General features: G+C 43.5%; 6 protein-coding genes and 3 long non-coding RNA genes across 24 annotated transcripts in view; 5 read left to right on the forward strand and 4 right to left on the reverse strand.

Moving 5' to 3' along the window:
* Positions 1–15,188: 15,188 nt before the first annotated feature.
* On the reverse strand, positions 15,189–25,152 carry LOC129485264 (uncharacterized). Its single transcript, XR_010121318.1, has 2 exons — positions 24,514–25,152; positions 15,189–18,813 (listed from the first exon to the last, which is right to left on the reverse strand). It is a non-coding gene; the product is annotated as an uncharacterized lncRNA (long non-coding RNA).
* A 222-nt stretch (positions 25,153–25,374) lies between these two features.
* Positions 25,375–102,798, forward strand: RIC3 (RIC3 acetylcholine receptor chaperone). Of its 12 annotated transcripts, XR_010121305.1 has the most exons (9): positions 25,375–25,581; positions 57,146–57,372; positions 59,057–59,132; positions 59,949–60,042; positions 70,283–70,428; positions 85,842–86,320; positions 86,567–86,722; positions 89,585–89,647; positions 102,652–102,798. XR_010121305.1 is itself a non-coding variant. In XM_063641141.1 (7 exons), the coding sequence occupies exons 1-6, from the start codon at positions 25,458–25,460 to the stop codon at positions 86,279–86,281; spliced, it is 1,107 nt and encodes a 368-aa protein (XP_063497211.1). In that variant the 5' UTR covers positions 25,375–25,457; the 3' UTR covers positions 86,282–86,320; positions 86,567–88,035. The 12 variants fall into 12 exon arrangements, 8 of the variants coding, with proteins under 8 accessions (XP_063497211.1, XP_055138512.1, XP_055138513.1 ...); XR_010121304.1 differs by lacking the exon at positions 102,652–102,798 and having other exon boundaries at positions 70,280–70,428; positions 89,585–89,717; XR_010121306.1 differs by lacking the exons at positions 85,842–86,320; positions 86,567–86,722; positions 89,585–89,647; positions 102,652–102,798 and adding exons at positions 67,814–67,897; positions 68,509–68,583 and having other exon boundaries at positions 70,283–70,370.
* On the reverse strand, positions 90,701–179,170 carry TUB (TUB bipartite transcription factor). Of its 4 annotated transcripts, XM_055282531.2 has the most exons (13): positions 158,676–158,845; positions 158,013–158,060; positions 107,121–107,172; positions 106,553–106,715; positions 102,622–102,765; positions 101,167–101,334; positions 100,032–100,147; positions 99,376–99,573; positions 98,976–99,088; positions 97,931–98,048; positions 96,232–96,330; positions 95,835–96,006; positions 90,701–95,348 (listed from the first exon to the last, which is right to left on the reverse strand). In XM_055282531.2, exons 1-13 carry the CDS (start codon positions 158,828–158,830, stop codon positions 95,215–95,217), a joined length of 1,680 nt encoding a protein of 559 aa, XP_055138506.1. In that variant the 5' UTR covers positions 158,831–158,845; the 3' UTR covers positions 90,701–95,214. The 4 variants fall into 4 exon arrangements, with proteins under 4 accessions (XP_055138506.1, XP_055138507.1, XP_063497199.1 ...); XM_055282532.2 differs by lacking the exons at positions 158,013–158,060; positions 158,676–158,845 and adding an exon at positions 178,890–179,170; XM_063641129.1 differs by lacking the exons at positions 158,013–158,060; positions 158,676–158,845 and adding an exon at positions 115,689–115,805.
* Positions 127,398–136,733, reverse strand: LOC129484449 (uncharacterized). The gene is made up of 4 exons (XR_008658453.1): positions 136,693–136,733; positions 134,539–134,697; positions 129,293–129,349; positions 127,398–129,162 (listed from the first exon to the last, which is right to left on the reverse strand). It is a non-coding gene; the product is annotated as an uncharacterized lncRNA (long non-coding RNA).
* A 2,558-nt stretch (positions 179,171–181,728) lies between the features above and the next one.
* LOC129484448 (uncharacterized) lies at positions 181,729–186,988 on the forward strand. The gene is made up of 3 exons (XR_008658452.1): positions 181,729–182,188; positions 184,538–184,694; positions 186,002–186,988. It is a non-coding gene; the product is annotated as an uncharacterized lncRNA (long non-coding RNA).
* A 15,119-nt stretch (positions 186,989–202,107) lies between these two features.
* The window catches only part of EIF3F (eukaryotic translation initiation factor 3 subunit F), a 91,517-nt gene continuing 5,266 nt past the window's right edge, over positions 202,108–288,358 (reverse strand). For both annotated transcript variants that reach the window (XM_055282542.2, XM_063641145.1), the window contains exons 3-11: positions 278,806–278,979; positions 210,574–211,723; positions 206,410–206,480; positions 206,098–206,177; positions 205,236–205,373; positions 203,758–203,849; positions 203,163–203,299; positions 202,913–203,026; positions 202,108–202,334 (exon numbers count right to left, since the gene is read on the reverse strand). In XM_055282542.2, coding sequence (XP_055138517.2) covers positions 202,257–202,334; positions 202,913–203,026; positions 203,163–203,299; positions 203,758–203,849; positions 205,236–205,373; positions 206,098–206,177; positions 206,410–206,480; positions 210,574–211,012 — 1,149 coding nt within the window. In that variant the 5' untranslated portion in view covers positions 211,013–211,723; positions 278,806–278,979 and the 3' untranslated portion in view covers positions 202,108–202,256. The remainder of the gene's footprint in view (positions 202,335–202,912; positions 203,027–203,162; positions 203,300–203,757; positions 203,850–205,235; positions 205,374–206,097; positions 206,178–206,409; positions 206,481–210,573; positions 211,724–278,805; positions 278,980–288,358) is intronic.
* NLRP10 (NLR family pyrin domain containing 10) lies at positions 235,402–240,541 on the forward strand. The gene is made up of 2 exons (XM_055284648.2): positions 235,402–235,860; positions 237,425–240,541. Exons 1-2 carry the CDS (start codon positions 235,572–235,574, stop codon positions 239,242–239,244), a joined length of 2,109 nt encoding a protein of 702 aa, XP_055140623.1. The 5' UTR covers positions 235,402–235,571; the 3' UTR covers positions 239,245–240,541.
* On the forward strand, positions 258,553–259,497 carry LOC129484445 (olfactory receptor 10A3). Its single transcript, XM_055282543.1, has one exon. The coding sequence runs from the start codon at positions 258,553–258,555 to the stop codon at positions 259,495–259,497; it is 945 nt and encodes a 314-aa protein (XP_055138518.1).
* Positions 269,104–270,369, forward strand: LOC129484446 (olfactory receptor 10A6-like). Its single transcript, XM_055282545.1, is given in 2 exon segments — positions 269,104–269,668; positions 269,981–270,369. Coding segments are annotated over 2 exon segments (954 nt in total).

A 288,358-nucleotide genomic window follows, 5' to 3' on the forward strand; every position in this document is an offset into this window, starting at 1 on the left:
AGAACTCTGGCTTGGCCATAATTGATCTGGTGTGGTATTAACAAGGTAGAACTCATCTGGCCATTGGGGCCTGCTCAGACAGCATAGTCTTCATAAAGCCTGGGTGCCAACAGCCTCATCTGGATGGAAGAAAGCAACAAATGGAAAAATTACCTTCCAGACATGGCCAGAGTATCCAGAGTCATTTATCATTCATTCAGTAAATATTAACTGAGACCCTACTGTGTGCCAAGAACTCTGCTGCAGGACACCCTGGATGGGGAAGACATCCCATCATTCTCTGGCTCTTCTTCCCTCTCACCCTCAGTCTGGCTGTCACACCAAAAAGGGAAGTCAGAACTTCCATACCAAGGAGAGTTCAGTGCAGGTGTCCAGGAGAGAGACAGGCCATCACTTGCCATTCTCCAGGAACCAGCTGCTCCCCCTTTTGCACTCATTCACCTACCTCTCTGTTCCTCAAGGAGAGAGCCTGGAATCTGCAGTCTTCAACTTCACTAAGTCTCCTGTATACTCCTATCACCATGGACTGCTATTATCATTACAGTGTTCAGTGTGGCTACCCAAAGAGAGGTAGATAAGGAGGGCCTTACCTACCTCCTCTCTTCTCAGAAACATCTCATTTCCTCCGGGAAAATCCAGGGAAAACCTGGACTCACCCTACCTACGAAGGGAGCTGGTGGCCTCCATTTCCCACACACCAAGTCAGTATTCCCCTTATCCCTTTGGCATATGGCACTCAAAGGCCAAGGAAGACTATCTGAATGTTCTAAGGTTGCTGAGAGAAATCTCCTAGATCCTTTCTTCTTTGTTCTTTCTTCTTCTGCTTTTTCCTGTGATACCATCTCATGTGGCTCAACTTTTGCCGCAAAACTCAAACTGATTCTGCCACTATCCTTTGGACTTTGTTGTGGGTGTTTCAAGTGCATGAGCTTCAAATTTTTCCTAAAATGGGGTAGGAGTTAGCTTGCCCTTGTCTTGTCTTAGATGGGAGCCCCCACATGGCACCCAGTCCCCCATATCAGCCATGTGGTTGTGCCCTCCTCTAAACTAAACCTAAATAGACCATTGGTATGGGCATAACTTTGAAGTGGCTCACCTAGGAGAGGAAGGGGAAGCTGCAGTTTGAGGACTATTTAGAGTTAGAGCCAGCAGTCAGGAAGAGGTTGAAAGTTGTTATTGATAGAGAAGGGCATCAAAGGAGTTTCCATATGAAGGTCTCTATTCCTTAGGGGTTTTTTTTGTTTTTTTTTTGTTTTGTTTTTTTTGTCATGACTGAAGTGGCAGGTGGTGCAGCAGGAGGTTAGAGGAGAGGAAATAAATTCTGAAATAGCTTCTGTGGAAAGCAGGAGACAGATATGCTGGGTACTGACAGAGAGATGGGTGGGAACTATGGAGGACCTGGCAGAAAGGAGACCATAATTTGTAGGATTCTCTTTCTTGTGTTTGGGTAACTGGCCCAGGACAACTCAGCTCCCTGTGTGCAGGGACAGGAAAGATGGTACTTAGATTGATGCCAGATTGGGAAATCACTGACAATGGCAGCGAGAAAAACAGAGGTCAATGGAACTGAGTGTGTTGACAAGACAGAGGTAGATGTAATGGATCAGTGGAAGGATAGAGAGGAACTAAAGCCAGGAGAAGTCTGAAGGAGTTCTAGAAAAAGGAAGACTTGAGGAGCTGCCACAATAAGGACAAGAACAGTAGAAGCAGGGGTAAGGAAGTGTGAGTATCTCAAAAATAGGAGACTTTGGTCATAAGAAATACTAGAGAATAAGGCTTCACAGGCAAAGCAGTTTGGGTAAGAACAAGGTCAGCTTTGTGCCTATAGGCAAGGACAGTTAAGAAATCTATGGGGATATCTCTGGCCCACCCAAAACCCGTACTTCCCAGTTTCTCAACCTCATTCCTTCATCTGCATATCCCTCCTATCCCTATCCCTACACCCATGATGGCTAAGAAAGTGTTCTCAGGGGCGTAAGTTTCAGGAAGGCATTGGCAACTATGATAATTTCAAGTTATATAAATTGTAAGAGCAAAGATAGGGGCTACTAGTGAAAAAGAAGCTCCATGTTTTCTTTCTCCCAGCCCACACCTAGTTGAATCCACATCTAAGACTATTAGATATGTATACAAGGCTTAGGAGTACCCCCGTGAGCTTCTGTTCTCATGAGCTCCCTTGGGCTATGCTTAGGTCCACTCTCTGGTCACCTCTTCCCTGGCAGATGGAGCATCATGGCAGAGTTGGTGGTGTGTGATAGACTGCAAAAATGGCTGTAAGTTATTCTTCTACTTTCCCTTTTGTAATGTGTAAACAAGAGTCTTTTTCCTATCCCTTGAATCTGGGGTGGTTTTTGTGAATGGCTGAAAGAATATGGCAGAAGAGACACTTCAAATTCTAAACCTACACCAAAAGAGGCCTTACCTGCTTCCATTTGCTTTCCTTGAAACTTGAGCTGTCCTGTGACAAGGTCCAGGCTAGCTTGCTAATTGATGCAGACATGTAGCCCTGTTACCCCTGTACCCCCAAGTGACATCCAGTCAACTTCCAGAAGCAGAGCTGTCAGCTGTGTGAGCGATGCCACCCTAGATCATCCAGCCCCTAGCTGAGCCTCCAGCTGAAGGCACACACATAAAGAACCTTAGCCTGGAGCAACAAAACCAGACTCAAATTAGCAGAACCACCCAGCCAGCCCGTGGACTCATAAGCAATAATAGATGGTTATTACTTTAAGCTACTAATTTAAGGGAGGGTTGGTTTGTTATGCAGCAAAAGCTACCAGACACAGGGTGAAATGGAGAAGAGATAAGAAATGCATTGTCCTACGTAACAAAAATATTATATGCTAATCATAGTATCTGACACATCACAGGGCCACTTCTCTTCTGACAAAGGCACCCCTTTCTCCTTTCTTCTGGGCTGATGCAGCCCCACATAAAGATGCATGACTTGCCACGTGGTGCAGATAGGATACAGCTCCTACTGTCCCCCTCAGTCAGTTACCCTTGTGCAGGGCACAACTTGCTCAACTGCAAGCAGCCTCCTTGCATGCCATCAAAGAGTCTTCTTTTGCGGTCTCTAGGCAGCAATGCTGTACTATGCTATACCCCAACACAGCTCACTGGACAAGAACTTGGTACCTGACCAGGTGATGGCAAATCATATTCTTGCTGTTGGAAATCCGGATTGTAAAATTGGAGAGAGTCAGTTAGTAGTAGGAGTAGAAGGTAAACAAAGATGCATCTAGAAAGGTCTTACAGTAGAGTATGGGGGCGTGAGTCCTGAAGGGCTGTGGAAGGTTATGGCAAGCTGAAATTGAGAAATCGTAAGTAAAAAGGAGCTGGAAACACAGAGAGAATACAGAGTGTTGGGAGAAGAACGGTGATATCTGGCAGAGGAGCAGACACACTGGGCATGGCTTAGTTGGGTTAATGACACAGCACCACACTGAGGAGTATGAGGACCTGTCACTGAAGTCCTCCAGCCACCAGGGATCTGGAACTAGCTTCCACCTAGACTCTTGAGACCCTGCACCTTTAGGGTCCTGTCTGGGTTTCTGAAAGACTCAGATTCTTGGCTTATTTGCCTCCCTTACTTGGGTTGACCCCAGTGATGCTCTGTTCCTTGTATACTAATGACCCCCAAGTTAACCAGAAGCTTATCTCCCAAGACCCATGACCTCACAGATCCAAAGGCAGGCAAATCCCATCACTACCCATCTATGAACTTTCTTCTCAACAGTCCCCACCTCTGCCCCAGGTCTTGGTAAGACAAACCTAGGGGAAATGACTGCCAGGGTCAGCAGGGTGTGGGACTGCAGAGCAAAGGAAAATGTGCCACCAGGAAGAAGCTATGGCACAAACACCCAGACCTACTGTCACTGCTGATCCAGCCCACAATGCCTCTCTCCCTGGACAAGATTCTTCCAACATCCAGTGTATACTCATATCTGGGGAGTCACCACCGCCCATGAAGTCCTCTCTCCCACCTCAGGAAGGAATCTTTCTGCTCTCAGGCCTTGCTAATCCTCTCCCTTTAGGACCCAGTCATCCCAGAGCTGGAAGACCCTATGGAGGTTACCCTGTCCCATTTGTAAATGAAGACCCAAAGTCACAGAGACTGACCAAAGCAGAAAGCAGAAAGTGTAAGAATTGGAACCATTAACTCCTGCCTCCTTCCTATTTGAAAAGGGCCCCAGCCAGCAGAGAGGGTCTATTAGGAAAACTGCAGTCAGTGAAAAATAGTGTACATTCATTCATTCTGTTTTGATCACTGATCGTGTGCCAAACCCTGTACTTAATAAGCTGAAATCAACTGTGATTCCCTTAAATAATACAATCTTCAACATTCTCTTTGGATCAACCCAACCCAAGCCCAGAGCCTGGAGCCCAGAGCTCAGCTCAGAGCCAATGACAGAGCCCAAACCCAGATACCACAGGATGCCAGTGACCCCAGAGGCCCCCAGAAAATTACCAATATGGGATACCCACCATGAACAGCCTTCTGTTTCTCATCTTGGCAGTGCAGGTGGAAAGCGTTCTTTTTTCTCAGCTGTAATCCCAGAGGTTTGGCCTCAGCTGGCCTGAGACTTGCTCTAGAATAAGGAGTTTGAGCTCAGCCAAGCCTTAAACCCAGTCACTACCCTTTCCTTTCCCCCCCTACTGAGAGTATTTCTCAGTCAGTGTCCACCAAAACCAGAGCAGCTTCCATCCACTGGGGCTTGGCCAACACTCCCACCATCTTATGATGGAGGTACCATTGAAACTTTCATTTTACAGAAGAGGAAACTGGGGCTCACAGAAGAAATCATTAGCTCTGAGCCACGCAGATGGTAACTAGTGGAGTGGAAACAAAAAGCCATGTCTGACTCCGCAGCCCAGGCTCTATTAGGCTGCTGAAGAAGAAAGGCATCTGCAGGCCTCCTGAGTAGAAGTGCCTGGTGACTGTGCTGAAGGCAGCAGATGCTACAGCATCTCTGCTCAGGCCGGGGTAGCCATAGTGTCTGGGATCCTGTCTGCTGCAATAGTGCTGGTGATTCAGTCCAAACCAGGCATCCTGAATCCCAGGCAGGACGGGGCTAGTTGGCGTCTGTGGAAGCTCATTTCAGGCTAGGGGGCCAGCCCAAGACCAGGGATGGTGGAGCCCAGGCTGTTTGCTGCTCTAGGTCCCCACTTCAGGACACTGTAGTGGACATATGGGGTTTTGCCTTGAGAAGAGGACTAAGTCAGTGAGGCTGAGCTGTAGGGGCCACTGGGAACAGGCTCAGAGCACACATGACCCAATCCTTGCTGCAGGACCCTGGACACAGACTGCAACGGACTTGGGAAAGCTGCCCAGAAGCTGCTTCAGCCTGAGAGCTGGGGCAATGCCGCTGGCAGGAGCTGGCTACACACGGGCAGGCTTCTCAGTGGGAGGGTGCCCTGAGGGCCTGTGGCCAATCCCGACCCCTACCTAGGCCCATGTGGAGCCTAAGCACTGGGCAGGGTGGGGTAGACCAGACCACTGGAAGAAGGAGGGACACCATGGCCCCAACACTCATGGATAAGCCTCCCCTTAGCAGCTCATGAGGGTAGTGGGTGATTCTTCAGGAGGATAGATTACACTTTATCTGATCATCCAGCTCTTTGGCAAGAAGGACAGTGATTTCCCTCCTGTTCTCTAGCCTGCAGAATCGTCTGCTGGTGATCCCAGTTTTCACCTTGGTTCCCAAACACACACTGCCATCTGCTGGCAGGATGGAGGAGCGACCCAGAGGCTGCACTAAGTTCAGGCTCAAGCCAGAAGTCATGTCCCTAGAAAAAACCATCTCCTGCTAGTTCCAGAGGATGCCCCAGCCTCCCTCTTGGCCTGCCTGCCTTCTGCTTCCTCTGGCCCCCTATGCCCTCTCTCACATCCCCTAAGGATACCAATTTCCTCTCTCTCTCTTGGGTTCCTCTTCCCCAACTCTCCACTTTAGACAGTTGCTTCCTGAGGGCATATTCAGTTCCAAGCACAGAGGTGCAGGTACAGAACAGGGGTTCACCACACAGTTCCTGAGAGCTGCAGCAGGAGGGCTTTGGGGCATGTGGGACCTTGGGACAGGAGATGATACCTATGCCTTCTGTCATGCGCGGACCAGGAGAGAGAGGGCACAGGGTCCAACCCGTTGGAGGTCTGGAGGGAAGGTTACATGGAAGTGCTGCCGCCAATCTGCCCAAAGGCTGCAGGCCCATTCCAGAACTGCCCTGAAGCCTGGAGGAGTGTGTGTGTGCGTGTGGGTGTGTGCGGGCGTGCCTCTGCTGCAAACTCTGGTAGCAAGTCAGAGCCACCTAGCAGAGCATCAGAGGTGGAAGAGCCCTGTATTAGTGTGTTCTCACGCTGCTAATAAGGACATACATGAGCCTGGGTAATTTATAAAGAAAAGAGGTTTAATTGACTCACAGTTCAACATGGCTTGGGAGGCCTCACAATCATGGTGGAAAGCAAATGAGGACCAAAGTCACATCTCACATGGCAGCAGGCAAGGAGAGATTGTGTTGGGGAACTCCCATTTATAAAACCATCAGATCTCATAAGATTTATTCACTACCAGGAGAACAGTATGGGGGAACCACCTACATGATTCAATTATCTCCACCTGGCCCTGCCCTTGAGACATGGGGATTATTACAATTCAAGGTAAGATTTGGATGGGGACACAGCCAAACCATATCAAGCCCTTTGAGACCTCCCATCAGAACCTCCACTTTATGGATGAGAAAACTGAGGCTCAGAAATAGGGTGCATCACACTGACCCTTCTGATAAGATGGACTATGAAAGGACATTCCTGAAGGACTTAGAGGACATCTAGTCTAATCCCTTCACTTACAGATTGGGAAACCAGGGCCTGGAGGATAGCAGGAGGGAGGGATACTGATCTGTGCGAAGTTAAAATGCTGGTTAGTACCTGTTCTGTGCTTTTTCTGTGCACCAAACTGCCCCAGTGTGAAGAGGTCAGCTCCTAATGTAGGATCTGCTGAAGTCAGAGGGGCTTCAAGGTTAGGGTACAGAGGGTGGGCAGGATGGCTGCTTCCAGTGAGGAGGAATGTTGAGGCAGCAGCCACTGGCTGCCCTGTCCTGCCATGATGCTTCCACCATATCCCTTGCTGCTCAGAGCAAGGCCAAGGTAGGATGCTTATTTATTCTTGGGCTTTTATTTACTCATCTTTTATTCATTCACATCCTGTCAGTATATATTTTTTACATTATAAATCATATGTATTCCCACACTCCCTCTTATGGAAAACGCAGCCCAAGAATACAGATTGTTCTGAGGCTCTGAAAATGGCAGTGGTGGCAGCACTATGTCTCCATCCTCCCTGGGGCCTCCCAACAGGCTGAAAAATTCCTATATGCCAAGCTGAAAGCTGAGGCCACCTAGGCCCCAGGGCACCCACTCAGTGCAGCATGTGCGTCTGACCTTCGACAGAGGAAGTGTGAGACAGAGGAGGAATGAGAGAGGGTGGAGCTCTGCAGGGAGACCCAAGGATGGCATTTTCCTCACAGCCCCTTCCTGAGCTGGCAAGTAGGGCTGGGTTGGGGCACCAGCTGCCTGAAACCATCTGAAGGGAATAAGCAGTATCTAAGATAGTCTATAGGAAAGCCTCAAGCCGAAAAACAGAGAGACGGATTGCAAACACCAAGACCAAAGGAGAAGAAACAGATTTGTGAAGAAGAGATGGAGCCAAGAATTGGTAACCTAATGGGGCACGGCACTTGAGAAGAAGCAAGTCAGGAATAAATGCAGCAGGCCTAGGAGGGGCCTGGCAGATAGTTGCAGTTTGCATTTATAGACTGACTTAAGTAGGGTGGGAGGGCCTGGAGTTCTGGCCAGACTGAGATTTCAAAAGCTGGGCTAAGCAGATGTGCCTTGCAGCTGTGAGAATGAACAAAAGGAATACACACACACACACACACACACACACACACACATCCTTCACAAAGCTGCTTCTTCCCCTTTGGTCTTGGCATTTGCAATCCATCTCTCTGGTTCTTGGCTTGAGGCTTTCCTATAGATTAGCTTGGATTCCGCTTACTCCCTTCAGATGGTTTCAGGCAGCTAGTGCCCCAGCCCAGCCCTACTTGCCAGCTCAGGAAGCGGGTATGTGGGGGGGAATATATATATACACACACTATATATATACACACACAATGTATATATATAATATACATACAATGTATATATATAATATACATATAATGTATATATATAATATACATATAATGTATATATACTATATATGTATATATACAATATATACAATGTATATGTACTATATATGTATATATACAATATATATACATTGCATATATACTGTATATATACAATATATATACGTTGCATATATACTGTATATATGCATTGTATATATACATATACAATGTATATATACTATATATGTATATATACTATATATACAATGTATATATACTATATATGTATATATACTATATATACAATGTATATATACATATATGTATATATACTATATATACAATGTATATATACTATATATGTATATATACTATATATACAATGTATATATACATATATGTATATATATAATACATATACAATGTGTATATATACTATATATGTATATATAGTATATATACAATGTATATATACTATATATGTATATATAGTATATATACAATGTATATATACTATATATGTATATATAGTATATATAGTATATATACAATGTATATATACAATATATATACATTGTATATATACTATATATACATATATAGTATAAATGTACATATACACTATATATACAATGTATATATACAATATATATACAATGTGTATATACACTATATATACACATTGTATATATACAATATATATACAATGTGTATATACACTATATATACACATTGTATATATACACTATATATATACACACAATGTGTATATATATATATATACACAAATATATATATATTTGGGGGGCTGTTTGTGTGTGTGTATATATATATATGTATATATATAGACAGAACAAAACCCCAAACTATTTCAATTGCATATCAAAACTTTTGGATATGTCTAAAGCTCTACTCAGGGGAAGAGTCATAGTCTCAAACACATTGTTAGACAAGATAAGTAACTAATAGCTGGCACCAAAGGCAAACTCTGAAATCACAGTGGCTTAACATATTAAGGGTTATTTCTTGTTCAGTGTCCATGCCTGTTTCCAACAGTCATTAAGAATGTAGGCTGATGGAGGAGCTATGCTATCTGGAACTCATGGCCTATAAGGCGGTGGTAAAAACGGAAGAAAGAAGAGGGAGAAAACATACTGGCTCTTAACCCTCTCAGTTCAGACAAAACATACATCACTTCTGCTTACAACAAATGGGCCAGAGCAACTCACATGGCTGAATCCAAATTTCAAGGGACCTTGTGATATGACAGAGAGTAACATGTGTGTATCCAGTGCTCCCTAGCTCAGCTACACCTAAACATTAGACAAGAAACAATTACAATAATTAAATTGATTTATGCATCCAACTAAACAAGAAAAAAAAATCATCCCAGGAAAAGCAGTAACAAGAAACTAATAATAAAAATATAATTTAATTCATTAAGAACAATTTATTAACTGCCCAATTGATGAAAAGGCTAAAATAAAATAGATAAATTACTATATGTCAAGTATCCCTTATATGAAATGCTTGGGGCCAGAGGTATTTTGGATTTCAGACTTTTTCAGATTTTGGAATATGTGCATTTACATAATGAGATCTCTTTGGGATGTGACTCAAGTCTAAACATGAAATTCATTTATGCTTCATATAGACCTTACACACATAGCCTGGAAGTAGTTTTACACAATATTTTAAATAATTTCGTGTATAAAACAAGTTTGTGTACACTGAACCATCAGAAAGCGAAGGTGTCACTGTCTCAGCCACCATGTGGACAATCTGTGGTGGTTTGGCATCACCATCTTTCCTGACTTTGAATTTATATGCTACCAACAAGCATTTTCTTCTATTTATTCACACAGAAGTACTTAACACTAAAAAATTGATATACCGTTAATACAAGGTAACTAAGCAGCACAGTAGCATTCCCAGAATACCCGGATCAGGTTTTAAAAACAGCAACAACGAGCAACGACAGGCTTTTGGCCTCCTGACATGGCGTCAGGTCAGTGTTAGAAAAGGTTTGGATTTTGGAACATTTCAGACTTCAGATTTTCAGATTAGAGATGCTTAACCTGTAGTTAATTCATCAAAAAGAAGCACAAATACACAAAACAGGGAAATAACCACAAATATGTAGGAAGTTAAAATATTATTATTTAAAAATTTTCAGTAACTCCATGCTAATGTATTTTTAAAGCTGTGTGAAATTATTTCTAGAAAAATGTTATCAAAATTGACTAAAGACATGTTAATAATCATGGAAGATATTGAGAAAGTTGTAAAAGAAATAGTACTTATATATACATACATATGCACACATATACAAATAGTTTCTCGTGTAAACTCTTCCAGACCTCCGAGGAACAAATAATTCTGAAGTTGAACTAGTCCAGTGCATAAAAAGGAAAGAAAATCTTAGGAGTCTTTGTAACAAGTTAAACAAATGATGATGAGAACACATGAACACATCGCAGGGAACAACACACACTGGGGCTTGTCGGGGGACGGTGGGGGTGGGGGGCAGAGCATCAGGAAGAATAGCTAATGGATGCTGGGCTTAATACCTAGGCGATGGGTTGATCTGTGCAGCAAACCACGATGGCACATATTCCCCTATGTAACAAACCTGCACATCCTGTACATGTACCCTGGAATGTAAAATAAAAGTTGAAGAAAAAAATACATGAATAAAAAGTATGATCTAGACCCCTTCCTTATACCGTCTACAAAAATTAACTCAAGATGGATTAAAGCATTTAATGTAAAACTTGAAACTATAAAAACCCTGGAAAGTAACCTATGAAATACCATTTTGGACATAGGACCTGGCAATGATTTCATGACAAAGATGCCAAAAACAATAGCAACAAAAACAAAAATTGATAAATGGGACCTAATTAAACTGAAGAGCTTCTGCTGGCAAAAGAAATTATCAACAGAGTAAACGGAAAATCTATAGAATGGGAGAAAATAATTGCAAAGTATGCATCAAACAAAGGTCCAACATCCAGAATCTATTTGGAACTTAAACAATTTCACAAACAAAGACCAAACTACCTCTATTAAAAAGTGGGCAAAGAACATGAACAGGTATTTTTCAAAAGAAGACATACATGCAGCCCACAAGCATATGAAAAAAAGCTCAGCATCGCTAATCACTAGAGAAATGCAAATCAAAACAACTATGAGATATCATCTCACATCAGTCAGAATGGCTATTACTAAAAAGTCAAAAAATAACAGATGTTGGTGAGGTTGTGGAGAAAAGGGAATACTTTTATACTGCTGGTGGAGTGTAAATTAGTTCAGCCATTGTGGAAAGCAGTGTGGCAATTCCTCAAAGAACTTAAACAGAATTAGCATTTGACTTAGCAATTCCATTACTGGGCATATACCCAAAAGAATATAAATCATTCTACCATAAAGACACATGCATGCATATGTTCACGGCAGCACTATTTACAATAGCAAAGACATGGAATCAACCTAAATGCCCATCAGTGGTAGCATGGATAAAGAAAATGTGGTACATATACATCGTGGAATATTGTGCAGCTATAAAAAAGAATGAGATCACATCCTTTGCAACAACATGAGTGGAGCTGGAGGCCATTATCCTAAGCAAATTAACACAGGAACAGAAAAGCAAATACCACATGCTCTCACTTACAGCTGGGAGTTAAACAACGAGAACACATGAGCACAAAGAGGAAAACAACAGACGTTGAGGCCTACTTGTGGGTGAAGGGCGGGAGGAGGGAGAGGATCAGAAAAAAAACCTATCAGGCACTATGCTTATTACCTGGGGGACAAAATAATCTGTACACTAAACCCCTGTGACACACAGTTTGCCTATATAACAAACCTGCACACATACCCCTGAATCTAAAATAAGATAAAAAACAATAATAAAATAAAAAGAAAATCCAGACACTCAGAGAAACATAGTGAAAACAACAATGTATTCTCAGTTCACCTTGCACCCTTAAAATGATCTTCAACTAACTTGTTTCAGAAGCTTGAAAGAGAACAGTAGAAAATCATTATTTTTTCCAACAAAAAATCACAAAATGAACTGCTTACATCCCTTGTGAGTAATAAAGTGTCACAAGTGAAACTTAAAATAACATTTTATGGACACACTTACAAGAAATCCAAATACATTCATAGAAATGGCAGAATGATCTTTATTCTCAAGCTCTATTTTTTTTAAAGTGAGTTAACCTGACAGTAATAGTGTATCAGGAATTGCCAATATATTCAAATTTAATATACAATGCATTCAAGCATGCGTTTTACTCTCAAAAATATTTAAAAATATATTTGAAAACAAAATTAAGAACAAACATTGAAAGACGCCCTACAGCACCTAGGTTTCTACAAAACACCATTTTAAAACCAGCCACCTACCGCTTGATAAACACCATCTAAGCCAAACGAGACTGTGAAGGATCAGTCACTCAATGCAAACCTGTCCCCACCTTATTTACCCAATTATGGTTTTCAGTTGCTATATAATATACATACAAGCTTACATTCAGTTAGAGAGGTTATTCAAAGCATTTTGTATAACCCAGACACTGTTATCTTCATTCATGCACCCAATAAATATTTGCTGAAGTCTACCATGTAATAGGCACTGCTCTGGGCACTGGAGATGCAGAAGTGAGCAAGTAGACAAAACTCCCTGCCCTAATGCAGCCTGTACTCCAGAGGGGAGGGACAGGCAAGCAAGGAAGGTAATAAGCTTTAATAGGTGGTAAGTGCAAGGAAGAATATAAAGCAGGGCAGGAAGGTCAGGAGTGTTGTATTTTAAATACGTTGGTCATGGAAAGCCTCATTGAGAAAGGCGATATTTGAGCAAAGACTTGAAGGAAGTGAGAGATTGAGCCATGTACATACTTGGTGTAAGAGCATCCCAGATGGAGGGCACAAGTGCAAAGGCTCAGGGGTGGGTGCTTCCCAGGCATATTTGAGTGAGAATGGGGAGTGCAATGTGGCTGGAGCTGGGAGCAAAGAGACTATAATAAGACATGGGCTCAGAGAGGTGAGGATATTATAAACTTCAGCTTCTTGGGGACCATTAACCATGTAAAAACAGGATCTAATTCCTCTCCCTGCCTCCTTCCATTCAAGGATCAATGTCTTCCAGTGTACTAGGGAGAAACAGCCTTTGTCTCAAGCGCATTTTTGACCTGGAGACACTGCAGCCTGCTCCTCTGCTTGCACCTGGTGGCACCACAGCCCCCCCCACTCACGCTGTTTCTAGTTACTGGGAGTCGGAATTAGCATTATCATTCATTCACTGCTGCTGCCTCTGCCCTAGCCTTATAAGGGGGAAGTCCCTTGCTCCAAACAGGGAAGAGTGCCCTTCCTTAAACCCTAGGACCACTGACACAGCCCATGGTGTGTCCTAGACTTTTCTAAAGGCTTGAGGAAACCATAAGAGGATTACAGTGCAGGAGGAAAACCTGAAAAGCATCTTACTGAAACCACGGCCCACCTGCCATCTCTCACCATAGGGGGTTCTTTCCTGGCTGACTCTCCATTAGGCCTAGCTCCTCCAAAAATCCTAGGTCTTTAAACCCTGTCCTCTCTTCTTCAGTCCCCAGGCTGTCAAATTCCTGTCTCTGGGCCACCAGAGGAAGTCCCAAATTTTACCACACAACAACTTTTCATCAAAGGAAAACAGTACTTTATTCTGAAAAGCCCCTTCATCCTTGTCTCAACCCCTAATCTGTCCAGATGTGCCGCTGGGCCTTGCCTTTGCATAACCAGAAGATTCATGGAAGCCTTTTCCCTCTGCCAAGATGAAGTCTTCCACAGGCCCTAGAATGTAGAAACATCTCCCAGCAGCTTTTCTAAAAATGTCAACATTTTTCTCCCATGATACTTGATACAGTTTAAAACTATTATGTGTTATGAAAAATATAAACCAGAAGCCATATTACTTGTTTACTGCACACCCAGGTTCCTGGGGTGTAAGTTGCTAACCAAGCAGCAGGTGTGAACTTAGCAAGGTAGGGCCTATTTAACCATCAGGCACAGTGAGCACTAACATGTTTTAATTTCTCTTAAAATCAGGAGGAAAAATAGATTTTTAGGTCAAAGAACATGTCTTAATATATAATACTAACATATTTATCTTTATGCCAATGCAGTCATATAATATAAACATTAATCCCCATTAATGGGAGCCCATGAAGACAAAAATGCCTAAGGACCATGACAGTCTTAGTGAGTCCCTGAAGACAGGCAGAGCCTGCCATGTCTTGAACCCGACTGGGTCATTCATGCTGGGTGGTTTGTCTCTCAGATCTTAGTAACAAAGTTGTGGCCAAACCAACATGACTCTTAAGCACAACAGAATAATACTTAATTGCCCATTGCTAATGATGAGTAAGAAGATATTAAAGCTATAATTATTGTATAAAGTACCTCCCAGTGGCAAAGAAGGTAGCCATCAACATAATCAAGTTGTGAAAAACACAAAAGAGAGGAATTAGGTAGAATTAAACTGACTTTTTTGTGATTCTTTTCTAGGCTCTAGGTTCTTGATCCATAGTCTCCACTGGAAGCAAGTCAGACATTAAATAATAATAATATGCACCAGTAATTGTATTTAATCTGTGACAGGCTCTGTTCAAAATGCTTTGCATGCGAACTCACTTATTCTTTGTAAGAGTCATTAATACTTTCAGTTGCAGGAGACAGAAATCCAATTCAAGCAAGCTTAACGCATACAGGGAGGAATGTATTGGTTCACATGGCTGGGAAGACTTCAGGGCAGCTTCGAGAATCAAAGAATGAGAGGGAGCAAAAGGAGTCTTGGGGGTGAAACCATTCAGCACCACCAAGCTCGCTCTCCACCCCCCTTATTTTTGCTAGCTTCTCTCTCACCTTCTTCAAACAGACCTACTCCATGTGGTAGAGAAAATAGTTGCCTGGGAACCCCAACTTTACCTCTATCTTAGTTTGGGCTCCCCTCAAAGCAAACTCCAAGGCAAAAGTTTGGGTGTACCACTTTATTTGGAAGATGACACAAGAAGCAAAATGAGAGAGCAGGTAAGTGAGACAAAGAAGGGGCGGAAACCCCAAACGGGTGTGTCAGTGAATGGGTTACAGCTGGAGCAAGTAGATCTCAATCCTACTGGGATGCCTCAAAAAGAATCTGTGGAGCACCACTCAGAATTGAGCCCCTGAGGAACAAGGAAGCTGAGGTGTTTATCTGCCAACTCCCCTCCTTCATTGTTTAAGAGTTGCTCTGGGAGTGGTAACTCTCCCTAGCTTGCTCCCCAGGCCAGAGAAGCAGCTTTATGCAGAGAGACATAGGAGCTCAGTTTGTGTGCAGGGACTGTCTGAAGGTGATCTCAAGGGTGAACCAATGGGATATGAGTGGAGCACCTATACCATCCACTACAACTCCTTCCAGCACCATGCCCCACAAAGCAGCATGGAGCTGCTTCTTCTCCAGCTGCAGCAAGCCCAGCGAGGGACCTGATCTATCAGGCTTAGGTCACATGCCTGCTGTGGATCAATCACAGGTCCAGGGGAACAAAGGACTGCTTCCTAGGAAGAGGAGCAGCTTCATCTGTTGGAATACAAAAGGTTCCCCTAGTCCTTTTCCAGTAACCACAACCCATATTTGCTACTTAAGTAGTGAATTATAAGAAGAAGAGAGGCTGGCCTTGCTCTGCCCAGTAACCAGGGAACTGGCAGACACAAACCTGCCTGGTTCTCCAGTTTTCACCAACTTGATGCCCTGCAGAAAGAAAACAGTCATTATCAAAAAGCCAATTGTCATTCTGCCTCTTTAGACAAATTCCCATTAAAGATAAAGCAAATTTTAATTAGATTAAGTGTCCAATTATTGTAATTACATTTTTAAAAAATTCACATCATGAAGATGACCCTTTTTAAAAGGGTTGCAGGAATAATTAGTGTATTCATATTAACCAAAATGTATTGCATAATATTTATACCCAGAAGACAAAGTACATTACACACATTTCACCTTTGGGGAAAGCTTGCAAATGTTTTGGCAGTGGCATGAATATTTATAGGCAAGAGTGTGCTTTAGCAAGATTATGTGAGGAAGCATTTAAATGCTCACCAATTTTTACCCAGGGGTAAAGTATACAGAAAATGTAGTGCAGAGATTGTGGATATGCAAAGTGTGACTTAAGCAGGGAATTTCTATCAGTCTGCTTAATTAATTGGCACCAAAGACTATTTCTCCTTATTCAAGGCAGAAATGCCCAAGGTAACTGACTGTGACTTCTCTCTGCTCTGCGTCTTCCAGGGGCAGAGGCCAGTGAGGAGAGTTGGTAGGAAAGCAGTAAGGACATTCTCACCTTGACCACTCACCACCAAGAAACTTCTATCCTCCTACCCCTAACCTTTGCCCACCTGTCCCCATTTGGGTAGAGCTTTAGGATAAGAAATATGGGCCTTCTAGAGGCTTCCTCCCAAAGGTTTTCCTCGAAAACTCTTCCCTTTTCTGATTCCAATTTTCTTTCTTCAGACTTGCCTTCGAGCGGCAGCAGCTGTTGCTGTTTTTGTCTCACACATGATTGCCTTCCAGCCTCCATCACACCTGCTAGCTCAGTGGGAGGGAGGCAGCACAGTCTCCATTTCACAGATGAGAAAACTGGGGCCCCAGAGCTTGGAATAACTCCCAGAACCACACCACAGAACTGGCCTCGTAAGGAAGCTCCAGTGCCACAGATGCCAGATCTGCATGGGCTCTGCTCTGCCTGTCAGGAAACTGCGTTGTGGCCGCTACCAGCCACAGGAACATCCCACCTCTGCTGCCGCCTCACCCACCAAAAGAGGTACGCCAAGCAAACATTGCTGTTTCCTCTCAGATAACTTTCAAACCAAAGTTGGACACAGGTATGTCTGATCAGGGAAACAGTTAACTATTTGCCTAGTAGCAACAGAGGCCAGGAAATGTAGTTTGTTGGATTCTGCATTGAGAATCTGAGACTCTCAATGTGGATAATGTCAAATGAAGAAAGGGTATTCAAAGATTGTGGACATCTACTATTGGCAGGTGTTCATCGTATTTCCCTTAGCCCTGATCAAAATTCTACCCATCGTTCAAAGTCCAAGTCCCATATGCTGTTCTGTGCATTCTGTCCCATCTCCTGCCTTCCTTCTCTAACCTCTTCATTCTAAACTTTGGAGTTACAGGCCTTGCTCCCTTCTGCTCAGTGTTTTGGGCACCTGGGTCTCATTTTCCTGCTAACCACCTTGATTTCCTGCCCGTAGTAAAGTGTATGACTCTCCACAACGGGGACTCCACAGTGGAGAGAGGGAGAAAGAGAGAGTGAGAGAGAGAGAGAGAGATTTACTTTAGGCAATTGGCTCATGTGATTTTAGAAGGTGGCAAATCCAGACTCTGCAAGGTGGGCCAACAGGCTGGAGACCCAGGAAGGGCAGATGTTGCCGTTCAAATCCAAAGTTCTGTTGGCTACAGAATTGCTTCTTGCCAGGGCGAACTGGGTCTTTTATTCTATTGAGGCCTTCAACTGATTGGATAAGGCCCACTCACATTATGAAGAGCAATCTGCTTTACTCAAAGTCTGCCCATTCAAATGTTCATCTCATCCAAAAACACCCTCATAGAAACATCCAGAATTAAGTATGACCACATATCTAGGCACCATCACCCAGCCAAATTAACACACAATTAATCATTACAGTCACTTCAGGGACAAATATGGTGGCAAATTCAGTGACTTTTTGAAATGAGACTCTCTGGGGTGTCTCTTCAAGGCAACTGATTGCTGATTCCTGGAGAGAGGTCTAGTTGCTCAGAGCAGTGGCAGAATCAATGTGTTTGAGAAACTAGCAGCCTCATACTTGAATAAATATCTGCTGTGAACAAATTCTGTGCTCAGCCATGCCATGGGAGAAGCACCCTATCCTCCTGGGACTCCCAACTAGGTGAAAAGGCCCAATAAACCCATGAGAAACAGTGTCCACAGGAATCTAGTGAAAGGAAGAGTCAGCATGGGGTGGAATCTGAGAGAGCCTCCTGAAAAAAGTTCATAGTGTTTGGGCCTTATATTTTAGGGAAGATTGGCTATGAAAAGCAAGGAGGGAAGAAAATTGTGTAAATGAGCATCTTAAGAGAGGAATACACAGAGCTCATGCTGGCCTAGAGAGGAGGGGATGATTTTGGGCAAGAGAAATGAATTATGCTTCAAGGATGAAGGTCCTTGAAAGAGTGGCCAATGAGCTGAGACTAAATATGGCAGCCAAAGGGAGTCATGGAAGGCTTTTGAGCAGGAGAGGATCCCAAGCTCGGATTCCAGCCTGGTCTGGAGGGTAAAGCACACTGGATAAGACTTAGCAGACCATGAAGTCTCCTGAAAACTAGGCTACTGCCTCTGGGCTCTGTTTCCCTTGCAGGGAGTTCATAAAAAGGCAACCACTTCATATCCGTTTTCTTCCTTCTTGGTCGTCTTCCTCTTTCTTCTATTTTCGTCCCACCCCTCCCCAGCTTCTCTCCCACCTTATTTTTATTTTCCAATCTGAATTCTTCCTCCTCTAAATACTTTGTGTGAGTTCTCCTCTGTCCTCTCACTTCTTTCTTCAGCTCCTCATGGGCCTGTCTTCCAGGGAGACCTTATATTTAGGAAATAAAGAAACAGCTGTCAACTTAATCCCGGGAGAAGTTTTTCCACAATGACTTATAAGTAAATGCCCTAGAAATATAGTTTCCTGGCTGGGTGTGGTGGCTCACATCTGTAATCCCAGCCCTTTGGAAGGCTGAGGCAGGCGGATCACGAGGTCAGGAGATCAAGACCATCCTGGCCAAAATGGTGAAACCCCATCTCTACTAAAAATACAAAAATTAGCTGGGCATGGTGGCATGTGCCTGTAATCCCAGCTACTTGGGAGACTGAGGAGGGAGAATTGCTTGAACCAGGGAGTCGGAGGTTGCAGTGAGCCGAGATCACACCACTGCACTCCAGCCTGAAGACAGAGCGAGACTCTGTCTAAAAAAAAAAAAAAAAGAAACATAGTTTCCTCAATTTCCATTCCCTCATGTTAGAATTCAACAAGTGCCCTGATGTTAAAGAAATTTTGACTTTAGGAGTGATTTCATGAACGAAGCCTTCCAACTCATAATGATAAACATTCTGGGGCACTTTCCCACAGGCTGTCAGATAGGAAAAAGACACAAGGAATAAACAGATTTCTAAAGTTCAGCAAATGAAGGGTTTAGCTATTGTTTTTGAAGACTATTTCCTCTTTGCTGTCCAAAAGAACTGGCAGACACAGAAGTAGTGTACAGAATCCTGCTCTGGAAGTTGGGAGAAGTGGGTTTCAATCCCAGTGCAGACATGAATGATCAGGGTGATCCATAGCAAATCTTTGCCCCTTTGTAGACCACAGTTTTCCTTTTAATCTAATAAAAAGAGAAGTGAGACAACTGACAACTAATCCCTAAGGGCCTCTCGGTCTCCCCTCCCCTAACCACCTTCAGTCTTCTAGAATGGGCCCCTTGGAGGCTACCAGTCTCAAAGGATGCTTTGGGGATGCCAAGTCCAGCCCAGAATGTACTGGTTAGAAAATGCTTTTAAGTTCCCATGGACAGAGCAGAACATCCTTGGTTGCATTTAAACTCCAAAGGGAGCCCCTGTGCAAAGCTGGAGTGATTCCTGAATACCTCTTTGCCCATTTCCAAACCCTCACTACACTAAAAAATTCCTCCCACTGCACCCTGAGTCCTTTCTCAGACAATGGCCCAAACATATCCTTTACCAAGAGAACGAAGCCAACGAGAAATGAACCCCCTTGACTTTCTGTCCGTGCACCACTCCTTTTATTAATATATGCACCTGAACCCACTCCATCTCCTTTTCTCTGAGCTGATCCCTACTGCCAGGGGACTCAATGTCTGGCTCCCATGTCTGCTCCACAATCTGGGCTTTGCTCCTGCATTGGTCTCCCTTGCTCCGCTATTTTCCATCACATCTTTTCTGACATTTTTCCTCTAAATATATAAACATGCTTTTCTCTTCCCTTAGAAAAGTCACCCTCAAGTTATCACTGTAACTTTTATCCCTTCTTTTCATGCCAGCTCCATATACAGTGGGCTGTACTTGCCATCTCTACTTCCTTGTCATTTGCTCCTTCTTCAGCCTATAGCCATTAGACTTTTGATTTTTGATCTGAATTCCCTACCATTACTTTTTTTTTTTTTTTTTTTTGAGACAGATTCTCGCTCTGTCATCAAGGCTGGAGTACAGTGGCGCGATCTCAACTCACTGCAACCTCTGCCTCCTGGGTTCAAGCCATTCTCCTGCCTCAGCCTCCTGGATAGCTGGTATTACTGGCATGCACCACCATGCCTGGCTAATTTTTGTATTTTTAGTAGAGATGGGGTTTCACCATGTTGGCCAGGCTGGTCTCGAACTCCTGACCTCAGGTGATCCACCTACCTAGGCCTCCCAAAGTGCTAGGATTACAGGCATGAGCCACCATGCCCAGCCCCCTACCAATACTTTATTGGAAAACCTAAACCCTTAAGATCTTCAATTTTAGTGCACTCCTGGCTCTGATGTTATACCACCAGCCAACAGAGAGAGCAGCCATCCCGGGTCCCACTCCAAACTTCCCCAGCTCCATGAGCTGCCTACCAGCTCTGTCACCTTGAGGAGGCTCCCATGTCTTCCAGGCGCACATCCCAACTGACTGCAACAATGAATATGTTCCAAGCCAAATAGTCTGTACTATAACTTTGTGTTTTCACCTTTCTCTAGGCCACGTCTAGGACTAATGAGATCATGATCTCTGCCCGTTTACCTTGGCCACCATCTAAAGTCCAAGCCTCCAGCCAACGTCATCAATTTGCACATGGCCCCTCATCTCCATCCTGCTCACTTCATATTTTACTCTGACTCCATTTTTGACTTCCAAACCTTCCACTTACTGTGCCGTATAGAGTCAAGATCTATCATCAGAAAAACTCCTATATCCTTGACTTCTTTGACGTTTCTCTTTCTTCTTTTTTTCTTTTTTCTTTCTTTCTTTTTTTTTTTTTGAGATGGAGTCTCGCTCTGTCACCAGGCTGGAGTGCAGTGGCATGATCTCAGCTCACTGCGACCTCTGCCTCCCGGGTTCAAGCGATTCTCCTGCCTCAGCCTCCCAAGTAGCTGGGATTACAGGCGCACGTCATCACGCCCAGCTAATTTTTGTATTTTTAGTAGAGATGGGTTTCATCATGTTGGCCAGGATGGTCTTGATTTCTTGACCTCATGATCTGCCCCCTTGGCCTCCCAAAGTGCCAGGATTACAGATATGAGCCACCGCACCCAGCCTGTCTTCCTCTAATGAAAACTAGGCTGTTGCCTCTGGGCTCTGTTTCCCTTGCAGATCTCCCAAAGTAAGAGCTATTTTTCTTCCCACAGCTTAAAGCCTGGGAATAGAATAGATGCCCAACTTCTTTCCCCTTGCTGCTTCCAAATTGCTTCTTCCTCTTCTTCCTTTAAAAACCATAGCTCCTGGCCAGGTGCGGTGGCTCACGCCTGTAATTCCAGCACTTTGGGAGGCTGAGGCAGGTGGATAACAAGGTCAGGAGATCGAGACCATCCTGGCTAACACAGTGAAACCCCATCTCTACTAAAAATACAACAAAAAAATTAGCCGGGCGTGGTGGCAGGCACCTGTAGTCCCAGCTACTTGGGAGGCTGAGGCACGAGAATGGCGTGAACCCAGGAGGCGGAGCTTGCAGTGAGCCAAGATTGCACCACTGCACTCCAGCCTGGCGACAGAGCAAGACTCTGTCTCAAAAATAAATAAATAAATAAATAAATAAAAATTAAAAAAATTTTTTAAAAAAACACAGCTCCTTAGAAGAGCATGTCATCTGGCTGCTCATTACTTCTTCTGTTCCTGTCACCTTCCAACCTTGTAGTAACTCCACATTCATTAAAGATTTTAACATGTGGATCACTATTTCCCACCTCATTTCTGTCCTCATACATGGGAACTTCAACATAATGTTGTAACCTAGGTTTCCATTGTGGCTTCTTATAACTTCACGTGAGCACTCTCACTAATGTCATCTTCTCCCAGACTTCATTTACTGTAGATGGGCTGATGATTTCCTATTGTTTCTAGCCCAGACATCTCTTCTGAGCTCCAGGCCCATATATCCAACTGGATATTTCTACTGGGATATTTCATGGAACTTCAAATTCAACTAGTCAAAATCTGAACTCTTCATCTTTCTCACAAACCTGATTCTTCTCTTCTTAAAATCATGTTATATAGAATCAATGTCTACCAGTTACCCAAGCTAGAATTTGGTGGCGGGGCTGGGGGAGTGTGGTCATTCCAGACTCCTCTGTATTTCTTAGAGAAATACATCCCATTAGTCACCTCCTCCCTAAGCTGCCCCTATAGTCCAGGAGTCCAGAGGTTTTCTGAATAAACCTCCCCAGAGAGTAAACCTGGTAGCTAAGAGGGCAAATTCTTGAGTAAGCATGCCTGTATTCAAATCATAGCTTCCAGTTTATACTGTGTAATTGTTGGCAAGTAAATTATGTTTTCTGGGGCTCCATTTTCTTACCTGTGAAATGGGTATATAATAATATTGCTTACCTCTTGAAGTTATTGGGAGGATTAATTATGATATGTAAGATGCCTAAAACATAATTAGTACTCTAACTTTTAGTGATGTTAATAACATCAATGATAATAATGCCTGAGTGAAGCCAGCAGTGGCACCCATCTGGCTGCATGAATCAAGGAAAGAGATTCAGAAGATATCCATTGCTTTAAAAAAAATAAACAATTTTTTTTTTTTTAGAGACAGGGTCTCACTCTGTCACCTTGGCAGGAGTGGGTGCCCCTACTGGCTTCATTCAGCATTATTACCATCTTATATATCATAATTAATTGTGGTTTCACACAATCATACCTCACTGCAGCCTCAAACTCTTGGGCTCAAGTGATCTTCCCACCTCAGCTTCCTGAGTAGTTGGGACTACAGGTGCACACCACCATGCCTAGTTAATTTTTTACATTTTTTTGGTAGAGATTAGGGCTCTTCCTATGTTGCCCAGGCTGGCTTTGAACTCTTGGCCTCAAGCCATCCTCCAGCCTTGGCCTCCCAAAGCCCTGGGATTATAGGTGTGAGCCACTGTGCCCAGTCTCAACTGCTTTTTAATCAGATTTCCAACCAATCCTTCATTCAGACCCACTCTGCACCCTTGGCTTTAAAGGAACCCAGTACCTCCAATTCTTAAGAGCATGGGTTCTGAGGGGCAAATTAGTTTACTCCTTACAGGCTTTCCATCCACAGGCATTTAACTTTTTATACTCTACACCTGTGCTGTCTAATGTGGGCGCCAATGAGCCACGCTATCGTGCTGATAAAATTTGAAATATTTTGGTATCTTGGTTTAAAATATTATTAAAATAAATTTTACTTATTTTTACCTTTTAAATGTGGCTACTGGAAAATTTTAAATTACATATGTGGCTGTTATTGTTTCTATTGGACAGTGTTGTGTGCATCTTACAAAATTGACATTTCTCATCTGCTGTCATGTTTTCTATCATTGTATTTAGTCTTGTAGTTTATACACTTCATTTATTTATTTTCCTTTTTGGGACTGTCTCGGGAAAGCAAAGATAAATGCATGTTACATCTGCCATGTTTAACTGGAAATTCTACCTAAGCTTTTCACAATGTATCTCCTGCTTATATTTGTGCACTTCGTGTCCTGTCACTACTCTATGGCCCTGCCAAAATGAATTGCCAATAGCTTTCTGAACACACCAGGAAGCTTCCAGATTTGCCTTTATTTTTTTGGCCTCCATTTCCTGGAATACCTTTCTAACTCCTCCCACCTGTCTGCCTTTAAGTTACTCATTTTTCAACAGCTAACTCAATTTCACCTTCTCAAAGGAGCTTTTCTTGACTTTTCCTCATACCAGTTGAGCAGACTGCTCGGGGATCCAGAATATTTCCTGCATTTTTTTTGTTTGGGTAATTATCTGCCCTACGAAGGGAATCCATTTTATTCATCAGACCCTGTAGTGCCAAGTTGAGGAAACTAAAATAATGTTAAATGAACGAATGAAGACAATAACAAATGTTAGGTAACATGGGCACAGTAAGATGGCGCCGGTTCCGGGTTCTTCACCCCCGGTTCCCGGTTCTCCACCCCCGGTTCCCGGTTCTCCACCCCGCGAGCCCGCCAAGAGAAGGCCAATCAGGGAAGAACACCTCCTGCCTTTTACTCAAACCCCACCCCTAAGCCAATCACCGATGACCACGTAGCCCCACTGAGTATAAAAACCCAGCACCTAAACAGCTCGCCTTTCCTTCCTTCCTTCTCTTCCTCCTCCGTGTGGTGTCGCCTTGGTGCCTCCAATAAAATCTCTTGACCGCGATCAGCGTGTCTTTGGTTTGAGCCTGATCGGGTCCGACTCTGAGTCGGTCAGACTCTTTCAACAAAGAACGGTGGGATTGTAGAGAAAGGAGAGGCTGACTGAAAAAGTTTCGAGAGAGCAGTGTTTTTAAGCTGTTCTTCAGAGAAGTTTTTGACAACTGGAGATGGTGTCAGGAATTTTCCAGGCAGTGGGAACAGGACAAGCAAGGCTTTCCTGAAGACAAGCAATATGCTAAAGAAACAGCAAATCATCCAGTTTGGAAGGAGCATTGGTAAGACGAGATCATGCAGGGAGTTGAGGTTACAGAAAGGAGTTTGACTACTGTTCTGAAGATAATGGAGAGTTAAAAGGTTGTAAGCTGGAGAGAGAGAGAATTAGTCTTGTGTTTTAGCATTATCACCTGTGGCTGCAGACAGATAATGAACGCGAGGGGCATGAGTGGAAGCTGGAAAACAGCGAGTTCATGGAGATGAGGAGAAACTTGATGTTGTGATCTACGGGTGGGTGGGGGGCAATGGTGGTAAGCGGGGATAGAGATCCGGGCACGACCGCCGGATGTGTAGGCGGTAGAATGCACAGGACTCAGTAAAAGATGAACATGGGGAGTGAGGGAGGAGTTTTTAGTTAGTATGAACGGGAAGGCGAGGGTACCATTTACAGCGACGGGTAACCACGCGGGAGGAGCAGGTCAGCTCCGGACAGTGGAGGTGAAGATGCGTGCGCCTCGCGCACCTTGTCCCTCGCGCGACGCCGTCCGCGCCGCCAGGGGTTCTGTCGGGAGCGGCAGCCCTCGCTGCGGTTCCGGTTCCGGTTCCAGTTCCGGCTGGCGTCTGCACCTGCGACCACCGTGAGCAGTCATGGCGTACTCCACAGTGCAGAGAGTCGCTCTGGCTTCTGGGCTTGTCCTGGCTCTGTCGCTGCTGCTGCCCAAGGCCTTCCTGTCCCGCGGGAAGCGGCAGGAGCCGCCGCCGACACCTGAAGGTAAGAGCAGACCAGCTCCCTCTGAACTTCCCGGCGCCGAAGAGTACGGAGAACGCTGCTCGAGGGAGGGGTGACTGTGAGAGTCTGCAGTCTTCGCCGAAATATTCACCAGACTGACTGGAGAGGGCGGACGACATGGCGTTGAAGGGCCAATCCCCACGGTTCCGTTGTTATCAGCGGATGGCGGCCCAGATGGTTCTGCTGCTGGAAGGGCCAGGAATGTATGCATGCATGCATGTCTGGGCATCCTTTAGGTGGCCTTGGATACTCCCGTTTACGCGCAGTCCCTTCTCTCTTACCCCACTGGCTTAACTCATCTCGTCACCAGTTGTTCACGTGCTTTGAGTCAAGGGTTCCCAGTTGGGTTTCCCTCTTCAGGTTTTCCGTGTACTTTCTGACGCGCCGCTTGGTACGAAATCAAGGCAAATGGAATTGGTATAGCAAACCTTAATTCGTTATGTTTTTTCAACTTGGTGCTGGGCGCTCACTGCTTCAGGCTCTTCTTGTGCCTTTAAAAATATATCTTGAAGATTTTAATAACCCCAGTTTCAGTTACTGAGGTGGTTATGAACGAATTATTATGTTCCCCTTATTGAAACAGTGTTTATCTGTTAATTCTTCGTTGTTGGCATGATGCATGTGGTGTTTAAAAATTCATCCTCTTAGCTGCACTGGGGCCTTTTACAGAATGAGTGTAAAGGCATGGTGCTGAAGGCTGGGAGAAGGAACCAGAACAATTTTCTATAGGTCATGAAGTTCTACTGGTAACTTTCTCCTGTAAATTATCCTTGTAACATCTTTGAGACATGATTTTACGGTGTCTGAACACTTACAGTAATGTTTAAACTGTTGATTGCTGGACAGCTCCTTTTGAACTGTAATCCACTTCCTTCTGCTTTATGCACATTGGCTGTAGTTCCATTCTCTTGAGCATCATACACACTATAAATGCAAAGCACCAAGCTTTAGGGGTGGAGGGCAGATTGAACACATAATTCTGTTTACAGAATTCGCCTGATAATCTCCATGCTTGTAAGACTATCCACTTGGGAGAGACTTCTAAAACATCTTTGCGTATTTGTTCTTTTTTTTTCTTTCTGTCTTATTGCAATAATCCCAATGATTTTTACCTACTTTGTCTAATGATATTGTCTACCTTGAAGAAGAGTAAATTCATGATGATCCTGAACAGTGAAGATTCTTCGAAAACTTTTTTTTTTTTTTTTTTTTTTTACTTTCCATTATGGTGAATTATCTTGAACAAGTACTATTGACTGTGAGTGGGAGACACTCTTCTGAACGTTGTAGAAAATACAGAGTGGAGATTAGACATGGGTTATTCTCTTGAGAACTCAAGTGTTGGTATTCAGTGTTCTCATGTTAGGATCTTTGTACTTTCAGTTCTCTTTATTCCTGAAGGGCTGTGCTTTTCCCTCAGTGCCCTTCCCATCATTCAGATTTCTGCTCAAATGAAACCTCCTCAGAGAGACTTCCCCTGATGACACTGACTAAAATAACTCTTTCCTCCCATCATTCTCTATTTTATCATGTTTTATATTCTTTATGATAGGCATCACTATATGGTATGGAATATTCTTAAGTGTTTACTTGTTTGTTTTTTTGTCTCCACCTTCTAGAATGTAAGTTTCAAGGGTAGGGACTTTGTCTTGTTTACCACTATTTCTTCAGTACCTGGCATATAATGGGCAGTCAATAAATACTTTAAGATTATTAAGCTACCAATACTGTAAATTCTGTTTTTGACAAGGAGAAGCTACTGAAGCAGTATAACCTAGGAAAAAACTTACCTTGAATGATACATTCCAGTAACTGAAACTTGCAGCAATGAATCTTAACCATTTTGGGGTTACATACTCCTTTGAGAATCTTATGAAAGCTATGTATTTTTTTTCTTTCTCTCTCCTTCCTCCCTCCCTCCCTCCCTCCTTTCTTCTCTTCTTGGCCGCCTTTCCCTTTCTCTTTCCCTTTCCCTGGGTCTCACTCTGTCACCCAGGCTGGAGTGCAGAGTCATGATCACAGCTCACTGCAGCCTCTGCTTCTAGGGCTCAACAGATCCTCCCACCTCAGCCTCCCAAGTAAGTGGGACTACAGGCACATGCTACCACGCCTGGCTAATTAAAAAAAAAATTTTTTTTTTGGTAGAGATGGGGGTCTCATTGTATTGCCCAGGCTGGTGTCGAACTCATGGGCTCAAGTGATCCTTCTGCCTTAGCCTTCCAAAGTGCTGGGATTACAGGCTTGAGCCACTGCACTCAGCCTAAAACTGTATTTTCTCTCTAGAAAAATGTACCTACTCTTTATAAATGTACTCAGAATTTCAGTATCAATTCAGAGAATTCTCAGAACCCAGAAATCCCTGCTTTGAAGAAACGAATAACCCTGAGTATTTGAAAATTCTTAAAAATACACATTGTTATGTCTTCCATTTTTGCCTACTGATGTGCGTGAAACAAGCACAGTTCCCTTTCCACATGAAAGCCTTTAAGATAGTCTTTTAACAAATATGATGTACCATATCACATATTGTGCACACAGTGGATAGACACTATGTATTCCAAGAAAAAATGAGTGAACTCCATGCTTTGAGGCGGCCACAGTTTAGTAAAGGAAAGCAGACATGTCAGCAGATAAATGCAAGAGTGTCAGTTACAGTTACTCAAGTCTGCACAGGGAACAATGGAGACATGTATGCAATGGTCAGTGTTATTGGGACTTAAGAAGGGTTCCATAAACCAGGTGTGACAGCTCATGCCTGTAATCCCAGCACTTTGAAAGGCTGAGGCGGAAGGATTGCTTGAGCCTGGGAGTTCGAGACCAGCTTGGGCAACATAACAAGACCCCCATCTCTACAAAAAAAGTTTGTTTTTTTCAATTAGCTGGGCATGGTGGTGTGCACCTGTAGCCTCAGCTACTCTGTAGGCTGAGGTGGGAGGATGGTTTGAAGTCTGGAGGTCAAGGCTACAGTGAGGTGTGATTGTGTAACTGCACTGCAGCCTGGGCAACAGAGTGAGACTCTGCCAAAAAAAAAAAAAGGTTTCATAGAACATAGAGGAGGGAAGTCTTTTTGTTTTTTTTTGATAACAGCTTTCTTGAGATCTAATTTACATATACAATTCACCCACTTAAAGTGTACAATTTATTGGGTTTCAGTATATTCAGAGTTGTGCAACCATCACTACAACCAATTTTAGAATATTTCTTTAGCCCCCAAAGAAACCCTATACTTTTTAGCTATTACTCCACAAATCCCCCAGCCCACCTCCAGCCCTAGGCAACCACTGATCTACTTTATGTCTCTATAGATTTGCCTGTTCTGGACATTTCATATAAATGGAATCATACAATATCTAATCTTTTGTGACTGACGTCTTTTAACTAGCATAATGTTTTCAAGGTTCATCCATGTTGTAGCATGTAGCAGTACTTCTTTTTATGGCTGAATAATATTTCATTGTGTGGATATACCACATTTCATTTATTCATTAATCAGTTGATGGACATTGAATTTTTGCCTTTTAGCTATTATGAATAATGTTGCTACTGATATCTGTTTACAAATTTTTGTGTAGACTTAATGTTTTCATTTCTCTTGAGTGTATACATTTGGAAAATGTGAGCATTCCAGTGTGACTGGAACTAAGCGTGGAATTTCTAGGTCGTATGGTTATTACATGTTTAACCTTTTGAGGAACAGTCAGACCATTTTCCAAAGCAGCTGTACCATTTTACATGACCACCAGCAGTGTAAGAGGGCTTCTGGTTTCTTGTCAATACTTGTTTGTTATCTGTCTTCTTGGTTATAGCCATCCTAGTGGGAATGAAATGGTATCTCATTGTGATTTTATTTGCATTTCCCTGATGACTAAGGACATTGAGCATTTTTTGTGTGTTTATTCACTCTTTGTCTATTTGTATATCTTGTTTTGGAGAAACGTGTATTCAGGTCCTTTTAACCCTCTTTAAAAGTCGGATTACTTGTCTTTTTTTTTTTTTTTTTTTTTTGAGAGAGAGACAGGTCTCACTCTGGTGCACAGGCTGGAGTACAGTGGTGCCATCATTGCTCACTGCAGCCCCAAACTCCTGGGGTCAAGTGATTCTCTCATCTCACCCTCCCAGGTAACTAGGACTACAGGTGTGTGCCACCATAGCTGGCTAATTTTTAAATTTTTTGGCAGAGATGAGGCTCTCACTGTATTTCCCAGGCTGGTCTTGAACTTTTGGCCTCCTGAAGCACTGGGATTACAGGTGTGAGCCACCACACTTGGCCCTTGTCTTTTTATTGTTGAGTTGTAAGAGTTCTTTGTATATTCTAGGTACAAATCTGTTATCAGATATATGATTTGCAAATATTTTCTTCCATTCAGTGGTTGCCTTCACCTTCTTGATGGTGCCCTTTGAATAAGAAAAGTTTTACATTTTCTCTGATGAAGTCCAATTTATTTACTTTTTTCTTTTGTTTCTCCTGCTTTTAGTGTCATATCTGAGACAAATTGCCAAATCCAAGGTCATGAAGATTTATGCCTATGTTTTCAAGTTTTATAGTTTTTGCTCCTGCAGTTAAGTCTTTGATCCCTTTGAATTAATTTGTGTATATGGGTAAGGTAGGAGTCCAACTTCATGTGGATATATAGTTGCCCCAGCACCATTTGTTGAAAAGACTCTTCTTTTCTCATTAAATTGTTCTGGCACCCATGTCAAATCAGTTGACTCTAAATGTAAGAGTTTGTTTCTGGACTCTCAATTATATTACGTTAATCTATACACTTATCCTTATGCCAGTACCATGCTGTCTTAATTATTGTAGTTTTCTAAGTTATGAAATCATGAAATGTGTCCTTCAACTTTGTTCTTCTTTTTCAAGATTGTTTTGCTATTTTGGGTCCTGTGACCTAGCATTTCCATAGGAATTTTGGATCATCACTTTAGTTTCTGCCAAAAAAAAAAAAAAAAAAATGCCAGTTGGGATTTTGATAGAGTGAACTGAAGCAATTTGGAGAGTGCTGCCATCTTACCAATGTTAAATCTTTCAATCTATGAACAGAGGATTTCTTTTTTATTTACCTAGGTCTTTGATTTATTTTAAAGGAGATTGTAGTTTTTAGTGTGAAAGTCTTATTTTGTTAAATATATTCATAAGTATTTTATTCTTTTTGATATAAATTTTGTTTTCAGATTGTTCTTCAGTGTATAGACAATTAGTTTTTGTATATTGATACTGTATCTTGTCACCTTGCTGAACTTGTCTGCATATATAGTTTTACTTTTTTTTTTTTTTATCTGAATGCCTTTTATTTTTATTTTTACTTTTTTTGGCCTAACTGCCCTAGCTGGAACCTTTAGTGCAATGTTGAGTGGAAGTGGTAAGAACAAACATCTTTTCTTGTCCTTGATCTTAAGAAGTATGCTTTCCTAGCATATATAATGTTATCTGGGGGCATTTCGTAGATGCCTTTTTTCAGGTTGAGGAAGTTCCCTTGTATTCTTAGTTTGCTGAGTGTTTTTCGTTATGAAGGGGTATTGAATTTTATCAAATACTTTTTTCTATGTCTGTTGAGATGATTGTGTGAGTTTTGTCCTTTATTGATGTGGCATATTACATTAATTGAAATTTAGATGTTAACCCAGCTTTGCCTTCCTTGGCTAAATTGAGGAGGCAACTCTTAAAGTGTTTTCTTTTGTGTGTGTGTGTGTGTGTGTTTAAATGATCCAGATGAAAAAGGGCATTCTAGGTAGAAGAAATACAGAGCAAAGAAACCCAGAGGCTTAGGGCCAGGCACGGTGGCTCATGTCTATAAACCCAGCACTTGGGGAGCCCAAGGCGGGCAGATTGCTTGAGGCCAGGAGTTCGAGACCAGCCTGGCCAACACGGAGAAACCCTGTCTCTACTAAAAATATAAAAATTAGCCCAGTGTGATGGTGCTCGCCTGTAATTCCAGCTACTTGGGAGGCTGAAGCAGGAGAATCGCTTGAACCTGGGAGATGGAGGTTGCAGTGAGCTGACATCCCGCCACTGCATTCCAGCCTGGGCGACAGAGTGAGACTCTGTCTCAAAAAAAAAAAAAAAAAAAGAAAAGAAACATAGAGCCATAAAGTATCTTTAGAGTTGTGAGAGAAGACACCAGAGAAGTTGGCATGGGCCAAATTGTGAAGGTTTTTTTCTGTCATACTTAAGGAGATTGGGTTTTATTCTAAAGGCAGATGAGGCATCATTGAGTGTGTAAGGAGAAGAGAAACATTTTACCTGGTTTTAGAAAGGACACCCTGGCAGCAGTGTAGACACTGCATTGTGAGGATTTCTTCAGGGAGAAGATTGTTGTAGCCATCCAGTTGAGACATCATGAGCATGACCATGTCATTGTCATTGGGCTCATCAGTTGTGACAAGTGACAGAAAAGTCAGCTTGACTAAGACAGGGCATTTATTTACTTGTGTAAATGAAAAGACCCTCTGTTAGAAATGTCTTGCGGTATGGTTTGAACCAGAGACTCACAGTTGTCACATTGGGGCTCTAGCTCTTATTTTCTGTGTCCTTTTCACTCTGGGTTCATTCTCAAGTTGGTTCTGTACCCTGGCTGCTCTCTCAGAGTAGTAACAATGGTTGCAAAAGTTTCGGACATTACCTCCTCACATGCTATTGCCCAGAGAAAGTGAGAGTGCCTCATTTATATACGTATGTATGTATGTAGAGCTGGCCTGGAACTCCTGGCCTCAAGTCATTGTCCCACCGCAGCCTCCTAACATGCTGGGATTACAGCACTTTGCTGGGCACAGCTCTAGGCCTCTTTTCTTTTAAGTCCTCCATCACTCTCACCTTCCAGCCCCACTCCCAAGATTCTTTCCCAGAAGTTCCAGCAAACATGTCCACTCACGTTAATGGCTTGAATTAAGTTAACTTGTGGTGCTGTGGGTAGAAAGAATATACTGATGAATCTACTCTGGAGTTGAGAGGAGTTCCCAAAGGAAAATATGGTATTAGAGCAAGAGAGGTTATCAATGGATAGATTGGAGGGAAGAGAATAATTTTAAGAGACATTTTAAAATAGAATGGGAAAGTGAGGGAGAGGGAGACATCTGGATTATTCTCAGGTTTAGGTGAAGGGATAGATGGTGATTTCCTTTGCCAAAATAGGAATGGAGGAAAAGCAGATTAAAGGTGTGTGAAAAGAAAATAAAAACTTGGGACCCCAGTTCACTATGCCAAAAGGAAAAAATTAAGCTGAAAGCTGAATCATGCAAGAAATTGCCTCTCCTTTTGTTCCTAAGCAGGTAGCTACAGATAAAAAATTAAATATCTCCACAGGTAGCTACTCTATGTTCACCTTATCTTATGTAAAGTGCCAATTTACTGAGCACCAGATGAATACGTAATTGACTATTCCTCTACCTGCTCCTTTTCTCTTGCAACATGTAGATTACCATACCCTTCTTTCCCCTCCAGCTCACTTTTCCCCTTGAAATATTTAAGCCCTCAAAATCATCTTTGGAGAAAGGCACAGACCTCTCTCCTGGACGTTGGCAAAATAAACTTCTAAATTGATTGAGGCCTGTCCCAAATGCTTGTTGGTTTACAGGTGTAAGATGATTAATCCAGGAATTGGAAAAGTGGTATTATGTCCTTTTCTTCAGTCTTCTTTCCTGTGTTAACATCCCTAGCTCCCTCATCCATTCCTGGTATGACCTAGTTGCAAGTATTTGAACACAGTCCTCTTAGAAGAGGCTCTTAGAACTGCAAATAATAGCATATCTAAGACTGTTCATGAAAGAGCAATCTGTTGTTTCCCTGCACTCTTCTTCTTCTATACTTAATGCTTTCTGGGGATTGCTTTAGTTTTTAGCATTTTCCTTGCTCACTTTGCTGTATATTAGAATTCTGAGCCTTTTTTTTTTCTTTTTAATAGGAGCTGCTCATCTAGGTTTTGTTCATTTTCTACTGTTCACTTGATGTTTCGGAATGAAATGTAGGAATTTGTAGTTTTCCTTGTTGCATTTTATTTGTTTAAATTTGGCCAGTAATTCTAGCTCTTGAAATTTTTTCAGAGCTTTCAGTGTTTCATTCAATGTATTTCCTTACCATTTCTTAGCTGTGTGCTGTTCTTGATTTTTAAAAAACTTTTTGTTAAAGACATTTTCAAACATAAGCAAAAGTTGAGAGAGTAGTAAAATGAATCCATATCATCCTGCTTCAGCAGCCATCAATACATGGTCAGTCTTGTGTCATGGGTATCCCCACCCACTTTTCCCCCCATTCACTGGATTATTTTGAAGCAAATCCTAGACATTGGATCATTTTCATCCTTAAATGCTTCAGTATGCATCTCTAAAAACAGATTCTTATTAAAATGTAGCCACAATACCATTGTCACACCTAAAAAGTCAATATTTCCTTAATGTCATTAAATATCTAGTTGGTGTTCAAATTTTTCCCACCATGTTATAATTTTTCTTTTTTTCTTTCTTTTTTTACAATTTTACCTTTGATTATGATCAGCATGTTTTCTCTTTTTGTTTGTTTGTTTTTTGAGACAGAGTCTTGCTCTGTTGCTCAGGCTGGAGTGTAGTGGCAGGATCTGAGTTCACTGCAACCTCTGCCTCCCAAGTTCAAGCAATTCTCCTGCCTCATCCTCCTGAGGAGCTGGGATTACAGGTGTCCACCACCATGCCTGGCTAATTTTTTTGTATTTTTAGTAGAGACGGAGTTTCACCATGTTGGCCAGGCTGGTCTTGAACCCCTGACCTCAGATGATCCTCCTGCCTTGGCCTCCCAAAGTGCTGGAATTACAGACATGAGCCACCATGCCCGGCCTCAGCATGTTTTCTTGGTAGGTCAAATTATTTTTTTAAATGTATTAGTCATTTAAAACTGCTTTTAGAGTCCCACCACTCTATTCATGGAAATGTTTTGTTTAGGGTCATTCAAACAGTTGGTTATTTGGTTGCTCTATTCCATCTTACTCTGTCACCCTGGTTTGCCTGCTTCTTCCTTCCCCACTTCCGTCTATTCTCAATATAGCTGCCATAGTATTATGTTGAAGCTTAAGTCAACTCACGTCTCTCCTCTCCTCAAAACTCTACAGTGGCTTCCTGGCTTAGATGAAAAGATAGTCTATACATGACCCAAAAGGCCCTATATAATTCTCTTCCCCGTTTGCTTCTACTTTTCTATCTTTCTCACTTCATTGTGGCCACACTGGCTGCCTCCTCACTGTTCCTTGAATATGCCAAGCATGTTCCCACTTCAGTGCCTTTGCATTTGCTGTTTTCCATTGTTTGAAATGCTCTTCTTTTGGATATCCACGTGCCTTTCCCTTCATCTTCATGTTTTCTCTCAAACTGCATTTCCTGATGGCTTCTCTGGCCATTCCAGCTAAAATCTTAACTTCTAACACGGTCCTACCCCTTCTCCCTGCCTTATTTTTTCTCCTTAGTATTTATCATTATCTTGTTTATTGTCTCTTTTCCTACTTAGAAAGGAGGCTCTGGCCGAGCGCGGTGGCTCACGCCTGTAATCCCAGCACTTCGGGAGTACCAGGCGGGTGGATCACAAGGTCAGGAGTTCAAGACCAGCCTGGCCAACATGGTGAAATGCCGTCTCTACTAAAAATACAAAAATTCGCTGGGCATGGTGGCAGGTGCCTGTAATCCCAGCTATTCGGGAGGCTGAGGCAGAGAATTGCTTGAACCCAGGAGGCGGAGGTTGCAGTGAGCTGAGATCATGCCACTTCACTCCAGCCTGGGCGACAGAGTGAGACTCCATCTTAAAAAAAAAAAAAAGGAGGCTTCGTGAGGATAAGGATTTATATTTGTTTTGTTCATGGCTGTGTGTCCAGCTTTAGATGAGGCCTGCACGTAAGTAGACAATAGATACTTATTGAACTAGTAAAAGAATGAGTTAATTAATGAGAGCTGGCTCCTAGGGATCATGACTTCCTCTATTAGCATTTGTAAGCCATTACCTTATTATTATTACATTCATTATGGTTACATAAATGATCATGCATCCGTGTGATAGACTATTATGAATTCAGTGATTTATATTCATGAAGAGTTTTAAATGACATGGGAACATTGTATGATACAAGTGAAAAGTAAAGATATATACTCACTAGAAAGATGTCAACATTTTCACAGGAAGGGGAACATCACATACTGGGGCCTGTTGTGGGGAGTGGGGAGGGATAGCATTAGGAGATATACCTAATGTAAATCACAAGTTAATGGGTGCAGCACACCGACATGGCACATGTATACATATGTAACAAACCTGCACATTGTGCAAATGTACCCTAGAACTTAAAGTATAATAATAATAAAGAAAGGTGCCAACATTTTAACAGTGGCTATTTGTAGATCATGTAATTATGAGGGGTTGTTCTTTAAATTTTTCTGTACTTTCTCAATTTTCTGTAGTTATGCATTTCTTTTATAATCAGAAGAAAAGTACTTTTTTTTCCTTTCCATATCCATTCAAAAAAATGTAAGAGTCCTTTTTAGAATCTAGCCCAAGGGTTACAACATATTCACTTCTCTGTAGTTTGTACAGTTTGTCATCCACTTTCTACTTTCCTCAGACTGGAACAGTAGTTCTCTATCTCCATTCTTTTAAGACTTCACTTTTTACCAACATAATTTCTTAAATTTTTCTTTAGTTCAGTGACCTTATTTGGAAGTTTTCCCAGTTCTTTTGATAGAAATTATTTAGTGAATAGACTTGAATTTATCCTCCTCTGGGACTTTACTTTTGTCCTTAGAATTGTTCATTCACCACTGCACCAGAAATTTATCCCCTTTGATATAGAAGCAAAATGGAAGTTGGAAAGTTCTGTTTTCTTACCATTACATTTTATCCTAAGGCAAATTGCCTTTTTTCTCTAAACATCATTAAAAACACCCCTTTTGCTTTTGCTGGCCTTTTTGTAAATCTGGATTTATTTTGGGCCTTGACCTCCTCATGTCATTCTTCCAAGTCTTGCCACTCTTTCATGCTGATTGCTTATGTGTCTGTCTGTTCATCTTTTCTGTCCTTTTAGAAGAGCTACCTGCACATCTACTTTTTTTTCCTCTGCTGTTCCTACCTGCCTGAGAATTTTTGAAGTGCCCATATAGAAAGGCATTTTAAGGGCTTTCCTCTCAGAGAGCGTCTCATGCCATGGCATTATGTCTGTTTTTAAAACTTATTAACTCTGGGCCAGGCACGGTGGCTCACACCTGTAATCCTAGCACTTTGGGAGGCTGAGGCAGACAGATCACCTGAGATGAGGAGTTCAAGACCAGCCTGGCCAACATGGCAAAACCCTGTCTTTACTAAAAATACAAAAATTAGCCAGGCAAGGTGGTGCATGCCTGTGGTCCCAGCTACTTGAGAAGCTGAGGCAGGAGAATCACTTGAACCTGGGAGGCAAAGCAGTGACCTTAGATCGTGGCACTGCCCTCCAGCCTGGGTGACAGAGACTCCATCTCAAACAAACAAACAAACAAAAAAACTTCTTAACTCTGGCTTCCTAGAGTTTGTGCTACACTATTCCTACTTTGTTGTCAGAAACACTAAGATCTCATTCTCCTGAGGTTCTCCTTTCATTTCGTCAGAGTTTCTTCTTTGGTTGGAGTAGCAGTTCCTCTGCTCTCCCTATGTACCTGTGGAACATAAAAATGTCAGCACACTTGGTCGAGAACTTGTCAGTTGTTCCATTGTCAGCTGAATGAGAGTTTGAATAGGTTCCAGGGTAGTTGAAGTATTCCAAGATGACAGTGTGCCACTCTGTGTTAGAGTTGGCTTCAAGAGAGTCCTATCTACTACTTCTACTTGGCTAGGAACCTTTGGTGTTCCCACAGTAACACTGTATCTGGGCATCTTTCCTGCTGACCCTGCCTGACTGCTTATAAATAGGGTTCCTTAGTAGCCCCTCTCCAGTGGCCCTGTTCCTGTGGAATAGCACAGACCCTTTGTCACGATGTTCTCCCCCAGTAAGTTGTGTCCCACTGAGTCTTAATCTCTCAGAGATGTGAAAATATACAGATACATGTATATGTGTATATATACACACAAACATATACACATATACATGTATGACATACATATGCATACATAGTTCTTTGTTATCTTAAACTAGCTTCTTATATGTTGGTATGTAAGTGCCTGAAGACAAATATATTATTTTGGTTGCTTACCATTTATTTTCCCTAATGAAGCATCAGAAATCTACTCTGAAGGAATGTTTGAAGGACAGAGATTAGGAAATCATTTTGATTTCAGAGGGTCATTTTCCTGTTCATATATTATGGAAATGAACAGAAAACAACAGACAATTTGAGAGCCCATGAATGCATGTAAATTAGGCATTTTTTCAAGTTTAGAAACTTACAGGTAAGTGGGTATGGAATACCTTGCTTGATCAGTCATCCTAATTGCCATTTTCTATTCTAGAAACTGTAAAATTGAAAACTGGCAGGATAATGAAGTAAAAAACTATTTTTAGCCCTACAAGTGACTGGGCAGGATCTCGAGATTCTAATAAAGGCTAACACTTGCAGTATAATTCCTCCAAATCAGGTCAGCAAAGATTGTAGTATGCAAGACCCAGAGCCTGCCCCATGGGGGACCCAAACAAATAAAACACTAGGCCTTTATTCAAGAAGTTCTTAGTTTGTCTTCCAGCTGGAGGCCACTAGGAACACACCTGTAGTTGAACAAGTTGAGTGTATTACTTATTGCAGCAAGGGAGAATGCACACCATGGGGAATTGTGGGGCATCTCAATAAGGCACTGTTAGAAAAAGTCATTATAGGATTTGGGTTTGTGTTAGGTGATCTGGAGGATGGTTTAAGGATGTGGTACTTTACTCTGAATTAGATGCTTTCAGGAAGTAAGGCAAATTCTAGAATTCTAGGACTGGTATCTTAACAGTTTATCTAAAGGGAGGGCCAACTAGAGAAAGGCTAAAGCTGTAATTGGTAAAGCAGCCCCATCATTCACATTACCCAGCACTAGGGGATATTAGGTATTTAGTGGCTTGGACAGTGTTCATGTTTTGTCTGTGTTCAGACAGATTACAGAGTGGTCTTGTTTTTTTCTTGATCCATCATGATCACAGAATGGCCTTGTGTAATTTTGGTGTTCTGAAATAGCTTATGTGTAACAGGAGAACATCACAACTTATCTGTGAGTACCAAGCCAGCTCATAGCAGTATTAATGCCTAGCTGATAATACCAGGCCAACTTTTGGATGTTAGAGGCTGCTTTTCTAGTTCTCAGATATGATATACACCAAATAAAATTGAATAGAGATCGCGCTTAGTGGAAAATGTTACCTGTTTTTGTTTCCCAATTCATTTAAGTACAGGCTATAAGACACATTAATAAAACTCCTGATTAAGGCTAAGTGTGGTAAGTGCAGTTAAAGAGGCTCAAGCAGTGTGTTTTACAGGCATGGGGAGTAGCATGAGAAAATGCTTTGGGGGCATGGGGGCAGTATCTGGCCTGGGCCTTGGAGGATTGGCTGGATTTAGATATGTGGAGTTGGAGAGGAAAGCAAAGCCACTGGAGGATAAGCATAGGCTCAGAAGCAAGAAGGTGAAAGTCAGGTTCAAAGCGTGGTGAGAACCCTAGTTTGACTAAATGAGTGGTATGTAATGGGAAAGTAGTGTGAAGAGGCACTTTTGGGTTAGATTATGGAATTCAGTTGTTTAGGAATTCAGTTTGTGGGGAGGGAAAATCAGAATTTGTTAAATACCTACTATATGTGCTAGGTGCTTTGTATATATGATATTATTTAATCTGTAATTCTTGTAAACTCTGGAAAGTAGATATAATGCCCATTTTACAGACGATGAAAATGAGCTCTAGAAAGATTAAGTTAACCTCCACTGAAATAGTTGGAGGCACAGCCATAATCTTAACCAGTAACTGACTGAAAAGGTGGCACTCATTCCACTTCACTCTGCTACGTCCATTCTGCTGTAATACAGCCTCTTGTCATCAGTGGAAACTGTTAGAAGCTTTTGATCACAGAAATGGCAAGACCAGTTAGAACTGTGCTTTAGGAAAATTACTCTGGTAACAAAACAGTGGTGATTGATGTGTATTGAGTGTATGGATCGGGCCCTGTGCTGAGTGTATTGAGTGTATGGATCGGGCCCTGTGCTAAGCAACTTAGACACTTAATGATCTCTTCTAGTAATATATAGGATGGATTGAGAATGGAGAGGTTGATAAAAGATGAAAAAAATCTGATTAAATTAGCAGAAAATGTGAAAGCAGTAGAGAACAAAGCAGAATCAGGTAGAAGGGAAATGTAACAAGATAGGGCCCTTGGAGGAGACCAGTAAGGAAGAAACAGCTATTGTCTTGGCTTCCACTTCAAGTAATGCTGAATCAAATATGGCCTCTACAACTTCCTCAATGTTTAGGGAAAAGCTTGGCTATCTTAAGGAACTGGCCCCCTTAAGACCTTTCTTCAACCGCTGTTTCTATTTTTTATTAAAATAGAAACATGTCCAGTTCTTTATAGATTTATTTGCCCCAAGAATGAAACGCTGCAGATGAGTTAATGTTGCTTTCAGAAAACTCTTTTGTTAACAGTGCTGAAGTTTTGGTTTTTGTTTTTAGCAATAGGTATGGTTATTAACAAAGGAAGGTAGAGCTTCACTTTGTAAAATCTATTAATTTTTTTTTTTTTTTTGAAACAGAGTCTCACTGTCACCTAGGCTGGTGTGCAGTGGCACGATTTTGGCTCACTACAACCTCTGCCTCCTGGGTTCAAGCGATTCTCCTGCCTTAGCTTCCCGAGTAGCTGGGATTATAGGCATGTGCCACCATGCCCAGCTAATTTTTGTATTTTTAGTAGAGACGGGGTTTTGCCGTGTTGGCCAAGCTGGTCTTGAACCCCTGACCTCAGGTGATCTGCCCGCCTTGACCTCCCAAAGTGCTGGGATTACAGACATGAGCCACCTCACCTGGCCAGAATCCATTGACATTAAGTTTTTAGTTAAGCTTAAATGATAACTTTAGTTAATTTTTTTTTTTTTTTTTGAGATGGGATCTCCTTCTGTTGCCCAGGCTGATCACATGGTGGTGTGATCATAGCTCACCGTAGCCACAAACTCCTGGGCTTGAGCATTCCTTTTGCCTCAGCCTCCTGAGTAGCTGGGACTACAGGCGCATGCCACCACACCCGGCTGATTTATAAAAGCTTTTTGCAGAGAGGAGGTCTTGCCATCTTGCCCAGACTGGTCTTGAACTCCTGGGCTCAAGCAATTTTCCCACCTCAGCCTTGCTAAATGCTGGGATTAAATTTTAATAATTAAGGAAACCTGAATATGGGCAAAGCTTTCAATAAACAATTAGGATTTAGTCACGTTCCCTTTTGCAGAATACTTAAGTACCTGTAGAGATAGTCACACAGCTGTTTTGTTTTCTAGATTAGAAAACCTACAGTTTTATGTTCTGATATCTTTATTCTGATCTTTTTAGCTGTTTTTAATAAAGCAAACTTAAAAAAACACAAATCTTATTTGTAATGTAACTATGAACTAGAATATTTGTAATAGAGAAAAATTGAAAATAGACTAAATGTTTATCAGCAGAAAAAGGGGTAAATAAATTATAATATAGTCATACAATGTGATGCTATATTGCAGTTTAAATGAATCAACTAGAGCTATACATGTCAACATGGATACATTTGTTGGCCAAAGTGTTGATTCCCCACCTGGAAAAAAAAGGCAGAAAACGAAAGTTGGAGAAGCATGTGTCTAATATAATCCCATAATATAAAGGACTTTTTAAAATTGTGGTAACCATTTTTAGGTAAACAGTTCAGTAGCGTCAAGTACATTCACATTGTTGTGCAACCGTCACCACTGCCTATCCACAATATGAGATTTTAAAACATTCAAGGCAATATTATATGTTGTTTATAGATGCTGATATATTGTTTATAGATGCATAGTTAATGCAGTAAAATCTAAAAGCACGCATTCTGATAATAAGCACCAAAATCAGAATGGTGTTTATCTCAGAGAGGGTGTGGGGGAAAAGTACACAAGGGACTTCAGTTATATTTGGGTGGTGGATATACAAATATTCATAAAGTATGTATACTTTTATATACCTGGCATATTTCATAGTTTCAAATTTTTCTTTTGTTAAAAAAAAATTCCCACTAGAAATTTCCAAATGTTTTATAATCATTGACTTTTTATAGATTCTGGGCTATTTAGTTTTAAGAAACATGGTGGTACCAAGATCCAAGAGGTGAGGTTGCTACCTGTTGAGGCCTGTTAACTTTACGAGAAGAGAAATCTTTGCCAAATGCAGCATTGTCATTGTTGCCTACCATCTTAAGTGTCACAGGTAGCAGAGGTTGTAGGTCTCAAGCCTGAAGTTCAGAGAGAATGAATCTACAAAGAAAGGAAATACAAGAGGAGAGCAGGTTTTAGGAGGTGAAAATGAGTTCATTTTTAGGCTTGAGGTGGTAGACATACAAGAAGACATATATACTAATTGAATTTAGAGATAAGAGACAAGAGCTTGGGGGAAAAGTCAGAACTAGAAGTACACATTTTGGAAATTACAGTATATTCCTTGAATAAATGAGTTTGCTGAAGGAAAGTATAAAGAAAGAACAGGCTGAGACAAAGTATTGGGGAAGGGGATTAAAGAAGAACCAGTGAAAGAGATTGAGAAGGAATAGGTTGAAGGACCAGTGGGAAAAGAGAAGAGTAATGTGCCATAGAGATTAAGGCAGGAAAATTTGACAAGGACTTATTCAGATTAATCCAATATTTATTGAGTGACCACTATGTGATAATTATTTTTTTGTATTGCAGAAAATTAAGAGTGAGAACTGAGAAAAAGCCATTGGATATGACGGTTAAGGTAGTTACCGTGTCATTGTAACTATGCTCCCTGTCTGTAAGCTCTTTTTAAAGACAGAGATTCTGTTCTATTTGTCATTCTAATCTCAGAGCCTGACATAGTGTCTGTCACATTGTTAAGTGCTCAGCAGTAAATATGTGAACAATGATACCGAATATAAGGTACTCAGATTTCTTCTAGGATATAAAACATATTTTTTGCTATCTAGTCTATATGTTCCATTGCTCTCCAAATCCCTCTTCTGTCTTTGAAAATAGTATTTTTTACTTTTTCAACACCTGTTTGATGTTATCAATAACCTTCTTAATTCTAATACAGGTTTCCTTATCAACTAACTTCTTTAATCAGTTCTAACATAGGTTTCTTCGGACATCATCATGTTTTATTCAGCGTTGCTTTTTGAAACCCTATTTTTTGTTTTCTTTCTTACTCCTGTTACTCACTCATCAAATCTATATGAAGACAGTCCTATCAGTCAGAGCTGTGTAGAGGTAGCATGAGCTTCCTGGGGAAAGCATTGTTTTCTATCCTGAAGTATTCAGCAGAATTATGACCACAATTTGAAGCATATGAGAGTATCAAACACAGGTGGTTAGACTAGCTGTCTTTAAAAAAAAAAAAAGGCTTTATTGAGACGTAATTTACATATCATGCAATTCACCTATTTAAAATGTACAGTCACTGTAGTTTTTAATATATTCATAGAGTTGTGCAACTATCACTACAGTCAGTTTTAGAACTTTTTAAATCACACACCTCCCCACCGAAAACCTCATACACATTAGGCAGTCACTTTTTCCTTCGTCTGCACCCCTCCAAACCCCAGCTCTAGGTAATCACTAGTCTACTTTCTGTCCTATAGACTTGACTGTTCTGGATATTTCTTTTTAATAGTGTAACAGTGCTTTCTTCTATTCTGTTTTGTTTTTTTTTTTTGCTTTTTTTATTTTTTATTATTATACTTTAGGTTTTAGGGTACATGTGCACAATGTGCAGGTTTGTTACATATGTATCCATGTGCCATGTTGATTTGCTGCACCCATTAACTCGTCATTTAGCATTAGGTATATCTCTTAATGCTGTCCCTCCCCGCTCCCCCCACCCCACAACAGTCCCCGGAGTGTGATGTTCCCCTTCCTGTGTCCATGAGTTCTCATTGTTCAATTCCCACCTATGAGTGAGAACATGCGGTCTTTGGTTTTTTGTCCTTGCGATAGTTTACTGAGAATGATGTTTTCCAGTTTCATCCATGTCCCTACAAAGGATATGAACGCATCCTTTTTTATGGCTGCATAGTATTCCATGGTGTATATGTGCCACATTTTCTTAATCCAGTCTATCGTTGTTGGACATTTGGGTTGGTTCCAACTCTTTGCTATTGTGAATAGTGCCGCAATAAACATACGTGTGCATGTGTCTTTATAGCAGCATGATTTATAGTCCTTTGGGTATATACCCAGTAATGGGATGGCTGGGTCAAATGGTATTTCTAGTTCTAGATCCCTGAGGAATCTCCACACTGACTTCCACAATGGTTGAACTAGTTTACAGTCCCACCAACAGTGTAAAAGTGTTCCTATTTCTCCACATCCTCTCCAGCACCTGTTGTTTCCTGACTTTTTAATGATGGCCATTCTAACTGGTGTGAGATGGTATCTCACTGTGGTTTTGATTTGCATTTCTCTGATGGCCAGTGATGGTGAGCATTTCTTCATGTGTTTTTTGGCTGCATAAATGTCTTCTTTTGAGAAGTGTCTGTTCATGTCCTTTGCCCACTTTTTGATGGGGTTGTTTGTTTTTTTCTTGTAAATTTGTTTGAGTTCATTGTAGATTCTGGATATTAGCCCTTTGTCAGATGAGTAGGTTGCAAAAACTTTCTCCCATTCTGTAGGTTGCCTGTTCACTCTGATGGTAGTTTCTTTTGCTGTGCAGAAGCTCTTTAGTTTAATTAGATCCATTTGTCAATTTTGGCTTTTGTTGCCATTGCTTTTGGTGTTTTAGACATGAAGTCCTTGCCCACGCCTATGTCCTGAATGGTATTGCCTAGGCTTTCTTGTAGGATTTTAATGGTTTTAGGTCTAACATTTAAGTCTTTAATCCATCTTGAATTAATTTTTGTATAAGGTGTAAGGAAGGGATCCAGTTTCACCTTTCTACATATGGCTAGCCAGTTTTCCCAGCACCATTTATTAAATAGGGAATCCTTTCCCTATTGCTTGTTTTTGTCAGGTTTGTCAAAGATCAGATAGTTGTAGATATGCGGCATCATTTCTGAGGGCTCTGTTCTGATCCATTGATCTATGTCTCTGTTTTGGTACCAGTACCATGCTGTTTTGGTTACTGTAGCCTTGTAGTATAGTTTGAAGTCAGGTAGGGTGTTGCCTCCAGCTTTGTTCTTTTGGCTTAGGATTGACTTGGCGATGCGGGCTCTTTTTTGGTTCCATATGAACTTTAAAGTAGTTTTTTCCAATTCTGTGAAGAAAGTCATTGGTAGCTTGATGGGGATGGCATTGAATCTATAAATTACCTTGGGCAGTATGGCCATTTTCACGATATTGATTCTTCCAACTCATGAGCATGGAATGTTCTTCCATTTGTTTGTATCCTCTTTTATTTCATTGAGCAGTGGTTTGTAGTTCTCCTTGAAGAGGTCCTTCACATCCCTTGTAAGTTGGATTCCTAGGTATTTAATTCTCTTTGAAGCAATTGTGAATGGGAGTTCACTCATGATTTGGCTCTCTGTTTGTCTGTGATTGGTGTACAAGAATGCTTGTGATTTTTGTACATTAATTTTGTATCCTGAGAGTTTGCTGAAGTTGCTAATCAGCTTAAGGAGATTTTGGGCTGAGACAATGGGGTTTTCTAGATATACAATCATGTCATCTGCAAACAGGGACAATTTGACTTCCTCTTTTCCTAATTGAATACCCTTTATTTCCTTCTGCTGCCTAATTGCTCTGGCCAGAACTTCCAGCACTATGTTGAATAGGAGTGGTGAGAGAGGGCATCCCTGTCTGGTGCCAGTTTTCAGAGAGAATGCTTCCAGTTTTTGCCCATTCAGTATGATATTGGCTGTGGGTTTGTCATAGATAGCTTTTATTATTTTGAGATACGTCCCATCAATACCTAATTTATTGAGAGTTTTTAGCATGAAGGGTTGTTGAATTTTGTCAAAGGCCTTTTCTGCATCTATTGAGATAATCATGTGGTTTTTGTCTTTGGTTCTGTTTATATGCTGGATTACATTTATTGATTTGCGTATGTTGAACCAGCCTTGCATCCCAGGGATGAAGCCCACTTGATTATGGTGGATAAGCTTTTTGATGTGCCGCTGGATTTGGTTTGCCAGTATTTTATTGAGGATTTTTGCATCAATGTTCATCAAGGATATTGGTTTGAAATTCTCTTTTTTGGTTATGTCTCTGCCAGGCTTTGGTATCAGGACGATGCTGGCTTCATAAAATGTGTTAGGAAGGATTCCCTCTTTTTCTATCAATTGGAATAGTTTCAGAAGGAATGGTACCAGTTCCTCCTTGTACCTCTGGTAGAATTCAGCTGTGAATCCATCAGGTCCTGGACTCTTTTTGGTTGGTAAGCTATTGATTATTGCCACAATTTCAGAACCTGTTATTGGTCTATTCAGAGATTCAACTTCTTCCTGGTTTAGTCTTGGGAGGGTGTATTTGTCAAGGAATTTATCCATTTCTTCTAGATTTTCTAGTTTATTTGCATAGAGGTGTTTGTAGTATTCTCTGATGGTAGATTGTATTTCTGTGGGATCGGTGGTGATATCCCCTTTTTCATTTTTTATTGCATCTATTTGACTCTTCTCTCTTTTCTTCTTTATTAGTCTTGCTAGTGGTCTATCAATTTTGTTGATCTTTTCAAAAAACCAGCTCCTGGATTCATTAATTTTTTGAAGGGTTTTTTGTGTCTCTATTTCCTTCAGTTCTGCTCTGATTTTAGTTATTTCTAGCCTTCTGCTAGCTTTTGAATGTGTTTGCTCTTGCTTTTCTAGTTCTTTTAATTGTGATGTTAGGGTGTCAATTTTGGATCTTTCCTGCTTTCTCTTGTGGGCATTTAGTGCTATGAATTTCCCTCTACACAGTGCTTTGAATGTGTCCCAGAGATTCTGGTATGTTGTGTCTTTGTTCTCATTGGTTTCAAAGAACATCTTTATTTCTGCCTTCATTTCATTATGTACCCAATAGTCATTCAGGAGCAGGTTTTTCAGTTTCCATGTAGTTGAGCAGTTTTGAGTGAGTTTCTTAATCCTGAGTTGTAGTTTGATTGCACTGTGGTCTGAGAGACAGTTTGTTATAATTTCTGTTCTTTTACATTTGCTGAGGAGAGCTTTACTTCCAACTATGTGGTCAATTTTGGAATAGGTGTGGTGCTGAAAAAAATGTATATTCTGTTGATTTGGGGTGGAGAGTTCCGTAGATGTCTATTAGGTCCACTTTGTACAGAGCTGAGTTCAATTCCTGGATATCCTTGTTAACTTTCTGTCTCGTTGATCTGTCTAATGTTGACAGTGGGGTGTTAAAATCTCCCATTATTATTGTATGGGAGTTTAAGTCCCTTTGTAGGTCACTCAGGACTTGCTTTATGAATCTGGGTGCTCCTGTGTTGGGTGCATATATATTTAGGATAGTTAGCTCTTCTTGTTGAATTGATCCCTTTACCATTATGTAATGGCCTTCTTTGTCTTGTTTGATCTTTTTTGGTTTAAAGTCTATTTTATCAGAGACTAGGATTGCAACCCCTGCCTTTTTTTGTTTTCCATTTGCTTGATAGATCTTCCTCCATCCCTTTATTTTGAGTCTATGTGTGTCTCTGCATGTGAGATGGGTTTCCTGAATACAGCACACTGATGGGTCCTGACTCCTTAACCAGTTTGCCAGTCTGTGTCTTTTAATTGGAGCATTTAGCCCATTTACATTTAAAGTTAATATTGTTATGTGTGAATCTGATCCTGTCATTATGATGTTAGTTGGTTATTTTGCTCGTTAGTTGATGCAGTTTCTTCCGAGCCTCGATGGTCTTTACAATTTGGCGTGTTTTTGCAGGGGCTGGTACCAGTTGTTCCTTTCCATGTTTAGTGCTTCATTCAGGAGCTCTTTTAGGGCAGGCCTGGTGGTGACAAAATCACTCAGCGTTTGCTTGTCTGTAAAGTATTTTATTTCTCCTTCACTTATGAAGCTTAGTTTGGCTGGATATGAAATTCTGGGTTGAAAATTCTTTTCTTTAAGAATGTTGAATATTGGCCCCCACTCTCTTCTGACTTGTAGAGTTTCTGCCGAATAGTCAGCTGTTAGTCTGATGGGCTTCCCTTTGTGGGTAACCCGACCTTTCTCTCTGGCCGCCCTTAACATTTTTTCCTTCATTTCAACTTTGGTGAATCTGACAATTATGTGTCTTGGAGTTGCTCTTCTGGAGGAGTATCTTTGTGGCGTTCTCTGTATTTCCTGAATCTGAATGTTGGCCTGCCTTGCTAGATTGGGGAAGTTCTCCTGGATAATATCTTGCAGAGTGTTTTCCAACTTGGCTCCATTCTCCCCGTCATTTTCAGGTACACCAGTCAGACGTAGGTTTGGTCTTTTCACATAGTCCCAAATTTCTTGGAGGCTTTGTTCATTTCTTTTTATTCTTTTTTCTCTAAACTTCCCTTCTCACTTCATTTCATTCATTTCATCTTCCATCAGTGATACCCTTTCTTCCAGTTGATCGTATCTGCTACTGAGGCTTCTGCAATCTTCGCGTAGTACTCGAAACTTGGCTTTCAGCTCCATCAGCTCCTTTAAGCCCTTCTCTCCATTGGTTATTCTAGTTATCCATTCTTCTAATTTTTTTCAAAGTTTTTAACTTCTTTGCTATTGTTTTGAATTTCCTCCCATAGCTCAGAGTAGTTTGATCTTCTGAAGCCTTCTTCTCTCAACTCGTCAAAGTCATCCTCCATCCAGCTTTGTTCCGTTGCTGGTGAGGAACTGCGTTCCTTTGGAGGAGGAGAGGTGCTCTGCTTTTTAGAGTTTCCAGTTTTTCTGCTCTGTTTTTTCCCCATTTTTGTGGTTTTATCTACTTCTGGTCTTTGATGATGGTGATGTACAGATGGGTTTTTGGTGTGGATGTCCTTTCTGTTAGTTTTCCTTCTACCAGACCGGACCGTCAGCTGCAGGTCTGTTGGAGTTTTCTAGAGGTCCACTCCAGACCCTGTTTGGCTGGGTGTCAGCAGCGGTGGCTGCAGAACAGCGGATTTTCGTGAGACCACAAATTCAGCTGTCTGATAGTTCCTCTGGAAGTTTTGTCTCAGAGGAGTACCTGGCCGAGTGAGGTGTCAGTCTGTCCCCGCTGGGGGGTGCCTCCCAGTTAGGCTGCTCAGGGGTGAGGGACCCACTTTAGGAGGCAATGTGTCCGTTCTCAGATCTACAGCTGGGAGAACCACTACTCTCTTCAAAGCTGTCAGTCAGACAGGGACAATTAAGTCTCTGGAGGTTCCTGCTGACTTTCTGTTTGTCTGTGCCCTGCCCCCAGAGGTGGAGCCTACAGAGGCAGGCAGACCTCCTTGAGTTGTGGTGGGCTCCACCCAATTCGAGCTTCCTGGCTGCTTTGTTTACCTAAGCAAGCCTGGGCAATGGCGGGCACCCCTCTGCCAGCCTCGCTGCGGCCTTGCAGCTTGATCTCAGACTGCTGTGCTAGCAATCAGCAAGACTCCGTGGCCGTAGGACCCTCCGAGCCAGGTGCGGGACACAATCTCCTAGTGTGCCGTTTTCCAGGCCCGTTGGAAAAGCACAGTATTAGGGTGGGACTGACCCAATTTTCCAGGTGCCGTCTGTTACCCCTTTCTTTGACTAGGAAAGAGAACTCCCTGACCCCTTGTGATTCCCGAGTGAGGCAATGCCTCGCCCTGCTTCGGCTCACGCACACTGCGCTTCACCGACTGTCCTGCACCCACTGTTGGGCACTCCCTAGTGAGATGAAATCGGTACCTCAAACAAATGCAGAAATCACCCGTCTTCTGTGTCGCTCAGGCTGGGAACTGTAGACCAGAGCTGTTCCTATTCGGCCATCTTGGCTCCACCCCCCTGGATATTTCTTAATGGAACCATATAATATGTGGTTTTCCATGACTGACTGTATTCACTTATAATATTTTCGGAGTTCATCCATGTTGTAGAATGGATCAGTACTTTATTCCTTTTTATGGCTGGATAATACTGTGTTGTGTGGATATACTACATTTTGTTTGTTCATCAGTTGATGGACATTTAGATACTATGAATAATGCTGCTGTGAACGTTTGTGTACAAGTTTTGGTGTGAGCATATTCCTGGCTGTATACTTAAGAGTAGAATTTCTGGGTCATATGGTTCCTCTATGTTTAATCTTTTGAGAAACTGCCAGACTCTTTTCCAAAGCAGCTGCACCATCTTACATTCCCACTAGCAGCATATGAGAGTTCCTTTTTCTTTACATCCCTCAAACACTTGCTGTTATCTTTTTCATTATAGCCATCCTAGTTAGTGTGAAGTGGTATCTCCTCGTGAGTTTGATTTGCATTTCCTTGGTGGCGTATGGTGTTAAGCATCCTTTCCTGTGCTTATTGGACATTTGTCGTCTTTGGAGAAATGTCTATTCGGATCCCTTGCTCTTTTTTTTTTTTTTTTTTTTTTTTTTTGAGACTGAGTCTCACTTCTGTCACCCAGGCTGGAGTGCAGTGGTGTGATCTCTGTTCATCACAACCTTTGTCTCCTGGGTTGAAGCAATTCTTCTGCCTCAGCCTCCCAAGTAGCTGGAATTACAGGCATGCACCACCATGCCCAGCCAATTTTTTTGTATTTTTAGTAGAGATGCGGTTTCACCATGTTGGCCAGGCTGGTCTTGAACTTGTGACCTCAAATGATCTGCCCACCTCAGCCTCCCAAAGTGATGGATTTACAAGCATGAGCTCCCACACCTGGCCACAGTTGTTCATTTTTACTTGGGTTATTTGTCTTTTTAATGTTGCCTGGTAAGAATTCTTTATATATTTTGGATACTAACCCTTTTCAGATACATGATTAGCAAATATTTTGTCCCACTCAGTGGGTTGTCTTCACTTTCTTAATGGTGTCATTTGCAGCACCAGAGTTTTAAATTTTGATGACATCAACTTTGCCTACCTTTTGTTGTTTGTGCTTTTGGTGTCCTTTCTAAGAAACTGTCACCTAATCCACAGTCACAAAGATTTATGTCTATGTTTTCCTGTGAGATTTTAAAGTTTTAGCTCTTATAATTAGGTCTTTCATCCATTTTGAGTTAATTTTTGTATATGATATGAGAGAGGTCCAATTTTATTCTTTTACATGTGAATATCTAGCTGTCCCCACACCATTTATTAAGACTGGATGACTTAAGGCCCCCTTTGAGGCTTTGTAGTACTTTGGTTTCTGTTATTGTCTAAACAGGTGGACAGTCAGGATTTCATGTTATGGCCATCCGTTTCTCAAGAATATATTGTGTCTAAAAACAAGGATTGCCATTAGTTTATCTGTTTCCAGGCTTCTCAGTTGCCTTCAGTTTCATCCTCCTCTGACTTTTATGATACTGGTTTGTTTCTAGTCATCTTTGGCTAGTGCATTTTTCTTTTCTTTCTCTTTTTTCCACATAAATACAGTATTCTTCCAGCCTTTGGTATTGGGAACCATTCACTCAATTTTAATTAGCTTTGTCATTTAGGTAGCTTAGAGTTTCCTCTTAAGCCTAACTGCAGTCTAATAAAAAAAATTTCTGTATTCCATCAACAACTGGAATATAATGTGTGAAAAATGTATATTCAGTTGTTCCCTAACAGTAAGCCTTCTAAGTTTCTTCATTATCTTCTCTATCTTAAACTGTTGATCTTGGAGTTTTCTGACTCCTCCTCCATGAGCTCTATTTTTGTTCAGTGTTAAATGGCACTGATTGCATAGGTAATAGACCTTGGACATGTTAACTTAAAAAATACGATTTATAAATTTAGAAGAGAAGAGGAGACTCTATTTCTTATAAAGGGTTACAACCTTCAGGTTGGCCATTCTGACAGGCTGGGAAGTGTAGCCTCCAGCCAGAAGCAGAAACACACACTTGGAGGGATGGGCAAAGGGAACAGGAATTCATGCTGAGCAGAGTGGCCATATATACATATTCAATAAGCTATAGGGGGAGTCATGAATATTTATGAAAAGAGAAGCATGTCCTTCATGAGTCTCATACACACAAAATGGCAGTAATAGCGTGGTCAGAGAGTGGAGTTTTCAGCCCTCTGACATCAAAAGGTGAAGCAGAAGACATGAAAACCCTTACTGTGCATTCTCTGTAGACTAGCCAGAACCATTCTGTGGTTGGTAGTCTCTTATCAGGCAAAAAAGGAGGGACAGTATCAGGTGGCTGGTTGATAGCAGTGGTGGATTTTTTTTGAAATGGCTGGTTTCTGTTTGGTAGTTAGGGAAGAAAGGCTAATAGTGGTTTGCGAGGGAAGGATTATAATGGGGTGGGTTTGAACCCCCATCCCATCATAGCCAAGAATTTAGTTTTCAAGGTTACTTTGGTGTCCCCTTGGCCAAGAGATGACCCATCAGTCTGTTGGTGGGCTTAGAATTTTATTTTTAGTTTATAGATCTATCCTTTCCTTTTTATAGCTCTAGCCACCACCTCAGAGATTTGCATCTCAGTGCTAAATTACTATAATAGCCTTTTTGATGTTTTCCCAGACCCTAGTTTCTGTCTATATTAGACCCTATATTCACCTGCTAGATTAATCTCCATCAAGTACCCTTCTCGTCAAGGTCCACTGTATCAAATTTATATATCACACAAATTAGCATTTTAACTCCTCCCCATCTTTACTTCTTATCTCTTGTTACTTCCCTAAATGGAGCTGAACTAATTTGATAGTAAGTCCTACTTAATGGTTTCTTTGTTCTCAGTCTCATGTACACACTCTTCTTTCTTCCTGGTGTGCTTTTGCTTCTCTCCTATTCCTTCCTTCCCTTCAGTAATTGACTCCATTTGGCTCCTCTTTTTTTTAATTATTTTTTATTATTTATTTATTTATTTTTTAAGACAAGATTCTTGCACTGTCACCCAGGCTGGAGTGCAGTGGCGTGATCTCGGCACACTGCAAGCTCCGCCTCCCGGGTTCATGCCATTCTCCTGCCTCAGCCTCCCAAGTAGCTGGGACTACAGGTGCCCGCCACCACACCTGGCTAATTTTTTTTTTTTTTTTTTTTTGTATTTTTAGTAGAGACAGGGTGTCACCATGTTAGCCAGGATGGTCTTGATCTCCTGACCTCGTGATCCGCCCACCTCAGCCTCCCAAAGTGCTGGGATTACAGGTGTGAGCCACTGCGCCTAGCCAACTCCTCTTTTTTTAAAAGAAAGATTTTGCATCTTTTCGATACTTGAATATTTAGTTTATCTAGTAAAAAGGTCCTTGACACCCTGCTGCTGCTGCTGCTGCTGCTGTTACTTATGTCTTTGTTTAAGATATTCTGGTTTTGAAGGCATTGTTCCATGTGGGAACTATTGTTTCTATTACCTTTATCGCTCTCTTCTTTTCTTGCATATGGCAGAATCTTGAACATAATAGGTATCCTAAAATTTTCCTGGCTGACAGATCTATAAAAGTTTTGGGGGAGATGTGTAATGTCATTCTTAAATTTTAGAGATGCGAAATAATGCTTTTTTATAATTACCTGTTTTTAATTTTTAATTTTTTTGTTTTATGCCAGATTTGAAGATAGTGTTCTCAACACAGTAAGGTGAAGTTCCACAACATAATACTACAAATATTAGATCTAGTTTATTGAACATTAGCCACCTGATACATCAGATTCTCTCAAGGGAAAAGTTAGCTTCCTGAATGCTGGCTAGGCATGCTTTGAAGGTGCATAATAGCCAAAGCCAGTACTCATCATTTAATATACTAAGATCCTTGAAAATTTAAAAGGGCATAGTCACCAGCATCCAGAATAAAGGGTGGTGACATGGTCATCTCCTTCTTTTACTGTCTAAAGCTGTGCTTCTGTTGCTGACCCACTCTTAAAAAGAAGCATTTCTTCTCAAAATTTTCCGTGTCATTTAAAGTCAATATTGAGAGGAAAAGGAGTATCACTGGAGTGGAGCTTGGCTGAGAAAGGATACAAGGCAGAAGGCAACTTCAAGCCTACCTGCCCACCTACCTTCTTTCTTACCTCAGGAGCAGAGTTGACTTGGAGAACTAAATTCTGATTTTTTGAGTCTTACCCAAATTTGGCTCATGCCTGTAATCCCAGCACTTTGGGAGACCGAGGGGGGCGGATCATGAGGTCAGGAGATCAAGACCATCCTGGCCAACATGGTGAAACCCCGTTTCTACTAAAAACACAAAAATTAGTTGGGCGTGGTGGCGCATGCCTGTAATCCCAGCTACTCGGGAGGCTGAGGCAGGAGAATCACTTGAACCAGGGAGTCGCAGGTTGCGATGAGCCGAGGTCACGCCACTGCACTCCAGCCTGGTGACAGAGCGAGACTCCCTCTCAAAAAAAAAAAAAAAAAAAATCTTACCCAAATTCCTACCTAACAGGCCTGGGGAGGCACACCCTACAAACTGTGAAGTCTCATCAGAGGGGTTTTATTTCATCCCATATAATCTAGCCTGCTTTCCTACCTGATTCTAGCATAACTTCACATAACAAATAAGAAAAGAAATAAAAATATTTTAACCCCAAATATATTTCTTTGTCATATCTTGAAATTGCCCTGCAAGTTTGTCTCTTGTGGGAAAGGTCAACATTCTATAGAGAATCTCCTTTCCGCCCGCTTTTCTTTTTCTTTCTTTCTTTACAGACCCAGGAGACAATCAACTAAGGCACCCTTTTAAGTCTGATAAGTGTAAACACCAAAATTTGAGACAGATCTCAGTTAATTTAGAACGTTTATTTTGCCAAGGTTCAGGACGTGTGCCCATGACATGGCCTCAAGAAGTCCTGATGACATGTGCCCAAGGTGGTCAGGGCACAGCTTAGTTTTGTACATTTTAGGGAGACATGAGACATCAATCAATATGTGTAAGAAGTACATTGGTTTGGTCTGGAAAGGCAGGATAACTTAAAGCAAAGGCAGGAAGACTCAAGGTGGTGAAGGGGCTTCCAGGTCACAGATAGGTGAGAGAGGAATGGTTGCATTCTTTTGAATTTCTGATTACTCTTTCCAAAGGAGGCAGTCAGATATGCATCTTTCTCAGTGAGCAGGAAGATGACTTTGAATAGAAATGGGAGGCAGATTTGCCAGGACCAATTCCCCACCTTGAAGGGGCCCATGACATTTTCCTTTCACGTAAGAAACATTTTACAACCTACTCCCTCAGAAGTCTGCTATCTGAGAGCTTCCTTTACACAGTAAAATTGGAAAACCTCCTCGCCACAACCCTTTATCTTAACCTAAACATTTCCTTTCTATTGATCCCAGGTCTTTAGATAAACTCAACCAATTGTCAACCAGAAAATTTTAAAATCTACCTGTAGGCTAGAAGCACCCCGCCCCCCACCACCCTGCCCCACCCTTCAAATTATCCTGCCTTTCTGGACCAAACCAATTTATTTGATTGAAGTCTCATGTCTCTCTAAAATGTGTAAAACCAAGCTGCACCCTAACCGCCTTGGGTACATGTTCTCAGAACCTCCTGAGGGCTGTGTCATGGGCCATGGTCACTTATATTTGGCTCAGAATAAATCTCTTGAAATGTTTTAGTTTGACTCTTCATCGGCAACTTAAAGGCAGTTCTCAGTTCATAGCATTTTATTAACTTTGTTAGTGCAAGTTTACTTTCTTGTTTTATTCTTTTAGTTCTTTATCCTCAATCCACATTCCAGGTCCCTTTCCTGTTCATATGCACCTACTCTGATGGATATAAAGACATAAACATAAATACACATATTTGCTTGAAAGATATATAATATCGTTATGTGTGTGTTTTCAACCTACATAATGGTATTTGCTTATTCTTAACTTAATGCTATGTTTTTAAAGATGTATTCATGTTGCTGTAGGTATGTCTAAAGTGTGGTTTCCAAAGCTATGTAGAATTCTGTATTTGTATTCACTCCATTTTGATTTTCCATTCTTCCAGTTAAGGAAATCACAGTTAACTTCATACTCCCTACTACACTGTTGTCACAGCAAACATTCTCACATAGGTCTATAAAGTCTGTAATTCACATTTATATAACCTTATTTGAGATTTTCTGTGGGATTTATTCACCAGAGTGGGATCATTGGATCATAGGGTGTGTACATACGTAATATCACGAAGTACAGCCAGATCACTAGGCAGAATATCTGTATCACTTACCCACAGTGCATGAGGATTCATGCCTCTCCACATCTTTGTCAATTTTGTTCAAGTCAAATCCAACAATTTTTTTATTTCTATTTTTAGAGTGTTATTTATTTAGAGTGTTATTTATACTGTCTAGTATTTCCTGTTCTGTAATGTTATCTCCTGGTGGTTTTTCATACAAGCCTGTTTATTTGGCCATTTGAAGATTCCTTTCTGGTAATTGGTGTTAACGTTTGACTGCTCTTGATGGAGGAAAAAAAAATGCAAGAAAATTGATGTAATACCTCCCCCTGCCTCTGCCCCTCCCCCCAAGCCCTGCTCTTCCACTCACAAGATTGAGCCCCTTTTTCACCCTGTTTGTGCTATATCAATCCTGTCTGCTCAGCTATAGCTGATTGGAAAGAGATGTATACCTACCCAAGCTGAGTACTTAAAGTCTTCCTCCAAGGAATTTGAAATTAGGATGTCTCAGCTAGCCTGTTGAAGAACATGCAAACTGAGGGGTGTGGGTGACCATCTTCCCCTGTGTGCACAAAGGAGCTAGAGAAATGGTCTGCAGAGAAAGAATAAAGAAGATGTGCACAGAAAAACAAAGAAAAAACCTTATGGCCCCATAGAGAGGGAGAGAGATTGAGCTAGAATGTGAAAGTACCTGTCCTGGATCCTGATGGCTTTCCAGTTTCTAGTTCTCTTTTCTCCTGAGACCACATTGTATTTTCTTATCTGTATTAGTTAGGGGTGGCTAACTGCTGTAACAAATAGATTCCACAGTGTATAATGACCCTAACATAATAGAAGTTGATTTCTCACTCTTACAGACAGGTCCAGATGACTCTAAGTGAGTGAGGTGGCAGCAGTGGAGGGCTCTGCACTACATAGTTATTTAGGAGTCAGGTTGATGGAGGCTTTGCTGTTGTCTACCCATGGCTTCCAAGGTCCCCCTGGGTGTCAGCATCCATGTTGCAGAAGAGAAATGATCATGGGGTTGAATAACAAGGGAGGTTTTATAGACCAGGCCTTCAGCTAGCACAGTTACTCACATTCCTTGGCTGGAAGTCAGTTATATGGCCACATTTAATTGTATGGGAGTCTGAAAAATGTGGTCCAGCTAAGGACCCAGAAGGAAGAGAAAATGGGTTCGGTGAACAGCTAGAGATGATCACATCATATTTAGGATCTGTGTGATACCTCTATATCCTTTTAATTAAGTTCCCATTTTTTTCTTAAACTTGTTTGAGTTGGCCTCTGTTATTTATACCTTAATGATTTGGTGTTTTCATGATAGCCATCTTTAAAATAGTAGAAGAGATAAAAACTGATTATTATTTTCTCAGGAAAATTGGGCCGATTTCCACCTATGATACATCATCACCAGGTACCCTCAGATGGCCAGACTCCTGGGGCTCGTTTCCAGAGGTCTCACCTTGCAGAGGCATTTGCAAAGGCCAAAGGATCAGGTGGAGGTGCTGGAGGAGGAGGTAGTGGAAGAGGTCTGATGGGGCAGATTATTCCAATCTACGGTTTTGGGATTTTTTTATATATACTGTACATTCTATTTAAGGTAAGTAGAATCATCCTAATCATATTACATCAATGAAAATCTAATATGGCAATAAAAATCATTGTCTACATTAAAACTTTTTATAGTTCATAAAATTATTTCAAATCCATCATCTCTTTAAATCCTGTCATCTCTTCATGAGTTACTTAGGATAGCCATTATTTCAGTTTCACATAAGAAATGTTTACTCAGTGTTTAAGTGTTTTGCCCCAAAATTCACAACTAACAAGGCAGAACTAGGACTTGAACCTGGATCTTTTGGTTCTTAATCCAGTGAGTGATACAATTCAAAGCACTCTCCCACCAAAAAAAAAAAATTTAACATCTTTACAGGCTGAAAAGGAATAAAGATTTTCTAAGAAGAACTTTTATTATTGGGATTGGCATAGTGATTTCCAAATAGAATAAAGATTTTCTAAGAAGAACTTTTATTATTGGGATTGGCATAGTGATTTCCAAATAGCCATTGTAAGGCCAAATAATGACACCACTTTATGCTCTTTTTTTCTCCACAGGAATATGTGATGCTGTTTTTAATATTATCTCCAATAATTCTCCTGAGACAGAACTGTCCATCCTGAAATTAAGCCTGATATTTCCTAGCTCTGGGGAGACATGGGTGTGGGTTCTTTAAAGCAGGCCTTCAGTTAAGTTCCACCTTCAGGCAGGCCTTTGCAGGCCCCGGGCCCCTGTACTGTGAAGTAGAGGCAGAAGCTTCACTTTGCCCTCCTGTCTAGAGTAAGCTTAAATAAGATGAGTTCTTTCTTGCCCAGGAATTCTGCAGGCAGTCTGAGTTGAGTCTAAGAATGCCCATAGGGTGCCACACATCCCTTTTAGATGAGCATGAGCAAGGAAGATGACCTATAGGGAGATTTTTTTTTTCCCTTGTGTTAGAAATGCTTGTTCCCTGGTGCTGTAAAGAAATAGCACTTGGATGTAAATTTAATTTCCTCAGCAAGGCCATTTTTACTTTCTGCAGAAAGGGTACGCTCGCCAGCAGTTTTGCCACGAGAGTACACTGAACAAAGGAGACAGGGTCATTTATAACCTGACGCATCCACCTTACTGCTGTGTCTGGTTTCCATTGGCTGGAACGGGATCTCACATTTTGTATTTGTGCTGATTGGCTAGCGACTTAGAACTTTTTAAAAGAGGCAAAGGCAGAGGAGAACAAAGGAAGGAGGAAGTAACTTGTGGAATGCTGAGAAAGGTAAAAACACCTTCATATAAGGAAGAGGAACAGGCTATGACCTAATGCTTGCTTGGACCAGTATAAGCATGCCAGGGCAAATATTTAGGCTAAACTGTGAGAGCTGAGAACATAAAGTACCTTGATTTCTTTATTATGGCTAGCAGATATCTGAGCATGTTAGCACAGGTTCTTGAATAAATTTTGCTTCTAAGAGAAGTTACTATTCCTAATTAGATGAGGAGTAAAGTCTCTTTGAAGAGGAACCTCTGCTTTACTTTTTACACTTGTGCTTTGATAATTTTTTACTTGGAAACCTTCTCACCTTTTGGCGTTTTTTTTTTTTTTTTGAGCTATTTCTCTAGTGTTGCTATTTGATTTAATTTCTGACCTTCATGTTTGTTTCCCAACCTTTTTTTTTGTTTAATATGAGGGGTTCCGTGACTGAGGTTCTGAGCTGCAGTTGATGTGCTATATACCTCCTTCAATTCTCAGCTCTCAAAGGGGAAAACAACTGCAGAGGTTGGGAAATGCTATACTGCCACGCCTGGGAACACCCACAGGAAAATTAGTAAGTGCTCCTTCTCAGTATATTCACAGGTCTTATTGAGTCAAACAGTTTTATAGCCACAGGGACAGTCTGTGGGTATGTCTTAAAAGCATTTCTCAAAAGTTGCTCCAAATCTGATGCCATTTTTGCCTTAGTTCTGGGAATTCTCAAAGTTTTTATATTGATGTTGGGGTTTTAAGGGAGGGATAGCTACAAAAAGTACAAAACCACCAGTTCACTTTTTTATATATTAACAAATTAATATTTCACGTTTGGAATGACTTCTCATTTTCAGACTTCAAAATATTGGTAGCAGAGAGCAAAATGGAGGCAGAGAAATCATATCATTGCCCAAATCAGTTTTTAGATCTGGGGAAAGAGTTTATCACTTCTGACTCTTTAAACATGGCCATCAGATACTTATTACACAACTAGAATATTCTGTGTTCTCTAGGGAAACTAAATTTATACAACATGGCTCTTTCCTCAAGAATTTATAGACTAGAATGTATGTCAGGGAAAATAACCTATGAAAAATTTACCACCCACAAAGAAGAGACTTGGCAAAAGCATTGCAGGAAATCGTGTTTATCTGGGCTGTAACTGCTTTTTGGATTTACTTCTGGATTTTCCATGGAACTAAATATCCCAGTCACACTTTGCATCCTTTTTGGAAATCTTAAATATTCACAGAGTCCTTTAATAAAACTGCTGTGTTCTTCAATGAGATAGTAATGGGAAGTTCAACAGTACAATAGCTTTTTAAAAATTTGTGGTCTCTTTAACAGGTTTAGGGAGTTGTCTGTGATGGTTCTTAGATTGTTGCTTATTTTTCAGCCAGTTTTGAGCTTGCTCAACTGCAAGAAAAACTGAAGGAGACAGAAGCAGCCATGGAAAAATTAATCAACAGAGTGGGACCGAATGGTGAGAGGTAGGTTTTCATGTAACAGGACTCAGACTATTTCTCATTTAGAAAATAAATTCAGGCTGGGTGCAGTGGCTGAGGCCTGTAATCCCAGCACTTTTGGAGGCCAAGGTGGGTGGATCATCTGAGGTCAGGAGTTTGAGACCATCCTGACCAACATGTTGAAACCCTGTCTCTACTAAAAATACAAAATTAGCCAGGTGTGGTGGTGCACACCTGCAATCCCAGTTACTCGGGAGGCTGAGGCAGGAAAATTGCTTGAACCTGGCAGGCAGAGGTTGCAGTGAGCCGAGATCATGCCCTTGTACTCCAGCCTGGGCAACAAGAGCTAAATTCTGTCTCAAAAAAAGAAAAGGAAAGAAAATTCAAAATTATGCTTTTGTTTTTGATAAATAGACCACTTATTTTCATTTTATGTACTGTCAGTTTTTAAATTGTAAATATGTCACTTATGTATTCTTTATCATTTAACATTTTTCATTCACATACTGTCAAGCAACCTCAGTTTTCAAAAGCTTAATGTGCAAATTATTGTGAAAGTGAATAAATTTGTGAGTAACTCCTACAGGGTGAAATAACTAGAATTTAAGAAAGAAAATTTCCTAGCTGTCTAAAATAGGTATAATTTTAAGTAAAACCAGGTTATTGAACATGACGCTTTCTACTTGAGACAAAATGAGAGAAGAGAGCAAGTGTGATCAGATTAGGCATTCATGTTTGTGTTGACTGTGCCAGCACAGAATTACATGTAAATTAGATGTTAAGAGCCAAACTGGCCATTTAGAATGTCCCAAAGGGAAGACACTCCTCTTGCTACCAGGCTGGCTGAGGATCTGAAAAGGTGGCTTCAGGAGGTTGATAGAAGTGGACAACAACCAAGAAAACGTGGATATAGAAAGGCCAGGAAGGAAAAACCAGAATGTAAGATGGAGGACAAAGAAGGGTTCAGTTTCAGCTAGGTCTTCTGGCAAGGATGGAGGAAGAATGTTAGGGCAAGTGGCAGAATCCCATGTAGAAGGAAGTGTTGAAATGTCCCTCCTGCATCTTTGTGGGCACACTGTAGTTTTTGCCCCAGGAAATCGTTGCTCTACCTTAGCCTCTATTTGCCATCCTTTGTAGTTAGTACTAGTACCCTGTGCCCTTTCTCTGTTCACTGGCTTCAGCCTTGCCTATCTTTGGCTGGATATGAGAAAGTGGGTATCCTCAGATTGCAGCCTCCTGACCTGGAATTTCCCTGCAACATCTGCAGTGCTGTTGAAATGACATTTGTGAGGATGAAGCTTGCCTGTGTGGGCCTAGAAGCCTTGACCTTCTTTTTGTCTGGAAAGCAGAGTTACTATCTGGAATGTTCCCCAAAGCTGTATGGATACATTAATATATCTGTGTGAGTGTATAATAATTGATATTTATTGAACACTTACTAAGGGCCGCACTCTGAACTAAATGCTTTATATGCATTATCTAACATATGACTATTTGTATGAGTGTGACTAAACCAATTTGTGCAATTATACTTTTCTGGCCTTTTCTGCCCTAACCCTGTAGCTGCCACCTACCGTCTGGGTGGAGAACTACCCAGACTATTATAGACAGTTATGTCTGAAAAAATATCTTTACACTCGCCTGGGCCATTGGAAACCCCAGGCCACACCTACGGGTCATGAAAACCAGGAATCCAACTTACAAGGGATGTGAAGGACCTCTTCAAGGAGAACTACAAACCACTGCTCAACGAAATAAAAGAGGATACAAACAAATGGAAGAACATTCCATGCTCATGGATAGGAAGAATCAATATTGTGAAAATGGCCATACTGCCCAAGGTAATTTATAGATTCAATGCCATCCCCATCAAGCTACCAATGACTTTCTTCACAGAATTGGAAAAAACTACTTTAAAGTTCATATGGAACCAAAAAAGAGCCCACATTGCCAAGTCAATCCTAAGCCAAAAGAACAAAGCTGGAGGCATCATGCTACCTGACTTCAAACTATACTACAAGGCTACAGTAACCAAAACAGCATGGTACTGGTACCAAAACAGAGAACAGACCAATGGAACAGGACAGAGCCCTCAGCAGTAATACCACACATCTACAACTATCTGATCTTTGACAAATCTGACAAAAACAAGAAATGGGGAAAGGATTCCCTATTTAACAACTGGTGCTGGGGAAACTGGCTAACCATATGTAGAAAGCTGAAAATGGATCCCTTCCTTACACCTTATACAAAAATTAATTCAAGATGGATTAAAGACTTAAATGTTAGACCTAAAACCATAAAAATCCTAGAAGAAAACCTAGGCAATACCATTCAGGACATAGGCATGGGCAAGGACCTCATGTCTAAAACACCAAAAGCAATGGCAACAAAACCAGAATTGATAAATGGGATCTAATTAAACTAAAAAGCTTCTGCACAGCAAAAGAAACTACCATCAGAGTGAACAGGCAACCTACAGAATGGGAAAAAATTTTTGCAATCTCCTCATCTGACAAGGGGCTTATATCCAGAATCTACAATGAACTCAAACAAATTTACAAGAAAAAAACAACCCCATCAACAAGTGGGCGAAGGATATAAACAGACACTTCTCAAAAGAAGACATTTATGCAGCCAACAGACACATGAGAAAATGCTCTTCATCACTGGCCATCAGAGAAATGCAAATCAAAACCACAACGAGATACCATCTCACACCAGTTAGAATGGCCATCATTAAAAAGTCAGGAAACAACAGATGCTGGAGAGGATGTGGAGAAATAGGAACACTTTTACACTGTTGGTGGGACTGTAAACTAGTTCAACCATTGTGGAAGTCAGTGTGACGATTCCTCAGGGATCTAGAACTAGAAATACCATTTGACCCAGCCATCCCATTACTGGGTATATACCCAAAGGATTATAAATCATGCTGCTATAAAGACACATGCACACATATGTTTATTGCGGCACTATTCACAATAGCAAAGACTTGGAACTAACCCAAATGTCCATCAATGAGAGACTGGATTAAGAAAATGTGGCACATATACACCATGGAATACTATGCAGCTATAAAAAATGATGAGCTCATGTCCTTTGTAGGGACATGGATGAAGCTGGAAACCATCATTCTCAGCAAACTATTGCAAGGACAAAATACCAAACACTGCATGTTCTCATTCATAGGTGGGAATTGAACAGTGAGAACACTTGGACACAGGAAGGGGGACATCACACTCCGGGGACTGTTGTGGGCTGAGGGGAGCGTGGAGGGATAGCATTAGGAGATATACCTAATGTAAATGACGAGTTAATGGGTGCAGCACACCAACATGGCATATGTATACATATGTAACAAACCTGCACATTGTGCACATGTACCCTAGAACTTAAAGTATAATAAAAAAATACATAAAAAAAAAGAAAACCATAGATGAAACCTCTGTGGGCAGGGCCTCTCACTTGGGAGACCCAATTCCTGGAGCTTGGGGTAAGAGACCATATGAAAATATTTTCTCATTATTATTTACTGTTGAGTAGCAGACTCCCTTAACTCAAATTACTCCACCATTCAGTCCATACACTATCTATAGCCCAAGCCAGGGATGCAATACTATAACTCTACCTACTGTCTGTCCTCTTCATGCCAGGTTTATGTCTCCTTTTTTTTATGTGCAAAGGCAGAGAAGCTGTCCCTATACTACATCTGGAGTTGTACTGTCTCATTTCAGGGGCCACAGGTCCTAGCCCAGAATGTTTACTTTTTATACGATGCTGAGGTGTGGACTCCTTGGGAACATAATGATTGAAGCCTGCAGCATAGCAAAGGTTGTGTAAAACTTTTTCCACCCTACCTCTTAGGAACTGGAGAGCAGCTGTCTTCCCACTGAAGTTTACCAAATCTTTCATTTTTTAGTTCTCAGATGTGATTTTTCTCTCTGACACTCCTTAATCCAACACCTTTTATCCTTACAGGTAGGCCCCATGGGACTTATGCCCTAAAAACTCTAAGGACTAGGCAGCCCATATGTTCGTATGTTTTCTGTTGGTATAACTGAATACCACAGACTGGATAATTTATAAAGAACAGAGGTTTATTTAGCTCATGGTTCTGGAGGCTGTGAAGTCCAAGGTTAACAGGCAGGTATCTGGTGAGGGTCTTCTTGCTGCAGCATCATATGGTGGAAAGGCGGAAGGGCAAGCAAGCACATACAAAAGAGGGAGGCACCAGAGGCCAGCCCCACTTTATAACAGCCCATCTTGGGATAACTAACCCACTGAGATAATGGCATTAATCTGTTCATGAGGGCTCTGCTTTCATGTCCTAATCACTTCATAAAGGTGCCACCACTTAATACTGTTGCAATGTCAATTAAGTTTCAACATGAGTATAGGAGGAGACAAATATTCAAACCATAGCACCATGTTTCTACATGTTTTCCCTTTTATACTTACAGTTTGTGTCCTTTAACCTCAGTTTCTATGGCATTTGTTCTTTTACAAGTCTGTGTTCCTATGACTATTAGAAAAGGCCAAAATATTCCAGTATTCTGTCAGATCAAAATTGTATCACATCCCTGGGTTTCTGGGGGTAAAGCAGAAGATACATTCATTTATAGCCTCTTAAGTCCTTTTATATAATATTCCATAACTGCAGGATGTTGGCTTAAAATTAGAAAACTCTGCAGTTTCTGAAACTTTACCTTAATGCTTAAGAACAGAAATATGGGGAAAGTTTTTGATATTATCTAATAAAATTTTTCAGAAAGCTTTTACTTGTGAGGGATGTAGGTCTGTACACATATTTAAATAATGAAACCTAGAATGTCAGTCTTGTGCTATGTTCTGTCTGATATTAAGCATAGTGTTTAGCTCAAGGGCACAAAGACTAAAGAAAGGATCTGGGAATCAGAAGTGAGGTGTCCTGATTTCTGTTCTTAGGATTTCGGTCCTCTCTTCCCCTACAACACACACTTATTTTGACTCTGAAGGCTTTTGAGGAGGAATGTCACGATTTGCTGTGCTTTAGAAAAGTAACTCATAGTAATACGTAGGGTGACTACATGCTAGAAGGTTATTGAAACGGTTTGAGAAAATGGTAATAAATAGGCCAGTGAAAGTGGAAAAGTGGGGATAAATTAAGGGGACCTAATGGAAGAAAAAAATCACAGGCTGTATTTCTGGAATAGCATGCCAAGTTGTAACAATTTACCTGCTAGAAGCATGGTATGGTCAAGCAGTCCATGAAAAAAGCAGGGAGGGTGTAACCTCTGGCAGCAAAGGGCCCTGGCAGGCACGTCGAATATGTATGTGGGACTACAGGTTTTTCCCATGAATTCCTGGAATGTAAACTCTTTGAGGCTAGACTTAGCCTATTTTGTTCACTGTGTTTGTATAGTAGGTACTAAGGAAATACTTATTGAATTAGGATTCCTATTCTTTTTTTTTTTTTTTTTTTTTTTTTTTTTTTTTTTTTTTTTTTTTTTTTTTTTTTTTGAGATGGAGTCTCTCTCTGTCACCCAGGCTGCAGTGCTGTGGTGCAATCTCAGGTCACTGCAACCTCCACCTCCCAGGTTCAAGTGATTCTCCTGCCTCAGCCTCCTGAGTAGCTGGGACTACAGGCATGTGCCACCATGCCTGGCTAATTTTTGTATTTTTAGTAGAGACAAGGTTTCACCATGTTGGCCAGGCTCGACTCGAACTCCTGACCTCAGGTGATCTGCCCACCTTGGCCTCCCAAAGTGCTGGGATTACAGTCGTGAGCCACCGCACCTGGCCCCTATTCACTTTTGATATAAGCATTTGTATGTTTTTGTGGTAGAAGAGGAAATCATGACCATTCCTTTACTTCAGTTCCTGACCTCTATATACAGAGCCCACTGGACATATAGATAGCTACCTTTAGCCTCATCATATGATAAATATCTATTGAATGAATGAATGTCCAAGATGGAATTCATCATCTGTCCCCTAACTGAACCTATTCTACCTTTAATTTCCATCTCAGCAAACGGCTCCACCATCCACTTGGTTGCCCAAAGCAGAAATTAGATGCTATCCTTGATTGACCTTTTATTTTACTTCCCGTATCTCATCAATCACCATGTCTTGTCATTTCTATTTAATTAATAAGTCTGTCTCCCTGCAAAAGACTGTAGGCTCCGTGAGGTCAGGGATTATCCTTCTTAGCTGTAGAGCTTAGTACAGACATATAAAAGGCTCCAAAAAAGTATTAGATGAAGTAGAAGAGTGAGTGAGTGAGTGAATGCCTATTTTTGATGTAGGTCATAACTATCTCATGTGGTTTCTCTGATTTTGCCTCCTTTCAGTTTTCTTTCTGTTTTCCAAATGGATTATCTCTTTTGTTTTAATCCTTCAACAGGTCCCTTTTGATTTTGAAAAAGCGCAGAACCTTTAACGTAGCTTACATGGTCCTGAGTGACCTGGCCTTGTGAACCCCTCTTGCTTTATCTTTCTTCATCACTCTCTCTGTGGTCCAGCCACACTGACCACTTGCTGTTCCTCTAAAATACCTGTACCTTTTTGCCTCTGGACTTGGCATATACTTTTTCGTTTGCCTGGGTCCTCTCTCCCCCCACAACACACACTTATTTTGACTCTGAAGGCTTTTGAGGAGAAATGTCATGATTTGCTGTGCTTTAGAAAAATAACTCTTACAGTAATATATAGAGTGACTACATGCTGGAAGTCTATTGAAAAGGTTTCAGCAAATGGTAATAAATAGGCCAGTGAGAGTGGAAAAGTGGGAGCAAGTTAAGGGGACCTAATGGAAGAAAAAAAATCACAGGCTTTATCAGGGTTCCTTGGTTGCAGGCAGCCGCCTCTGGCTAGCAAAAAATTTGGAGTACGAGGAGGCAGAATTTATTGGAAGAATATGAGGTAGCTCATAATATCAAAGGAACAGCTGAACATCCAGGTTTCAGGAAGGGTGGTAACCAGAGCAGCTTTGGGCATTTAGGGAGCAGGAACAAAGGGACAGTCTCCTCATGGACTGTTGCCTCGATGAATTTAATGTCAAAATTATTCAGTTTGGGCTTCACTGTGTTCAAGGTCCAAAAGTACAGTTGGCCCAACTTGGGTCCTATATCTATCCCTGAATCAATCCCTGCAGCCAAGGGGATGGAATGTGATAATTAGCTGTGGGTCACATGGCCACCCTTGAAGGAGAGGTAGGGGATGGGTGGCTCACATTAATCTTTGCACTATGAATGGAAGAGGAGTTGGTTCCCCAAAAGAAAACTACTAACCAGATAAGAGTAATGGAGAAGAATAAATAAATAAAGATGCATTGGAGATTTACAGCCAAACTGGAAGGAAGATTATGGCATTAACCAAGATAAAATACAAAAGAAGGGAAAGTACATCAGGTTTTAGAGTTGAGATCATAAGTTCAGCACTGAGTATGTCTGAGATGCCATCAGAACATCCGTGTATAATATGAAACAGCGATAGGAAATTTGGTTCTTGAGGTCAGAGCAAAGGGCTCAGGTTTGGAAATCATTGGCTGGGAGTGAGAGATGGAGAAAATCTCCATGGAGAAAGGTGAGATCACCAAATCTTTGAGGCATATCAGACTCTGCTGCAGTATCCTGAAATCTTTTACTGGTCTGAGTTCTGTTCTATCCATGAATGGTGTTATTAATATCTGTTTAATTCTCTGTACTTAACTCTTGCATTTGGAACTTGATGATTCTGCTGGGCTTATAGAATTCAAAATTCTGGTGAGGCTGTTTCCCAACTGTGACCTTTTATTTTTCTATCATCTTAGAATCTTCCATACTCAGCCTCTTCTGGTCTTCCTGTTCATGCAGTTGCTCACGATCCTGAGCCAACTGGGAGCTGGTTTCAAGAGGTGAATTTAAGGTTAACTTTAACATAGTTGCAAGGCCTCCAAGTGGAAATGCCCAGGAAGTAACTGGAGTTGTGAGATAGGAATTTGTGTGAAAAGTCAAGATTAATAGTAGCATTAGGACATCTTTTCTGTAGAGGTGATGGTCTAATCTGTAATACTGGGTCAACTTCCTGAGGGCATGATTATAAGAATGGAGAAACGAGAGTCCTAGGATTGAGCCTTGGGAAAATTGTTTTGGGAGGTGGGTGGAAGAAAGTCAGGATCATAGATAAAAGGAATGTTTAAAGAAGTGGGAGAATACAAATGTCCCAATAGCTAAGGGAGGAGGAGGTTTCAAGCAGAGGATGGTCTATGGTATAGAGAAATCAAGAAGAATGAAATGTGAGAAAAAGACCCTTGGACTTAGTAAAGTGAAAATCACTTAGGAGTAAAAGTTTTTGCAACTTTTTGTAAAATGATAGAATGGAATCCAGAATTCAGGAAGGTAGAAGAAAATAATGGATGGTGAGGAAATGGGGATCAATCAAACTAACACGTAATTATTGAGCTCTTAACAGTGATCATGGCATTGTGTCTATACTGTTGTCAACTTAATTATTACTGCCCTCTAGGAGTATCAAACCAAGTTGAGATGATAAGGAATCCATGAAGATTTTCATTGCAATAAATTCAGAAGATGTCATAAGGTAGACCATGATTAATGCATAATGCATGATATGGACAATAAAAGTATACTTGTTTGGAGTGAAATGAGGATGCTTTGGATTGGAGTTCTCTGGGAAAGCTCTTGTCTGTTCCTGCTTCCTGTAGTCTACCCATCCTCTTTTAGGATAAGGGCTTCTGATTTCCCATGACTTAGGAAACAGAATTAAGACTGTTTCGTTCATTGAAGATCAGAATGCCCTGTGTACAGTCTGGAAAAGTAACATGTGCCGCCTGAAGAGACAAGAGTTTGTGATAGGCAGCTAAGCTCTTCTAGTCTGACCCAGAAGCCTCACACAAAGTGGGTTGTTTTAACAGTAAGAAATAGGGGTTATGTAGGACACATGAGCAGTTGTGGAGAGTCAGGACTCCTGTACTGATGGGAAGAATAGAGCTATCAGAGGCCCTGTAAGTATAGGATTTTAGCTGAATGTGGAACAGACAGGCATCTTTAGTAGTTCATGGCTTTGAAGCTACTTGGTGTGGAAGAAGTGGAGCTCGTGGTGTTTTCGTTTTTCCTTTCACTGAGGTCTCTTGTAATGTTGGCTCTTCATTTTCCTCAGTTACTATCTTCATGTTGAAAGGAGAAATACTCTTTTCACTTTCCTTATTAGTCATTAAGGCTAAAGTTAGGCTGAGCATAGAAATGAGTGCAGGTTCAGAACTGGCTGTTAGAAAAATAGACGACCATCTCCACAGGCTAGTACATAGTACATCATTTTTCCTTTGTAAATGTTGTATTAACTTGTGTCTGGGTTTTAAGAAGAGAATAAGTAGCCTCCATTAAATCCTGCTGCTAGATAAAACTGGTCTCAAAGCAGATAGTTATCAGTCTTCTAAGTAGGACCTTGTTTGCCTGTCAGTGTGATGCAGTGCTTTCCTCTAAAAGAAAATAATCAAACTGTTATCCTTGAGTCTCATGTTATTTTTGCATATATTGCCAGAGCCACACAACTAAGTTGGGATTCAAACCAAGTTTTCCAAAATGTGGAACTTGAGCTCTGTGCTTCAAGAATTGCGCAGCATGCGATCAGAAGCCTGGGTGGTTTTAGTTATAGTGCTTCATTAAGTGGCAGTATGAATATATAAACAATATTTCTCCTCTGTGGACCCCAGTTTCCCCAATTTCTCTAGTCTAGATGATTGAATTTTCAAAATTACCCACCTCTGAAATTTTAGAATATATCCTTATACCTGCACAAGTAAATTAAACCTGGTGATTCTAGTAGCATAAATTTTCCCTGGTTGATGCTAATGGCCCAGAACGTTTTCCTTTGATGACCTTGCTTCAGAGAAAAGTGGCTTGTAGTAAATGGAGTAATGTGAGTAACAGTGAAATTGTTAGGCGATTAGAGAATCAGGGCATCGAGATACACTGAAAAAAGCACTGAACTAAAAGCTGAGACATCTGGGGTCTGATCCTACTATTGACATTAACTAATTTTGGGACCTTGGGCAATCACTTGATCTATTCTGGGCTTTAGTTTTCCCATTTATAAAATCAAAGCATTGAACTAACATCTCTAGTTCCCAGCTATGCAGTTGGAGGATCAATTCCTAGAATAATTATCTGCTGCAATTGCACTTTCCATTCCGTATCCAAACAGACCATAGTGATGTTTACGTCCATTGCCTAGGAGTATTTACCACTAAATGGTTGGATTGTCTGATATTTCTAAGCAGAGCACAGACTGTGACTTCTGACCAAGAGAAACGGTTGCTGCATCAGCTCCGAGAAATCACCAGGGTCATGAAAGAAGGAAAATTCATTGACAGATTTTCTCCAGAGAAAGAAGCTGAGGAGGCCCCTTACATGGAGGACTGGGAAGGTAAACAGTGTCTTCTCATTTTTTTATTAGCTGTCAGCCCAGAAAAGAGCTCTTACAGATTTTTTAAAAATCAGCTTCATTATTGAGGTATAATATATAAACAGTAATATTAACCAGTTTTAAATGTACAGTTGGATGAGTTTTGACAAATATATAGAGTTTGTGTAATCACACCATAATTTTGATAAAGAACATTTCCATTAGCCCAGAAAGCTCCCCCTTCTTTGTAGCTAATGCCCTTCTCCTGCCCCTGGCAACAACTGAAGTGCTTTCTGTGCCTTTAGTTTTGCCTTTTCTATGTAAGTGATCATACTGCATATACTCATTGGCTTCTTTGATTTAGCGTAATACTTTTAACATTCATGTTTGTTATTGAGTGTATCCGTAATTTTTTTCTTGCTGAGTAGTAGTCAGTTATATGCTTATACCATAATTTGTTTGTCCATTCACCAGTTGAGGAGCGTTTGGGTTATTCCTAGCTTTGCACTCTTATGACTCAAGCAGCTATGAACTTTTGCATATGAGTCTTTGTTTGAACATATATTTGTATTTCTTTTGGGTCTATACCTAGGAGTGAGATTTTCGGGTTTAAGGTAATTGTATATTTAACTTTTTTTGTTTTTGTTTTTCAAGACAGTCTCACTTTGTCGCCCAGGCTGGAATGCAGTAGAGCAATCTCAGCTCGCTGCAACCTCTACCTCCTGGGTTCAAGTGATTCTCCTGCCTCAGCCTCCCAAGTAGCTGAGATTACAGGTGCCTGGCACCACACCTGAATAATTTTTGTATTTTTAGTAGAGACGGGGTTTCACCATGTTGGCCAGGCTGGTCTCAAACTCCTGACCTCAAGTGATCTGCCTGCCTCAGGCCCTCAAAGTGCTGGGATTATAGGCGTGGGCCACCATGCCTGGCCACATGTTTAACTTTATTAGAAACTGTCAACCTGCTTTCCTAAGTAGCTCTGCTTTTTCCCTTCCCACCAGCGGTGTATGGCAATTAAAGTTACTCTACATCCTTGGTAACACTTTGTCTTGTCAGTCTTTTTAATTTTATCCATTCTAGTGAGTGTAAAATATCTTGTGACTTTAATTTACCTTTCTCCAATGACTAACGATGATGAACATTTTTTCATGTGCTTATTTGCCATCTGCGTATCTTTGAAGTGTCTGTTCAAGTCGTTTGCCAATTTTTAAATTGGGTTGATTAGGTTCTTGTTGGGTTGCAAGAGTTCTATATATATTCTGAGTACAAATTCTTTATCATTTCTGTATTTTACAAATATTTTCTGTAGCTTGCCATTATATTTTCTTAACAGCATCTTTCAAAGAGTAGAAGTTTTAAATTTTGATGAAGTTCAACTTACCATTTTTTTCTTTATGATTTACTTTTTTTTTTTTGAGACAGAGTCTTGCTGTGTCGCCCAGGCCAGAGTGCAGTGGCGCCATCTTGGCTCACTGTAAGCTCCACCTCCCAGGTTCACGTCATACTCCTGCCTCAGCCTCCCTAGTAGCTGGGACTACAGGCGCCTGCCACCACGCCTGGCTAATTTTTTTGTATTTTTAGTAGAGATAGGGTTTCACCATGTTAGCCAGGATGGTCTCGATCTCCTGACCTCATGATCTGCCCACTTCGGCATCCCAAAGTGCTGGGATTACAGGCGTGAGCCACTGTGCCCAGCCCATTTTTTATGTTCTGTTTAAGAAATATTTGGCTAACCCAAGGTTTGTCCAACTCCCATGTTTTCTAGAAATTTTACGGTTTTAGCTTTTACATTTAGGCCTGTGATCTATTTTGAGTTAACCTTTATAGATGGTCTGAGGTCTCAGGACTGAGGTTTATTTTTTTCGATATCAAATACCCAATTGTTCAGCTTCTTTTGTTACATTTGATTAGCTTGACATTTGCTTGAAAAACCAGTTGACCATGCGTATGCTTGTCTGTTCTGGGCTCTATTCTGTTCCATTGATCTGTATGTCTCTACTTGTACCAATAGCACACGGTCCTTATTACTATGTCTTTATAGTAAGTCTTTATTTAGGGTAGTTCAAGTTGTTCGAATTTTTTTTCCCAAAATTGTTTTGGCTATTTCCTTCACAATTTCAGATAAATTTACAATCAGTTTGTCAGTTTTTATGAAAAAGCCTGATGGGATTTTGATTGGTACTGCTTTGAATCTTTAGATCAATTTGGAAGAATCAATACTGTAACAATATTGAATCTTCTAGTTCATGAACGTGTTATATCTCACCATTTATTTAGATCTTTTAAAAGTTCTCTCAGCAGTGCATTGTAGTTTCCAGTGTATAGGTCTTGCATATGTGAGGGATATTGGTCTGTGATTTTCTTTTCCTGTAATGTCTTTGGTTTTGATTTCAGGGTAATCCTGGCCTCATAAAATGCATTGGGAGGTGTTCCTGTTTCTGTTTTCTGGAAAGGTTTCATAGAGTTACTGTTATTTATCCATAAAAGTTGTGTGGAATTCTCCAATGATATTATCTTGGTCTGGAGTTTCTTGCTTGCTTGCTTGCTTTCTGTTTTTCTTTTTCTTTCTTTCTTTTTCTCTCTCTTTTTTTCAGGGTCTCTCCCTGTTGCCCAGGCTGGAGTACAGTGGCACATGATCATGGCTCACTGTTTGATCTTCTGGGCTCAAGCAACCCTCCCACCTCAGCCTCCTCAGTAGCTGAGCATACAGGCATGCACTACCACGCCTGGCTAATTTTTTAATTTTTCGATTTTTTAATTTTTCAATTTTTTAAATTTAAAAAATTAGCCAGGCATGGTGGTACATGCCTGTAGGCCCAGCTACTCATGCCTGGTCTTGAACTCCTGGTCTTAAGCAGTCTTCTGGTCTTGGCCTCCAAAATGCTGGGATTATAGGTATGAGCCACTGTGCCCAGTTGGCCTGGAGTTTTATTTGTGGGAAGATGTCTATGAATTTAATGTATTTTATGGATATAGTGCTATTTGGTCATTCACTTCTTGAGTGAACTTTTGATAGTTCGTATCTTTCAAGGAATTTACATAGTTCATCCATATTGTCAACTTTATTGTTAGTATAAAGTTGTTCATAATATAGTCTAATTATCCATTTAATGTACGTAAGATCTGTAGGGGTGCACCCTCTTCTATTCTTGATCCTGGTAATTTGTTTCTTTTCCTGATCAAGCTGCCCAGAGGTTTATCAACCTTGTTGATCTTTTCAAAGAACTGTATTTTGGTTTCTTTTTGTTTGTTTGTTTCTTATTTCATTGACTTGTGTTTCTTTCTTTCTGGTACTTTTGGTTTAATTTGCCTTTCTCTAGTTTCTCAAGGTGGAAGCTTAGACCCATGATTTATATTTTTGGCCATTATTTTATTAATGATCTGTGTCTTTGTGTCTCTCTCTTATTTCCTTCTGGCTATCCAGTTGCATATATGTTTGATATTGCCCCACAGGTCATGTAAGTTCTGTTCACTTTTTTTTTTTTTTCTTACCATGCTTAGTTTTGAATAGTTTTTCTTGCTATGTCTTCAGGTTTGTTGATGTCTTCTTCTACTGTATCTAACCCACTGTTAATCTTATTCAGTGGTTTTTAATTTCAGACATTATTATCTCTAGAAGTTTCATTTGAGTCTTTTTAATATCTCATTTATTCATATTTTACTCTACTTTCTTAAATGTATGAGGCATATCTGAAATAGCTTTCTTGACTGTTTTAATTGCTAATTTCATCATCCATGCCATTTCTGGGAATGTTACTGTTGACTAATTTTTCTCCTGGTAATGGGTCTTAATTTCCTTTTTTTTTTTTTCATACCTGGTAGGTTTTGATTGGATGATGGATATTACAAATTTTACATTGTTAGGTGCTGGATTTTGTTTTAGTACTTTAAATAGTGTTAGATTTATTAGGTTAGCAGTTAGGTTAGTAGAAAACAGTTGAATCCTTTAAGGCTTTAACATTTTTTAGTTTGGGTCCAGAACAGCCTTTATTCTAGGGCTAATTTTTTAGTTATATGCTTATACCATAATTTGTCCATTCACCAGTTGAGGAACGTTTGGGTTGTTCCTAGCTTTGCACTCTTATGACTCAAGCAGCTGTGAACTTTTGCATATGAGTCTTTGTGAATATTTATAGCAGCTTAATTTTAATAGCCAAGAACTAACTGGAAACAACCCGAATGTCTTTTAGGAGATGAATAAACTGTGGTGTGTATATGTATATATATATATACTGTGGTATACACTCAGCAATAAAAAGGAATGAACTATATGTACAACAACCTAGATGAATTTCCAGAGAATTATGCTGAGTAGAGGGAAAAAACTAATTCCCAAAGGTTACATACTATATGATTCCATTTATAATTGATGTGGCAATATTATAGAAATAGAGAACTGATTAGTTGTTGCTAGGAGTTAAGAGGGGAATAGGAGTAGGGAAGAGTAAGTGTGCCATGAAAAGGCACCTTAAGGGATCCTTGTGGTGATGGAAAATGTTCTGTATACTGACTATATCAATATTAATATCCTGGTTGTTATATTGTAGTACAGTTTTGCTAGATGTTGCCTTTGGGAGAAACTGGATAAAGGGTACATGGGATTTCTGTATTACTATTAGTATTATTTTTTAAAGGGATAGGGTCTTAACCATGTTGCCTATGCTGGGGCTCAGGCGATCCTCCCACCTCAGCCGCCTGAGTAGCTGGGACTCCAGGTGCATGCCACTGTGCCTGGCTTGTATTATTTCTTATATATGGCCTGTGAATCTATAATTATCTCAAAATAAAAAAGGTTAATTTTTTTTAAAGCAACACAGGAAATTCTAAGGGAAAAGATTGTGTAGCTTAAATGCATAAAACTTTTACCTTCTGGAGATCAGAGAATATCACACAGTTTAAAAGACAAGAATAAACTGGAAAAATATTTATAACAAATATGATTGAAAAAAGTTATCTTTTTTTTGTTTTTTTTGAGACAGAGGCTTGCTTGCTTTGTTGCCCAAGTTGGAGTGCTGTAGCTTGATATCTGCTTATTGCAACCTCTGCCTCCTGGGTTCAAGTGATTCTCGTGCCTCAGCCTCCGAAATAGCTGGGACTACAGTCATGTGCCACCATGCCCAGATAATTTTTTTAGTTTTAGTAGAGACAGGGTTTTGCCATGTTGGCCAGGCTGGTCTTGAACTCCTGGCCTCAAGCGATCTGCCCACCACAACCTCCCAAAGTGCTGGGATTACAGATGTGAGCCACTGCACCTGGCCGATATCTTTAATATATTAAAAAGTTCTAGAACTAATTTAGAAAACACTGATATCCTTACAGATAAGCAGTTCACAAAGAGAAAAAATGCAACCAGCTATGAAACATATAAAAAAGTATTTTAATCTCACAAGTAATTAATGAAATGAAATTCAATTTTTCCTCCAAATTGCAATTTTCATTGTTCCCCCTCTACCTGTTAGGTTTTGTTGAAATTATATGTAATTTTAACTACAAGTGATATTAATTTTTAAAGATATTAACCTTTTCTGTTTTAAGTGTTGTTTCTCAACAGCAGCATTAAATTCCTAGGCCACATTATCAATACTTATTTTATGTTGATAATTCTTACAGATTTCATTGTTAACCACTGTCTCATATATAGCATAATCTTTCTTGAATTTAAATTTTGACTAATTTTTGTATTTGTCAAGAATACCTTCATATTTTTTCCCATATAGTATTGTGTACTGAATACTTGGATATCTGTACATATTTTTCATCTGTACACAAATTGTTTGGCTGGGTATAAAATTGTTGATTATGCCATTTTCCCTAAAAAGGTTGAAAATATTGCTTCATTCTCTAATTTGATGTTGCAAATGCGAAATCTTATCCTGGTCTGCTTCTTTTTCTCAATAGGTTACCTGTTGTTAGCTAGCTTGTTTGTTTTCTGTCTGGAAATTTGTTTTATTTTCTTTCTTTCTTTTTTTAAATTATACTTTAAGTTCTACGGTACATGTGTACAATGTGCAGGTTTGTTACCTAGGTATACATGTGCCATGTTGGTTTGCTCCACTCATCAACTCATCATTTACATTAGGTATTTCTCCTAATGCTATCCCTCTCCTAGCCCTCCATCCTCCGACAGGTCCTGGTGTGTGATGTTCCCTGCCCCGTGTCCAAGTGATCTCATTGTTCAATTCCCACCTATGCGTGTTTGGTTTTTTGTCCTTATGATAGTTTACTGAGAATGATGGTTTCCAGCTTCATCCATGTCCGTGCAAGGGACATGAACTCATCCTTTTTTATGGCTGCATAGTATTCCATGGTGTATATATGCCACATTTTCTTAATCCAGTCTATGATTGATGGACATTTGGGTTGGTTCCAAGTCTCTGCTGTTGTGAATAGTGCCGCAATAAATGTACGTGTGCATGTGTCTTTATAGTAGCATGATTTATAATCCTTTGGGTATTTACCCAGTAATGGGATTGCTGGGTCAAATGGTAATTCCAGTTCTAGATCCTTGAAGCATTGCCACACTGTCTTCCACAGTGGTTGAACTAATTTGCACTCCCACCAACAGTGTAAAAGCATTCCTATTTCTCCACATCCTCTCTAGCATCTGTTATTTCCTTACTTTTTAATGATTGCCATTCTAACTGGTGTGAGATGGTATCTCATTGTGGTTTTGATTTGCATTTCTCTGATGGCCAGTGATGATGAGCATTTTTTCATGTGTCTGTTGGCTGCATACATGTCTTCTTTTGAGAAGTGTCTGTTCATAACCCTTTGTCCACTTTTTGATGGGGTTGTTTTTTTCTTATAAATTTGAGTTTTTTTGTAGATTCTAGATATTAGCCCTTTGTCAGATGGATAGATTGCAAAAATTTTCTCCCGTTCTGTAGGTTGCATGTTCACTCTGATGGTAGTTTCTTTTGCTGTGCAGAAGCTCTTTAGTTTAAATAGATCCCATTTGTCTATTTTGGCTTTTGATGCCATTGCTTTTGGTGTTTTAGTCATGAAGTCGTTGCCCATGCCTATGTCCTGAATGGTATTGCCTAGGTTTTCTTCTAGGGTTTTCATGGGTTTAGGTCTAACATTTAAGTCTTTAATCCATCTTGAATTAATTTTTGTATAAGGTGTAAGGAAGGGATCCATTTTCAGCTTTCTACATATGGCTAGCCAGTTTTCCCAGCACTTTATTAAATAGGGAATCCTTTCTCTATTTCTTGTTTTTGTCAGGTTTGTCAAAGATCAGATAGTTGTAGATGTGTGGTGTTATTTCTGAGGTCTCTGTTCTGTTCCATTGGTCTTTATCTCTGTTTTGGTACCAGTACCATGCTGTTTTGGTTACTGTAGCATTGTAGTATAGTTTGAAGTCAGGTAGCGTGATGCCTCCAGCTTTTAAAAATCTGAATTTGGTTATAATCTGCGCATGTCTGAGTGTGTACGAATGTGTGGATTTTTCATAGTATTTTTGCCAAGGATTTAGCAAGTCCTTCCCATCTGAAGACTCAAGGATTTCTTCAGCTAAAGGATATTTTCTTTTATAATCTCTTTGATTATTGCTCCCATTTACCTTATTTTGTTCTCTCATTCTAGAATTCCAGTAATTCTGAGATTGGATATTGTTGATAGTTTGCCATGTAGCTTATCTTTTTTCCGCATAATTTCCATTTCTTTATCATTTTATCTTTGTGCTGGGAGAATTCCTCAACTTGGACTTTTAATATACTAATTTGGTTTTCAGCCATGTCCATTTCAATCTGCTATTTTTTCTTTTTTTTTTTGTTTTTTGAGATGGAGTCTCGCTCTGTCTCCCAGGCTGGAGTGCAATGGTGCGATCTCAGCTCACTGCAACCTTCGCTGCCTGGGTTCAAGTGATTCTCATGCTTCAGCCTCCTAAGTAGCTGGGACTACAGGTGCCTGCCACCACTCCCGGCTAATTTTTTTTGTATTTTTAGTAGAGACAGGGTTTCGCCATGTTGGTCAGGCTGGTCTTGAACTCTTGACCTCAGGTGATCCGACTGCCTCAGCCTCCCAAAGTGTTAGGATTACAGGCATGAGCCACTGCACCCAGCCCAATCTGCTGTTTTCTTGCTGAGCATTAATTTTTTTTTTTTTTTTTTACAATTACGGCTTTCTATTCAATAGCTTTTTATTTCTTGCTTGCTCCCTTTTTAAATTGAAGCCTGGCTAGGTTTTATCAATGCAGTATCTTCTTGAATATTATTAGGAATATCAATCATAAATTGGTTGACGTCAACGCCTTTATCTCCTGCACTAACTATTTTATTAGAGACTATTGGCATGGTTTGTTTTTGGTTAGTTTTGTTTCCTCATTTTGAAGTGCTGGTTTCCTCATAGGAGCAGTGAATTTTTGTTGCTTGCTTATATTTTTAATGATGTTCTTTTTTTTTTTTTTTGAGATGGAGTCTCACTGTGTTGCACCCAGGCTTGAGTGCAGTGGCGGGATCTTGGCTCACTGCAAGCTCCGCTTCCCAGGTTCACGCCATTCTCCTGCCTCAGCCTCCCAAGTAGCTGGGACTACAGGCGCCTGCCACCACGCCTGGCTAATTTTTTGTATTTTTAGTAGAGATGGGGTTTCACTGTGTTAGCCAGGATGGTCTTGATCTCCTGACCTCGTGATCTGCCCACCTCGGCCTCCCAAAGTGCTGAGATTACAGGCGTGAGCCACCGCGCCCGGCCTTAATGATGTTTTTGAGTAACCAGTAATGGTGGCTTACATAGGCTACCTCAGCAGTTTTATGAGTTATTATTTGATTTTCCTCAGTGGGCCTCTTCCTCTTTTAAAAAGAAAATTATTTATTTTGATTAATAGATAAAATTATATATATTGATGTTTTAATATGTGTATACACTGTGAAATGGCTAAATCAAGCTATTTAACATACACATTACCTCACATACTTAAGGATTTTTGTGGTGAGAACACTTAAAATGTACTCTGTTAGCAATTTTCAAATATACAACATACTGTTATTAACTGCAGTCTATATAATGTATAGATCTCTTGAACTTATTCCTCCTATCCAACTGAAATTTTATGTCCTTTGACTAGCATTTCTCTGATCCCCCTAGCTTCTGATAACCACCATTTTATTTTCTTTATGATCTCGACTTTTTTACACCCCACATATAAGTGAAATCACGCTGTTTCTGTCTTTCTGTGCCTGGCTTATTTCAGTTAACATAATGTCCTCCAAGTTCATCTAGGTTGTCATAAATAACAGGATTTCCTTTTTGAAAGCTGAGTAGGCCAGGTGCAGTGGCTCACGCCTGTAATCCCAACACTTTGGGAGGCCGAGGCAGGTGGATTGCTTGAGCCGAGGAGTTCAAGACCAGCCTGGGCAACATGGTGAAACCCTGTCTCCACAAAATACAAAAATTTGCTAGGCATGGTAGCATGTGTCTAGTCTCAGCTACTTGGGAGGCTGAGTTGGGAGGCTGAGATGAGTCCAAGAGGTGGAGATTGCAGTGAGCTGAGATTGTGCCACTGCACTCCAGCCTGGGTGACAGTGTGAGACCTCGTCTCGAAAAAAAAAAAAAAAAGCTAAGTAGTATTCTGTTGCGTATATGTGCCACATTTTCTTTATTCATCCATTCATGGATGTTCACATTGATGCTATAGCGTGGCTATTGTGAACAATGCTGCAATGAACATGAGAGTGCAGATATCTTTTTGACGTACTGATTTCTTATCTTTTGGATATATATCCAGTAGTGGGATTACTGGACCATATGATAGTTCTATTTTTAATTTGTTGAGGAGCCACTATACTGTTTTCCATAGTGACTGTACTAGTTTACATTTCCAGCAATAGTATATAAAGATTCCCTTTTCTCTACATCCTTGCTGACACTTATTATTGCCTTTTGTCTTTTTTGATAGTAGCCATTCTAACAGATGTGGTGATATTGTGGTTTAAATTTGCATTTCTTGAATGTTTAGTGATGTTGAGCACTTTCTATATGCCTGTTGACTATTTTTATGTCTTCTTTTGAGAAGTGTCTATTTATATCCTTTGCCCATTTTTAAATTAGGTTTTCTTTTGCTGTGGAGTTGAGTTCCTTATATATTTTGCATATTAACCCATTATCAAATATATGGTTTGCAAATATTTTCTCCCATTACATACATTGTTTCTTTACTCTGTTGTTTCCTTTGCTGTACAGAAGCTTTTTGCAGTAAACCCATTTGTCTATTTTCACTTTTGTTGCATGGGCTTTCCAAAAATAGCATTGTCCAGACCAATGTCATGGAGCTTTTTCCCTAGGTTTTCTTCTACTAGTTTTACAGTTTCAGGTCTTAATGTTTAAGTCTTCAGTGCATTTTGAGTTGATTTTTGTAAATGTGAGGTGTGAGATGAGGGTCTTATTTCACTGTTTTGCATGTGGATATCCAGTTTCCCCACACCATTTATTGAAAAGATTGTCCTTTGACCTTTTTGTGTTTGTCCTTTGACTTGTGTGTGTGTGTGTGTGTGTGTTTTATTTTTTGGCATCTTTGTTTAAAAAAATTGACCATAAATATGTGGATTTATTTCTGGGCTTTCTATTCTGTTCCATCAGTCTGTGTGTCTATTTTTATGCCAGTAACATACTGTTTTGATTACTATAGCTTTGTAGTAGATTTGGGAATCAGGTACTGTGATGCCTCTGGCTTTGTTCTTTTTGTTCACAATTGCTTTGGCCATTTGGGGTCTTTTGTGGTTCCATATGAATTTTAGAATTGTTTCTTCTATTTCTGTGAAAATTGTCATTGAAATTTTGATAGGGATTGTATTAAATCTGTAGATTGCTTTGTATAGTATGGACATTTTAGCAATATCAATTCTTCCAATCCATAAACAGGACATCTTTTCATTTTATTTGTGTCTTCTTCAATTTCTTTCATCAATGTTTTATAGTTTTTATTTCAGCCTCCCAAGTAGCTGGGATTACAGGCATGCACCACCATGCCGAGCTAATTTTGTATTTTTATTAGAGGTGGGGTTTCACCATGTTGGTCAGACTGGTCTCGAACTCCTGACCTCAGGTGATCCACCCGTCACAGCCTCCCAAAGTGCTGGGTTTACAGGCGTGAGCCACTGCACCCAGCCTATACTTTCATATATATATATATATAATATATTTGTGTTACTAAATAGTGTCCCTTGCTCTCTACTTGAAGAACACCCTTGAGCATTTCTTATAAGATAGATCTTGTGGGGATAAGCTCCTTCAGCTTTTGTCTGGCAGAGTCTGTTTTTTCCTCATTTCTGAAGGAGAGCTTTGCCAACTACAATATTCTTGGTTGACCTTTTTGGTTTGTTTTTGTTTTCCATAAGCATTTTGAATATATTATCCCACTCTTTTCTGGCCTTTAAGGTTTCTGCTGATAAATCTGTTAGACCTCCCTTATATGTGATCTACTTTTTTTCTTTTGCTGCTTCCAGCATCCTCTCTGTTTTTGATTTTTGATAGTTTGATTATAATACTTCTTGATATAGTCTTACTTGAGTTCAGTCTGCTTGGAGACTTTTGACCTTCCTGTACCCAGATATTTATAACTTTCCCCAGATTTGTATAGTTTTCTGCTATTATTTCTTTAAGCTTTCTATCCTTTTGTGTCTCTCTCCTCCTTCTTGAACTCCAGTTCCCATAAATCCCATAAGCTGCCCCATAAATCCCATAAGCTTGCTTTCTTTACATTCTTTTTTCTCATCCAACTGTATATTGTCAAATAATCTGTCTTTAGATTCAAAGGTTCATTCTTTTGCTCAATCAGTTCTGCTGTTGATACTCTCCATTGCATTTTTCATTTCATTTCTCTTATTTTTCAGCTGTAGAATTTCTTCTGTTTGATTTCTTAAATATAATTTCAATCTCTCATAAATTTTTTGTTTTAGTTATTTATTGTTTTCCTGGTTTTGTTTTTGTTTCTCTGTATTTTCTTGAAGTTCGCTGAGTTTGTGTTTTCTTTTTCTTTCTTTTTTTTTTTTTTTTGAGATGGAGTTTTGTTCTTGTTGCCCAGGCTGGAGTGCAGTGGCATGATCTCGGCTCACTGGAACCTCTGCCTCCTGGGTTCAAGCGATTCTCCTGCCTCAGCCTCCTGAGTAGCTGGAATTACAGGCGCCTGCCACCATGCCCGGCTAATTTTTTGTATTTTTAGTAGAGATGGGATTTCACCATGTTGGACAGGTTGGTTTTGAACTCCTGACCTCAGGTCATCCACTGGTCTTGGCCTCCTAAAGTGCTGAGATTACAAGCGTGAGCCACCACGCCCAGCCGTATCTTCATTTCTTTAGAGTCTGTTCCTGGTGCTTTATTTTGTTCATTGGTGGCAACATGTTTCCTTGATTGTTCTTCATCCTCATGGCTATGCACTGGTATCTGTGCATTTGAAGAAGCAGGGACTTATGCTGGTGAATGGTTTTTGCATTCTGGCTTTGTCTGGAAAAGCCATTCACCAGTTAGCCTGCCCAGAGATTCTGGGTAGGCCATTTGGTGTGATCTGCAGGTGGCCTTGCTGGTAGAGTCCTTAGGCAGGGTGGCCTGGTGCTGAGTCCATGGGGTTGTGGTTGATGCCTGGATCCACTGGGGTGTACCTGTTGATTGGATACTCAGGCATGGACCTGGAGCTTGTATCTTGTGCAGAGAGGCTATCCCAAAGCCTAGGTCCACAAGGGCTGACCTGGGGTTGGACTGGGCCTTGAGCTTGGGTCTTCAGAGATTGGCCAGGTGCTAGGATGAACCTGGTGCCCGGGTCCACTGAAATGGGCATGGAGGCTGAGTCTGATGGATGTGTATGAAGGCTAGGTCCATTAGGGCTGGCTTGGGTCCTGGGGCCACAGGCCCCAGCCTAGAACCTAGGTCCATAGGGGCAGTCCTGGGGTTCTGAGGGCCAGCCCAATGCTGGGGTCTACTGGGTTGGCCTAGACCCAGGGTCTGCTGGATTGTGGGAATGCAGGGGCCAACCTGAAGGTGGGGGTGGTCATAGAGACTAGCCTGGCACTGGGCAAGCCTGGAGCCTGTGTCTGCAGGCTCCAATTTGGGTGCCATTAGGGGTGCCAATTTGGCACTGGGCTATGTGGGCAGACCTGGCTCTGGTTTTGTCTGGAACCTAGGGTGGGACTGGATTCTGGGGCCATAGTTGCTGGCGTGATGCTGGGTGGGCCCGGAGTCTGTATCTGCAGGGGCCAGCGTGGAGGCTGGGTCTGTGGGTGCAGGCGTTATGACTAGGGATGCAGAGCTGGACGGAGGCCTGGTGTTGGGGTAGGCTGAGAGCCTGAGTCTGGGTGACCTTCCCTCTTAAAGCAGATAGTCACGAAAATTCAAAGGTAAGCTTTGTTCTAGGTGTGGGAAGGCAGGGATATGCCAGCAAATGGACTTCTTTTAAGCATTCAGTGGCTGGGAGCTGACTAGCAAGCAGCACTCCAGCTCCTATCCTTGACCATGGAGGCTGAGGGCCTTGGGTTAGCGAAGCTCCACTTTACCTAGCATTCCATCCACAGTAAGTTAAGCCTTGGAATAAAGACTGCATTGGCAAAATTCTTAACATACTACTGTGAGTGCTGGTGAGGGTGTCATAAGATGGACAGTCTTTATATCACTGGTAGGATTGAAAATTTATACTACTCTTCTGGAAAGTAATTTGGCAGAGTATAAAAAAGGCTTTTAAAATGTCTATTCCCTTTGGTCTAGTTTTCATATTTATAGAAGTCTATCTTAAAGAACTAGGGAAGTGGACATAGATTTATATTAAGAAATCTTAACTTGTATACTACTTATAATAGGGGAAAATTGGAAAGAATCTAAAATGTCCTAGAAAAGAGGACTAGTAAATCATGTCAGTTATGTAGCTATATGATGAGATATTTTGCAGCCAGCTTTCAAATGCCTAATGACATGGAGAGATGCTCATGATATAATGTTGAATTGAAAAACATCAGGATATAACCTTTTATACACAAATATGATCCTTCTTTTTAAAAAAGGGGAATAAGAAAATACATGTTGGCCGGGCGCAGTGCTCACGCCTGTAATCCCAACACTTTGGGAGACCGAGGTGGGTGGATCACCTGAGGTCAGGAGTTTGAGACCAGCCTGGCCAACATGGTGAAACCCCGTCTCTACTAAAAATACAAAAAATTAGCCAGGTGTGGTGGCATGCACCTGTAATCCCAGCTACTCGGGAGGCTGAGGCAGGAGAATCACTTGAATCGGGGAGGCAGAGGTTGCAGTGAACCGAGATTCCACCACCACACTCCAGCCTGGGCAGGCAACAGTGCGAGACTCTGTCTCAAAAAAAAAGAAAATAAAATACATGTGTATATATGGTTAAAAAAAGACCAGAAAAAAGCAAATTATTATGAGTGAAGATATGAGTGATTTGTGTTTTCTTTTTTAAATTAGCCTGTATTTTTTTCAAATTTTCTACAAATGAGTCTATATGATTTTTATAGTCAGAAAAAGCAGTAAATGTAGAAATGTCTCCACACACACCCTACATGCCACCAAAAAAGACTTGTCACAGTTGTAGGCAAAAAATAGTTTACGTTAGGGTTGAATTTGCCAATTATCATAATGGACAAATGGGTTCTGAATCCTCCAGCTTTCTGCACTGTAATCGTGATCACGGTCGCTGGTGCCAGTACTGGTGTGTGAGCTCCAGCACGGCCCATCTGCTGCTAAGGCTTGCTTGGCTGAGACAGATTTATTTCATTTAGTTTGGTAATTTGGCAACAGTTTCTCTTTTCTCATTATCCTAGCTGGGACTCAGTACCAGTGTTACTCATTTTGTTTACCAGTTTGTTGTTTTCTTTTGTTCCATTTTGTGAAGATGAAGAAGCCAACAACAGGAATTTTGTCTTCTGAAAATGCAGTGCTTGTCCTTCGGGATCTTGGGCATGTCTTGCTAAAGTGCTCTCTATTTTTGACACTTGCAAGCCATTTCAATTGTTTGGATAAATAGAAAGCTTCCTGGTGTATTTTTCACAGAGCTTAGCATTCCTTTCCTCTCCCCACTCCACCAAGGAAGATTTGGAAATTGTTCCAAATAGAAATTATAAACATTAGCCTGGAGCTGTGCTGTCTCCGTCTGGTTTTGATGCTTTTTTTATTTTAACTAAAGGCTCATGTCATTTGTTTATCTTCATCAGTACTGCAAAAAACACGTGGTATAAGACTTAACTCTGCCCCAAGCACCCTACACATAAGAAGGGATTTTCATCTGAATTAGTTTGTATTTCAAAGAGCATTGGGATAGCCAGATTGCTAAGAATTTGCTGAAGTGAAACTTTAGAACTATTGGAATCTTAGAGATGTCTTGAATGGATTTGTTAGGATAGGATGGCTGCTGCCTGAGAATTCTCTTTGAACCTGACACTATTTTTTTTTTTTTTTGAGGAGACATTCTTTGTAATACTTTGTGCTACTTTTCTCTCTAGGTTACCCCGAAGAGACTTACCCAATTTATGACCTTTCAGACTGTATCAAGCATAGGCAAGAAACAATCTTGGTGGATTACCCTGACCCAAAAGAACTTTCTGCTGAAGAAATAGCTGAAAGAATGGGAATGATAGAAGAGGAAGAATCAGATCATTTGGGTTGGGAAAGTCTGCCCACTGACCCCAGAGCCCAGGAAGATAATTCTGTTACCTCGTGTGATCCAAAGCCAGAAACATGTTCCTGCTGTTTTCATGAAGACGAGGATCCTGCTGTCTTGGCAGAGAATGCTGGATTTAGTGCAGATAGCTACCCTGAGCAAGAGGAAACCACCAAAGAAGAGTGGTCCCGAGACTTTAAAGATGAAGAGTTGGGCATCAGCACCGATAAAGCATATACAGGCAGCATGCTGAGGAAGCGTAACCCCCAGGGTTTAGAGTGAAAACAGCCAGTCTGAAGTATTCATTACTCAAGTCCCAAGGTGACCTCTCTCTCCTCAGATTTCCTTCTTGGCCCTGTGCCCTGCACTTTCTTCACTGTGTTCAAGTGTCGTAGCTATCAGGCCACTATCATGGATATCATGTATCCTTCCTGGTGCTCACACACCTGTCACCTTGTAAAACACGGACATTAGTGTGAACACAGGACAGCTTCGCTCTTTCTCTTCCTGCCTTTATCAGAGAAGTTGATCCATTAAGTAATTATGTTTGGTCTATTGTAATTACAGATGGGACCACTCAGGGGCAAAGGTCTGACTCTTCCTGGTAGGTGTAACAGATAGTTCACCTGTGAACGAACATCAGCTTATAGATGATAAGGACTTAAGATTGCAAGAATGAAGATTTCAGACTCCAAGATGCCTTATTCTTTGGGCCTTGAGCAGGTTAGTAGTCTCCTGGTGAGAAGAGAACATTTTATTTGTGGGGCTGATGGGCCTAGAGCAGGGTAAGACTCTGCTGTCTAAGCTGAAGCCTCTTCCTTGTAGGGAGGGTCTTCCTAGGAACATTGATGCTGCCTCAGACATCTTCTTTTCTCCAGAGTAGGGAAGACTCCCACTGATCTGAGAATGAGCCCAGAGGCTTGTTTGGGGACTGTTTTACTCTGATACTACCTGGATATCTAGCTTCCTTTACCCGTGTTCTGCTTAACAGAACTGCCAAGCCCAGAAGTACCTTTGCACTCCTGGTTTTCAGTGGACAGAGGAAGCTTTAGATAGAGACTTTAGACCCTGCCCTGCAGAGTCAAGACTTGAGGCCATTGAAGCTGCAGGAATCCCTGCCCAGGGATGGTCCTGCCACGAGGAGGCTGCAACCCTATAAGAGGGCTCAAGATAGTGAATTCTGCTCCTGCCATGAGGAGCTCAGAAGGCCAGGAAGCCAGCAATAGGGGAGAGAATCTGTGTACTTACGGACAGTCCTTACCTAAAGCTGTTTCTGAATGTTGCACCCTTTGAGAAATTTGTTCTCAGAACCATAAATTGGAACAGAAATGAGGACTGATCTTGTATACAAAGTGCCAACTCAACAGGGAAGTTGGAGTATGTCTGTTGCAGAGAACCAATATAGCAGTGCCCAGGGGTAGAGACCATGTGTTCCATACTTGGATATCTGGGTCTTTTGAGAGAGCTGGGGAAAGTAGTAACTAGATTAAGACTGGGAGGATTTTGACCAAACTAAAGGCCTTTTCTCCTTACTGCCTCTGACGTGTGTCTTCTTGAGACAAGATAGCACCCATGAATTACATCATGAGGTATGTGTGAATTCAGTTTACATGTAAGACCTGAGAGTTTGAAGAGGGCACATTCCCAAAGACATTCCCAGTCATGAAATGTAGAAGACTGGAAAATTAAGACATTATGTAAAGGTAGATATGGCTTTTAGAGTTACATTATGCTTGGCATGAATAAGGTGCCAGGAAAATAGTTTAAAATCATACATCAGCATACAGACTGCTATTAGAAGGTATGGGATCATATTAAGATAATCTGTCAGCTACTACTAGATATTTATTGTTAATTGAGTTACAGAGAAAAGTCATTCAAGACTGAGTTTTGCAGTGTCAAGTATTGCATCTATCTCTGTGTAGAACATTTGATTCACATTGTAAAGAATGCAGTTTAAAATGTACTGAATGCAATCTAGATGTATTGTACACTAAAGGTGAAAAATAACAGGTGCTCTTTACTGTTTCGATAAATTGTTTTCTGTGTTATTTCCCTTCATTCACTATGAGGGGTTTGATTCATGAGGAGAGCCCTGGGTTCCTGGCTCAGATTTACTTTTGGCCTTAGGATATGATTCCCATATTAGAGATAAATACTTCTGTTTTCTTCTAGCTGATTCATTCATTTAGCAGTCAGTTGCTCAGTGCTAGGTACTGGGTAACAGGGCTCAATTTCTACCCTCAAAAAACTCAATGTAACGAGAGCAAGCCTGACAGATAAAATGAACTATGACCTTATAAGAGGGCTCAGGATTGTGAATTCTGCAGGCAGAGAAACATGAGCCATGATCTGTCCCTGCATTTTCTAGCTGTGGAATCTTGGGTCAGCTCCTTAACTGGTCTGAGCTTTGGCTTCAGGGTAGTAAAGGGGAGGGGTATTAAAGGTCCTGGTTAAATGAAATCATCAGTGTGTGTAAAACAGCATTGGTTCTAGCTCATACATGATAACCACTCATTAAGTGGTAATTATGTTTTTATTATAAGGGCTATGCTGTGATTCAGACATGGGCCCAAAACTACAGGAAAGATAAATTGTTTTTGCTGAAGTATTTCCAAGAAACTTCACAGTTTCTGGGGAGGTGGGCCTTGAGGCATGCAAAGAACTTCAGGTAGGGAAAGAAAAGAGGACATTCTTGGCAGAAAGAGTTGTAGAAAAAAGCAGCAGGGTGTGAAAATACATGGATGTTCAAGTATTTTGATGAGGTTGTTATGTAAAGTGTTGTTGGTCTTTGGGGAAGATTGGCTTATGGAAATTCCTGCCAGAAGTACTAAGCCCTTATGGTGGTTCTTCCTGCCCTAGCTCTTGGTTGGTTTATATATAAGGAATATATTTGTGTATTTATATATCAGACATTTGGATATACCTTTCAGTTATTTAGGATTTAGACAGTTTTTTGGATTTTCCAGAATTATTTTATCCTTCAGGGATGACAGTTATATGTGTGTATACAACCCAGGATGACAAAATCATGGGACTGGTTTTTGTTGCCAGGGCTTCTGTCTCTTTCCTTGCAGTCTTCATTTCTCACAACGAGGGTGCTGGGAACTTGATCAGTTCCCTGGCCTTTGGGTACTGTGGCAGAGTACACAAGTCATACCTCTATGGACAGTTAGCTCACAAAAGAACTGCATAATCTGGGATCATTCTTGGTAAATCAGGTGGGTGGTGCAGCCAGGAGATCCCCTTTCCTGGTCACAACAGGAGCACAAAGAAGCCATTTCATTATCTCCATGACTAGCTCCAGAAGCTGGGCCCAGGGAGGTGTGCTGAGGAGTGGAGGTGTATTTGGCCTGTAGAAGCAATGGCCTTTGAGAACCATACTCTGCACCTTATATGGCTTGGGTGATCAAATAACTTATGGTCCAAATTCAAACACTTTGGAAAAAGGGAGCTTTAATATAATTATGCCAAGGTGATAGGCATAAACTAAGACTGTCCTGGACATAGGGTCACCCCTGTCTATAGCCATTTAAGATTTTTCAACCTGATGACTAAACAAACAAAACCCTCTTTCCTTTTTAGAATATCCTGTATGTGCTATTTCCCGCCAGAGGCAGAGGCCACAGGAGATAGGCCATGGTTCAGGTAGGAAATGCTCTTGGTCACATCAGAACTCTAGCTTTGGGGGAATAAACAAACCCTAATTATTACCACACTCTCAAAGTTCCCTTCAATCTGGACTATTTGTATTCCAAAGAAAAATTTAGTGCTTTAGCTATTCAGCAATATTGAGAAAAAACATGAACACATTTATGACTTTGCCTTGACCATTGACTTTTCTAAAATGTGCTTCCTTTTCCTTTATTTCCCTTTTTTTATACAAAGAAAATATGCCAAATTTCTCCTCTTAGGTCATTCCTTAACCTCTCAGAGAACCAGTTTCCCCATGAATTGGGAATAATGCTCTATTTACAGGGCTGTTTGTTTATAAAGTGTCTGTGCCAGGGCAAAGCATGTGGTAGGTGCTTGGTGACAGCATGATCACCGTCACCACTGTCAATCCGGTATTGCTGAGATGTCACACTTGACGCCCTCTAAGGCTACCCTGACTGCCAGGAGTGGCCCAGGGCCCTTCTGCACTCTCTGGGTGCCTTTAGTTATAACCTCCTGTCTGGGTCAGACCATTAGCTTTCATGTCTGCTTCTAGCTACCACTGTAGCCTCCCTTCCTTTTGCCTTCAAATCTGCCACAGCTGCCCTGCAACAACAAAAAAGATTCCTAAGCATTTCTAAGTCCTGTTTAAATGGATTAGGGTCCAAGCAAGCCCAGAGAAATCAAGTGGTTGGGTCTTTTACACCTTTTTCATCTCTACAGCCCTGTTCTCTTCCTAAGGCCAGGCCCACAGGGGATACTGAGGAACCACCAGCCCCTTCAGGTGGCACAGCAGACCCTGAAGAGAACTGCTCTAACTTAAGTACCTTCTGACTTCTTCACCATTTTTCCAGCCTCTGGGTGTGGTTCTGATGAACCTTAAACTTGAAAGGCACAGCCAGAGGGAGGACAGTGTTGACCCACATATCATTGGTGAGGTTATTACCCACCTGAGGCTCCTAGGAAACAATGAATGAAAGGTATAGAAAAAAATTAGGAAGTAAACAGGGCTTTTTTTCCCCCTTTTATGAAAAAAGTACACAGAAATGTTGAAACGATTCAAGTTTAATTTGTTGATATATGTGTGTACTTAGACAAACACTAACTTCTACAACATACATAATGTCAACATGGGAAAATACCAAGTTTGTCATTGCACATACCAATAAATAAATACATTTGCTCCAGAATACCAAAGAAGTTTATTCAAAAAGTCACTTAATAAAAGCACAGTTTTGCAAATTTGTCTAAAACTCCAGATAATCTTGAACAAAAATAAAATGTCTGACCACTCCAAAATAGGAAAAGACAATCTTGTGCAAATAGACATACACATTCTAGGCATTGTGAAAACTGGCTGTGTTCCCAGCAAGAGATACTGCACCCTCCTGACCAGGCAGTCAGGCTTCCCTTTCCCAGCCATCCTAAGTTGCCTTCTAGGAAACTCTGGATCTCAGCCTCATCTCCAGCTTTGCCTGGACCTTGCTAGGGGGAGGGAGGGACAGGAGCACAGAGGAGGAGAGGGATGTGATGTTTTTCTTAGGAAAGAAAAAAAGGCACAGTGATGAGCTATAAAGGTAGTGATGAAAGCAAGGAATAACTTTCATTCACCCCAAATCCTACGGCAAGCTTTGACAATGTAACATCTTCATCTTGTGGTTAGGAAAATGGACCTAGAGAGATTACGTGGTTTGCTCAAAATCACATAGCTACTAAGTGCAGTAGTGCTTTCTATAAGACCAATTTGCCTTTCCACTTGGTTGGAAAATTTAAAAACCAAACCTGTCATAATATATCTGTTCTGCCCTTCCCGCCTGTATCATGAGATGACAGAAAATTCCAGGTGGCCATAAACTCAAACAAGAGCCTAGCCCTTGGCTTATTACTGGTGGCTACTACAAACCTATAGACCAGAGCCCAGGGTAGGATAGAGTCCCAACTGTGGGCCCTGACTGCAGGTCATTCAGGTCCCAGTCACAGTGAAAGCAGACTCATTCAGCTATCTGGAGAAGCATAATCTGAGGGCCACTTGGCATCCTGAGTTGACACAGGGATGCCGCAGCTGGGGTAAGGAATTAGAGAAGGGAAGTCCAGTGTTACTGCAGTAAGAGAAAACCAGGAAGTCCATCTAGGAGATGGAATTTGTGCTTGCATAACAGAGCCATGGAAATGGCTATCCCAGCATCTCTCCTCACTGCAGACTCCGTTATAAGCAAAGCATGGACCTTTTTCTTTAAGAGGTAAATGTCCTGCTATTTTCAGAATGGAAAAGAAAAAAAAAAAAAAAGACTTCTGCTTCTAGAATCTTGTGCCCTACTTGTCACTGAAGGAGGCAGGCTCCAAAAGTTCTCTTATAGCTTCTGATTATCACAGTCCTGGCTTCCAACATCTGTCTTCGCCATAGATCTGGACCTTATGTGCTCCCTCGAACTAGTGTCGTGATTTTTAAGGCACATTCACTAGAGTATGTTCAATTTCAACCAAAAGCATACATGCAATGTACCAGTTTTTTCAGGCAATGCAGAGTGGGAACTGAAAAGCTAACAACATTCTTGGATGGTGTCCTCTCACTCAGAACCCTGAGAGAGAAAGCTGGTATTTTCCCAGGTATACCTTCTGTTCAGAGAGCATGAAATGAATGGACAAAATCCACAGGTGATCATAACATCCTTATTCCTTTCCTACTCATTCTCAGGAATATAATCACAACTAAGAAACCTCAGTTGATTGCTGATTGCCCTTTTCCCCAAATAAACACACAGACACACACACACACACGGACGGACGGACACAGAGCACCTTGGAGCCAGAAGGAAAGAAAAGCTGGACTTGGAGAAGAGTTGGGGAAGTGAACTTCACCACTCTGCAGAATTGTTCTGGGGCAGAGGGTATAGAGTTTTGGGGTGTGGTCCCAGAAGCGGTTACAGAGAAGCTGCCTAAACTCCCAACTGCCCAATACCATTAGGGACTGCTCATTCTGTCATTAATTCCCTGCCCAAAGACCATCCATCCAGGTAGAGGGTATGAAGGGCAAGAACTCTTACTGTGAGAGAGGCTGAACCCAGGTGGTTTCCAGGGGCCCTAGCAGCTTTAGGAGTCCATGCGTCCATGGCCCCAGGGCCAGTGGTCAAGGAAAACCAGCATCACCAGGAGCGTACTCAGCTGCTGATGCTTGTCACTCGATGCCTGACAGAGTTATGGCTGAGGCTATCCTTCTCCACACTTAAGCTAGAAAGTTTAGCCTGTCTTCCCTGACCCCACCAAAAGATCCAGCCAACTCCCTTTTCTGTGTGCTACAGGAGAAAGCAGAGGCCAAGAGTTTTCCTTTGTGCTTCTGATTTTTCCATTGCCACCAGGGCCTCCGTCTCACCAGAACTCAGAACCAGCCTGTTCTATCTATCTTAAAATCATAGATCCAGAGAAATAGCTTGACCTGACATTAGAGATGATCTAGTTTCCATCATCTCAAATGTCACCATGAAGATCTCTTCTCCTTAAAGGCAAGGAAGGGCTAAACTGGAACTATAGAAAGGAGGATGGCACCAGCGTATCTCGCCAGCGCTGGCACCAAGTTGTAGTGCCCTCTAGAAACTGGACCATGTTGCAAAAGCTAATCGTTGGAGGGGCCTCTCAGAGATGTACGGCCGAGGTGTGGGCAGATCCTGCTAGAACAGGTATGCCTTGCTTTAAGCATTCAACATAGGAAAATCTAGGTTACAAAGAAATGAGAGCATATTACTTCTACTTAAGTCAAAATAAGTCCTTCACCTATAAAGCCTAACATGTTTAAAATACACCTTTTATTTTAAAAAATTTCTACTTAGCTTTTCCAAACATATCTACTCTAAAGCAAGGTACAACCCCTGCTTGCTTCCCACCAATTTCAGATCTCTATCCGGGCAAGAACCCTCCACCAGGGTAAATGACGAATGAGCAAGAGCTTGAGCTTAGAGTTCCCAAGCCTGCAGGGTGGATGGTGCCATCCAAGGAGAAATAGCGGCAGTGGAGGGAGTTATCAGGCCCAGCCCCAGAACCTTTATGCACTCTCTCTCACCTAGACCAAGAAGTGTGCGGCAGCCTTACTAAGGCCTGCTTACTGCTGAGTAGCCCTCGCAGAGGGGCCAGACACAGGCCAATCCTGGATCATACTCACATGCAAAAAGCCAGACAACTTTCAGCAGGGAACGGCCTGATTTCCTACTGGAATGGTTTCAATCTTATTTATCAACTCTGATATTTCTAAGTCTCTGAATCAGGGGAAGTGGGGAGGGCATGCAGAATGGGCCCCAGGAGGCCAGAGATACTAGTTTCTTGGGGGACAGTGGGAACAAAGAAATCAAGAGAACCTGAAGTTCTGAATGCTGCCATTAACCAGCTAGGTGACCCAGGGCAAGCCCCATTTTCTGAGTGTGATTTACCTAAAGCCACAAGGTTGTACTAGATTCCTGAGGGTCCTGCCGCTGCTGATCTCTTGTGGTTCTAAAATATTCCCTGCTTTATTCACCCTGTCCCATTCTCTCCCAAGAACCATACATGGTTACCAACCATGACTTGGCTAACAGCAGTGAGAGTTGGGTCTTTCCAGAGAGAGAGAGGAGAGATTCTTCAAGGAGCATGCCATGGCTTGGGAATGGTTCTGTGGCAGCAGGATTCCCAGGCATGCGTACAGTCAGGCTGGTGACCTGGACCCCATCTGTGTTTCCTGGGGGTTGTGCTGGGCTGCTCAGCAGAGCTCCTGGGGCAGCTGACAGGACTCCCAGAACAACCCTGATCCAGGGACCCTGTTCATGCACTTCTGCATGCTGAGCCTGTGTCCTGCAAGGCCCATCCACCAAGACAGCCCTGACAGCTGGGTTCCTACTGCCTCTGTGAGACACAGCAAACCAGGAGAAATCAAATGCGCTAGAACCCTAGCCACCAGCTGATTCCCATAGCCACAGCGAGCCAGGCACCTGCAATCCTGACAGGGTCCTGCCACTTGCCTGTCCCTCCCAACTTCTCTCAGGCTTGAGTGGTGCCTTCTGAAGTTGAAGGGCTTTCTGCAGTTGTTTAAGGGCCAGGCTTGGCCACCAAGCCCTTTGCTACATAAAGTTGATGTGGCCTTCATACATACACATATTCACTGTGCCCCCTACCTGCTAGAGTACACATTGCCATCTGACTCCTTGGCTGAGCGGATGACTGGGCCACAGCAGCCCTGCATTGTGCTTCCTCTCCCTCTATGCCTCTTCCGGCCTTCCCAGCTGAAGAGGTTGCTCAGCTTGGTAAGCACAACTACAACACACTACTACCCCAAGGGTGGGAGTGTGTGTTGATCTCGTGGTACAGAAAGAACTTATTCTCATCCCTTCACACCCACCCACCCACTCTCCACTACTCCCCTGCCTCAGCAGCAGAGGCAAAGGAGCCAGTTCCTGGCTGGCTGGGCCAGGGAGCCCACTGAGGGCCAAAGCTTCATCTGGCGGAAGGCCTATATACAGAGGATAGGCAGGGCTGTCTCCACAGGCAGGCAGGCAAGCTCCGCTCCAGGCTGGGCAACCCCAAAGGGCATGAAGAGGCCTCTACTCGCATGCCAGCTTGCTGTCGAAGCTGGACAGGGCAATGGCAAAGGCCTGCAGCGCACACAGCGGGTAGTTGTAATCCATGGTGAACACATCCTCTGCTACCCGGCCAAACTGCATCACGATGTAGTCCGCTGGGGCCAAGCACAGGCACAGACAGAGAAAAGGACAGGGCAGGAATGGTAGAGCCAGGGAAGGATAGACAGACACCCAAACCACATGAGGGAAGAAAAAGTGAGAAGCGGAGATGCCAGGGGAATCACAAAGGAAGTAAAACAAAGGCCAATTGGGAGAAGTGGCAGGAAAGAGGTGGCAGATGGCAAAGGACAAAGTAAGATGCATGTGAACACCAGGGGACAGAGAAGAGGAAAAGTCCTTTTAAAGGGTGTTCCCGTGCCTGAGACTCTGCTGAATACACAGAATCTAGGACTAGGGCTGCAAAGAAGGTTCTTCCAGGACCTCCCAGTCATTAGGATTAGAAAGTTCCATACATCTACCCTAAGCTGCATAGCTCACATTCTTAAACTCTAGCCAGTGTAGGCAGGGCTAGGTGGGCTGAACCCTATGCTAAGGGCCTTGGGTACCTATGGACCATAATGAGTAGGGATAGAAACACTCACGGTCATTGCCATGGATGATCTGGAAGTTCTTCACTGAGGCCTGTGTGACGCGCCCATGGAAGTTGAGTACATAGGACTGTGTGTCATCATTCCAGACAGGTGTCTTGTTTTGCAGCTCGATGATACTCTCCGTGTTCTTATTCTGCCAGCGTGCTAGCAGTGTCTCATGCTCCTGGGAGGGCAGCCTCACCTGAGCCAGGCCCAGGCCTTTGGCACCATGACCACCCCAAAAAGGGATCTGTCCCAGGAATGGGGGTCCTTAGATTTCCCTAGACCTCCAGGGCTTTCTCACATGGTATCCCCTCCACATATACACATCAGCTGGAGTTCTGCCCTTAGAAGCTCATGCAGAGACTAGAATGATGGGGAAAGAGGGGAGGGAGGGGTAGAAACTCACGTTGCGGGGGCGGATAGAGACTCTCTCATGAACCATGTTCATGCCTGGGACAATCACGCTCATCTTCCGAGGCCCCTTGAAGCCTAAGACGTTTGTCTCCTGGGAAAGAGAACGCAACACTGGCCACCTGAGGCGTCTATTTACCTACTGGAGAAGGTGGGGGGACGGGAATAAAGATGAAGAGCTAGTTCCCACCATCTCCACTCCGAAGTCTAACACACATCCCTCTAAACCTAACACGGCCAGAACTGAGCTCCTGGGTCTCTACCCTGCCAGAACTAGCTCCTGTTATGCGTCATCCTTGCTTCCGCTCGCTCCGGCAAATTACTTGGTCACACTCAAGTCCTCTCTTCCACATCCTACTTCTAATCCGTCAGCAGTTTCTGTCAGCTCTACCTTCCAGTTATACCCAGACTTCCACCACTTTTCACCATTAGCTTCTCTCACCAAGATCATTCTAACAGCCTTTACCTGGACTCCTGGTTTCTGTTCTTGGCCCTCCTATTCTTCCTTCCCACCATCTGTTCTCAACACAGCAGCCAGTGCTCAGGCAGATTAAGTCAGGTGATCTTTCTCCTCTGCTCAGAACTCTCCAGTGGCTCCCCAGCTCACTCCAAGTAAAAGCTGGAGATGTGACTTCACCTGCACGTGGCCCCATGACCTTACTCTCCTCACCATTTACTCCCTGGTATCCACTCCATTCCTTCTTCATGCTGGGTATTCAGGACTTTTGCCCTCACTGTGTCCCCTAGACATGTACACTGCTGTTTTTCACTTCCTTCTGGTCTTTACTCACGAGCTACCTCAGTGACGACCTCCCTGCCATTCTGAAATTCTCACACATACCTTGACATTTCCTATCTCCCCTCCCCTACTTTTTCTTCTTAGTGTTTATAAAGAACATACTTACTTCACTGATAGATCTGTTTCATAGCTTGTCTGCCCTGCTAGGGCTTTAAGTCCCATAAAGGTATACATTTATGTCTGTTCATTACTATATCCTTAGTGCCTCAAACAGTATGCATAGTTGGAGCTCAGTAAGAACTTGAAGACTCAGGCTGCCTCCCCAAAACTGGTCAGCAGGTGGCACCACAGGATCATACAAAGTAGCTGTGGATTACTTACTGATGGCCTCCAAGAAGTGCCCATGCCCAGGTTGATGAGATACCCACCCCTGATTTTAAAAATGAAAAAGGTTCAAAGAGGTAGAGTAATCCCCTATATTTATATTCCAGTTTGGTCATTTTTGAGCTGTGTGATGTCTGCAGCTGAGCTTCAGTTTCCTCATCTATAAAGAAAATAGGATCTACCTCTTAGGTTGAACGTTCAGTGAGATGACAAAGTGCCCTGTAATCCATGTAGAACCTGGCATGCCAGAGGGATGATCTGGGAAATGCACAGACAAGAACCCAGGCCTACCGTCTCCTTCTGTCTAAGAGACTCCTTGCCTGGACTGCAGAGAGCCAGGCCTGGTTTTCTGAGCTCCCCAAGCAGATGGCCGGCTGTGGTGTGAGCTCTGAAGTCAGGAGGAGAGAGCCAGAGCCCCTGTCCTAGGCCAGGAACACTCCACAGAGGACAGCCCCTCTCCACACAGCCTTGTCTACCCACTAAGATAGATGGGATAGCCCCTAGATCAGGCATCAAGTCCTGGATTTCGTATCTACCTTGGAAATCAGAGACCCCCGAACCTAGGACTCACGTAGCACACAGCTGCCAGCTCCTGACGTAAGGTTCCACTTTCCAAAGTGGAGGATGAGGCTTTCTGAGGGTTGACTCCATTGTCATAAACAGTGAACTTGGTGCCCATCAAGTTGGACCTGAAATAAAGGCACAATCAGCATAGAGTCATGCACCCTCTGCCCCAGAGCAGGGAACAGCTCATCGTCTGTCCTGTGAGGAGCCTGCAAAACATTCTGGGCTGGGCCAGGAGCAGGCCCAGGCAAGCATACTGCTCACTGAATCCACATCTTTGAAGACACTTCGTGGGCAGAAGGCCTGGACTTGCTCTGAGTTGACTCAAAGTGCATTTCAGTTCGGTGAGAGCAATTCAGGGAGGTCAGTCAGGATTCTTCAGAAGATTTATCTGGGGGAACATGGGAGTTCTCATGGGAGGTGAGCAAACAGAATGGCATCTGATAAGACAGTGGAAGAGGCTTAGCACCCTGGAGAGAGGATGGGATCTCCTCTGTCGCAGCCAGCCTAAGTCTCAGTCCAGCCCCATCTCCAGCTTCAGCTCCTGACCTCTCATCTTTATTTATGCTCCCCAAATCTGGTACTCTGTTCCTCAGCAAACCCTACCTCCCCACTGCCCCCACCTGGAGGCCTAGGCTCAGAGCCTTCCTGCCCCTTCCCCACTGCCCCCCACCCTCAAGATTGCTGTGTGTCTCTTCCCTCAAGAGCTCACTCTCAGCCCTGTCCCTTGGCATTGACCATGGAGCCAAGGCAGCTCTTCCATGGTGGCCTGTATTATCAGTGACACCCTGGGGTTGGATCCATCACTCTTGGTGGGCCTGCACCCACCTCCTGGGAACAGCTTGGGGTCGGGTGTGTGAGGCCCATCTCCAAGTCTGGCTCTAGGCTGGCACAGACATAGGCCTCCAGTTGGATGTGATTATCAGAGAGGATTGTGGGAGAGTATCCATCCCTGGCCTAGATCTCCTTCAGGAAGATTCAGGCCCTCTACAGAGAACCTGCCCCTGCCCCTCCCTCCCACTCCCACCTGCTTCCTAGGGGAATGCTAGTACCGCAGTTTCCCGATATAGCTGTCCCCTCCTCGAGACAAGTCTGTTGGGTCCACAGAGATGAGGTAATTGGAAGTTTTACTCTTCTTTCTCTTCCTTCCCGCCAGGAGGAACACCTTGGGGAATGGAATGAGGTCATATTCCAGACTCAGCCTGTGGTCTGCACACAGTCATGAGAGCCACTCACACAGACTCTCCCTTGCGTCACCTCCCAAACGCACATATGTGTGCACACACAGATGCACTGGAAAACACAAAGATATGCACTGACCAGACACAAAGGCAGTTTCTTTGAGGAACGGAGAGGTCAGTGGTAGATATGAGACTTCCAGTCACATTTCAGCCGCTAGGACTTCAAAGGGCTGTAAAAGCCTAGATGATAACATGCCCAGACCAACCTTACCTTTTTCCCGTCCTCACGGTCCAGGTGCAGAAAGTAGGTGGGGTACATGCCCCGGTCCATCCCTTTCTTGTCCCGAGTGATGCGGCATTTGATGGTGATACCCTGGGGGGCCGGCCTCAGTGCAAACTCCTCAAGATCCTGGACCTCAACGTCCACTGGTTGCTCTGGAGCTGTTGGGCTAGGGGCTGAGGCTGCCTCCTACAGGGATGCAGAATAGGCACCTGAGCCCCAAAGACCCTAAGCAGCCCAAATTGGTGGTCTGGGATCCAAATCTGCCTCCTAATGTGGCGGTGGGAGAGAGGGAAGGATCCTGGGATTGGGGCCTGGCCAGCCTGGGCCTGGGGTCAGGAGCTATCTTCCCAGCCCTGCCCTCTTCTCAACAGTTCCTAGAGGTGGAGATGGGAGATACAGAAGGTCCTCAGAGGTCATCCTGTCCAACTGCAGCTCCCCCCACACATCACCCTGCTGGCCAAGCTGAAGAGGTTAGGAGGCAAGGTAGAGGGACATAAGAGGCCAGCAGAGAAGCTCCTAAAGGCATACGAGTCCAGCCTCAACCCCAAGAAAGTCAGCTCCCCATCATCTCTTCACATGCGCTCCACCTCTAACGGATGAGCAGTCGTCCAAAAACTGCTATGGATGCAGACTCACTCACTCACCCTGACGGACTTCCTGCTAGTAGCAGAGCTGGGGCGGGTGTTACTATTTAGCTGGGAGGAGCTGGAGCTATTCTCCTCATCTTCATCCTCTTCAAAGCTCATGCTGCTGGAGATGCCTGGGCCAAGGAGAGAATAAGAAGGGATGAATGAGGAGAAGTCTACCCTGCCCCTGAAATACACATGGTCACATACTCACGTTTAGACACTGACTCACCTGTACCCCCACAAACTTATGCACACACTCTTAGCCATATGTACACGTATAGACTCACATTCACACATATATTCCCACACATGTCCAGATATACAAGGATATTCTCTCAGATGCACACATGAGCCGGGGCTGGCCACAATCCTCAGGATATATCCCCACCACCCAGTTTCAGCTGAGTCCCTACATTACCCCACTTCCTAGCAGCCACTCTGCCACTGTCTCTTGTCTATCAGGGCCTGCACTGAGCTCACCTTGAACTGGGAACCTCCATTTCTGACCTCAGGCCTATTAGAGGTCTTGGCTGGCATAGGCCACGGAATCTGCCAGGGCACAGGCCTCAGCTCCTTCCTCAGCCCAATGTGGAGAGGACCCACTGACTCCTCATCTTTGCCCTTAGTTTCTATCTCAGCTGTCCTCCCGCCTGCCATTCCCCGGGAATGCCATCCCCATCCTCAAGTTGTCTCAAAGTCCTTTGTATAGGAAGCCATCCTTGATTAGATTCCTCACAATGTGTGGCACTGCCAGGCTTCTTCCCTCTGCCACCCTGCACCAGGGGCTCCCTAGGGCAGGGCTTGTGGTGGGAAAACTGAACAGCAGGTTTCCAGGGAGGATCTACCCTGTCTCTTGGTATCCTGGCCCTGCTCCCACTAGCTCAGCAAACATATGGGAAACTTCTTGCAAAAGGAGCTTTTTCTAAGGAGCAAAAGGAAAAGGAAATCTGCCCCCAAATCTGGGCCTACCTGGGGCCTTAGCAGAGGCCCTGCCTAAGAGTTTCTCATTTGTCTCCAAAGTGTGCCCCACCCTCACCCACCATGGCCAGGGAGGGGCTTAGACACAGGAAGGCCATGCTCCCAGAGAAAGGTGCATCTGAGAACCTAGGACTGAGTTTTGGGGGTATCACTGGGCCCCCATGGGGCTCACCCTTCCTCTGCATCGTGGCACGGAGATCCTGCCCGCTGGGCCGTTCGCCCCCACCAGCTGCTGTCTCCCCTGCATCCTGGGCGTGGTCTGACTGGCCCACAGTCAGGATCTGCACTGGGCCTTGGGCCTCAGACTTGTCTTCTGCCAGTGCTGCTGGCCCGCTGGTGCCTGCAGGCCACGGACACTCCTGAGTTACATCCAGGAGGAGGAGAGGAGGGCCTGGATTCTCAGACGTCCATGAAGGGGATGAGGGAAGAGTGAGGAGACCTTCTGCAAAACTATTTGCAAAACTGATTTTTATAAAACTAATGATTGCATCAGCCTGTTAACAACTGGTAAGCTACTAAGGGATGTGGGCTTCATTTCTTCTGCTCTTCCCCCAAATTAATTGCCGAGGGTTGGTTTACAATACCTCACATCCTTAAAGCAGATGGCAAAACCAGCTGCACAGTGGAAAAAACAAGATGGAGAACAAGGATTGATCCAGACCATAGGCAAGGCCGGCAATCATTCATGGACACGGCCAGCTACAAGTGATCAATGCTGGTGTTTTGTTTCACAAATATACACACATACACACATGCAGTAACTCACATACATCATTAAAAACATGGGCCCCTTGAAAAAGATTGCAATTGGCATCCACTCGCCTTCCCAAGTGGAGCATCTCCCATCCCACGTCAGCTTTCCTGCCCGTTACCACAGAGCTTCAACAACAGAAGCAAGGCCTGACCCACACAGGTGGCAGCCACCCTGCCCGCGTACTGAGCTATGCCCAGAGTGCTCGGCCAGCTCCAGAAGCCCATGGCCTGTGACACATCGCTGTCCGACCATGACGCAGTGGCCTGGAAACCACTGTCCATGAACAAAAGTTGAGGAAATGTGGTGTGTAGCCAAGAGACAGGACCTCGGGCAGGTACCACCATCACTGTCCTTAATCTTTAGGGGTCTTTTCTGGAGAAAGAGGAGCAGAAGGAACAGGCTGGTGTGTGGTCCAGAGGGTGGAACCTGGACTAGAATATGGAGTCAAGGGAAGTCCACATTATATGAAGAGCTGACAGCGAGGGCTGCACAAGGATGGGGCAAGCTGCCTGGGAAGCAGTCAGCCCCCAGTGCAGTGAGTGTCCTAGTCCAGGCTGGGTGAGAGCCTCCTTGAGGAGTCATGATAAAGGGTGCTCAGGCCAAGGTAGCTGAGGTGGGGAACAGTGGTTCTGGGCCACAGCTGAGCAGGACTTCACTTCCTGGAAGTGTGGTGGGCATGCCCACACCCAGAGGCAGCCCAGGCACCTCCCAAGCTAGATGAGGCCTGTGAAGGGGGCGCCCAGAGTGGCAGTCTGTGTCTTCCCTGAGGCTGTTCATCCTATCCCTCCCCTCCAAGTCAGGAGGACAAACCTTCCCCAGCCCTACAGTGGAGGCCAGGCCTGCTGGAGAGGGCTGTAGAGAATGTGAGCTGACCTTTGTGCTTTCCCTTCTTCTCCTTCCTAGCGGCGCCACCCTGGCCCCCTGCTGTGGCTGCCGCCTTGGTTCTCTTGGCTGAAGCTGGTACTGTTGGGCGCGTGGCTCCCAGCTGCACACTGGCGAGTGAGTCGGCCTCTTGAACTGCTCAGGAAACATCCCCAGACGGAGAGAGAGAAACAGGCACTGGGTGAGACCAGAGCTCCCACCTGAACACAGTCCCCAGCACAGCATTTTCGACTGCATCCCGAGTCCCACCAGGGCCCCTGTACCACTTCTACAGCCCACAGGATCAGGCCCACTCATCTCTACTAGGCAAAGATTCCAGGGCAGGCCCAGCTGGAAGAAGGCGGCACCCCCAGCCCAGTGTAATCAAGTCAACAGCCAGACTAAAACCTGTGATCAGCCAACAAAGTGCGCACTCAGAAGTTCTGGGCCACCAAACCATACTGAGCCTGAACAGGGGCAGGGACAATGTCTGAGAGGATGTGGCCATTGAAGATGGTGAAGAAAGAACAAAGGCTGCATCTTCTGGAAGAAACCACAACCAGGGCAAGCACTCCAGGGAGCCTACGAGGGGGCTCTGCGGAGATGAGCCCATGGGAGGCTGGGGTGTAGGAGTGCTCAGAACAACTCTGGGATACAAGAAGCTATAAGCACCAACAGTGAGGTCTCAGAAGGGTCCCAGCTGGTGGCCTCCAAATTCTCCATACTGCAGAGCCCCAATCTGCTCAAAATCCTTGAATGGTTTCTGATTGCTCTTAAGATGAAGACCAACATTCTCTCCCTTCCCCTAGGTCTAAACACATACTCCCCACCTCTGAGGCACCAAGAGTTGCAGCCACACCAGGCTGGTCTGTTGCCTCACATGCACCGCACTCCTTCTTGCCACAGGGCCCTTGCTCCTGCTGCGTGCACTGCCCTCCCCCTCGCCCCCCTCAGTGATCAGCTCCCACTCATCCTGCAGATTTCAGCTTGGATGTCACCTCCCGAGGGAAGCTGTGCCTGCCTCCCTCGTCAGAGCAGGTGTTGTCATCTACTCACAGAATTTGGCTTCCTTCCACAAAGCACACCCGTGACCGTCTGTTTAACACTGTCTCTCCACCTAGACTGTAAGGTCCATGAAGGCAGGGACCACACCCATTTGTGCTCACTTGGGACCTACAGCCTCTAACCCAGAGCCTGACACAAACGTCAACAAATATTTAAGAAATGAATGTGTAACATGAATGGGTATAGCCAGCAGGTCAAAAAACCAGGATAAACTGTGAGCTCTAATGTATATCAAACTCCCTCCTTTTCCTCTTGGAATGATCCCCTGAATTTAACGCCTGTAGCCAGTAGAGGGCAGAGAGGGAGGCAACTAATGCTGTAGGCAGGGTGGGAGTGGCCTGGAAACACCAGTTCCCGGCTAGGCCACGTGTATGTGCAGCAGCCTCCCCAGAGCTTTGTCCACCATTTGGACCTGGACAAAGACTGGGCCCCTAGGAAGCAGTAGGCACCTCCCAGAAGTCAAATGTCACATGTTCAAATGTCCTCTGTGAAAAAGGTTGTGGAGGCCCAGTCCAGTCTGGAATGTCAGCAAGGAATAGCAATTCCCTGATTTTGGACCTTGGAACACACCATGGCTCCTTCGAGTTCCGAAGCCCTAAGACAGAGAACTTTCCCCATTTTATAATGGAGGAAACAGATCCAGAGAGGGTAAATGGCTTGTCCCAGTCACAAGCGAGCAGGTAACTAACTGGTAGTGGCACGACCAGAAACTATCTTTTTCTCTTTTTTTTCTTGCTGGATTGCAGTGGCGCGATCATAGCTCACTGCAGTCTTGAACTCCTGGGCTCAAGTGATCCTCCTATGTAGCTGAGACTACAGGCACGTGCCACCACACCCTGCTATTTTTTTTTAAAGATGGGGTCTCGCTATGTTACCCAGGCTGGTCCTGAACTTCTGCCCTCAAGCGATCCTCCTGCCTTGGCCTCCCAAAGTGTTGGGATTACAGGCGTGAGCCACCTAGCACAGAAACTGTCTTTTGACTTCAGTCCTGCACTTATGCCAGAGGCGCTACTTGTACCACAGTCTTTCTGATGACCTGACATCATCTGGAACACAGCTGCCAAGAAGTACCTTCCAAAATGACTGCGCGTCAATGACCTCTCACGATGTTAGCCTCTGGCACAAATTGGCAGGGCCCACAATCCTGGGTGCAGGCCCCTATTCTGTATGCAGCCTCACTCACCCAGGTGCCAGGCTTGGCAGAGCTGGGGCTGTGATGCCACACAACCACAGGCCACACACCATATGACCCAGAACAGTGGCCGCCTTCCTGGCAGGGTACCACTACCACCCTTGGGATGGCACTCACAAAGGAAGTGTAGGAGGTGGCTGCCAGCAAAGGGTGGGGCTGGGGCCAACTCTGTGAGGAGCAGCCGGGGCTGCCTCTGTGAGACAGCTGGGCTGAGGTCCCTGGTCCCCTTTTCTGAAGGCCTCTCAAGTAGAGTACAGACATACCAGGTATGGCCAGGGTTCTGAACTGACACACACACGGGAATTAGCATGAAGGGGCTTTTCATCAGGGAGGCAACACACTATGGGGGAGAGACCATTTGGCGTCTGTTAGGTCTGGGTTCAAATTCTAGCCCTGCTGCTCACTAGCAGAGTACTATGAGGAGGTCACTGAGCCCCTCAGAGCCCACATCCTTACTGATTATGTGGGGATAATGAGTTCCTGTGAGGATGAAACAAGATAATGCAGGTAAAGCCTCTAGCACTGTACTTAGCCACTAGCAGATGTACAGCCAGCCTTTATTGAAGAAACGGAGTGGGCTTCCTTGGAGGGCACACATGCACACAGAGGGGACCGAGCCTGTATGGTGTGCCCAGCCACAAACTGGGCACCAGGCAAATGAGTCTCACCTGCTGCCCTCCAACGTGCAGACAAAGGGCTCAGGGAGCTATGGGTCAGTGGAACCCAGAGAAGAACCTAAAACACTGCGAGGCAGGGTATGGGCCAGCAGTTAGATGAAAAAGCTTAGCCCTGAGGTGAGGCAACTACCAGGAGTTTGATGTATCTGGAGGCTCCAGGTCATAAAGAAGCCACAGGAGGAGGGGAGCACCACGACTGCTAAGGTTCTTAACTGCAAAAGCCAGATGCCTGCAACCTTCTTAGAATTACTATTTAATGAAGTAGCAGCCTGGATTACTAGCACCAGCAGGGGGCAGTGGAGACTGAGTCTGAGTCCTCCTTTCGAGCTCAGAGACCCCAACCCCTCAGTCTGGCCTGGCCTACCCTTAAACTAACCCAAGCAGGAAAGCGGGTCCCGAGAACAGAGATGTGCTGAAGCCATTCTCTCTCCAGGATGAGCTGCAGAGAATTTCTCCCAACTGGGCTCTGCCGAGACCTGGAACATTTAAGGATGGGAGCTGGAGGCTCCAGGTCACTCCAGCTCTTAAGGAGTTGTGAGCCAGAGAGGGGGATCTGCAAGTCAGAAGCCAGGCAGACACAGCGCAGAGAGGGAAGGAAACGGCGTTCGTACTGAGACACTGGTTGATATGGGGCAGGACAGTGAGATGGATTCCTCTCAGGATGTAGACTACTGGTGGGGAGCAGGTCATCTACTCTTAGAAGCTGCCTCCTGCACTCAGTGAAATGCTCCAGATCAAAACCTGGACTTCTGAACTCCTGGCTTCATAAAAGGTTTAGCCTTCTGGCCTCAGTGTCTGATTCAGGAGGTGTCAGCTGGAGCATACACAGGCGCCCAAGGCTACGGGTCCGTCTTCCCTCTGCCCTGCCTACTCAGCTGTCTGCCTGGGCTGGAAGCCATACACAGCCTGGGCACCCCCCGTCAGGACCAGCCTGCACCTGCCTAGGTGGGCAGGAAGTGACGGGCTCCCCGAAGCAGTGACGGGATGTGGGGCAGTAGGCAAGGTATACCTTGGTAGCTGGTGCTGCCACTGCTGCTGAGGTAGGACTCCACCAGGGGGGCTTGTTCCTCCGACTGCCGGGCCCGCCGGCTCCGGGGCCGCCCATCTGCATTGGCCTGCACCATCAGGGGCTCCTGGCGCTTCTTCTTCTGCTTCTGCTCCAGCAGGGCCCGCTATGGAGGCACAGAGGTTGGCTGACCCACTGCCTCCACCAGGAAGGGAGGGCTCCCAGTTATCAGGGGGTCCACAGCCCACCTTGGGCCAAGGCCCCATGTCCTTGGCATCCCAACACTTGGGGTCCAGGAAAGGGAGGCAAAACAGGGCCAAGGTGGCTGCCTTGGCAGGATCACAGCACAGCCAGCCCTCCAACTACAGTCACCCAGCTGCCTGACGGCAGGAGCCCATGTGCTGCGGCAGGGTTAGTGCTGAGCTGGGAGAGAGTGCACCTCTTCTTCCACATGGGAATCCCATCCCCCAATCAGACAGGATCATCCAGGGAAGATGGACAGCCCTGCCCCTCTGCCCTCGGAGATCCCAGCCCAGACTCTTCCCTTCCACCCGGCCCCAGGCCTACTCACCTGTCGATCAAGCTTCTGCTGCCTCAGGTTTCTGCCCTCATCATCTAAGACACTGCAGAGCGAAAGAGGGGTTTTCAGGGCTTGCCCGTGAGGTGCCAGGATATAGCACAGAGCCCACCCCCAGCATATCTGGACCGTTTAAACCCATCCCATCATGGCTGCTGGGACTCAGTGAGCCCACATGGTAGAAGGAGGAAGGGTGGAGCCTGCCAGCTTGAAACCAGCTTGAACCAAAGGGCTTGAGCTGCCACTTTGGAAGCCTGCTAGGACCCCTGTTTCCCCAAGGACTCCCCAGTAAGTAACGGATGAGACCCTCCCCTCAGATCCCTGAGCAGGGCCGGGCCTGACTGAGATCCAGGAGAACTATCCAGAGGGCATCCCAGCAACAAGCCAGGCCCAAGGCCAGGCTTCAAACAAACCCAGGGGGCTGCTCCCTCCAGCTCCCTACTGGGATCTCACCAGCCCCAGCCTTTTCCTTCCTTTCTACCATTCTAGAGGAGGCTGCATCCTCTGGGCAGACCCTTTCCCCATCCGTTGAAAGCAAACTCCTAGCTTTCCAGGTGGGCAGAGTGGAGTGCTGACTTTGTCTACTCCCCTTCCCCACTTAAAGAGGGCAGAGGGTCCTCCTCCTCATTTGAGAGAATGAAGCTAAGAGACCAACCAGTCCCTCAGCGTACAGGGTTTGGGCCACACAGAGGTGTCTGCAGGGTGGACACAACACATCAATGTACAGCCCAGCAACCAGCCACCAGGTCCTTCCCGGGCTGCAGACATGGCACAGGCAGCCCTGGGGACATCAAATTCTTGAGCCCCACAAGTCTTGGGACAGGGAACCTCATCTCACCCACACTGGCCATGCCTCTGAGGAAGGCAGGGCACAAGTAGGGAGCTGGTAACTCAAATCACTTAGCTTTTTGCTAGCCAGAGACACATGCATGAGACCTAGGCCCAAATGCTATAAAGGCCAAGGTGTGTACAGCTGCATGAGGTGAGGTTGGAGCCTGAGGATCTGAGCTCTGGGAAGCCCCAGGCGGCCCTGGCCCAGTTATTCTGAAGCTGCCCCTGAACCAGACTGTGTCTGGGTACCTGCACAGGCGTGCCTGAGTGCATTAGGTTTGTGTGAGGCCATAAGGAAGTGTGTGAATATCTCGTGTGTGCACACATGCATGCAGACACCTGTGAAGAAGTGGGTGTGCTTGTGTGAAGGTGAGCGCAGTGTGCGTGCAAAGGGGAAACATGAGGTCACATCACCCTGAGGACAAAGTGAAGCCACTTTCACCTCCTCCTGATGGCTAGCCCTTTCTAGCTGGAACAATCATTGACCACCTACATGAGCCTTAAACTACTTGCATCTCCAAGGGAGCCATCAGAGGGTAGAAGGAAGCCCCCATATCACAGACTGCCCACCACCTTGGCCACGATCTATGAGGGCTATGCATGTTTTTAACTAGCAGGTGTCCTGCCTACTTGACATCTGGGAAGGTCTTTCCTTGTACCCATGGGCTGCTCTGCATGTCAGAGGAGCCCCAACTGTGATCTGGGGCTGTGTGCAGAACAGCCTCATTCACCAAACCCTCAGCTGCCAGAGCACAGGAGAAAACCCTGCTCAAGAGCCATACTTCTAGGCCTCGCTCTTCCTGAAACAGCCCATCTGTCTAAGAGGGCACAGCTGCATTTGGGGTTCCCTGAGGGCATTGCCAGGACCACAGGATGCAACCAGGTCCCTAAATATTCCAGCTGGCTGAGAGGGTGGGCATCCCATTGTGGAAGGCACGCACCCAGGCTGGAGGACTGCCGTGAAGACTTCTGAAGAAAGGGTTCAGGACCAGAGCGCAAAATGCCTGAGGGCCCTGCCAGGCCTGAGAGGCTACAACCCTCCCATCTCTACAGCTCAAGCCAGCAGCCTGACTGAATAAGCAAAGTCAAAGCATTTGCCCACAGACGGACTTGAAAGGGTCAGACCCGAACACCAGTGTCCCCCGTGGTCAGCCACACGCACAGTGCATACGCATCACAACTTTCAGGACACACGTGAAAAATGCAGTCTAAGCTCTGTACAGTGGCCCCTGGCTGACGGGAGCAACAGGGTCTGGAATCCAACTGTGCTCCCTCCGCTTGCCAAGCTCTGTGCCTGGGCACAGGGCAGCTATAAACCCCACTGTCATAAGCCAGTGGCCTGGCCCCGGTGCAACCTCCACAAGACAGTGCTGGCTTCCCTTTGTGCCAGCAGGAGGGGCCATTCCACAGTTTTCTAGGTTGTCGCAAGCCACTCACACTTTCAGAGGGCAGGGACTGGGCAGTCACCTGGGCCATCCCCAGCCCTGGGCTTGGCTGAGCAAGACAAAGATGCCTTCTATGATGCTGACGCTCACATCTAGAGTCATTTAGAAAAGGGGACATCCAGCTGAGAGGTAAGACTCACATCAGCAATGCCACCTCTGGAAATGCTGGGTCACAGCAGCTGCTCAACTGACAAAAAGTATTTCCAGCCATAGTGGCCTTACTGCCCAGTGCCTTTTAATGCTCTCATCCATGCAGGGGGCACATTTCCCTACCATAGGCCACTGTCCCACTGCCATGGACTATGCACAGTTATGCCGGAGGCAGGAGGCTGCTTTCCATGAAAACATTCCTTTCTCCTCCTCTGCCTCCACCTCCATTTCCTGATGGGGGAGAATGATAAAGAGCCACAGGCTTCGGTAACCCTGATTACCAGGTAAGATAACAGGTAGAAAGGACTTAACCACTGGCCTTCAGAGAAATATGGATGAACACAAGGGCTAGGCTTCTGAAAAGAGGTTCCAGAAACCTCAGACATCCCCAAAGTACCTAGAGAGCCACCTACCACCTCACCCACCAGCAGGCATGTGCAAGCACACAGAAGGAAAGGAGCATGCACGGCTGGGGGGCGGCCACCGGGGAGAAGCCACCTGTGCCTGGCTGAGCAAGACCCAGCTAGGAGGGTCTACACACTAAATCTACTAAAATGGGGAGGCTCTGAGAGTGGGCACAATTCCTGGTAAAGCAGTGTTCTAGAAGAGCTGCAAGGGGACGAGATGGACCACGATTACCTAGCAGTGACAAGCCTATACCAGGTGGGTGTTCCTAGCTAACGACAAGTGCGCAACAACCCGCCCTGGTGAATAACAAAGAATCCCCAGCCAACAGCAGCTGTTGCGGAGACCAAGGGCAACCACGATGGCTGTCTCCAGGGACAGCAGAAGCTCCCCTGGCTTCCTCAATAGGCCCAGTTCCCTTCTCCGCCCCCACCCAGATGGCCCTTCCTCCTCATCTCCACCCCAGCACCATTCCTAAGGCATCTTCCTTTCTCACCGACACTTCCCCAGCCTGCCTGTTTCTGATGGGCACTGTTCTAGGCTGCACTAAACGATAACCACACAAGGAGACAGTAATGGCTTTTTAATGACTTCAGCTCCAATTATGGAATAACTGCCAAGCCCAGGCTGCCAGCTGCAGCCCCGCCAGGAGACTCAGATGAGACACAGGGCGCTGATGGATAGGTCTTTCAGCTGACCCTGGAGGCTCCTACATCACGGGCGCCTCCTGCTGGGGGCCCGAACAGGGAGGCTCAGGAAAGCCACTGGCTCATGAGGGTCAGAGAAACCCAGGCTTCAGTGTCCACCGATCCATCCACTCAGTCCAGCACCAACAAGGTGGCAGCTTCACCGCCCAGGGAGCCTGCCCTTCTACATCCACTCATTTCCCCCAAGGCACCCCACAGATATCAGAGTAGTCAACCACGATTGACAACAGGGGGCAAGGACACAAGGACAATTCTGTGCCCTGGAAAAGCACACACAGCCAACATCCTCTAGCCTGTTTCCGAACTCCCTCTCTTCGCAGACTCTACCTTACATGCTCCAGCTACTCCATCAGTGCTAATCAGAGGCCCAGGGAATCTAGGGACAGACCCAACCTTCTGGACACACTTTCCATGTTGACTTCACCCTCCCCTCTTCCTGCCCTCATTCTTTCCCCTCAGTCACAGTGGAAGCTACCCCTGCTGGACCCAGGAAATCAGAGATGTGGGCTGTCAGGAGAGGAAAGGCCACCAGGGCATCTGGCTGCAACCCTGTGCCCCTGGCTGCAACCCTGGACCCTCGGCAAGTCCAGATCTGTGGCTTCTGTTGCCTGGCAGCTTACTGGGACACAGTGGGAACCAGTGCAGCTCCAGCAGGCAGAGGACCACACTGCTCACAGGAGTTCCAGCCTCCCAGGATGTGCTGTCTCCACTCCGGCCAGCAGTTGCCAAATGTACCAGGTGCATTCAAACTGCTGGGGGGACTAAGCTCTGACTTGGTCATTCAGAACTGCTGGGGCGCATCCCCCAGAATCAACCCACTCCTCTCTCTCTCTCTTTGTAAAAGCAAGTGCCACGGGTGATTCTAATGCTCGCCATGCAAATACGACCATGAGCCACAGCTGGTGATCTCTAAACAACAAGAAAATCGGAGTCGTTATACGGCTGCCAGAAGTAAAGGGGTGGGTCCAAGTGCCCAGGGCACCTTGGAGGCCGAACCTAGCAGCAGAATGCAAGGAGTCAGGAGTCCCATTACTCCCTAGAAAACAAAGTGAGGAAGTGGTGGGAGGATCCTAGCAAGGGCCAGGAGGAGGGGGAACCAGGAGACTTGCTTAGGTTCAACCTAAGGAAGAACTTAAAAGAAATCACAGCCATCTGATGGGAGGCCGTGTGGCAGGAATGCTACAGGGAGCATCCACACGGAGAACTAGATGACCTGTAAGGGCTCTTCCAGCCTGAGATTCTCTGTCTGTGACCTACAGAGTGCTTTTCAAGCAGTGCTCCAGGAGGTCCCATGGTGATGTGAGAGTACTGTATCCCTCAGGTGTGCTTAGAACCCAGGTGTGGGGCTGGGAAAGCCAAGGAAGCCCTAGAGGCTATCCAGGGATGCCACTGATTCAAAGAAGTGGACGTCTTGTCTGTGCTGGGGACATGACCAGGAACCAGATAAGTTCCCTGATCTGAATTAGTTCATGACCAAGTGAGAGAAACACCAGGCAATGGCCTCAGGACCATGAAGACAAGGGCACTGAGGATGGGGCCACCCCAATCCCACCCAGCATAGTCCTCCAATACGCCGTGGGCCGCAGTCCTTCCTGACTCTCACCGCTCCACTTACAACTTATAAAAGGCTGTAAATGTACTAAGGGCATTTAATATTCCTCAAGAACACAGGTAAACAGAAACTGGCAGAATTAGAAATTATTAGTACTAACAGAAACAAAAGACAAAAAAATTCCAATTGTTAAACTTTATAAACTCAATGGCTCCCTTTGAACTCAGAATGTGAGATTAATCCATGACCATTATACACTGAGCCAAAAGTACCCATAAGAAGATTATCACCAACTATCATTTCTCTAAAGAAAATAAGCTGGGCCCAGGGAATGCAAGGTGTAACCATTAGAGAGGGAGTAAAACCCTCACCAGCAGAACTAGCAAGAAGCCAGCCAACCCCTCTCTCCCAAACCAAATGCCACATTCCAGCTCTGACATGCTGTGACATTAGGGAAACCTCACACCAGTCAAAGCACGTGCGTGCCACCCCCTGCCCCCACTCCCATCTGCAAGTAAAATGCTTTGTCTGTCTTCTGCCCCAGTTTTCTCTGTGATCAGACAGCATGTGGCTTTGACTGCAATCAGCAGCCCAGTTAATGCAAGAGGCAATTTGAGTCTCCTCCTCTCAGCCCAAGTCTCCCATTTTGGAAGTCTACACCCCAAGTCCGGTGCTTTCCCACACTCAGTGCATGCCCAGAAAGACCCCAGCAGGGCAGGGGGGATCCTGGCAACTGTTGACATAGCCTGCCTCCAGCTACACACCCCCCTCTCTGCAACAGAATGAGGAGGTGGAGTGACAGGCATGGGGAAAGCAAGCAGCGCAGGGCTACAAGGGTGGTGAGATGCTCCTCGGGGCCAGGCTTCCAGGGAGGCAGGATTCTACGCTTCAGGGCTGAGTCTGCGGCCCAGAAAAGGAATTGGAGGTGTGGGGGTGGAGGGGAGACAGTAGTTGGACCTGGGCTGGGGCAAGTGCCAAATCACTCCTTGCAGGATGCCAGGGCCCTAGGCACTTGATAGAACAGGGTCATTTCCTAGAGACAATTCTACTTCCTGGGCCACCTTTCCCAGGAACAGGCTTAAGCCATTCCGTTTGAGGCATATTTTCTCTAAGACCCCTGCACACTCTCTACAAGTTGCTTTAGTCCCTGGATCCCTGGGAGAAGCTTTCTAGAACCATGTCTTGGCCTGGCCCAACCTCCAGTTTGCCAGATCCTAAACACGTCATCATCTCCACAGCCATAAGTGCTGCCCCTCCCACCCTCCTCAGTCCATGGCCACCACCCTGCCATCTGGACCCCCACACACAGGTACTTCCACAGCACCAGAGTCCACTTGGCCCACAAGCACTGCCCAGGCACCTCTGCCATGTGGCTAGAAAAGGTTGATGACACTCTGTGGGGCTGCACTGTCTTCCAGAAGGTCCTCAGCCCACATGTGCCAAGAAAGGCCAGGATCCTCCAGAAACTACCTGTGCCCCAGCCTGGACGTCTGTCTGACACAGCAGCTCTTCTAAGTCAGCACAGCCCCAGTCCCTGGTTCCATGATGGAAACAGCTCCCTAATCCATGTGAGACCGAAGTGTGACTACATGTGTCTGCAGGAGAGCCTGTGGGTGACTTGTATATGCGCACGTGTGAGTGTTGCTAGTGGTTGTGGGGAGAGACACAAAATAACCTGGAAACCCCTGAATCCCCCACAGGAGCTGAGATTAGAGGTTAACAATTCTCAAGAGAAACCCTGAGTTCCCAGGCCACGTGCTGTTTTCAGAAGGATCTGCTTTTAACAAGCCTTGGGCGGTTTCAGCTGGTTTCCATTTGGGACGCTGTCTGGACAGACTCAGAGAAGAGCCCTGTCAGAACTATTTTCTGTCAGTGACTGGTATGAGGCTCTAACAGAGAGCAAGCTGTGTTACAAGGCGGGTCCTGAGGATCTCATCCTGCCGTCCGCTAGCACGTGCACCTGGGTCGGCAATAACACAGTGGGCCTCAGCAGTCCAGCACCCTTTTTACACAGAGAGAGCCCTGTAGCCCATGGCAACCAAGGAGCCAATGGGTGGCCAAGAATCTGGCGCTGCCATGGCGATGAGCTCCCTTCCCTGGTAATAGAATGGAGTAGAGTGGATAGGGAAAGGCCTGCACCTGTGAGGGGCCCCCAGAGACCACCTCCCCGCCCCCTTCCCACGCAAATGGGGAAGCCCAGCCATCCTTGAGATAGACCACAGTGCCTGGCAGCAGAGGGTGGTGGGCTTCCCTGCGTGTGCCTGGATTCTTGAGTGCTTTTGTGCATGTGAGGGCAGTTCTATGTACTGTGAACTGGTGTGTGTCTAGGTATAGACCTGCTAGCAAGTAGATTATTCAGTGTCTGAAAGAGACTGAGTAGCACTTGTGAGTGAGAAGCAGGTGTCAGTTATTCTCCAGATACAGGAGGTGGACGCGCACAGATATGCAGGCATGTGTCTTTGTGAGCCCAAGAATTCTTGTGTGCATGTCCATATGACCACTGGTGTGCTCTTGGTTCAGAATAACTGTCTTCACGGATCCATGCTTTGAGAGTGTGAACCGACCAGCAGGCGCGTCTTTGGCCCAAGGCACGGACGTCCTGTGGGTGCATGCGTGCAGATGTATGAGCGTGTGCGCGCACCCTGCACAGGCGTGTGACTGGGTTCTGGGCCTAGGAGGGGGCTCAGAGCAGTGTGGACTCCTTCCCCAGGCGGCCACATGGTGCTGCCTGACCCAACAAGGCCCACACAGGCCCCTTCCAGCAACCCTGGCAGATAAGCGGGTGGAGCGGGGCAGGCGGGAGCAGTCCGCAGGGGCCCTCAAAGTTGAGGGAAGAAAGACCAGCGACTCCAACCCGCGCCCCAGTGCTGGGATAGGTGGGGAGGGCAGCGGTGCCCTGCGCCCCGACCGCGTATCCCCAGCCAGCTTACGTCCCGAGTCGGGGGTGGTGGGCGCCCCGGCCCGGCGCCCGCGTACCTGTAGGGAATCCAGTCGGAATGCGGCTTGGAAGTCATGTCTCTCGGGGGCAGAGCGGTGGCTACGGCTCTGGAGGCCGGGGCCTGGTGGGGCCGGCGCGGGGGCCCTGCTCAGCTCCCGGGCCGCCCCGGGCCGCATCCTCCCGGGCCGGGGCCCTGGGCCCCGCCAAGGCCCGCGCTGCACGCCAGGGCCCCGGCTGCTGGCTCTGCGAGCGGCTGCCTGCGCGGCGCGGCGAGATGGGCGAAGCGCCGGGAGTGCGCGGGGCGTGCGCGCGCGTGGAGGCGGGGAGGCCGACCGCACCGTCCCGCGCCCTTCTGGCGCCAAGGCGGGAGTACTGCGTGGCAGCGGCCGCCTGCCCCTTCTCCCTCGCCCCGCCCCGCCCCGCCCCGCAGAGACCCCACCCCCCGGCAGGCTCAGGGCCTGAGGAGCGCCCTTGCCCCCTCCCCCGAAATCGTCGCGATCCACGCTCCATGCGCGTGACCGCGCCAGCTCCCACCTTCGGCTAACGGCGGCGCTGCAGCCGGGCCAGTCCCCAGGCCTCCCAGCCTCAGTTTCGTCTTCTGTGAAACGGGGATCATTCGAACACCTCCCTATGTACCTGCCCTACCTATCTGCGCTATGGGATGGGAAACCGATGCGCGGATTTGGCGGGGCAGGGACCGGGCCGGAGGCGCGGATGGAGGAGGAATCCAGTCGTGCAGGAAGGGGCGGGGGAACCTCCGGGGCCGAAGCGTGGAGGTTGGCCTTCCCTCACCCCCACCTCCGAGTTCCCACACCCCCGCCTGGGGAACCCTCTGTCTTTGGGTTAAGGAGATGTTTCCTCAGCAGTGGCTCCCTCTCATCTAAGCTATAGCGTCAAGGGAAGGGGAACATTTATTGTCTATTGCATTCCCAGCCCTTGCAAATTTCTAGTATGTAATCTCCACAGTAGCCTTGAGAGACAAACATCATATCCCTATAACCCAGAGAACAGGAATGCTGAGATGCCCAAGGCGGTAAAGCTAGGAAGTGGTGGAGCTGAAACTGTTCTGTGATCTGTGTCCTCCAAAGCCCTTCCTAAGGGGCGCAGTTAACCGGAGGCAAAAACCTCTACAAAGATCATCTGAAAGTCTCTGCGCGCTGAGGAGGTCCTGGCTGTGACTAGGACCAGCTTGAATGCACACCGATAAGGTAGAGGACCCACAGCAGGGCGGGCAGAAGCAAGGAGCAGCAGGCTGAGGGGTCACCAGGGCCTGTGTGTGGAGGAGGTGATCAGGGAGAGGTCTGCGGAGGGGCACCGTCCCCACACACCCCGTGGGCGTCCTCATGTGCATCCTGGATTCTGCCACACCAACTGCGCCAGAAGAGTGTTGTGCGGGGATCTTCTGATGATAAATAGGCGGTCAGGACTGCGCTGCAGACAGTGTGAGAACAGCTGAGTGGGCTGAGGGAGGGGGCTCATCCTGCTGCCCTGGGGCCACAGCCAGACCCCCACCCCAGGACTCTCCCAGCCCTTCAGCCTTGCCTTCTCTTGCCCATTAATTATAAAACCCAATAACCACGATATTTGGATTATTTGCTGGGCGTCAGGAGCTGTGTTAGGTGCTACGTACGTATTGTAATTCGTTTAATCCTCATAGCCACCCTAGAAGGTAGGCACCGTTAGCATACCCATTTTACAGCAGAGGAACTGAGTCACAGAGAAGGCAGATCTTGCCCAAAGTCACATAGCTGGTCAATGATGAAGCTAGCATTCACACACAAAAGGTCTGGGTCTACAGCACTTACCCTCAGCCTCCTTTCGGCCTATCACACAGTTCATGTAGCGCACACACTCACACACCCCTATACACATGCGCACACACACGCACACCTACACACATGCACACACACCTACACACATGCAGGCACACACACAGAGCCTCTCTCTCCAGGCTTCTGGAGCTCAGGACAGGTCAGATCCATCTCTATCGGGCACAACATTGATGCTCTCTGAACACTGTGACCTCTGATTATTTATCAACCTCCAAGAGCTATCACTGTCACTGGGGACAGAGAGCAGACAAAATAAAATACATGGGAGTGGGGTGCAGAAGGCAGAAAGCAGGGCTGTTTTGTTGCCTGCTGGGATGCTTGGCCTGGACTCTGTTGGCCTTCCAGGAAGGGCAGCAGAGATTGGTCCCTACCCTGGAGACCGCAGCAGAGCAGCAAAGCATTGCCCCAGAGGCCTCTGTCCTTCAGGGCAGAACCTTGCCCAGAGATCAGAAGCTTTGACCCCTGGAGGCCCCGTCCTCCAGGCCACCCCTTCCTGAGTTGCAATTAGTAGCTACCATGTCAGAGATAACTAGAGTCTAAAAGACTTTCCCTTCAAGAATTTGAAGCTGTTTTCCTCCTTTTATTCCCAAATTACGTGACACCTTAAAGCAATCAGAATTTAGTTGGAAGGTCTCAGGAGCCTGGAGTAATTGAATCTATTAAATAGACAGTTTAGGCTCTGTCCTAAGGGAGCAAAATCTGGAGGCAGAGTGAGGTGCAGAAATAAGATGGCTTTCCAAGTCTCTTTCTGCAGAAGTTACATATGTACATGGGATGTGGGGGAACCATGGGACTGAGCGCCAGTGTATGCATGAGTGTGAGTGTGTGTACATGTGAGGGAGCCAGTGGGACTGAGTGCCAGTGCACACAGTATGTGTGTGTATGTGTGTGTATTTGCATGTGTGTGCATGGGATATGGGGGAGCCAGTGGGACTGAGTGCCAGTGTATGCATGAATATGAGTGTGTATGTGTGTGCATGTGTGTATGCACATGGGTTTTGTGAGAGCCAGTGGGACTGTGTGCCAGTGTATGCCTTGAGTGTGTGTGTGCATGGGAAGTTGGGGGCAGCAGGACTGTTTCAGTGTACGCAGAAATGTGTGTATGTGTGTGAGAGATGGCCCTGCAGTCTGAACAGGACTGCACAAGAACATTTGTTGGATGGTACGCGTGCAAGAGAATGATGTGTGTGCTTCTTCGAGTTCTATGGAGTGCATGAGTGTTAACATTCAACTCAGAATGCATGATGGGTTTTTCCACTCAAATGGCTTCCGTGGTTGACATTTTAAGTTTATGCCCTTGGCTTCCATCAAAAAGCTACTCCAGAAAGTCATATGATGTATATTATACTAGGCCACGATTAAAGTTATATTTTTACAACTGCACTATGACAGTGACCCTTGAAGAAGGGCATAAGCTTTCAAATTTAGCCCCAGGAACAAGGTTATTTCGACTGAAACACCACCACACAGCAATCCTAACATGCCTCACTCACCACCTGCCCAAATCTTGCAAGGGTAAAATATTTGCTATGAATTTAAATCATCCTGTTAGCATTTTAGGCATTTTCAAACGTGGTGATGAAATGTTTGTGAGGGGGAGTGAAGGAATGCATGGGGAGTGAAGCAGCCCAACAGAGACCCTCGCATCTGCCACCTGAGCTTGAGGACCCCAGGGCCACCCCCCCACCCCCAAGCAGAATCAGTTCACCCAGGGAAGAAGGTTAGCATTTTGGGACTTAGCCACCTATATGGAGTCTTATATGTGCTATACTTAATGTGACATTTTTATTGAGTGTGGGCCATCTCTAGTCAATTTTGGAAGCAAAGGGATATGAATGATAAATGATATCCATTCAGATTGGGCCCTGCCTGGTGGCTTGGCATTGTGACCTTGCAGTCTGAGGAAGGCAATTGAAATCAATCAAATATCAACTAGCCCCTCGAAGGCTGATGCAGGGCTGCAGTGGCCTTAGTGGGGGTCAGGTGCATGGCTGCTCTCAGGGAGCTTTTGGTCTGGCAAGGGAGATAGGAAGAAATAATGACTGTACCCTACATTAAGGTGTTGGTGTCATAACACAGGTGTACAATGTGCTGGGGGCGAGGAGACACAGAAAAGAGGCAGTCAATGGAAGTCCCTAGAAGGGGGGAGATAAGGTTAGGATAAGCCTTCCCAAGAGTAGAAAAGGATGATGGTTGTGTTGGGCCCTGAAAGATGAATGAAATTTCGATAAGCTGATAACAAAGGAAGAGGGAAACTTAACAGTTACTGAGATTCTACAATTGACCGGGCACTGTGCTAGGGTCTTTTACCAAAGGGCCTTACAGACAGAGAGGATGACTTGAGCAAAGTTATGCAGACATGACGGTACATGCCCAATGCACTTGAAAACCAAGGTACAAACCAGCATGGCAGCATTCAACCAATAGGTGAATGGTTCGGTGTGGCAGGAAATGGGCCTAGAAAGTTAACGCAGGGCCAGATCATAATGTCATCCTGAACATCACGCTAGGGCGTTTGCAATTATCCTATAATTTGGAAATATCCTATAGACTCTGTTCTAAGGATGCGGTTCTCAATGGGGGACTACTAGAGGGTTTTAAGCCAAGAATAATCTGCACAGATGTAACCTTTAGAAAGAAATAATTGGGAGCAGAATGGAGGATTGTGGGAGAAAGGCTAGTGGTATGGAAAACTGCTAGACAGCTAAGAGTAAAGTCCAGGACAAAGATGAGCCAGCCCTAAAACAGAGTCAAGTGCCATTTTGAAGCTGTGGGTAGACATCATGGCAAGATGGTAGCATAAGTATGGGTGGCCAGATAAAGCCCTCTGTAATTCCCATTTAAATAACTGCAGAATATACAAAGACCATTGCACCACTGTTGATGATTGAGATACATAGGCTTACAATGTCTGAAAAAAAATGTAGGTCAACCACTAGTAAAATTAAAAGCAATGTCTATTTTCCAAATCACTGCTGAAAATAATAGCAAATCATTTCCACACACACAAACACACAAAAGCATCATCTACAAGAAAGCAAAATCTACAGGAAACATAAAATTCATAAGGCATAAAACAAAGTAATAGGAATAAAACCAGATCGAATGGTTATGAGGTGAATGTAACTAGAGAGCCCGTGAGCCTGGATCATACACAGCTATCATTTGTTGAGTGCATGCTCTATGCCAGATGCTCCTCTGTGTGTTTCATAAAGACAAATATGGCAATGGGAGGATGTGATGGGATGCTTCCAGTCTAGGCTCCACTTGGGGCTCCAAATGAACAGATACCACATTCCAAAGTGAAGTGGGATATACCTCTTGGAAAAGAGGTGGTGAAAACCTGGGTCCGTGCCATTAGCTGACACCCATCTCTAATACATACAAAATGGGAGAGAGGTTGCAAAAAGGTTGTTGGAGGTTTAGAATGAATTTCAGAGACAGCCTTTGGGGTCCAATGATCCCGAATAAATGGGAGGGGTACAGGGTGCTATCACCTTCACCTCAAAGCCTGACAGTGGGGCCTTGAGGAGACCCCTAAGTCAGTTGATATGTGGCCACAATGGTCTTGGTGCCACAGTGGACAAATCCAAAGATCCAAAGAGCAGCAAGAGTGCTGCTGCTTCAGGATCAGCCTGTGCTCCCTGGTTTTCAGGGCAAACCACACATGAGTGTCTCTTGTGGACAGAGGTGGGACCCAACAAGAGAGCCAGATGTGACTGTCTTAGATCCAGGACAAGAGGGCTCCTCCAAGGGAGGAGGTGACACTGAGGGAGACCAGGTTTCCTAGAGCCTGAGAAAGAAACCATAGGATCGGCTATGAGGAGAAAGTATCACCCTCATCAAGGGAGGTGCAGGATGAGACTCCATCGATGGGGCGGTCTCCACCAACCCACAAAAACAGCCCAGTGAGAGAAAGGGCCAGAGAACAACGGGGCACCAACTCATCAGAGTATAGTCATTGAAGACCTTTCCCACCCATCTCCTCTCCTACCTCCCTGCCCCTCCACCTTGGACCCTGGAAAGGGTCAGGACTGTCATGTGCAAGGTCCCCACAGGCAGCTGGCCTACAGCAGACTGTGCTGGGAAAGAGATGGTGTAACTCTGAAGTTTCAAGATTTTTTTTTTATTACAGCAGACAGAATGCATTAATTACTGACAAGACACCCTCTGGTTACCTGAAAATGGCCAGAAAAGTCATGGGACTTACCCTAAATTTAATATAATTTTAGAAGTGAAAACAGCCCTACAGAATAAATTTAAAGAGACTGTGGGAGACAAAAATAAAGTTTGCTTTATGATTACATCTCATGAGTCATACCTATGCCTATTCAACTTAACAATTACACATGACTTCTCCCATTTAATCCTCAGAGCAACACTACAAGGTAGGTACTATTATAATCTCCATTTTACAGATGAAGCAACAAAAAGGTTATATATAATCTGCTGAAAGTCACACTGATAAGAAGTGATAGAGTTCAAATTCAGATTCAGGCAGATGAGCATTGTAGAGCCCAGAGAACTGCCTTCCTCCAGAGAAAACCAGATGATGGGCACCTTAGCCCTTTGACTCATTAATTCCTGTTCTAGAAAACTAGTCAAAGGAAATTGAAAATGAAGTCAAAAGTTTATATACAAAGATACTGATGGAAACTTTATTGCTAATAGGGGAAATTGGCTGGGGGAAGATAAACAAAATGTCTATTAATTGGGACTCTGTTAAGTAAATAATTCAATGTTCACAGGATGGATCACTAAGCATCCTTTATGGGGAATTTTTGTTTTTATGAGACAGGGTTGGCCTGGCACAGTGGCTCCTGCCTGTAATCCCAGCACTTTGGGAGGCTGAGGCGGGTGGATCACATGAGGCCAGGAGTTCAAGAGCAGCCTGGGCAACATGGCAAACCCCGTCTCTACTAAAATTACAAAAATTAGCTGGGCCTGGTGGTGGGCACCTGTAATCCCAGCTACTTGGGAGGCTGAGGCAGGAGAATCACTTGAACCCGGGAGGCGGAGGTTGTAGTGAGCCAAGATTGCGCCACTGCACTCCAGTCTGGGTGACAGAACAAGACTCCGTCTCAAAAAAAAAAAAAAAAAAAAAAAAAAAAAAACAGACGAGGTCTCACTCTATCACCCAGGCTGGAGTATAAGTGGCGCTATTGTAGCTCACTGCAGCCTTGAACTCCTGGGCTCAAGTGATCCTCCTGCCTCAGCCTCTGGAGTAGCTGGGACTACAGGTGTGAACCATCACACCTGGCTAATTTTAAAAAATCTTTTGTAGAGATTGAGTATTGCTATGTCTCCCAGACTGGTCTCAGACTCCTCGGTCAAACAACCCTCCTGCCTCAGCCTCCCACAGCACTAGGATTACAGGTGTGAGCATCCAGCCTTATAGAGAATTTTCAATGACAAAGTAATGGATTTATGAGATGGAATACAATATTTTAGGCAAGTATAATGCTCTATAAAAAAGCCCCGCCAGCTGACACATATGTGGTCTCATACAAAGATGCCTAGAGTGAGAGACACAGTCCAGTGTCTCAGCTTTGCCACCCCAGGGGCCACATCCTCCATTCCAGGCGGCCCCTTCTTCCAGGTATTTGAACCTCCTCTTAGCTCCAGCCTTGGCCCCTAAGACCTCCTAGTGACCCCTGAACAGCGCAGACAACATCCCCACTCCCAATGTTAGAGAAGACAGACAATAAACACACGCTATTGGTACGAAATAGATTTGGTTAAAAAAAAAAAAATATATATATATATATATATATATATATATGTATATAGTAACACCTTACAAGCTGACAGATCCTCAGTAGCCTAGTGTAATATGCTGTGTCACTAAGACAATAGCCAGTGGCTGCAAGAAACACCTGCAATTCTTAGCCCGGCCCGGTTATTTATCTTGGAAGGGAGCAGAGGAAGTGCAGGAAGGATGCTGAACGGTAATACCTGCTCTTTATCCATTCTGAGGCATTTGCTGAGTGCTTCCTAGGCAGGGAGACCCAGGGCTGGAGGACAGGGTCCCTGACCCGGGGAAGCTTCTGTTCTCAGCAAGTCCTCTTGCCCACTTGCCCAGGGGGGCATCTAAGCCCAGCTCTCTGGGAAGCACAGGCTGAGATTATAAATAGAAAGAGTGGTTCTGAGGCTGAGCGCTCAGGCCCCTGTGCTCAGCCTCCAGGAGGGGTTTGTTTCACCAGCATTATTGGATTTGCAGATAAGCAACAAGGAATTAAGCTGATCAGGAAGAGAGGGAGAGAGCTTTCATTTATTCATAAATGCAGGATTTATCTAGCAGAGCCCTCTCCTTTGTCAAACAAGAGCCATTTCCTTTATATCCTCCAGCAAAGAACATTTTATTTTGTAACCTTTCAGAAAAGCCTATGAGTTTGTGTTTTTGACCTCTTTTTCTCCCTGCTCTAAGAAAACCATGATTATTTAAAATGTGAAATGCATATTAAACAATCCTATTCTGAATTCACAAACCAATCTCTCCAGCAAGAGGAATCAGTCCCTGAAATGCAATTTAAACTATTTGAAAAGTTTATTACTCCCAACACACCACCTTTTTGCTCCATGACCCTTCCCTTTTGCTGCTGCTGATTTTAAATATCACTAGAGCCACCACTGAGGAAGCAGAGTCCCAAAAAAGGTAGTGCTATTGGATTGGAGTCAAGCTGTGGGCTCAGTTTTCCAGACTCTGAAGTGGGGATAAAAGTTCCAAGACCTATGGAGGCAGCAGCTATAGAGGAAAGAACACCAGTGCCAGGTTCCAATCCTGGCTAAGTTGCTAATGTGATGTGTGACCTTAAATGAGGATGTCCCCTCTCTGTGCTTCATGAAAGAAAGTGGGACTATCTTTAAGGCTCCTTTTAGCACTAAACATTCTCTGATATTTTGACTCTTTAAAGCAGGGCTGTTAGGAGACAAAAGAAGATGATTATAGTTTACTCAACTCTGAAATAAGGTGAGAATTCTCGCTTTATTGTTTTTTGTGTTAGCATTCTTGTATTTTATATAAGAAACACAGCTGTGAAAACACACAAGACTTAGGGGAGCTGAATTCTTATCCTCTTTGTGCTGCTAACTCACTGGGTGACCAGAGACCACTCTCCCCAGGCTCGCCTCAGTTTCCTCATCTGTTAATTGGAGACAACGTATGCCTTGCCTACTGCACATAGTGTGTGAGGCTGAACTGAGAAGGGACGTGTGTCTGTGAATGCTATGCTGGAAGTCCAAAGCACCATGGAGATGGGACAACATTTAGTACTTAGAGCTCCCACTCACTGAGCCCTCACACAGGGCCAGCACTGTGCTAAGTGCTCACTTGTATTGTCTCATTGATTGCTGGCAGCTCCCCGAGGAGCTATTATACAGAAGGAAGCAGAAGCACTGTGGGTGGTCACAGCAGCAAGGATTTACTCAGCCTCACCAAGCCTGTGCCATGGGGCCTCTGCCGCCCACCGCAGATGAGGGTGAGAACAGGTGGTCCCACCACTGCTGCCCTGCCTCGGCTTTAGGAGGGAGGAAGGGAAGGAAGGGAGAGGGTCCCTTCCCCCTTCGCATCTCCAAGCTGAGCTCTGGCCTGGAGGAGGCGATGTGTGAAGACTCCTTCTAGGCTTCCTCAGATGAGATCATGCCCAGGGGTGGTGGGGCTGCGGGGCAGTACCCACCTCTGCCTCCTTCCCCGTCTGCTTCCTTTGCATCGCTGTGTCTGTCTCCTGACTCCTGGTCCAATCACAGCCCACCTGCTCTCCATGTCTCTGTGTCTGCTGAGCTGTCACCACCCTCTCCGCTGCTGCAGAGTGGCCCCTTCCTGTACCTCCACCCTGAGGAAGGCATAGGTGGGAGCTCTGAGGATGGGGGCTCAGCTTAGCAGGACAAGGCCCTGGGATTCTGAGCTGGACATCTCATGCCAGGTGGCCCTGTCCCAGCCCTTACACTTCTGAGGATTTCTGGGGTCTCCCTGGAGACAGGCAAGTTAGGTTGGCCCTCAGATGGACTTCAGAGGTCTCCCTTCCCCAGTGGGAGGGGCCTCGGGCCACTGTGTGTTCCTGTAGCTCAGGTCATCCTCTGCTCGGCCCCAGCCTCCCGGCCCTGCACCGAACACACCCCAGCTCTCTCTATCTTGCTGTGGCTCCCCATATGTGCACCTCAGCCTGCCTATTCTGAACTGTGATCCACCCCATCCTCCCGGCTCTGACAGACAACTGAAGCAGTTTGGTGAAGGACATGAATCTCATATAAAACTTCCCTTGCTCCTTACAGGTGACTAGACATTTGCTGATGTTGTAGGCCTATGTTCTCACTTGATCTAAAAACACCATTAGTGTCTTGGATGTCAGGAATCCTAAGTTTAGGCCTAAGTCCCCAGCCTCCTATATGACCATAAAGAAGTGCCTTCCCAATTTTCTTGGCCTTAGTGTGTCAGTGTATAAGATGAGGGGGTTGGATTAGACAAGGTCTAAGGCACCCAACATCACTAGAGCTCCATTATCACAGGCCCCATCTGAAAATTTCCATTAAAAGGATACACATTTCTCACCTCCCACTCCCACTTCCCTGGGAGAGCAGCGTAGAGAACACTCAGGCTAGACTTACCCCTGTGAAAAAGGCATGGTGAGCACAGACCCACCCCTCACCCAGTCACACACCCAGAAGACAGATGGCAGCGCAGGATGCACTCCGTAAGTGGGTCTGAAGTCCCTCCCACCCTCTCCGTGAAAAAGAGTCGAGGTGATGAGTGCTTGGGAACAATTCAAACGTGCTCTGCCATGAACCACCTGTATGCCTTGGGCTGTCCTGGGGACTTAATATATGTAAACCACTTAAAACAGGCGGTAAGAGTTAGCTGTGGTTACATAATGATCTGTACCCCCTTTCCCTCCAGCCCCCCTGCAGTCTGTTCTCACATGGCAGTGAGAGTGATTTTTTCATAATGCAAATCTATCCTTGCACCTGCTGCTTCAAATCCTTCACTCACTTCCTTTGCTCACAGACCAAAATTTTAAAAAGTTCCTATAAAGCAATGAAGTTTCTGGTCTGTAGCTATACTGGTATGCTTTTAGAGAAACCAGGCTTTCTCCACCTTTGCAGACTTTTGGGTCTGGAATCCACTTCCCATCCCTGCCCCGCAGGCCAAAGCCCTAAGGCTGAAACTGAAGTTATGGTTCAGCGGGGACCGAGGAGGGCCCAACTACTTGTATTTCTTTAAAGTTCCTGAGGGGGGCATTGATGAACAGTCATTAGTCTACTATGTTAGGAAGGACTCAAGGTTTATATTATTGCAAATGATCTACTGTACTGGACCTGAGAAAATGTAAGGGAATCAACAAGAAAACCCCAGAATCAGAAAGTTCAGTAAAGTTGCCAGATAAAAAGATGGAAAAATAGCCAAGAACATTTCTATAAAAAAATTATCATTTGTAAAATGAAAATGAAAAAGATCTCATTTACAGTGGTATAAGACTACATATGAAAAGTTTTAAAATAATACCAATGAGACTGATTTGTGATTCATATAAAGAAAATTATAAAATGTAATTGAGATTTATAAAAAGAACTTGAAGAAATGGAGATTCCTAATGTATTTCTATACGATAGGAAGACTATTTTAAAGACAGTCAGTCTTCCTAAATGAGACTTCATTTAGTTCAAAGCAAAATTCCAAGGGGATTCTGAAACTTGGTAATGTACAGAGATTTTTTATGCTTCCCTGTGGTGACGATTTAAGGAAAGGAGGGCGAGCCCCAAGATGGTTTGTGAACGTGGGTTCTATGATAAGAAAGCCAGTATGGCCATGTTGCCTTGCTGGCTAGTGTCAATCAGCAACACCACCTCCATCGTCCCGTGAGAGCATGCCCACACGGTGCGGGCATCCTGCCCCACATCCCAGGATGGCAGATTAGTGGGCAGCAGTGAGAGTTTGGGGTAGTGAGGGCGTTGGTGCCCCCACTACTCTCTTTTTTGCCTATTTCTCTCAATCAATGGCCGTTTTTACCATTTGCAGAGCCATGAATTAAGAGTGCCCAATTCAGCTGACCTGTGTGGATGCCCATGATTAGGGCAGATTGGGATAAGCTACTCGTCTGCCCCTAATTCCTCTAGATAACCCAGGTATAGATAATCTGGAAGGAAAAAACAAAACAAAAAACAAAAACAAACAAAACAGGTAAGAAAAGCAAAGACATTTCTGATAACGGCTAATGAGAGGAGCACCAATCCCATTAGATATGAAAATACACAGCTGCAACAACTGAAGCAGTGTGACGATGGACGGGAGTGTCATGTGAAACGTCAATGGAAGAAAACAAGCAACCCAGAAATATACTCTAAGAACTTAATTTCTCTACAAGAATTTAGGGTTAATTACCCCCCCTCCCCAAAGAATACAAAGAATACTAAATTTAAAAATGAGGGTGTAAAATCATTATGACAAAAGTGTAAAATAAAGTGTCCTGTGGTTATCTGGAAGGGGACAAAGAGAGGTTCCAGAGCTATGAGACTGGGCTGATTTTCAGCATAAGCAATCGTTGTTATTGTAGTAGTTAGTTTGTGTAGAGAAAAAGCAAAGAAAAGATGGAATGGTTCAGCAAAGCAGAAAGTACACTGGGCTAGAAGCCAGGGGTCTGAATTCTAACCACAACTCCTCCCTGCGGAGTGATCGTGGGCTAGGTCTTTCTCATTTCTGGGCCTCACTCCAACATTTCAAAGATAAAGAATTAACACAGATGACCTGCAGCGGCCCTTCCTGCTCAGCCCTCTGGGATTCAACGATCATTCCCCATTTGTGGTTTCTACAGCAGGACTCGATGGGAGTGCAGAAAGAAACTCAGATCTTTCCTGCCCCAAATCGCGGAGTGACCTCGTAGGCCGGCCCTGTTCATTTCAGTACTGAGGCTCGCACTGCACCCAGCTCCATCAGTCACGGGGACCCAGAGATGACTAACACAGGGCACTGGCCTGTGAAGATCATGGGTTACTGGAGGACACAGATGGACACAGATAACAAACAATAATCCCAGGTGGTATGAAGTCAACCCAGCCAGAGGTGAAGACCCGTGGGGGCACAGCAGAGAGAGCCAGAGGAGTCTGGCAGGGGACCAGGCAGGGCTTTGCAGCAGAGACGGCCTTTGAGGCTGGGTATTAAAGGATACAGAGCTCAGTAAAGGTAGACGGGGTGAGGAAACCACGGGAGTTAGGAAAGCATTGGGGTGGATAGCCTGCCTGGCTGTAACACGCGGGGAATGAGTAGGGGGAAGAAGGGTCTTGGAGAGGTTATATGGGACTGGGGAAGTTGGTCTGGAACAGGGCCAGGCTGCCTGTAAACAATGGGAAATCGCAGGGGTGCAGGGGTGTGATGGCGATGGGGAAGTGATCCTGCCTGTGAGGGAGGGGATCATAGGCAGCCCTGGCAGCAGGGTCTGTGGCGAAGCCAGAGGGAATTAGAGATACCAGTGAGCAGACTCTTCAACAGCCCAGGGCAGAGCTGGATGCGGCCCAGGAGGGGCCTGAGGTGAGTGGTACAGCTGAGGCAAGCCCATGGGACCCGAGGCGGGACAGCACAGCATCAGGAAAAGCACAACTGAGGCCAGACAGCCTGGGCTCTTCGTCTGGGCTCTGCCTAACTGTGTAACCTGAGGCTGTTTAATGATTTCCGCCTCAGTTTTCTTATCTGCAAACAAGTGGAATGGTTTTTAGGGACGTCAGGGGATTCCATGATTTAATAAATAAAAGCTTTCAGCATGGTGCCTGCACTAAGTGCTCTATTCGTGTTGGCGATGACGATAGAAGAGCTGCATGTTGGAGGAAGAAGGGTCTGGACAGTGGCTTCTCAGGGAACCCACTGGGAATAGCAGGTTTGAGAAGGGGTTGGGCATTGTGAGTTACTGTTCAGATGTGCCAGGTTTGAGTGTCTGCAGGTCACCCCATTGCAAGTGACTGGAAAAGTGCATCTGGAGCTTAGAGGATGTGTGAGGAGAGGGAAATTCAGGGAATCCTGAGCCCAGGAGGAGGCTGAGGCAGAGGCTCAGGGGAAGGTGCAGACTAAGGGAGAGGAGGGCTGACAGCAAAGACTTGAGGGTGTGGCTGTGGAATCCAGCATAGAAGCTCCTTGAGGACAGGGGTTTTCACTGTTTTGCTCCCTGCTGTATCCCCAGTGCCTAGTACAGTGCCTGGAAGAAAACAGGAGTTCAACAAATATTTGTTGAGTGAATACATGAGGAGAATTTTTCCTGTCATTTACTCTAAGTATTTTGTTAGGCACAAAATAATAACAGTAGCTAACATTTATTAAACGCTTACCCTGTGCCAGGCACCATGCTAAAAGCATATAGGGTCCCATTTAATCTTTACGACAGCCTGGAGAGAAGGTACTATTATTATTATTTCCAGTTTATAGATCAGGAAGCAGGTCTCAAAAGGTAAAACAACCGGCTGAGTTCACACACCTCGTGAGGAGCAGAGCCAGGGGCCAAAGCTGGGGCTGCAGGACTCGCTGTGGGTACTCTCCTAGACCCTGACTCAGCCAGAAAGGAAACTGGGAGCAACAATGCCCTGTGCCGGCTCTCATATGCTCAGTAAAGAGGGACTATTTTTAAATCTTGCTGGAGGAGGTGGGGAGCCAAAAGAATGAGCTAGAGAAGCTGGACCTCATTGGTGTCAGACTTACGGAGTGAGGCCATTCACAGACCAGTATTTGGTGAGGCCAGATGGTGGAGGAATGGGAGCAGATCAGGAGCCGGGAGTGGAGCTGCCTGGAGCGGGAGAGGCAGGTTGGAGGTCAGAAACTTACTGAGAGGAAGGAGCTCCATCTGTACACGGTGATGGCTGTGTGTGTGAATGTGTGTGCATTTGGGGGAGGTAATGGGCTGCAAAGGTTATCCAGAGGATTCAGGCAGGTCCAGAAAGATCCAGGGTTATCCCAGGGTGACAAGGACTAGAGGTCATTTGCAAAATGCAGGGGCTGCACGCCTGGTAGGCTGTTCATGCAGGTCTCATCACAACTCTTCAACCTGCTTCCATAACCAGTGCTGAAGTCCTCAAACACCCGCAGTTATCACACCTCTCCTAGACACGAGCTCTGAAGAGGGCATGAGGAGTCAGACAGGCTAGGCTTTGCCCCAGGCTTGTCTCGCAGGCGACAGATTGGGATTCAGAACCCTGGACTCCTCTAGCTGCTGAGCGGTGCTGCCCCAAGCAGGGTGGCTGCCCAGGGAAGTCTGAGGCAGCTTTCTCTCTCTCCAGGCTGTGTGGACCCTCTGCACAGTCCTACTGCCTCCAGAGAACGAGGTTCATCACTCAGTCCCCTGTGCACAGTAACTGGCTGGGACTGGGATCCGGGTCAGGGCATAGGCTGGTGGAGTTGTACAGGGGATGAACCCAGGGCCAGCTCCCTCTGGACTGCACGGAGTTGCTTTCGCCCCCCTCCTCACTCATTCCTGACTCATGCCAGGCCCTTCCAATTCCCTTCACCTCCATGCTGCCTGCCTCTGGTAATGCTCCTGCAGGGGAAAAGGCTGTCATGCTGTGTGCCAAGCGGAACCTCATGTCCAGCGTCTGAGCAGACCTGTTGGTTCTGGACATTCTCAGAACACCCTGGGCTAGAGGAGAGAACTGCAGAGTGCCCATTCTTCCCCTGGCAGTACCCTTGGAGCCCCCACAGCCTCAGGGGCCCTCAGGGCAGCCTCCCCCTGGGCCCCTTCCTCCTCGGCCAACTCTGGGGTGACATGATTAGCCACCGCCCAAGCACTGACCACCATGCACAACCCATTTCACGTCTGACCAACCCCAGACTGGACTCTGAGCACACAGAGAGAAACCCTTCACAGCGATATGACTCTGAGGGCAAAAGGAGTGTCTGCAACCACAGAATCCACACTGTCATGTATGTGTGGACCTCCTACTATGTGCAGGAGTGGTGCTAGGGGCTTCCCATGCATTGTCACAAGGCCACACACAACTTATTTTTCAGATAAGGAAATCGAGGCTCAGAGACTTGCCAGGCTTTAACCATTCCACATCACCAAATTCATCATTACCCTTGGGTCAGATAAACCCTGAAGCAGAGCTGCTCTTCCAGCTCTGCTCCTAGGCTTACCAGACGGCATGCTGCCCCTTCCTTTACCCTCCACCCCATCTAGAGTGGAGGCCTATTTGGGCCGACAGATACACTCAACTCTGCTCTAGGTACTAAAAGAGGCAAATGGAAGGAAACTGACATTTGTTAACAACTATTCTTGCTGAGTGCTGTCATGTATTATTTTCTCATTCAATCTTCTTAAGTGCCCTATAAGGCAGGAACGACTATCCCCATTTTAGACAAAAGAAAGTGAGGCTCAAGAACTGAGGTCACACAGTAAGGTATAGGTCTACCTGAATCTAAGACTCACACGAAACCACTTCTTTACTCTGTCTCACTCCCATTGTGGAACCTGGGGCACACGCCATGTCTCCTCTGTCCATTACCACCTGCTCCAGCACCACCAAAGCCCTGGCCCCATGAGGAGCAGGCCAGGAATGAGAGGGAAAAGGAGTCTGCTTCCTTCCCAAAGCCTGGAGGACCTTAGTGGGCCCAAGACACCTGCTATCCCAGCAACATGCACACTTCCTCCTTAGCCTGATGGTCATGATCCTGGCTTGGCCTCTGCAGAGAGGGGCCCTTCCCAAGTCCAGGTGTGGTCTGGAATGACGATCCCCCAGCCAGCTTCCACCAATTCTCCTCCAAGAGGCTGGGCCTTGCTACCTATATTATACATTGGCCCTGTGTCCTCTCATCCCCTAGCATCCTGCTTCAACATGGAGAGGCCCCTGGGACTCCAAGACCTTTGGTTGCACAAATCACTCTTCTGTTCCTACCAACAATATCTTTGAGTATCCATAACTGTCTATTTGTTCCCAAGTTTGCGGAGTCCTTTGACACCACGATTTAAATTGCTGACTTCAAATCCTATGCTAGTTCCTCCTGCCCCACCAGCCATGTCTGCCCTGACTTACTCTCCTCCCTCATCTGGCCTGTTTGCTCTGAGATCCCAGGAGGCCCTGTGGCTCTGTCTGCAACCGCCATGGCACCTAGTTTCTATCACTGGGTTTCATGCCCCTGACCATCACTGTCTCTGCCTTGAGTTCCTGGTATCACTGAGGAGCCCCCTGTCATTATCTGCAGGCCACAGTCTTCGACCCCACTTATGTCAATGTTCCCTAACACCCTCCTCTTTCACAACTCCCCATGCTTAGACCTCAGCCAAGACACGAGGGCCCAGATCCCAACAAATGTTACTGATCTTACCCAGCCAGGCCTCTCTAGCCACCATCAGAGCCCTGGTTTTACAGGCACTGGGTAAACTCTTGCTGCAGCTCCTGGATGGTCACTAGGATCAACAGGCAAGTGTACTACAAGCCCCAAATCTGGTTTATCCCCATGGCCACAGCCACAAGCATAACATGGTAATCTATGTACCCAGAAGGCCACATCTGGGGTAAGAGGCTGTGCAGCCTGTCCAGTGGAGCTCAGGCACAGTCCATCAAGGTGGGGACAAGCATGGGGCCATGGGTTTCCTTCTCCCCTTCATCACAGTCTTCTCCCTGGGGCAAGCGATGCTGTTTTAAAACCATATTCATCGTTCAGCCTCAGAGCGTTGGAAACTATGGCCCTGATGTACATTCTGGCCTATTGCTGGGAGACTGAGAACTGAGTAAGTCTGAAAACTCAGAGCTATCCATTTTCCAGTCCTGATCCAGCTCTTAGAACTGATCCTACCATATCCCTGCGGGACAAATGATGCCCATCAGGTTCTCAAAGTCCTTCAGAGAATGTCCAATGTCACCAATCATTGAAACAACAGCATTAAAACAACTTGCCACACCACTCCTGACCAAAATCGCAAAATGAGAAAAAAGAAAGTAAATAAAACAGCTACAAATAAATAAAAATAATGAACCTGTATACTGGAGGGCTGTGGGGACAGCTATACATAATTGGTGTCATAGTAAATGGGCTCAATATTTCTGGAGAACCATCTAGTAATATGTGACAAGAACTATAAAATTGTTCATGCCCTTTAACTTAGTAGTTCCACTTGGGGAATGCTTCCCAGTAAAATACTAAGAAAGTAATTGGTACGGAGATATTCATAGCCATGATATTTATAATAGCAAGAAATTGGAAGGAGCCCAAAGGTTCAGCACTTGGGGATTGACTAAGCAAATTGGGTCGAGTGAACACTCCCGGATGCTTTACAGCCAGGAGGTGTGGACATGTGCAGTCTGGGGTGAAATGAATGTGCATCCTTGGGTCGGCAAGACGGGAAATAAACCGAATCAGATGGCCTCTGACTCCAGCTTCAACCATGGAAGCAAACGTGCAGTCGGCTACTTCATGCTGCCTTCATGTTAATTCAGTTAAGTCAGTAAACTTCATGTCAATTATGAGGGTTTTAAAGGTCATTTATTTTACTTTCTTTTTCTAAAGGTCATTTTGAATTAACTGAATTCTTTTTCAAGAAGACATTTAAAATGCTAACAAGGAACTCCGTGGAGGAGATTTCATAACTGTCCTTGTGTGCGCTCATCTCCTGGGAGTCCTTTCTGACATCTCATCTCTCTTTCCTCGTGTCTATGCAGGAGGACCTGGGCTCACCCACGTGGCTGGACAGGGGCTGCTGTGGACTGGAGGCGCTGGGTCCTGAGACAGATGTGAGGGTCCCCGGCCTCAGCAGGCCCAGACACTGTGATGGGGCAGTCCCTGGCCCTGATGCTCTGTCGCACCCCTTCCTGAGCCTTCCCTCCTCTGGGGCCCACTCTGTGCCCCATGCTTTCTCCTGTGCCTCAGGAAAAGGTTACCGAAGAGTATGTCGGCCTCTCCTTCCCATGAGAGTGCAGATGACCTGAACACCTTCCAGAGACGTCTGAGTGTCTAAGGTGGCCCTGTAGGCAGGGCCTGGGCTTCCTGGCCCCGGGTAGGTGTCCCCCAAGAGCAGTGGTTTCCTCCCCCAGCTGCAGCCTGTCAGAATCACCCAGGGAGCTTTCTAAAATAAAGATTCCTGGGCCCCGCCCTAGAGTCCCTGTGGGCAGAGCCTGGGAATGTGCATTTAAAAAATGTTCCTAGGGCTTCTCATGATGCAGACCACTGTTCTAGAGCCTTTGATGCCTAAGAAAGAAGGTTGTGAGCCTGCCTTCTTGGGGTCTTGGGTTCAAAAGGCTCTTATCATGAGCCAGCAGCCATGGTAGAAACTGTAACCCCTCATGTGTACACACACACACACACACACACACAACCTTCAAAGGAAGGCCGTGCCCAGTAGCCTAGAGCATCTGGGAGAGCCCTCCACAGGCCCCTGACAGCGCCCGGCTCCCTAGCTCCCTAGAGGCCAAGAGCCAGCCTCCGCCTCAGCCCAGGCATGTGCATCTCCCCGGGACTGCAACCTCCCAAGCTTTCTGGGTTCCCCACGTCCTGTGGCAGGGTCTCCTGCTGCAGGAGCTCTTGGTCCATGCCCGCAGTCCCAGGTGGGGCAGTGGGGGCCTGCGGCCCCACCTGCCCAGGCCATACTTACGGAGTCATTTTATAAAGCTGCGTCCTCCTCTCAAACAGCGACCCTCCCCAGGCCCAGGGCCAAACCCCAGCCACTGGCGTGGCCTGGGCAGATTCCGTCTCACCGCCCCCCGTCTCCAGGACGCTCTTCAGCTTCACATTGGCGCTTGAGTCCCCCAGCCTGTTGTCAGGAAATACCGAGAGTCGTCACCCTGCCCCACCAACCACCCTGCCGAGTGAGAATGGGCTGAAGCCTCCGTAGTCCTGGGGAAGCGAGAACAGAGGAGGAGGAGCAGGGAGGAACTCCAGGGGTGGGGTCTCTTCCCAGCAGTTTTGGAGCAACTTTCTGAGCCCTATCTGGGATGTTGAGGAGGTGACAGGGAGGGGGTCACTTCTACTGGGTCCCCCTCCAAACTGTTCCTGAAGTAGCAAGACTGCTGGGGGACCCTGGAGTTCCCCAAAAGCACTGTCTCCAAGCCTGGGATCCTGGGGCCCAGTGTGGCTTTATTTGGGGATCTGGATCTCTTAGGGGTTAGGGGCAGTGCCAGGAGGCAGAACAACTTCCAGGCAATAAGAGGGTCCAGTGTATGCAGGGACATGAGTGTGGGCTAAAGGGGCACAGAGCAAACTAGCAAGATCTCTGTCCCCTCTGAGCTGATTGTCCTCATCCTACTCTTGTACCCCAGGATCCCAGGGCAAGGGATGTGCAAAGCTGCCCCTCCCCAACTCCTAGGCCCTGCTCTGAGGGACGGGGAGGGGAGCCAGGCATTGACTTATTTGGGATCTGAGGTCACACAGACTTGAAGGGCCTGGTTTTCCCTGTAGAGGCACCGCAGGGTGTTTCCACCCCGATCCTGAGGCCAGCTCTCTCATCCTCCCTCCCCACAGCACACGCCCCCACACGCTGGTCTAGGTCCAGGCTTGCCTCAGTTTACTGAGAGTGCCCAGCTGTCAGCAAGGTTTGAGGGAAGCTCTGTGGGGCTGAAGGGAAGCCAGGACACTACCCACTGAGTCCTCCCCCACACAGGTGGCACTGTCGCTGATGCCAGGCCCAAGGAAGGACGAAATGTGTTTTGTCCTGTTCAGAGACTCTCTTTGCATTTGTAGAGACAATGGACAGAGAGCATCAAGGAACGAGGGGGCCGACCTGTGGCTTCACAGCCCTGGGGCAGCAGAGAAGGGCCAGGGCCACACGGGCCCCACCCTGGGGGCACCCTGATGGCTGGGGCTGGGGACGAGTCAACTAGCAGGCGGGGCCAAACTGAGCGGCATCCACTGATGAAATCACCCGCAGCTAGGCAGAGCCCAGGCCTACATAAGCGTGGACATAACCGTGACTGTGCTGTGTGGGTGGCAGGCAGGGAGTTCACACAGTGTCTGTAATGATGATGGTTGGTTTTCTCAGCGTGTGTTATTCCTCAGACTCCATCAGCTTCTATGTTGGCAAGGATTCACAGACCCCAAATACGTACAACAGTATAAGGGATCCTCTGGCCCAGTAGTTATCAGTTGGAAAACATCCTTTCATGAAGAGGCTAACAGAAAACATAAACGCAAGTGGCTCGGGATGAAGCTGGGGACAGGGTGGGACTAGAGTTCCACACTCTCAGTCTCTCCCTCCCTGTCACCCTCAACTCCTGCTTCCTGGAGATGCTTCTGGGTGACCCTGGGGCTCCAAATGTCATTTGAAAATCACTGGTATGGTCCAGCTTTCTTATTTTCAAATGAAGAAGCTGAGGCCCAGAGTGGATAGAGATCTGCCAAAGGTCACACAGCAAGTTGGTAGCAGAGCCAGGGCTGGAGCTAGGACTGAGGCCCCATGACTCCTAACCACTGTGGCCTCCAGCTCCTAAGTCAGAGGTGGCCAGCAACCCCACCCATGGTTCTGACCTCCTCCAACCTTCTCCTGCCCACTCTCTGGCTTTCCTGCACGGAGGGACCTGGCATCTGGCACCCCTTCCAGAAACAAGGTCCAGACAGGCCTGAGTTCTTGGCCCTTCAGCACTAGATCTGGACCCTTGTGACTGTGTTCTCCACAGGTGACCTCTTCACTCTCTTGGCTTTCCCACCTATCCACGGGGCTCCCAAATCTACTTCCTGATGGCTCCCCTGAGCCCCAAATGCCTCTGGGCCCCTCCAGGGACACCTCTAAGTCTCCAGGTTCAAAGCAACTCACCTTACTCCAGACCTGCTCTTCCTCCTGTTTTCTGGCAATGTGCACAGTCCTGCCATTCACTCAGTCATCATCCCAGAAACCCAGGCCCACCCCAACCCTCTTCATCTCGCATGTGGCTCCACCCATGAAGCCCTCCTATCGGTCCCCTCCCCTGTCCCCAGTGCCTCTGCCCGGATTGAGGCCTCACATGTCCCCAGCCTCCTTCTGGTCTCTTTGACTGCAGTTCTGCCTGCTCCAGGAACATTACACTTTTAAAAGCCAACCTGAGCATGTCACTTGTCTGCTGACAAGGCTCTTTCCACTGCTCCTCGTTCCAAAGTATACAAACCAAGCTCTTCCATGAGGCTTATGAGGCTGCAGGACCTGCCCCCTGACCCCTCTCCTGCCCTGCTCTGCTGTCTCCCCTCCAGGCTGGCTTTGCTCCAGCCACTCCTAAACTCCTGGCAGATCTCCCCACAGAACTTCTTTTTCACCTCCTGCCTCAGCACACACCATCCTGTGCCCTCAGATCAAGGCTTTTCCAAGTGTGCCCTTGGATACCTGCTTCACCATCCCCTAGCATACTGTCGACTCCTGGGCACCACCCTGCCCAGACCTGCCAAAAGAGAATCTCTGCATTTTTAACACAAATCTGTGGATGCCACACACTAAATGTTGAGAGGCACTGTTCCACTGAGCAGCTCCTCTTGTCCCAGCCTCCCTCCTGCCTCAGCTGGGCAATTTCTTCCTTTTTGCCCCTGTACTCTCCAGGGTGTACAACTGTGACTGGATGTCTCCTCTGCTGGACTATGAGCTCCATACAGGCAGTGACCATGTCTTCTTCCTCTGACCTGTAAATCCCTGAGCCTGGTACCAAGAAGGGATCAATGAATGGGACCCCCAGCTGAGCCCCAGTGCCCCTGGCCAGGAGGAGGTCAAGCTGATCTAGTGACAAGCCACAGCTTGTCTGGAAACCTGAGACACTGCTCCCAGGGTCTCTGCAAGTTACATCTGTCCCTCCACCCCACCCTACCTCACCCTCTGCACAGTAAGGAGACATGTTGGGACTATGTGTAATGGAGGGCCTACGGGATGTTAACAGTGACATTTAACAACCAGCTCTCCAGAAAATGTCTGCATGCGTAGACTCAATAAGTTTATTACAAATTTTACTGACACAAAGGATGTATAGCACATAATTTACAAATACTAATGAAATATCCAGTATTCTTTATTGTAAATTCCATATAGCCAGAAATCAACCCATTCAATGAGTTTCGCCTAACTCTTTATCTGTAGCCAACCTACAGTTACAATGACAAATTACTGTAGTTCCAACTTAATGTTGCTTGATATTTTCATTTATGTTAACAAGTAAGTTGAAAGTGAAACAACAAAGACATGTCAGAACTTCACTCCTTCACTGGTGGTCGAAGTGACTTCTTTGCTGAATAGGTTAATAGTTTGTGAATACTGGAAAAATCTTTGTTTTCTGCTATTCACCATGGAGCAGCTATAAACATGACACCCTTTAAAATTTAATCTGCATTAGTAATATTTTTTCCCATCACTTTCTTAGGTCTAGACAATCAATAAAACAATAAACCAGGTCTTAATGTGCAGCACCTGTTGACTCCCCTGGTCTAGCCGCCCTCGCCATGGCCAATCTGTGATGTGACTGAGCATAGAGGTGGGAGGAGATGCTCAGCAGTGCACGGTCACGTGGCAGTTCCACCCCGCAGATACAACAGACAGGCGCAGGGAAAGACAGTAAAATGAATACGAAGTAGTGAGTTTTCAGTGTATTATCTTTGTAAACATAACTTATTTAATGTTAAATTTATACCGCTTTTTTTTTTTTTTTTTTTAATTTTTGAGAGAGAGGATCTTGCTCTGTAGCCCAGGCTGGACTGCAGTGGTGTGATCTCGGCTCACTGTGGCCTTGACCTCCTAGGCTCAAGTGATCCTCCCACCTCAGCCTCCTGAGTAGCTGGGACTATAGGCATGTACCACCATGCCTGGCTAATTTTTGTATTTTTTTGTAGAGATGGCGGTCTCACCATGTTGCCCAGGCTGGTCTCGAACTCCTGGCCTCAAGCAATCCTCCTGCCTCAGCCTCCCAAAGTGCTGGTGCGGCAGGCCAGGTGTCACTAACACAGGCCTCCATAACAACTGTTTCAGTACTGACTGAGTGGTGAAGTTAAATATTAAAAGCTGACAGAACCAGTGCCCTTATACAAAGGCTAGAATGTAACAAAAGCCCACCGAGAGTTTTGCCTAGGCCTTTCCTGGGCCTTAAAGCATGACAAAATAATGAAGGAATTCTTAACAGGCCCCGTTTAAGGTTAAACAAGTTTTACTGGAGGTCTGAAGGAACTCCCCAAACCTCCGTGACTTAGCAGGGGACAAGATAAGGGTAATTACCCCTGGCACCTGGACCCATCTAGATCAAGTAAATTTACTGAGGCCCCAGAGGAAGGTCTTCAGGACTCAAATCTTAGTTATAGATTAAAAGAAGTTAATCACTTATGTCTTTAGATGAATGCACACTTACACATAGACATATAGTTTAGAAGATATATAAGCTCTGGAAAACTTTGTAATTTTGAGTTGGTCTGGCAATAATTTCCAGGCCTTCTCCCTGTAACTGGTTACAGAAATAAAAACTCCCTTCTCTCCCAGTTCATCTGCATTTCGTTACTGGGCCTTGAGAATAAGCAGCCGACCCTCAGTTTGGTCCAGGAATACTGGGATTACAGGCGCGAGTCACTGTGCCTGGCCAGTTTGATTCTTAGTAACAGCTATGTTTAGCAACGGGCTTACAAACATTTTCCTTTATTGCGCAATTGATTCTCATGAGCCGTTTGTGGGCCAGTTCCAGGACAGTCACCCTAAAGAACTGAATGGGACCCCCCATTACTGCCATTACCCAGAGGGCCAGTCCCCTCCCCAGCCCTCTAGAGCCTAGCTTGTGAGCTGCCAGAGCTGGGATCCTGAGAGTCTAACAGACCCTGCTATGTGATCCAGCCAGCTTGTTTCCACTCTGTGGACCTCAGGTTCAACTTTGAGGGGGAAAGTGGTGCCTCCTAACTTGTGAGGTGTGGAGAGAATGAAACGCCTACTTGCCCTTCCCCCACACACTTGGCCTACATACTGTAGTTCATTCCCATCACTGCCCCCACACCTTACTTGAGACCACCATGCGCTTGTTTTGGGGACATGCCTGCACACCCCTCACCCTCCCAAACCACATCACACACAATAACATGTCACCCCATATACCACTCAGAGACAAGCTGACCTGTAGACAGCTGCCTCCCACACATCACCTCAGACACTCCACAGATAGATTTTCCTCCAGCTCTACCTCACACACAGCCTACCTACATACCCAAACCACACCCCACAAAGGCTCCCATGCACATATGTACCCGAAATTCCTTCGTGTACTTGTACTCCACATGTACTGCGCCAAATACCTTTTCCCTCCCCCCAGGCATTTCACAGAAATGGATGCCTCACCCTGACCACCACAACCCACTGACACTCCAGACGTCCCCCCACCTCCCCCTGCCAGCACGAGCATGCGCACCACACACATGTGCCCATCATTTATTTATACTTCTCTCCAAACTCACACCTCACAGCACACACTCATGCCACCCCCACACACAGGCATTCCCATATGGCCCTCACACACTCAAGGCATTCCCATATGGCCGCACATTCCAGGACAGAGACCCCAGCCAGCCCTCTGAGCCCATGCCCTGGATTAAGGATAGTGAGGGGCATCCTGGTAGCATGAGGTGGGAAAGCTAGGGTGCACTTCCTCGTGGTGACAGCTTGCTTCCCTGGAGGTCAGGCCCTGGCTTGAGGTGCAGGGAGGACTTCAGAGAGTTGAGAAGAGATAGGACAGAACTGCTGGCTAAACACCTCTGTGTCCTCCAGACCCAGCCTCAGGCGACTCCAGCAGCCAGCTCCTTCCTGCTCTCCCCAGCACCCCCAACCCAAACAAGGACACCCATCTGCTTCTGGAAGCTCCTCCCATGCCCTGTGAGAGCGGGACTCTTCGGGGCTTAAGGGCCTTGCCCAGGCTGCAGTGAATGCTGAGCCCAGGCTCCCCTGTCACGGGAAGGGATCAGAAGGCACAGGGCCCTGAGCAGAGGGGCCAGTGGGAAGGTGAGCAGGGAGGCCAGGGCTCCCGCTTCCAACTCCACAGGTGCTGTCAGGACTCCAAGGGGGTGCCCCTTTCCTATGCCTTGCCAGACTGAGGTGGTGGCAGAGGCACACACTGTCCTTGGCTGTCCCAACCGTCAGCTCCACCTGAAGGTCGGACCCTATCCTGTCCCCCAGTCATCATCCTGTACTCTTGCCCTGCCCTTGCCCTCACCCCCAGCCCATCAGCAGCAGAGCTGAGTCCTGGGCTGAGGGGCCTCTGTCTGTCTGCTCCCATCACCCAGCATCTGTGTGGCCAGGGTAAGGGCCTCCCTCCTGGACCACCCCATCATCTGAGCAAGGAGGAGCCAGTGTGCAGCAGATGCTGGGTGGGCTCTGGGGCCCATGATGGGCAGATGCCAGCACATCTGTCTAGGTGGTCCCAGTACACTCTAAGAGTAGCCTCAGGCCAGACTGAGTCCTGATGGGTACAGGGAAGCCATCTCAGGGGTATACCCCTTCTTACAGCATCACCCAGCAATAATCCAGAGTAACGGCTGAGGCCTTAGACAGCAATGGTGAGGTATGCACCACCCACTTCAGAAAGGTCACTCACTATCTTGCATTCTCCTCCCACCTCTCTCTCTCTCACACACGCACACACACAGGCCACTCCAGACTGATCCCACCAGGCTGGTGAAGCCTGTCCTCTCTAGACTCTACATCCTGGTCCTTGCAGAAGATCCCGCCTTCAGATTTCCAGGGCAACAGCAGACAGCTGCCCTGACTGATGAGTTACAGTAAACTCTCTCCTCTCTGTCTAGCTGAGCGGGTTTCCAAGGGACACAGGCTGAGCATCTAGGCCTGGGCTCCAGACTTGGGTTAGTCATGACAGAGTGACTCTAGGACAGGCCAGCCTCCACACCCCATCTTGCCTAAGCCCACCTCCTCTTCACCTTCTGGCCTTTTGAGAGATTGTTTAAAATGGCAGACAATAAGCCGTGTAAGCACCAAGGCTGTGCTGAGCTACTCTACCATCCCTTTAGCCAGATGTGCCATGTGCCTCCCAGTGACAGTAACACAGGTACATACACCCATGCACATGTATGAACACAGGTACAGTACACACAGGAACATGTACACAATATTCACACAAAGTGGAAATCTCCATGGCTGCAGAGACCATGTGTGCATGCATGCTGACACATATATGGAGGAACACATACACACATACATATGCCAGGACACACATCCAGGTGTACACATAGATATGCCAGAACAGACATTCAGACTGGGAGATGACATGGCATGCAGGTGAGGACATGTCTACAGGCTCACACATATCCATTCCAATTGATGGAAATGGACATGGGCCCACAACTATTCCCTACTTCCATGTGTGCTCGCTCTCTGTCTCTCTCTCTCTCTCTCTCTCTCCAGCCCTTGCCCCTGCCAGGCCCAAGGAGGGGCACGTGGAAAGTCAGAGGACCATAAAAGAATCAAACCCTTAAGAAAGGGCTGTAATCAAAGATACAGATGAGACTGTACACATCTGAATCTTACTATATTTCTAGACTAATAAATTAAAAATCTCAACACAATGGACTTTCTAGAAAATATAAATCTCTAAACTTAAAAAGAAGTAGAAAAGTTGATTAGATTAATAACCACAGAAGAAACTGGAAATGTTGCTAAACAGCTCCAGACAAGAAAGGTGCCAGACCAAGATGAATTTTGGGACAAGTATTTCAAACTTTTTTTTTTTTTGAGACAGAGTCTCGCTCTGTCTCCCCGGCTGGAGTGCAGTGGCGCAATCTCGGCTCACTGCAAGCTCTGCCTCCCAGGTTCACACCATTCTCCTGCCTCAGCCTCCCGAGTAGCTGGGACTACAGGAGCCCGCCACCACGCCTGGCTATTTTTTTTGTATTTTTAGTAGAGACGGGGTTTCATCGTGTTAGCCAGGATGGTCTCGATCTCCTGACCTCGTGATCCGCCTGCCTTGGCCTCCCAAAGTGCTGGGATTACAGGCGTGAGCCACTGCGCCAAGCCAAATATTTCAAACTTTTAAAAACAGACAATTATTGGCCGGGTATGGTGGCTCATGCCTATAATCCCAGCACTTTGGGAGGCCAAGGCAGGCAGATCAGGAGGTCAGGAGATTGAGACCATCCTGGCTAACACGGTGAAACTCCGTTCTCTATTAAAAATACAAAAAAATTAGCCGGGCATGGTGGCGGGCGCCGGTAGTCCCAGCTACTCGGGAGGCTGAGGCAGGAGAATGGCGTGAACCCGGGAGGCGGAGCTTGCAGTGAGCCGAGATCGCGCAACTGCACTCCAGCCTGGGCGACAGAGCAAGACTCTGTCTCAAAATAAATAAATCAATTAATAAATAAATAAAGATATATAAATAAAAACAATTATTAAGAAAAAAACAAATAACCCCATCAAAAAGTGGGCAAAGGACATGAACAGACACTTCTCAAAAGAAGACATTTATGCAGCCAAAAAACACATGAAAAAATGCTCATCATCACTGGCCATCAGAGAAATGCAAATCAAAACCACAATGAGATACCACCTCACACCAGTTAGAATGGCCATCATTAAAAAGTCAGGAAACAACAGGTGCTGGAGAGGATGTGGAGACATAGGAACACTTTTACACTGTTGGTGGGACTGTAAACTAGTTCAACCATTGTGGAAGTCAGTGTGGTGATTCCTCAGGGATCTAGAACTAGAAATACCATTTGACCCAGCCACCCCATTACTGGGTATATACCCAAAGGACTATAAATCATGCTGCTATAAAGACACATGCACACGTATGTTTATTGCGGCACTATTCACAATAGCAAAGACTTGGAACCAACCCAAATGTCCAACAACGATAGACTGGATTAAGAAAATGTGGCACATATACACCATGGAATACTATGCAGCCATAAAAAATGATGAGTTCATGTCCTTTGTAGGGACATGCATGAAACTGGAAACCATCATTCTCAGTAAACTATCGCAAGGACAAAAAACCAAATACCACATGTTCTCACTCATAGGTGGGAATTGAACAATGAGAACACATGGACACAGGAAGGGGAACATCACACTCCGGGGACTGTTGTGGTGTGGGGGGAGCAGGGAGGGACAGCATTAGGAGATATACCTAATGCTAAATGATGAGTTAATGGGTGCAGCAAACCAACATGGCACATGGATACATACATAACAAACCTGCACATTGTGCACATGTACCCTAAAACCTAAAGTATAATAATAAAAAAAATATATATATATATATATAAAATATATATATATATATAAAGAAATTCTTGACAGGATTGTAGAAAAAAGTGAATAAATACACAATCATATGGAAACTTTAAAAAAAACAATTATTGAGTTAGAGGAATCACTCAGCAATACACAAAAAAAGATGAGATGCAACCAACTAATTTTGCAAGGTTAATCAAACCCTGATATAAAAATCTGACTCCCCAGAAACCTAAAACTCCAATACTTAATAGCCTTACTTATTAAAAGTACATTTAGCATTCTCAATAAAAGACTAACAAATCAAACCTAGAAGTAAGTTGAATGAAAAATATAACATGCGCCATATAGAGCTCATTCCATTTCCAGAAATGGAAAGATGGTTTACATATGAGTAACCCTATTTATCTAATATATCACATTAATAAGCCTAATGATAAATGTCGTAAGTTTTAACAGATACCAAAAAGGTCTTGGATAAAAGTCAGCACTCATTTCTGGTTAAAAGAAATTTATTAGTAAACTAGGAACAGAAGTATAGTTGACAGGATAAAGAATATTACTAAGCATTGTTTTATAAGTTCTAGCCAATGCAATAATTTATTTTTTCACATAATTATTAGAAAAGAAGATAAACTGATCATTATTTACATATCCAACTGTCTACCTAGCAAAATATAAGAAAATTAACTGAAAAACTATTAGAATTAATCAATAGGTCAGTGGCATTGATTAATACAGAATAACTACCCATAAATAAATGGCTTTTCTACATATCAGAAACATCAAATTTAAAGATATAATTAAAAAGGTCCGGCCGGGCACAGTGGCTCACGCCTGTAATCCCAGCACTTTGGGAGGCCAAGGTGGCCGGATCACGAGGTCAGGAGATCGAGATCATCCTGGCTAACACGGTGAAACCCCATCTCTACTAAAAATACAAAGACAAAAAATTACCAGGGCATGGTGGTGGGCACCTGTAGTCCCAGCTACAGGAGAGGCTGAGGCAGGAGAATGGCATGAACCCAGGAGGCAGAGCTTGCAGTGAGCCGAGATTGCACCACTGCACTCCAGCCTGGAAGACAGAGCAGGACTCCGTCTCAAAAAAGAAAAAAAAAAAGGTCCTATTCACACAAGCAATACAAAAAATAACCTATTTTCCCTGCTAGGGAAACTTCACAGGAAATGCCTTGGACATACATGAAAACAAACTACAATTCTATTAATAATAAAGCAAACTACAAAATTTTACTTATATTAACACCCTTGATAAAAGGAGATGGATGCATCCCCTGTTCCTGTATGGAACTGCAATTTTGTCAAATAAATTGACAGGTGTGATCCCATTCTAATCATAAATGCAGTCGAATTTTTTTTCAACTGGACAAATTTATTCCAAAATTCATCTGGAAAAATAAGCCAATTTTCCAAGTTAGCCAAGACAATTTTGTAACCGTAAAAGAATGAGGAGGCATTTGCCATGTCAGTTACCAAACTGTGCTATGAATCTCCAATAAATAATCTGTACTAGGAATCTGTACCAAAAACAGTGGTATCGACGTCAGAATGACCAATGGACCAATGCAGTACAGAAATAGTACCATGTATATAGAGGAAATTGGTTTACAATAAAGATGGCCTTTCACAACACTGAAGAAACACTGGATTATTTAGTAAGTGGCTTAGAGATCAACTTGCTATCCGTTTGGGGCAAATAAAGTTATATCCCTATTTTATATCACATACAAAAACAAATAACAGAGGATTAAAGGTTTATTATAAAAAAGAAAACTGTAAGTAGAACATGTTAGAGAGTATTCTTCTAGTCATGTGCAGGGAGTGGGAGAGCTTGTCTAAGCATGTTCCTAAATCCAGAAGCCATAAAAGTTTATTAGGTAAAAATCACCATCTTCTATATGGCAAGAGACACTGTAATTGAAGTGAGTGCCAAGCTGGCGAATATGCAGTGAGGGTGGCCCTTCAGATACTGTGGGGAGAGAGTGGATTGATAGCCTTTCTGGAAAGAAATGTGATAATATGGATGTATCAAAGAACTTTAAAGAGATTCATTCTTTTTGAGCCATTAATTTCATTTCTCTGAAGCTATTCTAAGAAAGTGATCACAACAGTACAGAGATTTATGTACAAATATATTTATCATTGAGAATTTAGAAATTATGGAAATAACCAAAATAAAGGAATGATTAAATTTCAACAAATCCATAAAAGAGCTATTATATAGCCATTAAAAACAGTATTTGTCCAATAATATTTAACAATATGGGAAAGTATGTTACATGAAAAATTTAGATGACAAAACAGTTTACACAATGTCATTAGGATATAGGCACACACAAACATACGTAATTGCCACTTGTGAACAAACTCATACTGCACATTTTTTTCAGATAACACCCGAGATCATTTTCAAAGTAGCACCTAAGAATTTAAGCCCATTTTTTTCAGTAACAAAGAGCAAAACACAAAACAAATAAAAGAAACAACTTAATTTTCGGCATCCACTCTGAGATGCTCACAACTCCACTCCCTGGGCTCCCCGCCTGACGGTTCCCAGTGGAACAGCTAGTTCTGGCCATTAGCTACTTGAAAGCTTCCTGTCTCACCTTGACTTTAAGCTTTCCCTCTGTTTTAATGGTCCTACTAGTCTTTGTTTGGAGAATATGTGTGCAATTGTCTCGTAAGATTACATCCCCCAAGAGGATGCAATTTTATTGTGGAACCATTAAAAGTTAAGAGGTTAGCGAAAGTACAGGAAAAAAGAGCTAAGAGACAGAAGAGCAGAAAACACATTTTCTTTAATATCTTCTAATTAGATGTGACTTATTTTTAAGATGATAGACTTCGCTGAAGGGAAAAATAAAATAGTACTTTAACCAGGCTGTTTTATTTATGGAAAGCTTTTTGGCCTTATTCACTTTTTAAAAAAATGAATTAAGGATTACCAGGAGTGGGTGCATAAGTAAAAGATTAAAAAGAAATACATGAATGAAAAGATGCTTAACTTCATTATTCACCAGGAAAATGTAAAGTAAAACCACAAGACCACAGGCAACACACTCACCAGAACAGCTAAAATAAAAAGACGGAAAAGACCAAGTGTTAGTGGAGATATGGGACAGCTGGGATTCATATACTGCTGGTGAAAGTGTACTGGTACAACAATTCTGGAAAACTTTGGCAGCATCCACTAGAATGGAACATAAGATTCAGCAGTTCCACTCCTAGGTACACACCTCATGGAAACACAGACACATGCACCAAAAGATATGTACAAGAATGCTTATAGCAGCACTATTCGTAATTGCCAAATACTTTAAACTTTCCAAATGTCCATGAACAGTAGAATGCATATACAAACTACAACAGTCACACAATTGAATACTATACAGCAATAATAAATGAACTACTATATAACTACATGCCTGACATACATGCATCTTGCAAATTAATATTGAACAAAATAAACCAGCCTCAAAGAGTAGATAATAAATTATCCCACTTATATAAATGTCAAACACAGGCAAAATTAATCTATGATGTTAAGAGTCAGGATCACTACTTTGGGAGGGTGCATTTATCAGAAAAGGGCTCAACGTGGGCTTCTAGGGGGCTGGCAAATGTTGTGCTTCTTGGTCTGGGTAGTGTTAACATGACTGTCTGTGTTCAGCTGTGCAAATTCATCATAAGCTGTCCACTTACAATTTGTGTATTTCCATGTATACTATATATACCTCAATTAAAAATTTAAAGATGAAAATTAATCAAAATGTCAGTAGGAATTACCTCTGGGTGTTGGAACTATAGGTCATCTTATTTTTCTTCCTTATATTGTTTTATGTATTCCAAATTTACTACAATGAATATGTAGTGATTACATACATATTTTATTATGTTGTATAATAAAATTATATAACAATAAAATTACACAATAAAATTAATGTGATTTTATTTTATATGTATGTGTGTGTATATATATACATACATACATATATATACACATATATACATATATACATATATATACACATGTATACATATATATACATATATGTGTGTGTGTGTGTGTGTATATATATATATATATACACACACACACACACACACCACATAATGCCACCATGGTTCTAAAAGGTGCTGTGAAGGTGGCCTGGGCAATAAGCCACTACTTCTTTTCCTGAGGAGTATCCATTGTCTCTTTCCTGGGCCTCGGCCAGTGGTTCTCAAACCTGCCTGGACATCAGAATCACATGGAGATCTATTTAAAATTCAGATTCTTGGGCCCTACTCTCAGTGACTCTGATTTAGTTGGTCTAGGATGGCCTCCAATACGGCACCCTTCAAGTTCTAGAACAGCAGGACGATGCACCACAGGGTCTGAGCTGTGGAAGCCTCAGCTCTTCCTGCTGGATGGGGGTTGGGAAAACCTGCCTGGGGCACTGAAAGTCCCCTGGGGTTAGGCTGTGAAATGAAGACTATGCCATAGGGTTTGGTAGCTTCCTAGAAGGGCGAGGGTTTGGAAAGCCCAAGGTAGCCCATGCTTCGGGCCGACTACAGAAGAGAGAGGATGGCAAAGCAGGTAAGAGCACGAATATGGAGTCAAATAGACCTGGGTTCAAATTCTGCCCTGCAGTAAGCTCTCTGTGTTTGAGGTTAACCACTTCGAGCCTTCGCTATACCATGGGAATTCACAGGGATTCTCATATCTCTTTGACAGAATTATGAATATTAAATATGATAATTTATGTAAAACAATACAGAGTCTGGCATGCAGTAATGTCAAATGATATATGCTGTATGTAATATTATCATACTTAATTGCATATATTTAATCTTACATATAATTACATAACATTACATATTATATAGAGAAATATTTTAATTGATATTGAGTATGAATAGTCCAAATTATGGAAAGTCTGATGCTCTCATGATTGTTTTAAAAAATACAGCTTTCAGCCAGGCATAGTGGCTCATGCCTGTATTCCCAGCACTTTAGGAGGCCAAGTTGGGAGGACTGCTTGAGACCTGGAGTTCCAGACTGGCCTGGGCAACATAATGAGGCCCTGTCTCCACAAAAATGAAAACAAAAATTTAGCTGGGTCTGGCAGCATATTCCTACAGTTCCAGGTACTCAGTAGATTGAGGTAGGAGGATCACTTGAGCCCAGGACTTCTGGGCTGCAGTGAGCCATGATTGCATCACCATGTTCCAGCCTGAATGACAGAACAAGACCTCATCTCAATAAAAAAATCCTAAAAAAAACCCTTCATCTATTGTAGTCCCTTTTTGTGGACACTTTAAATTAAAACATTCATTCACTTATTCATTCATTCATGAAGTCTTTGAAAGCGTCCCTCACCAGTTATTAACTATGTGACCTCAGGCAATTTACTTAACCACTATGTGTCTAATTTTTCTTCTGCAAAATGAGAATGATAACAGTACTCACCTCATAGGGTTACTGTGACTATTAAATGAGTTAATATGTGTAAATGGCCTAGAATCATGTGTGGTATAAGTCCTCAACAAATGTTAGCTATTATTATTCATTTGAAAATTATTTATTGAGTGCTCACTGTGTACATGCACTGTAGGCTGAGGACACAACAATGAAAAAAAAAGATACAGCCCTGCCTTCATGGTGCTTGTAATCAAATGGCAGTAAAGGATATAAATAATTATTAAAATGGATGAGCAAATGGGACCCTTTCTAGCAGAGTTATATTGCATGGTGGCATGTCACAGTCATCAAAGACCTTCATCACATCCTATTCTAAAATCTCTTTTCAAGAAAAATGTCCTGTGATGCATCAGGCTCTTTGTGGCACAGTTTCTAAGTCACATGCAGGAGATGGCCCAGCCACCCCAAGGACCCTCCCTGGGGCTCAGGCTCCATGCAGGTTTGGATGATTCATCAGGGCTCCCTTTGAAACAAAAGGTATAAATGCACCAATGGCAAGTTCCTTAAGTCTAGCCCCTGTGCAGTAGAGCAGGCAGGCAGCACAAACCCTCAAGCTCAATATTGCCTGAATCTAGGAGGAAGGCCCTGCTGCACAGAGCCCTTCTGCTATTTGGACTCCAGGCCACTCGAGGGCATCTGGCCTTGGATCTCATTTCCACCAGCCATGGCTCCACACCTCCATTCCTTCATCCAGTGCACTTATAATGAGTACCTATTCTGTGCATGGCTCTCCACTGAGGGTACTGAGCTAAGCAAGATATGTTCTTATCCTCAGAGAGATCACAGCCCAGTAGTAGATTTGGATAGAATCATGATTGATATAAATTTACTAAGACTTGTGATAGAGTTCAGCACTGCATGTGATTGAGGACATCTGAGTAGGCTTCCTGGAGGAGGTGATACCAAGTCTTGAAGGCTGATGAGAAGTTTACCAGGTGAAGACAGGGAAGAGCACTACATATGGAAGGAGTCACAGGTGAAGCCCAGAAATGGAAAAGAGTACATGAGTTTGGGGGGCTGGTACAGCTGGCAGTGGGGAAAGGCAGGAGAGGAGACGATGCTGGAGAATATAACAGGAACCAGATAGTAAACAGCCTTTTGTCTCCCCTAAGAATGCAGGGCTCTGTGCTAAAGCTTTAGAGCAAGCTTGTCCACCCTGTGGCCTGCAGGCTGCACATGGCCCAGGATGGCTTTGAGTGTGGCCCAACACAAATTTGTAAACTTTCTTAAAATATTATGAAAATTTTTTGTGAATTTTAAAAAAGTGAAGCAGCTGTCGTTAGTGCTAGTGTATTTTATGTGTGGCCCAAGACAATTTTTCTTCTTCCAATGTGGCCCAAGGAAGCCAAAAAATTGGACAGCCCTGCTTCAGATAATCCACTGAAATACATTTAGTGGGGGATGATATGATCCTATCTACGCTTTGGAAAACTGACTCTGGCTTCAGTGTGGCCCATGGCTTGGAGTAAGATAGACTGGAGGAAAAGAGGCAGTTTGCAGGCTGCTATATAGTCACTTAGACTGAACACCATGAGGACCTAGGTAATCTGGTGGTCAGAGAGAAAAGAAAGAGATGCACAGATTTGGGCCTAACACAGAATACGAAACTGAAAGGATTTTATTTAATTAAATATCAGGGAATGGTGAAAAAGAGGTCACGGTGGCCTTTAAGATTTGGGGCTAGGTTTCTCCCGGGAGATAGGAAATAGAAGACCAGGGACAGGTTGGTGAAAGAAGATGTTAGTTTGGATACATTGAGTTTGAGGGGTCTGTGTGATATCCAGTTGAGAATGTAGGGTAAGCACTTAAAATGGTGAGCCTAAAACTAAGGAGAGACTTCTGCCTTCAGTCACAACGGAGTAACAGGGCCTGGATTTACATTTCTGCCTTAACATTTAAAAACCAGGTGAAACAGATGAAACGACAGTTCAGACATTGGACAACAGGTGGTGCAAGGCAATGATCCTGAGGAAAGAGAACAAAGTGAGCCCCGCAAGTGCCCTGATTATTCCCTGGAAAGAGTTTCCAGAAGGAAGAGCTAGAGAGTGAGAGAGCAAGACACTGAGAAAGAGAAGGAGGGATAGAGGGAGGGGAGGGAGAGAATGCACAAATGTGCTTTGGAGGCCTGTAGAGGGCTTCCCTTGTCTCTGGCTGAGTACTGATCTGCACATGCTTGTGAGAAAATGACCCAAGGCTGGGGAATGAACCACAGAGAGAAGTAAGCAGAGCAATCTCAGAAATTCACAGAAGACTGGAAATACTCTGTGTTCCTACCAGTCCGAGTAGAAAGACCTCCTAATACACAGAACATCACATCAGGGAGGGTCCTCAGAAGAGCACTCTTTAGTAGTGAGGCCAACTTAGCCCTCGGCCAAGGGCTGCTCTGGACCTGCCCTAACAAAGCCTAAAAGAAAACCCCACAAGGATCCAACTGATTCCAAGTACAAGATGAATCTCCCTTATCCAAAATGCCTAAAACCAGAAGTGTTTCAGATTTTGGATTTTTTCAAGTTTTGGAATATTTGTATTATACTTACTGGTTCAGCATCCCTAATCTGAAATGCTCCAATGAGCCCTCCCTTTGAGTGTCATTTGGCTCTCAAAAAGTTTCAGATTTTGGAGCGTTTCAGGTTTCGGATATTCGGGATACTCAACCTGTAACTTGTTTGTCAGAACAAAGCCCAACATTAACTATTAAAGGATAAAACAAAGCCCAACATTGTAAAATCCAAAACATTTATCATCTAATCAAAAATTACCCAGGCATTCGAAAAAGGAGGAGAAGAAGATGCATAACTAGAAGAAAAATCAATCACCAGTGCACACAGTAAGAAATATATATTTGGTCTTTGTCCCCAGTTCTTGACACAGAGCTTCTAAAACCCTTGGAAATTCTTGCATGATAGGAACATCTTTTTTATTCTCAATAAGCCACTTTCAACCATACCTGAGTTTATTCTAATGAGGTGACTCTTGGTGGGCTCCTAGATAGCTTAATGATGGAGGCTGGCTGCCAGAGGAACCAACCATGTGATTAGAGGATTAGAACTTGCAGCTCACCCCTAAGCCACTGGGGAAAGGAGAAGGGCTAGAGATTGAGTTCACTCACCAATGGTCAATGATTTAATCAATTGTACCTATGTAACAGGACCTCCATAAAACCCTAAATGACAGGGTTTGGAGAGTTCCTGGCAGGTAAACATATCAGGGTGCTGGGGAGGTGGCACACCTGGAGAAGTCATGGAAGCTCCACGCCATTGCATACCTTGCCCTAGGCGTCTCTTCCATTTGGCCGTTCCTGAGTTGTACCCTTTATAATAAATCAGTAAAGAGTAAATAAAGTGCTTTCCTGAGTTCTGTGAGCCATTCTAGCAAATGTTCATACCTGAGCAGGGGTCCTAGGAACCCCCAATTTATAGCTGGTTGGCCAGAAGTATAGGTGACAACCTGGGACTTATGAAATGGGGGAAGTCTTGCGGGACTGAGCCCTTAAACTGTGGGGTCTGCATTAACTTCAGTTATAATAATTAGTACCAGAATCAAATTAAATTGCAGGACCCTCAGTTGGCATCCAGAGAGTTGCCAAATTGGTTGTTGGTGTGGAAAGAAACCACACATTTAGTGTTAGAAGTGTTGTGGGTAAAAACAGTACAAGTAGGAAGACACAGATGACAGAATTAGCAGACATAAATGTTAAAAGAGCTATGATAAACTCACTCCACGTAAAGAAGATAGAGAAAAATATGACTATGATGAGGAGAGAAATGAAATATATAATTAAGATGCAAGTCAAGCTTCAAGAGATGAAAAACATAGTATCTAAAATAAAATATATACTTCATGGAATTAGACACTGCAAAGAAAAGATTCATAAATTCAAAGGCATAGGTAGAAATATTTCAAAATAAAACACAGAAAAAATACTGAAAAATGAAAAACTCTGGAACAATATTAAGCAAGCTAACATACACATAGTTGGAGTTTCAGGGGAAAAGGCAGAAAAAATATTAGAAGAAATAATGCCCAATGTTTTTTCAAATTTAATGAACACCATATACCATATATCCAAGAAACTAAAAAAACATTCAGTGGAAGAAACGTGAAGAAAACTATACCAAGGTATCACATAATGAATTGTTGAAAGCCAACAATAAAGAGAAAAATCTTAACAGCAGCCAGAAGAAGTAGGGTGGGGTGGGGCAGATGCTCATTCTAGACAAATGTATTCAACATTGTACTGGAGGTTTTAGCCAAGATGATTAGGCAAGAAAATGAAACAAAAGGCATCCAGATTAGAAAGGAACAAATAAAAATATCTCTACTCATATAAGACATAATCTTGTGTAACAAAAATCTAAGTTATCCACTAAAAAATGATTGTAACTAATAAACAAGTTCAGCAAGTTTGCAGAATACAAGATCATTACACAAAATCAGTTATATATAGTTCTATACACTTGCATTAAGAAAGCAATTCAATTTACAAAAGCATCAAGAAGAATAAAACACTGAGGAATAAACTGTTAAAAATAAGTGCAATATTACACATTGAAAACTATAAACTTCTTTGAAAGAAATTAAAGAAGAACTAAATAATAAACAAGAAGACATCCTGTGTTTATGGATCAAAAGACTATATATTATTAAGACGGCGATACTCTCCAAACTGATCTACAGATTCAATCCAATCTCCGTTAGAAAACTGGCTGGTTTCTTTGTGGAAATTGACAAGTAGATTCTAAAATTTGTAAGAAAAAATTAAGGGATACAGAATAGCCAAACAACCTTGAAAAAGAACAAAGATGGAGAACTCATCCTGATCTCAAAACTTACCACAAAGCTCCAGTAATCAAGGTAATGTGGTATTGGTATAAAGATAGACATATAGGTCAAAGCAATGGAATCGAGAGCCCAGAAATAAAATTACATTTACAGTCAACTGATTTACAACAGGATAGCAAGACCATTCAATGGAGGTAAAATGGTTTTTTCACCAAATGGTGCTGGGACAACTGAATATCCATATTCAAATGAATGAGTTGGGACCCCTACCTCACACCAATAACAAAATTAACTCAAAATGAATCAAAGACCTAAATGAAAGAGCCAAAACTATAAAGCTCTTAGAAGAAAACATAGGCAAAAATCTTTGTAAAAAATCTTAGTTTCTTACATGTGACACCAAAAGCACAAGCAACAAAAGGAAACTAGATAAATTAGACTTAATAAAAATGTAAAATATTTGTGTTGCAAAAGACACCATGAAGAAAGTGAAGACAACCACAGAATAGAATAAAATAACTGCAAACCATATATCTGATAAGGGTCTTGTTTGTACCTAGAATATATAAAGAATGCTTCAACTCAATAATAAAAAGGCAACCCAATTTAAAAAATGGACAAGAGATATGAATAGACATTTTTCCAAGGAAGATACACAAATGGTCCATAAGCACATTGTTAGTCATCATTAGTCATCAGGGAAATGTAAGCCAAACCACAATGAGATACTACTTCAAATTTACTTTACTTAAAATTACAGATAATAACATGTATTGGCAAGAATATTAAAAAACTGAGACCCTCATATACTGCTGGTGGGGATGTAAAATGCAGTAACCACTTGGGAAAACACTCTGACAGTTCCTCAAAAGGTTGAACATAGATCCTAGGCATATACCCAAGGAGTGAAAACATATGTCCATATAAAAACCTGGACACAAGAATTTATATCAGTATTATTTATAATAGCTAAAATGTGGAAACACCCAAATGTTCATCAATTGATGAATGGATAAAGAAAATGTGGTATATCCATACAATTGAATATTATTCAGCAATAAAAAGAAATGAAGTATTGATAAATGCTATGACATAGATGAACCTAGAAAATATTATACTAAAGAAAGAAGTCAGTTACAAAAGACCACATATTATGTGATTCCATTTACGTGAAATGTCCGGAATAGGCAAATCTATAAAGATAGAAAATAGATTAGTGGCTGCCTAAGGCTGGGGGGTGTAGGAAAAAGGGGAGACTGCAAATGGGCATGGGTTTTCGTTGGGGGGAGTAATGAAAACGTTCTAAAATAGATTGTAGTGATGGTCATACAAGTTAAAACCATTGAACTATACACTATAAACAGGCAACTTGTATGGTATATGAATTATATCCCAATAAGAGGGTAATGTGAGAGCTTTGAAATAGTTGTGGAGGAACTGGGGCAGGCCCAGGTCACAGGACTGCTGGGCATTGCTGGGGGCTCGCTGGAGGCTGTAGACCATGAATTTGGACTAATGTCAATTCACGAAGGAATTTCCCCCCGCCCCTTTAAACCAGGACTAAAGAAAGCAGGCAGTTACCCTGTTCTAAGGTTGAGGTAGGAGACTAAGAAGCCAGGTGGTGAATGGTGGGCAGTTGAAGTGACAAGAAACAGAACTCAGATAGAATAGGAACAAGAGTTGATTCAGAGTAAGGAGAAAAACTATGGCTCAGGGGCCTGAGGTCTCTATGAACAGACATGGTGGAGGTATGGGAGACAGAATGCATAGGAGGTACACAAAGATTAAGATTTCACAGGTGGAACAGTTTCAAATGATCCCAAGATGCCAAGTAATAGGTGGATGAAATGGAGATGATATTCTTCAACAAGTTGAAGACAACAAGCCCAGATTCTCTTGCTTTGCTATAGCCCTAAGTGGCTGGACCATTAACTTTGCCATTAATTATGACTATTCCAAACCTACAGAGATAGGGTCCTATAAGTCAGCCCTCAACTCCAAAGATGCCTGGCTCCTCATCTCCCTACTTACAGCCCTGTGTCACTGTGGGGGAAACATCATGCTTGCTGGCACCATCTTGAATTGTGCAGTTTTACCTGATATTAAGGGATACTGGCAGAGCCTTTCAACAGGGAAGAGCCTTTCAACATGAAGTAGAGAGATACCAAACCCCAGAAATGAGCCAGCCCAGAAACCCAGTATGGCCAAGAGTCCCTGCCAGGCAGCCATCAGCTGTAGACATACAGTTCACACTATGCTCAGAACTTCCATTCACATAAGACAAGGTCATGACCAAAGGACTACTCACTCCTGAGAAGCCCCTTGATTCCCACACAGTGATGCTGGCTCCCTCCCCTGCAGTACAGAGAAAGAACCCTGAGCAGGCGGCCTGCGTTCTAATTCTGAGTCTACCACAAACTTGCAGTGTGACCTTGGTTCAGAACCTGAGGCCTGTTTTGCCTGTTACACAAGGGGTTGGATGTGGGATCTCAAAAATTTCTTGCAGCCTTGACAGTGGGTTCAGGAAGGAGGCTGTCATCAACTTACATCACTCAAAATACACCAGCTGCACACGACAATTGAGCTGAAGTCTCAAGCCTCATTAACAGTCATCACAGCAGAGTCATCCCTCTGGGGTTCACTACTTGCACCCCTCCTCCTCCTACTGCTTCTCCTCAAGAGCCTATGAAGTAGGCTCAAGTGATACACCCTCCCCCACACCACTGTCTTTCTCTTCATGAGATTTTCTTTAGGCTAAAAAGTCAACCTGGTTTGAGGCCATGTGTAGAAAAGGAGAGCAATGAGGTCCCTGCCATGAAGGCCATACTCGAGACCCCTGGCTCTCCACAGAGCTTCCCTTTAGGGCACCGTCGTCACAAACCCCATCAGAAACCCGGGACTGACATCCATGAGGAGGCAAAGCACAGCCCCAGGTGCCCCCCATTTCTCTGGCCTGGTCCCTTGGAAGGACAGGCAGACTTCCTAGGTGTTGGAGATGCTCAGCAGACACTCTGCAGCTGGGGACAGGATCCTGTCATTTTGCCTCATCTGTACACAAGACAGCACCCCCTCCTTCACAGGGCAGTTGTTTATGACCATTCTGTGGGCCAAGAAACATATCCTTGGGACCCCAACATGTGTAAACAACAAATGAGGTCCTGGTTAGAAGCCTTAGGCAAGACCCACCTCCTGATGTTACAAAGCAGGCTTGGGACAGCACCCTGGGGCAGGGCATCTCCACATCGGGGTGTTTGGGCAATGGGAGGGCAGGACGGCTGGAGGCTCTGCCACCATGATTCCCTCTGCGGTCCTGGGCTATGGTGCGACCACAGGTAGAGGACACCTCCTTTCTGAGAAGGCTTGGCTGAGAGTCCCAGGCCTGCTCATCAGCACTCCCCGGTCAGAGTCAAGGCAAAAAGACCACAGGAGGATCCAAGAGGGACAAACCCACGGCCACAATAGTCACACACACTAAGAGCAGACTTTGTCCAGTGGTCACACCCTCCCCTAAACCCCATTTCACACACACACTCCCAGGCGCATATGGGGTTCGTGGCCCCTGAGCCACTCATGTCTTCCGCCCATCTCCCTCACAGTCTCCTGTGGTTGGCCCTTTCCCAGGGCTGGCACGCCCTCCTCCCCTCCAGCTCACCGAGCGATCTCCCTTCCTTCCTTCCAGTACTTCCTCCTGGTTGTTCTCCTGAGGAGGAAAAGAAGAGGTGACTCTCCACACCCTGGCAGCCTCACCTCATCGTCCCTGCTTGCTGCCTGGCCAGACCTGGTCACTCAAGGCCTCCTTCAGTGCCCTGGTCTCAGCTGCCTCAGTAGGTGAGTTACGTGATGGATGAGGGTAGCGGGACTTCCATAGAGTGCTCACTCTGTGGGCGCCGGATGGCAGGCAGGCAGGCAGGCAGTCCAGATGAGGGCAGTGATGACCTGAGCCGTGGGAATGAAGCACTGGGGGGTGGGGGAACGGGCAGAAGCTGGAAGGAGGAGCCCTCCAGAAGAGGCAGAGGGCCGGAGCGTGGAGCTGCCAGAGCCCTGGAGGCTGGGGAAGAGGCCCTTACTCCCATGGTAGAGGACCTCCCTGAGGTCCTGGGCAGCTCCTGGAGTAATGAAGCCTCCCTGATCACCTGTCTGGAGCATGAGGGGTTTGGGGGGATGACCTGTGGGGCTCCATGTGGTGATAGGGGAGCAGCACCATCAGGAAGGGAAGGCCTTGGGACTGTAAAGGGTTGAGGTCAGTGAGGGTGGGTAGGTGGAGCTGACGCAACGGTTGGGCCCATGGGCTAAAGGCAGGATGTTGAAAGCTTACCGATCTCTTCGGTGGCCCTGTTTCAGGGGCCCAGGTTTCCTGTGCTGCTTTGAATGCTGAGATCCCATGGGCCAGGGAGTGCCTCCTGGGAACAAAATCCCTGTCTTGGCAAAGAAAGAAATCCAGAAAGAAGGCAAAGGTGTCCTGGCCCCCATCGTGGCCAGAGGATGGAGTGGGTTTAAGGGATGGTCCCACTTCAGGCTGCACAGTAAGACCTGGAGCCTGTTGAAATTCCCTGTATTCGCCTCAGTACTGAAACCAGCACTTGGGTGTCTCCCTTCATCACCGTGGCAACAGTCAGACTAACAACCACCATCACCCATTAATTAGGACATGGAAACATCTTCTGGTCGCAGTCTCCCCCCAAATCCTTCAGGACCAGACTGAATCCTCAAGGTCTCAGTGGCCATGCCACACAGGGACACCCAATTGCTGGTTTCCATGGCAACACAGAGGCCAAGTCTCTCTGCATCTGTGGGTTACTATAGCAACCCAGGCAGAGCCAAGTGCACTGAGGACAAAGGCCCCATCTGGAGGAACCACCGAGGACACCTTCACTGCTGCCCTCTCTGTGGCCAGCTCTGTGCGAGGGCTCAGACTGTGTGCTGGGAGGCGCACACATCGTGCCTTCTAGGGACTGATGGAAGATCTAGGATTTGCTTGTCTGTGTCCTCAGCCTCTTGTCCCCTTGCTTCACCCCAAATGCACCTGGGTGTTCCCATCCACTCACAAGGCTTCATCTCCCACAACTCTTACATTGAGAACATCCAAGGATGCATCGTGGACCCAGCCCTCTTCTAAACTCTACCTACCTGCTCTCTGGACCCTGCACCCCGGATGTCCCACAGCACCTCACATTGGGGTATGCAGTTTTGGACTTCCTGTGAGTCTGAACATTCACTCTATACATTCTGTCTCTGTGAGTGACATCACTCAGCCCCTTGAGGCACCATCGTAGCTTCCTGCTTTTCCCTGTCCACCTTCCTCTACCAATCCAGACAATCATCAAGCACTGCTCATGCCATCTACTGAGCATCTCTCAATTCTATGCACCTCACCTTCCCTAGAGCCACTTCTGAGCTAGGGCCTTCCTGTCTGTTGCCCAGATCTTGGCATCATCATGGGCATCTACACCTAACTTGCTCCTCTCAAATCCATCCTGCAACTGACACCAGAGTGAGCTTCCTGAGATCATGTCCTCCCAGCCTACTTAAACCCTTCAGAAGACCCCCACTGCCTCTGGACAGAGTCTAAGCTGCTTTAGTCTGCCCGATGATCCTGCCAACTGTCCAGCCTTATCTACTACTGGGCCCTGGCTTTAACTCCTAATGACAACATCACCTTCTGTCTGTCCCTTCCCTCCCTCCAGCCCCACTACTTCTCCTCCATGTCCATCCTCAGCCATGCTCTTGTAAAAATTACACCCAGATTTTCAACGAGAACTTGGAACAATAATTAGGAATCTTCAGAATCCAATTTCAAATATCAGAGGAAAAGTGATACCCAGACGCAAAGCTGGACATTGCTGACCCCACCCCAAATGGACCCTGGAGACCCAGACCCCTCATCTGCTAAGCAGACAGACTATAAGTGGTCATGGAAGAAGGGTGCAAACGTGAGCACATTCTGTTAACACTCATGGCCTCCAGGAAACAGAAGAATCATGGACATCAGCTGAGAAGGGCATCTCATTCTTCCCCTCCCATAACACTGTTGGGAAAATCAGGCTCAGCGAAAGGAAAGGTCAAAGCCAAGGCTCCCAATATGGAGTCTTCTATTCTCTCTGCTTGGACACATGCCTCAAAGCTGCACAGCCAGCCTCAAGGGAGTCAGTGCAAGGGGCACATGCACAGACATCCTGCATGCCGGCACCTTCCAGGTAGGGAAGTGGACGTGTGCATGCACCTGCAACTGGAGACCTCATCCTCCGTCTCCCAGAAACTGTCTTTCAGGTGTCTTTTGTCTTGCTACAGGTGGAATGAGACCTTCCAGTCAGAGTAAACGGACATCGCAAAGCTGATGCTCAGGCCAGCACTTTCTCAAGCACAACATCCTCCCTGGTTTCTTTCCTGCCAAAGCTCTCAGGTTTGGTCATAGGGTTAAACCAAGGAAATTGGACCAGGAAAAAAGGTGAATTTATCAACTGTAGATGAAGCCAGCTTCCTCCAGGGAGGTCCATTCTTACCTTAAGGCTGGACCATGGGGCCCGTGCTACTGAGACTTGTGCCATGACCCCCTGGAGGACAACCGGGGAAAGATGGTCAAACAGAACCTCAGGGCTGGATAAATTGCATCTCTCAAGGGTCATAGCTCCCTGGGGCAGGCAGCCCTTTTGAGGCTAAGCTGCTGGATGGTGATTATGAAACCTCCTCATGCACACTCTGAGCATCAGGGTGTTTGCTCTTCCCAGAGCGGTCCCTCCATCTCTGTAGTTGGCCATTGCCGCTTCACCTAAAGCTCAAACACACCTCCCTTCAGTACCAGTTCTGTCCTCCACAGCCCCACAGAACATGACTCTTCAGTCTGTCACAGTGCTTTGCATTAGTGCACTGAATGGTGAGCACAACCTTCTAAGAAGGGTGCTATTATTGATATTTCACGAAAGGGGAACCTAGGACTCAGAGAGGGGAATTCACTTGCCCAGTAAGTGGCAGAGTGCATAGGAGGAACAGGAACCATGTATTCCTAACTGTAGGAAAATAGAATGACTTACTACTGCCAGGCTAGATGACCAACTGGCTCTGTGCTGCAGTGGGGGCTCAGAAGGGAGATCACAGACTGGAACAGGCAGGGCAGAGGTGCTTCTGATACATGTTCCCTGAGACCCTCAGGCCTCCCTCCATGACAGGCATCTGGACACTGTGACCAGCTGGCCTAGGCCTGGACCTCGACATAACAGTGTCTCAAGTCCCAGATATAATTTGGCATCTTGGGTACCCCTTCAACACTGATCTTTCTGAAATGTCTGTTTACCTTTTAGGCTAGCGGAGCACAGCCAGGGGAGGATAGGAAGAGGGTATTCTCTGGTGACAGGTGTGCCCCCCACTGACAGACCCTGCTCAGCAGAACAGAAGCCCTTCAGCAAATGAGACCTACCCTCTGCAGAAGGCTGGTTAGGAAGCATCCATGTCTACTTCAGCGTCTCACCTCCCTGTCACAAACAGATCACCACAGTTTTCCTCCAGCCTCATGCTGTCCTCCCCCTGGAGGAATGCGGGTACATGGAATGTTCTCCACCTCCATGCATGTCCAGCGACGTTTTGGATCAGCGAGTCAGGGACGCTGTCAGGCATGCCTGCTTGCACTCATCCAGCCCTGGCTGGACATGATTCTACGAGCAGAGCAAGACCAGCATGTTCTGTCCTCTAGTTATCACAGCAGTTACCCTGGCAACCTGCAGGCCCTCCCTGAGGTGTCTGACAGCTGAAGCAGGGTTCAGTGGGATGGAATGGAGGATGGGCACCCTGGAAGACAGCCCATGGAGGGGCCCTTTGGGTCCCCTGCTGCCCTGGGCACCTGCTAAGAGAGAAGCTGAGCCACCCTGCCTGAGGCAGTAGGCAGTAACAGCTGAAGGGAGCAGGAGGTTAGGGCCCAGCGGGAAGTGAGAGCAGTGGGGCCAGCACCAGGGTGAGCTGAATAAAGCTCTCGCCAAGATTTGCCAAGAAACTCAGCAGCCAAGAAATTTAATACTTCCAGCAAATCAAAGCAAAATTGTCCATGATAAACAAGACTGGAGTTAGGGTAAGGCAAGTGAGGCCAAGGCCTGCAAATCCAGTGTTGTATCTTGTCTTTATTAAAAGTTTGATTTTGTTGTATGTGTTTTGCATTCATTTTGATTTAAAAAAACACTATATTGAAATATCATTTATCTTAATTACTGAGCTTGTTCGAGGTCCTTTGAATGTTGCACTTGAGGTCAATGCCTTTCTAGCCTCACCCTAGTCTCAGCCCTGGAAGGAAGGAACAGACTGAGTCAGGAGTAGGAAGGAGCACAGTGCCATTGAAAACGCATCATGCGACAAGAAGCCGGGAAACATGGGTTCCCATCTGTCCCCTTCACAGATTCTCCTCAGTTCTGATAGAATCAGATTGAGATTTCACAAGACTCTGCAACATGAATATTGCTGCTGGGGAGCACAGGTGCCTAGCATGCACATGGACCCCTCCATACAGGGTGATAGTGAGTCATAAGGTGGCACCCACCTCCTGCCCTCCGTCAGGTTGTCTGCTAAGGGGAGGAGATGGGAGAAGAAGGGGAGAGGGGAATGGAGGGGGTGGGCAGGGAAGAAGCTGGCAATTTTGCATGACTGGGAGCAGGAATGGCAGATGAGCTGTAATTGCCTGAAGCTGAGAGAGGCTGTTGATAAATGTTACTAATAATCAACCTTCAGATCTGACACCCAGCTCAGGCTGGGATTACTGTTTTGAATGGAAATTGAACCCAAACCAATAATTACCCTGGTGAGCGATGCCAGTCTTGCTCTGGAGCCTGTTTTAGGCAGGGAAGTGGCACCTGCATGTCAGTACCAGCCCATGAGGTAGATGATCCAGCAAAGGACTCCCTCCTGGGGTCACACCAAGAGCACAAACTGGCCTGGACTCTGCCACAGTCAACAGGAATGCTCACCCTCTTCCTAGAGCTCACAGTGGGTGAGGGACTCCCACTCATCATTGTCAATCTTCAAGCAGAGTCCAGACCTCAGACCCCACTCCCACTGTCCTTCCCTCTTGGGCTTCATGGAAGTCCCTTGTTGACATCATCCTGTGCTGTCAGAGCAGGTGCTTAGGGGGAGGGGTGGCTGCCCCCTAAACACAGGCGCAGCCCTCCAATCCTCTGTCTGGGACCCTTGGATAGCCACACGTTGCTGTTAGGCTGGGAGGCTCTTGGAATGGCCTGAGCTGGGGCCAGGTGAGAGGGATGAGGCCACAGTAGGCCCCAGAGCCCATCCCAGCCCTTGTCTCTGGTCCCTGATTGCTCCCAGACAAGGCCGGGTATGCCCCAAAATTCTACCTGGAAACAAACGCCCATTCTCTGGCCCTCCCTGTATCGCTGCAGTGCCTTTCATCCTGTCTAGAGAACTCCTAGAATGCTGGCAACAGCCAGAACCAGGCCGGAGGGGGAAAGGCTGCAAGGCTGCTTCTCCCTATGAACCAATCCCTCTACCCAGGATACATTCTGAGCTTGGGTCTTTATCCCTGGCTTCTCCTTCAGGCAGCTTGATACTAAAAATGCATTCACCAGACAAACTATGGCGGGATGAATGACGACAGCAGCACTCTACTGTTTACACATTACACCCCACCAAACACCTCTGCCATCTGTGCCGTGCCAGGCCCTGACGTGGCCCCGAGGAGAATAAGACGGTCCCGCTCTCAGCAGTGCCTGGTGGGGAGGAGTATAAGCAGGCAGGTAATTACACTGCAGGCAGTTCCTGAGGGCCCCTTCAGAAAGGATCAATATGTCCTGAACTACAGAGTCTGAAGAAGTCCATGAGCTGCCTCAGGGGGCAGGCAGAGCTAATCAAGCCTGGTGGGATTCAGAGTGTGTTTGACCACCATCTTCAGGCTGAAACTGGGCGAAAGGCCAGCGTCAGAAACTCCCGGAGTGCTCAAACGGGGGCGGACACCTCGAGAGTGCCATCTTGTGGCGGCACAGCAGGAATGCAGCTCTGTCTTCAGGCCCCGGAGTTTCCCTCTGCTCCAGTCCAGGCCCTGAAATGGATCCCTGAACTCAGATGTACAAAAGGGAACCAAGGAAATGGATTTTGTTCTGTTTGCAAAGGCTTGGGGCTTGGAGGAAGTGGGGCACGATGGGCCCTAGGGTGTGGAAGCAACAGGGAAGCGGGCAGGCGAGGGGCGGTGCCTCTGGAGCTCCCTGTCTCCCAGGTTCCCCCCAGAGCATATTGGCACCCTCTAATTATCTGTTCGGCAGTGTCTCCCCACCACTCTATCGGGACCTCAGCACTGTCACCAGCCAACAGAGGGAGTGACAGAAAGCCCGTGCCCAGAACTGGCCTGCTTAGTCCCTCGGGTGACAAAACAGATTTGGGGGCCCAGAGCAGCTGTGCTCATCAGCAGTTAACTCGCCTTGCTCCTGTAGCCTAGGCAGCGGCTCACTGACAACTTGGGGTCAGGCAAAGGTCCTCCCTTAGCCCTCGGCTGTCCTGTTAAATTCTGAAATTGATGCCCCAGTCATTTCCTCTCTTGACAGAGGGAGGAATAGTGACCAGATGTGAGGTGAACGGTCCCCAAAGAAATGTTCCCAGGTGTGGAGAGCCTGGCGTGAGCCAGAGGTGCAAAGGGAGGAGGGAGGATAGGTGCCCAGGTGTGAGGGAGAGGAAGAGAATGGACACGTGTAGGTTAAAGGGAAGTATGCCCTGGGAGAATATCTCAGGCATTGGCAAATTTTTTCTTGAAGGGCCAGATCTGAGGTTGTAGTGTGAAAGCAGCCATAGACAACGTTTAAGCTGATAGATGTGTCTGTTTTCCAATAAACAGGTTTTTTGTTGTTGTTGTTGTTGTTGTTTTTGAGACGGGGTCTCGCTCTTTCGCCCAGCCCAGAGTGCAGTGGCGCAATCTCGGCTCACTGCAAGCTCCGCCTCCCGGGTTCACGCCATTCTCCTGCCTCAGCCCCCCCGAGTAGCTGGGACTACAGGTGCCCACCACTGCGCCCGGCTAATTTTTTGTATTTTTAGTAGAGACGGGGTTTCACTGTGTTAACCAGGATGGTCTCGATCTCCTGACCTTGTGATCCGCCCGCCTCGGCCTCCCAAAGTGCTGGGATTACAGGCGTGAGCCACCGCGCCCGACCCAATAAACAGTTTTTAAAAACAGGCTGCTGGCCCACTCGCCATGGCTCACTGATCCAATCCAATCTTACCGCCCACAGGAGTGTCCATCCATGCTGACCCTGGAGGCCACAGTGCAGTAATAACTTCATTCCAACCTCTGCCAACAAGTACCAGGTGTTCACCGGCTATGAGCCTACTTCACTGCTGCCTTGTAGGGCAATACTTGGTGGTAGTTGGGGGTTGGGGCAGCACTTGTGGTGTCACAAGGCTATAAGGGTCAGGACTGGAGTAGGAAAGGCCAGAGTGGGGAGAAGCTTGGCCACTGTGGACCCCCAATCTCACTCCTGCGCTCCGGGCCTTTCCCCAGGCACTCAGGGGCGGGACACTCACCTGCAGTGCGAGGCTCTGCGCAGTCGTGGCTGCTCCCCTTCCTTACCCCAGGGGGTCTCTCTCTGTCCAGCTGCTGCCCCTCCAGCCCCTTCCCGAGCAGGAAACTCCCAGAGCTAGGCAGGGGGATGGGACCGAACTGGCCCAAGGACACGCCGCCAGACAGATGACACCCCGCGGAAGGCAAGGTGGCCCGAGGGAGGAGGGGGAGTAACCCTGCACCGGGACCCAGGGCCCGAGCAGAGGCCAGACTGGAATCGACCCCTGCCCTGCGAGACTGGGCCCCGTGGCCCCCACGCTCTTCCAGGACACACTGTGGGCCTGCGCCAGCCTCCCTACCCCAGCTCCTGTCCCCTCGCAGGTACGGCCACTGCCAGCAGATCGCGCATGGCCGGCTCGGACTGGTCCCTAGGCTCTCCAGTTACACTAAAAGTGAGACCAAGGAAGATGGTATCGAGGCGGCGCAGGCTCATCCAACATTGATGCGGCCCCGGATTGCCCCACAGCCCCTCACCTCACGGCAGACCGAGGTCCCCGCTCCCAACTCCCATGGGTTGGGCCTGGCAGGAAGGGAAGAGTCCTCTACCCCACCACAGCTCACTGCCCAGGGTCACACAGGGTCTCCGGCTCAGCGACCTAAGCGGAGCTCTAGGTGCAGGGGCTCCTGCTTAATCCTTGAGGGCTTTTAGGGCTTTTAGAGCTCACCAGCCTCCCAGAAACTGCCCAGGCAAGGTGCCTGTGAAAGCAGGCCTGTGGCCCCCCATTACGTGTAATTTTGGGCCCAGGAAAGGGCCAGTGTACCCGACCTCCTTCCACTTCCCAATCCTACCTCTTGACCCCACCAAATGCAGGGCAAAAGAGAGGATCCCCCCAGTCCCCACCCCGTTCACACAGTCAATTCCATCATACACACCTGCTTCCACAGAAGCACACACAACTGGGACACATCTACATGACTGCCCTTGGTGGCAGGCACACCCCTGTGCACACACCCCACCCAGATACACTCTTACTGATGCACACACTCAGATGCGCACACAGAAGCCTTCTCTCAGAGCCCAGCCCATCATTGCCTCTGTTCTCTGAACACTTGGTGATGCAGAGGACAAAATAACACCCAAAATGTCAGACTGTGGAAAGAGGGGCTGGTGTCAGGAGACAGTGTCCTTTCGGGACACTGTAGTGTTCCTGGCATGGTATTTAGTTGGTCTGCAGTGTCTAAGGGGGCATGGAGGCAGAGCCAGGCTGGGATTGAATCTTTGTAGAGGAACGTGACCTTGCAGAGAGATAATCCTAGTCTGCTGTTATCCTGGTGCCAGCCCTCCCTGACTCCAAAGCCTCCCCAGATCCGGGGACCGCTTCCCCCTGACCTCAGCTCTGTGCTCCTCGTTCTGACACTAGGGTCCCATCTGCTGGCACAGTTCTCTAGCATTGTTCACCTGCAGAAATCTGCCTCTCCCCAGGGCGACAACATGGACAGGCTGTTCCCTAGGGCCTGCTGACTTCTGAACCCCACTCCCCAACACACATACATATCTAGGGTTGTCTTTGTTCATATTTGGATCAGAAGACCAGGACACCTGCCCAAGGCTGCAGAGGAACACACACCTGAGCCCAGAGATCTAACTGCTGCACCTTCAGGACAAACTACATGGCTTAGGATAGACAGCAAAGGTGTGAATCTCCCCCAAGCACATGCTGGGCCAGAATCTCCCAGCTGAGACTCAGGCTCAGGATTTTCCAGAGTGAAGGCAGTAAGTATCAACAGATACCCATGAGCCCCTACTTGGCAACTGTTCTCCAGACTGTAGGCATAGCTGGAGCTTCCTTCCACTTTTGGTCACAGATACAATGTCCCTGCCCAAGTCTTTTTGCATTTGTTGGACTGCATCCAGTGACCCTATCTGGAAAACCACAGTGCCTGATGACGTCAAACTTCAGCACGGGCAAGTCCCAAGGGATCTGAAAAGTCTATGCCCCACCTCCATACCTGACTACCCTCTCCACCACAAATCACCCTGAGCCCCAGTTACACCAGCTGGATGGGAAACAGACCACCCCCCACTCATTGCCCTCTAACGCCATTCCTCATTGACCCTCTCTCTGTACACTGCCCCCATTTGCCTCATCCAGTCCAGCTGTCTTGGTACTGTACTGCTATAAATCCATCAAAAGAGAAGTAGCTGTGCTCAAAAAGTTCTAGAACAAAGCAGAGCCTCCAGCCCCCTGCCTCTGGTAGCCACCCGACTCCTCTGGCCAGCAACCCCTAAGCTGGCACTGCCATGGCCAGGACCTCCAATCCCAGCTGTCCTGTTTTCATCCCTCCACCCTGGCCTTTCCAATCACAGAACACACACCGAGGCCATAGGTCATATACTCACAGAATATCAGAACTAGAGAGTGCTCAGACAGGCTGGGTGCGGTGGCTCACAACTGTAATCCCAGCACTTTGGGAGGCTGAGGCGGGTGGATCACCTGAGGTCAGGAGTTTGAGACCAGCCTGACCAAATTGGTGAAAACTCGTCTCTACTAAAAATACAAAAATTAGCCAGGCATTGTGGTGGGCACCTGTAATCCCAGCTACTCGGGAGGCTGAGGCAGGAGAATTGCTTGAACCTGAGAGGCAGAGGTTGCAGTGAGCCGAGGTTGCACCACTGCACTCCAGCCTGGGAGAAAGAACGAGACTCTGTCTCAAAAAAAAAAAAAAAAAAAAAGAAAGAGAAAGAAAAGAACCTGAGGGTCCAAACTTTAAAAGTGGAATGAACACATATTTTGTTAAGTTTTCCTGAAAAGGTAAAGTAAGCCTTAGTACAAAAGTCTACTTTTACAATCAGAATTTGGCTACTTCTTCAACTCAACAGAAACCTAACTGTGCAGAGAATATCACCAGCAATTGCATGCTTTGTTTGGGAACCAGGGGCCAGAAAAAAGCCACAAGAAGATATGTTGCAGAGGAGACCAGTGTGGGCCAGAATCCACCTTTGGTCACAGATATAGTGTAACACAAGAGTCAAGAGTCCAGAAATAAACCCATATGTTTATGGCTAATTTGGGGGTTTTTTTGTTTTGTTTTTGTTTTTGTTTCCTTGAGACAGGTCTTGGTCTGTTGCCCAGGCTGGAATGCAGTGGTGTGATCACAGTTCACTGCAACCTCAACCTTCCAGGCTCAGGTGATCTTCTCACCTCAGCCTCCCAAGCAGCTGGTACTATAGGCATGTGCCACAATGCCCAGCTAATTAAAAAATAAATTTTGTTGAGACGGGGTCTCACTACATTGTCCAGGCTGGTCTCAAACTCCTAGACTGAAGCAATCCTCCCACCCGAGCCTCCCAAAGTGCTGGGATTACAGGCATGAGCCACTGTGCCCGACTCACCAATTGATTTTTGACCAGGGTCAAGTCCATTCAGTGAGAGAAAAAGTAGAAACAAATAGTGCTGAGACAACTGGATTTTCTTTCATGCAAAAGAATGAAATTGGACCACAACTCATACCATATACAGAAATTAACTCAAAATGGATCACTGACATAGATATAAGCTCTAAAACTACAAAACACTGAAGAAAACAGGTAAATCTTCATGGCCCTGGATTTGGCAATGGATTCTTAGATATGACACTATAAGTATAACCAAAAGAAAAAAGACAAGTTGGACTTCCTCAAAATTAAAACTTGTGCTCCAAAGGACCTTATCAAGAAAGTGAGAAGACAACAATGGGGAAAAACATTTGCAAATCATACATCTGAAAAGAATTTAATATTGAGAATATGTAAACAACTCCTACAACTCAACAACAAAAAGACAAGCAACCTAATTAAAAATGACAGGAACTTAGACATTTCTCTAAGACATAAATGGCCAGATAAGCACAAGAAATAATACTAATCATTTGTCATTGAAGAAATGCAAATCAAAACCATGATAAGATACCACTTCCTAGACTACACTAGGATGGCTATAATAATAATTATAATAACAACCCAGAAATTAACAGGTTATTGGTGAGAAGGTGAAGAAATGGGAACCCTTGTACATTGCTGGTGGAAATGTAAAATGGTGCAGTCTTTGTAGAAAACAATTTCATGGTTTCTCAAAAAGCTAAAGATAGAATTATCATTACCAAACAGCAATTCTACTCCTAGGTTTATACTACCCAAAAGAATCAAAGATGGACTCAAATAGATATGTGCACATCAATGTTCACTGGAGCATTTTCACAATAGCCAAAAGGTAGAAACAATCCAAGTGTCCATCAACAGATGAATGTATAAACAAAATGCTGGCTGTGCACAGTGGCTCACGCCTGTAATCCCAGCACTTGGGGAGGCTGAGATGGGCGGATCACTTGAGGTCAGTAGTTCAAGACCAGCCTGGCCAACATGGAGAAACCCCGTCTCTACTGAAAATACAAAAAATAGCCAGGCGTTGTGATGGGCACCTGTAACCCCAGCTACTCGGGAGGCTGAGGCAGGAGAATTGCTTGAACCCGAGATGCAGAGGTTGCAGTGAGCTGAGGTCGCGCCACTGCACTCCAGCCTGGGAGACAGAGCAAGACTCCATCTCAAAAATAAATGAATAAATAAAATTTAAATTTAAAAAATTTAAAAAATAAACAAAATGTGGTTTATGCATACAATGGAATTATTCAGCCAAAAAATATATGCTACAACATAAATGAATCTTGAAAACATTATGCTAAGCAAAATAAGCCAGACACAAAAGGAAAAATACTGTATGATTTCATTATACGAAATATCTAAAATAGGCAATTTATAGAGACAGAAAGTAGATTAGAGGTTACCAGGGGCCAGGATGGGGACGAATGAGAAATTATTTCTTAATGAGTAGAGAGTTTCAGTTTAGGATAATAAAAAGGCTCTGAAAATAGATCGTGGTGATGATTGCACAATACTGTGAATGTAATTGATGCCACGGACTTGTATACTTAGAAATCATTGAAATAGCTCATTTTATGTTATACATATTTTACCACAATTAAAAATCCCAAAACATGCTATACATTAGGAATGAAAAATCAGAAACTGAATTTTATAAACCCTTTTATAATATCATGGAAAAATATGCAGAATTTAGGGATACATCTTACAAAAGAGGTTAAAGACCTATACACTGAAAACTACAAATATGACTGAGAGAAATTAAGATGATCTAAATAAACAGATATAAATATATATACCATGTTCATGAATTGGAAGGTCCAATGTTACTAAGATGTAACTCTCTCCAAATTGATCTATAAAGTCAACAAAATCCCAATCAAAATTCCAGCAGGTTTTTTGGGGGGATGGGGGGTAGAACTTGAAAAACTTATTGTTAAATTAATGTGAAACTGAAAAGGCCCTAGAATAGTCAAAACAACTTTGTAAAAGAAAGACAAGGCTGAAAGTCCTAAGCTGCCAGATTTTAATACTTACAAGTATTTTTTGTTATTGGCATCAGTAAAGACACATAGATCAAGATAACAGAGTAGAGAGTATAAACTTACAAACAATAATCAACTGATTTTCCATAAAGGTACAAAGGCAATTCAGCAGAAAAAAGAAAGTTTTTTCAATGAATGCTGCTGGAACAATTAGATGCCCATTTTTTTTTAATGAATCTCATACCATATGCAAAAAGTTAACTCAAAATGTAGCAAAGATCTAAATTTAAAATGTAAAATTAGAAAATTCCTAGGAAAACTTTTGTCACCGCAAAGTAGGCAATGATTTCTTAGATACAACATCAGAACAATCTATAAAAAAATTGATAAACTGGATTTCATCAAAAGCAAAAACTTCTCTTGAAAATACATAAGAAAATGAAAAGAAAACCACAGACTTGGAGAAAATATTGCAAGTCATATATCTGATAAAGGAGATGCATCCACAGTATACAAAGAACTCCCAAAACTCAAAAAGAAAACAACCCAACTTTAAGATGGGGAAATATTTTAACAGAAACTTCTCCAAAGAAGAGATATGGATAGCAAATAAGCACATGAAAAGATGCTCGACATCATTAGTCATCAAGGAAATGCAAAATGAAACCACAATGGCATACCACTGCATAACTGTTAGAATGCTAAAATGAAAAAGACTGGCTGTGCCAACTGTCACAAAAATGCAGAGGAACTGGAACTCTCATACAGTGCTCATGAGAATATAAAATGGTCCAACCACTTTGGAAAAGTTGGGCAGTTTCTTAAAAGGTTAAATGTAGACCTATTATATGATTCAGCCATTCCACTGCTTTGCTAGGTATTTGCCTAAGAGAAACAAAAGTATACGTCCATACAAAGACTTGTACATGAATATTCACAAAAGCTTTATTTGTAATAGCCAAAAAGTGGAAACATCAACAGGTGATGGGATAAACAAACTGTGATATATCCATGAATACTACTCAGCAATAAAAGGAAATGTTCTAATTTATGCAACAATATTGAAGAATATCACAATAATTACACTGTCAGAAAACGGCCAAATAAAAGGGTTCATACTGATTATTCCATTTATACAAAACTCTAGGAAACGAATCAGATCAGTGGTTCCCTGAGGATGGGTGGAGTGGATGCGGGGAGTTGGGAGAAGAGCAAGAAGGAAGTTTTACAAAGAGGCAGAGGACACACAGGTTTCCATGCTGCTCCCAAACACAGTAGGCACACTCCTACCTCAGGACATTGTCACTTGCTGCTCCTTTCCATGGAACATTCTTCCCATTAACCACATGACTCATTCCCTCGCCTCTTTCAGCTCTCAGATGAAATACTCCCTCCTCAGAGTTTCCCTGACCACACTATATGACACAGCACACACACCACCCCCAGCACACGCCCATGCTGTCAGACTCTCTCCTCCAGACTCTGCTTTTTCTTCTTTGCACTTTATCATATTATATAAGCCTCTTAGCACTGATACATTAAATATATTTGTCCATATCTCCTCCAACTAGATAGTAAGAACTACGAGACCACAGACTTTGTTTCATTCTGTCTCCACTGCCTAAAATGTTGCCTGGCATTTAGAAGGTGCTCAGTAAATGCATATTGAGTGAATGGACCCACCTTAAGACGTAGCTACCATTATTATTGTCTATTTGTCGATGGAGGTTAAGTCACTTGTCTAAAGCCATATAAGCAATAATTTAAGGACCTGGGCTTCAAAGCCAGGTCACTTTGACCCCAAAATCCAAGTTCTGCGCGGTGATGCTACTTTGTCTCAGAGTCTGAGAGGTCACACTCACACACACAAACATAACTGTAAAACAATGCAGTCAGTGACTGCCTGTGGAAAAAGAAATCAATTCACTCCTCCTGGAGGACAATCTGACAGTAGCCAACATTGGAAACTAACAATCCTTCTTCAGGAGTTTAATTGAATAATCAAACATGAGGGGAGAATGTCATATATACAAGATGTTCAACACAAAATTATTTATACTAGCAAAGAACTGGAAGAACAATAAAGTCCCCACAAGGGAGTGATTGAAGTAGAGCGGAAATGAAGTGGAGTCAGGATGTGACAGAAGATGATGCCTGATGTGATCAATTTTTCTCCAAGGAGCAGGAGGCAGGGCCATTTACATAACACATGGGGTGCAGATAAGGGTCAAGCAGAGAGGGGTCTTGAGAGTGCGGAAGGTTTGGAAGGGCTGTTGTGGGCAATGGGAGTGAAGTTCATCAGGGAGAAGCAGAAAGACTGAGAGATGGTGTTGGCGGCCCGGCCGAAGATGAAAACCATGAAAGTGGTGACATCCTGCACAGGCATGTCATTTTTGTTGTAGGATTCAGGTGTCATAAGAAGAAAGGGGATAGAGATTTTAACATTGATCCACGCTGGGCTAGAGTTGTGCTGAGCATATGTGAGGGAATAAAAAGTGCTGGAGTGAGTGACTGAAATAATCTACCATGTAATACAAGCTGGGAAGAGAAGAGAGGCCGGGAAAAGGCTGGTAGGCCATGAAGGCAGACACCTTTGTGTTACGGCAGTAGTAATGTATAAGGAACATGCCTGAGGTCAGAGAGTTGGCAATTCATGTGTATGAGATTAGAAGTGAAGCAATTCCAGCTGTCATCATCTAGGAATTTATCCTGTGAATAACTGAAGAGAAGTGTCTAGAATGGGAAGGTCCAGAAATTGTGAGTGAAGAGTGCTAGTTTGGTCACTGATATGGGCACTGAAGCCTTTGAGGATAACGACTGAAGCTTGAGTGGAGACAAAATGGTTAATGGGGTGCCAAGCTGTGGAAAACAATGGGCTTCATGATACCTACTTTGTGCAGTCATTTTACATAGATCTTTTCCTTTTATCTTCATAACAATCAGTGGTATAGATAAGGAGATTTGGAGAGTTCAAGGTCAATGTCCAAGTTTTGAGGAGTCCATTTGGCTTGTGGATGCTGACTAGAGAATACAATTATCAGTGAAGGGTCTGATTTTAAACCTATTGGGTTAAAGCTGTTGGCTGAGGCCGGGCGCGGTGGCTCACGCCTGTAATCCCAGCATTTTGGGAGGTCGAGGCGGGCGGATCACGAGGTCAGGAGATCGAGACCATCCTGACTAACATGGTGAAACCCCGTCTCTCCTAAAAATACAAAAAATTAGCCGGGCGAGGTGGCGGGCGCCTGTAGTCCCAGCTACTCGGGAGGCTGAGCCAGGAGAATGGCGTGAACCCCGGGGGGCGGAGCCTGCAGTGAGCCGAGATTCTGCCACTGCACTCCAGCCTGTGCGACAGGGAGACTCCGTCTCAAAAAAAAAAAAAAAAAAAAAAAAGCTGTTGGCTGAATATCTAGATGTAGACATCTACAGGCATTTAGAGATGTGGGACTAAGTCTAGGAAAAAGGCTGGAGTTGAAGATACAGATTTCTGTGTTAGAAGCATTGCGTTGACAACTGAGACCAGGGTGTAGCCTGAGAATAGAATGGAATGGAGTGAACTGGAAAAGAGGAGCACTTTGGCATGTGCTCAGATGTGGACAGTGGGGACCTAAGAGGAGCCAGAAATTTTAAAAATGTAGGCATCATATTTTGGTAGGTTGTAAAAGTGGCCATAGATTTTCAGCTCCTGCCTTCAAGATGTAAGGCCTATTTCCCCACCCCTGAAATGTGGGCTGGCATTTTGACTTACTTTGACTAATACAAGGCAGCAGAGTGATGTGCAAGTTCTAAACCTAGGCCTCAAGAGACCCTGCAGCTTCTGCTCTCTCACTGGAATCCCTTCCACCACCATGTGTGCAAACCTGAGTGAGCCTGCTGCAAGATGAGAAGGCACGTGGAGAGAGGGCCCAGCTGCTCTAGACTTCCCAGCCAGAGCACCAGATATGTGAGCAAGCCCAACCCAGAAAAGCTGAGCCTGGCCCAGATCACAAAACTGCCCAGCTAAGCCCAGCCCAAATTGCTGATCCACAGAATCTTGTGCTAACTCAAACCGTTGTTTTGTTGTTGTTGTTGTTTTGTTTTGTTTTTGTGGGGTTTTTTTTTGTTTTGTTTTTGAGACACAGTCTTGCTCTGTCGGCCAGGCTGGAATGCAGTGGCATGATCTCCACTGCACTGACTGCAACCTCCGTCTCCCGGGTTCAAGCAATTCTCCTGCCTCAGCCTCCCGAGTAGCTAGGATTACAGGTGTGTGCCACCACACCTGGCTAATTTTTGTATTTTTAGTAGAGACAGGGTTTCACCATGTTGGCCAGGCTGGTTTCGAACTCCTGACTTCAGGTAATCTGCCCGCCTTGGCCTCGTAAAGTGCTGGGATTACAGGCCTGAGCCACCACGCCTGGCCAAAACAGTTGTTATTTTAAGTCACTAAGTTTAGGAGTCACTTGTTAACATGGCAATAGATAACTGATACACACATGGTCCAGAAGGAAGGGGGACAACAGCTTACATAAACACATGGAGGAGAGGTCAACTTGGATGAGGACTTGAAGGACAGGTGTTTGCCAGGTTCAAAGATGTGATGGGGGCAGCAACCAGAGAACAGTGCTGGAAAGTGAAAGTTAACTATTAACAATGGTTCCTTATAGAGTTAGGATGGGGATAAGGTCAGCAGAACACAGATTTTCACTTTTAATACTATGTACCCAATGTATGTGTTGCTTGTGTAATGGTTTTAACAGCTTGATTGAGTATTGTGTAATTTTTTAATAATTCAATCTTTATGTCGTAAAAAACAAGTACTGATTAGAAAATAGAGGAGGTGGTGTGGACTAGTGATTTTGGAGAGTAGACAAACCAGCTGCATCACAATCACCTGGGAAGTTTTAAACAAACATTGAGCCCAGGATCCTACCCCTGGATATTCTGATTCAGTTAGTTTGGTCAAGGGCCAGGTGAGTTGTTTTCTTCACATAGCTCCCCAGGTATTGAGATTGTCAGGGTGAGAAGAAAAGAGTTCTGAAGACAGAAACCCAGTAAATGTCTTTATGTAGGGGTCTGAAAGCAGAAAAATAATTTTTTCTTTTTTTTTTTTTTTTGAGACGGAGTCTCGCTCTGTTGCCCAGGCTGGAGTCCAGTGGCATGATCTCGGCTCACTGCAAGCTCTGCCTGCCGGGTTCACGCCATTCTCCTGCCTCAACCTCCTGAGTAGCTGGGACTACAGGCGCCCGCCACCATACCCAGCTAATTTTTTTGTATTTTTAGTAGAGATGGGGTTTCACCCTGTTAGCCAGGAGGATCTCGATCTCCTGACCTCGTGATCTCCCTGCCTCAGCTTCCCAAAGTGTTGGGATTACAGGCGTAAGCCACCGCGCCTGGCCAAGATTTTCAAACTAAGCTTCTGTGGAAGACTAGAGTTCCAGAAACATTTACAATATGCATTAATAAAACAGCAATTTATACCACTTATTGTGTGAATACTAAGTCCCAGGCAATATGATAAGCCCTTTATATTTATTACCTCATTTATTTTTATTTTTTGACAGAGTCTAGTTCTGTCGTCCAGGCTGGAGTGCAGTGACACAATCTCAGCTCACTGCAAACTCCGCCTCCCGGGCTCAAGCAATCCTCCAGCCTCAGCCTCCCAAGTAGCTGGGATTACAGGCGTGCACCTCCATGCACAGCTAATGTTTTTTTTTGTATGTTTTTTGTATTTTTAGTACCGTCGGGGTTTCACCATGTTGGCCAGGCTGGTCTCAAACTCCTGATCTCAAGTGATCTGCCCACCTCAGCTTCCCAAAGTACTGGGATTACAGGTGTGAGCCACTGCGCCAGGCCTATTACCTCATTTAATACTCACAACACTTCCCCAAGAAACTGTGGCCCAGGGAGAAGTAATTTGTCCAAAGTTAGCTAGGTGGAGTCAGGATTTGAATGCAGGTTATCTAATTCCAAAGTCTTTCTGCTTTTGTAAGTTTGCTTTTGCAGGGAAAAATTATTTACTATATGGAATTAGCTCAACTTTAAGTTTTTCTCCCAGAATATGTCACTGCTTATTTCTAATATAATCTAGACTGTGAGCTCATCTCCGGGAGGAAATTGTGTCTTTTTTATCACCTTATTTCCAGGGCCCAGGATATAGTTCGCACTCAATACATGTTTGTTGAATAAATGAATGAATGTGTGGATTTGGGATCTGAACCAAAGTTTGTAGGTTTTGTTATTTCAAGTTTAATATTCCAATAATAGTGTTCTCCGTGGAGAGCACCACTTTTCAAAAAGGCAGGTGCACTGGAATCATGAGGTGGACAGGAGATTTGCTGGGGCTGTGCAAGGAAGGGTTGATGAAGAAACAGAATTAACTAATTCAGACGATATATTTCCCCAAAGAAGGCAATGAAAGGAAAAAAACAGACGTGGATCAGTCGCGCCCATCTCGAGGAGGGAGACAAGACAAAGGTGAATAAGTTTATAGGCTGAAGAGAGATCACCAGTAAAGAGGCGAAGGTGCAGATGGAGGAGACAGATGGGATTAATATGGGGCGAGACTCAGGGAGGGTGAGGAGGGGTCCTAGGGGAACTAGCCTTAGGCAGGAGGGACACCTGTTCCTCTGAATCTAGGCAAACAAGGGCTGTCGAAGACGCAGGGAGGTTTTTGGCAGAGTTAAGGGAAGGAGAGTACAGGAAGCAGGACTTCACGGAGATGAGAGCAGCCCAGTAAATGAAGTTTGTCTTCCAGCCCTCACCATCTAGGGTCATGGGTCAGGAAATTTAGCTCCAGAATTCTGCAGATGGACATGGGGTTACGAAACTTAAAAACAACAAACAAACAAACAAGCAACTATCTACTATCATCATGGTTTCATTTTAAATAGAGGGGTGGCATTTAACACACCAACAAAAGGTAGAAAGGGCATAACCTAGGAATAAATCTACTCGGCTTTATGACCAACTCACTCCGTTCTTATTTTTTTCATTTCGCCAGGGAGGATGACTCCTTCCTCCAGGACGAGTGCGTGGGGAGAGCAGCTGCAAACCGCCCACTCCGGCTGCCGCTCGCCGTCCCCGCGGGGCGGGCGCGGAGCCCGGCAACATGAGGGCGCCGCTCCTGCGCCCAGACAGCCGGCCCGGGCTGCCATCTCGCCCCGCGGAACAGGCAGCGACTCGCGGGTCCCGGGCAGCCAGCGGGGCAGTCCGCCCGGGGCCAGCCTCGGTCCCTGCGGAGGGCCAGCGGGGCGCAGACCCCGGCGGGCGCATCCTAGAGCCGAAGGCGCCCCCTCCTCGCCCCGCCCGCCAGGGGCCCACCCCGGCCCCTGCCCCGCCCCTCCCGGCACCCCCTCCGCGCCCTTTCTCGGGGTCCCCCGGCGGAGCGACCCTGGCGGGGCAGCCGGGGTGGGGGCAGAAGTGCCAGCTCGCTAGTCCCAGTGGCCGCAGGCCCTCCTCCGACAGCTCTGCCCCGTGGGTGTGGGGACACTACCCTCGCTTGAGTTCCACTGCGCCGTACCCGAGGCTCTGGGTCCCGGATGCCCGAGGGTCCGGGTGCCCGAGCCCACCCTGGGGGTCGGGCGCTCGCGCCAGTCCTAGCCCCCGGAGGCCCGCTTCTCCCGCAGGAGAGCGAGGGTCAACAGGCGCTCACTCAGGGCCACCCTTCGGGCGCCCTACCTGTCATAGCTCCAGCGGCTGTAAGACAGGGTCCGGTGGCTGCTGACTCCCTCCATCGCCGCCTCCGGCTCCGCTCGGGGCTCCGCGGGCGGCGGCGGCGGCGGCGGCGCTGGGCTCAGGGCTGGCTCGCAGGCTGCGGGCCGGGCCGGGGCGCGGGCGGAGGACTGTACCATTCGCCCCCCGGGGGGTGACCCCCTCCGGCTCTGCCAATGGCGGGGACGCGCGACTGCGGGGACCCGGGCCCGTGAGGCCCCCTCCCCCTCGCTCGGGTCCCGCGGGGGCGCGGCTGCGGCAGCCTGGGCTGCTTATTTATTTATTTCCGAGGTGTGCGCCGTGTCGCCATGGCAACCGCTCCATCTTTTCCGGCGTCACTAGGGCACCGCTGCTTTCAAACCTCCCCGGGACAGGGTTGCTAAGAGGCTGCTCCGGTTCCTGCTTGCTTGGGAGTCCCGGATCCGCTGTCGCCACTCGGGGCCCTTCTGCAGAGGCGCCCTCCTTTCCGGTGTGGGAGTCTTCAGCCAACCTCCCACAATCAAGTTCCCCCCTTCTCAGGAATGGAAATAGCCATCCCCCAATTTCCTAGATTCCCGCCGTCTCCCCGTCCCTTCTTCCCCAGGGTGGAAGTCTTGAAACCACCGTCCCCTCCTCTCTTCAAATTGCCTCCCTCCTTACTGAGAATGGAAATCCACTACTCTCTCCCTCTCTCCCGGGTGGATTCCCTCGGCCCTGCTATCTGGTCTGTTACGGCCCTCTTGGGTTCCGAAGACCAAGCTCTGTAAACACTCCCATTTCTAGGCCACCTTGTTCTGTTTATGTCCCTTGTGCTTTCTCTTCATTACTACTGAAAATCCTTTGGAAAAAGTCCAAGTGTCTTGGCTTAGCCAGGGGAGAGCTTGTCTCACAGTGACCCAGGGAAGGCTATGGCAAGAAGTCCCGCCTGGGTGGGGCGGGGTGGGGAGGGGTGGGGCAGAGAGAGCCGGCTCGCGCCTTCTTGTCTGCCCGAGGCCCCCAGTCCCTTCCCATCCCCCACCTTAGGCTGATGGCTTTAGGGATTTACAGGTATAATCTTCTTGCAGAGGTCACAAGAGCCTAAGAAGGACTTTTCGGGCAGTTGCTGTGGGGTGGCTAGCTAACTTCACGCCAGGGTCAGGGTCGGGGTGGAGGTGCCGAAGTTCCCAGGAGGCTGGAGCGCGAGGAGGGGGAGGTAGGGTTTGCGCTACGCTAATCCAAGGATCCTGACAACCCCTGTGAACTAGAGTTAACTGGCAGTGCACCTGTTGCATCCAGCCCACAATCACAGGGAAAAAATGCTTTTCACTGAATAAATGGACAACACTTAAAAATTGGGAGATTTAATAGATCTAGCTTTTTATCCTCTCTTGAAAACTAAGAATGTCTGCCAGTGCTGGGCCTGTCTTCAGCATGGCAGGCATAGAGTGCAGTAGTGGCTGTCCTCTGCACCCGGAGCAGGGAATATGTTGTTCTATAAGCCTCCGGCCCTAGCCGGCCAGCTTTTCTCTTACATGAATTGCTTAGTCCTTATAGCTTTTAAGTTTACCATTTCTGTGCAATACAGCCATCTCTATAACCACTGAAGTACCCAAGTTGGTCATAGAGCTATCCAAATGCATCATTAACCAATATTTACCAAGGGCCAGGTACTGAGCAAAATGCTTTATGTACCAGGTAGACACTGTTACTGTCTCTCATGGAGTTTACAGACTGGTGTGCAAGGACTGACTCCCCCAAAAAGCCAGTATTCCTGAACCACATCTTGATAGTGAGGCTCTTGGCACATCCGTGACCTCAGCAGTAGTGGATTGGAACTCCAGAATCAACTTGTTGCAACTGTGTGAAGCCTTATTTCATTGTTTAGGGGTAGGGGTCAGAGGTGAGCTTCCCCCTCTGGAGAATGTGTGGGAGTTTGTGGGGTCTCCCACAGAAACTGCAGGACCAGAGGCTACTGCTCCTGACCCATATGTCATAAGACAAGTCCTAAGGATGTCCCTTTTCCAAAGGACTGGCTACCCCACCCCAATCCATGCTGGCTCAGAACCAGCAGTCACAGAGGCTTCCTGAGGCTAACATTTAGGCACTGGCTGCCAGCCCCCTGCAGCCTGCCTTGGTGAGGCCACTGTAGCTACAAAAGCCAGTAAACCTGCTACTGGCTCTTATAGCCCCCACTTCCAAATCCTGATACCCTCTAGAAGTACAAACAAGAAGCCCAAGGCCAGGTGTCCTGAACCAAGGCTGAAAGCTGTAGAGAAGCTACACCCCAGACATTCTTAGGAGAACTCTGGGCTAGGCAGATGGAGGAGCCCAACAAAGCTGTAGAGGTAAGACCTTTTGACCCTTATCAATGCCAGGAGCGGTGCATCAGCAATCTGTAGGAGGAGGTTTGGCAATATCAAAGCATGGCCACAAAATCTTTCCATTCCTCTTGTTAAGAAACAAGATCTATGTTACCTTTCCTTTAATCTGGATGCTATGTAACTTCTGAGGTTAAGTAATGAAAGGCCCTTCAGCATCCCCTGTTCACTGGACCCCTGAGCTGACATGTTAGAAGTCTGACTACTGTGATGCCGCCATGCTGTGAGAAAGCCCAAGCTACAAGGAAAGGTCATATGTGGGTGCTTCAATTGACAGTCCCAGCTGAGCCCAGCCTTCAAGTCCCCACAGCCAGGCACCAGACATAGGACTGAAGAAGCCTTCAGATGATTACAGCCCCTAGCCCTTCAAGTCATCCCCAACTGCTTAAGCCTTCCAGCTGAGCCTTAGACATCACAAAGGAGAGACAAGTCATCCTTGCTCTGCCCTGACCTGACCCAGAGAATCTGTGAACACTATGAAACAGTTGTTGTTTTGTACCATAGATAACCAGGAAGGCAGAATTCATCTCAGAGGAACTGGTTCTTTTTCCTTGAAAGCTGATTCATGGCCCTTTGGTTATGACAGGAAGGGTTCCAGTTCATCTGCAGAGAACAGCTGCAACAAGGAAACTGGATTGCTCTGCACAGAGGAGCAATAGGAATTCAAGACTTGTCTTCTTGTAGCTAAATGATGAATGGTAGGGGTAAGATTGGAACTGGGAGAAGAGAGGATACAGGAGAAAAGCTTGAGTAAGAAGAAGGTGAAATGGTAGAAAGCTAGACTCTAAGAAGGAAAGTAACTGGTGAGAAATTCTGAGGGTAGGGATGGCCGAGGAACTTGAGGAATGGAGATGTCTAATGTTCTATTTTAAGTTGGTTCCTGCTCCTTGGTGCTGCTCTATTACCTCCAATACTTTCAGAAAATGTCTGGTATGTATATACCACCACCTCCTATGAATGATGCTTACGGAATGCAGAAGGTGGGGCATGGTCCACAGTGAGACACTTTGTGGGATAAAGTGGAGTAGGAGGACGGCAACCCTGGCAGCTTGTAGGAGACTGAGAAGTTAGGAGCAGGAATGCCCATGCCAAGGAGACTAGGAGGGCATGCCCCTTCCCAAGAAACCCTGGCCATGTCAGTGAGTGTAGTAGACTTCCCCAGATGAAAGGAGACAGGCTAGAGATAGTCTATCTGGATTCTAAAGCAAAGTGTAACCTTAGAAGGCTGGAAGCTTCAGACTGTGAAGATATGTGGCCAGTGGTCCTGGAACTAGGGTTCTGGCTACTCTGCAGTAAGCAAATGAGCAATGAAGAAACCCAAAACCAGGACCTAGGACCAAGGGCCCACCATGGCAAAATGAGGAACAGGGACCTGGGAGTCTATGTCCTCAGAGAATAAAACCTGGAAGGAAAAATCCCTTGTTGCAGCAGAGATGGAGAGTTATAAAGAGAAACCACTTCCCAGGCTAAAACATGGTCCATTATCTCCAGAGTAAAACTCTGGAAGAAAAAAAATTCTGCTAGCTGGAACCAATGTGCTCCTGAGACCCGCCCTTTCCCTTTAGTTTCCATTCCCACTGCCACCACCATGTTTTACCCCAAGCAGCAGTTTCCCTTTAACATTCTGTGTTTAACATTCCCTTTAGCACAATCCCTGTGTTCCTCTACTACTGCTAGGAAGGACTAGCTTCATTAATTTTAGAGGAAAGATTCAGAAAAATAAAGAGAGTTATCCCATGAAATGTATAAATGCAGGTCCCGGGACCCTGCACCATTCCACTGGCCATCTGCAGATATCTATACTCTGATTCCAAAAGGTGGACTTGCTACCGGATTTCTTTCCTAGACACCCTGACAATGCCCAAAGTCAAGAGGTGAAGCTCATTTCTGTTCTGAGAGACAGGCTTCATGTCCAGATGACTAGCACCTTGAAAAACCTCACCAACTGATGGTCCATCCCTACTCCCACACTCACAGAGAGTGGCTTCATCTTCAGAAGCCCAACTGAATAACCACATTGCAATCTAATCACTCCTGCTATGGACTGAATGTTTGTGTCTCCTCCGGATTGATATGTTGAAATCTAAATCCCAAAGTGATGGTATTAGGAGGTGGGGCCTGTGGGAGGTGATCAGGTCATGAGGGTGGAAATGGGATTAGTCACCTTTATAAAAGAGGCCTGAGAATCCCCTTCCACCAAGTGAGGATACAGTGAGAAGACCAACATCTATGAACCAGGAAGCAGGCCTTCACCAGACACTGAATGGTGCTGGCACCTTGATCTTGGACTTCCCAGCCTCTACACTGTGAGAAGTCAATTTCTGTTTTTTTGGGTTTTTTGTTGTTGTTGAGACAGAATTTCGCTCTTGTCGCCCAGGCTGGAGTGCAATGGCGCGATCTCAGTTCACTGCAACCTCCGCCTCCTGGGTTCAAGCAATTCTCCTGCCTCAGCCTCCCAAGTAGCTGGGATTACAGTTGCCTGCCACCACGCCCAGCTAATTTTTGTATTATTAGTAGAGACAGAGTTTCACCATGTTGCCCAGGCTTGTCTCGAACTCCTGAGCTCAGGTGATCCGCCTGCCTTGGCCTCCCAAAGTGCTGGGATTACAGCCTTTTCTGTTGTTTTTAAGCCAACCAGTTTATAGTATTTTTGTTATAGCAGCCTAACTAGACTAAGACAACCCCCACTCCTATCTCTGCCTGCCAAACACACAGTGGCAGGAGATTCTTCACATAGAGCACCCTCTCAGCCCTTCTCTGAGTCCTCAAGTCTTTCCACAAGTGAAGAAAGGAGTACAGATAGGGACCTGAGAAGTTCTGAGAAGTGACACGTAACTTTTCTTAACATCCCTCACTCTGCTGCCAGAGGAAGGAGCAGGCCTTCATATCTCATAGGTAGGTATGTAGCACCACACTCGATAGCTCCAGCTCTCAGTGAGTGGTGGAGATGCCTGCTGTGGGCTATTTGGAAGTCTGAGCAAGGGGCACGGGGGAGCTGGAAGCTGCGTGGGCAAAGATAGGCATCAGTGTGAATGTTCAGCCATTTGTTCCCAAGATGGGGTGGGGTGGGGGAAGCTCTTAAAATTCATGGTAGAGTCAATCGTTTTTGAAAGCCATAGATTTTTAAGGACAATCCCAAGAGCGGGACTGTTTATGCAGTGAAAAGGTTTGTTGAGTATCAGGAGTTAAGGTTCTGGCATTTAACAAAATTTGGAAAAAGATTTACTTATATGCTTTTTGTTGTTGTTGTTGTTCTGTGTTTTATTTTTCCTACTGTAGACAGAAGAGACAGAAACTATAAACTGTAATTTGGTTTAAATTCAGGTCACTAAATGCCATTTCTGGCATCCCTGAACTTGTGAATGACCAATGATCATATGATCATGTGAGTTACTATCATCTCTAACCTGTGTACAACAGCCACAGCATGAATTAGGTATGTTATTTAAATTTATTGTTAATATTTGAATATTTGCTCTCAAATGTAGGCAACTTTTTTTTTTTTTGAGATGGAGTTTTGCTCTTGTTGCCCAAGCTGGAGTGCAATGGCGCAATCTCTGCTCACTACAACCTCCGCCTCCCAGGTTCAAGCGATTCTCCTGCCTCAGCCTCCCGAGTAGGTGGGATTACAGGCATGCACCACCACCCCTGGCTAATTTTGTATTTTCAGTAGAGATGAGATTTCTTCATGTTGGTCAGGCTGGCCTTGAACTCCTGACCTCAGGTGATCCACCTGCCCTGGCCTCCCAAAGTGCTGGGATTACAGGCGTGAGCCACCATGCCTGGCCAGGCAAGCGTATTTTAGGTAGAAATTGGAGGAAAAAAATTACCTTTTGTGCTTTGTAAGTTGAAATTCTACCACATCTATTTGTAGTTGCATGACTGTATGCTGCAATCTGTATAATCATGAGAGCTTTTAAATTAATGTATTAATTATTAAGAATTTTCAAACAGTTAAATCTGAAAATAGATGGGCAGTTAATTCAAGTAAGTATTAAGAGAGAGTTACCCAGGTAACCTTAGAAAGAACATCACATTCTTTCTGAAGCCACAAATATTTATAATGATGTAAATAATAAAAGGCAGCATATAGGAAGAGCTGGGATAATAGAAGCCCCAGGGAAGTCAGTGGGAATCCTGCGGGTGCTCTGCTTCCCGCATGGAGCCAGAGGTGGGCCAGTCAACCAACGCTAATGGTCCTGAAGGCAGGGCCTTCACAGTGTTTCATTTCCTTAGCTTGGTGTCAGAAAATGCCATAGAAAGTTCTGGGCTCCCCATGAGGCCGATTAAAGGGCTAAGAGGACAGGTGGACCCAAATAGGCTTCAATGTTTGGGTGAGGAAGATGCAAAGTACATGAGCCAGGTGAGTAGAGAGATGACGCTGGGGTGGCAAACATGAGTAGAGGTAATGGCATGCCAGCGAGGACCAGGTGAGCAAGGTAGTTCTCATGGAGAAGATGATCAGGGATCAGATACTTTCTCTAGGTAGCGGGATGACACAGAAATCCCTCTTTATCAGGAGTTTAGGAAATGAAGTGTCAGGGGTCCCCCAAACCATCCCTAGATTTGATGATTCACTAGGAGGACTCGAGGGCTCAGCACAGAATTGTATTCATGACTGTGGTTTATTACTGTGAAAGGATTCTGTGTGTCTCCAAGATCCAGCTCAGGCTCCATGATTCACTAGAATAACTCATAGGTCTCAGAAACGGCTGTTATACTCACCATTATCTCTTATTACAGTGAAAGGATACAGAGTAAAGTCAGCAAAGAAGAAAGGCTTTGGGGCAAAGCCAGGAGAAACCACAAGCTTCTAAGTGAACCCTCCCGGTGGAGTTGCATGAGGACTCACTTCATTCTCCCAGCAACTGTGTGTGACAACACATGGTGGTGTTGCCAATTGGAGAAGCTCACCCAAGCCTTGGTGTCCAAAGCTCTTAATGAGGAGTCAGTCATGGAGACATGCAAAGCCTGTGTAACTGGCCTCAGCTGCCCCAATAAGTCCCTCTCCCCCTACCCCCAGAGCAAAACTAAGAGTTCGTCATAAGTCATTTTATTAGGATAAACTTATCGGGTCAAACTGATATAGCCTCTCCCAAGGCCTCAGGCATACAAAAACATTAATCAGTCAGAATGTTCTAAGGGCCCTCAAAACTCAAGCACCTGCACCTCTTCTCCAAGGACTGCCTTCACACAGCTGGAACCACTTTGCTCACCTTTAAAAAGAGCCATAGGTACCTAGGATCTGCCTCCATGCTGGGATGGCCCTTGCCTAAGCCTGACAGGTGCAGGAGCGAAAGAGTGAGGCATCCTTGCCTTGTGTGTAGACAACGTTGAGGTGTAGCTTGTACTTCCGAGTTTCCCTGTAGGATAGTGTTGACTCTAACCTCTATGAGACTTTGCCTGAAATCACTCTTTTGCTTGACTTCCTTTTTTTTCTTGTCCTCCTACACCCACTCCTTTGTCTCCCTAGCAGCATTTCAGTGATGTGCTGACACTGGCTAGTTCCAAGAGCTGATTGTTAGCAACTCTTCCCAACTCCATGTTCAGAGATATCCTGTTGGTAGCTTTAAACTGGTCATGGTGGAAGTACTCACTATAGAGTATTTGTGGAAATTGTTGAATGCTTAATTTATTTATAAAACATTTATTTTCTTTCCATAAAGCCAGTTGTTACTCATTTACTATCACACCACTGGGCACTTCCTTAATAAATCACTTGAATATGAATGTTTGTTTCAGTGTCTATTTCTGCAAACCCAACCTAAGAAAGAAACTACCTTGGCAGTTTTTTGAGAGTCAGGAGGCTCAGAGACGTAGGTTGAAATATATTTATTATATGAGGCCAGATGATCCACTATTTATTTGAGTTCTAAGTGGACTAAGGCAAGAAAGGCATCTTCAATGGATTAAAGCTGAGGTGCCGGCTGCTCTGACTCTTGGGTTTGATGACCTGCAAGTCCAATAGTGCCAGACATATCTGTGTTAGATAAGAGCCCCGTGCTGAGTCTCTGGAAAGTCATGTGGAGCTTTTAGGTTTGGAGCTGGACCCTGCCTTCTGCAGCAGAGAACTACTCATATTTGCAAAGAGAGAGCTTATAGTGTGCTCCTGGGCCCTCATAGAGCTTGAATACCTGCTGTGGGACATCAAGACACTATGTGACTAGATCGGCCCATAGTAGTCTGGGACACCAGTCATAAATTCACCCAGGCATGAACTGGGTGTTTTATGTTTACCAGTTCACCAGTCAGAAACTAGCAATTCATTGTATGATGACAATGATTTGGTGTTGGATCCAGACAGGTGCAGAAGGCACAAGTAAACTATATGAAGACACGATTCAAACTCTGTCATCTACCCCTGTTGCTCCAACCTCCTTCCTGTAGGAGTGTTCCATACCACCACTGCTGTAGGAAGAAAAACTCTGAGCCTGATGTATGGAGGGGTTGGCTGGATACGGTGGTGTGAAACAAAAATGAATTCCAGCTGTACCACACACCCACTCAGGAGAGGTTCTTAAGCTGAGTGAAGAGGGACATCCTCCTAGGGGGAAGAGACTTGGGCAGTACACTTGGCCATCCACTTTGTACGTAGGGAGGCATGGCCTGAGGCAATAGTACACATGGACTTCTAGACACTGGAGAACAACTCACTTGGGAGGTCACAGGCCTGGATGAAGCAAGACTGGAATATTGGAGAAAGAAGTATAGGGGAGATGCATGTGGATGGACTAATGGGAGTGGGGCCAGACTGTGCAGAGCTTTATGCCTCCTGTCAATGCCCATCAGAGAGCATCTGCTGTGCAGGGAGCCCTCAGTGAGCAGGTAGGAAGAAGGATTTGTCTGGTGAATATCAGTCAGTTTCAATTCTCAACCAACTAAGAGCTTGGGCCCATGAACGCAGCGGCAACAAGGCAGAGATGAAAGCTCTGCACAGGCCCAACCACAGGGACTCCCTCTCCCCAAGGCTTATTTACCTGCCGCTGCTGCTGAATGCAACAGAGAGACTGGATCCTGCTTATGGTGTCATTCCTTGATGGGGCTGCCCCAGCACTTGGTGATAAGTTAATGACATCAGATTCTTTCCACCCTGAGGGGGCAGCAGTTTGTCCTTTTCGACAAAGAAAAGATAGACACCTTTTCTGATTTATCTTCCTTTCTTGTTGTGCTTCACTAGTGGTTTATAGAGTGTCTAATTTTTTTTTTTTTTTTTTTTTTGAGACGGAGTCTCACTCTGTCACCCAGGCTGAAGTGCAGTGGCGTGGTCTCGGCTCACTGCAAGCTCCGACTCCTGGGTTCACGCCATTCTCCTGCCTCAGCCTCCTGAGTAGCTGGGACTACAGGCGCCCGCCACCATGCCCAGCTAATTTTTTGTATTTTTAGTAGAGACAAGGTTTCACCATGTTAGCCAGGATGGTCTCGATCTCCTGACCTCGTGATTCACCTGCCTCGGCCTCCCAAAGTGCTGGGATTACAGGCGTGAGCCACCGCCCCCGGCTATAGAGTGTCTAATTTATTTATCGGCATGGGATCCTGCATAATGAAGTCTCAGTTCAAGTGTCTATTTTATGATAAAGGATCATGAAAATGGTCTTGTAAAAAAAAATGGGTCTTCTAATATATTGGATTATTTGTAAACAAGGGGTAGAAAGTAGGACTGGCTTATTAAAGCCCAGGGAAGGAGCTAGCTTTGGGATCACACCCTGTGGGTTGGGTCATTGTCCTCCAAGTTGTAGTGTATGCACTAAACTATCGGATGATATATAGTGCTATGTTGGAACACACAGGACCAGAGTAACCAACAGGTAGAAATAGTACTGGCCCCTTTCATCATCACCCCAGCCAGCTCCTTGCAGAAACTGTGCTTCCCATTTCTGCAGCAGGCTTCATTGCAACAGAGGTCCTGATTCTCAGGGAGAAATCTTCCACTGGTTAACATAAGAAGTTTCCCATTGACTCTATTGCTGGGTGGCTTTGGGCTCCTCCTGCGAGTGGACCATCAGATTAGAAAAGTTACCATATTGGAGCTGGCAATCAACCCCCATTCTGAGAAGCTAAAGTGGCTGTTGCATAATGAGGCAGGGAGGATTCATCTGAAACTTGGTCGTTGGAGTGTCTTTTGGTGCCTTCATGCTGAGTGATAATTGTGCATAGCCAGCCACAGCCAACAAAGTAGGGTAGTGGCAAGACAGTCAAGGGCCCAGGCTCTCAGGAAGAGCAGCCCAGACCAACTTTAGTGTTGACCAGGCATGAAAGAAATCTGGAATTGGTGGGTTGGAGGGGGAGTGGGGAGATGATGAATATTAATTTTGGCTGATGACCAGCTGCCACAGGGGACTATAGTTTATTCCACTAATTCTACTCTTGAAAGTCCCTTTTCTTTTTTTAAGAGCTTGCATACTCGTAAAGAGTCCACACTCTAAAAGAGTCAGTGATAGCATGGACTTGCTGTGGGGGAGGAGCAGAACTGAGCAGTGTAAGGGGGGTACCCTCTCTAACACTGGGGGTGCCTCCTTGATTTCAGCACTGTGGCGGCAGACAGCCCCACATGCAGGGCTCACATCGCACCTCAATCTCTTTTAATTAGCTAGGGAAGGATGCAGCCCTGCTGTAGTTGTAGCCTCTAAGTATGAGGAAGTTAGCCAGCCTCCTAGGAGAATTCTTCAGCCAGTGGGGTAACTGGCTAAATGCCCCAGCCTTCCAGTCCCTCAGTGGGAGAATTCTGAGGGGTATGTCACATGGCTCCTTGGAGGTTCCTCAGTGGGACTGAGTCCCTGTTGCTGCAGAAATAACCAGCTTAATACCTTCAGTTGCATTAAGTTCTTCCCATTCTCGTCTCCATTTGCTTTTGCTTCTAAGATCATATTATGGGTTAGTTTTGTCCCCCTCAAAAGATATGTTGAAGTCCTGGCTGGGTGCAGTGGCTCATGCCTGTAATCCCAGCACTTTGGGAGGCTGAGACGGGAGGATCACCTGAGGTTGGGAGTTCGAGACCAGCCTGACCAACATGGAGAAACCCCATCCCTACTAAAAACACAAAAAGTTAGCCGGATGTGGTGACACTTGCCTGTAATCCCAGCTACTCAGAAGGCTGAGCCAGGAGAATTGCTTGAACCCAGGAGGCAGAGGTTGTGGTGAGCTGAGATTGCGCCATTGCACTCCAGCCTGGGCAACAAGAATGAAACTCCATCACAAAAAAAAAAAAATAGATAAAATTTAAAAAATGTATAAAGGCTTTGGGGGCAGTATCAAGATCCTTCCTTGATCTCAGACTTCTAGCCTTCAAGACTGTGAAAAAATAGATTTCTGTTGTCTTAAGCCACGAAGTTTATGATACGACAACTCCCTCTTATTCATGGTTTTATCCATGGTTTTGCTTTCTGCAGTTTCAGTTACATGCAGTACAGTACAGTAAGATATTTTGAGAGGCAGGGAAGGGGGGGGAGAAAGAGAGACACTACATCCACATAACTTTTATTACAGTATATTGTTATAATTGTTCTGTTTTATATTAGTTATTGTTGTTAATGTCTTACTGTGCCTAATCTGTAAATTAAACTTTATCATAGATATGTATGTTTAGGAAAAAACACAGTATATATAGAGTTCGGTACCATCTATGTCTTCAGGTATCCACTGGGGGTCTTGGAATGTATCCCGCATGGATAAGGGTGAACTGTTTTACTTATTATGGTAACCATAGGAATCAAATGCAGATCACCTCACACATAAACTATTTTCCCTCAAGTCTTTGCCACATGTTCTGTTGCAAGGGGACCCAAACTATGTTCTCCCTCCAGCTGAATTTTTATATCAAAATCTGGGGCTCCCATTCTCAGCTAACCATTACCTCTGTCTATCCCTTGCACTTCCAATCAACAAAGCAATTTTACTGGGACCATTGGACAGGATCCTAGCTTGTACCTCTCACTTCTCTAACCTCCAGAATTTGGCAAGAGTCCCTCACTTTCCTGTCCAGAACTCTAGTACCATGTGGAAAGTCCAGGTTCTCTTATAAGCATCACCCTTTCCCTGGAAGGAAATCTCCAGGAACCTCATTTTGGTTGTCAGGTCCTGAGCTAGGGTTTCTCCTGGGCAATAGCAGCTCCAGAATTTCTGTATAGAGGGGTTTGTAGATTATAACCTGATTGGAAGGGGAGTGGGGCATAGATTTACTTGAAACTGTGTTATCAAACCAAGTTTAGAAATATTATGTGTTTATTTGGAGTGATTTTGGGGGTGGGGATAGAGGAAGATGCTTTGGTTTCATCACTCTGTGGCTCAAAGGTGGCCAAGGGAAGCAGCTCCAAAAGCTTTGGTCACCTTTTTGGCACCATCCTGGCCTCTCCAAAGCAGAAGGTGCTTTCTCTGGGCAGGCCCTCAGAAAACAGCTCAGGAACTAAGGGAATGCCACTGGCAACCTTTGGCCTTTAAGTGGTGTAAGGGTGTCCTCTAGTGGCCATGACTCAGGAAGCCTCCAGCATAGAGCAATGCTCCTGAGACTGGTGGCCTGTTATGGTTGGGACCAACATTGTGGGACAGAGACCATTATAAAATTGATGACCATCATCATGGGACAGAAACTTAAACAAAGTGCTGGAAGACCCTAATGAGACACAAAATACCTTCACAAGACTGACATACAAGATGGATCAGACAAACTATCGTGGGACAAACATCTAATTCACAGCTTAGATAATTGACATAGGCAACTGCTTAACTTCTGGGAGACATCGCTGGTGGTAAGGGGGACAAGGGGGACAAACAAATGGAATTTTGTCAGCTTGCAAGTACTTGCATTACTGAGTATGCATGGATTCCTAGACTTTGCAATGAGAAGCAAGTCAGTGCTGGCAATTAGATTTCTATCTTAAACAACCTGGGTTCTCTTTGAACACTCCTGGAAATGCTGACTATAGCTAGTATGTGGGGAAAATGCTAATTTCTTCATCAGATATGCTCAGAACCTGAAGTCATAGTTATAGGCTGCACCAAGTAAACTTTCAGTAAGAACTGATTCCTCAATGTTCTAAGGAGAGTGGAGTGAAGCTTGTTGGGGTTGAGTCTGGCTGTTGTTGGCAGCTCTGTGGGTGTTGGGAGGGGAAATGGTCTCTCTATCTGGGACGGGTGGGGCAGAACCAGGTAAGACACCAGTGCCCTGCTGAAGCCCTTGTCTCATTACACTGTCCTGTGTCAGGGCAGGGAAGACTCAGTTTACCTGTTCAATCCTTCTTGCCAGAGCAAGAATCCAGCAAGACCCCCACACTTGCTTCCCTTCATGGGTCCACAGATCTCTATGGGCCACATTCTTCCCAGCTTTATAGCTTTCTGATCCTTGCTAGAAACCCTCTGTACTGGCCTCCCAGGACTCTCCTGACCCACGAGACTCTAAATAATTCTCTCTCTTGGGATTCCAGCAGAGGTCAAGGCCTCACTTGCCTTCAAGCAGCCCACAGGCTCAGGAGTGGCCATAGATTGTGGGTGGGAAAAAGGAAGTGCGATCAGGTTCCCATGTCCCTAGAATCTCGTTTACTCTTCAAAAGTTAGTTTGATTGAGTTCATTTTCATGAGGGCTCTGGCTTGGGCAATGGAGGAGTGGGGGAGGTTTATGGTATGGGCCTTGGAGGGCAAAAAGTGGGATAATATTGTCTCTGCTCCCCTCTCAGTTTCCCATGCCCTCTATCCGTAGTGTCTGAATCCTGTGGAAACGGGGCATGCAGAGCCACGGGTGCATTTTCATGATGGTCTTCTTCAAACCCAGAAGTTGAGCAGCACAACATGGACTTCCCAGGTCACGAAGTATGACACAGAGCAGGGAAGACAGATTGACCTAAAGAAGCAGAAACTCAGACATTTGTGTCTGCACGTAGTTGTTGACCATGGAAGATATCTATTAGCACAAAATCAGAAAGAACCCATATGCCCGACACTAAAAAATCATTTAAGTAAATCATAGTTTACCCGTATAATAGGAACCTATAAAACTATTTAAAATAAGGTTTTTGAAGATTTTATGACCCAGATAATAATCATTCTAAAATGTTTAGTTTAAAGAAAGCCAAAATACAAAATTCAAAACACTGCTTGAAAAAAAGTCGTTTGTAGAGAAAAGGGATTGGCACAACATGTTAACAATAATGATCGCTGAGGACAAATTTAAATTATTTCTATTTTTTTCTTTCTCCTTTTTCTATATTTTCCAATCCTTAAAAATAAATGTTACTCATAACAATAAAAATATCATTGTTCAAAAAAGGAGATTGAGATTTTGTGAGCTGGTTTGCCCTCCCTGTCTGGCCCTAATAGAGAGCACACCAAAGTCATTGGAAGGTCACACATATCCCTTGTCCTTTACAGAGGTGGTTAGAATATAGTGCAGTCCTCCAGCAGACCAATTTAGCAACAGGAACAGGGGGATCCTGTGCCCACCCCTGCAGAGAGCAAAAAGACAGTCTCGCTGTGTGTGCTTCACCTGATCCAGATGGAAGCACAGACCCTGGGATCCCTCCTGAGCTGCCGCTAAGAGGAAAGGGGCCTCAACCCCTCCCTCCTCCCACCAGCTGGAGATAGACACAGCCTCCAAAACTGCCTGTTTCCCCTTTTCCTCTACCCCCCCGTTATCATGAAGTGTGGATTTATTCATTCAATGCTAATATAATATTTGCCAAATAATAGAAGCCCAGCGAATGCTAAATGAATGAATGACACCTATGGAGCAAATGCTGTTAGCGTACCTGGGGTCAGTGGGCCAGTGAGATGTTTAGGGACTCATTGCCACCTGAGATTAATCTGCTTGCTGGGTCAGGGGGCCCACAGAGACAGAGTTCTTACAGAGCCAGTATGCACAGAGAGTCAGTGTTCCTGGGGATGGTGTGTTCCCTCGGGGTTGCCATGTTCCCTTCTGAGTCAAGTGATCAAGGTGCCCTTGAGGTTGGGATTCCACAGGATCAGTGCATCCATGGGCTTGGTGTCAGGTTGTCCACTGGATAAAGATTCCCCTAAGGTAAAAATGCTCATGATCTCAGTGTAAATTGAAGCCCATCCGAGAAGGTACAGGAACATACAATTTATGCCTATGAAGCTAATGTTCTCTGTCAAAGCAAGCATCAGAACCAAGTTCATTACCACTGGGTAACTGGTGCTGAACAGATTCTCAGGGGAACAGAGAGTGAGAAATGGTGGGGTGGTGGGCCCATGGCTTAGTAGGGCAGGGTGGTTGGCATGGAATGTGGGACTGGTTGAAAGGACCAATTAATTTAGGTGGCTCTGGTCAGTGGAATGATATATATATAATTTTAGGAATAAAATGGATTAGTAATTTGAGGGTTCTAGTCAGGAAAACGATTGGCTAGGGAGTTCTTGAGAAGCTGTTTGAAGGGCTGGGTAGAAAGATATTTGGGTAAAATTGTCAACAGCCTCAAAAAGGGAAACTACTGTGGTAGGGTGGGCAGGCAGCTAGGGGTGGGGAACTTTGAAACAATACCTTAGTTACAGGTGTTGTGGGCTTGTTCTAATTTTCCATATACTGTGGAAATTCCATCTCAGCTGTAACTTCCTAACTGCTGTCAATGGTCACTGCTTCCACTTCCTGCTCAGCCTGTGCTCCAGGTTGGGCAGGTGGTGGGACAGCCTGTCTCAGGAGTGCTGGGCCACTGCTTCTCTTGCGTATTTCTGCCTCTCCATTTCCTGGGCCTCATGCCGCCTTAGGACACCTTTACTGCTCATTTGGATGACTCCAATCCATCTTTCAGACTGCCAGTGGTGTGATCACCCTGAAAGGCACCCCTGCCCTGTCTTCTGAAGCTTCTGGATGCTCCTTCAGCTATCTTGGTACCAACATGTCTTCACAGACCATTCTCTTGGTCTCTTCATTGTGTCTGGGCCACAGCTTGCCTCTGCCTTGTTCAGCCTAGTCTCACTTCCAGGTATACCTCTTGGGCATCCTGTAAGCTCTATTCCAGGGCTCTGGTTCCATTTCCTCAGTGAAATGCCTACTCTAGGCTCTTGTAGCAGTTTACAATCTCAGTTCCAGAAAAGACGTCCTGCTTTTGGCTGTCTTTGACTTGAACAAGTTAAGCTTCCTGAAAGGTGGTCAGGGTCTCAGTTCTTCTGTCCTTCGCTTCTCAGAAAAGGGTCAAAGCCTCTAGGCTCTGAGCAGCCTCTAAGGAAAGAAGGCAGGGCTGGATTTTGCACTAGGGCCCTGAAATGTTACTCAGGAGGTTGAACTGGGAGTGGAGGAGGCAGGGTAAAGAGCTGTGAAGTGGAGGGGTTGAGGCCTGGGGGCAGCCCCATGATGGAGCATGGGGCACTCTGGAAACAGATAAATTGGGTGACTCCTAGTTCTTGTTCATTTCTGAGCCATTTCACATACAAATGAAAACCCATGTGGAGGCCTAATTTTCTGGGCACATGATAAATTAGTATGTACATCTTCCCAAGATAAAGGTCGACACTCTAATTTTTAATGAAATATTATATATGCTTACAGAAAATTATAATAACAAGCACTTATGTACTTAATATTATGTCATATTTACTTCATATCTTAGTTTTTATAGACAAGTTCTTGCTATGTGGCCTAGGTTGGAGTGCAGTGGCTATTTACAGGCGTAATCATTGTGCACCACAGCCTTGAACTCCTGGGCTCAAAGGATCCTCTGTCCTCAGCCTCCCGAGTCTCTGGGACTACAGGCACCACTGCTCCTGGCCATATCTTATTTTTTAAAGGAAAGCCATTACAGATACAGTTGAAACCACGTCTGTATCCCTTGCCAATACTGTTCCCTCTCTTCCTCTTTTACTCTCCAGAAGTAGTATCTTAAATTTGATTTTATCATTTTTCACGTTTCCCTTTTTTTTTTTTTTTTTTTTTTGAGATGGAGTTTTGCCCTTGTTGCCCAGGCTGGAGTGCAGTGGCGTGATCTTGGCTCACCGCAACCTCCACCTCCTGGGTTCAAACGATTCTCCTGCCTCAGCCTCCCAAGTAGCTGGGAGTACAGGCATGTGCCACCATACCTGACTAATTTTTGTATTTTTAGTAGAGACAGGGTTTCTCCATGTTGGTCAGGCTGGTCTCGAACTCCTGACCTCAGGTGATCCGCCCACCTCTGCCTCCCAGTATTTCCTAATTTTTATAGTATACGTAAAAATATAAGGTATTGTTTCATGTTTTTATATTTTTATATATTTTTCTGAAAAATTATTACATAAACATGGCATAAAATTCAAAAGTTATACAGAAGAAACAATAAAAAGTAAACCTTTTGTCCTGTCCTGTGCCCCACCTAGTACCTTCTCTTCAGTGATAGTAGTTTCTTGGCTGTACCTTCACAAATATTCTAGGTATTTATTATTATTTATTTTCCCGTACACAACAGCGTATTATAGACAACATTCTCTCCTGGCTTTTTTCACTTACTCTTTATCCATATTGATATATAGAGGACTGTCTCATTCTGCTTAACAACTGCATGGTATTGTGTTTTATGGATATATCATACTTTGTTTAATTTGTATTCTGGTAATAGTCATTTGGGTTGATTACCATCTTCATGCTGTGATAACCAAGTATTTCAGTACTTACCTATGTACTCATTACATTGTGTCATAACAAGACCAGTTTATTTGTAGGACATATAATGAGGAGTGGAATTCCTGGGTTAAGGGTATGCATATTTGTAATTTTGACAAACACAAAATTACATAGAGAGGGCTGTACCAACTTAGATGTCTACCAGCAATGTGCGCCTGTGTCACGTTTCCTCTTACTCTGGCCATTCCAGTGTTAGCAACTTTTAAAATTTGTGAATTTGATTTTTAAAAATGACATCGTTTTAATTTACGCTTTATCAGTGAGATCAAGCATTTTTCACGTTTGTGTGTCTGTGTGTGGGCTGTCTGGTCATATCCTTTACACACTTATGTATCAAATTATTGGCCTTCAAAAAACTGTAGGAATTCTGGGACAAGAATATTAGCCCTTTATTTGATATGAACTGCAAATATTTTCCCAGTTTTATATTTGTATTGACTATTTGTGTATGTGTGTAATTTGCCACTCAGATTTTTTAAATGTTGCTAAATTTGTCAGTCTTTTAAAATAACTCCTGGATTCTCAGTTCTTAGAAAGTTCTTCCTCACTCATAAATCATTAAAAACACATTGCTGTGTTTTTTCCCTCATATTTATGTTTTTTTTTTCAGACAAGTTTTTATTCCATGAACAACTTATTTTGGTGCAGGAAACGAAGTAGGAATCCAACAGTTTCCAAATTACCACTCATTCACTCTTAAGTAATCTATCTTTACTTGCTTGAAAACACAACTTCATCATATTCTAGAATTCTGATATCCATCTTTAAATTGACAAAAACTGTATATATTTCGTACATGTTTTGATATATGTATACATTATGAAATTGATTACCACAATCAAGCTAGTTACATCCATCACCTTACATACTCATTTCTCCTGGTGAGATCTACACCTAGCAATTTTCAAGTATACATTAACTAGTTACCCTGCTGCACAATAGGTCTCCAGAACTTACTCCTCCAGTTTAACTGAAACTTTGTACCCTTGACCAACATCTCCCCATTTATCCCCTCCCTCCAGCCCATGAAACCACCTTTCTCCTCTCTGCTTGTGAGTTCAATTTTGTGATTCCATATCCAAGTGAGATCATGGCTTATTTCACTAGCATAATGTCCTCCAGGTCCATCCATGTTGTTGTAAATCAGTTACTTCCTTCTTTTAAGGGTAATAATATTCCATTGTGTAGATGTATCTTTTTTTTTTTTTTTTTTTTTTGAGATGAAGTCTCACTCTGTCGCTCAGGCAGGAGTGCAGTCAGTGGTGGAATCTCAGTTCACTGAAATCTCCACTTCCTGGGTTCAAGCCATTCTCACTTTAGCCCCTGAGTAGATGGGATTACAGGTGCCTGCCAAGATGCCCGGCTAATTTTTGTATTTTTTGTAGAGATGGGGTTTCATCATGTTGGCCAGGCTGGTCAAGAACTTCTGACCTCAAATGATCCACCTGCCTTGGCCTCCCAAAGTGCTGGGATTATAGGCGTGGGCCACCGCTCTCAGCCCTATCTTCTGTTGATGGACACTTAGGTTGATGTCTTGGCTATTGTGAATAATGCTTCAGTGAATGTGGAAGTATCTCTTCAACATACTGATTTCATTTCCTTTGGATCTATACCCAGTAGTGGGGTTGCTGGATCATACGTGTTTTTATTGAGGAAACTCTACATACTGTTTTCCACAATGTCTACTAATTTACATTCACACCAAGTGTAAAAGGGTTCCCTTTTCTCCATACCCTCACCAACACTTGCATTTTGAATCTACTGAACTATTTGGTTTTATCTTCTTTTATGAACCCGTACCATATTGCTTTAATTACACAGTTCTATAATATATTTATATCTGGAAGAGCTAGTTTCCCTCTGCAGGGATTTTTTGGAGACATTTTTATTTTTCCATATACATTTAGAAACAGCTTGCCCAGTTCCAAAATAGCTTTGTATTTTATCGTAATTATGACAAACATGTAGTTTAACAGGGAAAATTAACACCTGTTAAAATAATGTTGAGTCTTCTTATTCAAGAACATGATATGCCTTCAAGTGATTACATCTCATGTTTCTCATTAGCATTTTCAAGTTTTCTTCCACCATATCAATTGGGTAGTACTAATTTTAAAAAAACCCTCCTCCTTTCTACTCTCATTTTTCTTGAGGAAGGATCTTGCTGTCACCCAGGCTGGAGTGCAGTGGTGCGATCTCAGCTCACAGCAACCCCTACCTCTTGGGTTCGAGATTCTTCTGCCTCAGCTTCCCAAGTAGCTGGGACTACAGGTGCATGCCACCATGCCTGGCTAATTTTTGTATTTTTTGTTTTTTTAGTAGAGACGGGGTTTCACCATGTTGGCCAGGCTGGTCTTGAACTCCTGTTCTTGATTAACCCATCTCGACCTCCCAAAGTGCTGGGATTACACGCATGAGCCACTATGCCTGGCTCCACTTTATCTTCAATGTCTCTATTTTCTCTTGTTTAAATACAATGGCTATTAAGTCTAGAATAAAGCTAAGTAATAACACCACACTAAGGTCATTAGCTCAGGTTGGGCTATTTATAATATAATCAATACCTATGATGAAACCACTGACCAACCTCAAACTAGATAATTGCCGGTAACAATATAGACTTATTTTACTCGCCATCCTCTTACCACCAAAGTAAACATTATTGGGAATTTTTAGGTTATCATTCTTTTGCTTTTTATCATATATATACTATACACACACATAATAGTCAATTCTCATTTTTTGCAGATTCTGTATGTGGGAATTTACTTCTTGCTAAAATTTATTTCTAACTCCAGTATCAGTACTTGCTGGGCTTTTGTAGCCATTTGCAGACATGCAGGATGTGAAAAAATTTGAATTGCCTGCTCTCCATGTTCCCAGCTGAGGTGGAACAAGGCCTTCTTGTTTCAGCTCTCATAAACAAGTATCCTTTTCAGTCTATTTAGTGCCATGTCTTTTGCATTTTTGTGGATTTTGCTGCTTAAAGTGACCCCCAAGCACAGTGCCAAGTGTTCCTAAGTGCAAGAAGACTGTGATGTGCCTCCTGGAGAAACTGAGGTAAGCTTCATTCAGGAATAAGTTAGTGTTGTGGGCTGAGTTCAGTGTTAATGGGTCAACCATATATACTAAGGTGTCTTCAAATAGAAACACATGTAACAAGTTTATGTACTGATTGGTTGATGAAAATGTGACCAGAGGTTCATAGGAACCCAACCCTGTACTTCCCTTGGGAATAATGGTTCAGTACTCTCTAATTCAGTGTTCATGGTGACTTTATAAAACATAACTACTATAGATAATGAGAATAGACTGTACATATATATACACACGCAGTCACTGCTTAGTATCCATGGAGGATTGGTTCCAGAACCTCCCTTGGATATAAAAATCCTCTGATGCTCAAGTCCCTAATATGAAGTATTTGGATATAATCTGTGCATACCTTCTCATATACTTTTAAGTCATCTCTAGATTACTTATAATACCTAATACAGTATAAACACTATCTAATACTTGTTGTATTGTTTAGGGAAAAATGACAAGGAAAAATGTCTGTACAGGTTTAGTCCAGACACAATTCTCCCCCCTCAGTATTTTCAACCTGTAGTTGGTTGAGTCTATAGATGTGGAACCCGCATACAGAGACAGCCAACCACATGTCTAAACAAGTTCCACTTGTTTTTGAACTTCTGGAGTATCATAATGTATATGTCTTCTGAGGCCAGCTTTTTTCATTCAACATTCTTATTAACATTCACCTATATTGTTACTCACAGCTGCAGGACAACTTTATGTCCTTGTTTTAGATGTGTCTCCTGTAAACAGCATATGATTGGGGTTTGTTTTAATATTCAATTTTTCCTCGGGCTAGTTTAATACTTATACATTTATTGTAATTACTGATCTATTTGGACTTGTTTTGCCATCTTTTGTTTTATCCACCTTTTCTATGCTTATTTCTCAAATTTAAAATTTTGTTTCTTCCCTATTATCCCACCATCTCTCATCACTATTCATTTAGAGATTACATATACTTCTAGCAATTAACCTCGGAATTTTATCATGCATACTTAAAAAGACCAAGTTGATATTAACTGGCTACTCCCAAAAATGTAAGAACACTGAAATATTTTGACTCTGATTAACCTTCTTCCCACCATGCTGTCTACTTCTAACCTACTTTTTAACAATCTGGCCTGTCATTATCATTTTGCTGGTAAGATCTGTTTACATTTCCCTACCTGTAAGAAAGTATCTATCATTACTATCCACACTTCATGACTCCCAGAACTTGTATTTCCTAAGGTACACATCTCAGAACTGAGTTCCAGGCTGGGGTTCATGTTGCTTATTACTTTCAAACTATTCACCTTTAGGCATCATAGTATCTACCACTTATCTGTGCTTACTACATACCAGGCGCTATTCTCTACAAGTGTTGATTAACCTGACATTTATTAATTCATGGAATCCTCATAATACCCTAATGGACTATGTATGTTTATGATCCATATCTTATGACTCATAATTTATCTTTCCTAAGGCTACACATACCTCAGAACTAGGATCCAGGCCTTTTTCATTCCCCGTTGCCTTCATTCACCTTTTCACTCCAATATACAATTTCCTGAGTTCTTGAATAATGACTTATTTCTAAGACACACAGTGGCGAGGTGGAACTCCAGGATACCAGAGGAAATGGATGTCTGAAGTTACATCAGACATCTGAAGTACTCTAGCCTACAAGGCCTCTGGGAAATGCCATCTAGTCTTTGCTTAAATTGAGCCACTGGCAGACCTCAATATAACTCAAGGCTCTACCCTCAAGTTACAGATAGCACCTAAGAATTTTCTGAAGTTTTGGGGAAACCTCTTTAATCTTTAACCCACAGATCTTAATTCTGCCTCCCCGAACCAAAGTGGCAAAGAGCTCCATCTTACTATTAATGTATTTTAAGATAGTGACTACACACTCTACTCTTTTAGTTCAGATTAACCATCCAATTTTCTTAGCTATTTTTTCTCCATGGATTCTTATTTTCATTTCCTGTAGAAATCACATGAATCCTCAGGAAAAGGTTGTTTTGCCAATGGACACCTTTCCATATTGAAAACCAAAAGAACAGTTTGGTAAAACAGGAACATGCCAAACACATAACCAACTTCTCTACCTACAATATTCACTTCCTGGTTTCTGTGTGATCTAAAACATTTTCCTCCCTTCCACCCGGCAATAAACTCACATAAGATGAAATTAATTTACAAAAGGTAGGCTCCGTTTATTAGAGTCACACACAACTGACTATCTCAGTGTGACTCAAGACCACAAAAAAACCATTTCTCCTTCACTTCTGAGTCCTGGGGTTAAGACCTAGACCAGCAAGTGTACTGCTTGGGGTCCATTCACAGGTTTACAAGTTTTTCATTGAGGGCAATCTGTGACTGTGTGAGGTTGGCCAGGTAGGTCACCATCAACAGGTCCTGGAAGACGAAGAATACACAGTGAGTGGGGGGTTGGGTGGAAAGGAAACAAGAAGGCTAGCTTTGGCTAGCTCTATGGTAGACACTGGGTATGAGGACAGCTATGGATAAATGACAGCTGGGAGAGACTGAATAAAAGTTAAAAAGGTAGAAGACAGAAAGGAAATGCTTGAGAAGACTTTCTTATCTCTACTGATATACTTATAGACTAGGGGTGCCTTAGCTGAAACTCACGGATGGAATATAGGGGGGTCTGTAAACTCAGATGGGGAAAATAAGTAATTGCATTTTCATTAACCTCTGAATTTTAGTGTTTCTTTCCATCACGAATTTAGACAGTAAGTCACAGTAGTATCAGCAGTAAATGAGACAATGGAATCATGGGAGAAGGAAGGAAGTCTCCAACCATGCATAACACACCTCTTCCTTCCTCCCAACCTGGACTTCAATGGGGCTATAGGTGAAGCCCTGTCTCTACCCTACTCCAGGTCACCTCACCCAACTCTTTTCACATTTGAGTGTATGTGCTGAGGTGGGGGAAGAAACCAGGCAAGAAGGGGCTCAGGAAGGGCACTCACATTGATGTTGCTGTTGAGCATGGTCTCGAAGTCATCGGGAACTATTTTCGGTACTTGATTAACCAGGCTCATCAGGAAGCGGCCCACAGTATTGTCAGCTGACACCTTTCCAGACTGAGTACCAAAACAAAAGACTCAATGAGGCAGTTAATTATAACCACTGGGCCCTACCATTTCATCAGCACGTGCCTCAGTGATCCCAGGATGGAGAACTATGTCCTCCCCCTTTGTTTTTTCCTTCCCCTCTCACCAGTACATCCTCTGCATATTGCAACACTGTGCTCAGGGCATCCTGGATGCGAGCTGATGCCCCTCCTACTTGCTGCAAGTCACTTGAGAGTCCAATCACTCTGTTGGGGCTAAAGCAGGTCTTCATGATCAGGTCAACTGTCGAAGTTGGTTGGCAGGGTGGCAGTGGCAGTGGTGGGCAGTGAGAGAATTCAGTCATCCCAACAGGTAAGAGATGGTCTTAGCGTCCTGCTAACTGTTTCCCACCTCCCCTTGGACTCAGTCTGCTCAGTCACACTTCCGGCTGTGCCCTTCCCAGCTTTTCTTCCTCCTAACAGAGCTCAACTCCTTTTACCTGGTATGCTCATCACGGGTTTTGATCTCATGTCAATGGTATGTGGCCTCTGGTGCTGATAATTTCCCACCTTTAACAGTTTCTCAAATAATTCCTTAAATCCCATTTATACAAGAGATGACTGTGACTTCTAGTCTTCACAAACCTTAGATCAATAGTCCCTTTTTAAATCACCCAAGGCCTCCATCCATGTTGCAGAACAGCAGCCCCCTTCCCTGAAAATGCCTATGACCTCTCGAGAGTGTACGGAAAGGTTACTCACCTCCGATGCGTTCAGTGTCATAGTATGCGTATTTCACTGTCAGAGGTGTGAACATCACTCCCATAGTCCTCCCAGGGACACCCATTAAAGTGCTGAGGAAGGAGAAGCCAAGGTAAACAGATGGCCTTGGGAGAGGGTTTCCATGTCTATTTTGGGCTGAGAACGCAGATACAGCAGGAATATAGCTCTCAAGGTTCTGAGATAGGAAGGGTGGGACCAAATGAACCCCAGAGGTCTCATGGGAGCAAAAGTTACTTTCTCCCCTTAGCTTGTCCCACATACCAAACCCTCGATCTGTAAGGGAGACCTTTGCATTTGGCCTGGTCCCTTTAGAGGACTACTTCACACACAGCGCAGTGTCAGTGATGAGAGGACAGGGCTCAATCACCCCATGGAGCTGGCTGTCTAGACAGCTGCCCACCATGGAAAGGAGACAGAGACAAATCTTTTCTGGGACTAAGCCCTTCATCAGCATTGAAAAAGGAAACCAACTACTGCCCACCAAATTAGATTGGGTGCTATAAGTAATCTCACTAAAGGTATTGTTTTTACTATGTCAATTATATACCTGGATGTATACTTTACTATGTCAACTATATATATCTTTATCTATCTACATATATACAGTTGGATCTTATACATATATACTGTATATACTGGATCCACATATATATATATACTGGATCTTGAGGCGTCTGAAATACCCGGGAAGGTTAAGAAGTCAGGCAATGGCTAGTGCTTACTGGTATGCCAACTGGCTCATAAAGATTTGGCGTCCACCATCTTTGTCTTACTGTGTAAGAGTTAACTGGCTATGTCAGTGTCAGACACAGAACCAGCACAAAATCAACAGCCTAATAGATGCACTAACAGCTACCTTCCCTGTGAACATGGTCTTTCCAACTCCCACAGCTGCTTCCTCAGCACGCCACCAGGGCCTTTCCCAACATCCCCCATAACTGGCATTTTAACCACCTGCAACCTCAACGTGTTCACTGTAATGTCATTGTCATTAAAACTGCACTCAATCCTGGGTTAATAAATGTGTTCAAAATAAGGACCGTCATCCTTATAATCTGTATTACCCTGAGTGCTGTGCCGAATTCTAGAGATAATGACAAACTAATGGGTAATTCAGAAGAGTGATGAATGTGGTGAAGGATCATGACAAGAATACCATGTGATGATTGGCTGTAGGACCTAAGGAATAGTCAGGTCCTACAAAAGATGACTTGATAGTTTGCTCAAATACTTAAAAGGGCAATGAGTAGAAACTGGAGTACAACTAGGATCAGCGGTAGAAATTACAGGAACAGATTTTGTTTCAGAGTGAAACCTTTTGAATAACTGTTGAGAGAGAGGAACAGGCTTCCTAAGGACACAGCAAGTTACCCATGAAGTAATAACCTTGCTTGGGGTGGGGGAGGGATGGCATCTGGGCATGGTTTTATGCCCTTGTAGCCCAAGACTGTGGTCACCTGACATAGGCTTTGATGCTCATGCGGCCGTTCTGGAGACTTGTGTCCACAGTGAGGTGGATGGGGTTGGGGGCCTCTCGGCTGTAGTACTCATGGATCAGCACAGAGTGCTCTGTGATGTCATGGCCTGTAGCGTACCTGTGAAATGGAACACAGTGGTGGACTCATGTCTACATGTGACATCAATACCAAACACAACAGTGGCATGGATGTCTTTAGGGTACCCGATACCTCTATGGTAGGGATACCTCGTGATACCAAATGCCAAGAACAATACACACACTGAAAACTACGTCAAATAAAATCAAAGGCTGACTTAGTGCTGCTGAAAAATTCCAAGTCTCTTACGAGGTAATTCAAAATATCCTGGCCCCACAGGATCAGAACCACCAGCAAAACCCACTGAATTCACAGTTCCTACAGGTAACACACTTTACTTTTGTTTTTTAGACACAAGGTCTCACTCTGTCACTCAGGCTGGAGTGCAGTGGCAAGGCATGATCATAGCTCACTGCAGCTTCAAATTCCTGGCCTCAAGTGATCCTCTAGCCTCAGCCTCCTGATTAGCTAGGACTATAGGTGTGTGTCATCATGCCTGGCTAAGTTTTTTAAAAATGTTTTTGTAGAGACAGGGTTTCACTATTTTGCTCAGGCTGATCTTGAACTACTGGGCTCAAGTGATCCTCCTGCCTCAGCCTCCCAGCTGGGATTACAGGCATTGAGCCACTGCTCACAGTCAGTAATACACTTGCAATATTCTTGCCTCCAAAAGGAAGAGGATAAGATCCAGTCCAGTAGCAAAAGACACTGGCAATCACAGAGAGACCTTCCATTAGCCCCAGTCCCCACCTCCCCAACTTACCAGCCCAGGATGAGCTCATTTGGAGAAACTTTTTTATGCAGTTCATACATATTCTTAGCAAATTCCATGTCAACAGCCACCTAAGAGGGAAGGCAGGAAAGCAAGCTAAGAAGCCAGAAGTCCAAAGAAAAATTGGTTAAAAAGGACAAGAGGCCACCCCCAATAAACAGAAGAGGCCCAGGAAGTACATACAAATGGGAAGAAGCTCCTTGGCTACAGGAGCTCTAGTTATGAGTGTGGAAGGGGCCGTGAGGGGAGCCTAGCAAATGAACAGCTAAAAACTGCAGAGGGACAGCTTGGATTCCCACTCACTTCATCTTCTGACTCATTGTGCGGCACTGAAAAGCAATTGGTGACCTCCACTGAGTGTTTGTCGACAGTTCCTGCGAAAGAGAGAATCATCCATGTGTTATATAATCCTAGGGCTCCCAACAACCTCTGACTACTTTTGAAATGCTTTTGATGATCTCTTCAATGTCAATGAACACCTAACCGAACTCATTAGCTCCAAGTTTAGTCCGGTGCATCAATGGGACCAGAATTCTCCAGGGAACTGAAACTCTGGTGTGATCGCCAACTTCTCCCCCTAATCATCACCAAATAGGGTTTATTCTTCCTTTACAAGGTTCCCTTTTGCCTGTTACTCTCCACTACTAGCCTATTCCAGACCTTCACTCTATGGCCTTTGTTTTTCAGCCTCTACACTTTCTCCCTGTAATTTAATCTGCAGAGCTACCTGGAAGATTTTAACGGTTACATAGACTGCTAATACAGTGGCCAAGTTTCAGACATTGAGACGTCGGGAGCTTCATCTGTACCTCCCTTTAGCCATCTGGTCCCATGGTCAGTCTTAACCTTATCATCATCCAGAAATCTATCTGTGAACCTTAGAAGTCAGTCTTTTACCACAAACTTTTGCTCTAGTTCTGATACCTTTATTTCCATTATATTTCTTTCTTTTTTTTCTGAGACGAACTCTTGCTGTCGCCCAGGCTGGAGTGCAGTGGTGCAATCTCGGCTCACTGCAACCTCTGCCTCCAGGGTTCAAGCAATTCTCCTGCCTCAGCTTCCCGAGTAGCTGAGACTACAGGTGCACATCACCACGCCCAGCTAATTTTTGTATTTTTAGTAGAGACGGGGTTTCACCATGTTGGCCAGGCTGGTCTTGAACTCCTGACCTCAAGTGATCTGCCTGCCTCAGCCTCCCAAAGTGCTGGGATTACAAGTGTGAGCCACGGTGCCCAGGCTATATTTCTTTTATTTATTATTTATTTATTTATTCCCACTACATTTGTTTCTCGACCTAAGACTACTAGGTTGAGTTTTCCATTCTCTTCTAATCTATTGAAACCTCCTACCCCAAGATTTAAAAGTTTCCCTCTCCACCAGAAACCACAGTGTTGTCCGTATCTACCAGTGTTTGTCTAATTCCAACTCACTATGGTTTCTGCTCCCTTCACTGAAACTATGTCCCTAAACCAAATGCACATATATCCTTTATCTTATTTGACCTCTCATTAGCGTTGAACAGACTTGACCACTTACTTCCCATCTTAAAACTGTCCTTCTAGTTTTCTTCCTACCTTTCTAATCTTCCTTGTTGGCTACTTCTTCCTGACTTTTTAGGTTTTTAGGGTTTTGTCTTTGTTCTCTTGTCTTTTTACTCAATGTTCCTTTTCTAGGCCAGGCCCTGATCTAGAAATGTTTTCTGTGAATAAAGTTTACATGCCAACTTTTTTTATGGCTGCTTTCTTGCTACAAAGGCAGAATTAAGTAGTTGTGATAGAGACTGCACACAAAGCCTAAAATATTTACTGTCTGGACTTTTATAGAAAGTTTGCCAATCCCTGCTTTAGGCGATCTCATCCAATTTTATGGGTTCAATTACCTTCTATATTCCAATGACATAATTCCTAACCTGACATACTTGCCCACATCTCTTTTGCACTCCAGACCTTTATATTCTATTTTCTACTTGAAAACTCCACCGGAATGCTCACTGAGCACCTCAAAATGAATACATCCCAGACTGAAGTCAACCCCTACCTTCCCTTTCTTCTTCCACACTTAACCAAAGATGACAAGTCATCCCTGATATTTCCTTCTAATCCCTCACTTCTGATCACACCGAGTCCTACCAACTCTATTTCCTATCTCTCAACTCACTCACTCCAGAGTGATTTTTAATTCCTATTCAGTGTTAGCTGAAATGCTCAGGAGCTTCCCCAAAGAGCTTCAAATGAGGTTAGACTTCCATTTTGTCTTCTCAGGGATCCAGGTAATTCCCTTCACAGCACTTTACACTTGTAATTATTTAACATTTCTTAGGGCTCTGCCCTCTGCTAGCTTCATTTCCTGCTCTACCTCCTGTCACCTACATTCCTCTAATACTGAATGTTTCAGACAGTGGATTTACCAGGCTTTTTTATACTTCTTGTAGTTGCTTTAATGCCCAGCTCAAACGTCATCTTTTTTGTGAACTTTTCCCCAACCTTCTGAAACAGTTAAGTCTTCTGTATTTCCATGCCACCATGACACCCTCCTATTAGAACATTTATCATATTACATTCTAATTATTTGCATTTAAGAGTATATTTCTATCTTGAGTTTAAGGTTACAGGAGAGCTCACTTTATTACACTTTGAATTCTAAACACCTTAACAGTTTTATGGTACAAAAAAAGCACTAATGACTTCTTTTAAACAAATGAAATGTTTTGTGAATATCTAAGGAAATAAGTTCACAGCAAGCAGAATCTATTCTTCATTCTTCTGTAAGTACTGCTTCTATAACACCTATAGCACTGTACCATGATTCCAGTCTGGAAGAGCATCTGAGGATGTAGATTAGATTATAGCTGGTCTGATTGGATCAATGGAATATTTGGGGTGCTAAAGCATAAATCAGGGGTAATGAATTGTTCCTTTAAATAGCTCTAGCGAGCTTGGAAAATTAGAAAGTGCAGCCAAAAGAGTATTTGCTGAGTGCCAGGTCAGTGATGCAAAAATAATCTATTACAGAAGCTCTGAGCAGGACACAGTTACAGAACACCATCACGCTGTGGAAGGTTAAGAATGGAGTGAGGGTCCGGGTATGGGATGTAGGACTGGCACTTAATGCTGTTGCTGGGAACCTGAAAGGTAAGTAGAGCTTAAACAAATGAAGGACAGCAGGGAAAACACTTGTGGCAAAGAGAACGCAAAAGCTTGGTCTCAGAAAAGACAAGCAATGTTCAGAAGATATGAATTTAAGTTTCTGTAAAATGCTATACTGTCAAAGATAGGTAAAGGAGAGAAAATGCATTTGGGTGGTCCAGGCCTGATGTGGTGAATGGCAACTAATAGCTGTACCTAATGTGTGCCAGCACTGTCAGAAGTTTTTAATTTAGCTCTCACAAAGACTAAGTCTAAAGTAGCTCCTGACAGAACAGATTTTAGGTAATCTGCCCCAAGTCACATGTCAAATGTTTTGTGAAGTCTGCTTACAAATCTTGTCTGCTTTGCAATATACCAATTGTCTTCTATGGTGTAAGAACTAGTACATGTTCAAGAGTATGAAAGAGAAAGGATGCTTGTAAATAAGGTGGATTCACAAAGCTATTTAAAATCTGGCACTAAGATGGAATGGAAACGAATTTCATGGGACCAGCATAGCCTCCAGAAAAGAATTTATTATCAACATTCCCTCTTTAGTGCTTTTCCATTTTACAAACTACTTTAACATAAAATATCTATTCCCCAAATTTGGAACACAGGCAGAGAATGGGTCATTCTTCGACCTGAAGGTTAAGGGCAGAAATATAAACAGATAATACAACTGAGTCCAAATGGAAAATGGGGGAACAGGGTTTCTCACATTAGGTACTAATATTAGGGGACACTGAGGGACAGAGATCAGGCTCAGACGTTTAGGACAGCAGAATACTATAAAATCCCAAGTGGGTTCCAGCCAAACCGGTTTACTTGTTGGGAGGAATGTCTTTTTACAAACGTCCCCACTCCTTTGACAACTGATTAGAAAACTTTGTCAATACCTGGAAAACAATGACATTTAGTCAGTGGTTAAGGGAGAAATATGTGGTCACTGGTATAGGGAGTCAAGGGTTCCTGACTTCCCACTCGGCGTGTGAACTCATTTTTGGTAGATGCGGCTCATCATACTTGCCATAAACTGCTGTTGGGAACATTAAAAAATGTAAATCACTGGCATAAAATACTCAGTAAATGACACAACTACTCCTTGTGTAGTTTATGTCGCTTAAAGTGACAGCAATCCGGCAGGAAAGACAGGAGAGATGCAAGTGCTTGAGAAGATAAGTCATAGCAAAAGGTAGGATGCAGATATAGATTAAGAGGTCATTGGGGATGGGAGGAAAGGAAGGTAAGACGCCAGGAATTAAAGAACTAATGAGATAGGGGAGGGAGATAAGTGAGAAGTGGGGGGAAAAAAGAATGTTAACTTTCTATGACCACTCACCCAACAGGGTCCCGATAACTCGGGCAGCACCCTCGTTGCGTCTCTCGTAGCTGTCCACAATGGAGGCCAAAATGACTGGGTGCAGCCTGACCACGCGGCCGCCGGGGAAGGGCCCTGGAAGAGCAGGACCAGGCAGAGCGGGCGCTGGGGTCTGCGCTGGAGCTTGCGCTGAGGCCGGGGTCTGGCCAGGAGCCGCAGTTGTAGCCGCTGCTGTCGCAGGGTCTGAGCATGAGGCTGGAGCCGCAGCGGGAACCGGAGCCGCAGCGGGAACCGGAGCCGCAGCCGGTGCTGGCGTTGGCGCTGGAACTGAGGCTGGGACCGAGGCTGGGGCCGCCGCCGGGACTGGCGCTGGCGTGGCCGCAGGAGCACTTGCTGGTACCGCCGGTGTGGCCATCTTGTCGAGAAAGAAGGAAGCAGGAGCGGAAATGACGGCATTCATGAATATCAGGAGCTTGATAGGCTGAATATACACCACGTGAACTAGAGCTTTTTGCTTATTGGTTACTGGTGATACTTCCGGAGCACTGAAATGGTCCCGCCGTTGGTAATTTCTTCCGGAATTTGTGCTCTCCGCTTTTGGCCGGAGGAGCACTCAGGAAAACCTGGGCTAAGTAGTTCCGGATAAACTTGGGACGGAGTTCGAAGAGAAACACTTTGTGCAGCTGCCGCCAGGTGGAACCAGAAAGCAGTGCGGAGGTCGAAATTCGTGTTTTAGACTTAAATGAGATAATGGATGTCAAAGTGCCTTTAAAATGGATTTTAGGCCGGGCGCGGTGGCTCACGCTTGTAATCCCAGCACTTTGGGAGGCCAAGGCGGGCGGATGACGAGGTCAGGAGATCGAGACCACGGTGAAACCCCGTCTCTACTAAAAATACAAAAAATTAGCTGGGCGTGGTGGCGGGCGCCAGTAGTCTCAGCTACTCGGAGAGGCTGAGGCAGGAAAATGGCGTGAACCCGGGAGGCGGAGCTTGCAGGGAGCCGAGATTGCGCCGCTGCACTCCAGCCTGGGCGACAGAGCGAGACTCCGTCTCAAAAAAAAAATAAAAAAAAAAAAAAGGATTTTAAGGCCAGGCGCGGTGTCTCACGCCTGTAATCTCAGCACTTTGGCAGACCGAGGCGGAAGGATCGTTTGAGCCCAGGAGCTTGAGGCTGCAATGAGTGAGAACGAGAACTTAGCTGGATTTCTCCTGCTGCTTTGAGAATAGACTGGAGGGTGGGGAGAGGTGAGGAAAGAGAGGCGAGAGAGGGAAAAGCAGGGAGACCTGCTGGGAGGCCACTAGGTAATCTAAGTGAGAGATGATGGTGGCTGGGACCAGGCTGGTAGCAATAGAAGTTCTGAGAAGTGGGAAGATTATGGATATATTTTGAAGGTAGTTTCAATAGGGTTTCCTGAGAAATTGTATATGAGGTGTGAAAGGAGTCAAGGAGGACTGCAATTTTTTTTTTTTGTACTGAGCGATTAGTAGGATGAAGTCACCATCAATTGAGATAGCAAAAGCTGTAGGTAGAGCAGGTTTTGGGGAAAAGATCCTGATTTCATTTCTGAATGTGTCACCTTTGAGATGTCCATTGACATTCAAGTGGAGTTGTAATAAGTTGTATAAACTAGTCTGTACTTGAGGAGAGGATTATATGAGGTATTGCCTTGTACAGCTCTTAGCACATGCCTGATATACAGTAGTTACTATATCACCACTATGTGATGGAGGGAGCTCTGACCGTAACCCACTGTGTAACTTGGGACAATCTACAAGTTTTTTTCTGAGCCTCAATTTCCTTCTTGGTATAATGGGGATGATAACATCTGCCTGTAAAGACAAAACAAAACAAAACACCAAAAAAACTGTCAACTCCCTTAATTAGGTCAAGTCCTAGTGTCCAGTTGGCAAGTGGATAGGTGAGGTTGAACTTCTTATCCCTGATTCTATGCCCAAAAGTTGATTTCTCCTTGGAGAAATCTTCCATTATTAGAATTCACATGACCCTGCTCCCCTGTAAATGCTCTGCGTAGACATGCATTCTTTCTTTTAGTTGCCCACAACACAGGTGAACAGCCAAACAGAAGAAGATTGAAAAGTAACTCTTGGATTTGATGACCTGGAGTCTTTAGCAACCCTAGTAGAGCAACGTCAGTGGGACTGAGTGTGGGGTGGGCACAGAAACTAGAAATCTGGTGTGAGAGAATGGCCAGTCTGAACTGAAAGCAGCAAGTGCCAGCTTTTCTTTCAGGAAGTCGTCTGGGAAGGAAAGGAGACATTTAAGGAAATAGCCAGGGAAACAGCAGGATTGAGAGGCAGACAATTTAGGATGGAAGTGTTTCAAGTGTATTTTAAACTGAGGATGAGGATAAGGATATAGATGAGAGAGAGATATTAAATATACAAGTACAAGTGTGAAAAAATATCTGATGAAACAGGGCAAAAGGTAGATCCACACTGAGAAGCCTAGATGGTCTTGCACAGGCTGAGAGGCATGCTAGAGAGACTGCCCAGGGCCCTGGCCTCCCTTTTGGGTGCTTAGTAGGGGTCTGCCTGAGTCAAGGCCAGTCCATTGAGATCATCTCATGGGAAAAAGGCCAGAGGACAGAACCCAATTGAAGAAGTGTTGCTGCCCCTAACTGACCATGCCACCTTTGAGACCGCCTATCTATGTGTTAATCTGGGTTGGTGTGGACACTTTGCCTTCAATAACTTTGCCTTTATATCGATGTCTTAAAGACATTTCTCTCTGGGAGGAAAGAGAAGGGGATGGATGAAGAAGCCGAGATGAACTGGGGAGAGAGGGAAGTTGCAGGACCTCCTGCAAATGACATTTTTCTCAGGTAAGTTGAGGCAAGGTGACCTGCTGTGAATGGCAGTGCAAGGGCAGGGATAAGCCTTGGGGGAATGGACAGTGTTTGGAGGAGGGTCTGAGAGTCAGCTATTGAAGGCATTGATCAATTATGGGAGCACCCACTGAGCCTGGAGGGCTCAAGAATCTGGCCAACTCTTGTGATTTTTCTCCAGCAACATAGCCCAGGAGCAGGAGAGTACAGGTGGTTGGTGTGGTCTTTCTGGAAGGCTGACTGGCCAGGATGAGAGTGCGTATATCCCAAATGCCAGCTTTTCAGTGCCTGTCTGCGAGATCTCTGGGGCCTGGGTTCATCAGGAAAAGGGCAGAGGTATGGGAAGAGAGAAAATAGACTGTCCCCATGTAGATGGGCAATATATTGTACAAGTGTATTAGTCAGGGTTCTACAGAAAAACAGAACCAACACGATATATATAGAAAGAGATTAATTATAAGGAATTGGCTTTTGTAATTATGGAAGAAGTCTCAAGATCTGCAGTGAACAATCTGGAGACCCAGGAGAGCCAGTGGTGTAAGTTCCAGACTGAAAGCTGACAAGCTTGAGACCCCAAGAAGAGCTGATGCTTCCATTCAAGTCAAAAGGCTGGAAAAGGCCTATGTCCCAGTTCAAAGCAGTTAGACAAGAGGAGGTCCCTATTGTTCACAGGAGGGTCAGCCTTTTTGTTCTATTCAGATTCTCAACTGATTGGATGAGGCCACTCTCAGGGAAGGCAAGTCTACTCATTCCAATGTTAATCTCATCTCCAAATACCCTCACAATCCCAGAATAATGTTTGACCAAATGTCTGGGCACCCTGTGGCCCAGTCAAGTTGACCCATAGGATTAACCATCACATGTGGGTTCCTGGCTGTCCTGGCAACATACTTGACCGTCCTGCCTGAAAAGACCAGGGCCACATATGCCAGGGTCATATTAAAGTTGGGACCTGCAGTTTGATGTATCCATCCCACCTCCTCGGTGACCAGCTGGCATGAAAGGAGCTCAGCTACAGCTTAAACTGTGGGAGGACCACCAAGGGGAGCCCACACTACCACAACTCTGCAGCAAGTGTGACTTGGGACTTACTAAGGCTTCCCTCATGGGGCAGAGCTGCCGCATGCCCTGTGATGCTGCTGCCCCATCCTTCTGCAGATGGCCTGGCATGGGCAGGCTTGTGGGCTGCCTCCCACAGTTTTTCTCTGGCAATGTCAGCTGTTTTCAGGAAGCTGAGCACCTCACTTAGGCTTTATGAGTCACTCCTTTTCTACGTGGAATTTAGCACAATTAAGGCCCCTCTGCCTGGAGGCTCTTTCAGACCAGGGTGGTAAGGAACGGCTGCCACACAGCTTGAAAGCAACAGCGTCACAGACCTCAAGCTTCAGACCTGCTTTCTGCATGGTATATGTTATCAAGGGAACCTGGCCCCACCAACTAGTTGGCCACCCTGTCCGACGCCCCTTTTGAGGGAGCCGACCTGACCAGGCTACCTGTCACATGTAGCATCTGTCTGTCTCCAGGGCTCCCAAGAGCCAGGGTCCCCGAGACCACTCTCATTCTGGCTGACTTGGCATGAGATTCCCTTCTCTCAGCTCTCTGATTTCTGACCTCCACATCTTCATTTCCACACCCACTTCTAGCCTTTCCTCCCTTCCCCTTGTTTTGGTAGTCAGTGCTGCTTCTTTCTCTGGCTTGCTAATTTTAGTCTATCCCTAACTCCTTCCCCTTCAGGTTCCTTTGATTCTAACAGCAGAGGGCCTGGCCAACCTCCTTGAGGTTATGCCAAGGTGGGGTGGAAAACAACGTGAGTTACTGGTGTTAGCTTCCCCTCTTGCCTGAGCTACTTTCTCTAAAGTTTGACCCAGTTTGACTCAAGAACCATGACCACATGGTGGGTGCTGATAGTGTGGCCCCAGCTCCTTCTCTGACTGTCACATGGGTTATACCATCTACTTTTTCTGGCCTAGAGCCTGATCATTGAGAGGCTTGCTTGGTGATGGAACCAAGGAGACTCACCTCCTTGGGACTGGATGGGCCCATCCTCTCATTCCTGGAAGCCTGTGTGTTGCTCTCAGAGAGTGGGATAGTACCTTCCAGGTATATACTGACCTCATTTATTAGTAGAGATTCTTTTGACACTTGATATGCCCAGATGGAGGGAACTTAATGCTCTTTTCGTTTTTTTCCTACTGTAGGTGCACGCAATTGTAACAATCATACACCTTGGTTCGTGATATGCTGACTTTTTGGGTTCAGTCATGAACGTCTTTGTTTATATTCATTCATTCTTTTTAAATAATATAATGAGCAGACATTACTACCTAAACTAAGAACCATAACCCTTGTTCATTTAAAAAATAATGAACAGAACTTACTACTCAAACCAAGAACCAGAACACTAGCAACAGCTTACATTCAGTGGTATGCTGGTAAATGTTTAACAACCAGCCTCTTGGTTTCAGTATTTGCCAGTTTCCATGGTGTAAATACTCCCACCATGGCTGATTTCAAGCTACCAGTGGTTTGACAATGGGCTCTTGAAAGTCCTAAAAATTTAACAATTGGCTTTTGAGACACTATGAGTTATATCCGTCAATATTTCACTGCCTTACTGCCCCACCCTTAGAAATAACTACTCACCTGAATTTTGTATCTACCATTTGCATAAAAATGATAGTTTTATTTCAAATATATATGCATGACTAAACAATACATTGTTGAATTTTGCTAGTTTTTGAGCTCAATAAAAAGTGTATCATACTGAAAGTAGTAATTTTTTGAACCTTCTTTTTTCTTCTCAACCTTAGTTTACTGATGTGTATTCATGTTGTTGCATAGAACTGCAGCTCATTCTTCATTTTCACTGATATATAATAGTATTTTGTATAAATATACCAAAATTTATTTTCCATTTTATTGTTGGTGGACATGTGGCTTGCTTAAATTTGTTGATATTATGAAAATTGGTGCTTTAAACATCCTTTTATATATGTATTCTTGGGCACCTGGGAGTTAGCGGTATGGGCTGAATTTTGTCTCCTCAAAACTCTGTGTTGAGTTCTAAACCCCAATATGACTGTATCTGAGATAGGGTCTTTAGGAGGTAATTAAGGTTAAATGAGGTTGTTAAGAGTGGGGCCCTAATCCAATAAGCCTGTGGCCTTATATGAAGAGTCTTTCTCTGTGTCTCATGTGAGGATACGATGAGAAGGTGGCCATGTGCAAGACAGGAACAGAACCCTCACCGAACCTGACCATGCTGTCAACTGCTGCCAGACTTCCAACTTCCAGAATTGTGGGAAAATAAACTTCTGTTGTTTAAATCACCCAGTCAGTGCTATTTTGTGTCTCATTTCAATGTGTCAGTCTGAACAGACTAAGACAGCTGGGTTGTAAGATATGTGAATATTCATACTTACAAGATAATGCAGACTTGTTTTCCAAAGAGGCTGTTCCAATTTACATGCCTTCTAACAGTATATAAAAGTTCCCATTGATGAATAAACTCTGTCATGTTTTAGTTTTCCCCTCAACTGGGAAAAATGGATGGATAGTTAATGGTATCTATTTGTGTGCTTAATTTGCATTTTCCTGATTACTAATGAGGTTGAAATCGCTTCATATGTTTAGTGGCCATATGTATTTGAATCCTGTTAAAAAAAATCGCTCCATATGCTTTACTATTAGGTGGTTTTCTACTAGGTTCTATAGGTTGTTTTCTATTTATTATTTATTTTTGAGAGGGACTTTTTTTTTTAAAGACTTCAGTACATATTTTTATACCAATCCCTTATCAGTCATAAATGTTACAAATATATGCTGTAACTTTTCAGCTTTTCCTTTCACTTTCCTTAAGGTGTATTTTGAAGAACAGATCTTAATTTTAATGTAGTTAAATTTATCAATCCTTTATCTTATGGCTAGGACTTTCATGGATCTTGTTCAAGAAATTATTCCTATATGAATACCAGAGACAGACATTTTATCTACATATTTTTGATGTTTTTTAAAGTGTTGTTTTAATCCTTCAATCTATGTGGGATTTTTAAATTCTATTTTTTGAATTGTCCTTCCTTTCCCTATTCATCTACTGTGCCATTAAAAGAAAAATACAATTGGTCACCACATAATGATGTTTAAATGGACCAGGCGTGGTGGCTCATGCCTGTAATCCCAGCACTTTGGGAGGCCGAGGCGGGCGGATCACGAGGTCAGGAGATTGAGACCATCCTGGCTAACATGGTGAAACCCCGTCTCTACTAAAAATACAAAAAAATTAGCCAGGCGTGGTGGCGGGCGCCCCTAGTCCGAGCTACTCAGGAGGCTGAGACAGGAGAATGGCATGAACCTGGGAGGCGGAGCTTGCAGTGAGCCGAGATCGAGCCACTGCACTCCAGCCTGGACGACAGAGCAAGACTGTCTCAAAAAAAAAAAAAAAAAAAAAGTCTTGGTTATTCTTGGCCCTTTGCTCTTTCCTGTAACATGCTGTACAGGTTTGTAGCGTGGGAGCAATAGGCTATGCCATAAAGTCTAGGTGTGTGGTAGGCTATACCATATGGGTCTGCAAAAGTGCTCTATGATGTTCACACAACAACAAAATTACCTAATAATGAATATCTCAGAATGTATCACCATCGTTAGGCAATGCATGACAGTGTATCGAAGTTTCATAGATGCCTGGTACTGTTTCTGGCTCTTGTTTCTATTTTGTCCACTCTGAACTATTGCTGTGCCATATTAATGGCTACATCTCTAGTTTCATTTTAATTTTTTTTTTTTTTTTTGAGACGGAGTCTTGCTCTGTCACCCAGGCTGGAGTGCAGTGGCGCGATCTCAGCTCACTGCAAGCTCTGCCTCTCGGGTTTGCGCCATTCTCCTGCCTTAGCCTCCCGAGTACCTGGAACTACAGGCGCCCACCACCACGCCTGGCTAAGTTTTGTTTTTTTTTTTTGTATTTTTAGTGGAGACGGGGTTTCACTGTGTTAGCCAGAAGGGTCTCCATCTGACCTCGTGATCCGCCCACATCTCTACTTTTAGAATTAGTTCTGAATCCTGGTAGAGCAGGTCCAATATTATGTTGTCTTAATTACCTTAGTTTTAGAATATATCCAGTGCAGCCTCTCCCTCTTGTCTACCATCTTTTTCTTCAAAAATGTCTTGGTTAGGCCGGGCGGTGGCTCATGCCTGTAATCCCAGCACTTTGGGAGGCCAAGGAGGGTGGATCACGAGGTCAGGAGATCGAGACCATCCTGGGTAACACGGTGAAACCCCGTCTCCACTAAAAATGCAAAAAATTAGCCAGGCATGGTGGTGGGCGCCTGTAGTCCCAGCTACTTGGGAGGCTGAGGCATGGTGTGAACCGGGGAGGCAGAGCCTGCAGTGAGCCGAGATCGCGCCACTGCACTCCAGCCTGGGCGACAGAGCAAGACTCTGTCTCAAAAAAAAAAAAAAAAAAGTCTTGGTTATTCTTGGCCCTTTGCTCTTTCCTGTACATTTTAGAATAAGTTTGTGAAACCTGATGGATGTGATTGCATTGACGCTAAAGACGTACTGAGCTGAACTGATATTTTTGTGATATTCATTTTTCCTATTCATAAACAAAAGCTATAAATCATCTATCTTTTTATTAATAACTTCCAATTTAATTTTTTTTCAGAGAATATATCTATACAATACCTATTTTAAAAAATTAATTAAGTCTTACTTTATAGCCAAGTGTGTTATCAAGTGCTCCAGGTGTACCTTAGAAGAATGTTTATCATTTAAATTTAGGACACAGAACTCTATAAGTCTGTTATGTAAAGCTTGCTAATTCTGATCTTTAACCTATATATAATTGATCTTTTTTTATTTGTTTGACCTAGCAACAATTGAGAGAGGAAGTTTAGTGTCTTCTCAATGTAATGATGGAGTTGTTAATTTCTCTCTGTAACTTTGTCAATTTTTGTTTTACCACATATTGAGTATTTTGAATCTAATTAGGTTATTATATGCTTAGAATTGTTATAATTTTCTAGTGAATTGGACCTTTACCATTATGTATTGACTGTCTTCAACCCTAATGATGCTTTTGTCTTTTTTTTTTTTTTCAAGGGAGTCTCGCTCTGTCACCCAGGCTGGAGTGCAGTGGCACGATATCGGCTCACTGCAACGTCCGCCTCTTGGGTTCAAGCGATTCTCCTGCATCAGCCTCCTGAGTAGCTAGGATTACAGGCGCGTGCCACCACGCCCAGCTAATTTTTTGTATTTTTAGTAGAGATGGGGTGTCACCCTGTTAGCCAGGATGGTCTCGATCTCCTGACCTCGTGATCCGCCCACCTTGGCCTCCCAAAATGCCGGGATTACAGGCATGAGCCATTGCACCCGGCTGATGCTTTTGTCTTAAAATCTATTTTGTGAAATTAATATAGCTACATCATAGTCACGTGTAGTGGTGTGTACCTATAGACCCAGCTACTCAGAGGCTGAGGTGGAAGGAGGGCTGGAGCCTGGGTGTTTGAGGCTGCAGTGAGCTATGATTGCACCACTGCACTCCAGCCTGGGCAATAGGGTTACCCTGTCTTGAAAAATAAATAAAAATAGACTGGTTATATTTCAGGACCATACTTTCTTCCTAAAATGTGAATTTCTTCTTTTGTCTACTTCTAAAGTGGGATAAATGATCCGTTTCTTTGTTTGTTATCCTTACTAAACTCTACATCTTTTCAGGCATGGATCACGTTGTTTTCGTATTTGACCATCTAGAACCTACCTCATAGTTTATTTATTTAAAAGTAAATAAATAAAATATATATAGCTACACTAGATTTCTCTTGATTAGCATTTTCTCACATATATTTTCCTCATTTTTTTTGCTTTCAACCATTCCATATCTTTATGCTTGAGGTGTAACTCTTATAAACACATATAGCTAAATATTTAAACAATTTGATCTGTTTCTCTTTACATTGGCAAGTCTAGTCCATTAGCATTTTCTATGTCGAGTATTTGAACTAATTTCTTACATTTAATTTTTGATTTTTATTTGGTTCACTTTTCTGTGTTCTCTCTCTTTTTTTTTTATTTTTTATTTTTGTATTTTTAGTAGAGATGTGGTTTCACCATGTTGTCCAGGCTGGTCTCGAACTCCTGACCTCAAGTGATCCACCCAACTTGGCCTCCCAAAATGCTGGAATTACAGACATGAGCCACCATGCCCAGCCTCTGTGTTGTCTTCATTCCTTATATTTGGACTTTAAATGGGGTTATTGATTGATTGCATTTTCTTATTCTTCCTGTTTACTACTTAGGAAGCACATATTCCAATTTTAGTGTTTTAATTATAGCTCTTGACTTTATCATGCATTTTTTTCATATTTGTTAATTTATCAAAACAAACTATTCCTTTGCCCACATATTCATGTTTCACAGTTCAGGAACATAGGCCAGTGACAAACTTCCATGGAACACAATCCACAGACATTTTTTACATTCCAATATCACTTTGCATTCTGAAAGATACTAACCTTTTTCATCTCTTCAAAATCATTTGTAGAATTATAATTTCTGCAGAAATCTGTATATGCCTTATTTCATGGTTTAGCCACAACAAACTTATAGATAGTTGCAACTCCTAGGACACAACAAATGCTGCAACAATATGAAATGGCAGATGCTTGGCCAAAAGGCCAAAAACCTTGAGGTTTCATCAAGGCACTGGAAGCTATGATAGTCATGGTATTGCGTCATCCTCTGCAAGTTCCTTCCAGACGGATAGAGAAATAGGCATTGCTATTGCACCAGCTGCATGCAGGTGCAGAAGTTATTATGCATTTTTAACGCATTAACTCTGTTTAAAGAACTGCACCAATGATGTCAAAAGGACTTTAAAATCCTTTCACTTTGGTATTTCCCATTCTGATTTATACACTGTTGTTCATTATTTCCCCTGGGCGGAGGAACTAGCCACATGATGTAAACACTATTACTATTATTTTTATAAGGCTAACACCCAGTATGTTTCAATTTGCTTACATGTTTACCACTTTCTCTGTACACTATTTCTTCTTGTCTTTCTAGGACAAGACTTTATTCTAAGACTTTCTTTTTTTTTTTTTTGAGATGGAGTCTCACTCTGTCACTAGGCTGGAGTGCAGTGGGGCGATCTCGGCTCACTGCAACCTCAGCCTCCTGGGTTCAAGCCATTCTCATGCCTCAGCCTCCTGAGTAGCTGCGACTACAGGTGCACACCATGCCCGGCTAATTTTTTTTTTTTTTTTTTTAGTAGAGATAGGGTTTCACCATGTTGACCAGGATGGTCTTGATCTCCTGACCTCGTGATCTGCCCACCTCAGCCTCCCAAAGTGCTGGGATTACAGGCGTGAGCCACCACGCATGGCCTATTCTAAGACTTTCTTCTGAAATCTTTTCACCTACTTGAAGTACAGCTTTTTGCCTTTTTTTTTTTTTTAGAGCAGTTCCCTTGGTAGTCCACATTTTTAAAAACTGTGAATGTGGTTTGCTTTCATTCATTCATTTTTTTTTTTTTTTTTAAGGGACGAGTTTTCGCTGTATTGCCTGGGCTCAAGGGATCCTCCCACCCCAGCCTCCTGAGTAGCTGGAATTACATGCACATGCCACTGTGCCTGGCTTGATTTCATTTTTGAAAAACAGTTTTCCTGGATGTACAATTCTAAATTAGCAGTTATAATATCTTAGTTCTTTCAAAACATTCTGCCATCTCTGGCTTCTTTTTTGCTTTGTTGTTTCTTTGTGGTCCTTTCTGTCTGGATGCTTCAAGATCTCTTTGTCTTTAGAGTCTGCAGTTCCATTGTGATGTATTTTAAGGTGGCTTTCTTTTTATGTATTCTGATTGGGATAAATTGTTCTTCTTGGATCTATAGATTCGTGGGGTTTTTTTTGTTTTGTTTTGTTTTTGTTTGTTTGTTTGTTTTGGTTCGGGAAATTTACAGCCATTTGCTTTTTTTTTTTTTTTTTGAGACAGAGTTTCTGTTGCCAAGGCTGGAGTGCAGTGGTGTGATCTCGGCTCACTGCAACCTTTGCCCCCTGGGTTCAAGCAAGTCTCCCACCTCAGTCTCAGACATGCACCACCATGCCTGCCTAATTTTTGTACCTTTAGTAGAGACAGGGTTTAGCCATGTTGGCCAAGCTGCTCTCGAATTCCTGACCTCGGGTGATCCACCCGCCTTGACCTCCCAGAGTGCTAGGATTACAGGCATCAGCCATTGCGCCCGGCCCATTTGCTCTTAATATTGCCTCTCCTGACCTTACTCTCCATGTCTCTTAAGCTTTCATATTTTCAGTCTCCTATCTGTTTATGCTGCTGTCTGGATAAATTCTTAGGCCATAGCTTCAGCTCTCTAATTCTGACTTCAGCTGCTATCTATTCTGTATATTGAATTTTAGATTTCAATAATTATATTCTTCATCTATAGAAGTTCTGTTTTATTTTCTTTTTATATAAAAGGATTTTTAAAACAAATCTATTTTTTCTTATATCTTTTTTTTGTTTGAGACAGAGTCTCGCTCTGTTGCCCAGGCTGGAGTGCAGTGGTGCGATCTCGGCTCACTGCAAGCTCCGCCTCCCGGGTTCATGCCATTCTCCTGCCTCAGCCTCTCCGAGTAGCTGGGACTACAGGCGCCCGCCAACACGCCCGGCTAATTTTTTTGTATTTTTAGTAGAGACGGGGTTTCACTGTGTTAGCCAGGATGGTCTCGATCTCCTGACCTTGTGATCCGCCCGCTTCGGCCTCCCAAAGTGCTGGGACTACAGGCTTGAGCCACCGTGCCCGGCCTATTTTTTCTTATATCTTATAAGCTTATTTTTGTAATTATATCCTTAAATTTTAAAAACATTTTCATACGAAGCTGATAAATGTAACATCTATAATTCTTAGTGGTCTGAATCTTGTGTCTCTTCTTTCTTTTTTTTTTTTTTGAGACAGGGTTTCACTCTTGCCCAGGCTAGAGTGCAGTGGCGTGATCTCAGCTCACTGCAGCCTGGAGCTCCCAGGCTCAAGTAATCCTCTCACCTCAGCCTCCCGAGTAGCTGAGACTACAGGCATGTGTCATCACACCTGGCTAATTTTTGTAGAGATGAGCCTTTACCATGTTGCCCAGGCTGGTCTTGAACTCCTGAGCTTAAGTGATCCATCTGCCTTGGCCTCCCAAAGTGCTGGGATTACAGGCGTGAGCCACCTTGCCTGGCCTGAATCTATGTTTCTTGTTTTTATTTATTCTTATTCAGATTTTCAAGGCTATGAGTTTATTGCTTGGTTTATTTATTTATTTATTTATTTATTTATTTATTTATTTATTTGAGATGGAGTCTCGCTCTGTCGCCCAGGCTGGAGTGCAGTGGCGCAATCTCGGCTCACTGCAAGCTCTGCCTCCCGGGTTCACGCCATTCTCCTGCCTCAGCCTCTCCGAGTAGCTGGGACTACAGGCGCCCGCCACCACGCCCGGCTAATTTTTTGTATTTTTAGTAGAGATGGGGTTTCACTGTGGTCTCGATCTCCTGACCTCATGATCCGCCCGCCTTGGCCTCCCAAAGTGCTGGGATTACAAGCGTGAGCCACCGCGCCCGGCCTATTGCTTGATTTATGAGTGGTAGTTTTTGAGGCCTAAATTAGGGAGGCTTTCCCCCAGAGACAGTTTGCTTCTCTTTCTTCTCTTGGATGGAGTCACTTTAGACTTTTTAGAAGACTTTGACTAAGAAAGGGTGGTCATGCTTAGCTTTACCACTTCTCTGCAGTTCTGAAGTTCTGATACCCACATCAGTGTTGCTAGAGAACTCTGGCCTCAGGGGCACCTCTCCTCTCCCTTCTTCCCTCCCTGCAAAGCTGGCTGCCTGCTACCCTGTTTTCAGCCCCCAAGTTCCTCCTCTCTGCAGGCTCAGCTCCTGGCCACCTCACCCTGGCAAGGACATTCCTTCCCAGGCTCCTGTGTGGTCCCTCCCTGATGCCTATCCATGAAGAGGTGTGTCTCCTCTCTACTGGCCTTGGACATTCCAGGACTAGCTCACAATTATCTGTTTGGTTCTGGGAGCAAGTTGTCCTTGCAGACTTCTCTTAGGTTTGTAAGATTAACAGTTTAGTTATCAGAGCTCATTCTTTTTTTAATTAATCAACATTACTGAGGTATAATTTATTTATTTTTTTAAGCATAAATATTTTTATTGTAAACTGAAACAATATGCAGTATAGAGTAGAATTAGGTTTGAGTTCTAGCTCAATCACTGACTAATATATATATATTTTTTAAATTTTATTATTATTATACTTTAAGTTTTAGGGTACATGTGTGCAACATGCAGGTTTGTTACATATGTATACATGTGCCATGTTGGTGCGCTGCACCCATTAACTCGTCATTTAGCATTAGGTATATCTCCTAATGCTGTCCCTCCCCCCTCTCCCCACCCCACAACAGTCTCCAGTGTGTGATGTTCCCCTTCCTGTGTCCATGTGTTCTCATTGTTCAATTCCCACCTATGAGTGAGAACATGCGGTGTTTGGTTTTTTGTCCTTGTGATAGTTTGCTGAGAATGATGGTTTCCAGTTTCATCCATGTCCCTACAAAGGACGTGAACTTATCGTTTTTAATGGCTGCATAGTATTCCATGGTGTATATGTGCCACATTTTCTTAATCCAGTCTATCATTGTTGGACATTTGGGTTAGTTCCAAGTCTTTGCTATTGTGAATAGTGCTGCAATAAACATACGTGTGCATGTGTCTTTATAGCAGCATGATTTATAATCCTTTGGGTATATACTGAGGTATAATTTATAATACAATGAACTGCCTCCATTTAAAGTTTATAGTTCAGGCCAGGCGTGATGGTTTACTCCTGTAATCCTAGCACTTTGGGAGGCCAAGACAGGCAGATTACCTGAGGTCAGGAGTTTGAGATCAGCCTGGCCAACATGGTGAAACCCTGTCTCCACTAAAAATACAAAAATTAGTCGGGTGTGTTGGCACACGCCTATAATCCTAGCTACTTGGGAGATTGAGGCAGGAGAATCACTTGACCTGGGAAGCGGAAGTTGCAGTGAGCTGAGATCGCACCATTGCACTCCAGCTTGGGTGATAGAGTGAGACTCTGTCTCAAAAAAAAAAAAAAAAAGTGTAGAGTTTAGTGAGTGTTGAGAAAGTCTCGGCCTATGTATCCACCACCACAGTAAAGACATGGAACATTTCCTCACTCCAAAAGTGCCATGGGGCCCTTTGTAGTACCCCTTGTCATACCTGGCCATGGGCAACCACTGCTCTGCATTATGACAGGCTAGTTTTCCTATTGTAGAATTGCATATAAATGGAATAATAAAATTTGAATTCTTTTTTTTTTTACAACCAGCAGCTAAGAAACAACTTGAATTCTTTGTCTGCTCCTTTCACACAATACAGTTGTAAAATTTATCAATGCATTGTGTCTATCAATGGTTCATCGCTGACTAATATTTTATTGTATGAATGTACTATAACTTGTTTATCCACTGTTGATGGATACTTGATTTGTTTCAGATTTTTAACTGCTGTGAATAATGCTCTTTGGAACATTTGTGTAGGAGTCTTTGTGAAGACATATGTTTTCTTTCTTCTGGGGTAAATACCTAGGCATGGAATGGCTAAGTCATAGGATAGGGAGTGCTTAACTTTACAAGAAACTGTCAGATCAATTAGTTCAGTGTGATGGTGCGTGCCTGTAGTTTCAGCTACTTGGGAAGCTGAAGCAGGAATATGGCTTGAGCCCAGGAGTTGGAAGCTGCAGTGAGCTATGATTGCACCACTGCACTCCACCCCGGGCAACAGAACAAGACTCTGTCTCTAAAATAATAATAATAAACTGGTTGTAATATTTTACATTCTCACCAAAAGTGAATGAGAGTTCTGTACAGAACTCATTCTTGAGACTGAAAGGCATGGGCATCTGAACATGCCACACCAAAATATACCACTTAAGCATGTTGATTATTTTGATCTGAAGGGAACTGAAAAACAGCAGATTCAGAAAGGGCTGTCTGCTCTTCCCATTTCTACCTAAAAGCAGGGCATACATTTCCCATGAGAAAGGTTTTCCTAGGAAGGAGAGAACATTCTTATCACTGGAGATGGGAAGTCAATGCTGAGATATGTTTGCCAAGCAAAACTTCCTAAAGTAACCCTTATTTTTCATTAGTTTTCCCCGTATACTCCCTAGTTACTTTCCCACAACTTGCTAACCCTAGAATTCCATATCCTTTTCCTTTGCCTTGTCACTTCTCCAAAAATTTACAGCCCTTGGTTAAAATGGTATATAAGCCTTTGGGTCTAACTACTTCTTTGGGGTTTTCACTTCTTGTCTGTGAGGTCCCTGATGCTATGTAAAATTGTTAACATCAAATAAAATTTGAATGATTTCTCCTGTTAATCATAATTTTTTTTGTCAATTTAATTTCTCAGTTTAAGAACCTAAGAGGGTAGAGGAGAAGTTTTCCTTTCCCTACAAGGTAAAAAATTTAAAAAAAGTTTAGAGAATGATGGCTTTTGCCATGATTGTCACAAGGAGAATGCTGGGCTGGAGAGATGATATGGTGTCTGGAATCACAGTGCTGTATAGTATTCCTGTATCTCTCTCTCCTGCTGGGCCAGCCCCCAAGATTTAATTACCATGGGGCTTCTTGCTCATGTGTACTGTGCTCTTGGACGCAATAAACCATTCACTTACAACCTTACATCACAATGTGGCTCTGATGGATCCTGGTCAACACTTCCTAATCTCTGCTTTCTATCCCTGGGGAAACTGACTTCCTCCAACTTCAATTCCATTTCTCATTTATAGATGTTGCCTTTTATGTCAGAATCTTGCTCTAACTTCCAGCTTCTCTGACCAGATTTCACGCTCCTCTTCCTATATTTGGCTTCTTTGGGTAATCCCTCCCTGGTTTCATCTCACCATAGGCTCTTTTATTGCAGTGCAGGCTGCACCCTCATCAAATTTCCCTCAGTCCTGTGATCAAGCCCCAGAAAAGCAGTCCCGAGCAGGCCACAGCACCACCCTCCAGCCTGAACGCTGAGATGTATTTGAGGGCCGAGGCCTTATCTTTCACCCTAGAGACTTAGGAACATGCTATAGAAAGCAGCCCTCAGAGTTGTCCAGATGACCACTGTAATTTTATCATGTGCTTTGCCAGCCTGCCTGTTCTCCTTACTGCCATCTTGCTAGCACTGGCTACGCCACTGGGGGAGTTTGAAGACCTCTTATTTCTTGAAGGTGTGAAAGGAAAATAAAGTTATTAGAAAACTGCATTCAAGAACACCTGTCAGAGTCCTATAGCTGATTATAAAAAAAAACTTTTGAAAAGGATAAAACAACTGTGGATGACAAGTCTTAGAACAGTCATAAAGACACAATTGACAAGGAAATTTGGTTGCTTTTGTGGCATACAACAATTTTACATAATAGTCATAATTACTACTGATAACGTATGCTAAGACATATCAGAATCACAGGAATTTCATACAATTTGGGAACATATACTAATAACACATTTATATAAATATATTTCTAATAACTTTGGAGACTGTGACACTAGAATAGAGGAAAAACTTCCAAGACTCCCATGGAGAGCTGAAATGTTCATGAATATCAAACAGAATAGTAGTTAACTCCATGGACTGAACTAATAGAAGACTGAAATTATCCTTTTATGACATTTTGTTTAAAACATTGCTGATCCTTTGTTTTTCAGAGCCAATAAACTTTTCTTTTGAGGTTTTTACAGCTTTTAACAATTGAGTACACTCTTATAAACAAAATTTGGAACATATTTCTCTCTACCTGATTTCTCAAAAATTTGGAAACTACTTGTGAATATTTTTAACTTATGGCAATATAGTCATTTGCACAAGTGCAGTAAGAATCTGTTTTCATTTGTAACAGGACACAATTGGAGACACAGGTTATTTTACCAAGGTTTTGACTGGAATGGCATGCTTTCAGATACAGATGCCTTTAAGGATTCAAAGTTGACTTACAGGGCCAATGAAAACCCCTTGGGAAAGGTGGCCCCATATCTTGTCTACACAGTCCGTGTACAGGTTCCTTACCTGTCGAAACCGCCTTTGCAAAATTGTATCAGTGAGAAAAGTATAACAGTAAGCTAAGATAACACAATCCCCACCTTGCCTTTCCCTTAATTATTCCTGGGCTATTGGGCCAAGCTATCTTTGGAAGACTTTTAGGCTATAGTTAAATGATAATAGGCCTTGCCCCAAACTCAACTGCTTTTGTAAAGCTAATGAGATGCCCTCAGGCTGGGAGAAGGAGAGGAGGCTAAATCCTGCTAAGGTGTAGACATAAACGACTGTCAGCCATTATTCTGGAGGTTATAAGATATGCTACTTCCCCAATTACTGCTGCAAATAACACCATTATTGTAGATTGGCCTTTTGAGATATGTTTCCAGACATTTTTGCATGTCTGATACCCATGGCTCCACCTGGACCAACAACCCCACTCCTGTGGCTGCACCCAGAAGCAATTTGGCCTGCAGGAGGACAGCTTCCATCCCTTGTGATTTCATCTCCACCCCAACCAATCAGCAGCAAGTACCTGTTACCTGGCCACCCCACCCCTTCCTCAAAACTGCCTTTGAAAAACCTCTAACCTTACCAGCTTTGAGTGAGATGACGTGAGTAGAAATTTCATCTCCCATGTGGTACAGCTGGCCTTGTGTCTGTTAAACTCTTTTTCTACTACAGTGCTATGGTCTTTCTTTATGCAGTGGGCAGGAAGAACCCCTCAGGCAATTATACTGTGGTAAGTAAAGAATATCACTTTCTGATAGTCCCAGGAGCCTCAAGTTTTCTTGGGAATTCAAGGAGAGGAATTTACCCAATTAATACAGATATTTGTGGGCAGAGGCTAGGCTTAAGGCATTAAAATTGAATCTGAGATTCCTTATGGAATAAAGTTCCAGCAATGCCAACTAAAAAAAAAAAAGAGGAGCATATATGACAAATAATTATTCTTGCTGACTTTATGAAAATACCTCACCCAAGTATAATAAGATTAAAACTTATTTTGCAAATGAATTTGTCTTATGACTTGTCTTTAGTGAAAATGGGACTGGAGAGAGAAAAATTCTGTTTCAAAAGTAACTATAGTACACTTGTTAGAGTCTAGTCTTGCCTAATGTTTTTCAGTTTTTATTATTTTCTACAGTTTGGACTGAATTCTAAAAATTTTCCTGGCTACAAGTCTCCAAAACAATGTTTTCAATATTTCTTCTTCTTTTTTTTCCTTTTCTCCCATTTTTCCTGATTTGAAATCACTGAAGATTAAGCTGTGCTTTCTTAAAGCTTTGTGAACAACTTAAACTTTAGAAGAAAATAATGGCAGCCTATTTACATACCAAAACCCTTTCATACCTGCCTACTGATGTATGGACTTCAGAGTAATATGACCTATATGAATTTTCCAGGATTGTTCTTCATTGTTTGTTTGTTTGTTGTTGTTTTTCTTCCTCCCTCCCCCTGTTTTCTCTTTGTAGAATGTGTGACTTTACAATCTGCTAAAAATGAGCTTTCCTAATAATGTGGGACCTACCCGTCCAGGAATAAACCATCCTAGCCATGAGAGATCTGACAAAACCTCAGGTCAAAGACTCTTTTTCCTCTGAAATGCTTTCTTTGAAAGATTTTTAAAAAGAAAAGTGGGGAAATGCAAAAGGAAAATAAATCTCAGGTCCCCCAAATCACTAAGCCAAAGGGAAAAGTTAAACTGGGTACTGTGGGCATACTTGCCTCCCATTCTATTCCTAAATAAGATAGATACAAAGATACAAAAAAAAAAAAAACAAACCTACATACCTCCGTCACAATTTGCCCACAGAATTCCTTGTGGATAAAAAACAGAACTCAAAGTCATCCCTCTGTTAACATGATACAAATGCATATCTGATTGCTTCCTTGCTCCATTATTTCACTAAGCTAGACTAAGGCGTAAGTGACTCTTCCTGTAAATTGTGTATTCAGTGAAAGGCTGATCAGAAACTAAAAATAATGTGTCTTATCTTTGTGTCTTGTCTACCTATGACCTGGAAGCCCTCTCCCTGCTTTGATTTGTCCTGCTTTTCTGGACTGAACCAATGTACATCTTACATATATTGATTGATGTCTCATGTCTCCCTAAAGTGTATAAAACCGAGCTGTGCCCCGACCACCTTAGGCACATTGCTTCAGGACCTACTGAGGCTGTGTCATAGGCACATCCTTAACCTTGGCAAAATAAACTTTCTAAATTGATTGAGACCTGTCTCAGACACTTTTTGGTTTACAAAAGCCTTGTGACAACACTCTTGAGAAAAGACAGCTTCTAGCAGCAGAGACAGATACCTCCAAAATGGCCACAGGATCTCCTGTCTCAAGAAGACCTTTAAGCTTACCAACTCCACGTGCTAACTCCATCAAAACTGACCAAGGTGTAAAGGAGAAGATGGTGACCTTTGGGGAGCCTGGGGGGACCGTCTCAAAGGGCCCTTGTATAAGAGGGGACAGGGGTTGGAGCTCCTGCCTGTGTCAAAAAGAAGGCTTGGAAGCAAGAGGATGAAGACGTGTGTTCAACTTTGCCTTGGGATCTGTCTCCATAGGTAGGGAAAGAGTATGATGAATGTGGGAACACTGCAGCTTGATTGAGAAACTCCAATTGCTTCACGTGTTTTTCTCATTGCCCTTGTTTCTAAGAGTTTGCTGTGAAGAAACACTGTGTATAGAGTGAGTGTGTAAGTATGTGTGTGTGTGTGTATGGGAAAGAGAGAGACTCATACCTACCAGCTGGCTTCATCTCTCTCTCACTCTCTCTTTCTATTTTGTCTGCTCATTTTTCTGATATCTCTCTGTATCTCTTCTCTGACTCTTTACTCTTTTGATCTCTTGCTATTCCCACGCTTGGTTTCTCTTTCTTTCGTCTCCACTCCTTCCCTTTTTGAGACTTAGTTGCAATTGTCAGTGTTGCCTGTAGCCAGGCCAGGGTGGATAGGCAGGGAGGACTCATTTCATCTCTTGCCTCCGCCCTCCAATTATAGTTGGTTCCATGAGTCTCATTCCTCCTTTCTTCAGGTGTGATTCTGAATCTGGCACAGTGGGCTCCAGACCTGGTGCCTTCGCAGTAAGTGGCCTTTCTGCTCTCTCTGTCACCCTAACTACATAACTGTGTCTCACTCTTTTATCTTCCCATCTTGGTCTCTGGGTCCTGGTTCTTGGCAGTCTTGTTTTTGTCGCTAGCCTCATCTTGGTCAAGGCACTGGGAAAGGCCAGTCCCATTCCCGCCTGTTCCCCTGGACTCTGGGGTACTCCCTGAGCAATGGGCACAAGAGGCCTTGGAGGAGGAGGAGAGGTGCACAGGAGGGAAGGCTTGCAGTGGCCTCCTCAAGGTGTCTCCCCTCCTCAACCACCCCTTCCCTCTCACTCATGGGAGATGCTCTTACACGTACTTCACAGAGCATATGGAGACTCAGACGTGACCATGCTTATCTTCTGACCACAAAACCCACACATTTGACTTTCTCTGCCAAACAACCTCTCTCACTTTCCTCAGGAATGAATGGATCCTGTTCCTTCCAGCCCCCTGTCAAAGGCAATCTTTTGCCTTTGCTTCGAATCCTGTCCCAATCCCCATTCTCCATTCCCTCCTCTGGTGCTTGCCTTTCTCTTCTGCATTTCTAACCTGACCGCTCTATGGGAGGCTTTGTATCAGCATCCAGGTACATTCCGCTCTTTCCCATGTTAAAGCAAGCAAAACCTTCTCTGGACTTCACATTTCCCATATTACCTCAGGACCTTTCTCATCACTTTTGTTACCAAGCTTCCAGAGAGATTTGTCTATACGTGTTAACTCTATTTCTTTACCTCTTACTGTTTCTTTGCTAAGTTAATTTTTATCTTTTCAAAGTAATCCGTGGTTATGGTTTCTAAAGTCAATAGGCATTAAAAAGCTTATGCCCTGGAACAGTTGTCCTTTCCTCTCCTGATGCCCAGTCTCTTTTCCCTGAAACAACTATTAATACATTAGATTTTAACTATTTCTTCTTGCATCTCTGCATTTTGAAGTAATATGTGTACTGTATATCACTATCTTTTGATTCAACATTTTAGGCATTATCTATCAACTTCCTCTTCTAGTACATTCCACCACCATCCTTTCAATATAATTATATTTTAAGTTTTAGTTAGAGCAATGTTCAGTGGTTACACTATGATTTCTATGCAAACATTATTCACACTTGAGTATATTAGTTTACTATTATATTTCCAATTTTATTTTTTGTTTCTCCTCTTGCTAGTAATTTCTTTATTTTACTTTCATTTATCTGGTTTTCTTGGAAGTTACTGCTAGCTTTTTCCACCTTCTAATAGCCTCCCAATAGGCTCTTTTAGAAGGCCAATAGCATCAGCTAATCTAGCAAGTCTTTTTTCTTTTTCTTTTTTTTTTTTTTTTTTTTGAGACGGAGTCTCGCTCTGTCGGCCCAGGCTGGAGTGCAGTGGCGCAATCTCGGCTCACTGCAAGCTCCGCCTCCCAGGTTCATGCCATTCTCCTGCCTCAGCCTCTCTGAGTAGCTGGGACTACAGGCGCCCGCCACCACGCCCGGCTAATTTTTTTGTATTTTTAGTAGAGACGGGGTTTCACCATGTTGATCAGGCTGGTCTCAAACTCCTGACATCAAATGATCCACGCACCTCAGTCTCCCAAAGTGCTGGGATTACAGGCGTGAGCCACCGTGCCTGGCCTGTTTTTCTCCTTGTTTGAATTCCTACTTCATGGAGCTCCTATCTTCTTCCTTTTTCATTCTCCAGTGATTTCAACAACTTAGAGAAATGGTGCACTGGTGGAGGATACGGTGGTGACAGTGCTTCAATTCTTTCGTCTCTCTAGTCAAACTGCCCCAGCCTAGGCTGGGGTTAAGTGGTAGAGGAGGAGTGTGGGTTTCAGGGAAGGACGTGGGAAGTCTCCTGGGCTCTTTTTCTCTTGGTGACAGAATAGTTCATGCCTTCCACCCCTCCCTTGTTTCTCAACTTCAACATTTGAAAAAATGAGGTCAAATTTCCCACTGGTGAGCAATTGCCCATCCCATTGACAGTCATCCCACTGACAGTCAGTGGGTGGTTCTGCTTCACAGAGGCTTGGGGCAGGTGGGGAGGGGCCCTTCTGTTCCAGGCCTACATATATGAGGAACTGTTAGGTACCAGCACCACCAAACAGAAGTGAACTAGTGAGTATGGGCTAAGAGAGCCCAGTCTTGGACCTGTAGAGCTGTCTGACCAGGAAAGGGGATCTGTTTCATCTCAGTCCCCAGGCTTTGCTTACTGGGCTGCTGGATCAGGGAGCTGAGTTCTCCCTGCCTCACCTCCAGCTCCCCAAGTCTGAACTGTGGCAAGCAGCCTAGACTGGACATCTTCTTGGCAGGTTCTAGTGTTGTCTTTTCTTTCCTGAATTATTAAATAGCTCTGCCAACATCAGAAATTTGCAGGGAAGCCCTGAGTCTTCCCATGCAGCCTGAAGCTTTGTTGTAAATTCATCCCGCTTTCACAGGCCTGCTTTTCCAAACTGGCTATGACTCACAGCCAAAGTCCCATGTGTCCTAACATGTTCCAAACATTTTCTTTCTCTGTCAGTATGTAGTCAAAATGTTGGTATTTGAATCGCAACAACTCTCTGTGTTCCCAAATTATCTTTTGAACACTCTCAGTGATGAATGTGACATTGTACTACTGAGATGGGTTCCCTATGGGCCTTAGGTCACAGGCGTATTTCTGGATTCTGAAGGCTTTCTATTAATTGTTGCTTTTCTTTTCCAAAGACTGCCACCTGGCCTACATTTTAGTTCTACATTAGAAACACAACTCAAAATCCTGCTCTCCTTTCCCTGTTACTTTAGTATTTATACATGTCTCCAGTTTCTGGTAACATTTAGCCTAACTTCCTGGTTCCTGACTCTGTCTTCTATTTGTTTATCTTTTGAGTTTTTTCTGTCTCTCTCTTCCACCCAGGGCATAGATCACAGTTTAAATCCTGCCTCTTTGCCCAGTGGCCTAGCTCTGGAAAACTCTGAAAAACCGTTTTTCTCTGACTGCCAAATTTCTCATGTGGAACAGTACCTGAGATGGTTTCTGAGATGATCAAAAAGGATATGTAAATCACCTGGCACAAAGTCAGCACTCACAGGTGGCGGTTCCTCTTCGCATCATTATCTGGATTTGTTTCCTTATTTGAATTAGGAGACTTCTAGCTTTGCAATCCATGTGTGACTGAGGCCAGGAGGCTGACATGTGAGGCCAATGGGTTGAGTGTAGATTTTTTTTACCTTCTTGCCATACCACAGCAGTTCCAGCAAATGTGCTCCAGCTCTCTATAGGTTCACACAGCCAGGGACAGGCTCACTTTTAAAACTTAAAACTTGGCCGGGCACAGTAGCTCATGCCTGTAATCCCAGCACTTTGGGAGGCCAAAGCGGGCAGATCACCTGAGGTCAGGAGATCGAGTCTAGCCGGGCCAATATGGTGAAACCCCATCTCTACTAAAAATACGAAAGTGAGCTGGGCATGGTGGTGGGCACCTATAATTCCGGCTACTTGGGAGGCTGAGGCAGGAGAATTGCTTGAATGCGGGATACGGAGGTTGCAGTGAGCTGAGATCATGCCACTGCTCCCCAGCCTGGGCAACAGAAGGAGACTCTGTCTCCCAAAAAAATAAAATAAATAAAAAACTTAAAGTTATTTTTTTCTTAATCCATCCATCTAAGGAGGCATACAGAGCCTAATAAAGAATGTTTGTGAGAGGGGAAGAGGAAGGGAGCGAGGAGAGAGAGAGAGAGAGACAGAGATAGAGTTTGGGAGAGAGAGAGATTGAGAGATTAACATACCTATGTACCTTCCTACCCATTTGCCAACACAGTCACGTGTCACCGGACAAAGAGGCAGAGGGGAATGACTAGGAAAATTCCCCTGCTGTTTCATCTGCTTGTCTTTCTTGGAGCTTTGCACATGTATCTCATCTCTCCCTGGCCTCCGCTCTGTAGCTTGCCAAGCCCCCAGAAAGCAGGGTGGGCCTCTCAGCAGTGGACCTCTCCTTTTGCCTCTTTCTCCAGGTCACTGGTCTTCTGGTCTGGACTTGACCCTTCCGTCAGATCACCATGGCCATGGCCAAGGCCAGAAACCCCCGGGAGGCACTGCTGTGGGCCTTGAGTGACCTTGAGGAGAACGATTTCAAGAAGTTAAAGTTCTACTTACGGGATATGACCCTGTCTGAGGGCCAGCCCCCACTGGCCAGAGGGGAGTTGGGGGGCCTGATTCCGGTGGACCTGGCAGAATTACTGATTTCAAAGTATGGAGAAAAGGAGGCTGTGAAAGTTGTCCTCAAGGGCTTGAAGGTCATGAACCTGTTGGAACTTGTGGACCAGCTCAGCCACATTTGTCTGCATGGTGAGTGTGGAGCGGGGAAGGGGAGGGCAGGATGGCACTGGGACTCCCCTCCCGCCGTGGCATTTCCAGAGCTGCCTGTAGCCTGTACCTTATGTCTTCTGTCACCTTGTCCTCTAGTCCCTGGTGCCCCAGAGTCCTTGGTGGTCTCCACCTGAGGGCTCCAACAACTGTCAGGAGCGGGACTGAGCCAAAGCTGGGATTTATTTAAGAAAAGACTAGTCTTTCTTCCCCACCTCCTACCTCCAGTTGCAGTGGCAGAGAAGGGGAGAGTCTGAAGAAAGGGGCTTAGAGACTGGGAGGGTGTTGGTGAAGGGATTTCCACTAACCAGAAGAAATAGCATCAGGATGTAGGGGTCAGACCTGTCCCTAGCTGCTTCCTGGCAGGCAGCTCAGGCTGCTTCTAAGTCTTCTGTGCCCCTGATCTCTCAAGGAACCACACTACAGAATGGGTGGTGTGGAACCTCATGGCCTCCTAGTTCTTCCTATGGGTGCCTGGGGGGAGAGGGGGATCTTTTGGTGCCTTTGCTCCCTCCCATAGGCACCTTTCATGCCTGAAAGCTCCTCTGCTACATACAAATGGGAGGGTTTCATGGACCCAGAGTCATGGCTCTTTCTGAGAAGCTGGTTTATCTTTAGCATTTGGCTTGTCCTTTCCCAAGAACAGGCTTATCTTACTCCCTTTTGTATTGCTATAAAGGAATACCTGAGACTGGGTAATTTATAAAGAAAAGAGGTTTATTTGGCTCATGGTTTGGCAGGTGGTACAAGAGGCATATTGTCAACATTGACTTCTGGTGAGGCCTCAGGAAGCTTTCAGTTATGGAAGAAGGCAAGGTCAGAGCTGGTGTGTCACATGGCAAGAGAGAGAGGAAGAGAGAGGGGAGGAGGTGCCAGGCTTTTTTAAACAACCAGCTCTTGTGTAGCTAATAGAGCAAGAACTCATTCATTACCATGGGGAGCGCCCTAAGACATTCATGAGGGATTTGCCCCCATGACAAAAACAACTCCCACTAGGCCCTACCTCCAACATTGGGGATCACATTTCAACCTGAAATTTGGAGGGGACAAACATCCAAACTATATCAAGGTTCCTATCACTTCATCATCCTCAGGCATCCCTTTCCTTTCCCCTCTCTCTGTCCTCACCTCTTCACATGGAGACATTTCACATGACCACTCAGACATTCATGCACTCTCACACAGGCATTTTGCACTTACATGTATTCTTACAGACACACACTTGCTGATGCACACTGACATGACTTCCCTGCACAACAGTACACAAAGGTCCATGAGCACATGTGGATACCAGCATTCATGCACAAATATCCACACACACAGAGCACACCCTTGCACACTCAGATGTGCATATGCATACTGCACCTGCACACACACACTCATGCACACATACAGTGGCCCCTCCCCATGAAGCCAGAACTATAATCTCAGCGAGATCCAAGTTGGAGACATACAAGAAGACTAATGAGCAGAGTCAGTTTGGAGGGGCCATTTTGCCTTCTAAAATTCCCATTTCACCACCTAACATCCCATTTGTTTGGCTCAGATTACAGAGAAATATACCGAGAGCATGTGTGCTGCCTCGAGGAATGGCAGGAAGCAGGAGTCAATGGCAGATACAACCAGGTGCTCCTGGTGGCCAAGCCCAGCTCAGAGAGCCCAGAATCACTTGCCTGCCCCATCCCGGAGCAGGAGCTGGACTCTGTCATGGTGGAGGCTCTATTTGATTCAGGGGAAAAGCCCTCCCTGGCCCCATCCTTAGTTGTGCTACAGGGGTCGGCTGGCACTGGAAAGACAACTCTCGCCAGAAAAATGGTGTTGGACTGGGCCACCGGTACTCTGTACCCAGGCCGGTTTGATTATGTCTTTTATGTAAGCTGCAAAGAAGTGGTCCTGCTGCTGGAGAGCAAACTGGAGCAGCTCCTTTTCTGGTGCTGCGGGGACAATCAAGCCCCTGTCACAGAGATTCTGAGGCAGCCGGAGCGGCTCCTGTTCATCCTGGATGGCTTTGATGAGCTGCAGAGGCCCTTTGAAGAAAAGTTGAAGAAGAGGGGTTTGAGTCCCAAGGAGAGCCTGATGCACCTTCTAATTAGGAGACATACACTCCCCACATGCTCCCTTCTTATCACCACCCGGCCCCTGGCTTTGAGGAATCTGGAGCCCTTGCTGAAACAAGCACGCCATGTCCATATCCTAGGCTTCTCTGAGGAGGAGAGGGCCAGGTACTTCAGCTCCTATTTCACGGATGAGAAGCAAGCTGCCCGTGCCTTCGACATTGTACAGAAAAATGACATTCTCTACAAAGCGTGTCAGATTCCAGGCATTTGCTGGATGGTCTGCTCCTGGCTGAAGGGGCAGATGGAGAGAGGCAAAGCTGTCTTAGAGACACCTAGAAACAGCACTGACATCTTCATGGCTTACGTCTCCACCTTCCTGCCGCCCGATGATGATGGGGGCTGCTCCGAGCTTTCCCGGCACAGGGTCCTGAGGAGTCTGTGCTCCCTAGCTGCTGAAGGGATTCAGCACCAGAGGTTCCTATTTGAAGAAGCTGAGCTAAGGAAACATAATTTAGATGGCCCCAGGCTTGCTGCTTTCCTGAGTAGTAACGACTACCAATTGGGACTTGCCATCAAGAAGTTCTACAGCTTCCGCCACATCAGCTTCCAGGACTTTTTTCATGCCTTGTCTTACCTGGTGAAAGAGGACCAAAGCCGGCTGGGGAAAGAGTCCCGCAGAGAAGTGCAAAGGCTGCTGGAGGTAAAGGAGCAGGAAAGGAATGATGAGATGACCCTCACTATGCAGTTTTTATTGGACATATCGAAAAAAGACAGCTTCTCGAACTTGGAGCTCAAGTTCTGCTTCAGGATTTCTCCCTGTTTAGCACAGGATCTGAAGCATTTTAAAGAACAGATGGAATCTATGAAGCACAACAGGACCTGGGATTTGGAATTCTCCCTATATGAAGCTAAAATAAAGAATCTGGTAAAAGGTATTCAGATGAACAATGTATCATTCAAGATAAAACATTCAAATGAAAAGAAATCACAGAGCCAGAATTTATTTTCTGTCAAAAGCAGCTTGAGTCACGGACCTAAGAAGGAGCAAAAATGTCCTTCTGTCCATGGACAGAAGGAGGGCAAAGATAATATAGCAGGAACACAAAAGGAGGCTTCTACTAGAAAAGGCAGAGGGACAGAGGAAACAGATGAGGAAGTTAGGTGCAGTGGGATGGGAAGCAGGGAAATGGGGACAATCACGCTGAAGGGTTGGAGGAATGAAGGGGTGAAGGGACAGACAGGAAGATGGGGAAAGACAGACAAAGTTAAAAAGGATGGAGAGAGGAGAATCAAGACTAATGGGTACTAGAAGGAGTGAAGGACAAAAGAACGAATAGAAAAGAGAATTAGATTCGAGACGATCAGAAGATATAAACATAGGACCTGGGCAAATGTGCAGTGAGTCCTTAGGAACAGCCCCATGCACCACCAAGTTCTTTAGTACCATCCCCAGAGGCTGTTTATGACTTCCTACAGTATAGAGTACAGTTTCCATAGCTCCTCTTATATGTTAATGACCAAGCATTTGATTCTGACATTTTACTCTTTCCTATACAATATACTATTTCCTGGTTATTTCAGAGAGGGCTTCTGGAAACATTTCCAGGAATTGTTTTTACAGCCTAAAGCTATAGGGATACAGACATGTAAGAAAGGCAAGGATTATACATTTTGAATTCATCATGCTGTGTCCAGACCTGTGCAAAAACCTGGCATAGAATACTGTATAGTAAAGGTTTATTGAATGTGTGTCTAGGGACCTCTTTGTCCTCAATCTGAAATTAAGTTTATATAATTAAAGATTTTGATACATGGATGTTGGCAATTGGGAGAAGGAAAGGATAAATTTGGAGTTACATACCAAGGCTCCACCAGATGAAAATAGTGCCTGACTGTGGATTTCACGGGCAACAAAAGCAAATGTAACACAAGAACTTATATTGGTGTTATAAGCATGTCAAAATTATGCAAGAGATAATATAACAGTTTTATGGGCTAGAAATAATAAACATAAATTACTTATAGTCATTATTGCTAGTTGAATATGCACAAAATATCATTGAGGTGAGAATCAGTGTGTTTTACTGGAAAGATTAGGAACACTGGTTCTAATAAACCTGGTTCTAAATACTGGATCTAAATACTGGATCTGCCATTTTCTAGCTATATACCTTTGCTCAATTCTTTTCCAAGAGTCAGTTTAAAACAATTTATAAAATAAGAATTGTAACATTTATAATTTGGGGAAATATAAGGTTTAGACCTACTACTGCTACTGCTACTAGAGTAGCAGAAACCATGACAATAATAAAAGCTAACACATTTTAGAGCTGTTGTTGTGTGCCAGGTTTTGGGCAAGCATTTACATACACATACAGTTTAGTTTTCTCCCATTTTAAAAATGTACATAAATGTTCTGTTGTGTCTTGGCCTCTTCCCCTCAATATCTAGTTTTTATATGTTACACATAATGTTGCCATAATTATTTTGAATGTCTTTTTCTGCACATATATATTCATTTGTGTTGGATATACCTAAAACTGGAATTTCCAGGTCAAAGGATATATATGTCTTTGGCTATAGAAGATAAAAGTGAACAATTTTTTGAAGTGGTTGTATTAATCTTCTTTAATAGTGTGTAAGAGTTACCACTATTCCAAATCCTTGCCAACACTTAGTATTGTCAATCTTTTCACTTTAGCTATTCTTGTGGTTACATAATCATGGTTTTAATTTGCATTTTTCCTGTGAGTAATGAGGTTGTCTATACAAAACTTTATTGGCTATTTAGATACACCCTTTGGTGAATTGACTATTAACTTTTTTATTCATTTAAAAATGTTAACAATATCTGTCATGAGCATATACTCAAAAACCCTCTACCAAATATGAGTAAATTGAATCCAACAGTGTATAAAAAGAATTATATATTATGACCAAGTGAGATTTATTTCAGGTATATAAGGCTAGATCAGTATTTAAAAATTAATGTAATTTATCACATCAACAGGCTAAAGAAGTAAAATCATATGATCATATCAATAGATGCAGAAAAACATTTCCAACATCTATTTATGATAGAAACTCTCAACAAATTAGGAATAGAGGGGAACTTCTTCAGTTTGATAAACAACATCTACAAAAGGCCTATGGCTAAAATCATACTTAATTGTGAGAAAGTAGATGCTTTCTCCATAAGATTGGGAACAAGGCAAGGATGCCTTTTCTCACCGCTCCTATTCAACTTTGTGCTGGACATCCTAGCAATGCAATAAAAGAAGAAAAGGATGCAGCCATAAAAAAGAATGAGATCATGTCCTTTGCAGGGACATGAATAGAGCTGGAGGCCATTATCCTTAGCAAATTAATGCAAGAACAGGCAACCAAATACCACATGTTCTCACTTATAAGTGGGAGTTAAATGATGAGAACACATGGACACATAGAGGGGAACAACACACATTGGGGCCTATCGAAGGCTGAGGGATGGGAGGATCAGGAAAAATAACTAATGGGTAGTAGGTTCAACACCTGGCTGATGAAATAATGTGTACAACAAAACCCCGACACAAATTTACCTATGTAACGAACCTGCACATGTGCCCCTGAACTTAAAATAAAAGTTAAAAAAAGAAGAAAAGGAAATAGAAGATATAGTGATTGGGAGGGAAGAAATAACATGTCTGTGTTCACAGATGACAAAATTGTCTATGTAGAAAATGTCAAATAATTTATTTTTTAAACCCTCTGGAACTAATAAGTAATTATAGTAAGATTGAAGAATACAAGGCTAATATGCAAAATTCTATTGGTTTCTTATATACCAGCAATGAACACAACACCATCTACCTTAGCACCAAAAAATACTTACATATAAACCAATTAAATATTTACAAGATCTCTATGAGGGAAATGACAACACTCTGAGGAAAGAAATCAAAGAAGCTGTAAATGAATGGGAAGATTTCCCATGTTCATGAATAGAAAGACTCAATATTGTTAAGATGTTAGTTTTCCCCAATTTGATCTGTAGATTCGATGCAATCCCAATCAAGATCCCAGCAAATAACTTTGTGGACATTGATAAGCTGATTCTAATGTTTATGTGCAAAGGCAAAAGACTCAGAATAGCCAATAAAATATTGAAGAAGAACAAATTTGGAGGAGTGCTGCTATCCAACTTCTTCCTACTATAAAGCTACAGTAATCAAGACAGTATGGTATTGTTAAAATAATAGAGAAATCAGTGGAGTAGAACAGAGAACCAGAAACAAACCCACACAAAAATGGTCAATTGATCTTAGACAAAGGAGCAAAAGCAATTTAATGGAGAAAGTTTACTCTTTTCAACAAACAGTGCTGAAATAACTGGACATCCACATGTAAAAAAATGAATCTAGATGTAAAATACAAAAGTACTAATAAAAACTGCTAGAAGATAATATAGGAGAAAATCTAGGTGACCTTGGGTTTGGTGATGACTTTTTAGATATAACAGCAAAAGCATGAATCATAAAAAAAGAATTAGTTGGCTTCATGAAAATTAGAAACTTTTGCTCTGTGAAAGACACTGTTAAGAGAATGAAAAGCCAAAGACTGGGAGAAAATATTTGCAAACACATATCTGATAGAAGACTTGGGTAAAAAAAATATACAAATAGCTCTTAAAACTCAATAATAAATAAACAGTCTACTTAAAAAGTGAGTAGGAGGCCGAGGCTGGTGGATCACGAGGTCAAGAGATCGAGACCATCCTGGCCAACATGGTGAAACCCCATCTTTACTAAAAATACAAAAATTAGCCGGGCATGGTGGCGCACACCTGTAGTCCCAGCTACTCAGGAGACTGAGGCAGGAGAATTGCTTGAATCCGGGAGATGGAGGTTGCAGTGAGCCGAGATTGCACCACTGCACTCCAGCCTGGCAATAGAGTGAGACTGTGTCTCAAAAAAAGAAAAAAGGTGAGTAAAAAGATTGGAAGAGGCAGTTTATTAAAGAAGATACACAGATGGCAAATAAATATTTGAAAAGACGCTCAACTTCATATGTCATTAGGGAATTGCAAACTAAAACCACAATAAGATACCATGACACCTCTGTTAGAACGGCTAACATCCCAAATCCTGGCAACACTAAATGCTTGTTAGGATGTGGATTAATGGGAGCCTTATTCATTGCTAGTCAGAACACAAAATGGTACAGCCACTTTGAAAGACACTTTGCAGTTTTTTACAAAGCTAAACATAGTTTTACTATATGTAAGATCTAGCAATTATGCTCCTAGATATTAACGCAAGTGAGTTGGAAACTTATGTTCACATAAAAACCTGCACATGAATATTTATAGCAGCTTTATTTGTAATTGCCCAAATTTGGAAGCAACCAAGATGTCCTTCAATAGGTGATGGATAAGCAAACTGTGATACATCCACATAATGGAATAGTATTCAGTGATAAAAATAAATGAGCAATTAAGGCATGAAAAGTTATGGAGGAGCCTTAAATGCAACTACTAAGTGAAAGAAGTCAGTCTGAAAAGGCTACATACTGTATAATTCCAAATATATGCTCTTATGAAAAATGAAAAACTATGGAGACAATTAAAAAATCAGTGGTTGCCAGGGGTTCAACGAGAGTCAGGGAGAGATAACTAGGTGGAGGCACAGGCACTTTAGGATAGTAAAACTATTCTGTGTGATATTATAATGATGGAGTCATGACATAAATTTTTCAAAACCCATAGAGCTATACAATACAAAGAGTGAATCCTAATGTAAACTGTGGCTTGTACTTAATAATAGTGTATCAAAGTTGGTTCATCAGTGATCACAAATGTGTCACACTAATGCAAGATGTTAATAAGAGAAACTTTGTGAGGGGTTGGTGGTGGTGGAGAGGGTATATAGGAACTTTCTGTACTTAAAAAAATTTTACTGAAGTATAATTAGTTTAATACAATAAATTGTGCATATTTAATATATAAAATTTGATGAATTTGTACATACACATACATCTGTGAAACCATCACTACAATCAAGGTAGAAGACATAACAATCCTCCAAAAATGTTCCCGTGTCCGTTTTTCTTTTTGTGTGTGTTAAAAAAACAACACGAAATTTACCCTCTTATAAATTTTTAAGCACATAATACAGTATTGTTGACTATATGTGGGAATTCTGTACTTTCCACTCAATTTTTCTTTAAACCTAAAATTGCTCTTGAAAAACTAAGGAAATCTGAATAAAGTATGGACTTCAGTTAATAAAAATATATTTAACTTTACTGATATATAGGATATTAAAAATATTCTGGGTGTTAGGTTGTTTATCAGTTAATATGTGTCACACATATCTCTTCTTATTTTTTTGGCTTTTTTTTCAGTCTCTTGATGCCTTTTGATAAAGGAGTTCTTAATTTACTCATTTTTTCTTTTATGATTAATAATTTTATTTTCTGTTTAAGACATTTTCTATCCTGAGAATATAAAATAATCTTCTATATAAACTTCCAGAAACTTTATTGCTTTACTTAACATATTTAGTCTCGTAAACCACTAGGAATTAATTTTTGCATATGATGTGTGATAAAGTTTTATTTTTTCCCACTAGCAATAATCAGGTGATCTAATACTATTTATCCAAGAGATCAACATTTCTCCACAGTTCTGCAGTATCACCTTCATCATAAATCAAGTGTACATAAGTCTCTTCTGATCTCTCTATTCTTTTCCATTGATCTATTTGTAGATTCTCATGGCAAATACCATGCAGTTTTTATTATGGTAGCTTTGTAATAAGTCTTGCCACCTGGTAGTGGAAGAACAACAACTTTTCTTCTGGATTTTTGTGGCTATTTTAGGTCCTTCACATCTACACTTAAATTTTAGAAGCAGTTTGTCAATTTATAAGAAAAACATGAGGATTTTAGGGTTTTGATTGAAATTGCATGCAATCTATAGATCAAATCTGGGAGGACTGACAATTTTATAATATTGATCCTTCTAATCCATGTACATTGATTGTATATAGCTCTACTTTTTATATACATTTGATGTCTCACAGCAATATTTTGTAGTTCATATCTGTTGATGGTATTTAATATAATTCTAAGTGTGAGTCTTAAATTTTTATTTTCTAATTGTTTTTACAACTAACTTTTTATCAATCTAATTTTTTTTTGTATGTTGGTCTTCTATACTGTCATTTCCCCAAATTTACTTATTTTTTAATAGTTTAAGAGCAGACTTTTTGGACCTTATATTGACACATTATGTTGTCTGCAAATAATGACAGTTTAATTTCTTCATTTTTAAGCACTGTACCTTTAACTTATTTTTGGTGCAAATTGTGTTTATCTGTAGATTCTGGTCTTATTTCATTAGACTTTTCTTGAAAATGTTTTTTTTTTTTTGAGACAGAGTTTCACTCTTGTCACCCAGGCTGGAGTGCAGTGGCATGATCTCAGTTCACTGCAACCTCTGCCTCCCAGGTTTAAACAATTCTCCTGCCTCAGCCTCCGGGGTAGCTGGGATTACAGGCATCTGCCACCACGCCTGGCTAATTTTTGTATTTTTTAGGAGACACGGGGTTTCACCATGTTGGTCAGGCTGGTCTTGAACTCCTGAATTCAGGTGATCCACCGGCCTTGGTCTCCCAAAGTGTTGGGATTACAGGCGTGAGCCACCATGCCCGGCCTTCTTGAATTTTAAAAAATAATTTTGCTGGGTGTGGTGGCGCACACCTGTAATCCCAGCACTCTGGAGGCTAAAGTGGGAGGATTACCTGAGTTTAGGAGTTGGAGGACGGCCTGGGCAACATAGCAAGAGCCTGTCTTTAAAAAATAAATGTATATATGCATGTATAATTTTGTATTTCTTCTTCAAAGAGATCAGTTATATACATTGGATTTTCTTGGTTTGCTTTCCAAGTCTAAAACTTTTCTGTGGTCATTTAAACCTTTTATTTTCTGTTTTATTTTTCTTTATTCTATTTTCTATTTGTCGCTATGTTTTGGCAAAGAAGAGTCATTACTAAAATGGTGTCCCTATTCGAACCATTAAAGAGGAGTATGCAGGAAACGTAGGTAGGACATCTGTGTCAACCTGTGCATTGGTCACCAGTCTCTGAGCTGTGCGTTTGTATTGCCCCTGTATTTGTGTACTTTAACAATTGTGTAAATAATAACTTCATAATGACTTCTAAAAAAAAGTATGTTCTCCTCTTTAATGGTTCTGATAGGGACACCATTGTAGTAATAATTTCATTTATTATTCAATATCCTTTGTGAACTCTGGTAGGGAGTATTTTATAACTTTCATTTTTTTTAACTATATATTTCCTTAATGCTTATATTTGTGCTTTGTACTCTTGTTTTAGAGGAGCAGTTTCTTCATAGGTATTTAAAATTATTGGCTTTTCTTTTTTGGCCACAATTTTTACTGGCTTCATAGCAACATTTTTATAGTCACTGTTCTTAATATGCTATTTCCTCCCTGAAACCTTTTTTTCTTATAGTCTCTGCTTCAATATCATGCTGTTTCTCTTTTGATTATTTCTCACATTTGAACAAGTTAACTTCTTTCTATACCTTTTTTTGCGAAAAGGCTTTTTGGAGGAAGGGCTAGGGTCATTCAAGCCAACAGGGATTCTCTTGGTTAACACTAAAGTTCTTTAGAAGTTTGCTACTCAATATGTGGTTTGTGGCCCAGCCACACTGGCATCATCTGGGGGCTTGCTAAAAATGCAGAATCTCAAGGCCCACCCCAGAACTACTGAATTTGAATCTTCATTTTCAAAAGATCTTCTAGTGATTCATAGGCTCATTGAAGTGTGAGAAGAAAGAGGGGCTTTCTTTTTTGGCCTTAACAATTCTTTTTTTTTTGATACGGAATCTTGCTCTGTTGCCCAGGCTGGAGGGCAGTGGTGCGATCTCAGGTCACTGCAAGCTCCACCTCCTGGGTTCACGCCATTCTCCTGCCTCAGCCTCCCGAGTAGCTGTGACTACAGGAACCCACCACAGTGCCTGACTAATTTTTTGTATTTTTAGTAGAGACGGGGTTTCACTGTGTTAGCCAGGATGGTCTTGATCTCCTGACCTCGTGATCTGCCCTCCTCGGCCTCCCAGAGTGCTGGGATTACAGGCGTGAGCCACTGTGCCTGGCCAACAATTCTTAATCTTAGGTGAGTGCTATGACTTTCAGTGTCAGGAGTAAGGCCTTTTCAGTGATTTTACTTCTCTCCTAGCAATATATTTCTTTTGCTTATTATTTGATGTTTCTTAGACTGATTGGGGGTGGGAAAAAGAGCTTTTTTGGTCGTTCTTATGCATATTAGTCTTAGGCAGGTGCTATGACCCTGAGTCTCAGGAGTAGGGGTTGCCTTGACCCTGCCCTAAGAATAGGAGACATCTAATAGTATTGGTATGTGATCCTGGGCCCAGAACTTTTTCCTGCCCCTATTCTAAGGGATAGAAGATATTTTTTCTTTTACCCTTCCTCGGACGGCAATGTATCTTTACTTGTGCCCTGGGGTGACAGTTAGATATATTAATACATATAAATAATGTTTTATATATATTATTATATCTAATAATATATAATACAAATTATATATAATAAAGTGCATATATTTTAATAATGTAAAAAATTGCCGGGCGCGGTGGCTCACGCTTGTAATCCCAGCACTTTGGGAGGCCGAGGCGGGCGGATCACGAGGTCAGGAGATCGAGACCACGGTGAAACCCCGTCTCTACTAAAAAATACAAAAAATTAGCCGGGCGCGGTGGCGGGCGCCTGTAGTCCCAGCTACTCGGAGGCTGAGGCAGGAGAATGGCGTGAACCCGGGAGGCGGAGCTTGCAGTGAGCCGAGATTGCGCCACTGCACTCCAGCCCGGGCGACAGAGCGAGACTCTGTCTCAAAAAAAAAAAAAAAAAAAAAAAAAAAAAAAAAAAAAAAATTAAATTATGGTATAAACACAAAATTTACAATCTTAATCACTTAAGTGTAGAGTTCAGTAGTGTTAAGTATATTTGTATTATAATTATTTTAAATTTGAAATTATTGTAGAATTATAGAAAAGTTTCAAAAATACTACAGAGAGATCCTGGTACAATATCACATGCCTGTAGTCCCAGCTACCCAGGAGGCTGAAGTGGGAGTATGTCTTGAGCCCAGGTATTTGAGTCCAACCTGGGCAACATAGTGAGATCCCATCTTTAAAAAACAAAAACAAAAACAAAAAACTATAAAGAAGTTCCTGTTCCTGTATATTCTTCACCCAGATTCTACTTATGTTAACATCATACATAAACATAGTATAGTTATTAAAACTAAGCAATTAGCATTAGTTTAATGCTATTAGCTTAACTACAGACATTATTTGGATTTCACCAGTTTTTACACTAATGTTCCTTTTATATTCTAGAATCTAATCCAGGATCCCACTTTGCATTTAGCTGTCATGTCTTCTTAGTCTCCAATCTCTGACAGACATTCCCTTTATCTTTCCTTTTCTTCCTACATGACCTTGACTCCTTTGAAAAGTACTGGTCAGGTAAACTGCAGAATGCTCCTCCATTTGGATTTGTCTGATGTTTTGAAGTTACACATTTTTGAGAAAAATGCTACAGAGATGATGTGTCCTTCTTAGTGCATCATATTAGGAGGTACACGATGTTAATATGTGTTATTATTGGAAATGTTACTTTGGTCACTTTGTTAAAGTGGGGTCTGCCAGGCTTCTCCACGTTGAAGCTATTATTTTCCTTTTGTAAGTAATATATATTTTGGGGGAGACACTTTGAGACTATGTAAATGTCCTGATTTTCCTTAAAATTTCTCCCATTAATTTTGGCATCTATTGGTGGGTCTTGATTACAGCTATTATTATTTGGCTAGAATGGTGACTTTCCTATTTTCCTCATTCCTTCTACATTTAGAAGAAATTAATTATAATTTTCTTTGTAAGGAACTCCCCCCATGTAAACTTTTTTCAAATATGATAGTCATTGGGAAAGTGTAGAAATCATGGCAGTGCGATGACTTTCACAAAGTGTGTATTGCTGGTGTCACCATCACTGAGATCAAGAAATAGAACAGACTGGAATTCTGGAACCCTCCTCATGCCCTCTACCAGTCACTACCTTGTCTCATTCCAAAGGTCACCACTATCTGGATTCTAATCTCACAGATGACTTTTGTCTGTTTTTAAACTTTACATAAGTGGAAATATATGATACATACTCTTTCGAGTTTGCTTTCTCTACTCTCCATTATGTTTTTGAGATTTACTCTTATTATTGCAGTGGTTCACTAATACTTCTTTATATAATGTTCTATCATTTCGCTAAACTACAATTTTCCCATTTACTGTTGATAAACATTTGAATTATTTCCAGTTTTTGGCTATTAAGTATAATGCTCTGAATTTTCTTGTGCATGTCTGTTGGTATATATGTGTATTAATTTCTGTTGGATATATGCAGGAGTGAAACTGCTGAATCGTAGGCCATGTGTACGTTCATCTTTAGATGACATTGCCAAATAGATATCCAAAGTGAATGTAATAATTTGCACTGCCATCAGAAATGTATGAGACAAGTGGCCAACAAACATGAAAAAATGCTCAACATCACTAATCATCAGAGAAATGTAAATCAAAACCATAATGAGATATCATTTCATACCAGCCAGAATGGCTATTACTAAACAGTTAAAACACAACAGATGCTGGCAAGGCTGTAGCGAAAAGGGAACACTTATATACTATTGGTGAGAATGTAAATTGGTTCAGCCCCAGTGGAAAGCAGTTTATAAATTTCTCAAAGAAATAAAAATGAACTACCATTCCACCCAAAAATCTCATTTCTGGATATGTACCCAAAGGAGAATAAATCGTTCTACCAAAAAGACACCTGCACTCATATGTTTATTGCAGCACTATTCCAATAGCAAAGCCTTGGAAACAACCTAGGTACCCATCAATGGTGCATTGATAAAGAAAATGTGGTACATATACACCATGGAATACTACACAGCCATAAAAAGAATAAAATCATGTCTTTGGCAGCAAAATGAATGCAGGTGGAGGCCATTATCCTAAACAAATTAATGCAGAAACAGAAAACCAAATGTTGCATGTTCTCACTTATAAGTGCGAGGTAAACCCTGGATGCACATGGACACAAACATAGGAACAACACACACTGGGACTCCAAAAAGACGAAAGGATAGATGGAGGCAAGGGCTGAAAAACTTCCTGTAGGGTACTATGCTCACTGTCTGGGTGACAGGATCAATAGAAGCTGAAACTTCAGCATCACACAATATACTCTTATAACAAATATGCACGCATTTCCCCTGAATCTAAAATAAAAATTAAAATGAAAAAAGAAATGTATGAGAGTTCTAGTTGTTCCACATCTTTGCTAAAAGATGGTAAGATAAGTGTCTAGGGAACACACTCTGCTTCCACTACCCCAACTTGCATCACTCTAGTATATATTTGAGGTGGGAAGAAGAAGAATTTGAATAAGTTATAAGGTTGTATTTTTTTTTTTTTTTTGTATTTGAAACAGAGTCTCGCACTGTCGCCCAGGCAGTGCGATCTCATCTCACTGCAAGCTCCACCTCCCAGGTTCACGCCATTCTCCTGCCTCAGCCTACCGAGTAGCTGGGATTACAGGCACCCGCCACCACGCCCAGCTAATTTTTTTTTCTATTTTGAGTAGAGACAAGGTTTCACCATGTTACCCAGGATGGTCCTGATCTCCTGGCCTGGTGATCCGCCCGCCTCCACCTCCCAAAGTGCTGGGATTACAGGCGTGAGCCACCGTGCCAGGCCAAGTTTAGATTTTTAAAGAGATTAAATTCTTAATAGTAGGATGAAACTAGTTTAACAACTAACTAGCTGAAAACATACATAAGTCTGCCCAAGATGTCATCAGGAGAAATACTATGCAATGGGAAAGGATTTTTTCATGATCTAATTGGTAATAGTTACTGGAAGAAACAAAAACACCACATGCTCCAATGAGTTAGAATTTCTTGGTAAAAATTGCATGTAGTTGTTGAGTCTTCTAGCCTTTAAGTCTTGCATTTTTTTTCTAATAATTTCTTTGTCTTTCTGTGTTGCATTTTGGGGATACAAACTTAATTTTTGCTATTGTGGCTATAATGAAATTAATGGTCCCTATTGTGAAATCTCACCAATGCTAGAGCTTATATACATGAAATCTGCATTTATGGACATCATGCTAAATCTTATGATTTTTTTCTTGCTAAAATTCTTGTCATATATTTGTCTTTTATGGGTACAGCAAATGTCACTTATTACAAGTGAAATCTGGCTACTCCTTAGAAAATAAGAAACTTAAATCTCTGTCCTACTTTCTGCTCATCTCTCTGCTAATCTGTTGAACTACAGTTTGAGATCTAAAGGGTACTTAGGAAACTGGAGAAGAAAGTGGTTTTACACACACTGTGGTGTTATTTGGTTGTAGGCCATTGCACACAATCTGAATTTGTAAAGATAAAAAGGACTGTGTATTTTGGCAATACCATAGATCAGAGATATTTCTCCAGGTTAGTTCATTTGGTCTAATTCATCCTTTTAAGTCACTGCGTAATATTGAGTATTGCACTATTTATACAATAATACAGTATTTGTTGGCTATCAGTTTCATTTTTTTTGCCACAACAAACTATGATGCAATAAACAGCTGTATGCATATATATCCCAAGGGGGAGAGCTGGATCAAGGAGTAAATGTACTTTTAATTTTAACAGATATAGTATTGCTACATTACTTTCTGAAAAGTTTCTACTTTAGATAAGCCTGAAGATATACTCAATGCCACCATCTTGGGAAAGCACCCAGATACCACTAAATAGGGATAGGATTTTCATTTCTGTAGCTAAAATCTTATCTGTGAATGACTTGGGAAAGTTGGTTCAAACTTGGGAGGGTCAAACTGGGAACCATCAGATTCTAAACTCCAAATGGGAATACACTTAGCCATTTAAGGGAATAATTCAATTTGCTTCATGTAACCTGAGAATATGTTAAAAAAGAAAATTTTATGGGACATCTTTTTGTTGTCAGTACACTGGATGCTCACTGGAGATCCATTTCATATGAAGCTAAGTCACATAGACTCAAATTAATTCAAATCAATCAATTATGCTTTTTGTTGTTGTTCATTTATATCTCTGTTCAATTAATAAATCTACTATCTATCTAATTACCTTCCACCAACACATGATAGGCACAGGGGCTTTAAAACTGAATAATCCCTGCCCTTGAGGGACTCACAGTCTGTTGTAATCACAGGGTCTAAATGGCCACTGAATCCAAACTTTTATATGTATCTACTTTTACATGTATCTAAGACCAGGCTGATAAAAATAAGTTTGAGCTGTCAACATATGTTTGACTATGGGATGATTTAACAGGTGTATTGATCCATTCAGTCTTGTAGCCAGTCCCAACGGAATGAATTTATGACTTTGCCAGATTGCCTGGGCAGGTGGATAGTGTCCTTGACCAGATTGGCTCTAATCACACCTTTGCTCATTAGACCCACTTTTTGTTGAAACAGCTTGAAGTCAATCTTCCCTCATTTTGAAGATGACATTATCATTTCCATAGAAGTAGGGGTAATTGTGAGACATTTATTTCAATCCAAATCTATTCATTTTAACACCTAGAACAATAAAAAAGTAGTAATTTTGAAACAAAACTCTGACAGTTTTCTGTGGAAAATATTAAAAAACCCATTATAATTGGGGAACAAATCCTAATGAACCTACCAGGCTTGCGTGCACACCTCTCCTAATCATCTCTGCCACTCTCTCCTTCATTCTTTGCTCTTTGGTTTTTGTAATGCATTAAGCCCTTTCTTCTTCATGTTATTTCATCTCCCTTGTTCTCTTTCTTTTGTTATTACCATCATGAACAGAAAAATGAAATAGAATGGCATTCTAGAAGTGGGTATGAGCCTAAAGAGTGTTAATGTAATTCCTCTGCTTTTGTAGACAAGGGAACTGAGGCACAGGAACTTCAGCTGTATTTCAAGGTACTATCTTTGGTGAGAGAGGTGCTTCTGGGGTTTCAGTGGTTATGTTTAAAGCAAAGGTGCAGAGTCCCACAACTCCCTATGCAGGGTCTTCAGTGCCTGCTGGTGTTGCCAGGATCCAAGCATTCATATTTTTTAACTATTGTAGATTAGGTTCTGCAGGAAACGCTGCGATAGAGATTAGTGTGCAATGGGATCAACATCTGTGGAAGGGAAGGAAAGAAGGGCAGGATTTAGCGAAGAAAGAAGTTGAGTTTTGAGGCAGACTTCCTGAAGGCTTCAATGGACTGAAGGCAGGGATGACCCTTCAGAGATGTCCTGACCTTCAGAGTGGGGGCCAAGCCCTTATTCTCTGCCATTGATCAGTTAGTAGATACAGCTGCCCCAGGTGAAGCAGTCCTTTTAGGGGCTGACAGCTCAGGCCTTTCTGGCAACAGCACTCGCAAAATCTTCATTCCTGAAGATTCTTCATTCTTGAAGGTAGATCTGGACAGCTTATCCCATAGGTCAACAAACTGAGGCTTTCTTAGAAACTCTATTTCCCCAGAGATGTTAGAGAGATGACCTCTCCTTTACAAATTGATTTTCCTCCTCTTTGAAGGCAGTCCCCTCTCTTAAGACTCTGCCATTAAGCCTCCTTAAGATGAGGAGACAGACTGTGCTCAGAATCTCAGTCTTACTGCCCTGGCCCTGTTCCCATCTTCCCACATCTTCTGGCTCCTCACTATTCTCAGTGAAATAACAAATACATCAGAGAGCTTCAATAGCCAGACCAGATCAAGCAGAAGAATGAATATCTGAACTTGAAGATCAGTTGTTTGAAATCACCCAGTGAGTGAAAATAAAAATAAAATAAATGAAAAAGAATGAAAAAAGGGCTACAGGACTTATGGGACACCATTAAGCAAACAGATATGTGTATTATGAGAGTTCTGGAAGAGATGGGAAAAGGCATAGAAAACCTATTTAACAAAATAATAGTTAAAAACTTTCAGAGTCTTGGGAGAGATATGAAGACCCAGATCCAGTAAGCTCAAAGTCCCCAAACATATTTAACCCCAAAAGATCCTTCCTGAGGCACATTATAGTCAAACTGTTAAAAGTCAGAGATAAAAAGAGAATTCTAAAAACATCAAGAGAAAAGCATCAAGTCACATATAAGGGAATCCTCATTAGACTTACAGCAGGTTTCTCTGCAGAAACTCTATAAGCAAAGAGACAGTCATATTTTCAAAGTGCTGAAAGAAAATAATTGGTGGCCAAGAATACTATACCAAGAAAAGCTATCCTTCAGAATGGAAGGAGAAATAAAGTTTTTCCAGACAAGCAAAAACTGAGGGAATTCATTACCACTAGACTGACCTTTCAAGAAATGCTCAAGGGAGTCCTACAAACAATGATAGGTCCAACAATACCACCATCATAACACCCTCCCCCACCCTCCCCAAATTTTTGCTGATCCCATTGCCTGCTGATGGCACTTACTCTGTTGCTTTGCTTCTTAGGTAACAGACTCATAGGAAAGAAGCTAATTTCTGTATATCACACTTCCCATTTCCCACTTCAAGGGTTTCAATGGATTTTTCTTTTTTTTTGCATGACTCAGGGGACTGGGACATCTGTATAGGCTCATAACAATGCCTTTACAGTCAGGTTCTTAGCTTGTTCAATGAAGGGATGGTCAATTCTGAGAAGACTTCTTCATTAATAGAGTGTGTGACTATTTACTTCTTGACTTATTTTAAGAGGGTAAGTATATCCCTTTTCCCCTCACTCCTAGACTCAGGAACCAGTTCCAAAGGTGTGCAAAGCCCTTGAAGTGATTTATTTATGGACTTCCCTGCCCGTGTTTCTATTTACTCATCCTCTCTTTCACCAACATTTGAAATCTTGTCTTATTTATGTAACACATTCATATCCAGGACTATGTATTACTATTTATCCTCTACAATACATATGATTTTGCTCCATTCATTACATCCTAGTTCTACTTCTGTCCAGTCCATCTTGCAAAAATAAATAATGCAACATTATTGTTTCTCAGCTTTCATCTCACCTCCTTGTATTTATATAATAATTTAAAGTATACCATGCTTTATGTATAGAGCATTTGTGTGTTGAATCACCATCATTCTTTGACCTCCTTCTCCTATAAACAGTACCTTCATTTCCCTTGGGGAATTTTTTAAAATTAAACATTTTCAGGTATGCATAGTTAGAATTGATGCTGTACCTGGTTATAGGATAGAATGCCATGAAAATTGCATATTAGGTAGCATTTCTCATCTCATTCACAGTCACAGTGTCTGGTTTATGAGTGGATAGTCATGTAATCCCACCATAGTAAATGATACAGCAGGGGTTATTGGATTAGTTTTTGCAAATGAAAGCCCTTTATCCTCAGGATAACTGGTACATTGCCCACTGGATACAGAGAGGATCTATCCCTAAGTGTTGTTAGCAGCCTTATTGCCACTAAAGGGAAAATATTCATTGAGAATAGAACCTACTCTAGGAAAGCAGAGATGAGAAATAGAGAAAAAAAGAAATCCCGGTCCTGGCAACATTATCTGAGTTCTGGATAAAGCCAAGCCTACAGATTCATTAATCCCTATACTTTGCTGGAACTGAGCTAATAGTCTTACTGATTGCTCAAATCAGTGTGAACTTAACTCTGAGTCCTCTGATTGTTACATATACCTTGTAAAGTTAATAACATCATCTTGATTTTATCAAAAAAGTAATAGAGCCAGAGAGGAGACATGATGCTCAGTCATTTTAGTTCAGATGTTTTGACTTCAAGTTAAAAAGTTTCGACTATAAAATTATCTAAAAGACTTTCCCCCCAAATTTAGTATTTCCATATTACTACTAGAAAATATAAGTTTTGGTATCTCCAGGCTTTCCACAAAGTAACTTCAATTTACTTGCCATAACACATTTCCTACCATTGCACAAACTGTCTATCTTGTCCAATCAGATCCTCTGTCCAAATCACTCTGCCTTTACTCACGCTCACATTCTTTTCTCTCTTCTGCATTTGTGCCTATTTATTAACATTCATTCAGTCTCTGCTTTCATTTCTTAATGGGGAAGGTCTTGGTGGAATTGGGTCTCTCGTGTGAAGAGGTGTTAATTCCCTATGGAAACCTGGAAGAGTCGTATTCCAAGTTTGTGCAGTGGAGCTTCCTTGTCCCCGTACAGGAAAGTCTGTATAAATTGTGTGTAAGTTCTCCAAAGAAGATTTCTCTGAGGGCATAAAATTTAATGCAGTATAATTTAAAATCAATGCATTGAATCACTAAGTTGTATTTATGGAAGTGCTTTTTAATTGAAGAGGTAAAACATAAATGGGATGAAAATCAGGGACAAGGAATAGATAAGGATCTGAAGATTCTGCTTTGGTGCCTGTTGGTGGGTTTGATAATTGGAGATATTTATCAAGTGATAACTCAGTGCTCAGGTAAGAAAGTCAACTGCTGTGCCCTTCATATTCACATAAAAGTTTGGACAGTAATTAGACCTATAAACGGTTTGCTTGCACAAATCATCAATTCTTAGAGGTACGTAGTTGAGGGAGCGGGGTGAAGGTGGTCAGAAATAAGTCCAATTGGGTAGAAAGATGAAACCCTGACGAGGGAGTTATTTGTCCAAGATTATACAGAAAGTTAATGCCAGAGCCAGTAGAACATATCAGTGAATTAGCTAAATCAGCATTATGTTGTTTTATGTTAAAGGGAAAAGATGGAGCATTTAAGTTCAGCTTAAAAAAATTACTCATGAAGGCAGTAATTTAGATTTGTTCTATAACTTTGCTTTATCAGCTCCTTAAAAGTTATCTATTTTTAGTAGGATACTCTAAATTTTCTCATTTTACAAATGTATTTGGTTTTATAGGCCTGGAGTTGAAAATGTAGTTTTGTCTATTAAAATGGTACTTAGGCATTTTTTTTTCCTGCCAAGTCTATTTTAGGAGATTTTTTACATCCAAAATATTTTGTTATAGTTAATACATATATTTGATTTTTAATATCACAATGGTCAGACTCAATAAATCAATTGCCTTTTCCTCTCTGCTAATGTCCTAATGATATGAAATCAAGATGTCTTCAGCTTGCTGTGTCCTTCTCTCCTCCTGGCTTCCTCTTGTCCCACAGTAAAATTCTGCTGGTTTTTGAAGCATCACACAAAGTCCAGATTAGATGTCCATGCTAGTGCTAAGGTGTCATTGAATATGTTCTATTTGAGCAAGGCAGCCTTCCTCCTTATGCTTTTTCTCCTCTGCTTAATGGACCTTCCACCCATGCCATCTTGTGATTATGGTTTCCCACCCTCACTGTCCATTCAGAAGTAATGTTTCCGTCATTTACATTCCTAAAGCAATTTTTATCACTCTAGTTCCCCTTAAATGCCAGCCTGAGAAGTGGGCATTGTATTCTACTGATAAGGGGAGACCCTGAAGGTTCTGGGAGGGAGGGTGATGTTATTTTGTCAGAAATTTGAGGTACAGATTGGAGGAAGGGGTATAAAACATGGAATAGCCAGTTAGGTTTCCATTTAAAGGTAGAGGAGGTGAAGAGAGAGGAAAAGAGGCAGTGAGGTGGAGCAGTGTCAGCAGGGGTGGACTCGTGAGGCCAGGAGGACTCCAGATTTTAAAGACTTGTGGGCCCTGATAGTGAAAGGAATACTGGGAGACAAGGATGGTTGATCTGGTTGAGAGCAGAGAGAATGAAGTTGCTTTGCCCTGAGAGGGGCTCTGGAGGGGCAGTTGGATTGGGAAGAAAATGGTCATCTCTGCATGGGACTGGCAGGCCCAAAGTGACTCGGGCAGCATGTGTGCTGCCTATGTGCCCACCCACCACTACTCCATGTTCCCTTCAGCCCAGCTCCCATCTGACTGGAGTTGAGGCCTTGCAGCCTGCAGTTTGCAGTCTGCAGTCTTCTATCAGCAAATTAGAGAAACACCTATGTCAGAGCCAGAAGGGATCATTCTGCTGCTTCCAACCCATACAGATGGGGAACCCAAGTGCAGGAGAGGCAGAGACCCATCTTGGAGACAGTGGCAGAGTTAGGACTGCAGCCAAGTTCCAGACTAGCTCGCAATTCAGGTGTAACCAAAACGCAGGTTCAGTTGCTCTTTGCTTGCAGAATCCAATTAAGGGAAGAGGTATAGGCTCCTGCCTTTAAGGACACTGCTTCACTTTTTGGGAAGAAAGCAGGGGCTTTTAAAGGGAGACTAGGCATTAAGAGAGGAGAGAGAGAGCAACCTACATAACAAAGATGTTGCCAGATAACATTTACTGTTATTTTGTACTTTAAAAACAAGATTTCTGAACCAAAAAACTTCACTTATTTGTATTTTAAAGATTCATAATTACAAGTCATTGGCCATTCTTCAAAAGTGCCAACCTGAAGTTCTGTCAAAATGAGCTTGTCATTACATCTGCTGTCAAGAATTCCAGACTCAAACTCACAGCTATGGGATTATGACTTCATACTCGATATACCAGGTCCATATAAACAATATAAGGTTCAACTACTGAAATGAAAACACAAAATCAAAGCCGTGTGGTTGAATTAATCCTCCTGGGCTTTTCTAACTTTCCTGAGCTCCAGGTGCAGCTCTTTGGGGTTTTCCTGGTTATTTATCTGGTGACCCTGATGGGAAATGCCATCATTATAGTCATCATCTCCCTAGACCAGAGCCTCCACGTTCCCATGTACCTGTTCCTCCTGAACTTATCTGTGGTGGAGGTGAGTTTCAGTGCGGTCATTATGCCTGAAATGCTGGTAGTCCTCTCTACTGAAAAAACTACAATTTCTTTTGGGGGCTGTTTTGCACAGATGTATTTCATCCTTCTTTTTGGTGGGACTGAATGTTTTCTCCTGGGAGCAATGGCTTATGACCGATTTGCTGCAATTTGCCATCCTCTGAACTACCCAGTGATTATGAACAGAGGGGTTTTTATGAAATTAGTAATGTTCTCATGGATCTCAGGGATCATGGTGGCTACTGTGCAGACCACTTGGGTATTTAGTTTTCCATTTTGTGGCCCCAGTGAAATTAATCATCTCTTCTGTGAGACTCCCCCGGTACTAGAGCTTGTGTGTGCAGAAACCTTCTTATTTGAAATCTATGCCTTCACAGGAACCATTTTGATTGTTATGGTTCCTTTCTTGTTGATCCTTTTGTCTTACATTCGAGTTCTGTTTGCCGTCCTGAAGATGCCATCAACCACTGGGAGACAAAAGGCCTTTTCCACCTGTGCCTCTCACTTGACATCTGTGACCCTGTTCTACGGCACAGCCAATATGACTTATTTACAACCCAAATCTGGCTACTCACCAGAAACCAAGAAACTGATGTCATTGGCTTACACATTGCTTACTCCTCTGCTCAATCCACTCATCTATAGCTTACGAAACAGTGAGATGAAGAGGGCTTTGATAAAACTATGGCGAAGAAAAATGATTTTAAACACAGTCTGATTGTGTTGAGAAGCTAAGATTTGGCCACTGCCTGAGTGAACTCTATTTAAATTTAATAAAGGTGAAAAAGATTGCATTTTTTGTATGAATATGTAAATTTGTTGAGTTTTTAAGATTGGAAAATATATCTCTTTCAATAAAGAACTGCTGTCACTTGTGTTTAATAGATACATATGTTCTCATAACATCATACAACAGTTTATTCATCCATTTCTCTATTATGAACATCCAAGTAGCTACTAGATTATTGTCATTAATACAGTGCTTCAATAAATGCCTTGTTCCATATGCTCATATGTACTGATGTCATTATACCTGTGTGATAGATTTGCTACAGTGAGACTGATAGGATGAGGAGTATCTGTGTTTACAAATTTTATTAGCTATTGCAGAATTACTTTTCAAAATGATTATAGTTCTTCAGACTGGCCTGAAGGCTCACTGTGCTTTGGTAACAGGGTAGAGCTTCAAGAGACCAACAAATAGAGTGACGAGGTTTTTATTTTTGGATTGAAAATTTGTTCCATGGATGAGTTAAAAAAAAAAAAAAAAAGTGCATCTATTTTTGGGGGCCCAAAATGGTTCTACTTCATGAATTTACACAAATTATAATCCCAGACTGGATTTCTCTTGGTATCTTTCCAAATATTTATCCAATGTTGGTGACCAGAGAGCTACATGGGAAGTTTCTCAAATTCTCATTTGATAATACCAGTATCTTTTTCATTTACAGACCACTGATTTAGAAAGTTTTATGAAGTTTCCATTTGTAGTCTGTTATAGGAAAGTAAAATCTTGGGGCCCCAAACTCACTATGCCAAAAGGAAAAGTTAAGCTTGGAAACTGACTCAGGCAATAAAACTGCCTTTCCTTTTGTTCCTAAATAGATAGCTACAAGATAGCAGGTCACCTATCTTCCCAGGTTACCTCCCTCAATTGTTTTTAAAAATAATTGGAATAAAACTGATACTGTGATGTTAATTAAGATTAGATATACATATTCTGCTAAATGAAGGGGTGTCATTATAATTTGTGTATATTATTTGGGATTAGACAATACATATATATATCTGTGTGTCTATTTAAACTGTTTTTAGGTTTATAATTGTTAAACAAATCCCTACTGATTTCTTACGTGGTCTCTATTACATATGAAATTTGACATAAATATCTGAATTGTTTATTGGTATTATTTCAATTCATATAGAGTTGACTGAATTTGAGTTTAAGGAATTCCAATATGAAATCAGATCACATTAATTCTAAATGTGTATGGGTATATTTGTATATGGTCTACGCACTGATTTGTAATTTTTTTGAGGAGTTACACACTGTCACTAGTAAATCTGGTTGGTCTGGGTAAATGAGTTCCACATTGCTTGGGCTTTTGCATAGCCTTTATCTCTGCTGTCAGGCCACTTTGTTCTTGTGGGCATCATGTCAGCACTGGGGTAGCTGCTGACAGAAGAAGTAGGCTAATTTGTCAACTGGGTGAGTCATTTTACCTATTGACCAGGTGTTAACACAAGATACAAAGACCTTCACACTTTATGCCCACTCCGTATGTCTATCAATATGCCTCTACTCTAGACCTCCCTGCTGCCAAACTCCCTATCTTTTCTTTCCAGATCAGGTCAATAAACTTTCACTTATCCAGTCTTGCCTACCAGCTTCCTGGTCCAGCACCCTCAGAACCAGTACCATGGTTCTCCCCCTGTTGGTGAAGGTCTGTTAGACCTTGCAGCTCTTTTGTGTTATTGTCCCATTCTTTCCTTATTTCCCTGGCTGAGTTGTGCTGTGACTTAACCATATTTATAGGCCTGGTGTTGAGGAAAAGAGGTGAAGGCAGTTTCTGATGGTGCACCTCTTCAATAATCTTCCTGCCCTGAATAGGGAGGGGTTGGTCACTTCTGCAGTATTAGAAAGTTTAGTGATATCCTGGAAGTCCAGATCTTTGGAGGCATCCACCTAGAATTCTTATCCCACGTGTCAAAGCCTTAGATTTTTTCCAACTCTGGCTCCAGATTTGGCTTAACATAGCTACCTTGATTAAGCATGCAGGTATCATTGAAGTTCAGCCACTGTGACTACTGAACCCTGAAAATGATCTCCATCTTTTCCTGCCTGCTTGTTGCAAGAGATGAGGATCTCTTTGTGAGTGACTGACACTCTTGCTCTCACATTTAGTTTTCAATGGTTTGTCAATTGACTCATCTTTTGTTATCTATCCGAAGATCAATGCAATGTAATAATGTTTTAGTCTGTTAGCATTGCTGTAAAGAAATACCCGAGACTGGGTAATTCATAAAGAAGGGAGGTTTACTTAGTTCATGGCTCTTCAGTCTGTGCAAGAAGCATGGTGCCAGCATCTACATCTGATGAGGACCTCAAGCTGCTTCCACTTTTGGCTGAAGGGGAAGGAGAGGCAGAGTATAGAGATCACACAGTGAGAGAGGAAGTGGAAAAAAAGAGAAAGAGGGAAGGTGTCAAGCTATTTTTTGCAACCATCTCTAGCAGAACTAACAAAGTAAGAACTCACTCACTCCCCTCATCACCCTAGGGAATCAATCTGTTAATAAGAGATCCACCACCAGGACCCAAACATCTCCCACTAGGCCCCACCTTCAACACTGGGGATCAAATTTCTTTTTTTTATTGTTATACTTTAAGTTCTAGGGTACATGTGCACAACGTGCATGTTTGTTACATATGTATACATGTGCCATGTTGGTGTGCTGCACCCATTAACTTGTCATTTACATTAGGTATATCTCCTAATGCTGTCCCTCCCCACTCCCCCCACCCCTCAAGAGGCCCCAGTGTGTGATGTTACCCTTCCTGTGTCCAGGCGTTCTCATTGTTCAATTCCCACCTATGAGTGAGAACATGAGGTGTTTGTATTTTTGTCCCTGCAATAGTTTGCTGAGAATGATGGTTTCCAGCTTCATCCATGTCCCTACAAAGGACATGAACTCATCCTTTTCTATGGCTGCATAGTATTCCATGGTGTATATGTGCCACATTTTCTTAATCCAGTCTATCATTGATGGGCATTTGGATTGGTTCCAAGACTTTGCTATTGTGAATAGTGCTGCAATAAACATATGTGTGCATGTGTCTTTATAGTAGAATGATTTATAATCCTTTGGGTATATACACAGTAATGGGATTGCTGGGTCAAAAGGCATTTTTGGTTCTAGATCCTCACCACACTGTCTTCCACAATAGTTGAACTAATTTACACGCACACCAACAGTGTAAAAGCGTTCCTATTTCTCTAGCACCTGTCGTTTCCTGACTTTTTAATGATCTCCATTCTAACTGGCGTGAGATGGTATCTCATTGTGGTTTTGATTTGCGTTTCTCTAATGACCAGTGATGATAAGCTTTTTCTCATATGTTCGTTGGCTGCATGTATGTCTTCTTTTGAGAAGTGTCTGTTCATATCCTTCGCCTACTTTTTGATGGGGTTGTTTGCTTTTTTCTTGTAAATTTGTTTAAGTTCCTTGTAGATTCTGGATATTAGCCCTTTGTCAGATGGATAGATTGCAGGAATTTTCTCCCATTCTATAGGTTGCCTGTTCACTCTGATGATAGTTTCTTTTGTTCTGCAGAAGCTCTTTATTTTAATTAGATTCCATTTGTCAATTTTGGCTTTTGTTGCCATTGCTTTTGGTGTCATCCTGATACCAAAACCTGGCAGAGACACAACAAAAAAAGACAATTTCAGGCTAATATCCCCGATGAACATCGATGCAAAAATCCTCAATAAAATACTGGCAAACCGAATCCAGCAGCACATCAAAAAGCTTATCCACCACAGTCAAGTCAGCTTCATCCCTGGGATGCAAAGCTGGTTCATCACATGCAAATCAATAAGCACAATCCATCACATAAACAGAACCAATGACAAAAACCACATGATTATCTCAATAGATGCAGAAAAGTCCTTCAATAAAATTCAACACCCCTTCATGCTAAAAACTCTCAATAAACTAGGTATTAATGGAACATATCTAAAAATATTAAGAGCTATTTATGACAAACCCACAGCCAATATCATACTGAATGGGCAAAAGCTGGAATTATTTCCTTTGAAAACAGGCAGAAGACAAGGATGCCCTCTCTCACCACTCCTATTCAACATAGTATTGGAAGTTCTGGCCAGGGAAATCAAGCAAGAGAAGGATATTCAAACAGGAGGAGAGGAAGTCAAATTGTCTCTGCAGATGACATGATTATATATTTAGAAAAACCCATCGTCTCAGCCCCAAATTTCCTTAAGCTGATAAGCAACTTCAGCAAAGTCTCAGCATACAAAATCAATATGCAAAAATTACAAGCATTCCTATACACCAAAAATAGACAAACAGAGAGCCAAATCACGAGTGAACTCTCATTCACAATTGCTACAAAGAGAATAAAATACATAGGAATCCAACTTACCAGGGATGTGAAGAACCTATTCAAGGAGAACTACAAACCACTGCTCAAGGAAATAACAGAGGACACAAACAAATGGGAAAACATTTACATGCTCATGGATAGGAAGAATCAATATCATGAAAATGGCCATGCTGCCCAAAGTAATTTATAGATTCCATGCTATCCCCATCAAGCTACCCCTGACTTGCTTCACAGAATTAGAAAAAACTACTTTAAATTTCATATGGAACCAAAAAAGAGCTCACATAGCCAAGACAATCCTAAGCAAAAAGATCAAAGCTGGAAGCATCATGCTACCTGACTTCAAACTATACTCTAAGCCTAAAGTAACCAAAACAGCATGGTACTGCTACCAAAACAGATATATAGATCAATGGAACAGAACAGAGACCTCAGAAATAATGCTACACATCTACAATCACCTGACCTTTGACAAATCTGACAAAAACAAGCAATGAGGAAAGGATTCCCTATTTAATAAATGGTGTTGGGAAAACTGGCTAGCCATATGCAGAAAACTGAAACTGGACCCCTTCCATACATGTTATACAAAAATTAACTCAAGATGGATTAAAGACTTAAATGTAATATCTAAAACCATAAAAACTCTAGAAGAAAACCTAGTCAATACCATTCAGGACACAGGCATGGGCAAAGACTTCATGACTGAACTTCATTTTCTATTTTTAAAAACCTTGCTTTTATTTATTACAAAATTAATGTATTTCTTTTAAATTCAAGCAGTAGATGTATGAAATAAAAATACCAAAGTGTCTCTCAAAAATACCTCTATTCTCATCCCCCAACTCCATCATTTCTAAAAGTAGCCAATCTAAATTATTTCATGTCTATTTTTTTTTCTGATTCTTCCTATGTACATAAAACACTGATATATATATACATATATACATAATTTTTATAAAATGAGCATAAGAGTTTTGACATCTCATTTTTTAAAGTATGTCATTAGTTTGTTTCTAAGACTAGTTTTTCTTTTCTATTTTGGGCTTTTTTTTGTAGTTTTATTACAAGGAATGCTGTATGTATACGACTGCGAAGATTTTGGAATTTATTGAGATTTTCTTTTTGACAAAACACACAGTCAATTTTTGTAAATATTCTATAGATATTTTGGGATAAAAATATAGAGTTAATGAGATGAAAGTGTTCTTCTATATTATATTTATTCTCATTACCATCTGTTAAATCAACATTTTATTATTCAAATCTTTCCATTTTGTATTTTTTGTTGTCTGCTCTCTCAAACTTTGAGAAAGTGTGTTAAAATCTCCGCATTTTGATTATTGTCATATCAATGACATATTGGCTTTAAACTGGAGATTAACATTACTATTATTCCCCACTTATCCTTTTAAATATGTGTCTGACATTTTTTAATACACTTTTTGTTGAAATCTAACATATGTAAAGTGTACAATTCATGACTCTACATCTTGATGACTTCTCACAAATTGTACATCACCTGTGATACAGTCACTGACATCAGTTTATAGAGCATATGAATACAACAGAAGCCCCCATGGGATGTCATGGGGTAGGAATTATGAAAAGCACCTATTAGGCAGCTTTTCCCATCTTTAGGGCACAGGACTAGTTCATGAATGGGCATGTAATCCCACCACGGGGACTAATATGGGAGGGGTCCGTAGACTGCTTCTTTGAGAACCCCCTTTCCTCAGCATCACTGGGACATTTCCCACTGGAGATGGAGTAGGGAGAATATCTCTATGTGTTGTTGGCATCCTTATTGCTGCAAGGAGGAGAGGGCTTTCTTGAGAATAGAACCTACCCCACAAAAATATAGATGAGAAGAAGAGAAGTGGAGCCTTGGTGTGAGCACATCATCTGCCTTCTGGATAAAGCCAAGCCTGCAGATTCATTCATCTCTACAGTCTCTTGAGACAGAGCCTATGGCCTCCTTTATTGCTCAAGCCAGTTTAGACTAAACCCTGAGTCCTCTGATTCCCATATACATCCTATGAGATTAATATTGTTATCTTTATTTTACAGAGAAAGTAATAGAACCAGAAAGTTGAGTGATGTGCTCAAAGTTATACAAGCCTGTCAGGATATTTTGACTCCATGTTAAAAAGTTCTTGAGCCGGAGGGAGCATCCAGGCGTTCTACAAAGCACCTTAAATCTACTTGCCATATCTCCCACCGTTGCACAAACTGTGCATTGTGTCCATGCAAATCCTCTAGCCCTAGGTCACCTGCCCTTGCTCGCACCCTCACTCCACCCCTCCCTTTTTTCCCTATCGACAATGTTCATTCAGCCTCTGCTCTCACCTCCTACTGGGAGGTGTCACAGTGGAATCGAGTCTCTTGTGGGAAGAGGTGCTTATTCCCCATAGACATAAGAAGGAGTGATGCTCCACGTTTGTGCTCTTGAGCTTTCTCACCTGAGGGGCCAAGTTTCAGCCTCTTTAGTTATCACACAAAAATACAGGAAGGTCTCTATGAAGTGATTTCATGTTCTCCAGGGAGGAATTCTCCAGGGCAAATAATTCTATGCCATATAACATTATGGAATCAATGCTCTGAATCACTCAGTTGTGTTTACGAATAGGTGGCTTTTGACTACAGGTGAATCTTCTGATAAAGTAGTATGAAAATTAATGAGACAGAGTCAACAGGTGAGAAAGTGCAGATTCTGCTCCTGTGCGTTTTGGTGGGACTTGTGTTTATAGTTGTCCTCTTTGATAGTTGGAGATGCTGTTGAAGTGATAGCTCAGTGCTCAGGGGTCACTAGGCTCAGCTGAAACATTTGAATCAGTAGACTTTTTGGTTTGATGTTAGTCAATTTCTTTTTCTTTTCAGAGAAAAGTTCAGGCAATAAGCAGAAGTGTTAGTGCTTTGCGTGCACAAATCATCATATTCTGGAGTTTGCAACTAGAAGAGAACTTGGTCAGTAAGTCCAACATTTACCTGTTTCCATGGGCAGGCTGAAGACTTAGGAAGGGAATGATCTGCATAAGTATTACTTGTCAGTGATCTATCCAAGTCACCATGACGGTCTTCTAAGGTATAAAGATTTTCTATTTTTTACAGCATTCTATAAATTTTCTAATTTTTAAAACCAATCTACTTTTACGTAGTTGGAACTGAATACATGTTGTTCTTTTTTTTTTGCCATTAGAAATGCATTTTAAATATTTGGCCTCACAGAGTCTGGTTTTAATAATTATAGGTTTTTTGACATCCAAAATACAGTACAATTTTTGTGGTTAAATACAGTCATTTGATTTTAATACATGACTATGGACAAATTCAGAAATAAAGCAATTTGTCTTCTCCTGTCTGCTAATGTCCTACAGGTCTGCACTCAAGACAGCACTGTATGCTGTCAACTTGCTGTGTCCACCTGTCTTCCTGGCTTCCTCATCCCTCACAGTGAATTTCTTTTGGTTTTCAAAACATCACGCAAAAGGCAGTAGGCCTCCATTCTAGTTTTATGGTGTCATCAAGTGCCTCCTGACTTGAGCAAGTCAGTTTTCCTCCTCCTGCCATTCTCCTCCCACCTAATGGCCTTCCATTCATGACATCCTGTGATTGTTTGTTCATCCTCCCTCCCCTTTCAAATGTCATCATTCCTTCACTTAAATTTCTACAGCACGTGTTATTAATGTCCAGTTGTGTTGTGTGCTGACTTCTCTTAGGCACTCTATTCCTTAAAAATAGAGTCTAGGTTTTTCTTATTTTAAAATTCATTTATTCAAAAATGTTGGTTTAACACCTATTATGAGCCAGGGAGTGTTGTAGGCACTGTGTGTGGAGCAAAGAAGCAAACAAAATCTTTGCCCTCTGGGAGCTAAGCTCTAGAGAGGGATTATATATATATATATACACCTCACTAGAGCTTATATATATATAATATAAAATATTAATCCATTTATATTTATATAAATATATAAAATATGCTTTACACATATTTCTTTAAAAAAGATATATAGAGAATATATTATATTCTATGCCATATAATGTTATAAAATCAATGCACTGAATCACTTAGTTGTGTATATATATGTGTGTGTGTGTGTATATATATATATAGACAGAGAGAGAAAGAGAGAGAGAAAGAAAGAGAAAGTCCTGGGGTATGCACTACGGGGAGGTACTAGTTTATGCAGCATACTGGTTAAGGGGTTAGAAGCTATTTTATGTAGTGTGCTTAGCTCTCTGTTGTGCTCTGGATTCACGTGTATTCCTGAGGGTGCAGAGCCTAGAAAATGGTAGCTGGTTAATCAGTGCTTGTTGAATAATTAATGATTAAATGAATCTTTTGATGACGAGTATAGTGGGAAGAGAGAAGAGAGAAACGGAGAGAGAGAGAGACAGAGTGAAATCTTTTAAATTACACAATGATTCCCCAAATGGTTTTTTTTTCTTAAGTCATCACGGTCAGAAGGACAGACCTTGGAGATCTGGCCCCAAAAACTTCACATCCAGGTAAATCTCAATATAATTGGCCAGATCCAGGATGGGCAGAAATCTGTAAGCTTGAAGCCAATTCACATAGTCTATAGGTCACCTAATTGGTTGTGTTGAAAATTCATATCCCCTCTATGTTTCTACAGAATGTTGTTTTCTTTCTCCAAGTCATATATAGGTACTTTGAATCTAATTAATATTTTAAATACGTTTATATCAAATTTGCTGTAACATTGGATTATTAGGCTATTATCAAATTTGTTGGGATATCTTTTTCAATCTATCTACTTTTTTATATTTTATTTTTTGCGGTCTTAAGTTTTGCATTTATGTAAAATTAAGTTAAATAAAGAACACTTGCAGCAATGTTATAGGATTGGAACCTAAGGTATAAAGTATTTATATTTCCTTTAAGGCTATGTTTAATTTTCAAATAGTATCAAGTAAATTTGATATTATTTCATAATTTTCAGACAAGATCGCTGAGCCAGAATTCTTCATTTCTATTTTTTATATTTGGAATATAATCCAAGTATTTGGTCATTGTCTAAAATTGCCAAAGAAAATTTCTGTCAGGATAGGCTCCTTTTTACATCTTCCGCCAGAATTTCTGGGGTGAATGCAGACTGGAACTCTTAGCTAATGGACTATGGCTTTATTCTTTATATACTATGTCCATAAAATCAATGCATGACTTCATTACTGAAAATGGAAAGACAAAATCAAAGCTGTGTGGTTGAATTCATCCTCTTGGGCTTTTCTAACTATCCTGAGCTCCAGGGGCAGCTCTTTGGGGCTTTCCTGGTTATTTATCTGGTGACCCTGATGGGAAATGCCATCATTATAGTCATCATCTCCCTAGACCAGAGCCTCCACGTTCCCATGTACCTGTTCCTCCTGAACTTATCTGTGGTGGACCTGAGTTTCAGTGCTGTTATTATGCCTGAAATGCTGGTAGTCCTCTCTACTGAAAAAACTACAATTTCTTTTGGGGGCTGTTTTGCACAGATGTATTTCATCCTTCTTTTTGGTGGGGCTGAATGTTTTCTCCTGGGAGCAATGGCTTATGACTGATTTGCTGCAATTTGCCATCCTCTCAACTACCAAATGATTATGAATAAAGGAGTTTTTATGAAATTAATTGTATTTTCATGGGCCTTAGGTTTTATGTTAGGTACTGTGCAAACATCATGGGTATCTAGTTTTCCATTTTGTGGCCTTAATGAAATTAATCATATATCTTGTGAAACGCCAGCAGTGTTAGAACTTGCATGTGCAGGGCTGGGCGCGGTGGCTCACGCTTGTAATCCCAGCACTTTGGGAGGCCGAGGCGGGCGGATCACGAGGTCAGGAGATCGAGACCACGGTGAAACCCCGTCTCTACTAAAAAAAATACAAAAAAATTAGCCGAGCGTGGTGGCGGGCGCCAGTAGTCCCAGCTACTCAGAGAGGCTGAGGCAGGAGAATGGCGTGAACCCGGGAGGTGGAGCTTGCAGTGAGCCGAGATTGCGCCACTGCACTCCAGCCTGGGCGACAGAGCGAGACTCCGTCTCAAAAAAAAAAAAAAAAAAAAAAAAAAAAAAAGAACTTGCATGTGCAGACACGTTTTTGTTTGAAATCTATGCATTCACAGGCACCATTTTGGTTATTTTGGTTCCTTTCTTGTTGATACTCTTGTCTTACATTCGAGTTCTGTTTGCCATCCTGAAGATGCCATCAACCACTGGGAGACAAAAGGCCTTTTCCACCTGTGCGTCTCACCTCACATCTGTGACCCTGTTCTATGGCACAGCCAGTATGACTTATTTACAACCCAAATCTGGCTACTCACCAGAAACCAAGAAAGTGATGTCATTGTCTTACTCACTTCTGACACCTCTGCTGAATCCGCTTATCTACAGTTTGAGAAATAGTGAGATGAAGAGGGCTTTGATGAAATTATGGCGAAGGCGAGTGGTTTTACGCACAATCTGACTGTGCTGAGAAGCCATGTAAGATTTAGTCACTGCATGATTGTATTCAATCTAAATTTAATAAATTTAGATTTATTCAGTTTGCATTTTTTGGCATGAGTATGACTAATTTCTTGTGTTCTCCAAGTTTGATTGTATATCAGGAGCATCTTTATATGTTAATGTTTTTGGTTTTTTTCACCAATGCATAATATTCCTTAATATTGAATATAACACAATTTCAACAATTTGTTTAGCACTAGCCCTACTGATGGTTTTTTTTTGTCACAAATAGATAATACTAAAACAACCATTTTTTATATATTCATAAATTCTGGTGCTTTAATTTTTACAGAATAGCTTTCACAAAGTAGGTTTGAAGGGTCAAAAGAAATGTGAGTTTGCAAGTTTTCATAGATATTACTGAGTTACCTTTCTAAACGATTTTAACAACTTCAGACTGACCTGAGCACCCATCCTATCCCACTGACTATGTTGAATGCCAAGAAGCCTACAATAATGAGATGAGATTTTTTGCTTCTGTAGTGAAAATCTGTTCCATAAGTAAGTAGGAAAGAGCAGTTATTTATTGAGAGGAACACAATGTCTCTATTCAGGGACCCAGAGAGGCTATAATTCAAAACTAGATATCTTCTGGTTATTTCAGAATATATATTCATCCAGTGTTTTGAGTAGAGAACATCATGTGATCATTTTTGAAGGTCATTTAAAGTATGGCTGTCCTTTCCACTTATAAACTATATTTTTTGAAACTTGGTCAAATTTCTTTCATAAGGCAAAAATTTACCTCATACAGGCCAAACAATGTATGATTGTGTTTTTTTGTTGTGGGACATAAATACGATTACCTCATTGTGCCTATTTTCTATTATCCTTGAGTCATATCAATATTTATGTGCATCTTTCCAACATAAAATAATCATATAATAGTCTTTCTAGTTATACATAAAGATGAATAATTAGACACATTGTAACACTGAAATGTAATATTTCATCCTTGCTTCTTATTTTAATATTGCTATAATAAATAGAAAGGGTTCTACTCATTAAATCTATATCAAAGGAGTTGACAACACCCTTCATTTCTGCTCTGGGGGTGAAGGTGGGGTAATAAAGCGGTTAGAACACTTCTACGAAGCAATCATTCATTTGATGGAAAACTCTTTTTTTCTTTACTACTACTTCTGCCAAAAATAAAGGTGAAGGTGCAAATCTATTGGAATTTCAAAAAAAGAGAGAAATTTCATGAGAAGAAGGCTGAAACTTTGTGGGTAATGATGCAGGACTTTTCTTCTCAGTCACTTTGGAAGCTGGGGACCCCTGACCGGCAACACCCCACCTGGGCCTCGCTCAGCCACGCTGGCATGCCCCAGCTCACCTGTGTTATAGCTTGTACCTGCATTCGGCAGTTCCCAAGCTTTTGTACCACACCCAAGAAGAATGAGGATATTCTGGATATTGATGCTGGAGAATTTTACTGAAGGACAGAACAACTGTCAGCAGGGAGGGGATGTGGGGGGTGGTTCCCCTACTTGAAGGCAGGAAAGCCCCCCCATGGTGGCTGGGTCCAGGGCCTTTTAGGGACTCAAAATGGGAAGTGCATGCTGGTTTGCGAGTATGCAAAAAGGTTAAAGTGAAGACACCACTCAAAGGTGGGCATGACAGTGTAGCAAAACCAATTAGGAAAGGGTAGGTATATGTAAAATAGGTGAAGAGTGGGGACCAAACAGAGGAAAGTACGTGAAATGGGAAGATAAGCTCTCAATCTAGTCCTAGGGTTTAACTTGCAGCTTGGCTTTCAGGCTTTAAACTGTCTCCCATCTGCCTAGGCATTTGGCTGCCTCCTGTCGCTATCAGTAATATCTGAATGTTGTATAATATTGTTTTCATCTGGGCACCAAACAGCCCTCAGCAAAAGCCTTTGATTGGATCCCATCTCTTGATATCCTGAAATTTCTTTCTGATAGCTTTTAAAAGAACCAATTAAGTAAGGCTGATGTAAAATGAACAAATCAGCAAAGAAGCAAACAAAGGAAGCTAAATACAGAAGTCTTTTTAGCCATTCTTTAGTTCATTTTGTTCATTGATTCTGTAAACCAATTTTTTCTTAAAAAAATTCTTTACAAAAATGTCTTAAGAGAGCTAAATCTCATGAAATAGTCTCTGCTCTTGAAGGATTTACAGTGTATTGGTCATTAGATGTTGGAAGGTCACTATATTCAACCCTTTCCTCTTTCATTGCCTTTGTGATAAATAAAAGCCTGCATTGGCAAGATGTTTATGGAACTACAATAAGAAATGAGGTCACTCTAATTCTAAATTTGTACGTGTGTGTGTGTGTGTGTGTGTGTGAATCCAAGTATATGCTGGTAATTCATACATTTGTGATGTTATGTGAGGAGATAGAAATAATCACTAGTAAATTTAGTCATAGTTTAAAATTTTTATGTTATTCTGATGAACAGAAATTGTTAGTATGCTTCACACATAATAGCCTAATCATATCATTTTTAGTTATAGTCACCGTGGCTACTACTGATGCTAGTTGTCTAGTTTATGCCCATTCTCCTTTTTCTTTAATAGAAAAAAACCCATTTTTGTTCTTAAAGTTACAGGCAAACATCAATCAATATGTGTAAGGAGGTGTACAGTGTTTCTCTGCAGAAACATGGGATAAATTGAAGTGGGAGCTTCCAGGTCACAGGTAGATTCAAAGATTTTCTGATTATCAATTGATTGAAAGAGTTATTATCTAAAGCCTGGAATCAATAGAAAGGAGTGTTTGGGTTAAGATAAGAAGTTGTGGAGACCAAGATTTTTATTATGAAATGGAGCCCCCAGGTACCAGGCTTCAGAGCTCTTATCAGACCTAAAAAGGTTCCATACTTTTAGTTAATTCTCTCCTGGATCAGGGAAAAGATATGGAAAGGGAAGACGATTCTCTACAGAATGTGGATTTTCCACACAAGAGACAGCTTTGCAGGGCCATGCCATTTAAGAACATGTCAAAGAAATACATTTTGGGGAAAAAAATTTCAATTTCTTTCAGGACCTACTATCTGTCATGAATCACCATACTAGAATCAGGTTTGAATTTGGTATCTTACTGTTACGAAGAGTCTGTTTCTGTCTTAAGATCTCTGTTTTAATGGTAGTGCTGGTCAATTGCATCCGAATTCCAAAGGGAGGAAGTTATAATGACACATGTCTAACCTACCTCTTCCCGTCATGGTCTGAACTAGTTTTTCAGGTTTACTTTGGAATGCCAGTGGCTGAGAGGGGAGTCCATCAGTAGGTTGGGGGCCTTAGAATTTTATTTTTGGTTTATGAAACTTAAAAATCTAACACTTTCTTTTCATTGGCAAGTGTAATGTTACAATTTATTGTGATGAGAATGGATTTCATAACTATTTCAATGTTTTTCATGTTGAATATTTCAAAATGATAATTGTTAGAAGAATCTAATTGGGAGGCCATTAGACCAAGGAGGCTTTGGCACTCTAAATTCCTATGTGAACCAACCAGAGTCTGATGTAATCAGTAAATCGAAACTAGAAACAGCACCAATCAGAAACCACCAACTAATTTCTAACCAATCAAAATTATTTTCTTTGTCTTGCTTATGCAAAAACTTTATAAAGTTTCCCCTCTTGCCTTTCCTGATGGAGTGATAGCTCCTTGTGGTCTGGTGCTGCCCCAATTCTTGAATCTGTGAATGCTCCCATAAACTCTTTAAAATTGAAATGTAGTGAAGTTTTTCTTTCATCATAAGGAAGTGCTATCCTGCAGCACGCACATGCAAAGCAAGAGCAGTTACTACCAGGTAGTTAAGATGGAAATGAACATAAGACTATGTAAAGGCAGAGATTTGGGGCCACCTTGTAGAGCTGTGCCCACAAGAGGCCCCTACCTGATAACTGCCCACTCTGATTCTCTGAATGAGCTACAGTATTGCGTGTATGCGGCACTCCTCTGGGCACCTGGAACCTCTTAGCTGCCAAGGCAGCAGCACATTGTTTAAAGCATCCCCTAGCCTTCACTCAGTGGCTTCTGGCAGAGTGGTGATGTCAGACATCACTTATAGTGCTCACTGTCTATGGGGAACAGACACACATCTGTTTCAGACAGTTTCTGAGAAGCCCACAGAGAGACCAGTGACAATGTTCTGGGACTCTGGTTGCTTCAGGTATTGCCTGGGCTCTCAGAAGTCTAAAAAGATCAATATCTCCTGGTAAACTTTTAATGCATTTGAAATATACCAGTTCATCCTAGCCCATTAACTGAGGAGATGTGTGCTTCTCAAATTTTAGGGTGCAAAAGCATCACCTGGAGAGCTGATTAAAACACAGATTCATGGACACCTCCCCAGAGATTTGGATTCAGTTAGTCTGGGGTGGGGCCCAAAAACTTGCATTTCTAACAAGCTCTTAGGTCTTGCTGATCCAGAATTACACTTGCAGTAGCCCTGTCCTACAGGATAGTTTAAATATTTGAGACTTATTAAAGGAGTTATTTAATAATAAATGTAAAGTACTTAGAGCTATGCCTGGCATATGATAATCACTTAACAAATGTTGAGTTTTAACATTTGCTATTTTGTGGTTTGTCTGGGTTGGACAGCAGAAACTTTATGTAATTCCTTTAATTGGTAAGGCTTTAAGCAAGCATTTTCTTGTTTTCCCCAGCTATCATTCCCAGGTTTGTGAAAATAATCAGATATTTTAGTATAATACTGTTGTTATTTTTTTCTATTATACCTCTTTTCATAGCCTTTCATTTATTATTGCATTATATGTTGTTATACATGACTAAACTTATTTTAAAATTGAACTATAAGATTTTCTGATTTAAAAATGGCTTATTTTTGTATCTTACATGTTCCCTTTTCTTCAGCTGTTTTTTTCAGATGAAGTTTTATTTGGTTTCAGTTTCTCCAACAGTTAGTTTTTTCAAACGTTGTATAATTGTTATACATTCTGCATCCTTGCATGTCTAAAATAGTTTTTCATTTGCCTTTGTTAAATAAAATTTACAGGAGGCTATTGATTTAGACTGAGCTCCTGCATTGTGCCCTAATAGATCAAACCAAAATGGAGTTGTCAGAGGCATTTAAACCATAGTGACTCCATCTTGTATAGAGGTTGGGTAAAATAAGGATGGAACTTAATGAGCTGCATTCCCAGGAGGTTAAGGCATTCTTAGTCACAGCATGAGATAAGAGATTGGCAGGACATACAGGTCATAAAGACCTGGCAGATAAAATAGTTTACAGTAAAGAAGCTGGTCAAAACTCACCAAAACCAAGATGACAAGGAGAGTGACTTCTGGGCATCCTCATAGCTCATTATATGCTAATTATAATTCATTAGCATGCTGAAAGACACTCCCACTAGTGCCATGAAAGTTTACAAATGTCATGACAATGTCAGGAAATTACTCTATTTGGTCTAAAAAGGGGATGAACCCTTAGTTCCAGGAATTGTCCACTCCTTTCCCGGAAAACTCATGAATAATCCACCCCTTGTTTAGCATATAATCAAGAAATAACCATAAAAATGGGCAACCAGTAGCCCTCTCTGAAAGTTTGCTGAAAATCAACTCACAAGGCAAATCAACCGGAGAAAAGGCATGCAAAATGTTATTTTAATGTGTATAGCCTGGGGGAATTCCAGGAGAATGATTACCCAATAACCCAATGGGACACAGAAACTTATATACCCTTTTCATAGGAGGAGAGTGAGATGGGGAATGTAGACAATTCTTCTGAGGGGTAGCAAATGATTATTAGGGGAAGAAAATGGACAGAAATTAACTCGTAAATGATTCTTTTTGGAATTTGAATGAACCTGAAAGACGGTCATTTTCTTATGAAAAAGTCCTTCCAGGTGAGGTTGCATTCCTGTCTCCTTTTTTTGTGATATGTAATGAGATTTCAGGAAGGAGAAGAAAGGCAATTGCATCACTTTTGGAAAAGAAGCTTTCCGGGACAGATAAGAAAATCCCAGAGACAGCCCCTTCCTGCACTGCAGGCGTGTGTCTGGGGGTAAGACAAGGTTAGAGGGACCTTGATTCTGAGGCAGCTTCTAGGCCCCTCAGCATATCAAAGTGCCAGTCTTTGGGGCAACACTTCCTGAGCCCCAATACCTGATTCATAAATTGTTCTTTGCTCAAATAAATTCTGTTAAATTTATTTTGCCTAAAGCTTTTATTTTAAAATAATTTTTCTATATGCCACAGGTTTGGTTGGCTATACAATTCCCGGGTTTCAATAGTTATGCTTTAAGAAACTCTAAACAGACTGGGATCGGTGGCTCACGCCTGTAATCCTAGCACTTTGGGAGGATCACCGGAGGTCAGGAGTTCTAGACCAGCCTGGCCAACATGGTGAAACTCCGTCTCTACTAAAAATACAAAAATTAGCTGGGTGTGGCGGCAGGCACCTGTAATCCCAGCTACTGGGGGGGCCAAGGCAGGAGAATCACTTGAACCCGGGAGGCAGAGGTTGCAGTGAGCTGAGATCGTGCCATTGCACTCCAGCCTGGGGGACAAGAGGGAGACTTTGTCAAAAAAAAAAAAAAAAAAAAGAAAGAAAAAAGAAACTCTAAACATTATTTCACTGTTTTCTAGTTCCAGTGTAGCAAAAATGAGATTCGCTTTTATTTCTGCTCTTTTTTATTTTTGGGTATAGCTTCTACCCCACCTCTGCTTTCTTAATCTAAACTCCTATGAGTACTGGAGCTATCAGATCAATTCTCCATGTCTCCTATCTTTTTCATGATAATTTTTACTTCTCACTAATTTTATGTGAATTTCAATCAAATTCATTCTGTGAATTTCTAACTCATCATTTAGTATTCAGTGTTATCTATTTGGTTACTCCATTTCTCCACAGAGTTATTTTTAAAACCATTTTAAGATTTCCCCTATATTGTTTTAAAATTTATCTTTTTTTTTTTTTGAGAATACGCTCTTTTAAAAATCATTGAGTCTCTCTACAATGATAATGCATATTTTCAAGTTTTCTTCTCTTTCTTGCATTTAATCTGTTTCAGTCTAGGAACATTTGCTCTGGTCCCTTGCATTGATATGTCAACTGAAAGAAGAAAAAAAACTGAGGCAAACAATATAAGTAGAGAGTTCATTTGGACCAAGCTTGAACACTGCAACTCAGGAGCATAGATGCAAGTTGCCCTGAATATACACCCCTATGAGCAGCAGTTACAAGTGGGTTTTTAAAGGAAACAAAGAGGCAGTTCCCAAGTTGTTTACCAAGAATTTACATTAAAATAACATAAGCTATTGATTGGTTATACATTGTTCTTTGTATCACAAACTCCAGGAACACGAAGATAATGGGCAAAGCAGCTAGTCAGGAACAAAATGTCTTTAAACAGTTGGCCCTGGGTATGGGTGTGAGAGGTGTGATTGAGGTCCCATAGCCATACTCATGTCTCTCTAGGCCTGACAAATTTTGTATGCTTCACATAACTTAGATGGCTCTGAGCAATTTTTTTTCTCATTTCCCACCTGTTGATCAAAAATCTTTCCAGGGAAGCATTAATGATCAATTTCTGCTTAGGTTAGAATGATAAATATCCTTCCTCCTTCAGTTTGAGAAAGCTCATGATAGTGCTGTCTCACATGGGAAGGAGAGGTGAGGAAATGTTTCAATGAGGAATTTTAAGACTGTCAAAAGCCAAATTGAGATGGCATCACAGGTGGCAAAAATGGCACCTCAGTCAAGTATGTAGTTGCTGTTGCTTGTTGAATCATTGTTACTCTTCAGAATATCATGAGTTTAGTCTTTGTGGAAGAAGTAAAACAAGAGATATATGTAATGCACATAGGAATTATAATTAAAAAAAGAATTTGTATATCAGAACAACGACAAAACCTATTCTACTGGGGAGTCAACTAAAAATATCATGAAGGAAATTAAATCCAATTTCTTCTTTGGAAGATTGTTAGAGCTGTGAAATTACTCAGAATTCAGTCTAAATTGTAGAAAAATAGTAAAAACTAAAAAACAACTAAAAAACAATGGTCAGGGCTAGAATCTTACAAGATGGATGGTATATTTCCTTCTAAAACAATTTTTTCTCTCCCCAGTTCCCCATTCCTACCAAATATAAATGTTAGGAGGACAAATTTATTGGCTAAATAAGTTTTAGTATTATACTTGGCCTGATTATTTGCAAAATGTGCAACAAGAAGAATGATTGGCCATATAGGCTCTTTTCCATTGACTTTGCAGAACTTTTTCATAAGAAATCTCAGGTTATACTTTTAAAACCTCTCAAGACTAGTAAGCCAAGCCAGGGATTCACCATGGGACTGCTAGTAACATATGTAAAAATTGAGTGAATTCCTATCTTCTCAATGACCCAAAATATCTTGTGGTTCCTGAGTGCATCAGAAAATGACAGTCTGTACTTACCGCAAGCTGAGGAACCTCGTAAGGGAACCATGTGGGCAAGGCATGAGGCCAGTCTCTCCCATGTCTATTGGCTTTATAAAGTCAGCCTCAATTCCTCAAAGCAGTTTGGTCACATTCAAAAATGTAACATTCCAGCCAAAGCCTTGGTAAAATAACCAGTGTATCCAATGTGTTCTGTTACAAAAGAAAACAGATTGTTATTGATCTTATGCAAATAACTATATTGCCACAAAATACAAATACTTATGAATAGTTTCCAAATTTTAGAGAAATCAGGTAGAGAGAAAGGCAGATGTTTTAATTTTGCTCACAAAAGGTTACCCAGCTGCTGTTAAGCTATAATTAGCTAAAAAGAGACATTTTCTTGACTCAGGAAAACAAAACATAAAATAATCAGCAATGTTTCAAACAGAAAAGTTAAAGAAAGCATTTCCATCCTCTGTCAGGCTAGCCCCATGTATTTAATTATTATTCAGCTGGATGTTAGGTTAGTAATCTTCATGAATGCATTCATTTTTTAAATTAGAGTTCTGAATGTTTTCACTCAGTCCAATGATATGATGGGAGGAATCTAGCCACTGGGAGCATTTCCTTTCTGTGTGTGCTGCCAGTAGATGGAAGTGCAACAAAAGTCTGGCTGCCTCCCTGCACCCCTAGGAGAGCTGCCTGGGCTTCCGAGTATAAAAAGTAAAATAGAGGTTCCTCTTCAAAGAGAGTTTCCTCCCCATCTAATTAGGAATAAATAGTAACTTCTCTCAGAAACAAAATTTATTCAAAGACCTGTGCTAACATTCTTAGATATCTGCTAGCTATAATAAAGAAATCAATGTACTTTGTGTTCTTAACTCCCACAGTTTAGCCTAAATATTTGCCCTGGCATGCTTACACTGGTCCAAGCAGGCATTAAGTCATAGCCTGTTCCTCTTCCTTATTTGGAGGTGTTTTTACCTTTCTCAGGATTCTACAAGTTACTTCCTCCTTTGTTCTCCTCTGCCTTTGCCTCTTATAAAATGTTCTAAGTTTCTAGCTAATCAGGACAAATACAGAATGTGAGGTGCAGGGAGCTGAAGGCCCCTGGGACGTGACCAACTCAGCATTTCGCTGGAGGCTATATGATCAAACAGCAAACTGTTTATCATGAATGCAGGATGTGGGCAAACTCACGCTGCCCTGCCACCAAAAGGTTTGCTGAGGGCCTCACTCCCTGGCGCTGGGCTCCTTGAAGTTACCTATTGAGAAGTCTAGCACCTAAGAATGCAGTCTTGCAAGCCTGCTGTGAATCAAGCTGCTGGCCAACAACCACCCCCCACCTTCTGGCGATCTCTATTGCCTAATAAATATGGAGGGCAGTGTAAAGCTCAGGGCCTTTGTCCACTAGAGACAAGGTGCCCTCTGACCTATACTGCCTCCTCCAGTTGCAGAAACATCTGTACCGCCTCCTTTGGTGGCAGAAATAGAGACCCCAATACAAAAAATTTTGTGCTCTGCTGCCATAGCTGGAGAGCCCTTAGGACCTCGCACTTTTCCTATTTCCATAAGGCCTGATCCTAACAATGCACAGCAGGTTATTGATGAACACACTCCCTAGACTTTAACTTGTTAAAGGAATTAAAAGCGAGTGTGGTAAATAATGGCGTACAGAGCCCATTCACCTTAGGATTGCTAGAATCTGTGTTTGGTGCTATGCGTCTTTTACCCTTTGATGTGAAACACTTGGCGTGAACTTCCTTGTCGGCTAGTGCATATCTGATATGGAATTTAAATTGGCAAGAAATGTGTGCAGACCAGGCTAGACAGAACCGTGCTGCTGGAAATGGAGACATTACAGAGGATATGCTATTAGGTAATGGCCCTTATTCAGACCTGGAACCTCAAATGGGACTCCCAGATGTTGCTTATCAGCACTGTGCACAGGCCACTAAATGCACCTGGGCCACAATTCCTGAAGAAGGAGTCCCAGTACAATCCTTTTTACATATCATGCAAGGGTTGCAGGAACCCTATGCACAATTTCTTGCATGATTACAAGAGGCAGTGAAGCGTCAGATTCCTCATACTGCCGCTGCAGAAATGCTAACCTTAACTCTAGCTTTTGAGGAGGCAAACACAGATTGTAAATGTGCACTGGCACTGGTGAGGTGTACAAAAAACTTAGGAAATTTTCTCAGAGCTTGTCAAGATGTAGGAAATGAGCTTCATCACTCTGCAATGTTAGCACAAGCAATAGCTAATTTATCAGTTGACAAATCTAAAAGGAGCCAAGGGTCAAACCCAAAAACGGGAAAATGTTATAATTGTGGAAAAACTGGACATTTAAAAAAGGAATGCTGCCAGATCTCAGGACAGAAAGGACCTTACAATGCAGTGTCCCACCCAGCGGAATAAACACCAGGATTCTGTCCTCGCTGCAACAAAGGAAATCACTGGGCTAATCAGTGCCACTCAAAATTTCATCAGAATGGCACCCCCCTGCTGGGAAACGAGATGGGGGCCTGGACCCGGGCCCCACAAACAATAAGGGCATTCCCAGTCCAGACCTCAACCCCACTTCAGGGGTGGGTTCCTGGAGGCACATTGATCCCCTCACCCCAGGAACACCAGTAAGTACAGGATTAGATCTACCCGCCACAGAAAGAATCACGTTAGTTGGTGGAGACAAACCTATCAAAATTCCCACTGGCATTTGGGGACCTTTACCAGCAGGATATATGAGACTAATTTTAGGCAAAAGTCATCTTAACTTGCAAGGGATTACTGTAGTGATTGGCTCTGATTATGAAGGAGAAATTCAAGTAGTTTTAATGTCACAAGATCTTTGGGCTTTTGAACTGGGAGAATATATTGCTCAATTATTGCTTATTTCCTGCGAATTACACCCTTCTCCATGAAAGGAGAAATGAGGAAATAAAGGGTTTGGGAGCACAACTACACGGGAAATCTATCTATCCCAACCCATAGCCTCTAATAGACCCACCTGTGTAGTACAAATTAAAGGACAGACATTTTATGGGCTTATGGATACAGGAGTTGATGTATCAGTAATATGTAAAGACAATTGGCCCCCATCCTGGCCCTTGCAATTAACTTCTACATCCCTAGTGGGAGTAGGAACAGCTCAAAGTGTTCAACAGCATGCTGAGATTTTATCTTGTCTTGGTCTGGATGGACAGTCATGTACTTTTCAGCCTTATGTTGCAAGTATAGCCATCAAATTATAGGGTCGAGACTTACAGCATGGGATATGAGACTTACAAATGAAACCTTTGATAACCCAGAATTTAAAATGTTAAAGAACACGGGATATCAGAAGGGAAAAGGTTTAGGAAAATTTCTTCAGGGAAATCCTAACCCAATATCAGTAACTGGAAAAACAGCAAAGGGCTAGGATGTCAGGATTTCTGAGAGAGGTCATTGATATTTCTCCTCTGCCCACTGCCTTACCATTAGAATGGCTCAGTGACAAACCCATATGGGTGGATCAACGGCCCCTATCTCAGGAGAAGCTGACACAACTTCAACAGCTAGTAAAAGATCAGTGGGATGCTGGACACACAGAGGAGTCAGTTAGCTCCTGGAATTCTCCAGTGTTTGTTATTCCGAAAAAGTCCAGAAGATGGTGACTGCTACATGATTTAAGAGCTATTAATACACATATAAAATGGATGCCTTACAAAAAGGTTTACCATCTCCAGTGGCTATTCCAAGAGTCTGGCCTCTTGTATTAATAGATCTTAAGGATTGTTTCTTTACTACATCCTTACACGAGAAGGATAAGCCTTGATTCGCCTTCTCTGTGCCTTCTATTAATCAAAGAGAACCTGTTTCTCATTATCAATGGAGAGTTTTACCCCCAAGCCACGCTTAACTGTTCTATGCTATGTCAACATTTTGTAGGACAGGCATTAAAGGAGCCTTGGAGTATGTTTCCTACTGCTTACATCATTCATTTTATGGATGATATTGTTTTGCCCGCTCCTACAGATCAAATCCTACATTAGTTATTCAGAGAAACGAAGTAGGCTTTGACTAAATGGAATCTCAAAATAGCTCCAGAAAAGGTACAAACAACTTCCCCATACGAATACTTAGGAATTATCGTTATGGAGAGAAGTGTACGGCCTCAGAAAGTAGTTCTCTGTAAAGACAGGTTACAGACTTTAAATGATTTTCAACAATTATTAGGAGATATTAATTGGCTACAGCCGATGTTAGGTATTGCTACCTATCAACTTACACATCTTTACCAAACCCTGCAAGGAGATTCTACTTTAAATTCCCCGTGGCAACTAACTAAAGAGGCAGAAGCCGAATTACGGCTTGTAGAGAAAATGTTACAGCAGAGACCTTTGCTTTTGTTTATTCTTCCTACCCCCCACTCTGCAACAGGACTTTTGGGCCAGTTCATAGACAAGTCTGCAACAGTAATAGAATGGCTCTTTCTGCCTAATCAAACAGTCAAAACCTTGCAAGTTTATCTTTCTTTAATTACACAAATTGTGACTATGGGCAGGCATAGGTCAAAAATGCTTACGGGATATGACCCTGACAAAATTATTGTTCCGTTGGACTCCCAGCAACAAGCCGCAGCTTGGGAAATGTCAACTGCCTAGCAAACTGCTTTTGCAGGTTTCATGGGTGCTATAGATAATCGCTACCCCTCAGACAAAATTTTATAGTTTTATAAAATCCATTCTTTCATTCTTTCTGTGATTACTCATCACAAGCCTATTCCAGGTGGACAGACTTATTTTACTGATGGCTCTTCCAGAGGTCGTGCTATCTATGCACCTAAATATACTCAAATAATAATGACCTCTGGGGCTTCAGCTTAATGCTGAGAGCTAATTGCAGTCATTCAGGTTTTACAGCTCACAGCTTCAGATCCTATTAACATTGTCTGTGATTCAGCTTATGTTGTAAATGCAGCCAGTTGCATAGAAACTGCTACAATTAAAAGTACACTAGGCCCAGAACTGTTTAATTTATTTTTAAGACTTCAACAAGTTACTCATTCTCATGCAGCTCCTTTTCATATTTCTCATATTCGTTCTCACACACAACTTCCTGGACCATTATCCCTAGGGAATGATAAAGTAGATAAATTGATTTGTAATGTGTTTCAGCAAGCTCAAGCATCTCACGTGCTTCTGCACCAAAATACTTCCACCCTTACTTGCATGTTCCATTTATCTTGCAGCCAAGCTAGGGCTATAATACAAGCCTGTCCTACTTGCCAGCATGTCCCTGGAGCCACACCTGTAGAAGGCTGTAACTCATGAGGTTTGGCAAATGGATGTTACACACATAGTTACCTTTGGTAAGCTTAGCTATGTTCATGTGACTACAGATGCTGCATGCTACATGCCAAACAGGTGAGACAGCTGGTCATGTATGGTGACATTGTCTGTCATCATTTGTTCAGATGGGGATACTTAAACAATTAAAAACTGATAATGGACCCACTTATACCAGTCATGCTTTTCAAAATTTCTTACAGCTTTGGGCTATAACCCATAAAACAGGAATTCCTTATAATGCTAGAGGACAAGGCATTATAGAGTGGGCACATCAAACATTATAATGCATGTTGAAAAAACAAAAAGGGGGTATAGGAGGCCAGCTACCACCTCAATCAAAACTACATTTAGCCTTATTTAAAATTTTTTTTTTTTTTAGACAGGGTCTCGCTCTGTCATCCAGGCTGGAGTGCAGTGGCATAATCTCCGCTCACTGCAAGCTCCACTCCCCGGGTTCATGCCATTCTCCTGCCTCAGCCACCCAAGTAGCTGGGACTACAGGTGCCCGCCACCACGCCTGGCTAATATTTTTGTATTTTTAGTAGAGACGAGGTTTCACTGTGTTTGCCAGGATGGTCTCGATCTCCTGACCTTGTGATCTGCCCGCCTTGGCTTCCCAAAGTGCTGGGATTATAGGTGTTAGCCACCGCACCCAGCCTCTACTTTAAATTTTTTGACTCCTAGTATGGATGGTAAGACTCTAGTAGAAAGACATTGGCAAACGTTAGAGGAAAAGAAGAAAGTTTATCCAAAAGTGTTATGGAAATCCCCGGAAGAAGGACAATGTAAAGGTTCAGTGCATTTACTGACATGGGGAAGAGGATATACTTGTGTTTTTACAGATGGACAAACCCTGTGGGTGCCCTCAAGATGTGTGCGACCATGGAATGGGAGACTGGAGGAACCCAGGGTGGCCAACCATGGGCCCAGTCCTTCTGGTACGAGCCATGAGACAGCTGAGCCTGAGCGCAAAGAGAGAGAGAGAATGCCAGCCAGAGTCATAACACTGTTCTAATGCTATGTTTTCTGTCAAATTGGTTGGACCCCCAATCAGAGAATGAGAGCTACTCAGTCTGGCCTTACATTCTTTCAATTAATACATAAACAAAAAGTGGGATATGCAAGGAGCTGAAAACCTGTGGGACATGACCAACTTAGTATTCTGCTGGAGGCTATATGATTAAAAAGCAAACTGTTTATCAAGAATGCAGGATGTGGGCAAACTCACACTGCCCTGCCACCAAAAAGTTTGCTGAGGGCCTCACTCCCTGGTGCCAGGCTCCTTGAAGTTATCTATTGAGAGATCTAGCGCCTATTGTTCTAAGCATGCAGTGTTGCCAGCCTGCTGTGAATAAAATGCCGGCCAACAACCACTCCCCTCTTCTTGCTATCTCTATTGCCTAATAAATACGGAGGGCTGTGTAAAGCTCAGGGCCCTTGTCCACTAGAGGCAAGGTGCTCTCTGACCCCTTCTTCCAAATATACTCTTTTGTCCCTTGTCTTTTATTCCCGAGTTTGCCCCTTTTGTTCAGTCCCCCTAGGTCCATGTGGGTTACAGTGAGGTCCCATTCCAGCCAATGGAAACCAGACACAGCAGTACGGTGGATGCGTCAGGTTATAAATAACCCTGTCTGCTTTGTTCGGTGTACTCTTATGGCAAAACTGCTGGTGAGTGTACCCTTTCTGTAGAGAATAAAAATGGCCTTGCTGAGAAAATTAAATGTATGTTCAAGTGCTATTTCTTTGTGGCACCAGGGAACAAGCATTTCAAACATGAGTGACAGTCAAGTGTCACTTTTAGTCATGTTCTACATTATGGGCTGAACTGTGTCCCCTGACATTAATATGTTGAAGTCCTAACTTTCAGAATGTGACTATATTTAGAGCTAGCACCTTTGAAGTGGTAATTAAGATAAAATAAGGTCACTAGGGCTGGCCTTAATCCAAAAAATCTGGTATCCTCATAAGAAGAGGAGATTAGAATGCAGACATTACACAGACTGAAGGACGGCCACGTAAGGACACAGTGAGAAGACGGCCATCTGCTAGCTGAGAAGAGTAGCTCATAGCAGTTTGAAGAATGGGATGTATGCAAAGTTTATCAGGCCCAGACAGACATGAATGAGTCTTCAGTCATGCCCCTCACACCCATGTCAGGAATTAATCATTTAAAGGCAAGGTTATCATCAATAGCAATAAATGTCTTTGCCACACTGCTATTAATTGCAGAGGAGGAAATGGGGTCACTCTAAGTAAATTCTTCAGGGCCACATAATATTTTTTTTTTTTTTGAGATGGAGTCTCGCTCTGTTGCCCAGGCTGGAGTGCAGTGGTGCAATCTTGGCTCACTGCAAGCTCCACCTCCTGGATTCACGCCATTATCCTGCCTCAGCTTCCCCAGTACCTGGGACTACAGGCGCCCACCACCATGCCCAGCTAATTTTTTTGTATTTTTAGTAGAGACGGGGTTTCACCATGTTAGCCAGATGGTCTCGATCTCCTGACCTCATGATCCGCCTGCCTTGGCCTCCCAAAGTGCTGAGATTACAGGCGTGAGCCACCACACCTGGCCCAGGGCCACATAGTTTATTAATGGTATGTGAAACTTATTGTCTGTCATAATTATTTCCAAAGAATATAATAAAAAACCTATACTTTGTTTGAATGTCTCATGTGGTAAAAAGTCAGCAAACATGTCTCAAATGCTTATCCTAATGAAATGTAATCAGAATGGAGGATTAACAAGGTAGCTCCAAAGAACTTGTTAAGAAGGGAAAGACTATCATTTGGGAGTTTAACTAAATAAATCCATACTTTGTGGATTAATAACTTGACCATAGAGTATACATCGGTGTGATTTTCATTGCCACTGACCTAACATCTCTATCAAAGCCCCCCACCCTTCCCCGTGCCTATGATTACACTCTGCAGGTCATGTCTTTATTTTTATTTTGAAAATGTAGCACACATACAAAAAGGTATATGAAAACTTGTATGTATAACTTAAGGAGCAATAATTAATATTCATGTACCTATTAATGGACCAAGTGTTTGAACTTTACATGCCCCAGAATCCCTGGATACATTCTTGCTGGATTGCATGCCAATCATTCATTTCCAGAAGAAATTACTATCCAGAACTTGTGTTAATAACTCCCTTAGTTTTCTTTATTGTTTTTACCACCTAGTAACATGTCCCTAAATAATAGAGTGCTTAGTTTTGCTGTTTTTAATCTTTATATAAAGGCATTTATTCTGCATATGCTCTTCCTTGGCTTGTTTTTTAGTTTAGCATTGTTTTTGAAATTCATCCATATGGATGTATGTAGCTGTAGTTTAATTTTCATTGCTTTGTAGTATTCCATTTTATGAATGTACCATAACTTATTTATAAATTCTACCTTGAGGGAAAAAAAAAAAAGGCAGGCTTATATGCTCATCAATGAAATAACCCCAGAGGAGTGACTGAGAATGTCACCACAAGTTGTACCATGTGACCCTCGCCCATTATCTTCATGTTTCTGGAATTTTTGATGCAAAGAACAATGTATAGTCAATTAGTAGCTTATATTATTTTAGCACAAATTTTTAGTAAACAACTTAGGAACTGCCCCTTCTTTTTTCCTTTAAAAACCCATGTATAGTCAGGCATGGTGGCTCATGCCTGTAATCTCAGCACTTTGGGAGGCCAAAGTGGGAGGATCCCTTCAGGCCAAGAGTTTGAGATGAGACTGGGTAACATAGGGAGACCTCGTTTCTACAAAAACAAACAAGAAGCAAACCAACAAAAAACTCCACATATGAATGCTGTTAGCCAGAGCACATATACAGGGGAACTTGAATCTGTGTTTTCTGGGTTGCAGTCCTCAAACTTGGCCCCAAATAAACTCTCTGCTTATATTTACTTTGCCCCAGTTTTTTCCTTTAGGTCAACAAAGCCAATGAAAAAGGCCTCAGGTGAAACAAAATCAATCTATTGATACTTTAATCTTGGGCTTCTAGCATCCAGAATTATGAGAAATAAATTTCTGTTTAAGCCACCAGTCTGTGATATTTTGCTATGGCAGCCATAGCAAACTAATTTAGCCTGTGACATGTGAAGGCTTGGGTCAAATTCTGCAGCCAACTTCTTCACACAAGGAGCCTTTTGGGTTTCTGAAGTCCCTTGATTTGCTCACTGCTAACAGCTAACAGGCATGTCCTTTCCCTTGCATAGTTACAACTGGCCATGCTCCCAGTATTTATTTTCTTTTTCT

Source organism: Symphalangus syndactylus, chromosome 6, assembly GCF_028878055.3.
Source record: "Symphalangus syndactylus isolate Jambi chromosome 6, NHGRI_mSymSyn1-v2.1_pri, whole genome shotgun sequence".
NCBI classification, from domain to species: domain Eukaryota; kingdom Metazoa; phylum Chordata; class Mammalia; order Primates; family Hylobatidae; genus Symphalangus; species Symphalangus syndactylus.

Coding starts and splice junctions, on each gene's coding strand:
- RIC3 (XM_055282537.2), top strand. CDS start 25,458: ATGGCGTACTCCACAGTGCAGAGAGTCGCTCTGGCTTCTGGGCTTGTC. Junction 59,133..59,948: donor GAACACCCACAGGAAAATTA/GTAAGTGCTCCT, acceptor CTTATTTTTCAG/CCAGTTTTGAGCTTGCTCAA. Junction 70,429..85,841: donor TTACATGGAGGACTGGGAAG/GTAAACAGTGTC, acceptor TTTTCTCTCTAG/GTTACCCCGAAGAGACTTAC.
- NLRP10 (XM_055284648.2), top strand. CDS start 235,572: ATGGCCATGGCCAAGGCCAGAAACCCCCGGGAGGCACTGCTGTGGGCC. Junction 235,861..237,424: donor CAGCCACATTTGTCTGCATG/GTGAGTGTGGAG, acceptor TGTTTGGCTCAG/ATTACAGAGAAATATACCGA.
- LOC129484445 (XM_055282543.1), top strand. CDS start 258,553: ATGAAAACACAAAATCAAAGCCGTGTGGTTGAATTAATCCTCCTGGGC.
- TUB (XM_055282531.2), bottom strand. CDS start 158,830: ATGGGGGCCAGGACACCTTTGCCTTCTTTCTGGATTTCTTTCTTTGCC. Junction 106,716..107,120: donor AGCAGAAGCTTGATCGACAG/GTGAGTAGGCCT, acceptor GTGCCTCCATAG/CGGGCCCTGCTGGAGCAGAA. Junction 101,335..102,621: donor GAAGAAGGGAAAGCACAAAG/GTCAGCTCACAT, acceptor CGTGGCCTGCAG/GCACCAGCGGGCCAGCAGCA.